Here is a 266,851-nt window from a genome sequence, read left to right on the forward strand (position 1 = left end):
TTGGGAGATGGGAGGCCGAGGGTGGGAGAACTTGGCTTCTGTTCATGCCTGTCGAGACTGCACCCAGTGTTCCGGAAATAGGCTTGTCTATTTCCTTTACCAGTGAGCACGCCTATTTTATTTTTAAGTTTAGAGAATGAGCATCTTGGAATGAAAACTATGCCAGCCCACTTTTCTTAAAATCTTCAAAATAAATATTTAACAGGAAAAATTAAAATGGAGTCTACCCACTTTAGTCAAGATCAAAAATTCTAAACCTTATAGAAATTAGAGACCAGACCAATGAATCCTATGACATGGAGAAACCAGCTGTTCTACTGATCAAAATGATAGAAGTTCTTCTATATCAGCTTTCTCAGGAAGGACATGACAGGTGTTACCAGCGGGAGTTATATTTTTTTCCTGTCCTCAAAGTTTCTATGACACAGGAAAGCAAATGGAGTCAAGGTTCCCATCACCTTTTCTATAACACTATAGGCTTTTTTAAAAATTAAAGGTCCCTTTGAACTTTACATTCCTTATTTTGGAATTGCATTTAATGTCACTATGATTTAAGGAGATCATCTGCGAATCAAGCCAACTTGATGACACAATTTGGGGTCCCTGTGATTTCTTGACACAAAACAGGTCAGGATCTAAAGCTGAACATGGAAGGAAACACAAATTTATATTTTGTCCAATTAGTGCATATATGACCTTTGCGTAAAAGGAGTATGGCCTTGGTTGAAAGGACTCTCTTATTGATTTATCTCATTTTTAATACAAGTAAGGTACCAACACATGTAGGATGCAGTAACTCACAGTGTCAAGATTGAACGCTGTTAAAATTTGCAACAAATTTATTGTCAAATATGTCCTCACCCATAACAAGGTCACTCTATTAGTGAGTAGGTCTGGGCCCCAAATTAGAAGTTCATTGCCCAGTTTTAATACTTTAACAGAACCTAAAGTTTTGTGAATGAGAATGACTGACTCAGGGCCACTGTGTTTGAACTGAGATTAACATAAGGATGATGTGCAGGAAACAGGTACCCTTTGACTGTGTGTGTGTGTGTGTGTGTGTGTGTGTGTGTGAGAGAGAGAGAGAGAGAGAGAGAGAGAGAGAATCTGAGAGACTGAGTGAAAGCAATTCATTTATCAATGTTCAATTTTCCTCAGTGTTAACCTGTTCGCTCTCTCTTTTCATACTTTACAATCTAGAAATAGGTTTGCTTTGACTCACAGGAAGTGCCAAAAACCTATCTATTACTCTGAATTTGTTGTGCCACTAGATTTTTCTTGCCTTGCATTCATTTCGGGGCCGTGAGAAAATGCCAGTGCGATTTGGCTGGGAAATACAGAGAGGCGCGTGGTCTGGATTCAGGATTCTGCTTCTGAAATGCATTTCAAAAAACTTAACGTGCTCAAGCGTTTTCTGCAGTCCTGCAGAATAGATAAAATGGTCCAACTTCAAGTAGGTAGACAACTGTTTCAAAGAAAAATTTTTGGATGTTTAGCCTTGGCAGTGTTCTGATGCTAACTAAGCAGAGGTGGAGAGTCTCCTGCAGGGCTGAGCCCCAGGAGCAGAGGCTGGGCTGAAGGCGGGAAGAACTTGCATCAGATGTGATGTTGCTTAATCAAGGTTAAAGCCTTAGTCTGTTACTAGGGAGAGCAAGAGCCAATGAATCCAACAACAACATTGCTATTTCTCTCTCTCTAAAAAAAAGGACTGGGAAAGAAGGGAGGAAGGAGGGAAGGACGAGCTTGGACTCTCTGTAGGTTATTTCTGAATAATGGAAATATTTTAAATTCTTGTTATAATTAATCAAATCTATGTTCTTTCAGAGCAGAAAACTAAATGGATGCATCATTAATGGCTTACTGTAAAAGTACAATCATGAAAATTTCACCTAGTCTCCTATTCATTCCAACTGAAAACTCTAATGATAACATCCTGAACTTTTCCCAGGGGCCGGACATCACACTTAGAGCTTTGCACATATTATTCTCCTCACACCACAGATGAGGAAACTGAGGCTTAGAGGATCAAAATGAATTGCCACATCTCAAGGTTTGTATGCAGTATAAACAGGATTTGAATCTCTGAGGTCTAACTCCAAAGTTGTATTCATAGCCATTACATTTCTTCTCCTGACTCTGTGCAACAGGCACATCCTTGCAATCAGCATCAGCTTTTTCTTAAGGAGCCAAAGGAGACAAGCACCAATTTAGATGGTAGGAGGAAAACTGCGGCAGAGCACACCTCTGTCACAAACAGGTCTTTGAAGAGCCCAGGTGGCTGAACGGAGTGAATGGAGAGAGTGAGCTTATTTGATGCTGGGTCTGGTTTACTGCCCTACAGATCAGCAATGGGCCAGGGGCCAGTCCCTCGAAGGCATAGGCTGAGGACAGAGCCGGCAGGAAAGGAGCTCTTGGTCTCTGCGTTCTTAGTTGGGGTCGTGGAAAGCAGGGGCATTTGTAGGTATCTCTAGGTTTTTGTTTTTGGGCTGACTGGGGATGCCAAGAGAAATAATACGGAAATAGGGCTTTTCTAAATTTCTGGAGAAATTTAGATGAATGCAGTATTTCCCTTGTAACAAAGGTTAGGGGGAAGAACGCTCTTCCCCTTTCCAGTGGACCCAGATAACACAGCATTAAGTACCGTGTGGGTGGCCCCACATGTAAGTGGGAGGGGGCAGACAGACCTGGCTTCCCACCCATGCTCCTCCACGCAAGGAGGCCCCTTAAGCCCCCAGACTCAATTTCCTTATTGGTTCTGTGGGATAAGGATGCTGACCTTGCTGGGTCGTCGTGAGGATCAGAGATCATGTAAGCTCGTACCTGGCACAGAGTAGGTACTTGATAAATGGTAGTTACTACAGGTGAACAGTTTTTACTGGGTGGGTGGGAGAAGGCTAGACCAAGAGAGGGAAACATTTAAAAAGGCTGAAAAAGAAAAAGGGAGGGATGGGACAGTGGCATCTGGCCCGTGAGCCCTGCTGCCGCCCCTCCCCAACTCCATGCTTTTAACAAGCCACGTGCAGCTGGCGATGGATGAGACCTGGTGTCGGCAAAGACAAACCCGAGCCAAGAGGCGATGTAACATGGAATTACAGCCGCATCTCCCTCTAATGAGCCAGCCTGCTGGTTCAGGACGCAGTGATGTCGGGGGCCCAGATGCGGCGTGCGTGCAGTTGTGCGCCTCGCCCCTCCCCTTGCTTGCATGCGGGTAGTTGGCGCACACGAGCATGACTGCCAATATCACGGCTGGTTAGTTCCCGGCCCAGCACTGGGCGGGGCCGTGTGATGTATGCGGGAGGCAGTTGTCAAGGACGACCATGGGAGTCACGCAGCCTTCATGCTACCTGGGAAGTGGACTCTTGCCAGCCAAGAATGCTCTCGAGAGCTTGCTGAGTGGAGGTGCTCTGGGGCCGAGAGCGGCTGGTCCCCCAAAGGGCTTGCTGCTCAGCTGGAAGACCACACACGTACGCACACACACACACGTGCTCTGCACACACGGCACGCATATGCATGCTACACACAGATCACACATACACACATATCATGCATCACGTGTATACACATATGCACACCACACACACCTAACACACACACCCTCTACATATACCACACACATTTACACACATCACACGCATCCCTATCAAGACAGGCCACAGACACATACACACCTATCACACACATTTACATGTGCCACGTGTACTACACAACACACATAGGTTTATACACCACATGCGCCAGGCTCACGTACACACTACACTACACATATCACACACACGCCTGCCACACACGGCACACACACACATCCACACATATCACACACATACACACACACCAACCCCACAACCCTCATGCACGTATACCGCACAGACATTACACATGTACACAAATTGCCCGGCACCACACCCCCAACATGGACACGCCTGTGCTGCTCCCCACAATTCCCTACATGCTACATACACACCACATCAATACATACCACATGTATGCACATGCATATGTACTTCATATCACACAAATATACATATTACACTCACAGTATAGACTTGAATACATGTACACCCGCCACAGGAACACCCCACACAAAATGCACAGATGTACTCACACCACACACAAAAGCACATTTCCACACACTACACATATACACACACGCCATGCATACATGTCTTACAAACATAACTCACACATGCACAGAAATCCTCCCACACCCACATATATCACACATTCATATACAACATGAACACATATGCATCATCCAGCCCACCCACACATCACCCACACGTACATGTGCCACACATCTGTACATACATAGATGACACAGCCACCACCAGCCAGCACACACACACACACACGTTCAAACACCTCCACCCCACTTCCATACACAGCCCCACCACATACACAAACCACACAAAACACACATCACATACCACGCCCTTGATCACATGTAGCACACATACACACACATGCCCAAACTTCTCACATATCCACACACATAACACATACATGAACTGCATACACGTACATAACCTCACTCACATCCCATAAACACACAACAATCACACACAGAATGTACCTTGCTGTGCCCCCTTGCAAGAGTATGCCCCACTGGGGACCAGGACACTGAAACTGCAGAGCTCAAGTTGGGGGGACAGGAAGTAAGCCAGTAAGTCACTGGGAGTGATGTGAAGTGGCGTCACTGCTGCTCCCATCCCTTAACTCCTGGACTCATTAACTTTCCCATCTAGGTGACACAGCACCCTAAAGGGACCTCTGACAGTACACATACCACATCCTGAAAAATGGCATCCTGTCTCTGCACAATGTTTCAGCTGTGTTTTAGAAGGTGGTTCCAGAATTCTGAGACTGGCAGATTTTGGATGGTGTTGTATGTGACACAACGAGGGATCATGCGAGTTTACTCCCTTATTTCCTTCACTTTGAAGTGGGTCCCTGTTGTATGCTAGATTGTTAGGGATTCTGAGACAGTGGATCAAGCATACCGTAAACCCCTGGCGAGTGGTGCTGGCTGAGGCCCCATGGACAGGAAAGACACGTTCACTTTGAGATAGGTATCTATCCCTGCGAAGAGGAACTACCGACACTTCCAAGATGGGAGGGGCCCAATGTAGGCGACATCACCAAATGGCCCACTGGTGATACTGAGGAATGGTGCCACATCAGGGACTTAGTATTGACCTTGGTTGCTGACCTGGTGGGCATTCCAAGGCAGTAGTATCTAGATCAGCCTTGTTAAGTGGAAGCCGATATTACTGGGTCCGTCCATAGTCTCCTTCTCTGTTCCTGGGGCCACTCCTTTCCTGTGTGCATTATGCCAGGTCTAAGATAGCTGATGACAAAGAATGCCTAACACCAACTGACCAATTCATTTGCCCACGAGGCTGTTCAGTACCTCTTCTGTGAGGATGCTTTTTCAGTGGGAATTAAAGTGTGATACAACAATCTTGACACTTAATGCTCAACCCCTATGTCCCTCTACATGCCTCTACCCCAGGACTCCTCACCCATCTTCCAGTTCTTCTGCTCCCAGGCTTCTGGGCAGCCCAGGAGTCTCTATACATTCTCACCTCAGGCCACAGAGGAGATGAGCAGGTGCACTGCTCACTGTTCTGCCCACTGGGAAGGTTTTCCTTCCTCTTTGTCCTCCAAGGTCACCCCCTTGAATATGGCTGCATACAGCTGCCATTCATTTTTGGCTTGCATTCCATATCAAGTCACGTGAGAGACAGTTCTCCACAGGTCTCCATTGTTTCTGCATGTTTGTAAGGAGAGGCACTGACTGCCTTTGTTCCAGACCATCTTCTCCAGGATGTTTGTATAGTGAGTGACCTTGGAAGAAGAGAGAGTGTCTCCCTCCAGAGCAAAGAGCAAACATGCTTACGATCCATTATAGAAGATTTAGGCTATGCAACCCACTACATGTGCAGGTGTCACCTAGCATTCTTTTCATCGCCTTCCAGGATCTGGAGCTCAGGGAACTGGTACCAAAAAATGCTGACACCTTGGCTGTTGCTGTTGTGTTGAGTAATAAAGTTCTTTGTCTCTGACTTTGTATCTTCTTCTAGCCTCCACACAACTGTGGCAGGACAATTGCCGACTTACACGCAGGGTAAAACCTCAGACCCTTCACAGTTCTTGACAAGCTAACTCATCATAAACCAAGTTTGGACTTTCTTTCTCCTCTTTCAGTTGGTCATATGGGATGCTCCATAATAGGTGAGAGCTGGGGAAAGGCACTGGGGCAACTGTGATGGGTGACCCGGGGATCTGGGCTCCCTGCTCATGCAACCTCCTTTTGCTTCTGGGTCTACTCATTTCTGTCTCACAACCAATTCCTTCTGAGCCTGTCTGACGTCATGACTTGGCAGTTCCAGCAGAACCCAGATTACGGTGGACAGTCTGGGTGCACGGTCACATGATATCCCATGCTCTAGCATCTTATCAGAAACATGCCCGGAAATATGCCAGAAGCTTTCCCAAGGGACTTACAATTTTGCTCTAGATAGCATGGGCTTCCTCCAGCACCCCGGCGGCCTGAATTTTTGTTCTCTCACTAGGACTTGCCAAAAATTCCATACTCTATCTTTTTCTACTACTGACACTTCCAACACCAGAGGGTCTCCTGGATCTTATGGCTCAAGTGGCAGACAAGCTCGCCCCGCAGCCTGTAGCTGCTGCAGAGCCCATTCCTACTCCAGGCCCCACTGGAAGCTGGCTGTCTCTGTGTCACCCAGTACACGGGCTGGAACAATATTCCTAGGTGTGGAACGGGCTGTCTCCAGAAGAGGCCCAAGAGGCCTATCAGGTGCTATACTTCCTTTTTAGTGATAGAGGATGCAAGACATTTGTCTTTTATTTTAGAGGGGATATCCTGGACCCCTAGAGACTTCACTGCAGTGGCAGCTCCCTGATTCTTCATATGTCTCCTGCTCCGCAATGAATGTGTCTTCCGTAGGCCTCCAGTGTCTAGCAACCTCGGGCTCATCTTGCTCAGTCAACACAATGTCACCCACATAATGGATCAATGTGATGCTCTACAGAACGTCTAGATGATCCTGATCTCCTGGGACTATACTGTGGCAGAGGGTGAGTGAGTTAAAAAAGCCCTAGAACACAAACTATTGTCTTTTACTCACCAAATCAATGGCCATATACCATGCACCAGAGGCTTAGTAATCTGTTCTAGCAATGAAATCACATTTGGCACAGCAGCTTTGATCAGGATTACTACTTGGCTAAGACTGCAATGGACCACAGTCATTCTCAAGAACCCACCTGGTTTCTGTAGAGGCCAGACCAGCAAATTAAACAGAGATACGTTGGGAAACATCAGCCCTGAATTTCCCAAGTCTTTAATGGGCAAAAATCTCTACTCCTGGAGTATGATACTGTTTTTGATTTATTATCCTAGCTGGAGACAGGGCGAGGGTGAGAGCAATTTCAGAGGCTTCCATTTGACCTTCCTTGCTGTGACAGCTCAAACCCAACAAGCCAAGGGTCCAATGTGGGGGGTTATGGCAACTGCCAAGCGTATCTGAAGACCACCCAGAAGATACATTGTAAGCCAGGCTTCAGCCAAGACTTTAGCCAGCCCTAACTCTAAAAGGGGGCTGTGATAACACTTCAGACCTCCAGGTATCAATGCCAACTCAGACTTGTGTCTGACAGTCTCAAAGTATCTGGGAAATTCCCTTTCCCAGTGTATGTAGGTCTCTTTGGGAAAGAACTAGAGGAACCACCATGGTGTACACTTGCCACTGTGTTGTGGTATCATTCTGCCTAGAGATCTGGCTGCCTCTCGTCAATGGGATCCAGATTTGAAAATCTTCTCAGGTCCAGGAAATAAAGCAAATGCGGATGACCTTTCACTGGAGTGACCACTCTCTGCTGCCACTCCTCTATTCATGCCTTCTCCAGACTGTAGATATTAACCTGCACCCTCATTGGCTGACCATCGGTTTTGCCCCCAATCTTATGTTCAACCATTTTGATCAAGCATGCTCAAAATCTAATCCAGGGGTACTTCTGTGACTCCTCCTGGTTCATGCTAGCTAATTCTCACAGCTCCTTGGGGATATAACCTTTTTCTTTCCTCATAAAACTCAATACGTCTCCAGCTGGACTATGCTAAAATTTCAAAGAATAAAAGAGGAGCCGGAGTACGAAGAAAGAGTCTTTAGACTGCAATACAGGTCCGACATTTATGAAGGAAGAGAGGGTAGGAAGGATTGGGAAGGAAGAGCCATGGACCACAGTGCAGTTCTAGGTAAGTCTTGGCCAGGTAGATGGGAAGGCCCTGAGCCAAAGTTGCTCATTAGAGAATTCCAGATTAGGGAAGAATGGACTAGTCTAGAAACGCCTCCATTCTCTCCCATTGACTGGGAGCAGCCCAGAAATCCATAGTGGGTCCAAAAGCGCACGAGCTAGAGGTTGTGAGTCACCTGTGCTCCCCACGGCTGGACCTCTTAAAAGGAGATCTGAGTGACGCACACCTATGGCCTCCATGATAGGAGAACAACTTGCTCACAGGGTTATAGACACAGCCCGCAGGCGCTCTCCAGAAAGGAAGTTATCCAGGCAGCAGAAAAATTAGGGTGAGCGCCCCCAGAAATCAACTCTTAACTTAGATTTCTCTTATTCAGTCATAACTTTCTACCTCTTTGGTTAATTTTGGGGGAGAAGTTAAAGAAGACCCTTAAAGGTCCAAAGAACCCCAAAACAGAGACATCTGTAACTAGAGCCTAAAACCCACACTGGCAGGTGTGGTAACTACCATGGCTTCCCAAGCACCAAGTAATGCTGAGGGTGGCCACCTCAAACACATAGTCCAGATGTGGCAGGCCAGGTCACCTGGCTTGGAATGCCCATCTTTTTCCAACTTCCAAGTGACTCTCTCCGTCTATGAATAGGAAAATAAGGCAGGGTCAATATCAAGAAAAGGTGTTGAGGAGGGGGCAGTAACCTGCCAAACAAGTCTCAGTTTACCTCCCACGGAAGCACTTGATGCCAACATGAAGACTAAGTGATCTCCAATATAAGGTATTATTGCTTCAGTGTGTGTCTAAGCATGCAAGTTCTCTGCCCATGTGAATGTGATCCTCTATTTAATACCTAATTACCCTCCCACTGCCAGGAAGGAACTTGGATTCTGGGGAGTTCATCTGGGTGCATGTTAATTGGCTGACCAATTGACTGAATTCTCTTGTTCAAAAACTTGGAAGAAATGAGTCCAAATTCTAACAGCAGGAAATTTTAGTGGCTATGTTCTGTTTCTGGGGCTAGTGGAGACTATATTAAGTCACTCTCATTTCTAGACCCACATCTGACCACTGGGTTTGCAGTTCGTGGAATTTCAAGGTTAGAAGGGACCACACAAACCACCCCATGCAACCCCCCATGAACTGAAATGTTGGCAAGACTGTCATGTAGATGTACAGGCCTGGTGATGTCATGCATGTCAACTCTGCTGTCACATTTGCCTCCCTTTCTGCTCTTCTGGACACAACTAGAAGCAGCTTCTGGCCCTTGTTCTGGCTCTTACAATTATTTGTTATCCAAGGTTTTCTGTATCCAAATATCCGGGCCCTGTGACTTGAGAGCTTACATGCTGTGCACAAATGTAGTTACCATAGTAAATCTGAAGTCAAATCCCATACTAACTTCCCCTGGCCACCCCACATACTCCCATCTCACCATGCAATCAGCTGGCCTGTGGCTTAGGAAATATCAGCCACACACCAGTAAAAACAAGGCACAGTTAGGAAGCGTCTCTGCTGTCAAGAGACCAGGCAATTAATTTCAAAGTAAAAAATAATTGGATTATTTGTGCCATGGCTTTCTTCATTAGTGCAGATAATTGGGAGATTTCAGTAGTATATTTCCTTCCTTCTTGAAGAAAGTGCTTATAATATAATGATGCGGGTCCCTCCCCTTAACATTCAGCTTGGGTGGCAGTTTGTAGGAGCCTGTGTCTGCTACCTTTAGTTGGCAGGTAAGGAGCAAAGTACTAGAAAAAAGTAACCTTGGCGGCCTGGACCAGGAAAAAAAAAGTCACTGAAGCCCTATCGCTGCTCACCACCACCCCGTGTGAACATGACATCTGCCCTCACAGCCACACTGGGGACTGAAGTCACACAGACGCTTGCTCTCCAAAAGGGGTCAGTGGTCAGAGTCAGGCTGGCCAAGTGCAATCTGGCAATGGAGTTAACAGAATCAAGCCAGGCAGGAAGGAGCCTGGGGGCAAGGGCTGAGAGTCAGCAAGAACAGCAGGGATGGGAGGTGATAGCCAAGATGAAAAAAGACACTGCCCTGTCCTCCAAGTTGTCCTGCCTGCTGGCTTGTGCTTGGCTCAAACTGGGGTCACAAGACCGCCCGCAGGGAAATCACCTGAGGAGCTTACAAAGATGCAGATTCCTGGGTCCCTGCCACAGACCTATTCAATCAGCATCTTTGGGATCTAGGCCCAGGAATATGTATATGTATTTTAACAAGTTCTCTGGGTGATTCTTATACAATGAAAATTCCAGACTCACTGCTCTGGGCACACTGCAAATTCCGGCAGGGTTCCACCTGCCTGGGTGTGAATCCGTATTCTGATTGTGGCAGGCTCATCACGGTGGGGGATGGGCATGTCTTCACAACCCCCACTGGCCCTGATATTCACCAGGATCAAATCCAAAACGGGTTTTAATGAGCATGTTCTTTTTGAGAAATGCCCTTTCGAAATCCCAAGCAGCAATGGGCAATCTCTTAAGGCTGAAAAATAAGCAACAATGTATTTCTTCAGAACTGGTGAGGGTGGAGGGGCTGTCCTTTTCTAGCTGGATGTGCTGAATTAGAACCATGCAAAACAAATACAGTTCCCCTGGGGCCCTGTGCATGATTTATTTCTGGACTTAATGAATGGCCACGTGCCTGGGTTAGTGGAAAATAACCCGCAGACTGGCTCATCCCTGAAGCGCAAAGGAAAGCCTCTCTCACTGAGGCCACTGAAGGACGCTGACCCATTTTCACATCCTAATCTCCCGGCAAAGCAGGTGACACGGCAGTGGACCAGGTACACAGGCTGCTGCCTTTGCCTCTGAGAACACGGTTTCTCAACATCCTATGAAATGTCTATTGATCGGAGCGCATAGCTGATGTCAACACTGATTGTCTGAAGGGAGGCTACTCAATATCACAAGGTCACGATGAGGGAAAAACCTCATAATTCACTATCCTGGTACACAAAGCACTGGGCATTGTTTTCTTCCTTCTTAACAGTATCTTTGCGCGGCTGCCCAGCGACTCTCCCTGTCACTGGCCTTGCTGTGGGATTTAGTTCTTACATTCGCTGTTATTTACCTGTTTCTCCCCTGGCTTAACTTTTCAGATTCATGTCACAGCCTACACCTGCTTTATATGCTCTGGCCCTGCTGCAGCCTCATCGCACAAAAGGCTGATTTAACTCCTCAAGAGAAAGCCGTTATTTTACCAGCCCTGGGACTTTTCCGAATCATATTTTCTGCCTGTTTCTGCCATAAAGCCACCATCTCTATACTGGAATAGTGTTTATCAGTGCTTAATTGATTTAACAGGCACCTGCCTTGCAGGTGTCCTGTTGGGCTTAATGAATTCATTAGTTTGTAAGGTTCTGTGAGATTTGCGGAGGGAATGAGGTCTGGTGACTAGATGTGGGCGCTGCTGCCGTAGCCCACACAGCACTTAGAGATGAAGCACACAAAGCTCCCCATCTCCCCCTCCCCCCAACCCCCCACCCCCTACTTTCAGGAAGGGCAGTCACCTTGATGGGAAGCAGAGCAATTTTTTATAACACAGAATTATCTCCATCCTTATGGCTGCTCCTACCCCACATTATGACGTAGGGAAAATTCATATCCAGAGGTAACACTCTCTTTTTTTTTTCCCCGCACATATTCGCCCCTTGATTCGTTCATTCTCTCCTGTCCTCCCACGTCCCTCCATTCTCCCCATCCCTCACCCTCTGTCTCTCTCCTTCTCTAGGGAACACTCTTTGCCTGCACCCTGCTGTCAGAAAAGCATCAGGTAAACTGATTCACATTAAGGAATAAGTGACTAATAAGGTTAACATCCCTCAACAGCATGTGTATTTTAAGAGGAAAATCTTAAATCAAAGGGCAAAACAGATGATAATGGTGGAAATTTTCACACTAGCACAGAGGTCAGGGAAAGTGGGGTTTTCATTTTTCTGAAGTCATAATACCTAGTTAACATCCTCTGCCTTTTCATTAAGGTTAATAGAAACCCGTTTCTTGGATCAATTTCATTCCCGTATATTCAGGAGTGTCAGAGCTACAATTCTTTGCTCTCCTTTTTTCTTTTTAAACCTTCATTCCTCTGGGGGTTGCAGAAATTGAATTTCAATTAATTTGGCTTCTCCTCTCCCAGGGTTCCCTGGGTTGCATCTACATTTTGGAGGCTTCCATAATGCCAGGTATTGGGAGAGGACATCTGGCCTTCAGGATCATTCTCCATCCATGCTGGCCTCCCCTGAGGTGTCCACCTCGCCATCTGGTCTTCAGTTATTGGTTCACCAGGGGGCTGCTGAGTCATCCTCTGTTTGTGTCCACAGGACTCCTTCACATCCGGCTCTCTCTCAGCTCCTACCAGGACCTCTTGGGCACATAGTTGTTAACTGTTTCTGCCACCCAAGTCCAGGCCTCAGAAATCTCCAAGAGGCTGTCCAAAACCCTGCCCCATTTCTTTGCCATGCACACGAATCCTAGCAGTGCCCCGCACCACGTTAGGGCATGAGAATAGTATTATCTCGTTGATTCCTGGGCGTTATTGGGAGCCTGGATGCAGGTCCCTTCCTTCTGTAGGCAGAGCCAACCACAGTGTGTTAGGAGGGCATCTGTCTTTCCTCCTCAATCGTGCACCAGGTTGGATCCCTGGAAGGGGGCGGAGGAATGTTTCTCAGGGACCCACCAGCCTATAAGTCCTTGGAGCTTTCTTCCGACTCCCTTCCTCCCCATGGCTAATTAGTTACTCCTCTTTTCTCTAATTTCTGCTGTGTTACCCTTTCCTTGAGGTCAAAAATGCAAAACGACTGAATAGATGCAAGTAAAAGGTGGACAAAGAAGGATTTTATTATAAAATATCCAGCAAACTATAAAATACTGTGCTAGCCATTGGGAGGGATATACAGTATTGTAAAGCGTAGGTCTACCTGCAAGAAACCTACACACATAATGCTAAATACCAATTCACAAGTCAAATGAATTGATGAGGAAAAAAGAAGTCAGTTCACAATTGCCCCCCACCCCCCCTTTTCCTTTTCTTTTGTTTCATTTTTCCCTTTCAAGGAATCAGGACTCTTCAGCTGCCAGAGGCAATTTCTTAAAGTTAGAAAGCAAATAGAATACAGGTCAGACTCTATATCAACAAATATGACAACAGCTCAAATCTGTGATTCAACTAGAAATAACAAAGCTTTACCATGGAATTTACTTACTTTGAGCAATACTGGATACAAATGAATTCTAAGACGAAAGGATTTGAACACCCCTTTTAGAATTGTAATGTCATTTGCCTCTTTAAAGATCTATGAGTTTGGAGCCTTTATTGCTAAAATTAAAAATTTAGAGCAGCGGCCACACAATTGGGAACTGGGGTGAAAGGAGATGGTTGTGTTAGTCAGGGCAAGTAATGCTAGCTCCTATAACAACCACCCCCAAATCTCTGTGCCTGAACACAATGAAGGTTACTTTTCACCCCCTTTGCAGTCCATTGTTCCCCAGACTCATGTGGGGACCTAACCTCTGCCTTTAATGCGTGGCTCCCAAGTTCAGCCTGGGTGTTGACATTGAGCCCACTAATGGGATAGAGAGAGCATGCAGACTCACACTGGGTGTCCTATGGGCCTGCCTCAGGGGTAATGACATCAATTCTGCTCATCTTTCACTGGCCAGAACTGTCATGTACCTCCATCTAATCAAATAGGGCTGGGAAATGTCATCTAGCTGTGGGTCCAGGAGAAAAAGGCAACAGGTTTGGTGAGCACACTGCAGCTTCTCTGCCATATTTGTAAGTAAAATTCTCTAACGGCACAAGGCTCCCGGTGACTCATGCTTTGTTAGCAAAGAACCTGAATTTGTTTCATACGTGAAGAGTGCTGGAGTGTCAGAGAGGCATGGTGCTTCCATGTGACCTCCCTTCCTTCTTCCCGCTCCCCCTTCCTCGTCTCAGTCCACCCTCCTTGGGAGGATGGATAGGCAAGGCTAGAGCCTGCAACTTTACATTTGCTGGCACGTTACAGGTTTCTTTAGAAAGCAGAGGCACTAGCAGTCAGACCCCAGCATCTCCTCCAGGTGCTCTGCAGTGCATGACCCCAGATCAGAAAGCACAGCATATGACTCATCAGCACTAATGAATGTCAGCCTCATCACTGGATGTTGGCAGAAGCTCAGAACAGCACCGGAGAGAAAGCCGAGTAGCTATACTGGGCAAGAGGGGTGGGGAAGGACCCAACACCTACTGAGCATGTGGATGGAGGCCAGTCTGTGCGAGGAGGGTTCTCATGGGAGGTATTTTGGTCTTTCTTGTGCTGTTCAAGCCAAGCTCAGACCCGGTAAAGCACTCACTTTGTTGACTGAAAGGGAATCGTTCTGAGGCAGAAAATGTCAACAGCGCTAGCGGGAATTCTGCTTTTGCTCTTTAGCATCTAAGTGGCTTTAAGGAAATGGATTAACTTGGTGTTTTCAGATGAAATAGTCTTCAGTTCCTGTCCTCAAACACATCGTGTGTACAGGCAAGGCAGCCTTCTTGTGGAACGAGCCACCACCTCAGGACAGAGGGCTGGCACCTCCTTAATAGCAGTGACATTTTTATCAATGAATCAAGCTTGAGGAGCTGGCTGGTTTGGGCAGCCATCTTCTTACATTAGACACACCTCAGAAAACCAGGGCCTGAGGAAGGGACGTTTGCCACAATGAGCTAAGCTTACAAAAAAGCAGAGACGATATTTAGGTCATGGTCCAGGGAGAAAGGCAGTCATCACCCTAGAGTGGGAATTTCGGAAGGAAAATGATGGAGAACTAACCTGGGCTTTTCTCCCAGCTTCAAGATGGGGGCGTATCTGAAGTTGTAGGTGAGGAACAGGCATATACGCCTCGTGGGAACATGCAGCAGAAAGGGCTGCTGTTCTTTCCTTGGTACTTCTAGTAACTTCTAAAACAGTAAGGTTTTGCATGTTCCTTCCTAGGGCCTTGTAGCTAAGAAATAATTTATCTTCAGTTCATCTCTGCAGAATCAGGGGGGATGGAGTATACAAAATTTGAAAGTATCTTCCCTCTGATACTTCTATACTTCTTTGGGCTTCACAAATATTCAGTCCAGCCAACTCTTTGCTGCTACATACAGTCTCGTAACCCTTCTATTTACCTCCAAGGGTCAAGCTCTTAATCATAGATTAAGGGATGGCAGTTGTACTGGATGTTGGCTCCACAGAGATCATGCTAAGTGTCTCCCAGAGCTCTGTCACCAATACTGTTTCCTACTGGAGTGAGGTCGGGTCCCGAGAGCTTTTTTTCTGGTAGGATTGAGCCTTGCTCAGTCCTGCTTAGCTAAGAAAACAAAATGAGAGGCTGTGAAGTTACAGTTACAGTTGAATGCTGATAAATACAAAGTACACATTTTCCCATAGCTGTCAACCTGCCGTGGAATTACATAATCACTCTTTTCCTGAGAATTCATGTTTCTAAAAAGAAGCCTAATTGTCAGAAGCACATGGAACATGCTTTTGATTTCTCTAGTCAGGGATTGGATCAGCTGTTTTTTTGATTTTTCAGAATATAAAACTAGAGACAAGGTCATTGTATCTCGTATCCACAGAAGGTCAAGGGGGTCATTGTCATTTTATTTTTTTCATCCTTTCTATCATGCCCTCATCAATAATTCATTGTTAGAGACCTACTGTGAACTGGGGGTAAGTTATACAGGAGAGGAGAACCTAGTTGACAAAAGGTATTAAAGAGATATGGTGCTTTGCGATTCTTGCCTTTAAAGAATTCGAGGAATTGAAGGACTAATCAGGAATCATGGACTGGATTTTTGGCATGGGCACTGAACTAATCAATGTAAGACTGTGCAGAGTCAGTCACCTTTCTAAAGGTTCTCATTTCCCTATTCATATGAAAAATCCTTAGATAAAATTCACTAAAAAGAAGCCAGATAGTATTTCTAGTCCTGAAGTCATCCTAAATGGTATCTCCAGAATGAATATCGTCCTCAATGATAATCAGGTGATTTGCTAAGATTAGAAGGGGAAATAAATCAGCTAAGTAATGCTTATGTCATTCACAAGAGAAAGTGAATATGAGAGATATTATCAAGGTAGGTGTTCCTATCCATGTATAGTGTTGGAAGCCAGTAATGAAAGTAGACTGTAGATGCAGTTACGCACTTGAATACTTAAATGTGTCCTTATTTGACTGTGCAATCACACAGCCAAATATATGCAAGGGCCGTTTCCTTTACAAGAAAAAAAAGTAAATGAAATGCTCAAAGATGATATTAGCTCAATTTTATATTTGAAAACTTAATTGCACCCAAGTGAGAAAATACAAAATTATAAAGTTCTCACTGCAACAATTGAGCCTCCCAGCACCTAATAGCAAGGAGAGATTTTGCCACACATGTTGGAACTCAGTGTGATGTGAGCACTAAAACCTGGCCTGGCAGGACTTCCCTGGTGGTCCAGTGGTTGAGACTTCACTTTTCAATGCAGGGGGTGCAGGTTCAATCCTTGGTCGAGGAGCTAGGCTCCCACATACCTTGTGGCCAAGAGACCAAAACATGGAACAGAGGCAATACTGTAACAAATTCAATAAAGACTTTAAAAAATGGTCCACGTCAAAAAAATATAAAACGAAAACCAAAAAAAACCTGGACCGGGGAACTGCCTGTAAATCTATTACTGCACCTTTCTTAGAGCTTGAAGGAAAGCTCTCTTTAGAGATTATGCAAAGAGCCTTTATCTTGAGAGTTACACCAGGAGCGCATCTTGGATTGCCCCAACTGAAGGGGGTAAGAGAAAGAAATGACCATTTATTGAGTGTCCTACTCCTGGCTAGACATGTATGTAACTCTTACCTAAAAATAATTTTGTCCTTCTTTGTCCCTTACACCTTGTTTATCAAGACAACCCCATAGATTCAGAAATATGAGACAAAGCCTGTGTGAGTGTGTGGAAGTGAAGCCTCAGGCCTCGTGGTCCTGCCACCAACCTTGCTTGGTTATTGGAGCCCATGAAAGACTAGAAAGGCACTTTCCAGTGTTGAGACAGGGGTCCTGATCTGGTTCTTTCCTTTGCAGCCCCCTGGAGTCGAGGATGTCTGCGATAGCATCTCCACACTCAAACCAGCCCAGAAGAGCCCAGGTTTCTCTCCTCTTTCTCCAGGATTGGCTCCTGAGCTCCTCAGTTCAGCTGGGGCTGTGGACCAATACCTTGGATTCTCATGTCTTTGTGAAACACCTACAAGAATCTGGGGAAGAGGAAGTGGAACTCAGTCTAGTGAAAGTGTTCAGAGAATTTTCACCTAGAACTCCTGTTAATCCCGTCCCACTCTCCTCCAGGGCACACTTTAGGGGCAGAGGAGACAAAGAAAACAAACACGGCCTGTGCCACGTCCACTGCCTTCTTGTAGATCATTCACTCGTTTATTCAACAAACGCTAATTGAAAGTCTGCTATCGTGTTATGCTAATCTCTTTGGAATATTCAAAGATGATTGGACATGGTCCATACCCTAAACTCATTGTGTAGTCTGAGACACAACACATGCACAAACATCCGTAACATCAGCGTGAATGTGATGAGTGCTGTGGGAGAAACGCAAGAACCCTGGGGGTTCGGACTCGAGTGGAAGCTTCAGGGAGGGAAAGACGTGTGCTGGGCGTTGAAAGGGAAAAGCCTGATGCTCTGGTACGGCGAACCACAAGATGTCAGTGCCACTGATATGATGACAGTAGATAAAGAGGGAAAACAGAGATTTATTTTTGGTGGAGGCCGATGGAGGGTGAGGTAGCAGGTAGGAGGTGGGGAGAGAGAGGGAGATAAAAATGTGACTGACCCGGGACATGTTGAGTTTGAAGTTCCATTAGGACATCCCAGTGGAGCTTTCTGGCAGACAAAAAGAGCAGAGTCTTGACAAAGTTTAGACTTGGGATCATATGTGCACACAGAGGCCTGTTGAGCTATTGGATGTTGCCTAGAAACTGGAGCTAAGCGATACAGCGAAGCAATTAACACTCTGAGCCACAGATACTAATGTCTTCATCGCTTACAGGCAGGTCCTATACCTACACGCTGGGAGGAATTCAGCTTTCTCTCCACAGAGCTTCTGGAACAGCTAAGAAACATGGGGAGACTGTTTGCTAGATCAGTGCAGTAAGGTTGGTCTTGGTAAGTGCCACTATTGGGGACCTTTTGGTGCAGTGATCCCTATGACTAAAAACTGATTTGTCTCTTTAAATGAAAAAAAAAAAAAAAAAAAAAAAAAAAGCTGCACTTTTCTCCTCATTTAGAACTGTTTTGAGGTTGACGTCATGGGTACTCCTTTTTTTCCTCTCTTGCTATCTGCTAGACCCTGTCTTCTCAGAATGATGTAGACATACGTTCAAGCCCTTCTGTGATTTGTTCAGTGCTGTACTATTATAAGCATTATTGATCACACTATCCATTAGGGCACCATTCACCATAAATAATTCATCTCTTCAGGCATGAGCTCGTCTCTACCACAGATGTCATCAGCAAGAATCCCCTTCAGGACGTTTGTGCTAGGGGGAAAACAAACAAACAAACAAACAACAACTGCACTGCAAATGTAGTGTGAACACACAAGGCCCAGGGAGGAATAAAAATAATGACTGAGCAAACCTCATGCCCGGAGACTGCATTCTACTGGGGGTAGTCTGTCAAAGAGAGAACAGATCTGAGGTTTTTCAGACCAGCGCTGCTCCCACAGAAAGCAGGTTGTCCTGACAAATAGATATAAGCCTATCTTCCTAGCTGAGGGAATCTGTTTAGGCAGTATATCAATATTTGTTGAACACACTAGAGCAGTGCTAGATGTTATAATTGCTGGGACTGGAGGGGCCGAGGGAGGGGTAGGACTAGGGCGCAAAAGAAGTAGTAGACATGCTTGCATTGCTCTATAGACCTTAGAATTCTATTGGTCAAACAGGAAAGTATGTATAATTAAAACTTTAAGATCTCTGGTGAAAACAAACAAAAGAGTGCAAGAGCATTGGAGCTTAGATTGCATCTATAACTTGCTAAGGCCATACAACCATAACAGAGTGCTCAGATTTTAGGCTTTAAGTAGGGTTGCAAAGGAGGAAGAGTCATATAGACAGAGAGGTGAGTAGGAAAGATACTGCTGTAGGAGAGAAGGATGGGTGTGCAAAAGTCTACAGTTGGGAGCTCACTAATCATGGGTGCCAGCAAACAGATGTCAGCAGGGGCAGAGATTCCATGCTGTAAAGCCAGAGAGTGACAAGTCAGGATGCTGGAAAGGGGCTGCTGGGTTACGGCCCTCCCACACAACACTAGAGTCAGAGGGGCTTGTAGTAGGGTAGACAAGACCTGGGAGTAAATCTTCATCTTTTCTCCATTTTGGGTCCTTATTTCTTGAGCTTCCCAAGTCTTCCCTGCTACTGTAGGTCTTGCTGAGAAAAAATTATCATTAAGCTTACTTATAATACGTTTACAAGAAAACAGAGCCCAAGTCACATAGTTCAATAAAGGAAATTAACAGGGAACCTAGCTACAAGTAGATGCAAGAGCTGAAGAGCCAATAGGAGATGATGAGGCAGAGATAAGTAACAGCTAGAGCTGCAGGTACCAAGGGAGGAGGGCCTGGACTGTCCAGAGGACACCGGAGCCATGGCCGAGCTGCCTGGTGAGAGCTGGGACAACAAGGAAACATGGACACTGCGAGAGATGCCACCCAAGGCAGAGAGACAAGGATGGAAATATTGCAAATTTCTCCCCTTCCTGCCAGGGCCTCCCTTTGGCCTAACCTGACTGGAAGCCAGTTGGTACAGAAACCTAGGAAATGCAGTTTGTACATTTGTAGGTATCCGTAGCGGAAGGGTGGGAAATGATTGGCATTCTCTTGTTCAGTATCTGCAGATGGCTCTCAAAGAAAAGCAGCGCCTGTCTCTTGCAAATGGATTTATGGTTGGTGGAACCAGACATCAAGTGAGGCACTATCTGGGGGCAAGATGTTCTTAGTGACTCTGCAGTTAACATTATTCAGTCCACTGCCTGTCCTACACTGGAGTAGCTGAAATCAGAATCATTGCATAAGTCTCACCCAAGGGATCTGAGATCCCTTCCACCATGACTGCCCTAAGGTTTGCTCTGGAGTGTCTGACCCAGGAATGAAAGGGCTGCAGGCTCAGTGAAAGCAGAGTAGGAACTGATCGAAGCCTGCGGTTTCTGCTTCTCTGACTCAATCCCGGAGGCAAAGTCTGTGGTCCGGAAGTGTCTGCTGTCTCCCTTTCCTCAGAAAGGTCCTCTGCTATCATTTCTGAGCCTCTCTTGTTCCTCAGAGACCTCACACACCCCAGAGAAGCACTCCTGACCTGTCTGAGTCTCTTAGGCCTGATCTGAGTGACAGATTAAACCGTACACAAGTTCTGCCAAGCATTCCAAAGCCCTGTGGACACTCCTGGACACTGAATTTCCCATGGAAATCCTGTCTCCAAGGAGCTGCTACTAAGTAACCTGTAGGGGTTGTATGCCTTTGTGTTAAATAGCTCAAAATTATTTCAAGTGATGGTCATCACTAGGGATGCCAATAAGAGGGCAGAGAGGCTCTGTTGTGTTTTATTCTGAGAAGTTAACGTTGATGTATGTCACACTGATTTAATGTATAGTTCATTGAATGTGAATTGATCAACCACAGGGCAGATGGCCCTACGGAGACATGATCCCTGCCCTTATGCTAATTTAGTCAGGGCCAAGAAGAGGGTGTCAGGTACTTGCTGGTGGCAGGAGCTGCTACAAGCCCAGGACTGGGTAGGCAGAGCATTGATTTTTGAGAGTAGGATATGATCACTGCGCTGTTCATCTGTTTGGTGCTAACGCTGCAATTCGCTGGTTCTTAAACAGAGCTTGACAAAATAGGCTTGTTGTGAAGCCAGGCTGCTAATTGTGCTGGTAATTAAAAATTGGCACTACTGAGTTTGGCCCACGTTCCCTACCTCAAAACCTTCCAAATCAGCGTTTGCCTTTCATGACGAGAAAAAACACCTGCTCTGTTTTCCCCACTCCTTTCCTAGGACTTTCAAATGCCACTTAGCTGCTGCTTTCACAGAGCCTGGAAGGATTTCTGGTATTTCATTCAGAAAGATCGCATGTGCACTGCAGTCAGCAGGGCTATATATAGGCAGGGCTGAGCAGAGGGCGACCTCCGAGTGTGCTCCGAGGAGCCAAGGGCAGGACCGCGCCCGCGGCCTCATCTCACCCTCCTGCCAGGCTTCTTTGATGAAGCCACATTCCGTTCAGATTTTCTGGCTCTGGGAGCGTGAGTGTCGATTCCTGGAGGTTGGGGGCCACGTGGCAGTCTGCAGCTCCCGGGCTTGTTCGCACACGCACACGCACTCAGAGTGATGCGTCATCCTCCTATATTTATCCAGTTGCTGTTTCAGTGGCTGTGAGAAGTGTCTGGAAAACAACAAAGCTGCCTCCTCCTGCTATGCAAGCTGTCTGAACTCCAGAGACAGGCTCTAATATCTCGTCTCTTGTGTATGTTTGCGCGCGAATGCGCATGGATGCCTGCAGGAAGGGGCCGTGGTTCCCAAAGCGCCTGGGTCACTGGGAGACACCCTTCCCCTCACCCAGCATTTATGATTCAGAAGCCTGCTGCTCACATGCTCTAGCCAGGGCCCCATCCTTGTTCACTCCTGGGTGGGTGTGATTGGGAAAGGCACGGTGTGTGTAGTGGGGAAGGGCAGCTGGCCAAGCTTCTGGGGCAGGACCAGTTGGCACCAATAGCTACAGTAAAGAAGGAGAACCTGGAAAGCTATCAGTGAATGTTAGAGCTGAAAGGCATCCTTGATGTCATCTTCCCAAGACTGTTGTTTTGCAGATGAGGAAGCTCACTGAGGCTAAGCAGGTGAAAAGCCATCCAGCACCTGCACTGATCCTGAAGGCTTGCACTACTGCATCCCAGAGCAGTGACTTTCTACCACTCTGTACCCAGCAGCTGGAACCTTGCTTCACCAGCAGGCCATTCATCAGCAAACATCCTTCAGAACGGAGAGCCCAAAGACAACGCACTAAAGACTGTTCACAAGGCTTCGGGGAGCCCACTGATAGGTGACCAGAAGTGGGCTGGTGAGGAGTGCCTAGAAAGGTGACTGCACCTCAGGTCTCTGGCTCCTGCTGAGGGCCACCTTCTAACACACCCTGTCATCACTCTGTGCTTGAGCCATTGTCACATCCTGCCATGCCCTCTGACCACCTCCCAGGCACACCCTTTACAATCACCACTCTACACTGTGTGGACAAGTTCAGCACCCGTACCCACAGGATGGCTTATTCTAGGAAGGTCCAAATAGGTAGATGCAAATAAATCTGGGCTTCTTTGCCATTCCTTAAAGCCTATCCCCTCATGATAACTTATCCAATAGAAAAAGAAATCCCATTCCCAAGTCTTGAAGAGTGAGGAAGATCTTTATTAAAGCTTTCCTTAATAGAGGTTAGAGCGACTCAGAAGTGCCCGTGACAAGCTTGATACAAATTCCTTTCTCCATCCCTCTCTCCATCAAATCCCATAGCACATGGCAGCTACTCAGATTCCTCTCTTCCAAAATCTCCAGCCCAGGCTGCCTCTCTTGTCACTCTCACTTTCCCTCTCTCTTGCTATCCTTCTTGGCTCCTGAATGTTTTTGGTTTGGGTTTGGGCTTTTGCTTCCTTCAATGGCTCTATACCTTTTCCTGTGTAGATCAAACTACTTCACTTTCTCCCAATTCTCCTTTCTACCCATTTTCCTGACCAACACACCAGAGGCATAGGAACTGAGCAGCTGAAACAACAATCATGCCTAAAATGTGGGGAGAGGAATGGTTGGTTGTAAATTCTTATACATGGATTTATTTTTATCTTTGCCACATGAAAGAATCAAGTCAAATTGATCTTCAACTAGTTGTTCTTGGTTGGGTTGCTCCATTATTGAATTCCTAAAGTGCTGGAAGTAATACAGTATTAATTAAATAAATCTAAATCTAAATTGGATGCTTTGTTATTTCAAATAGTCTGCTGCTGCCTCTTAGACACAGAAAATAGCCAGCTTCTCCCCTTGACAATCATGTACTTAGGATGCCATGGTGGGTGTGTTCCCAGTTACCTAACTGCTGCCAGCTGGATTTGTATTTCCTTTTTCATAGGTTATGGTCAAATCTTAAATAAATTGCAAAGAACAACAGATCGTTCAGTTTCCTTCACTCCACGTGCGATGGATATGTGTTCTACCTGAGTAAGAACTCATCACAGAAGCAGAAACCAGCATTCTCAGAGCACTGGACAGAACTCCTGGCATTTGAGGGACTCTTTCCTCTCCCTTATAAGGTTCTGGTCTTGGACTATATGGTAGGAACTTTTGCCCTTTTGAAAGTATTGGGAAGTAGCTTCAGTCCCTCTCTCACCCTGTTTACTCTTCACTGGGGGCCAAGTCATACCTTATCTGCTTGATGATTTTGGAAGGACTGAGTGTGAGAAATTCGGCCCTTTCTTCTCCTTTCTTTTTAAATCTCCCCATCTGAGGATGGGTGTGTTTTGCTCACCTCCTGCCTCATGAACAGCAGTCATGAGGGGTGCAGGGCCATCTGCTGTCACGCCCAGGTCTAAAGACCTAGCTCTCACTTTGTTTCAATGGAGGGACCCAGTAGAGGCAGAAGATGCAGCTGCTGTGCTCTGTATGTATGTTCTGTAGGGCCAACCCTTCTCTGGGTGAGATGTACCAAGTTTTAGATTTGGGGGAAAAGCATTAGGGAGTCTGACTATGGCCACAACGGAGACGTATTCTTCAAAAATCCAGCTTTATCATTAATAAAACATATTTCAAAAATCATCTGTCTGATTTGTGCAACTGTTTCTCAGTAGCACTTGGGAAATCATATCTGCATTCAATTCAATTAAACTACCAATTTGGTAAATCCCCCGAGGGAGGGAGCACAACAACTCATCCTTATAATGAGTGAATCTGTATCATGCAATTAACATTTCCCAAGCGTCCACCACGAGTGAGTCTAAAGCCAAGAGAAATGGTAGCGCCATCTTAGATTAAGTTCCTAGAGTGATATTCAGGGTGAGGGTGGAGACCTCAAGCCCCAAATCCAACTTACGACGGATTTTATCTCAATGTCTGGTAGACTTGAGTGGGTGCTTTGGTAGCAGCACAGTGGTGTGGTTAAGGGGGACTCCAGGACCAGTGCTGGAGTTCATCCTTTACCCCCAAAATAAGACCTCGGTCTGGTCACTTAAACTCTTCTTCCCTTAGATTCCTTATTTGAGAAATTGGGACAATATCTCTTAGGATCATTGTGGAGAACAAAATGAGAGAATTATGTAAAGATCTTAGAACAATACCTGGCAGGTAGTAAACCCTCGATAAATGTCAGTGATTATTAGTCACAGCAATAAAATATTTTTCTGTCACCAAAAATATCCGAGGAGGATGCGTCTTTAGAATATGTCAACGGGAAAATTTGCTTTGCTTTTAAAATAATTTTGTTTTACAAATATTTTAGGAGGAACACTGTAAGTGAGAAACAGCTATATAGCTTTCTAGCGAAAACAAATTGGAATTTACTTGTTAAAAAACAGAAATCCCATTTTTATTGCTTTCTCCACCCACATCATCTCAAGGAACATTTCTTAGCTGCTTTTACCCAAAGACACATGTCAGACCTAAGATCTAGTGACAACTGCCTCCTGAAAGTCTTGACGTGGGGCCCTAAGTGGGGGCATTTCTAATTTTGAAACGAGCTATGTGGTTCAAAAGCTCCATGCTTTCCAACAAGTAGATGATTGATAAGACTTTCTCGTTCACTGATCAAGCTTGGTAAAAAGGGAAAAACAGGAACTAAAAATACCCTTTGTGCTTGAACCAGGGGCACTGAAAGTAAAAGGAGACCCAAATTTACATACGTGATTACATAATTATATATTTAATTTGTAGTGTAGAGTAAAATTATCTTTTCAATCTAAGGATTTCTGTGGTCTCATCTCATAGACACGTACTTGTTGCTGCAACAGAGCACAATGCCTTTTTGCCATTTTTTAAAAAATTTAAAGTACCGTTCACTACATCATCTACGAATTTTGCAACCTATAGAACTACCAAGAAAGAAATGCATCTGAAGGTCACATCCACCTTCACATGAGTTTTCTGTAAAATTGAGATGACATTTTACATCTTAACTAAATAAAGGTGACATAATAAATGATGGTTGATTAGGTTTTATTCCTACCCTCCCGTTGGAATATCCAGGTGAGAGGCTCCTCAGATTACCTCTCGCTGAGTCAATGCTCCATCTTTTCCAGGGGATCCTCAGGTCATCTAATGCATTGTCATAAGTTCTTGTACTTCTACTTAAAGAAACTAAACAGTCACTAACCTGAAGTTTATTCTGCAAGCAAAAGTATCAAACTGGGAAAGTGGATTTTAAACTGAGCATATGAGCTAGTGTGGAGAGTAATAAGATCAAAACATTTCTCTCTTTTATTGCATATCTTCCATCCGCACTGAAGAGATAAGAGTTTCAGATTTGAGAGCCTAAGTTAGTAGGCTTAGTGGGGAGGTGGCCATTAAATTCAAGACTCTCTTGCTAATTCACAAAGTAAAGCCAAGGGTAAAGATAGGAAGTCATCATTTCATGAAAGAATGGTGTCCTATTATTTATGTCCTTTTGGGATTTCAGTGCTTCCCGTGAGTGAGAACTCAGCGCCATACCAGGAGTCCTACACAGTGGAGGATAACAAAATATTCCAGGCCAATTCCTTCTCTTGCATATGAATCTCAAGGAGGCAGGGAAGCAAGAACAGCAGATGCAGCAGTTGGCAGAGAAGCTGGCCAGGAGTTTGGTGGCGACACTGGTGTCAGGAGCAATGAGAAGTTGGTCTCAGAGGACAATGAGGTGACCAGGGCCGGAGGGGCCACTGGGACCTGAGACTGTGTACAGCCCTGAATGCCCCACCAAGTCTTCAGGAGTCATGGCTGCATGGTTGCTGATGGTTCCCTGCCTTTTTTTTTTTTTTCCTGTCTATTCTTATAATAACCTGCTACCACCAAATGGGTCTGAGTCCCTTGAACCCAAGAGAATCAAGCACCGGATCACAATTTCTATCAAGAACCTGAGGGCTAGGTGGCAAGTCAATGTTCCCATAATATGTTGGGACTCCTCTGTAATGAACGTGGTTCTTTGACCCTAACAAATCCCCTGAACAGACTGCAGTATCTGTCTTTGCAGTAAGTGAAATAATAAAAATGCAAATCTCTGTTCTTCCCCTGGATGTCAACAGACATTCCTTTTCTAGGAGGATATGACCTTTGAGTAATGATACAAAGTAGTAGACTGTCGCTTAAATATTTTAAAAGGGAAGAATGCCGCTAACAACACGGAACGTGCTAGCTCCACAGACTCTGTGCTGCAAGCCCTGATCTGATCCTCACAACAGCCCTGCGAGATAGGTGTTAGCGTGTTCCCTTTTTATATTTTAGTGACTAACCTGAGGCCACACAACTAGTAAGAGGTAGAACTGGGATTCAAACTCTTTTTTTTTAAGTGAAGTATAGTTGATTGACAATGTTGCGTTAGTTTCAGGTGTACAGCACAGTGATTCAGTTATATATATACATATTTTTTTTCAGATTCTTTTCCGTTATAGGTTATTACAAAATACTTAGTATAGTTCCCTGTTATACAGTAGGTCCTTGTTGATTATCTAGTGTATATATAGTAGTATGTATACGCTAATCCCCAACTCCTAATTTATCCCCCCCCTCCCCAAACTCATTTTTAACTCCAGAGCCGGAGCTCCTAACCAGTGTTCTGTAATAGGAGCAAACTCTCAAAACCACATTTCATCCAGTCTCTGGATGGGTGTTTTCTGTTCCCAGGACGTCTTCTACTAGCAGGTCCCAGGAGAGCCCACACCTCGCCTCTTTGGGCAGGAACTAGTTCCCCTCGGTGTGTCTTCCATGATACCCACACTGTCTGGTGGAATCACAAGGAATAACCTTTCTCTCTCAGCAGGCTTTTGAACACTTTAACCTAAATTTTTAGAAGTCTCTACTTTACCTGGTTCTTGCCTTCCCACCCTGCCCCCAGAGGAGAGGAGTGCTATAATATGATTTTATTAGATCAGAGAGATAAACTCAACATGTACAGCAGCTGTAGGAGACCAGGCTGCTGTGGCCTTTTGTGGTGGTGAAACATTTCCAAAAATAAGAAAATGAGTCCCACAACGAGTTCCCTAACTGTGATTTTCCACAATGGCATCAGACAGCAGCTCTGGAAAACGTAATGCAAAATGTGTTATCCACCCCCAATGCTTATTCCCATTGGCAGAAACCTCTGCTGTGGTCAAGTCAAGGAGCTCTCACCTATACACCAGCGCTAGGGGCCTCTGTCAACAGAATTGAATGGGAGAAGCGCGGTAATTCTCTCAATTGTGCACTTTGGGGACATTTTCATTCAGATGCTTATGTGTGTTTTACAGGATGCTTCTTACAACCTCGGTGGGAGGCCGGGTCAGAAGGAGGACAGATTCCCAAGTCAATAATCACTCCCCAAGAAGGAAATCCAGGGATTTTTTTTTTCTCTTCTAGCCACAGATTCACAAATGCACTTTTTTTTAGTTGTTTGTAATGCAAATAATGGTCATCATTTCAACTTACATATACAGCACTATATGTTTTCACAGAAATATGTTTGCTTTACTTACACTTTTGTAAGAACACAACTCCTGCTTAAAAGACTCAAACTGTGTCTTTGTTTCAGGGTCCTAAGTGAAAAATAGCACGCAGACCAAGAGAGAAGAGGGATTCTCAGGGAAGGGGTGGGCAAGGAATGGGTTTCAGAATCACCTGGGGGATTCATTCAAAGTGCCCTCCCCCTGCTGTCTCTTCCACCCCACCCACCCCACCCACCCCACCCCAGGAGGAATCCTTACAACTGAGGGCACATTGAACCCCTCAGATATGTCTAAGCGGAAAAAAATCTTGAGTCACTAGAATCCAAAACGTATTCAACAGAACAATAACTAGGTCCCTGAGGATGGAATCCTTTAGTAGCAGGGGTGATTCTCAGTGCACAAATTGAGTGCAAGCAATATTAAATCTGTAGTTCTAGAAATCAGCTAAATATAAATTTGAGTCCCAATATTTCTGGGCTTATGAGAAAATGTAATCTCAGTCACTCTGGTGAGCTCCTCTCCCTCCCTCAAGGTCACATCAGGTGTCCAGCACATTCTGCAGGGTGAAGGTGTCTGTGGACGTACAGTACTCTGGTATTTTCCACCTATCCCACAGGTTTCCATGAAGACTTCATTGCCTTTGGTAGCAAGGGCTTTTCAGGCCTGGTGGCAACTTGATGCTTCTGTTGACCTAAATCAAATAGACTGCCAGATACTTCTCCAGCAAAGATCGGTTTATCTGGGATCAACAGAGAATTGCAATTGGGGGTTTGCAACCATCCCCAGCAAAAATGGAGAAAACTTTTATAGAGGGGGAAAAGAAAGTTGGGAGGGATAGTATAAAAAGAGTCCATGGTTTTTCATTGGCTGAGTCCTTGCCAGGAAAAAAGAATCACCTTTCTTCTTCCTGTTGGGCTCTGCTGTTTTCACAGAGCATGAGAGCTCCCTCTTCTGGTCTCTCAATTTTTTTTTTTTAAATTGAAGTACAGTTGATTTACAATATTGTGCCAATCTCTGCTGTACAGCAAAGGGACTCAGTAATACACATATATACATTCTTTTTTAATACTCTTTTCCATTATGGTTTATCACAGGATATGGAATATAGTTCCCCGTGCTAGACAGTAGGACCTTGTTGTTTATTCATTCTAAAGGTAATAGTTAGCATCTACCAACCCAAACTCCCAGTCCATCCCTCTCCTTCTCTTCCCTCCCCCTTGGCAACCACAAGTCTGTTCTTTATGTCTGTGAGTCTGTTTCTGTTCTGTAGATAGGTTCACTTATGCCATATTTTAGATTCCACATATAAGTGATATTATATGGTATTCGTCCTTCTCTTTGAGATTTACTTCACTTAGTATGATAATCTCTAGTTGCATCCATGTTGCTGCAAATGGCATTATTTCATTCTTTTTTATGGCTGAGTAATAGTCCATTATATATATGTACCACATCTTCTTTATCCATTCATCTGTTGATGGACATTTAGGGTGTTTCCATGTTTTGGCTATTGTGAAGAGTGCTGCTATGAAACATAGAGGTGCATGTATCTTTTTGAAGTATAGTTTTGTCTGGGTATATGCCCAGGAGTGGGATTGCTGGCTCATATGGTAGCTTCATTTTCAGTTTTTTACGGAACCGCCATACTGTTTTTCATAGTGGCTGTACCAGCTTACATTCCCACCAACAGTGCAGGAGAGTTCCCTTTTCTCCACACCCTCTCCAGCCTTTGTTATTTGTAGACTTTTTAATGATGGCCGTTCTGACTGGTGTGAAGTGGTACCTCTGATTTGCATTTCTCTGATAGTTAGTGATGTGGAGCATCTTTTCATGTGCCTACTGGCCATCTGTATATCTTCTTTGGAGAAATGTCTATTAAGGTCTTCTGCCTATTTTTCGATTGGTTTGTTTGTTTTTTTGTTGTTGTTGAGTTATATGAGCTGTTTGTATATTCTGTGGTCTCCCAACTATTTTAATTGAGGTTTCCGTTTATCAATTTTTTTACCATTTCAAGTCATACCTAAGACAGGAGAATCTTTTGGTGGCTTAAGGATCCTGTCTGCCTGGATGGCGCATGTGGTGCCTCCTCTATGGGTTCTTGCCGGCTCCTCCTGCTCTAGTCCAAGGCCTCTCTAGATCTCAAGTCCTAGTATAGGCACCTCTTTTCCAGTCTGGAAAAGGCTCCTTTCCCTTGTGTTATCCTCTTTGCCTCTTCTCACAAACCCCTATGTGCTCTTTCTCAGCAAACCTTCTAAGTTGTACTATAGGAACTAAAATAAGGAAATAAAATCCAGGTAATAAAATCAGGAAATAAAACCCAGAAATTCTTGGAAGTTACTTATTTCTGTCCTACCACATACCTCCCTTGAGGTACTGAAACACAGAATCAGCTCCAAGTTTGAGAGAAACATACAGAAAAGAAAAATCTATATAAATTAGTGATAGAATATTATTCCGTCATATTAGTATACCTTCTTTATTGGTGATACCCAGTTGTAGCTTTCAAAAATACCTAGAGAGAGATTTTGGAGCTGTCGCAAAAATCCTCCAAAACTTTCAAAATCATATTAATGCTGATGAAATTTAAATTTAAAAACATAAATAATAGTTCTGGTTAAAGCTCAGAGATTTAAAAGTTGGAAAAAGCATTTTCCCATCTTTACAATAAGAAAAAAGCTGGATCAACGTAAAACTAACAACTTTTCTTGAACCTATCAGAGAACTGATATTGCAGGCAAACAACTAACTTAAAACCAAGACAAAGACAAAGTCCTTCAGGGAGAAATAGGATTCAAGTATTTGCTCACCTGAGACAGATGCTGCCATAAAGCCTGGTAAGGAGATTAAACTAGAAATGCTTAAAGAATTGCTAAAGGCCAAATGTGGGCCAGCATGAGAGTGTGAAGTCCCCGGGGGCTGCAGACACAGGAGGGTTCACACCCTCTTTAGGTTTTTCTTTCAGGAACATCAGGTACTCATAAAGAAGATGGGGAGAACCCTAAGAAAATGTCCTAGAAGGTGCTAGCTGGGTAAGGAGAATAGCAGCCACTGCCCAAACGCTACCCTGATACAATCTCCTTCACCTCCCTAGGAATTACAGCAGACTTCTTGTGAGAAACTGTAAAACAGAATGCTATCTTCAACATGCTGAAAAGGGGAAAATGTCAATCCAGAATTCTACATCCAGAAAAAATGTCCCTCTAAAGTATAGAAACAATAAAGACTTTCTCAGAAAAACAAAAATGCAGGGGCCTATCTACCAGCAGCAAACCTATCTAACAAGAAATGTTAAAAGAAGTTCTCCAAGGTAGAAGTATGTCACAGCATTGGACCTGCACCAAGAAATTAAGAGTGTCAGAAATGGATCAAATAAAAGGCTAATAAAATCATTTTTGTCTTATTTTAATTGCTCTAAAAATAACTGACTATTTACAGCAACAAAATTAACAATGTATCATGGTGTTTCTAACATATGTAAAAGTGAAATGTATGAGAACAATGGCACACTAGAGGGAGAGAGAAATTGGGAATATATTGTTATAGGGTTCTGGAACTGCATGTGTAATGGTATAATGTTATTTGAAAGTGGATTCAGACTGTTTTAAATGTATATTATAAACCCTAAGGAAACCAATAAAAATGTTTTTAAATGTTGAATTAAACCTAGGGAAGGCAGAAAAGGAGGTAAAAAGAAATAAGTAAGTGAAAAAGTAGAAAACAGCTAGTAAGATAATAGATTTTAATCCAACCATACCAATAACTATCTTTAATGTGAACAATGTAAACACACCAGTTAAAAGACAGAAATGATCAGACTTGACTAAAAACAAAACAAGATCCAAGTATATGAAGTCTATGAGAAACTCACTTGAAATATACAGGCATATTTATAGGTTAAAAATAAAAGGATGGAGAAAGATACATCATGCAAACAGAAAGTATTTACATTAATTTTAGATAAGGTAGACTTCATAGTAGGAAATACTTTCAGAGATAAAGAGGATATCACATTATGAGAAAGGTCAACTCTCCAAGAAAATATAACAATCTTAAATGTGTATGCACCCAACAATACAGCTTTAAAATACATGAGGCAAAACCTGGTAGATTATCTTAAAGGAGAAATAGGCAAACCTACAATTTTAGGTGGAGACTTCAACACTCCTCTCTCAGAAACTGTTAGAACAAACAGGCAGAAAGTCAGTAAGGATATTGATGACCTAAACAACACCATCAAACAACTTGTCCCATTTGACATTTATAGAGCACTGAATCCAATACTTTCTTCTCAAGTGCATAGAGAGTATTCTCAGCCATATCCTTTTAACACTTTAAAAGACTAGGAAATACATAAAGTATGTTCTCAAACCATAAAGGAATTAAACTAGAAATCAATAATAGAAAGGTATCTGGTAAATACCCAAATATGTGGAAATTAAGCAACAAATTTCTAAGTAATCCATAGGTCAAAGAGTAAGCCTCCAAGGAAATTTTAAAATATTCTGAACTAAATGAAAATAAAAATAAAACATATCAAATTTTGTAGGATGCAGCTAAAATGTCTTTAGACAGAAATTTATAGCATTAAATGCTGATATTAGAAAACAGCTACAGAAAGATCCGAATTTAGCAATCTAAGCTTCCAATTTAAGAAATTAGAGAAGAGAAAATTAAGTTTAAAGCAAGCAGATGAAAGGAAATAGTATAAAACAGAAATCAATGAAATTGAAAACAAACAAACAAAAAAACCCCCAGTGCATTAAATCAACAAAACCAACAGCTGATTCTTTGGTAAAGTCATAAAATTGATAAGCTCCTCATCAGGCTGACCGAGAAAAAGAGAAAGACATAATTTACCCATATCAGGAATGAAAAAAGACATCACTACTGACCTCACAGGCACTAAAAGCATAATAAGGAAATACTACAAACAACTCTATGTTCATAAATTCAACTTAGATACAACGGACCAATTTCTTGAAAAACCACTAAAACTCACTGAAGAAGAAATACTTAACCTGAATAGTCCTATATCTATTAAAGAAATTGAATTTATAGCTTCAAAAATTCCAAAAAGAAAACCCAGATGGTTTCACTAGTGAATTTCATAAAACATTTAAGGAGGAAATAATGTCAATTATACACATATTGGAATAATATATTATTTCAAAATATAGAAGAGGAGGTAATATTTCCCAACTCATTTTATGAGGTCAACATTATCCTAAGAGCCAAACCAAACTATATCGCAAGAAAATAGAACTACAGACCAAGATACTTCATAAATATAAAGGGAAGCTCCTCAACAAAATCTTAGCAAATGGAATCTAGCAATACATTAAAAAGATAGTACATTACCAGCTGGGATTTATCCCAGATGCCAAGGCTAGCTAAAATTCAAAATCCAATCAACATAATTCACTGTATTAACAGCCTAAAAAAATACATACATACACACAAACACAGACACAGACACATAGACACACACACACATACACACACACCCCTCAATAGGAGTAAAAACAAAATTCAACATCTATTCATTTTAAAAGAGAAGGACAAATATTGTATGCTAACTCACATATACGGAATCTAAAAATGGTACTGATGAACTCAGTGACAAGAACAAGGATGCAGATACAGAGAATGGACTGGAGAACTCGAGGTATGGGAGGGGGCGGGGGGTGAAGGGGAAGCTGAGATGAAGCGAGAGAGTAGCACATACATATATATACTACCAACTGTAAAACAGATAGTCAGTGGGAAGTTGTTGTATAACAAAGGGAGTCCAACTCGAGGATGGAAGATGCCTTAGAGGACTGAGGCGGGGAGGGTGGGGGGGACTCGAGGTGGGGGGAGTCAAGGAAGGGAGGGAATACGGGGATATGTGTATAAAAACAGATGATTGAACTTGGTGTACCCCCCAAAAAATAAAATAAAATAAATTTAAAAAAATAAAAAAAAACTCTAGGAAAACTAGGAATAGAAGAAAACTTAATCTTACATAAGGAATCTATGAAAAACCTACAGCTTACATCATATTTAAAGGTAAGATACTGAATACTTAACCCCTAGTTTAGGAATAAGGCAAGAATACTCACACACACTATACCTATTCAACATCATACTGGAAGTCATAGCCAGTGAAATAAGCTAAGAAAAATAAACAAAAAGCATACAGACTTGAAAGGAAAAAGATAAGACTGTCATTATTTGAAGACAACATGATTGTTAATGTAGAGAATTCCAAAGATCTACAAAAACACTCCTGGAACAAATAAGTAAGTTTTAAAAGGTCAATATACAAAAGCCAATCATATTCCTATATTCTGGCAATGAACAATTGGAATTTGATATTAAGAAACCATATCCCTTACAATTACACCAAAAAAGTTAAGGAACAATACCACTTACAATTACACCAAAAAAGTTAAGAACTTAGGTATATATCTAACAAAATATATACAAGATCTGTAAGCTGAAAACCATACCAATGAAAGATAGTAAAGAAAATCTAAATATATTGAGATATACTATGTTCATGGTTTAGAAACATCACTATTATTAAGGTGTCATTTCTCTTCAAATTAAAATATAGACTCAATGCAATCTCAAGCAAAATCCTAGTAAGCATTTTATAGATGATAAGCCAATTCTAAAATTTATATGGAAAGGTAAAGGACCTAGAATAGCCAGAAAAATTCTGAAAAAAGAAAAAAAAGAAGTTGGAGGACTCACTGTAGGATTTCAAGACATACTATAAAGCTACAGTAACCAGGATGGTGTTGTATTGGCTAAAGGACTGATGCATAGTAGAATGGAATTGAAAGGTAATTCATAAATAGACCCATAGAAATATAGTTTTCTGATTTTTGACAAAGGTGCCAAGGCAACACAATGGATATAGGAGAGTCTTTTCAAACAAATGATGTGGGAACAATATGGGCATCCATGGGTAAAAAAATAAACCTCTACATACACTGAACAAGATGGATCATAAACCTAAATGTAAAACTTAAATGTAAAATGATAAAACACCTAACACAAAACAACAGAAAGTCTGCGTGACCTTGGGTTTGGCAATGAGTTTTTAGATTTGACACCAAAAGTACAATCCATTAAAGAAAAAATTAATGAATTGGACTTTATTAAAGCTTAAATCTTTGCTTTTCCAAAGATATAGTTAAGAAAATGAAAAGATGAGGTAGGGAAAATTTTTTTACAAATCACATATCTCACAAAAACTTGTACCCAGAATTGGTTAAAACTCAACAACAAGAAAAGAAACAATGCAATTTTTAAAATGGCCAAAACAGACATTTCACCAAAGAAAATATCAATGGCAAATAAGCCTATGAAAGATGTTCAATAGCATTTGTTACCAGGAAAATGCAAATGAAAACCATAATGTGAAAGCATTACATACTTAAAAGAATTGCTAAAATCAAAAAACCTAACAGTACCAAGCTCTGGTGAAGATGCAGATCAACAGGAACTTTCATTCCTTGTGGCTGAACATGCAAAACAGTGCAACTATGTTGGAAGACAGTTTGGTCATTTCTTATAAAGTTAAATATATGCTTACAACATGATCCAGAAATCTCATTCCTAAGTATTTCAACTCTAAATGAGTTTAAAAACTTATGTTCTCACAAAAATCTTATATAAAAATGTTTATAATAACTCTATTCGAAGTCACCCAAATCCAAACCAAGATGTCCTTCAACTGGGTAATGGATAAATGAATTTGATATATCCATACAATGGACTATTACTCAGCAATAAAAGTGAATATGCTTTTAATTCACACACAATAATGAGGATGAATCTTAAATGCATTCTGTAAGTAAAAGAAGTCAGACTCAAAAGGCTACATATTGTATGATTACATCTTTATGAAATTACTGAAAAGGTACATCTATAGGGACAGAAAACAGGTCAGAGGTTTCCAGGGGTTGGGGGAAAGGGAGAAGTTTTCTACAAAGCGGCCGTACTGGGTAATTTGTAGAGTAATGGGATGTTCTACGTGGTTCTGGGGTGGTGGAAACATTACTCTATGCATTTGTCAAGCTCCACAGAACTGTGCACTACAAAGTATGAACTTTATGCACACCGAAAAAAAAAATCAATCAGGATGTCAAGGAGATCCTTATAGGGACAAGGAATGCAGAAAAATACTATTTGCTGAGTAGCAACTATTAAAGTACGTCAAAGAGCAGAAAAAAAGAAACAGCAATAAATATAGTGTCATGACTTCAAAAAAGCTGGTGCACAACCTCTTCACTTTTGTCCAGTGCAAGCGATGGATGAATGCTGTGTTAATGGAAGCTCCTAGGAGCAAGGCCTGTGTTTGTCTCCCTCTACAGGAGGGTGGGTTGCAGTACAGTGCCCCTCCAACATGAGTAATCTACACACACCTCTTTTAAGAGTAAAACTTCTTATAGATTGTCAACTCACAACGGTGATGTGTTTTATCATCTTGTTTTAAGAATATGCATCAACATAAAAATTATGTAAATTTTTTCTTACAATTCATATACAGCTATGAAACCAAACCATAACAAAATTATAAATCAGATACAAAGAAAACTGTAACCCCAATAAAGCTTAATCTAATAATATTAAATTGGTGAAACCAAACCACTGCTCACAAAAAATGTGACAGGGTCTTCTGAGGTAAGCATCCCTGACTAGCATTAGGACTACTCAATGTTCCGGCCATTACTTTCCTTGCAAACAATTACATAAGCCTCCTCTTTTACAGCCTGCCTGACATCATGTAAGATGGCTTGAAGAGGCTGGAATCACTTCCACATGATCGCTGTCATAACTACTACTAGACTCTGTTATAATGATTTTATTTCCATCTGCACCTAAGCTGTGATAAATTAAATTTAATTCGAGGTAAAGTTTGTCCTTGTCCTGTGGGGAGCCTAAGGGTGAAGACATCACGAGGATGTGATCGTGATGTCTGTGTTCAAGGAGAAAAGACTTTGCTGGAGATTATGAGCGAATGCTCTGTTCTCTTTGTCCCGAGTTTCTGCCTGCTTTAGAAGGTCCTGACGAGAGGAAGATGCAAACACCACCCTCAGGTGGGATTTCAGAATCTTGCACCAGTACACTGATCTGTTTTGAAAGATCTGCAACTCCCTAAGGTTACAGTAAGGCTTTCTACTGTGCTCTCAAGATAGAAAAAATTCACTTATAAGTGGGTGGGCAGAACTTGTGACATCAATTTGAACAGAAAAATTTTTTAAATTGCTTGACACCAGATTCTGTTGATTGTGATTTGGAGAAATTCATGCCGTAATAACGAATAGTCAAGTGTTAATTCTGAAGTAATTTTTGCTATATGTCATACAAAAATAAAGCATGCCTTTGAATTTTTGCAATGGTGCAGCTAGCTTTTAATTGAGTCTGTCAGATAGCAAGTTAGGGGCTGGACTAGGGCTGTGTCAGAGAAAGATACTGACTGGCATATTTTTCTGTAGTGCTGAATGTGGCTCCTGGTTGGGCAGCTCAACAGACAAGAGAGTCAGTGATCTCCCTTCTCCCTTCCTGCCCTGCACATGCTCCCAACACCATGCTTGAGAAACAGCTGCAGGAAAGTGGACACATGTGTGGGTGATGGAGCCAGAAGCTGGCAGCCACATCCATCAGCCATATTGTCCTTGAGCAAATCACCAGCATCTCTGTGCTTTCATTCTCTCATCAGGAAAGCAACAGCAATAGCAATGGGGTTCAAACAAGGAGACGCACGTAACACCCTGAGAGAGAAGCCTGGTACTAGGATATTCTCTATAAACATTAGCTGTTATTAGCATCACACAACACATTAGGTTGGAATCACCCATTTCCACCTTTTGCTTTAAACTTAACCGGTCTATGAGTTCTGAGAGGGCAGGGACCATAACTCCTTCCCCTTTCTACCCACAGTCCTGAGCACATAACACTCAATCAAGATGTTTTGAATTGAAGAGAGGGAATAAAATTGGAAAACTGTCCGAGAGAGCAAAGAGATTGCATGCAAGCAAGGGACAGAAATGAGTAATTCTCACTTTGGAGTGGAGGATGGTAATGGCTATGTGCCACCTTAGAGTCAACCTCTGGACCAGCCTAACTTCATCTCAATGCATTTAACACAATGTTTCTCACAGTGCCTTTCAGCAGACTGCTGGAAGGGGTTCTATAACTAAAAGTTATTTTGTTTCCTCTGCTGCCAAATAGACCTGAATGCTAACAAGCAAACCAATTTTCAAAAAGTCTTACCCTAAGGTGCTGGAAATGATTTTGATTTGGGTGTTGGACATATATTACATATCTATAATCTTACAATTTGCACACTTTACTACCTATGTTATACCTCCAAATAAAATCTTAAAAGGCCCTTTGCCTATCAATAGCAATTTCGTCTGACACATGCTTACAAGATCGCTGACACTGCTACACTGACGGTCCTTCCCTTGGTACCTCCCAAAGGCATCCTGTGTATACACAGCATATACAATTACGGGAAATCTCCTGTTACTCACTATGAATAGGCATAGTCCTCAAGTCTTCAAAACACTGAAGCTTTTTGCTAAAGAGCAACCAAAATTAATGTTCACATAATCTATCCACCAGAGGGAGCCAGCACAGACCGAATAACAGGAACACACTGACCCTAGCAAGCCAATTAAATAAGCTTCTCAGACAAGGATTGCAGTTTCCACACACAAGCAAGTATCAATTTCTTGGTTCCTAGGAGGGCATGTGAAATTTTATTAACGTCAGAGTTAATTCATGGATTTATTTTTTCTCCTCAATAGTAAACATGTTTTAATAATAAGAGGCAACTGATCTTGACGGCATTGACACTGATAAATGCCTAATAAAGATTTGGACATGAAAATAAGGATAGTTCACCTTTGAAAAATACTTTACAGATTAGGAAGAGTTTTCAGGTGGAGAAGTGAGTTCTGGCAATTTTTCTCCTTAATACATGAACTTAATTTATAAACAACGTTTGGGCCTGTTAGAGATGACAGAACAGTTTCCATCGCATCCATGTAGGACCACCGCTAGCATATGTGCAAATTAGAAAAAGGCACACCTGTGAAGTCTGGGGCAAAGCTTGGTGAGTAGGAGTAAGAGATGGATTTCAAGCCCTACTTTCCTCTACCAGGCAGCTCTGCACAGGAATAATTGCACGACCATATTCGCAGCCCCAGAGTCTGGGCGGTAGTGTATCCAAGGGGATGCTTGAGGGCAGTGTTTAATCCTCCCTCTCCTCAATTATTTGATAAGCACAGTGATTTTTTATGTCATGTAAAATGCAGCTCCAAGTTGCCCACCTGCCCCTTCCAATCAGAACGCTGACCTTAAATTCTTCCTAAAGAGAAATTCTGGATCTACCATCAAGCTATGGAAATGAAACATTTTCCATCCTGCTCTCCTTTACTTCCCATCTACCCTGCTGGAAAGGTCTTGCTGATATTTTCCAAGTTGACTTTTTCATTATAACTTCCATTTCCTGATCACTCCCTGGATCTTTATTTCTGCAACCATGAATTTTTTTTTCATGGGTTAAAAAACTCTGTAGGAGGAAAATGAGATCAGGCATGCATTTAAACATAAGTGATCATGTCTCAGTTCGTATCTTATTTGGCCTGACAACAGCTCTTAACACTGTTGATCATTCTGTTCTTTGGAAACAGTTTCTTCATTTGGCTTCTAGGACACAGCTCTTTGGATACTCCTTCTCCTGTGCTGGCTGCTCCTTCTCAGTCTCTTGCACTGATTTCTCCTCATATTCCTAACTCCCAAGTGTTGACCTCCACGAACCATCCTCTGTTGTGTCTACACCATTGCCTCGGTGATCTCACCTGGCCCGTGACTTTACACACCATCTATCCTGGACAACTCCTAGATTTATATCTCCCTCAGCCTCTGTCCTGAACTCCATACTCATACTCAACTGCCTCCTTGACATCTCCATCTGGATGTTTAAAGCGTCTCACACTTGACATGCCCGAAAGCAAACTTTTCATTTTCTCCCCCTACCATGGGCACCTCCCACAGTCTTTTTCACCTGGCCAAGTGGTACCTTCTATTTTAGTTGCTCACATGGAACACCTTGGACTCGTTCTTGGCTCATCTCTTCCTCTCACTCTCCATATCAGCAGCATCAGTTTGTTCCAGATTTGAGTATGTCTGGAAATGGACTACTTCATACCACCAGCTACCACTCAGGTGGAAGTCAGCATCACCTCTTGGCCCAGATTATTGCAACAGTCCTCTAATTCACTTCCCCGACCCTGCCCTTCCTCCCCTCCCCACTCTCCAATCAGAGCCAATTTTCTTCAGTACCGTCAGAGTGATCCTAAGTGAACCTAAGTAAGGTGATGTCTCTCCTCTGCCTAACGTGTCCCAACTCCCAGACTGAAACCCAAAGAGCTTGAAAGAGTGTGAAAGGTTCTACATGGGTAGCCCTCTGCTGTATCTCAAGCCTCACTGTCCTTCAGGCACCTTCTTTGAACATGCCAGACCTGCTCCCACCTCCAGGTCTTTGTACTTGCTGGTCTTTCATCCTGCAGATGTCCTCACACTTGCTCTCTCAACTCCTTTAGTCTCTTCTCACGTCTCATCTTATCAGATAGGCCTTCCCTCACTCACTATATTAAATAACACCACACTCCTATAACCCTCTCTGTCCCCTTTACCCTGCATTATTTTCCTTCAAAGAACTTCACAGTACTTCTCTCCATTGTATGTGTGTGTGTTTGAATATATACATTTGTATGTATTGTACATATAGTATATTTATATTTCTCTATAAATAGTTGTGTATGTATATGTGTGTGTGTTTGATCATTGTCTGTTTTCCCCACCAAGAATGATGTAAGCTCTATGATAGAAAGCATTTTATTTCATTTATTGTTATAGCTCCAGTACCTAGGAAAATGCCTAGCATGAAGCAGGCATGTTCAATACATATTTGTTGAATGAAAGTTGAATGAGACTAGTCAGTTTATACACTGACTATAAGTTATGTGCAATATATAAAATAAAATATATTAAAATCTACCTTAAATTTTCCAGAATTGGACATCTCAAAAGGCATTGAAAGAAATACGGTATTTACCCTTGAAGCACGCTGAAGCCATATAATATTTGATCAATAGTGGACTGAAATCCACCATCTTTGTGCTCTGCGAGTAGACTGACTAAAGGTAACCGGGCAGAACAGAGTTACTAATTAACATTATTTAACCTCTTGTTGGCCTTATGTTGAATCACAAAACGTTAAATTTACTGTATGTTTGCTCATTTTTAACATAAATTTACTATATGTTTGTTCATTTTTACCAATTGCTATTTCTATTACTAAATGCATGTTATATACCCATCTAAATGAGTATATTATGAATGTCGTGGTTCATTATTGCAAATGCTGAAGAATCCAGGCTGATGATTTATGAGGGAATATTCATCAGTGAAGTCAGCAATTGTGTTTCTATTTATCACCCTATTGCCAAAGCTAACTGTTTACATAAAGATTTCTTGATGTGAGCTGTTAGCATATTAAAGTATATTTACTGAAATTCAATACATGATGCAAATGACATACAATTTAAACATGCTTGTGAAAACCATAAGACAAATTCATTTAAAACAAGGCATAACTAAAGAAAAAACTTGACTTAAAATACCACACTAATAGCTGACCCAGTTCATAGTAGACTAGAGTACAAATCCAAAATTTCCTATTTCCTTTCTTACATATTTTAGTGATTGATCTTTATCTTCAAAATCAACCCATAGAAGTAAAAATACAATATTAATCAGACTGTGTATTTTAATGCCTGTGATTATAGAGGCCATGCACGAGGGTGGTTGGCATGTGGGCTTTGGACCTTTACTGCCTGGATGAGAATCTGGCTCTGCTACCTCCTGGCTATGAGTCTTGGGCAAACTATCTCATCCTATGTGTTGTTTCCTTTTAGGGATGTTGTGAAGAATAATGAGATGGTTACAGGTAAACCACTTACAATAGTGCTAAGCATAGAGTAATCACGCAACAACTACTAGCTATTATTACTAGCTACATATAATGAAAATAAAGTTCTGCCATCACATTCCCCCTTTGTAGCTAATAGGCTAAATTAATCCAATTTGCACTAATTTGTCAAAAAAATATCCAAATAGTCTCACATGAAATTACTCCTAAAGAAAGAGACTCTTTTATACAGCAGAGGAATCTTAGCACCTTCTTTAAAGATGCCAGGTTCTCTCCAGGAATCTACTGATTACATACACTTCAGATGTCATAATTGGTACTCAGAGCCCTTAGAGATGTTTCCTGGGTTATTGCTTAGAAAAACCTCCGAGAAAGCCCAGAGTAAACACTAGCTTCCAATGCACTCATTATTGATATTGAATTTTGAGATCATGACAAAGAAACTGTGAGAATCCTGGTGCATTTATTAATTCTTTTAATTTTAGGCTTTCCTCAGCTCTGTTACCCCCAATACCCATTAACATGTAGACATGCACACACACACACACATATCTCACACACCCCACTTAAAAATGAGCAAAAATGGTTTGTTATTTAACTATATTGATCTTAATGTTAATGCTTTTGAATTCTGTTTTAGGGAAGATTGTATTTTGATAAAGATATATATCCTGGACTTCCTAGGTGGCGCAGTGGTTAAGAATCCGCCTGCCAATACAGGGGCCACGGGTTCAATCCCTGCCCCAGGAAGATACCACATGCTGCGGAGCAACTAAGCCCGTGCGCCACAGCTATTGATCCTGTGCTCTAGAGCCCGTGAGCCACAACTATCGACCCCACGTGCCGCAGCTACTGAAGCCCACGAACCTAGAGCCTGTGCTCTGTGAAAAGAGAAGCCACGGCAATGAGGAGCCCTTGCACCACAATGAAGAGCAGTTCCCGCTCGCCACAACTAGAGAAAGCCCGTGTGCAGCAACGGCGACCCAACACAGCCAATAAATAAATAAATAAATAAATAAATAAAATAAATTTATTTTAAAAAAAAGATATATATCCTTACCTTAACCTCCTTCCTAGCCTTATTAATTCTTTGAGACATAGTAGATATGATACAAGGTCCATTCTAGCTTTATTAATTCTATGATACGTTGTAGACTCATCATGTTGAATTTGAAATTGTAGCATATGTTATGATTTAAGGTACTTAATTTATTTTATCACTCCAGAAAAATACCCCCCACACATTAAGTAATCACTCCACATTCCTTCCTTCCCCATTCTGTTTTATGACTCTATGGACTTGCCTATTCTGGTTATACCATATAAAAGGGATCATACAATATGTGAATTTTTGTGTCTGGCTTCTTTTACTTAACATAATGTTTTTAAGGTTCATCTAAGTTGTACCATGTGTCAGTATTTTGTTCCTGTTTATTGCTGAACAAAATCTCATCATATTTATGTATCACTATCTATTTTTCCATTCATCCATTGATGGGCATTTGGGTTGTTTCCATCTTTTGGTTTCTATGAATAATGCTGCTATAAACACTTATACACAAGTTTCTGTGTAGATATATGTTGTCATTTCTCTTGGGTAAATACCAGGAGTGGAATTGCTGGGTCATATGGTAACTGTGTTTAACTTTTTGAGGAACTGCTAAAATGTTTCCAAGGCTGCATCCTTGTACATTCCCACCAGCAATGTACAAAGGTACTTATTCCTCCATATCCTTGCCTTACTTGTTTTCCATTTTTTGTTATTGCTTTTATTGGATTGGCCAAAAATTTCATTCGGATTTTTCGTAAGATGTTACAGAAAAACCTGAACAAACTTTTTGGCCAATCCAATGTTAAAGCCATACTAGTGGGTATGAAGTGGTATCTCATTGTGGTTTTGATTTACATTTTCTAATGACCAATGATACTGAAAACATTTTCATGTGCTTATTGACCATTTGTATATCTTCTTTAGAGAAATGTCTGTTCATACTCTTTGCCCATTTTTAATACTGGGTTATTTGTGTCTTGTGTTGAGTTGTTAAGAGTTCTTTATATATTCTGGACATTAAATCCTTATCAGCTCTGCAATTTGCAAATATTGCCTTCTATTCTGTAGGTTGCTTTTTCACACAAATGTTTTTAATTTTTATGAAATCCAATTTATTTATTCTTTTGTTGCTCACAGTTTTGGTGTCAAATTTAAGAATTCATTGCCAAATTCATGTAATTTTCAAATTCATATGGAACTGCAAGGGACCCCAAATAGTCAAAACATTACTTAAAGAAGAAAAAGTTGGAGTACTCACACTTCATGATTACAAAACTTACCACAATGCTACAGTAATCAAAACAGTGTGGTACTGACATAAGTACCAATGGAATAGAACTGAGATTCCAGAAACAAACCCAAACATCTATGGCCATATGATTTTTGACAAGGATGCTAAGACCACTCAATAGGGGAAAGAATATTCTCTTCAACAAATGGTGTTGGGACAATTGGCTAGCCAAATTAAAAAAAAAAAAAAGAAGAAACTGCACCCCTACCTCACTCCATATACAAAAATTAACTCAAAATGGATCAACAACCTAAATTTAAGAGCTAAAACAAAACTAGTGGAAGAAAACATAGAAGTAAACATTTACCATAGATAATTTAAATCCAGAGATAATTCTCCATTTGGGTTAAAAGTGAACATCTTCTGCATCATAACTTTGCCCAAGGACTATAGGAATGGTGGCAAAGCTGACTGACTTGAGTTTTATCTCTTTTCACTCCCCTGTCCATTAAGATAGATACTTTATGAGATATGTCCTTGAAGGTAATCAGAAAGAAGGCAAAAATCCTAACAAAAAGTACAATTGGCCATGAGTAATAAAAATAAAACCTAAACACATAAGTTAAACCAAATGCACCCTTTGGTTTCTAAATTCTTTGCCAGGAATAAGGATATATAGTGATTAAGAGCACAGACCCTGGATCCAGAGGACCTGGATTCCAACCCAGCCTGACTTAGCTGCTTGTCTTTTATTTAACCTCTCTCCATGCCTCAGCTCCTTCATCTTTAAAATGGAAAGAATATTAGTCCCTCATCTTTAAAATGGAAAGAATATTAAATGGGGTTGTTACCTAGCACTGAAGCATGTGCTATTATTTCTCCAACTGACAGGGGATGGATTAGGCAAGAGAGGTATTTCTATGATTCCATGATTATATACAGAGTTGCTAGAAAAAGCAGCTCATATATTGGCCATGAGCATATGCCTTGTAAGACCTCCAATTTGGTGTACTGACCAGGGGCCCCAGCTGCTGTGCTCTGAAATCCATCACCATATTTGCACAGAGGTCTCCCTTCCCACCAGCTGCTCCCAGCCAGTAACTAAGTGCTACAGGAATGCTAAGGGAGGCCATTCCTGGGAGGCACAGGACTCCTCTTAGGGTCAACTTTGGCTCGAGTATTCTTTGACAACCTTGTTGAAATTTCCTTAGTCTGAAGGACAAGCTAGACTTTCCACCCTGCGTTGTCTTCACTCTGGGTCAGCTCTGCATCATGGTCTGATGGTTCTCCCAGCCTTTGCTGTTTCCCTCCCTGTATTCTTTCACCCTTTTAATCCCACGTTAGTGTCCAATTCCTAGAGGACTTGGACTAACACAGTCGGGCATTCAAAGCTCTCTTAGATAGGAACTTAACCTACATGCCACCTTTTCTCCTACCTGTTAGCTGCATGTATCTTCCACTCTTGGTTGTGTGCCTAATGCTTCCCCATCTCAGAGCCTTTGCCCATGCCCCTTTACTGAGAAAGCACTTACCACCTGGCCATTTTTGCCTATTGGATGCCACTTGTCACTGATTGTGCATCTCAAATGTCACCTTCTATAAGTCTTTCAAGATCTGGCAACCAGGTATACTCTTTACCTTCTCTAAATCTCAAGGACCTTTGCCTTTGAGCTTTTTAATAAGCTTATTAACAGCAATAGCTATTTCTTACTTTGAGCCCTCCAAAGTCGCCAGCTTATAACAAATAGGTACTCAATATGCGTAGGATGGAACTGAAAAATTAGGGGAACTCTATTCTAGTGAATTTAATTTTTAACATTCACGATTTCCAAGCGCTTACATCCATTTTGCTTGATATAGCAACAATGAACTCAGATGAATAAAAAAAAATCCTATGTATCAAAGCACTTAGGGCAAAATGTAGCATGTAGTAACTTGATTTTAATATCTGCTTCAAATTCTTCATCAAATTTGGCTGATTTTTGCCCCCAAAGAGTGATGTAAAATTTTAAAATAGTTTCGGGTTTGTCTATGTATATCAAGGGGAACTAGGGGACGAAGAAAAACAGCTGTACAAGGAAGTGTCCTCCTCTAGCAAAGGGCCCTTGGCCTAAGGGCCGGCAAGGCCAGCATCTCTCCCCTGTGGCTCCTCCAGAAATAGAGAAGGGAGATCCTGCCACTTTAATGAGATTTCATGGAGTGAGGTGCATATACAGTAAAATGCGAGGGCACAGATGAGCTTAATACATACAGAATCTTATTCCCTCACGTATGCCTGATTGTTTGCAGTCATTATTGTAGTTGACACTTATTCAGTGCATGTTATTCATGTTTAATCCTTACAGAAGACATTGTGATACAGGATAAAAAATTGAGGCTCTGTGAGTAAGTCATGTTGCTAGGTCACTGACCCAAATCCCTAAGAAGTTTATTACAGGTGCCCAAAAGATATGTTAATCACATAAAATTCAATTGCTCCCCCTAACCTCATGTCAGTCTAAGCACTGGACTGAAGGCAAGGTGTGACATCTAGCCAGAGTACAGCAGGAGCGCCAACTCAACAGCTTCAGGTAAAGGGTTGTAACTCTTTAACTTGGATCTCTAACCATTTCCAGTTAGGTTTGCAACACTCAGCGAGAACTCCTCAGGTGGAAAGCAGGAAGAGGGTGGTTCATGCAAGGATCAGATAGCACCTGCATGGACGCTCATTTATTAATGATTTAACAAGGGCGATCACATGAGAGAACTGCCGTTTTCCCTGTCCTCATTTTTCTCACTAATAGGCCTGAGAAGTGAACAAGATGGACGGGTCCAGCCAAGAGGAAGAGGAGGATCGTACTTTCACCAACATTTCTCTTGCAGATGACACAGGTAAGGAAGAATCTGATGAATTCTGAAACAAAATTCAGCAACTGCTCAGCAGTTCTTTAAAACCATAGTTTTCGTTCTTTTTATTATACTGGTAAAACATAGTCATTGCAGAAAATTTGAAAAAATACAGCCTCAAAAATAAAACAAAAAGTGTTTAAGAGCTATTTTTATTTTTCCTTTAAGTGATTATTTTAAAAGTTCCTGTGGTTGAATTACGTGTACTTTTAAAAAATCGATCAAAAAAATCGATCAAAAAATAAAAATATGAAATGTTTATTTCCTAAAAGCTCAAGAAACATGACCTCAAAGTTGTTATGAAAGAAACCTATGATATTATTACTCTAATTTGTTCAATTATAGTCCATTTCTTCTCTGTTTTGTGAAAGAATTTTATCATTTCTGAAAAATGAACTAGAACACGCTGCAATTCACTTTAAAAATTATTGCAGTAAATGTCCGGTTTTTTAAGCAAGGACAAAGTTTGCTGAATTCCACATGAGAGAAGGAAAAAGAGGGGAGCAGGGGTTCTAAAATGCTGATGGAAGGGATAACTATGGCTCATTCAACATCCGGGAGAAAATAGACACTGCTGAGTTGCATAATGTTAACTGGAAGTGCTTCAAACCTACAAGCACCCACGTGTTGGGTATGTTTGTGCCTGTGTGTGTGCGTGTGTTAGTGGCGATGTTTTGTATCCAAGTTCCCTTAGCACAATCATAGAAGCCAGCAAGCCTGAAGCTAAGCAATGGGGTTACTGATTTTGATTAACAGAGAGCAGAGCATGAATATTTAACATCAATTGCTCTTTCATACAGCCACACTTCTCCACTTTCTCCCTAAAAGCTCAGGTTCACAAAGCCTCTTTCTAAACTGTGGCCAGACAATTAGCACGAAGTGCCAGCCAGCCAGGGCTAGCTTCCCCTCCTGGCACCGCATAAACATGCTGGGGGCTTTGAAAATCAAAGAGGAGCATTTTCAGCCTTAACGACGCGAGGGAAGGTACAAGGTCCAGGGGCTGTGGAAGAAGCAGGATACCGCTGACCTTCACATGCTCCCATCAGGGTGTTTTAGAAAAATGCCAGAGCTGCAGACGGCAGTGAAGGAAACAAAGACCCAGGGAAACCTGTTCTTTAGCTTGTGGAAGGCAGGATGAGCGCTGAGCGTGCGTGTGGGGAGCCCTATATGCTGTGGGCGGGTGCAGTTCACTCAGGGTGCTGGCTTGCTTGAAATTCACCCCCGCCCAGGATTCTTCCTCAACGTGGGCTGGGCCTGAAAGCGGATGGTCGGCGAGGCTGAGAAGGAGCCTTTGTGAAACTGCTGTCTTTCATCCAGCCCCAGGGCACCGCCTCAACCCTGCCCTCTGCGTCTCATCTTCTGCCACCCTCACAGTTCCGGGGCCCACAAAAGCAGAGGAGGGCAGGGATTTGAATTCAGATGTCCAATCCACTTTTGGCAGTGGCTTGGAGTGGGGCTCTGTCGAAGCTGCTTCCTAAGGAGTCTGAGGCCATGGGCGTAGACCCGGAATAAACTGATAAACCGGGACGGGGTAAGCAGGGTCCCCGGATTGGTGGTGAGATGTGGCAGGCAAGGGAGGGCTTTGAAGCCTCCTCGCTCTCACTCAAGACCTCCTCCTCCCTGGTTGGACGAGTCACAGAATCTTAGGGCACCAGGGGCCTTCAGGGATGGTCCAGCGTGGTAACCAGCGGTGGGATTCAGCTCTGGCTCTAATTCATGCTGTTTCAGCTTTCCAAGATGGCAAATGGAAATTGCTCATGTACTTGTAACAGGAAAGAACTGAAACTCCATGTACTTTGGCTTTTGGAGATAAGTGTATCAATTTGATGTGGCGGTACTGGTTCACTATTGATAATTAGAGGTTCTTGGTCTTTGATAAATAAAAATAGGAAGACAGATTATTATGAAACAAATGTAGCTTGTTCACAATTTCACATTAGACTGAACTGCATTTCCCTCAATAACATCTCCTTCCATGGTGGGTTTCCTGCCCTTGGTGTGGTAAAAAGCAAGTTCTGTGTAAAAATCAATGTAGAACAGGTAATAAGGGTGTCAGTTTGAGAAGGTCGGAGAAGCTGTGAAGTGCCCAAGAGGCCCACACATCCCATTAGGTAAGTGTGTCACTTAAGAACGAATTTTGAAAGAAATTGAAATTTCTTTCAGCTTAGGTGCAGTATTTTTTTTTTTTTTCAAATGATTACTAAGTTTTAAGGACACAAGTACTTATTAAGATGTTTGGACCTGAGTACTTAATTCATGGAACTGTTTGCTATTTCTCTAGGCCTTGGAGCGCTGTGAAAAAATTACTTAAAATGAAGGGCACTGTCAACCAAGGTAGTTTGGGAATCTCTGGTATAAGCTGTACTGTTGCTGCACTGGCCTCCCTTCTGTGTGAGAGACACACAGTGCAGGACAAAGACATTTGATAGTATTGATCGGTCCTTCTTGCCTGTGTTTCTGGTCCCCTGGCTTTGATGCTACCACACTTCTCAGGTTCTCCTTTAACCTCTCCCCATCATTCTCAGGCTCCTTTGGGAACCCTTTCCCCTCACATCTCTCCCCAAGATTCTGCCCTTGGCCTGCTTTTCTTCTCTCTCCAGTTCTATTCTTGTTGTCCATGCTATATATCAGTGACTCTAAAACAGAGCTTATAAATTCAAACAACTTTAGGGCCAAGCAGTGTATTTGTGGGAAAGAAGTAATGGTCTATCATCATTTATTTCATTGTTTCCAAAACGAAGCATTGAAATATGTATGCTTTTTCCAGCTTATTAGGTTTTTCTATCATGTATCTTTTTTTTTTAGTTTTTAAAATTTTTGTTTTAATGTGGTAAGAACATTTAACATGAGCTCTACATCCTTAACAGATTTCAAGTGTATAATACAGTATCATTAACCATGCACAATGCTGTACATCACATCTCTACAACTTAATCATCTTACATTCCTGAAATTTTATACCTGTTGATTAGCAATTGCTCCTTTCTCCCTCGTCGCAGCCCCTGCAGTCATCATTCTATTCGTTGCTTCTGTGAATCTATTTTAGGTACCTCACACAAGTTGAATCACACAGCATGTGTCCTTCTGTGACTAGCTTGTTTTACTTAATATAATGTCCACAGGGCTCATCCACGTTCTGGCATATTGCAGGACTTCTTTCTTTTTTAAGGCTGAATAATATTCTGTTGTATATATATACCCCATTTTTGTTTATCCATTCATCCACTGATGGACATTTAGGTTGTTTCCACATCTTAGCTATTGTGAATAATGCAGCAGTGAATATGAGAGTGCTAATATCTCCTCAAGATCCTGATTTTAATTCTTTTGGATAAATATCCAGAAGTGGGATTACTGATCATATGGTAGCTCCATTTTTACTTTTTGAGGAATCTCGACAGTGTTTTACATAGTGGCTGCACCATTTTACATTCCCTTCAGGAGTGTGAAAGTGTTCCATTTTCTCCATATCCTCACCAATACTTGTTGTCCTTTGGACTTCTTTTTTTGATTGCCATCATAACAGGTGTTAGGTGATATCTCATGATTTTGATTTGCATTTCCCTGATGATTAGTTACACTGAGCATCTTTTTCACTTACCTGTTGTCCATTTGTATGTCTTCTTTGATGAAATGTCTATTGAAGTCTTTTGCCCATTTTTAATGGGTTATTAATGTTTTTTGTTATTACGTTCTTGTCTTTTTGTTATTAAGTTCCTTATATGTTTAATTATAAATTAACCCCTTATCAGATATATCATTTGCAAATATTTTCTCCCATTCTGCAGGTTTCCTTTATATTCTATTGATTGTTGCCTTTACTATGCAGAAGTGTTTATTTTTTAAGATTTATTTTATTATTTATTTATTTATTTTTGGCTGTGTTGGGTCTTTGTTGCTGCAAACAGGCTCACTCTAGTTGTGGAGAGTGGGGGCTACTCTTCGTTGCAGTGTGAGGGCTTCTCATTGCAGTGGCTTCTCTTATTGGGGAGCACAGGCTCTAGGCATGTGGCCTTCAGTAGTTGCAGTGCATGGGCTCAGCAGTTGTGGCTGGCAGGCTCTAGAGCACAGGCTCAGTAGTTGTGTCACACAGGCTTGGTTCCTCGGGCTTGGTTGCTCCGTGGCATGTGGGATCTTCCTGGAGCAGGGCTTGAACCTGTGTTCCCTGCATTGGCAGGCAGATTCTTAACCACTGCATCACCAGGGAGGCCCCAGAAGTGTTTTTGTTGATGTAGTATTCCTTGTCTGTTTTTGCATTTGTTACCTGTGCTTTTGGTGTCATATCTATGAAATTATTGCCAAGACCAATGTCACCAAGATTTTCCTCTATATTTTCTTCTAGGAGTTTTATAGCTTTGGTCTTACATTTAAGTCTTTAATACATTTTGGGTTGATTTTTGTGAATGGTGTATGATAAAGGTCCAATTTCATTCTTTTGCATGTAGATATTCAGTTTTCCCAAAACCATTTATTAAAGACACTATCCTTTCCCCATTGTGTGCTCTTGGCATCCTTGTTGAAGATCAACTGACCGATATATATGGATTTATTTCTGGACTCCATATTCTATTCCAGTGGTCTGTATGTCTTTATGTCAGTACCATATGGTTTTTTTTTTTTTAAAGTACTTTTATTGAGATACAGTTAACAGACAATAAACAGCATATATTTAGAGTGTACAATTTGGTATCCCAATCTTCCAATTCATCCCCACCCCCAACCCTCCCCGCTTTCCCCACTTGGTGTCCATGTGTTTGTTCTCTACACCTGTGTCTCTATTTCTGCCTTGCATTTCCTCTTTCATAGTTGTTAGCATTGCCTTTTGTATTGAGGTGCTCCTATATTGGGTGCATATATATTTATAATTGTTATCTCCTCTTCTTGGATGGATCCCTTGATCTTTATGTAATGTCCTTTCCTGTCTCTTGTAACATTTTTTATTTTAAAGTCTATTTTATCTGATATGAGTATTGCTACTCCAGCTTTCTTTTGATTTTCATTTGCATGGAATATCTTTTTCTATCCCCTCACTTTCCTTCTGTATGTGTCCCTAGGTCTGAAGTGGGTCTCTTGTAGACAGTGGGTCTGAAGTGGGTCTCTTGTTTTTGTATCCATTCAGCCAGTCTGTGTCTTTTGGTTGGTGCATTTAGTCCATTTACATTCAAGGTAATTATCGATATGTGTGTTCCTATTACCATTTTCTTAATTGTTTTGTTTTTGTTTTTGTAGGTCCTTTTCTTCTCTTATGTTTCCCGCTTAGAGAAGTCCCTTTAGCATTTGTCGTAGGGCTGGTTTGGTGGTGCTGACTTCTCTTAGCTGTTGCTTGTCTGTAAAGCTTTTGATTTCTCCATCGAATCTGAATGAGATCCTTGCTGGGTAGAGTATTCTTGGTTGTAGGTTCTTCCCTTTCATCACTTGAAATATATCGTGCCACTCCCTTCTGGCTTGCAGAGTTTCTGCTGAGAAATCAGCTGTTACCCTTATGGGAGTTCCCTTGTATATTATTTGTCATTTTTCCCTTGTTGCTTTTAATAACTTTTCTCTGTCTTTAATTTTTGTCAGTTTGACTACTATATGTCTTGGCATGTTTCTCCTTGGGTTTATCCTGTCTGGGACTCTCTGCACTTCCTGGACTTGGGTAGCTATTTCCTTTCCCATGTTAGGGAAGTCTTCAACTATAATCTCTTCCAATATTTTCTCAGGTCCTTTCTCTCTCTCTTCTCCTTCTGGGACCCCTATAATGTGAATGTTGGTGCATTTAACATTGTCCCAGAGGTCTCTTAGGCTGTCTTCAATTCTTTTCATTCTTTTTTCCTTATTCTTTTCTGCATCAGTGATTCTCACCATTCTGTCTTCCAGGTCACTTATTCACCCTTCTGCCTCAGTTAATCAGCTATTGGTTCCTCCTAGTGTATTGTTCATTTCAGTTATTGTGTTGCATATCTCTGTTTGCTCTTTACTTCTTCTAGGTCTTTGGTAAACTTTTTGATCTTTGCATCAGGTCTATTTTCAAAGTCCTGGATCATCTTCACCATCATTATTCTGAATTCTTTTTCTGGAAGGGTGCCTATCTCCTCTTCATTTAGTTGTTTTTCTGGGGTTTTATCCTGTCCCTTCATCTGGTACAAAGTCCTCTGCTTTTTCATTTTCTCTGTCTTTCTGTGGCTGTGGTTTTCAGTTCCACAAGACGAAATACTGCTGATACTGCTGTCTGCCCCCTTGTGGAGGAAGCTATCTAGGAGCCTCCTGTGTGCTTCCTCATGGGAGTGACTGATGGTGGGTAGGGCTGGGTGGGCAGAGCTCAGTAAGACTTTAATCCGATTTTGTGGGCAGAGCTCAGTAAAACTTTAATCTGCTTGTCTGCTAATGGGTGGGGCTGTGTTCACACCTAAGCACTGGAGCTTACAGGCTGCTTTGGTGGGGCTAATGGTGGACTCTGGGAGGGTTCAGTCCAATGAGCACTTCCCAGAGCCCCTGCTGCCAGTGCCCCTGTCTCCTTGGTGAGCCACAGCTGCCCCCCATCTCTGCAGGCAACCCTCCAACACCAGCAGGTAGGTCTTGTTCGGTCTCCTGTGGGGTCACTGCTCCTTCCCCCTGGGTCCTGGTGAGCACAATTTTTGTGTGCCCTCCAAGAGTGGCGTCTCTGTTTCCCCCAGTCCTGTGGAGGTCCTGCAATCAAATCTAGCTGGCTTTCAAAGTCTGATTCTCTCGAGATTCCTCCTCCCGTTGCTGGACTCCCAGGTTGGGAAGCCTGACATGGGGCTCAGAACCCTCACTTTAGTGGGTGGACTTCTGCAGTATAACTGTTCTCCAGCTTGTGAGTCCCCCACCCAGCATTTATGGAATTTGATTTTAACGCGATTGTGCCCCTCCTACCGTCTCGTTGCAGCTTCTCCTTTGTCTCCAGATGTGGGATGTCTTTTTTGGTGAGTTCCAGTGTCTTTCTGTCGATGATTGTTCAGCATTTAGTTGTAATTCCGATGCTCTTGAAAGAGGGAGTGAGTGCACATCCTCCTACTCTGCCATCTTAATCCTATCTCCCCTGTTTGCTTATTTTTGTTGAAAATTTTTTCATATGTATTGGTTTATTATTTGCACCTTAACATAAGGCAAAAAATGAAGAGTTCACAGGGACGTCATTTCACACGTTATTGTGCTTCATCAGTTTTCATTGTCATACCATATGGTTTTAATTACTATGGCTTTGTAATATATTTTTATTACACTGAAATCATGAAGTGTGATGCCTCTAACTTTGTTCTTTTTTTCTCTTAAGATTTTTTTGGTTATTTGGGGGCTTTTGTGGTTTCATATTAATTTTAGAATTGTTTTTTCTATTTATGTAAAAAGTGTCATTGGGATTTTGATAGGAACTGCATTGAGTGTGTAGATTAGGGTGGTATGGACAATTTAACAATATTAAAGACTTCTACCCTGAAAATTACAAAACAATGATGAAAGAAATTAAAGTAGACACAAATGAAAAGTCATGATGTATCTTTTAAATACAGCAGATATTATTCTTAATATGGTTTATTTCACAGTGATATTTCAAGTTTAATCCTTTCAACACGGACATGCTTTGCCTGCACATTAAATATACAGGAACATTATTAATTTCACAACACCATTTTCTTTGAAACACACAGTCCTCTTGGACTAGACTTCATTTTCTACTTTTGATTAACGTCATTGTCCCACTCTCATTTCTCACAACCCAATCAAATCACTGATTCCTGTTGACTTGACCTTGAAAATGTTTCTCACATCAATCTGGCCTTCTGCATCCCTATCACCACTTCCCTGATTAGGCCCTCATTATCTCCCACATAAACCACAGCATCAACTGCCCAACTGTTCTTCCTATCTCAATTCTTATCCCTTCAAATCTCTTCTCCACACTGACCATATCACTCCCTCTCCCTGCAGAGACAGATCGATGCCTCACATCCCTGCTGACTGAAGTCCAAGACACTTAACGTGACATTGAAAGTCTCCTTCTTCCTGGCTCTACCTATCTCTTCAGTGTCATTTCCTGCCACATAGTTTGGGCTCAGTAAGAAATATTTAATATTCTATGCACACACTGTCTATCTCACGCCTCTGGACTTTGCTCTCTTTGCTTGGAATAACACCACTCACCCTTTCTTGCTGGGCTAATTCCTGTTCATCCTTTAAGAACCCATCCAGGCACTGCCTCCTCCAGGAAGCCTTCCTTGACCTTCCCAGGCCGAATTAGGTTTCCTTTCTCCTTCCTGAGAATGCCAAGCTCATCTCTACCTATATTTTTTCACAGCATATTATACTTGTATATATATGGGTCCCCTCACCCCCAACAGACTGAGCTGCTGGAAGATGGAACCTGAGTTTTAAAATGTCTATACTTCTGGCAGCTAACCCAATGTCTGACACCTAATAGACACTCAAAACATTTTTGCCAAATAATTCTGATTGAGTTTGTGTGTACACTGGAATGAGGGCCCCTAGCTGAGAATCAACTCCTAGGGTCAGCTTTCCTAAATCATTTCTAGTTTTAAGAGTTTCTTTCCTATCTCCACTTCTAGGTCAGTTCAGTTCTGCTTTCAGAAAACATTTACTGAGCACCTACTATCACATAACAGGTAGTAGACAGGACCTGGCTATTTGGAGAACTGGCTCAGTATGGCAGAAAGGGCTTGAACTCTGGAGTCAGAAATGCCTGAATTTGAGTCTGTTGGACTTTGAGCAAGTTGTTTATAATCCTTGTGCCTCAGTTTCCTCAGTTTTGAAACGATCATAAGACTGTGTCTCAGAACTGTTTTGAAGATTAAATGAAATAATAAAGGGAGCTTCCTGAACCAGCCTGGGCTACTAAGTATTCAATATGTTTTAGTTCCTCCTTTGCCCACTTCAAGGAGATCACTCACAAGTTTCTTAAAAGGCTCCAGGACTTGTCCACATTGGTTGTCGTGGTAACGGCAGCATCCCGTGGACGCTGGGCTGACTGCTGACGTCCTCCTGATAGAGAGGCTTGAGGTAGAGGGGGAGGTGGAGATGAACAAACTCTTTAAACAAGAGCATGATGTTTTTCTGATACAAATAAGACAGCTCCTCTTTTTCCTCTTCATCCTGGCCCTCACCTCTTCCCTGCCGATGTTCTTCCCACCACTGTCCTCCTTTATGCCTCAGCCTCCTTCCTGACTCTGCTCTCTAAAACCTCTTCTGAATAGTATTCAAAGCTGCTTCTGCGTCTGCTTTTGGCATCAGCCAATTAGCCCTCATTGTAAGGTGGTAATAACCTTCCCGGAGAAGTGGCACAATTGTCGTGTGCTTTTATTTGGTGCTGCTTCCTACCACCATACAGAAAATGTAACAATACCCACCTCATGTCCTGCTGAAAGCAGTCTGGGTTTGAAAAGCTTGCAGAAGGCCATCTGCCGTCCCCTCAGCCAAGCAGCAGATCAGACACGAGGCCCTGCATTAGTTAGCACTCCAAGTAAAAGGTATCAAGGACCGGTATTCCTTTTCATCTCACCCTCCATTATAATACGGGCTAAAGAAGGAAACAGACTCGTGGCTACCAAGCTGGGAGACACACTGAGTCATAGCAGGAGTCTTCTCTGAGAAAAGGGAGCAGGCCTTTCTTTTCTGACGGTGAATGCAGCCAGTGTTTGCAGCCAGCGCCACGCTCTAGTCCCCTGCACTGCTGATAATGGCTTGACCGGGTTATACTGGACCTCATGGGAGGATACAGTGCTGATGAGAGTCTCCGAGCGGAGGCATCCTTCAATAAATACACAAGGATGAGACCAGGGTCAGCCGCGTGTGCTGGCCAGGAACAGTGGAGCGCTCCTTATGTCACCTCAGTTTACACCTTCCAGCAAATTTGGCCATGAGTATTAATTTAAAAGATTATTCAGACATCCTAAGAGATGCCAAAAGAGATCACCTTTAGTATGGTAGAAGTCTTTTTGTTTTTAGTGGCTTGAAAGAGGATGTTCATTGCAATAGCAATGACAGAAAGTTTCAGCAAATCTTAATTGGCACTTGGGATCCATGTAAGTATAGATAATGACATTGGCCGAGTGAACTATCTGTTCCTGTAAGCTGAAGATAATACAGACAGTGGCATTAGGAATACCTCCCCTGGCCCAGCAAAATGCCTTAGAGACTTAGCAGAAGAGATTCAATAAGAAAAAGGAGATTAACTCTGCTTCTCAGTAGCTTCTGAGAGTGCTATGACTCTGGGGTCACTAATGTATTGCTAGAAATTGTAAGTGCTCTTTCTGCGAAAAAAATATCTTCCATCAGAGGCAATCCACTTAACTGAAATACACAATGTAGCATAATGCAAAAACTAGTTTTAATAAACAAGCTTAAGAAACAGAATGTTAGGGCAGCATCTAAATATTTTCAGTAATCTAGACTGTTCTCTAATTTTCTCATCAAAACATAAGTATTAATATTTTGACTCTTCCTTTAAAAGACAAAACCATCCCTCAATTGCCTTGTATCAGCAATGTGTTTTTTCTTTATTATATTACCAACAGCAAAAAAGGGAGTAAGAACGTTTTATGTTAAATGTATATGAAAGCCTTCATAATTGTGCTAATTTTTTTTTCCTAGAGAAAAATCCAGAGGAGATTCAAAAGATCAAGGGTGAATTTGATTTACCTGAGCTCATGAGCTAATAAGATGCTGACCTTCCCCAGGTCTTTTTCCTGTCAAGAAGGGAGCCAGGGGGCTATTTTCCATCACAGGGACCTTCATTTCAAAAAGGCCCCAGTTGCATTGAATCAGCTTTGGACACACTTCCCCTCACAGACCTCCAGCCTGCCTGACTTGTTTGGAATTTGAAGGTCAGAGCCTGGTTTCCTTAGAGACTCTTGGGGTTCCCAAAGAGAATCTGGAGTGTAGAGAGGAGAACGATAGCTAAAAGAGCAGGGCAGACTGGAGGAAGCAGCCTCAGCTGTGCTCCTCAACTTAGGAATAAAATTTTTGAATGATCCAAAAGTTCTCAGTCACTCTACAGGACTTCAATCCTTCAATCCATACTTCAGTAATATGTACTTCAATCATAGAATCAGAGTTATCGTAAAAGCTGTTTCAGAAAGATATGTTTTGCTTTCATGGACAGACTTTAGCCTTCATTTTCAATCCTCGAATTTGACATTGGAAAAAGAAGGGCCTCAGTGGCAGCCCCCATGAATGGTCCAGGAGAACAGTGAGCCTCCCTTGCCGCCTTTCTGTTAGAGAGACCTGGGTCTTCCCTCCACCACCCTCCCCTGGATGCACATAGCCAACAGCCGCCTCTTTTCAGCCCTTACTGGCTTTCTTCACCATTTAATCATTGTTCCCTTGTTTCTTCACACACACATTTCATTGTCAGCTTAATGACTTTGGCTCAGACTACTTGGCTGTGCACATGCGTGGTTCTCTCTTCGCTGGTAGCATGACACTAGTAAAAGCTATTGGAAAAAGCTGGCATTTTAAAACACATTTGTCCTTTCTTATCCCTCCTGAGAATCTTCACTACCTTTTCCCAGCAGACAGAAGACAACTATTATTCGTTCACCCATGTGACTATTCTGCTTTCATTTGCATTCTTGGTGGCAAGGTTAGTGGGTTTTTCTAAGGTCATGATAACTATTCAGAAAGCTTTGTTTATAAAAGTATTTAGATTTTTTTTCAAGCTGCTTCTTATCCTTTTTAATTTTAGAATTTTAAATGGCTTGAGCTTTGTGCTATGCCAGTGTTCCTCAAGGACAGTGCATTCCTGTCCCTTCTGATTTAAAATAGTGTAAAAACAGAATTTCTATAAATGAAACATAGCTGATGTACGAGGGTGAGTCAAAAATTATCCACACTCCGGTTATATTAAAACTTCTGTTGGCCGCACTGTCTTATCAGTGCTTTCTGTTCAAGGCTGCTGTCTCCAAAGTCACTGCTGTGAAGGTGTGAATGTGTTACATCAGTTCATTTGTAACTGCGGTGTGAGCAAACATGGATGCCCCACTTGTGATTTGCACAAAAGAAGAGCAGCGTGCAGGGATTCGTTTTTTGTGGTCTGAGGGTGCACCTGGTGCCGTTATTTATCGAAGACTTTGTGCGCAGTATGAAAAAAGTGTTTTGTCGTGAAGAAGTGTGTATGAATGCTTAGAGAAGTTCAAGGAAGATCGCACAAGTGTTATCCATCAAGAAGGAGTCGGATTGACTTCTGATGAAGAAGTGAAGACAGCAGCGCATTCACGGCTCGCAGCTCAGTCTAAAACATTTTTTAATGAGGGAATACGACAGCTTGTTGACAGATGGACAAAGTGTGTTGAAAAGCAAGGAGATTATGTCGAAAAATGATGTATTTGTTTTTTCCAAAAGTTAATTAAAATAAATTCTATAGCCAGAGTGCGGATAATTTTTGACTCACCCTCGTATAACTTGAGCAATTCACTCACACTTGGCAATGATGGTTGGCCCCTAAACACTAAATGTTTCAGCCAGTGCCTCTCTGTGCAGTACTTAGTGATCGTCAAATACACAATTGCCCAGGGAGAGCCTATATATTTCAAGGAATTTCTCAAAGAATAGTTCTTGTAGAATTTTTCCTGCTAACACAAACAATAACTCCTCTATTGGTCCATTTTGTAAGTTGGGACATTATCCTTTTTCCATAGTATATAGTCATTTGACTGTAAAAGGAATTAGGCAAATTCACAGCTAACTGGTCATTTTTAAAAAGCAAACTGTATGTGTAATATTTCCGTCATGTTCCAATGATTACATTTTTAAGGCTTTTTTTTTTCCAACCGTTTTGGGGTGGGGAGGAGGGAGATAATCTAAAGCAGACATTGGAGAAAGATGATTAGTCGGCTGTCACTCTATTTTTCCTATAGCTTCTCAATTCTGGAGACAATTAGGAGAAATCTTTTGGTTTCTTCAGAAATCCTGGTGAAGTCTTTGGATATGATAACATCTAAAAAGTAACCCATCATTCATCACATATAAAACTAAGAGAGTCACAAAATTAAGTATTTGGAGTAAGCCCACATTTTACTAGCTAGTCATGGATCTCTTAGATGAATGTTTTGTTTTGTTTTTTAATAAATTTATTTATTTATTTATTTATTTATTGGCTGTGTTGGGTCTTCGTTGCTGCGCACGGGCTTTCTCTAGTTGTGGCAAGTAGGGGCTACTGTTCATTGCGGTGCACGGGCTTCTCATTGAGGTGGCTTCTATTGTTGTGGAGCATGGGCTCTAGGCTTGTGGGCTTCAGTAGTTGTGGCATGCAGGCTCAGTTGTGGCTTGCGGGCTTAACAGTTGTGGCTCACGGGCTCCAGAGCGCGGGCTCAGTAATTGTGGCACACAGGCTTAGCTGCTCCACAGCATGTGGGATCTTCCCGGACCAGGGATTGAACCCATGTCCCCTGCACTGGCAGGCAGATTCTTAACCACTGTGCCACCAGGGAAGTCCCTTAGATGAATATTAATAACATTTATTGAGAACTTAATACAGTCCAGGCACTGTGCTCAGAACTTCACATTCATTATCTCATTTAATCCTCACAAATAGCATGTGATAGACATTATTATCCCTGTTTTTTAGATTGAAGACTGGGGCACAGAAAGGTTTAGGAACTTGTACAAAGCAGAGCTGGGATAGCAGCCCACGTCTGAGTGACTTCAAAGCCTTCGTCAAATAACAATGCATCAGGATAGAAATAACCAGATCGCATAACTGCATTATACTGACAAGGTGGAAGCAATAAGGTACCTGTACTGAAGGTACAGAACAATGAAATATGGTCCCTTAGTTATGAGGTCAGTGTTTCAAAAATGTAATCACAGAATCAGAGGACAAGAAGAGCCACAGAGGCTCTCTAACAATATTGGTGTATGCTCAGACAAGCAAGGTAGAATACAAAATTGTTACCTATGTTGTGACTACAACCATGTGAAAGTAATTTATGTATATGGACTAGGATGTAAAGAGAACTTGGGAAAATGTACTTACTAGTGTGCAGGCATTATGTTATTACATTTTCATGTTCTATTTATGTGATAATTTTTTTCTTAAAGATAAGATTAACATTAGAGGTTTTTCTGATATATGGAAGTAAGATATTAATCCTAACACAAGTGCTGACTTTGAGGAGCATGTGAAAATACCAGTGCTAGGATTAAGGACATCTATCAAAACACCGCTACTGCCTTTTGCATTTTTAGTGATGCATGCAAAAAGTTGTCTTAGAAAAATAAAATATAGAAAGTGGTAGATTTGGCTAAAGGACACACCAGGCACAGAGAGTGGAGAGCAGGGGAGATAAGACATAAATTGTAAACACCACCCTTCAGCATAGTCATATCTTATTTGTTTAAGTTTTATTTTTATTTTGAAAAAATCTCAAGTACCAAAAATTTGCAAGTACGTGAGGAATGATCTTTTTTTCCTGAATTATTTGAGAGTAAGTTGCCAATCCATTGCCCCATCACCCCCAGATACTTTAGTGTGCATTTGCTACAAACAAGGACTGTCTCCTTCATATCAAAATGAAACCAGCAAAGTCAGGAAAATGAATTCATACATTACTATCACCTCATCTTTAAAGTGCATTTAAATCTAGCCAGTTGTCTTGGTAATATCCGTGACAGCAAAGGCACCATCCAGTTAGAATCATACATTGCATTTAGTTGTCATGTCGTTTTAGCCTCCTGCAAGCTGGAACAATTCCTCAATCTCTGCTTGATTTTTGTTACCTTGATACTTTGAAAGACTGTAGAGCAGTTATTTTATAAAAAGGGTCCTCAATATTGATAACTTGGCAAGAATATCGGAAGCGATGCTGTGTTCTTCTCATTGTACTCTATCAGGTGGTACATAATTTCAATTTATCCCTTTACTGGTGTGGTTCACTTTGATCCCTTGGTTACGGTGGTGTTTTACTCCTTTTTCTTTTAATAATTAGCAAGTGTTTGGGGGGGAGATATTTAGAAACTATGTCACTATTCCATTTCATATCAAACTAGTATGTATTTATGTATGTATGTATGTGTGTATTTAAATCAGAATAGACTCATGGTTTCCTAATTTATTGAGTGGGTTAAAAATTCTCAACATACCTTTAAAGAAGGAGAAGAGGAAGAGCTACCAAGTATCTTGAAATCTTTCATATGTAGTATTTTAATCAAGTGTATACGGATTCTCTTCCTACTGCCTTAAGCTATTAAAATTCTCACTTATACGCACTTGATTTCTTCTCTTATAAATTAGTCTCCAAAAGAGAGATAGGGAAGGGTGACCAACAAGGAAAAACTGAACATTCTTTTCTCCATCCATCCACTCAACAAATACTTAACGAGAGCCTACTATGCACCAGGCTCACGGTTCAAGCTGTCATTTCAGTGTGTCTGGTTTGAGCCTCAAGTGGGGCTACGCCTGCAGTAAATGGCCACTGGGTGGAAGGCGGGTGTAGACAGCACGTGTTCCTATTACCGTGTGGCTGGGCTCCCCAAAGTTGTTAACCTTCATTATTTTCAGAAGATGGGATGTTTGTAAGCCAAACCCTGGTATTTCCACATGGACCTCAAATTCAGGATTCCCGTTAGGGTTATGATCTTAACTTCCACATACCAGATAGGTCACCTTGACAAAATGGTCAAGATACAGAGCAGCGCTATCTTTGTCATTTCACCAGACTACTTATTATAACTCTTCCTCCTACGTTTGTTTTAAGAAAAACATCATCACATTTGGTCTCATTTCAACATTCTAATAGAGGCTGATTCATTGTAGCATCTTTAATTTGTTGTACCTCATGCCTTCTCTTTTTTCTCCCACTTTTGTTATTCCCTCCACAATTTTTTTAATCCACTCTGTTCTTTGTCTTCACTCCCCCCGCTTTTTTTTTTTTTTTTTAAGATTTATTTATTTATTTGGCTGCGTCAGGTCTCAGTTGTGGCATGTGGGCTCTTCGTTGCAGCACATGGGCTTCTCTCTAGCTGTGGTACATGGGCTCCAGAGCACGTGGGCTTAGTTGCCCTGCAGCGTGTGGGGTCATAGTTCCCTGACCAGGGATCAAACCCATGTCCCCTGCATTGGAAGGTGGATTCTTAACCACTGGACCACCAGGGAAGTCCTTTTCTCCCCTCTTAATTGCCCTCCGTGGTCTTGTTTCTCTTTTCCCTTCCTCCTTCCCAGCTTCCCTCCCTCACATTTATGCTCGCCTCACATCTATGCTGTCCAAGGTCCTCTTCCTTTTCTCCTTCATCCTAATCTCATGGCCTGAGCTTTGCACATTTTGTTCCCCTGGTCCAGCCACTGACTACACTCCCTTATTGTATTGCTGGGTTGGGTTTGGAGGTAAACCAATACCTCACTGGTTTGAATTGAATAATTTGGGGGAAAAACTTTTAGTTTTATAATTTTAAGTGCATGTAGAGGAATTCTTTAGCTCAGATAAATTTAGGTTTGAGCACATATCGTATGCACATTACAATTATTGCTGCCAAGCCTATTTACTATTCACACACAAATACTGCTGCTAAGGCTAGTTATTGCCCTTGTCATCTGTTTGTTTGTTTATTTATTTATGGAGGATTCTTTTTCCTTAGCAGCAGTGAGTAATAATTAAATTTCTAAGCTCTGCAGTTGAAATCCTTGGAATCAAATCCTGGCTCAGCAAACTGTAGTAACCCTGGGCAAGTTATTTGACCTCTATAAGCTTTAGTTTTGTCTCTATAGCATAGGGATACCAAGTACCTACCTCCTAAACATTTTGTAGGAATTAAATAAAATAGTTCTTGAAAAACTGTGTGGTACCTGGCAAATGTTGAATAAATGCTATATATATTTTAAATATAGTAAAAATACTTGTGATGTATAATGGAAAAATTCTCTACAACTAATATCCTTGACTAAACAAACCATTTTTGAAGTTTTTTTAATTGTCACTGCTGATATGCAAAAAAATAAGCTCAAAATATGAACTTTGTGTTGTAGTTAGCTAAACTCTACCACAGGTCTTTCTCGCTGCACCTGAAATAGCAATTCATTTTCTTTTTCTGTCACTACCTCAGTCCTAATAATCCCTTCCAGAAAATTCCATAAAGTTTATATACTTAAAGAAAAGGTAAATGACATGGTTAGGAGGCTTTAGAAACCTTTTTCCATCAGCTTGGTGATTGATCTAAAGGGGTTTACAGATGTTCTGGTCAACACATAGGACTCTCGCAGTGAAATGTCACCATGACGTAAGCCCTTCTCAACCTCAGTGGATTGCAGGGCAGGGAAACCACACCAGGTGAAGGAGAAGCACTCAGCGCTTCAGGAAAGGCCTGTCGAGTCCAGGAGATTCTGGGCTCTCTACACAGTGGTACACTGTGACCAACCTACAAAGTCTAGGTTCTGGGGTCACTGTTTTAAGAAGGCAAAGTTACTGATGGAAGGGGAAAATCTTTCCAGAAAATTCTTTGTAAGGAAAACATAGAAAAACACAAAGCAAAACGAACAAAAAAATTAACAGTTCAAGCTATTGGGTTCAAGAAGAATTAAATTCAATGGACTTGGCCATCAAATGGGCTGGGGGCTCAGAGCTAGGAATTTGCTAAAAGTTAGAACTTTGGAACCAGGACTTTCTCAGTCAAAGTTACACAGTTTTTTGAGGTTGTTTTTTTGAGGGAAGGACAAGGGTGAATAGGCTAAATACTATACAGTTTTCAAAAGTAAATCTTCTGCTAAACAATGATTGTCTTTCTCAATCAGGCTTCCTCAAATGAACCATGGAACATGGAAAAAGATTTGAGTGACTATTTTCTCATTTCTCCCAGGGGTGACACATAACAAGCACTTTTCTAAATGCAAGAGGAGAACTGATTTTATTTCATGCAATGGATAACAGGTGGGCTTAGTTCTCTCTCAGAACCTTGGATGAAAAAGGGCTGGAGTCTGATAGGGTATCCCATCCAGGTGGCAGAGTTGCAACATGGTACTAGCATTTTCCTAGAACTTGAGACTAAAAACCATGGCCATCTTGGACCCTTCCTTCACTTTTATCTTCCATAGTCGATTTAATCTGTTAACACATCCTGCTTCTACTTTCTTTAAAATGTTTATAGTAATATCCCCTTGTTTCCGTTTCCACTGCCTCTACCACGCATGACTGAATTTTGTAACAGTCTTAGAGAGTTGTATAACTTAGCCTTTAGGAATACCAGTTTCTCGTGTGCAAAATAAAGATAGTCACTGTACCTGCCTTACAGGATTATGGTGAGGATTGAATGAAATATTTTATGTTCAGTGCTCAGTACAGAACCTTACAGATAGTTAGAACTCAATAAATGTTAGCCCTTACTGTTGTTATTATATACTCCTGCTGTAGTTTCTTCCTACTGATTCACTCTGGATACTAGCTCTACACATATCCTTCTAGAAAACATGTCACTCACCACCTTAGGAATCCGTTGTATCAAATTCCTGCTTGGTTTTCCATGTCCTCCTCAGCTGATTCATTCATTCCCTCTTTCATTTATGAATTCTCTCCAAAATACTTCCTACTACTTCCAAACATGTATCATTCAGCCATTCATTCACTATGTTTATATTGCATCCCTGTTATGGGCCAGGTATTGGAGATAGAGAAAGAAATTAAGGGAGAAACTGCCAACTCTCATACAAATTACAGTTGGGAGAATATCAGCTCTACCAGTCAGAAGGTCTCTCCATCATGCCCCCGCCTCCAGATGTGTTCCTAAACCAGCCCGACTGCCTCTCCTCTCTCCAAAGTTCTGTCATACTTAGTACCACCCTGCTTTACAGTTGTTCTAGCTAAAGTGGGTTCTATGTGTCTTATCAACTAGATTATAAACTCTTTGAGAGACTTCTGTATTCTCTTAAGTGACAAACACATTGTGAGTTCAAATTATACTTTTTGATTGAGATTGACTTATTGATTTTTATAGGGTGCAGAACACATATGTCCTCTTTTGGGTCCATAGTCTCAAAATGTATGTAACTTTAAAATGTGTAGTCTAAAGGACAAAGGAGAATTTATATTTCTATCAATTAGAATATGTATTCATTTGGACTGAGAGCTCTTTCATTTATTATAGCTGATGTTTTTGACTATTAATAGAAGATGAATACCTGAGAGGTGTATATTATTTTGTACGTTTCATTCCGTATTTTTTATAGAATCAGAGAAATTTCCTAAATAAATTCTTTGTTTTGATTATTATTGCTGTATAATATACCCCAAAACTGAGTGTCATAAGGCAGCAATCATTTTGTTTGCTCACTATTTTGTGGCTCAGAGATTCAGGGGGGTTTAGCTGGGCAGTTCTCCATTGAGAATCCCTGATGCCTTTGCAGTCAGATGTCAGCTGGGCTGCAGTCATCTGAAGTTTGGAAAGAGCCTTACACTCATTAGACTTTTAGTTCCACCCCTCAGATGAGACTTCAGCCAAGTCATTTTATTTCTCTGGGTCTCATTTTCCACACATAATGAAATAAAACCAACAAATTCTTTTGAGAACAGTTTAAGCTCAAAAGTTGATTCTATGAAATGAAAAGCTAATGTTTGGCTATTAAAAGCTACAAGTAAATCACTGTGCATGACTAAGGTCATTCTACAAGTAGAAAATGTTACTACATGAAAGGAAAACTTAGGATTGAAATAATAAAGATGAAAAATCTTCTATGGTGAAATAGCAATAGAAACATTTTGAATCACTTTTGCCACTAGAGGTCACTAGTGTACCATCTCAAAGAGAATAAATGCCATCAAGCAGCTCCCTTTCTATGGCCCTTAAATGTTGTTCATGGTGTCTTTTCGTGTATTCTGAGTATCTCCTGACAGCTGCCAGAGACATGTTATGATGAGGTGACATCAGTTGTCACTCGAGGTTCATGTGTGCCTAATGTTCTCTAAGTGTGAAGAGCCGTGACGCAGACCGTAAGGAAAATGACCTCTTTGGCTTCTCTGCCCTCTTACTGGGATGTGTTAAGGGGCAGTGAGATAATCTGATAGAAAGTCATGTGAGCTCTGAGATGAAAAGACACTGTGGAAATGCTGTGTTATCCTCTAGGGCAGCACAGACATGTCTGCTTTTCATGAGATAGGAAAAGGAAGGACCCAGAGTAGAACATTCATTCATTCACTCCTTATTCATTCCTTATGTGGGTCAATATTTACGGACCCACAGGTAGGCACTGTGCTGGCAATTGGGCTGCATTAATGAAGATCAGCTGCTACTTCTTCAAGGAATTTAAGGAATCAGGTATAGGAGGGTTTCTATTTGGATACTCTTAGTACTCACAGACCACCAAGCACTCTAATTCCCATGTCTGCAGGTGGTCTCTTGCAGCATGGAAAAGTCAATGGCTTTTTTAAGTTGATGACACTCTGCTGAGGTGATATTAAGAGTATACTATATACCTTTTACATCAAATCCAAAACTAAACCACAGAGATACGTGCTAGAAAATGTTAAAATGCTGAGGTGGGTCGTAGCCAGTGATGCTTGTTAGCAAATATATTAAAACTTAATTTGACATAAAACTCTTTACGTGGGAGGAACAATGAATGTTCTGAGTGAAATTAATGCCCTGAAACATAAAGATCCACAGAGACCGCCTCTGAAGAAACTTCTGTGAGAAGGATGTCTCTGAAGGGCATGTCAATTTTCTCCCCAAATGAAAATTACATCCTATTTTCTTATAACTTCCTTCATGTCATACATAAAGAAAACCTACTTCAAACTCCAGAACTCACAATCCTACCATCAAGGACAAGTAGCAAGGAGTTCTGGGCTCTTTCCATAACATGAGGAGTTATTGCTTCTACAGCTTTAAGGGTATTTAGAATGTTCAAATTAGTTTTCATCAGCCTTTAGACCAGACACAGAGGCCATATCTGAGCAGGACAGGCAAAGCCCCTGTTCCTTAGCAGCAAGGCATTCTCTCATTTTTTGCCCTCATTAGAGAAGAAGAAGAGGAAGAAGAAGAAAGGGAGCCTGGACGGATCTCTACTTGATTTGTTTTTGCTGTGATGAGTGTTACTAATTATCCTGGCAATTATTAATTTTAACCCTTTGTTTTCAAACAAACTACAGACAGGCTTGTCCTTCCTTCTGATTGTTGCAAAGTTTGGTGAAATAGTGAAAAAGAAAGGGTGGGGGAGAGTTACAAAATAGGACTTGATTTATTTAAAAATTTATTTACTATGATTATGCCACTGACTTCTACTAATGATTTTTCCACAGCCAGCTAGTGTGGTTCTCTTCCTTTTTGACCAATAGGCATCCAACCAACACTTTATGAAACATTTTGTCCTATTCCCCCTGAGATAATTGTGTAAGGAAGGAGGAAGGAAAATAGGAATTTGTTGCGAGCTAAAGAGGTTAGAGGTTTGGGGGAGGGGCAGCCCACCATGGGCCCTGAGTGTCACTACACATTCTTGCTGGTCTGTAAAGAGCACAGGGCTCTGCCTGGCCTTCACTCAGGCCATTTCTGATGGTGTGTTTGCAGACAGCAACTCTAAGGGATGAAGTAATGTCTTCCCCTGGTTGAAGGGCGAGCTTGCTTCCACTTGCAGTAAAATCACTGGCTTCCTTGAACTTAACGTTCCTCCCTCTGCATGTGCAGGAGCCTATGGCAGGGGGCTTGGAGGAAATGGGAAACAGAGGCAAATCAGCATGAAGCTCATGCTGCTGTGAGCTGTGAGGAAGAGAGCCCTTGGCCTCTGATGCAGGCATCTCATGTCTTCCCCCAGCATTCATGAACACATAGTAGGCTAATCTGTAAGCTTGCAAGTTGTATAAAATCCTGGATCCTGATACAGCCTGACAGAGGAACTCTCTCAAGTTGATTATTTAGTGTAAATGGTTACCAGGGAAACAGAAAACTATGAGGATTATGTTTGTGTATCGAACATAAGAAAATCCATCAGCAGCCTAGCATCTTAGCCTTGCTAACAACTCACGTGCATTCTTTTTATGAAATGTTATTTCCTTGCAACCCTGACTCCTGGGCCCTTCAATCACTTTGTCTTATTAAAACAGAATCCCCTTTATGCTTCAAGAGCCCAATGGCTAGTCTTGATTTTAAAGCAGATTATTTTCTAAAAATTTTGTGGAACAAGTACTCAGTTGAAATGATTGATAATGGTGGATTCATGTGTAGAGAATCACAGAAACCCCAAATCATAAAAGCTAAAATGGAGTGGCTCAAAGATAACTAACTCAGGAAAGCTCTTAGGTCTTATGGCAGGCATGGTGCTATGGGCTGGACTGTCAAACACAACCAAAGCATCAAAGTTTGACTTTTAAATATGGGGAACCAACTGCTATGACTCACTGGTAGTGTTATTTGAGAAATTCCTCAATGTTATTTAATGTAATATTAAGAGAAGCAGAATTAACTTTATCCCAGTCCCTCATTTAAGGAAACAGGGGTCTATGGTAAAGTGATTCATTCCCCATAGCCTTGCAGTCAATTTCAAATATTTGGATATGCTATAGCACCTAGCTCTAATGAACACTAAAGTAAACTTTTAAACTAGTAAATATGTGAAGAACTGAATGAACACATATAAGTTGAGTCAGAACTGGAACCCATGTTTCCTCTTCTTCAGACCAATGTATAATGCACTGTTGATAGACCAGGGTTTTTCAAACCAGTCATTTGCATATCAATATTGCAATCTTGCCATATTAAATTAACCATTTGATTAACATCGCTTTTGAACTTAGCTTTGTTCTAAACAACAGCTGCAAACTGAGAGTTAGTTGTATTATTCATATTTTTCTATTATGATAAAATACATAACTATTCATCATATTCAAGCAGAGCTATAAGCATCAATCTTTGGGACACACTAATTAGACAATACTTTGTCCTGGAGAAAAATAAGCATCAAGACTGCACAGAATCATTCCTTACTATTTTCATTTTTGTCAAGAAGTTCAAAGCTTGATTCCATGGAGATCCTGAAATCCTAAATTTTCATTTGAGAAACACTAAAAATACACTGGTAATTTCTTATATTTTCTCTATTGAACAGATGAATGAAAATGATTCTGTTCAAATTAGCCAGCTATTGGTTATTATCTGGAAATTATCACCTTCAGAAAAGTATACAAAAACAACTTAATTTACCAAATAGCGGTACAGCATACTATTAAGTCTAGTCTTGAAATCAAGTTTCAACGAGCAGAATATATTCTTTACTCACCAAATTCAGGACAACACTTATTCTCCAATGAATTCAATAACCTTTCAAGGGAAAAAAAAAGTGAAAAGGAAAATGTGAGTTCTTTTTTAGGAATGAGATGAAACACATTTTGCAAATTAATGAGTGTAAAGTATGAGGGAACACACCTGGTTACACTTGAAAGTTATCAAAATGCTTCCATTTAGCATATTTCACTTTAAAATATCCACGGTATGTTTAGAACCCTCTAATTACTAAAAACAAGTTCAAAGATTTTATGTGCTTGATGAAAGTGTGTCAGACTAGAACATCAAAATAAATTTGGAAGTTCTCTATTTTATTATCATTTCTTCCTCACTTAATACTTTGCCTTGTAACAACAGTTTTCAATTCGGAGTTTCCCATTTTCTATGAAGAATATTTTAATTTGTGCTTTTATTTATGTGGTTTATAATATATGCAAATTCCAGATCACATGAATGTCCATCTTATAATCAAATATTTCTATGTAATTTCAGTGGTTCCAGTTTGTATACTTGAATGTTTTCTTTATTCAGAAGGGAAATTTGTGGCTATTTTTAAACCATTTTTTATTGAAAAATGCAATGCAAATATGGAACACCATGTAAGTAAATAATGAATGTTCACCTCATGACTAGTTTGCCAAGGTTTCTACTCCCTTTTTATATTCACTTGGATGTACTGTTCTTTTTTGTCACCTTCTTGCCATTTCAAGAATTTTTTTCTATTCATTCAAGGACATATCTTGACTATCAGCAACACTGTTTTATCCAATTTGCAACATTTTGTGAAAGATATGTTGCTTCTAACAGTATGATTACCTTTTTGTATGTTATCTTCTTCAGGTAGTTTGTCTAAAGACTTCCTTTCAGTTTACATTCTCTAGCAAGATATGTTTGATTCTGAAATTTTAAAAAGGTGAATGCTCTAGAATTACCATATCCTACTTAACAGTAATCAATTTCTTGCATTTCAAAAATAGTTTTATCATCCAAGGGTGCATCCAAAATAAACCATAGGTTTTTGGGGTCTGTTTTTTAAAATGTATTTTAAGTGTCTTTTTATCCACAAGTCTTCTTTCCATTCTTTTTTCTTCTACCGCGATTTATTTGCTAAAGAAAAGGGCTTTTTTTTTTTCTTGTTACTTATTCTTGTCCTATTGTTTTGTTCTATTGTCAGATTTCGCTAAGTTTATCCAGATGGTAGATTTAACATATTTCTCTGCCCTCTGTATTTCTTGTTAAATTGCTAGTTTATGGGCTTGATCAGATCAGGCTGCAGTAAAAAAAAATTTTTTTACAAGAATATTTCATAGGTGGTTTTCTCATATAAGCATTTAATGGTAAAGAAATTTCTCTAAGCACTGCTTCCATTGCACCCCACAAAATTTGACGTTTACATTTAATTTAAAATATTTTCTAATTTCTCTTGTGACTTCTCTTGTGACCCAAAGTTTGTTTAGAAGCATGTAGTTTAATTTTCAACTACTTGGGTTTCTACAAATATCTTTTTGTTATTGATTTCTAATTTAATTCCTTTGCAGGCAAAGAAAATATTTTGATATGACTTCAACCATTTAAAATTTGTTGAGGTTCTTTTATGATAGACTGTGGTCCATTTTGGTGAATATTCTGCATGCGTTTGAAAAGCAGACATGTTCTCTAGTTATCGGGTGGAATGTTCCATAAATGACCAATAGGCCAAATATGTTGATAGTATTTTTCATTAAGGTCTTCTATAAGAACAGTTCCCAAATGTGCCTGCACTCTGTTGAAATCACCTTTGTAAATTCCAAAAATATTAATGCTAGTATCCCCCGCCCCCCCCTCCAAGAGACTGTGATTTAATGTCTGGGATTTAGCCTTCGGAGTTATTAGGGAATTTCCAGGTGGGTCTAATGGGAAGGCAAGCTTGGGACCTGGGTTCTGTATCCTTACTGTTTTTCTATATACTTGTTTTACAAATTACAGAGAGGGGAGTGATGAACTTTCACAACTATTGTTGTGGCTAGTTTCTTATTTCAGTTCCATCAGTTTTTGCTTCAGTGCCACTTTGTAGCACTGTAAGGATTTTGCATCTTCGAAATGAACTGACTCCTTTATCTTGTTTTAATATCAATCCCTCTGATTGTGAAGGTAAATATTAAAAAAAATTTTTTCTGACCATTCAGCTTTCCTTTTTTGTGAGTTGTCTGTTTATGTTATTTGAATATTTTTTATCTTTGCCAGAATTCTTTTTATTTTCAGAGCTTTACTATATTCTTTCAGTCTGTGGCTTGCTTTTACCTTGATTTAAAATGTCTTCTCATCTGTATATAAAACAAAATTTAAAACATTTTCTTAATGAATGCACTTCATTTGTCTGGTTTAACAGATTCTTCCCTATGGTGATGTCATAAAGACAACTGTTTTTTTCCTAAAAGTTTAGAGTTTTGTTTTTCACATTTCACACTTGATTTGGAATTTTATTTTATTTTTGGTGTGAGATCAGGATCTAATTTCATATGATTAGCCAATTTAACTAAAACCACCATAGTCTGTCTTTTCTATAGCCAATTAACAAAGTTACTGGGCCAGTTGAACTACCAAGAATAATAAATAATAGTTTTTCCCACAACCTTACCAACATTTCTTCCTTACCAGACACCCTTATTGTATACCAACTTCCAGGTACAGGTACTTGCCTTTCTAACTTTCTTTTTGTCTATTATTGTGTTAATATCGCATTTTTAAAAGTTGCTTTTAAAACAGAATTACTATATAATCTAGCAATTCCAATTCTGGATATATACCCAAAAGAACTGAAAGAAGAGTCTCAAAGAGATATTTGCACATACCACATTCATAGCAGCATTCATAATAGCTAAAAGCAACTTGAGTGTCCACTAAAGGATGAACAGATAAACAAAATGTGGTATATACTTACAATGGAATAATATTGAGCCTTAAATAAGAAATTCTAACACATGCTACAACATGGATGAATCTTGAGGACGTTACGCTAAGTTAGTCACAGAAGGCAAATACTGTATGATTCCACTTACAAGAGATGCCTAAAACAGTCAAATTGATAGAGCAGAAAGAGTGGTGGTTGCCAGGGGCTGGCAGTAGAGGTGAATGGGGAATTGTTTAACAGAAATAGAGTTTCAGTTTTGCAAGATGAAAGGTTCTGGGGATTGGTTGCACAACGAGAATATACTTAACACTGCTGAACTGTACACTTTAAATTCTTTTTTTTTAAGATTTTATTATTTATTTATTCATTTACTTCATTTTTGGCTGCACTGGGCCTTCGTTGCTGTGTGCAGGCTTTCTCTAGCTGTGGTGAGCAGAGGCTACTCTTCATTGCAATGTACAGGCTTCTCATCGCGCTGGTTTCTCTTGTTGCAGAGCACTGGCTCTAGGCACGCAGGCTTCAGTAGTTGCAGCATGTGGGCTCAGTAGTTGTGGCACAGGGGCTTAGTTGCTCTGTGGCATGTGGGATCTTCCCAGAGCAGGGTTTGAACCTGTGTCCCCTGCATTGGCAGGCACACTGCCCCATCAGGGAAGCCCTGAACTGTACACTTTAAAATGGTTACTTCAATGGTAAATCTTTTATGTATATTTTACCCTATTTAAAACTAAAAGAAAAAAACAAACTGCCCAAAACCTTCCAGCAAACAAACAAACAAAAATCTGCATTTAATAGTTCTCTCTTTGGTGTTCTGCAGTTTCACCACGATGTGTCCAGATATAGAATTCCTTATTTTAAACCTGCTCAAGAATAAGTGCTTCTTGAATCTAATTTAAATATTCCACAACCCTGAAAAATTCTTAGTTATTACTCTTTGAATGCTGCCTACACCCATTCTCTCTAGTCTCTCTTTTTGACATTCCTATTAGATTTATGTTGAATCTTTCTTATTTCTGATTTATTTAGCTCATGCATTGCATTCTAGTAATTTTCCTCACTGCGTGTATCTTAGTTCTAGTCAAATGTATAGTTCTCAAACAGTGAATGGAAAAATGTTTATATATTCCTTAAAAGAAGTAAGGCTCTATGTCAGCAAACTGTGCTAGAAGTAAAAAGTCAAGGAACAGGTAGACATATGGCTCACCTGTACAACTCAGGAGAATGTGCCAAAGCCAAAACAATAACAAATGTTAAAAACAAGCCGGATGCTGCTTTTTGTCAAGTGCTAGGTCTCTGTGAATGGTATCAAACCAAATTACGTTACATCCCAAAGCCCGGCAACACAGCATTTCACACTGCGTCCATGACCTTGAGCAGGACGTTTATTTACTCTTCAGCTTTTTTTCTGTGGGTTGCTGTCAGGATCAAATGGGATAAAGTGAGCAAAGTGCTATATACCAAAGTAGTATTAAGGTATTTTCTCAGTTCTAAAATGTTATTAAATGGTCAGGCGCAATATGAATTTTATGAAAGTCTGGGGAAGATACAGAGAGGAACAATCCTTCAGACCTACACTTAGAGCTTTCCGATTTCGGAAATTAAAAACACGGAAAAGTCTGCTTTTAGAATTGAAGAACCACGGTACCTTCTCTGTTATGTTCACACATGCCCTTTTCTTGAATTTGAACGATTTCTCTCTCGCCCAGTGTTCGGTTTTACCGACCTCCTTCCTGACAGCTGTCAAAATTTTCCACATTGTATTTCTAGACCCCATTTTCAGGGTCCCGCTGAGACTGAGGAGCTGCCTCTCTCGGACCGGCTTTCACACGCTCAGCTTAGCTTCTGTACTGTCATTGGCTGTTGCTCTTTCCAGACCCGCCCACAACAACCTCAACCCTGATTGGATGCCAGTGTCCTTTTGTTATGGCAAAAGGTTGATCCGGAGGCTTTGAGATAGGATGATTGGGGCGCTGGGCAGCTAATGCGCAGGCGTACCTTCTTGAGTGGGGATTGGCTGGCGACGGGGCGGGACTCCAGTCTCGGCGCACGCTCTGTGGGCGGAGAGGGTGGGGCTGCTGGTGCCAGTCGGTCCAAGTGTCCAGGGCTGAGGTCTTCTCCCGATCCCTCCCCCTGCCGGCGCCTCCAACGGCAGGTGAGGGCCGTCGTGGGCCGCGGAGGGCCTGGCCCCGGGCGACTGGAGATGAGGCCTCGGTACTGCCGAGAGCCTGGAGGGCGGGGCGGGTTGCACGCGGCCCGGCGCATCGGGGACCCGGGAAGAGCGTCTTACGGCCTGGGCATTTGGTGGGCGGCTGAGGCCTGGGTCCCTGCAGAACCCCTGCGCAGCCTTTTTTTCTCATCCTCTCATTATTGGGCGCAGTGTTTCCTTTGTGGAGGGTCGCCCGCGGTCCTTGGAGTGGACCTCCTGTCGCCTTCTGCCCGCCGATTCTGAGTCTAAGGCCTCTGTCCGGCACACCCCCCCCCCCCGCCCTCCCCCGGCGCCCTGAAATGGGACTGCTGGAGGGGCGTTCGGGTGGGATGGGGCCTGGCATGCCTGGCCTTGCCCGCGGCTTCTCTGCCGAGAACTCGGAGATAGGGGGAGAGGGCGCCCAGGCGGGGAGGGAGGCGAATGGGCGGTAAAACCAGGGCTGGCGACGTCTTTTCAGGCTCCGAAAGTAGCTCCTGTGTTAGTTTCTCTCAGGGGGTCCTACTGGGCAAGTCTGGGGGAGTTAGGATTGGAAAGGAGAAACAGGAGACATTCCTGAAAGACAGGACTTTTGTTTTTCAGTGTATCGATTCCAGTGCTGTGACGTAATAATATTAAGGACAGATGGTGTGCTATGTTCCCAATACTGTATTTGTACCTGAGAATCCAAAGCTATGCCTATATACTCCGTGCCTGTGCTCATTCATTGATTAAACCCAATATAGCTAGCCACTCCGAATCTAGTTTCTGATCGAATCCATATTTGGCCAAACTATCCCTTAATTTTGTGGAATTTAAAATTGGAGTTATCTAACCAAAACAAGTCAGAATTTGAAGGGACCTGAACAAGTCATATTGAAAGTCGGTGCAACTTGAAGGAAATGAAATTTACCTTCAGTTTTTTAGATAGTAGAAATAGCAAAGAAATTTGACATCAAAGGTTGCGAAATGTTTTGCAGATCTACATTAGGGTCATATTAAAGTGTCTTTCATTGCATAATGGAAAAATCAGGGACTTTATAGTTAGACCTGAGTTCAAATTCTTGGTACAGATTTTGACTGTGAAATCTAAGGCAAGATATGTAGCCTTTCTGAGATATTGCATCCGCATTTGTAAATTGCCATGTCCTGTTGATTTGATGAACTAATAATATAATATACTAAAGCATTTAGCATATTAATGTACAGTGACGTTTAGTAGTCTTACTAGTTCATTAGTAAATGGGTGACGGAGAATGAAAATCTTTTAGATGCAGAAAAGTTGAGTGGTTGAGGTTGGGTGGATATCAAGGAAAAGTCAAAATCTCAGGTCTCAGTTGTGAGCATACCTGTGGTGGAGTGATGGGAAAAACTAGACTGGGACCTTGACTGTATGTAGTCTTGGCTCTATTTATGTAACTACTACTGTGGCCTTGGCTTATTGGTAAAAATGAGGCAACTGGATCAGGTGATTTTTCTAAAATTCTTTTTGTGGCCTGAATTAGAACTAAAAGGTAGAGACGATAATAGCTAACATTGAATAACTACTGTGTATTGCTGCAATCGCATTATGTAAGTCAACTCATAATATCCTCACAACAAAACTTATGAGGTACATACTATTATTAACCTCATTTTACAGATGAGTAAACTGAGGCTGAGATGTTAACCTTACTTAGGGTTCTAGAGCTTATAAATAGGAGAGCTAGCATTTGAATCCAGGTAATCTACATCCACGTTCTTAATCACTGTGCTGAACTGCCTCTTATGAAGAGGATGTCGTGGTATTGTTGGCTGTGCTAGAAAAGAAGGTGGAGGTGTACTTGGTAAAATGATAGCCTTTGGTCACAGTTGACTGTGTGGGCATGGATAATGGGTCTGTACTAAGGCTTTCCACATTTCTGGATCCTTGTTTTCTCCATACTTCTGCTCCCTGGACTTAAATTATCAAAATAATTCTGGATTCTCTTCCACTGACCAAGACTAGGTGAAGATAGGCACTAAAATTTACTGTGATTTTTGAGACAAGTTTTATGAGATCTGACCTCAGTTTAGGTCCGAGTTGAGGAATCACAGCCAGTTATATCCACTGCAGAGAGCTAAGGCAGATTTTGGATGAACAGGTCAGCCTTAGCACCCCACATTTATTTCAGTGTTCCCACACTTGAGATACTTTGGTCTGGATTCTCTCTTTTCATGGCGAATTTGGATTTATGTGTAGGAGCAGAAGGAGTTGAAAATGAACTCCTAAGAGCACATTTGACACAGAATTGGATTGATATGGTAGCAACCATAGATCGAGAAAAAGAATTTTGTAGTTGAAAAATTCAGTCTGTGTCAAGTGCATATTATGATGTAGTACTTTGCTAACGTAGGCATTGCAAAGTTTGAGGATTGATCCTATTTTGAAGGAAATAAAATCTATGGCTAAAATACTTTGACATAAAGAGCTCAATAAACCTTTCAATCCTATATATAAAATAAATCTGTTTATTACTCTAAATTTCCTGAAATATATGAGTAGCGTTTTGAGACTGGTCTATTTGATCACATCATAATAAGAAAAAATTGCTACTTGTGGTTTTTTGCTGTCATGCAGAGGCAGCCTGTAATGCTCTGGTTTTGCACAGGGCTGCCACATATAGCTGGGCAGGTTTTGCGCTGTTCAGGGCTCTCTTACATGGGCTGTGATGTGAGTAGTGCTCTCTTGGGTTGTGCGGTGTATCCTATAGCACTGTCTTCGCGCCCTGCTTTTGTGCTCTTGCTTCCACCCCAATCTTGACCGGTTTTTGTAACAGTAATTTTTCCCCTAATAAGCCCCCTCCACCATGTTTTACTGCCTTTTTTATTTTCCCCCAGATGAAGTCAAACTGCTGATAAGCTATGCATAGATCTTATATTGTTTGGGTTATATGTGGCCAGAATTTCAGAAACTGGCTTCTTTTTCCTTACCTACTACATTGGTCAGTCTGGAACACTTTGCTTTTATGGAAGACTTTTTGGTTTAATGTTAGTATTAGACTAAAACACAGGCAAAAGAAGTATAATCCATCCCTATACGAGACCTGATTTTGAAATCAAATGCATTGATTTTGTAATTATCTGTTGCTTTGACTTGTGTATCATATCACTCTTCTCAGCTGTCATGAAAATCCTGTTTCGTGTATATTCTTAAAAAGACTGGATGTTAGAAATTTGGAGCCTTTAATATACAGGTTTCCCCCTGCTATCTGAAAGTAAAGCATTCCTACGTTTTGTAAGCTGAAATGTCTTAAAGTGATGAAGCAGTTATCTTAGGACACAACAGATGCACAAAATAAATAGAGATAAAGCACAGATGCTCACAGACACAGTTCAAAGCTGTGGCAGCTTGATGCTGAGATGCTGAGTGTAGTTCTCGGGAAGGAGCTTGGTGGTGTCACTTACTGCTCAGAATGAGCGCTGCCTGTGTAACAGCTTGCTGCAAAACAAACGCTGAATGCTATTTTTGCTTTTTGCCTTTTTCCACGAAAGAGAAAATCCTCATCAGATTTCTTTTGTTTAGCAAAACCAGGTACTAATGTAGGTCTTTCATACAAATGAAGTGGCATAAAATGAACTTCTAAAAAATGAGGAATACTTGTATCATGTAGCAGGGGAAAAATCCACGTTGAAAGTCTGCTGTTGCTGAGTATTCCCAAGATCACTTACTTTTGCTTTTGGCTGTTACCTCTGTCATCCCTCCCGGACAAGTAGTTGAAATGGTATGAAAATGCTCTTCTCTTGGGGAAGGGCCTAAAGTTTTCACTGCTATCACTCTTTTTCTTCAATTATAAAGACACATTGACTGAATGGAGAGGTATAATTTTTGCAGTGTGGTCTTCGAATACTACAAAGGATTTAATAACTTACAGCATTTTTGAAAAAAAAATTATCAGTCTGTTTGGATTTATGTGGGGGGTGTGTGTGTATACAGTTGACCTTTGAACAACAAGAGGCTTGGGGTGCTGACCCTCCGCACAATTGAAAATCCACTTATAACTTTACAGTTGGCCCTCCATGTACGCAATTCTGCATCTGCAAAGTGAACCAACTGCAGGTCGTGTAGTAGTATTTATTGAAAAAATTCAAGTGTAAGTGGGCCCACATAGTTCAACCTCTTGTTCAAGGGTCATTGGTGTGTATGTGTGTGTGTTCAGCTATATCTAAAACTTTTTCGAAAGTACAAAGAAACTGAGAATTAAAACCATGTTAAAAAAATGTGAGGGAGAGCAGCATTAATGCTGGATAAGTGGAAAGACTTCGGGTAGATTTATCAAGCATTATTTTTATACCATTTGTAGTTAGTTAATTCTTTAAGAATGCTGTGTGTAAAGGAGGTTTAGTATCTTTCTTTAGACTGAACGATATCTTACTTGAGAGGTAGTTTATACTTGTGTACACTGAGCATTCTAGTTCCACGTTCATGCTAGTATCTGAAGTGTCATGAGGGAATATACAATACACTGATCACTGTTTCGATTGTGATTCCAGTTCTAGTATGTAGACATCCTTGTTCAATAGGTTTGGGTCCTACTGTCCAGCATATGGAGGCATAACAATGCCTTGGGTATAGCAGGTGCTCAGTAAATACTTGTTGAAAGAGTAATAACATTGACTAAGGTCTGAGTTGCTTCAGTGAGTAGATTAGATTGGTTAACAAATCTGTTTTCAATAATAATCTGGTAATTTTTTTTTTTTTAGAACTTTTATTGAGATACAGTTAACATACAATAAACTGCATATATTTAGAGTGTACAATTTGGTATCCCAATCTCCCAATTCATTCTCCCCCAACCCTCCCTGCTTTCCCCACTTGGTGTCCATATGTTTGTTCTCTACATCTGTGCCTCTATTTCCGCCTTGCAAACTGGTTGATTTGTACCATTTTTCTATAGTCCGCATATATGTGTTAATATACGGTATTTGTTTTTCTCTTTCTCACTTCACTCTGTATGACAGTCTCCAAGTCCATCCATGTCTCTAGAAATGTCCCAGTTTCCTTGCTTTTTACAGCTGAGTAGTATTCCATTGTATATATGTACCACATCTTTTTTATCCATTCATCTGTTGACAGACATTTAGGTTGCTTCCATGTCCTGGCTATTGTAAATAGTGCTGCCGTGAACATGGGAGTGCATGTGTCTTTTTGAATTATGGTGCTCTCTGGGTATATGCCCAGCAGTAGGATTGCTGGGTCATATGGTAACTCCATTTTTAGTTTTGCAAGGAACCTCCATACTGTTCTCCATAGTGGCTGTATCAATTTACATTCCCACCAACAGTGCAAGAGCGTTCCCTTTTCTCCACACCCTCTCCAGCATTTACTGTTTGTAGATTTTCTGATGATGCCCATTCTGACCAGTGTGAGGTGATACCTCATTATTTAATAATTTTTGAGCACATTGCATGTGAAGTGAATGTTAGCAATAGAGCAGAACATGTTTCACAAGAATTTGGTGCTCTAATATTTTGGAGCCTTTTACGGAAATAAAATGTTAACATTTATTTACTTATTTACATCCTACTTAATCTGTTTACCTATAACCAGAAGGTGACAAGGACACATCTTTCATTTAATCCGTATTAGTGTTTCAGATAACTAGTATTTTTCTCTTGAATTTTATGTTTAAAAAGTGTTACTTGGTATATATAAAACAATGTTTTAATAATGCAGAATATTTTTAAAGAGATTTGCCTTCCTTGCTACCATCATCCTTAGTGTAAGAGCTGTTTTCATTTTGCTGTTTTCTTAATCCATACTAAAGATTTTTCGCATAATTTACATCAGGGAATATACAGTGGCATGAACATTCTTTCATGTAACTATAATCATCACTTTTAGCAGCTGCTCTGCTAGAAATGGCAACTATAATTAACCAGACTGGGTGGGCAGTTTATGTTGTTTCTAATTTATTGGGTTATAAGGTAGAGATTTTTATGGATATAATTTTTTTTCTTCATTATTTTCCTTAGGCTAAATTTCCAAGAATAAAATTACTTTGTAAAAAATATTTAAATGTTTTCATGAATCTTGTTTATTACTGTACTGCTTTCCAAAAATATTACATATTTAAAATTTGTGTCCAATATTTTGTGCTTGTTTTTCTGTAACTTTGCTAGCATTGATCATTATCTTCTTTTAAAAAATATTTTATGAAATATACAGTGGTATTTTATTATGTATTTTTTTTATTACCAAGAAACTCAACATTTTCTCTTGTTTACTTAATACTTCTCTTTTTAAACTGTACATATTCTTTGCTTATTACCCACTGGGTATTTACTGTTTGTAAAGCATGTGAAAAGGGTCCTACTGGGTCACTTAATTTTCTTTTGAAAAACAAGCTTATATTTCATTGCTCTGTGTCTATGTTTCTAACTTTTTCTTATTGCAGACCATTCATCAAGAATTTTGTATCCAAGGCCCAAAAGTTTGTTACGGAAGATGATGAATGCTGACATGGATGGTATGTTCTTTGTTTTCCTTTTTGTATGTTCCTGGGTTTGTGGCACATACATTGTTTTATTAAGCAATGGAAAGAGCAGAGAAGCAGTATTTAGAAGGCTTGGCTCTTGGCCAGTGTACTTATTTATATTCCCATCTAATTCTAGAAAGGATTTAAGGCAGCTTCCATTCTTTAACTGTGAGATGTTGATAAAACATTTTACCTTCACCTTGGTGTCCTCATCTGCCATGTGGAATATAATCTTTTTTTACAGGGCTCTTGTATAAGTTACATTTTTCAGATTTTAAGTGCTATACTACACAGATGGTAGCTAATATTAATAGTAAATCTGAACCTTTTCATTACAGCAGTTGACGCTGAAAATCAGGTGGAACTGGAGGAAAAAACACGACTTATTAATCAAGTGTTGGAACTCCAACACACACTTGAAGGTTAGCTTGCATTTTGTAGTTTTCTTGACTAAACATTCAGGTAATTGAAACTCTTAGCATTTAGGTTGCTAAATTTTGTTTGTTACTCTGCACACTTTTTAAAAGTATAAACTTCAAAGCCTGCTTCAATAGTTTTTTTCCTCTTTTGCCTGTAGCTTTAGGTGGTGATTTTAAAGAACAGATAATGTTTCAATAAGGAAGTCAAATAGTGTTCCTATGCTTCCCTCTTTAAGGTCTAACATGAGAATCCCTTTTAAGTATGTGCATTTTGTTACTAAGTTCACTTTAGTAAAGCTTATACAAAAGTAAAAACAGTGTATTAGCCTCAGAGATTATAAGGGAACTGATCAGAGTTTTTTCAGTTTCTAAATGTCTTGCATGAAATTGATTCCACCAATGAAACACCTTTTGGTTTTTAACGAAATTAAGAGATGGTGGTGGGTTTTTTTTTTGAAATCAGGTTGAGCAGATCATGTCACTCCAGTGGCATCCCACCGTTAATGAAAGCCAGGTTCCTCTCTGGAAGTCTCTTACTTCCCTTTTACCTTTCAGAGTCTTGTCACATTCTCTGACACTGGGACACCGCAACCTCCCTACTGTTCTTTCAGCAAACTTCTCCTCAGGGTCTTAGCAGTTGCTGTTCCCCTGTGCTTGAATTTTTTTTTTTTTTTCCCTTAGTCATTTGCATATATCTGTGTCACTCATTGCCTCACTTCCATTAGGTCTTTGGCAAAACTTCCTTAATCAAAATAGCTATCCCTGACTATATTGTATCACGGAACAACTTCCCTTTGCTTCCTGTGACCCCTACCCCAAGCCCCCTAAATGCACAAGTGCTCTGATGCACATTAGAATGTTAACTCTGTAATGGCAGGGACCTTTTTTGTTACTGTTTCCTCTAGAACAGTGCCTGTCTCTTAGAAGGCACCTAGTAACTTAGTTGCTGAATTACTAAATGGAGGTAACATCTTTTTTTTAAACCAAGACCTGCCCTTTTGAATTTCTTGCTAATGTAAAAATACAAAATGATCAGTTGCTTGGAAACTGCCTGTCTATATCCAGTATGTGAATTCAGTTATGTTCTCCTACTATATTTTCTTAAATATTTCTAGTAAAGACATTATGATTTTATGATATGAACCAAAATTCACATTTAAAACAGTATTTTTTTTTTAAATAACCATTTTAAGATTAACTACTTAACAAAAATGCCATTTACAAAGACTAACATTTAGTCTAATATGAATCTCTTTTGAGGAATTTTGGCTATTGATTTGTACTCAGTTTACTTTGTTTACCTTCTAAAGCAGTCTGAATTTAAAAACAAAATTTAAGGAGTGTGGTATTTCTGTTAAGAATGAATGTTAATAAAAATTTTATAATATTGAGTCATTGCCATCATTTTATTGATAATGTGCTTTTTTATTTTTGATATAGATCTCTCTGCAAGAGTAGATGCAGTTAAGGAAGAAAATCTGAAGCTAAAATCAGAAAATCAAGTTCTTGGACAATATATAGAAAACCTCATGTCAGCTTCTAGTGTTTTCCAAACAACTGACACAAAAAGCAAAAGAAAGTAAGGGATTGATATCCCTTATGTCTTACGGAATTGCTGCTGATCTTTTTTTCTTTAACTTCGATAGATTCCAAAAGTTCTAGTACTTTTGTTTGTGGCTTCACTGAGTATTTATGAAGATAATGTCCGATCTAAGCAAAATTAAGAGCATAACAGAAGACTTCCATGAGTTTGTGTATTATGTTAGTCTATGAAAACATGCAAATGTATTGTAGAGACTTTATAATTAGAAATGCATATATTTATGAAACTTGAAAATGAATGTTATATCAAATTTGCTTTGGTTTATAGGTTTAGCACTGTCTTTTATTATAGGCATAGAGATACAAGAAAATAACCACCGTGTTGTGAAAAAGTGACCAAAATCATGTACTGAATGCACAGCTTTATGTACCCTGTCCACCATCGTGTGCCTCTTCTCCGTTTGCTTTCTTCCCATTTTCCTTCCCCTAAGGAAAAAACTGGTTTCACCTTTGTAAAAACTAATTTCAGTAGTTAATCATCTGGGAGAGTAGCCAGAACTCTGTTGAAACCTAACCAAAATAAGATACTTTCTCAATTAGGGTTTATTTGCTTAGTAATAAGATAGTTGGTTTCTCTTTAATCAATTGAAAATGGGGCCTGTAAAAATGAAGATTTTTCTTTGAAATTGAATTATCGTATTGGGAAGATTTGTTGTTAAAAACTTCCTTTGCACAAAATAACCCACGTAGTATCTGAAAAGATGAGCTCAGGTTGTGTGTTTGAAATAGAAAATTTTGAGGAAAAATAGAAATAGGGTGGGAAAAGTACTTGGTAAGTGCTTGTAACCAACTCCACGTTTTTACTCCAGATTTGTGTTATCTCTGGCACAGATTAGATTTTGGAGGGAATATATAAGAAAATGGATTAAGTTTGGCTAACCTTATGTAAACCACACCTGGAAGAGAATAAAGATTGATCTCAGGTTTATTTATAGCACCAAGCAGATCAACTTTGCAAAGTCCCTTAAGAGTGTATTAATATCAGAATCATGAATAAAATGGGAGAGTTTTACATGTATACTAATTGATGCTTTCTCAGTATTTTATCTCACTACTTCTCCCAGAAATTTTCTGTAAACCCAGCTACTGGTTTGGAGAGTTTTAGTCATTTAACAGTTTTTTAAAATTTAGTTTGTAGATTCCATTTGGTAAGGAAATCAGTATCAGAAGTAATATTAAGATGTTAAATAGGAAAAGAGATCCACTAATATAGTTTATGGTTATTAAATTTAGGCTAATCATGGAATAATCTTATGTTTATTGGTGTAAGATTTGATGACTTTAGCTGTATGAATATATAATAGTCATACTGCAAACATTTTGCATCCCTTTGTGACCTAATTTTCAAACATTTAAAATTGTGTTGCAGTTGCTTTGCTGTTTAATAAAAACCTGTTTCAAAAATTTTGTGTGTTTTGATATATTTCCCAAATAACTAGGATATATACAGTGGTGCAGTGGTGTATGCAGGGTTGTTTAAAGCCACAGGATAAGCAGCATATCTTAAGTGTCAGTTACTGGATGTTTAAGTGAATACTGTTTTTATTAAAACAAATGATATTATACATTAATTTAAAAAATAAAAGTAAAGAATTCAAAGAAAAAGATCCAAGATTGCCAGGGGAAAGGTGGTTGTATTTTTTAGGTTAGGCTAAGCTCTTGTGACAAGAGACGCAGTGATTTCAAAAAAATGTAACATAGAAAGTTTCTCTTCCAACTTATGGTTCTGAGGTTGAGCATTGTAAACTAGCAGCCTACGTGAGCTGGGGATTTCTCTGCCATTTTCAACCATGGCTTCCAAGTCACACTAATTATTGCCATCCTAATTTGCAGAAAAAGTGCATGGTGTACACATGCAGGGTTTTATGGGTTGGGCCTGCCTGGAAATGGATCATGTCTTCTAACATTCTCAAGGGTGTGGGGATTTAGATGCAAGAGTTGCTGAGAAACGTAGACCCTGGCTGGAAGCCATATTCCAGCCTACAACTTTATTATGGAATCAGACAGAGGATAAGGGTGGCAGCAGCTTCAGCCACAGCCGTCTTCTCTTGCTATTATCTGTGCCCACCTTCTTCCCATACAGAGAACATACTCAACCTCTCCTCGTCCAGTTACTGATTCAGCTCAAAATCCAGGATCTCAATCAAGGTCTGTCAGCTGTAGATGTGGCTCCTAATAGTCTGATCACCTCTAAACTGATGACAGATTATTTGCTCTGCCCATTTATAATAGTGTAGTGGGGATAAGATACCTAAATAAAAACTCTAAATTTGGAAAATGGAATAAAGGGAAACAGCAAAGCAATTGTGGAATACTCCTGGGAGACCCTGTGAAGATCCTGTCTCTGATTGTGGACAGTGTTCCTTGATTAGACCCTGATGGTAATCTCTAGCAAGGGAATTCCCTTATTCATTGCTCTCCATGGCTTTCCCTATCTAGAAAGTTAATCGTTTTCCATTCCCCTCACCACCCACCCGAGACCCTGAAGTAGTGTTTGGGGGGTATTCCCTTCATGAGAGTTGTGAAAACAGTCCACTTCTTGCTGATGAATTTGGTGCCCAATGTTTGAAGGCCAAGCTCACATTTCTCAGGCTGTACAATTCCCTCAGAAACAACCTTGTTGTCTTAGGCTTCAGTTCCATATGCTAGGAATCTCAATTAAGCTCCCTTCTAGTCCAAATTCTCAAAGTGCTTTCTCTCCTTCCTCACAGGACCCTGCCTCTCTTAAACAGAGGCTACTTTGAAACCAGCTGAAAATGACTGCACTGGGAATGCAACACCCAGGTATCACTGCAGGGCTGGGTCCCTTTGTTTGCCTTAACACCTGGCAGAGAAGTCTTAACGGGGCTTCCTCTTCTTTCTCCCACACCCTAAAATAAAACAATTTTGAACTTCCTCTGCTATTCAGGACACAGAAGCAATTAGCTATTCTAATCTTGTGAGGTACCTAGTATATGATCTTTCTCTATTTCCTTCCATCTCTGCTAGGACACTGGTAAGTTCCTTCTTTGTGATATCTTGCTAAAAGCATCAAGGAACAACCAATTCATATCACATTCTGGCTTTTCCAACTGCTATCCTACAGCTCTGAACTCAGATGGTGACAAAGTGTTACCTGAAATACATTCCCCACCTGCTTGTCCTATGAATGGTAACCCAGTGCTATACATTTTGTTTTTGTTATGGCAATATCTTCAGATGTCAGTTTGTATATTAAAAATACAGGTGGTAAACAGTGTGCACAGAGACTGTGTCTAACTTCTGATAAAGACTCTCCTTGACCAAACTTTAGCCAGGTTCTTCTGAGCCCTCTTTGTCTAGGTCTCATCTTAGGACCTGTCTTCAGCCTGCCCAATCCAGTTTTAGTAAAAATCCTGCTAAGTGAACCTGATCACCCTGCCTGCCTTCAGCAAGAATCCTGTTAAGTCAGCATGGCAAGCAGCCCTCTACCCGAGATGTCTCCTCTTAGGAATTTTCCATTCACCAAATCCCCACCCCCACCCTGCTCAACGACCGTAAATCCCTGGCTGTTTTCACTGTATTTGGAGTTGAGCCCATTCTCTCCCCTACCATGATAGTCTTGGCCCCTACTGCAACAGTCCTGAGTAAACTCTTCCTTACTGTTTTAACCAGCGTCAGAATACATTCTTAATATTGATACTTCCTAGCTCTAAATGCTGGTGGAATGATGACTGGCAGGGATCGCTTTTCCTCAGGGTCTCCCAGTAGAACTTCCCTCAATACCAACACTAGTATTCCAGCCAAAATTTGTTCTCTTTATATTCACTTTGGACTTACTTATAGCAAGTTAATACAGCTCACAATCCCTTATCTGGAACTCTTGGGACCAGATGTTTCAGAATTTGAAGTTTTTCATATTTCATAAAGTGTTATGACTCATACAGCAATACAGCTTAGGGCAGCACTTGTAATCAGATACATTAACATTTTTGTAGCAAATGTATGAATTTAATATTAAGTTAGGGGCTTCCCTGGTGGCACAGTGGTTAAGAATCTGCCTGCCAATGCAGGGGACACAGGTTCGAGCCCTGGTCTGGGAAGATCCCACATGCTAAGGAGCTACTAAGCCCGTGTGCTGCAACTACTGAGCCTGTGCTCTAGAGCCCGTGAGCCACAACTATTGAAGCTCGCGTGCCTAAAGCCCACGCTCTGCAACAAGAGAAGCCACCACAATGAGCAGCCCATGCACCACAAGAGTGGCCCCTGCTCGCCGCAACTAGAAGAAGCCCACACACAGTAAGGAAGACCCAATGCAGCCAATAAATAAATAAATAAATAAATAAATAAATTTAAAAAAATACTAAGTTACATAAATGAAGACTATAGGTAGCCTGTAGGGAGGTCAGGTTTGGCTGACAAATGAGTTTTGATGTCCAACATGAAAAAATTTTAGATTTTCAGAGATTTTTGGAATTTGGAATTGTACGTGTAACAACAAAATGATTTGTGGAGAAGTAACCAAAATAATCCAAGCATGCAGTTCCAACCAGTTTATGATGTCACATTTATACTCCTGTCCATTACTCTTCCCTCTGTTCTAGTCCTTTTTCCAAAAGAGAAGTGAAAGGTGAATTATATATTCTAGAATTACCTTTATAGTCCAAAACAAAACAAAGCACAATTTATCCTAATTCTTTAGAATACAGTCTTTCCTTACTTTCCCCAATAAGTCTGTTTTTCCCTATCTTGAGTTCGCACCCTCTAGCGGTTGTCATATTTCTTCAATGGTGATATAATCAAAATTACCAGCAAAGGCCAAATATTACTTTAGTTGGTGAGACCACTTGTACATCATGAAAGAACAGAGAATGTGACTACATGAAAGGCTAAGAACTGGAAGAATGATTTAATTGCCTCTTAGCTACTTTATCCAGAAAAAACAAGCTATGATCTATTTCACTTAAATCACAGAGGTTAATGGTATTTGAAGATATATACTATAACAAGGACTTTATGTTGACCTTAAGACCTAATTTACCATATAACAGAAGGGGTGTTGAGGAGTGATGACAGAAGCTAAAGTAATATATTGTAATCAACTGTATAATGTATTTGCCTTATCTTAAATTTTCTATTATTATCTATAGATGGCTTATCAAATGTTTAGTCTAAGTAATTAAAACTTGAAATTACTTCAAAATTTTACAAAAGACATAAAACTATTCATTTAAGAAACACAAAATATGTGGTAAGATACCGTGTTAGGTGTTAAAAGATAACTTTAAAAAAATTATCCTGGTTGCCCATTTTCTATAAAATTAACATTGCTTTTCCACATATGTGGATCTCTACAAACTCCAAATGCATTCAAAAATACATTTTCTCTCCCATCAACCTACTTCATCTGACCCGTCAGATTAGGGATATTTCCTAAACTCCTCACAGCTATCATACTATGGAAATGGGAGCTATAATTTGGGAAGAGATTATTAAAATTTATGTAGAGATGCTATTATTATGTTTAAATAAATTCCTTACATGAGATTTAAGTAGTTATCCAATACTAGCCATATGATACTTCATCTCTAAATCCTGCTGAAGTTAAAAACATAACCACAATTGAAAAGAGAACAAAAAAGCTTCATAGATGCCTAGAGTGTAATGTATTTGTTTTAACTATTCTGAATAGTTTTCACTGAAAACTATTAGTTTTCTAAATTAGTATTCTAAATTTCTAAGGTACATTAAATTCATTGCTAGTGGTTAATTTTAACACGTCAGCAGGTTCATATTCTGTCTCTAGCAAATGTAAACTGCACTTCAAAAAAGCTCCTAGTTCTAGTAATATGTATCTTCCTAGAAGAATGACCAATGGAAGCAAGGCTACCTTAAAAAAAAGTTCAAGAAAAAAGGAAGCTACTTTAGTCTGGTCAAGTTAAAAAGCCTCTAAAAAGGCCAACTGAAATAAAGAAAAGAGCAAAATACATTTATTTTTCTCCTTTATTAGAGAAAAGCATAAAACTTAAATCATTTTAAACAAAGTCAGATGAGGGTGGTAAAAGGAAAAAGCCATCTCATTATTAAAGAACACTCTATGCATGGATCTAGTACACAAAATTTTAAGAATTTAAGTTTTGGTTAAACCTATCAGCCATGGTACATCCACAGAGGGTATATAAACAGGAAGGAGCAGTGAACTGGCAAAAACCAGTTGCTCAGACTTTTACTACTGCAAGCTCATGGAGTTTAACCAAATGTGAAAGTTAAAATGAATCTGCAATCAAGAAATAATTTAATAATTCTTTAGAAAAAAAAGATCATATACAAGACACTTGTCAGGCAAGAAGTTTTCCATAAAATTAAGAAAGGATTTATCTCATGAAGTAGTAGTTTACTTTCAGAAACATTCTCATCTAGAATTATTCAACATGTCTAGATCATTTGGATATTCCAAATACAAAGCAAGAAAGGGAGTCCTTGCAAGATGTGCTAAGTTTAGTATTAAATAAATATAAAGCACGGTTAACTATGTGTTAAGATTGTCCACCACCAATTTATGGAAAGTTCAGAACACAGCAATGGAATAAAGCACTTATTTTCATTTTCAATTCATTCCCTGAAATAAGGAGTGAACAGTGGCTATACCAGCTATGTTTGGCTTCCTTTATGTCAGAGGAGAAGCTACAGACTCATTTTCCTTATACATAAGCTTTAAATATACTACTGGGGAGGGGGTATATGAGAAGGGGGCTTACCCAAGGATGGGGTGTGTATGTCCATGAAGGAATCCAAAATATTACCCAACTAGTATAGAATTCTCTAGATAGTTGGTATTAAAGTAGTTGCATGGTCTCAAAGATTTAGATCACCTTCCAAAGGGTGTGTCACTCAAATATGAAAAATTCTTAAATTCTGTTAAATGGAATAATGCAGCTCTACTATAATGTACTTCTGTGACTTTTGGTACTTACAGCTGTCCCTTGGTATCCACGTTGGATTGGTTCCAGGACCAGTGGCAGATACCAAAATCCACAGATGCTCAAGTCACACAGTTGACCGTCCTTATCTGCAGATTCTGTATGGCAGGATTCAACCAACACATACTGTGTAGTGCCGTAGAATTAATTGAAAAAAAGAATCTGTGTAGAATTGGACCCATGCAGTTCAAACCTCTGTTGTTCAAGGGTCAACTGTATTTTAAAAAAGAGAAGTGATAGTCTATCTACCATAGCGGCAGCTTTGAAGCTAGATAAGACAATAGACTTGAATTTGTCAGAAAACAGATTTGAATTTGTCAAAAAAAAAGACAGAAATACAAAGCATGATGATTGATATGTATTAGCCATTAGAATCTCTTAAAGATCAGATAAAAGAAAATAAAGACTCCCCAATAATAATTTACCTATTAAAGAGGGTATCATTTAAAGAAGCAATGTAGGCATAAGCAATCTTGTGAATAGGGTAAGCATTTCTGGCATAAAACAACTATAGCAGCCTGAAAAAATCTGTACACCATTTCATTTTGTTAAACCTCTTATCTCTGTATTCAAATGTAAATATGCTGCACTATTAACCAGTGATTCTATGAATGACACATAGACACTTCAGTTTTGTTGACTTGTCTGTCAACAAAGCACCTCTTTAAAGGATTCTATAATTTAAGTGAACAACGGACCATAACTATAATTTGACACAAACTAGGTAAATGTGGGTCACATACAACACTTTCAATTGTTGACAGAATCAAACAACCAAACAGCAACTTTATTGCATTTAGCCTGTACAGCAGAACACACATTCATCTATACTATAGAACTACCAGTTAAATGTAGTATAGCCATTTAAGGGGAAATTTCAATAACTGATTCTTCCAACAGCAGTGAAACTGCTGATATTATTTTGCTCTGCAGAAACCAAAACTTTCTCCAAACTATTAAAACTGTGTAACTTCTAATGATGTTAATCTGTTAAAATCTGACATGTAATGTGCCACTTTTATTCTAAATTCAAAGACCAAGTAACTTCAAAGTTTTTTTTTTCCTTTTCTGAAAAAGATTAAAATAAATGTCTGAAAGAATAACATTGCTAGATAGTAGAAACAGGATGTGCAGATTGACTCAAGTTCAGTTCTGGCGCACTGACTTTAGAATGCCAACTCTCCCTCTTAGGAATTAAAAATACTTGAATATAGGTTATTCCTTTCGTACTCTTCGTTTGCGTACTGACTTTATTGGCCCATCTCCAGATCCTGTGCCCTCATCTGCTTCTTTCATCTAGGAAAAAAGTTATGAAAACATTTATTTTCATACAGTGGGCAACTGGTAGACAATAGTAAATAATATATTTCTTATTCTCTAAAATACATGTTTCTAACGATCAAAACATCTTTATGTTTATATATATGTATCTTTATGTTCCTTTACCTAATACCTGATCAAAAACGTGTATACAAATTGATGTGTTTCAATTTGTTCATCTTTTGCCATGATTACATTTTTAGAGTAACTCTGCTTGTCAAATATGCATCTGACAAGGAATAATGCTAATAACTCAATTCACAATTTTATTTCATAAAATGTCATGGTTAATTAAAGGTAACATGATGTTGTGGGATATTAACCATTAACCATACATCACAATGTTTCTGTAAATAATGAATTGCTGAGCTGGCTTTACAGAGCCTTTTTCAGAATTTCTGGCACATGATACTTTGAGAAAAATTAGGAGACAGGAAAGGGAAACATCAAACTTACAGTTTGGGTTTTTTCTCTAATTCTTATCCTTCCAGAATAATCATTTATACATAAATTTAACTTGTATACCAACAAAATAATGAAGGTATTATACAAAATAGTTATAATTATTTCTCAAGGTTATACTATATAAAAATTGATTTATTTTAGCTCACTGACAAACATAGAAGAAGATTAAAAGACTGGAAGATGGAATTTAGATACTTTTAAAGGTACACAAAATATTTTACAAAGCAAAATATAACTAGAATACACATTCAATGAACGATTCCAAGTATTATTATTAAGAGAGTGACAGCGGGAAACATGGACTGTTTAAAAGTCTGTTCTGGAAGAAATTACCTTCACCCTCCTCCCTCTAAATAGAGATATTCATACTAGATAATGATCCTCAAAACCCATTTAAAAAAAACTCACAAGGCAGTTAAGACCAGTTACCAGGTATATGTACTGAAAAGCTTTAGAAAACAATTAAAACAATAACAACAAAATTTTATTTGGGAGATTTCTTCGAATAGACAAAACAGCAAGTTTATTGCATCACATGCAACAGTCCAGGTGTAATGGACCTTTACCCAACCTAACTCTAAGCTATGAGTGTGGTGGGGACTATGACTCTGTCAGGTAAGATTATGCAGCTCTTAAAGGGCTAGAGAAGTAGAGAAAACAGGCTTTTGGGGAATATACACCAGGTAAAAAAAGAAAGCTCTGGTTCTGAATTATACCCTGGATGGTTTGATTCCACGTAATAACTGAACATAAAAAAAGGCACTGTGGAAAGTTCTATTATACATCAGGATGGAAAAGGGGGCAGACATATCAAGTTAATGAAAAAACTAGTTTAGTAAAGATTTGAGAAAAACACCATTAGCAGGCACAGTACTCAACTATCCAACGAATGAACTCTTTCAAAATGTTACAGTAAATAACTGGGACAGTGAGTAGGTTTTCACAATGGCTATAAAGAAAATTGTTTTGTAATAAACAGAATTACCTTTTAAATGTTCAGATGGCCTGCTTATTACAACTTTCAACAAAACACTTTAATGAAAAGTCATTTTTTATAGACATAGCTCTTTCTTTATATTTTGTAAACCAAAGGCTTACTTTATACTGTTTCCTTAGGTATTGAGAGGACACAAATCACACACAGTATTTTTGTGCTTTCCTAATGGATACATTTTAAAGCAATGTGAATGCTCTTAAGAAAGCTGGGAGAAATATGGCAAAAATTTCTTCAAAAACCAGATTGCTGTTTTTATTAGAATATTTTTTTATGGATTAACAGTCATGTAGAAACTAGTTTATTTTCTGTTAAAGAGTTGCTTACCTCATCCTCTGATCCAGACTTATTTGATTTATTACCTTCTTCTTGTCCTTCTATGATTTCAATTTCTTCTTCACTCTTTTCCTCAGGTTCACCTTCCTCTTCTAGGGTTTTTTATTAAACAGATTTTATTAAAGACAAAGACTCGATGAATTAGAATTTTGCTACTTAAAAGTATTAAATAAAAGTGGAGGGATGTATTTAAATCCCAATATTTGAAAGCAATTTCTTCCATTAGCCATTTTTAAAAGTTTAAATACAAATACTCATTATTTTACAATATTTTATAAATAAATCATCATATTTGAGGAAAGGGGCAGGTTTAAAGAATTTTTAAGTATTCAGTCTGTATGTAAAATGAAAACCAAAGAATGTGTGTGTGTATGTACACACACAGATGTAAATATGTGTGTGCATGTGTGTTTTGAGAGAGTATGGTTTTTTTTTTGTTTTTTTTGTTTTTTCAGATCTTTATTGGAGTATAATAGCTTTATACTGTTATGCCAGTTTCTGCTGTACAACAAAGTGAATCAGCTGTATTTATACATATATCCCCATATCCCCTCCCTTTTGAGACTCCTTCCCACCCTCCCTATCCCACCCGTCTAGGTCATCACCGATCATTGAGTTGATCTCCTTGTGTTATGCAGCAGCTTCCCACTAGCCTTCTAGTTTACATTTAGTAGTGTATATATGTCAATGTTACTCTCTCTCACTTGTCCCAGATTCCCCTTACCCCCACCCTCCACATCCTCAAGTCCGTTCTCTACATCTGCATCTTTATTCTTGCCCTGCTACTGGGTTCATCAGTACTATTGTTTTTAGATTCCACATATATGTGTTAGCATATGGTATTGGTTTTCTCTTTCTGGCTTACTTCACTCTGTATGACAGATTCTAGGTCCATCTACCTCACTACAGATAACTTAATTTCATTCCTTTTCATGGCTGAGTAATATTCCATCATATATATGTGCCACCTTTTCTTTATCCATTCATCCTAATGCTTTTTGATTTCTCACAACAGTCCTGAAGTGTTAAAGCTTTACAGATACCCCAGCGTTTATCTCCTTGCTGTGTAGAGTGGAGACAGAATGAAATTACTGATGAATCTGCAAGGAGGTTCTCAATTACATTTTTTCTTTTACTTGAAACCACATGTTGCTTTCTTTGAATATTTTTCTGTTGGGTTAAAGGAGGCAAGAGTTGTAAATGTTCTTATGCTTAAGAAATAGTTGTTGCCAGGAGGGTTTTTTCCAGTTTGAAAAATAATGCAGTGTGCCATCAAAGAAACAATTGCATCACAGGAACTGGAAGCCAACAAACAAAAAACAACAAAAAGCTCAGCCCTAACATCTACTAAGGTGTATGTCAATGCTTGGCAGGCAAAGTGAGCCTACATCTGTCTGGCTGTCTAGACCCGCACCCGATACATGCTGTGATCCGTCCAGCTGGAAAGAGGACCCAGGAAGAGACAGCAGTCAGCTTGTACCAGATGATTCCTTGCTTGGATTGTCAGAAATTCAGTTCTCGGTTTCCAAATCTGCTGTCGAGTATCCTGATTAAATTATTGCAGACTACCAGATGGTGATGTAGATAACTTTAAAATAAAACTCCTTATAATAGTCTTTAATCTATGACATTATGTTATAGATGAGGAAACTGAAGGACAAAAAAGGCTAATTAATTTGGCTAATAGCCAGCTTCTAAGTAGTGGATACGTCCTACCAGGATATTGACACAGTCCAGACACGGAACAGCCCCCTTACCACAGGGATACCTCATGGTACCCTTCTTCCATCACACCCCTTCCCTCCTGCTTGCATTCATTCCCTCCTTAAGCCCTGGCAACAGATCAATAATCTGTTCATTTCTGTAATTTGGTTACTTCAAAATGTTATCAAATGGAAACATACAATATGTAAACTCTTGGGACTGGCTTTTCAGGACAATTCTGTGGATTTCATCCAGACCACTGTGTGAATTGATAGTTCACCCCTATTTACTGCTGAGTACTATTCCATGCTATACATGTATCATGGTTGGATTAACCATTCACCAGTTGACGGACATCTGAGTTGTTTCCAGTTGGAGCTATTGTGAATAAAGCTGCTATTTGAGGAAAGGGGCAGATTTAAAGAATTTTTAAGTATTCAGTCTGTATGTAAAATGAAAACCAAAGAATGTGTGTGTGTATGTACACACACAGATGTAAATATGTGTGTGCATGTGTGTTTTGAGAGAGTATGGTTTTTAAGTCAACTGTTTCATCAACTATTAAGTTAAAAATAGTGCTCAAGATATAATTCAGGTTTTATAAAGGGCTCATTCTGGAGCTTGGCTTGCGACACCTGGCAAATATCAACAGTTTTATTGCTACCTAGATGTACATAAGGAAGTCTCATTTGAGAGTCACCAAAAAGCCTCAGCTGTCTTCAGTTCTAACATCTTCCGGAGTTTAGTAGAGTGTCGGAAGGGGACGTATGATTCAGCAATCCTTTCAAGAGATTAAACTATTGGTTCGATATGATAAACTATCTGATAAACAACAGCCTTTGGGAGACTTTTGTGGGTTTTGTTGTTGCAATCACCTGCCTTAAACTGATTACTCTTCTACAGAAGCCATGATTTGTACCTCCCATCTCATCCTTGGAGGCAAGAAAAATCTTTGCAAAAAGCTGTGGCATATGGGATTTATAGTTGCTAGGTTCTGAAGCAAATGAACAATTTTTACAATTCTTTCTTCCTAGAAGACAAAAATCATACATTGGATGTCTGCTCAGGTACAAGCCAGGCAAGGATGTTACTCCTCTTCGCCACAGTCATGCATTCTTGGGGATTCAGATGGTATAAATCTGACAATAAACAAGTGCAACAGCTAGTGTCTACCACTTAATCTACTATCTTTAATGAGCTTTGCCCAGGGTCCCCATTATAAATCACCATCATCGTCTTACCTTTTTCAAGAATTTCACCATCACTTTGCTTTTTTTCCTCTTCCAAGTCTACTGGTTTCTCCAGGGCTGCTTTCTCTTCCTTCACTTCTTGCTCTAGTGCTCCCTTTGTTTGTGGTTTACATAAGTCCAGTTTTTTGAACTCTGCATCTTCATATTTTTTCTGTGGTAGTTTAATACAAGCCATTTTTACTAAAACCAAAGCACTATTTACAAAAAGATTTTTTGCAATAACTGATATCATACACAGTGAACTATCAGTAAAAACTTATAGGCAATTTAGTTTATTACTTTTAAGAACCACTTGACCCATTATAGAACTCCTAAACACTTAGAGATTTTTTTTTTTTTTACCGTTGAAGGAAATGAATTTTATTTACCTTTACTTTTCTTGGCCAACAAAATGAAGTAATTAGAGCTATTGGAAGCCCTGCTGTTACAAGATAAATGAACCAAAGCCATGGGCGCTCTTCAGTAGCTGCCACCAGCTGTTTGAACATACTAGGCTAAAGAAGAAATAAGCATAAAAACGAAATTAAGATTTTATAAAACTTCATTCAGAAATACAGCCTACAAAAACAAAAAACTTATTTCACCTACGTGGTTTTATATTAAGGAGTCATGAATTTATAAAATAAAAAATATTTTATTTTCCCATTTTATACTTCATAAAGTTTAAACAATCTTTAATTATCTGCATGCACTGCTGTTTGACACTTTGTACTAGAAGGTACATTATACTATATAGGTGAATACTGCTAACTTACTAGCAAGAATTAGGACAGTTTTCTTTTTCAGTAAGTTTCAGGATAGAGCTACTCTTTATGGATGGCTCATTTACAAGTATACAACTCTGATAACTCATTCTGTACTTTTAAAGAACTTACTAAAAAAAATTAACCTGAGAATTATCGTGTGTTCTTCTTCTTGTTTATTAACAAATTTTACACACAATCTTCAGGAAGGAAATTGTTTCTCTTACTAAAATGGAATCTAAAATCATCAAATGTTTTAGTTAAAAGAGTTTCAAAATGAGAATCCCTTTACCTTACTTACTCTTTTCACAGTTTTTGCTAATATCCAAAGAAACCTAATGTAAGGTACACATTTTTCTTTACAGTAATTGGTTTTAAAGATAGATTCTCCAAGATGCATTATGTTGAAATATTTAGCTTAATCTTTTCTAAGTAGTGTTAAGATTTGGGAAGAAAAACCCTGGAACATAATAATGTTAAATTTTAAAAGTTTCTGTACTCCAAGTGAAAAGCAGTTCAAATGAATAAAGAATATTTCAATTACTGTTCCCACTTAAGCCTTAAATTGATGAGGCAATAAAGATATTAAGTCTCATTTCTAGTAGTAGTAGTCTCATTTCTGTAAATGTCAAAAGGCATTCAATCTCATTATGCTACAATAATTTAATAAATGAAGACACGCATATATAATTCATTATATAGTTTATAATAAAGTTGTATCATAATTTGGTAGAGCTAAATAGTCTGTCTACATAAATTTATTTAAATGTGTTTCTTTAAGCATTTAGTAATTATTACACATTTATTTACCTTTTAAAAGGTCATTTATATAATCTATAACCAGGACCACATCCCTATTTATTACTATATGGTAAATACTGTACCTCATTAGCATTTTCTATCATTATTTTCACTCCCCAACCATCTGCAGCCCAGCGATCTGCTACTTCCTTTTCCGAACAGATAATAAAATTATCAAAGTAGATATCAGAGGTCATGGACCAAAGCTCTAAACCAAGAGCACGGAAAGAAGTCAGAAGAAATGGGTGATTGTCTTCAAAATAATCTGGATTAGGAATTTTTCGAGGACTCCAGATACCCTTGAAGAAAAAATAATTTAAAGACATTTCCAAATAAAATAATTTCATTATAGATGTTACACAAGAAGTAGCAGCTGTTGAATGAAATCAGCAATACTAACTGGAAAAAAGAAAACTTTAACTGATAATTAATTCATTAGTAATTCACTGGAAATAAAATCTTGTTTCTTCTTATCCTGTACATGATGTTCCCTATGAATGATACTGACTTTAAACTCTGCAAAAAAAAAAAAAGAGGCAGAGTGAAAATCCAATATACACAGAAACTTAACTAAATTTTACAATTGATATTATATTAGACAAAATTTTATTTTTTACATTTAGTAAAGAGGGTCAAGGCAAGATATTGGTAAAATTATTCAAATCCAAGAGACCACTGTATGGCAAAAAAAAAATGGAACTGCGCCTTTTAACATATACTCATGATAGGCATCAATAATCAATCATGGTTGAATCTCAGAACACTTATTCAACACAGAAGTTCCATTAGATCTTGAATGATTAAACTCAGCCAAATCAAATAAATTGGACAACATGATCACTCACTGACTCATTCTGCCATCACATATGTCTATTCTGTGCCAGGCACAACGCCAGGTGCTAGGGTACAATGATAAACAAGGCAGATATGGTCCCTGCATTACGATGTTTCAAGTCTAATGAAGGACACAGACGTTAAACACAAAAGTTACCAAAATAGGCATTCTGTGATAAACGCTATGAAGAAAAACTACAGTGAGCAAAAAGAATATATAACTGTATATATAAAGTAAATGTTAGAAAATGTCAATGAATGATTAGACAGATAAAACTACATGGTTAAATGGATAACATAAGAACTTCTACCCTCAAAGCTAGGTACACTCAAAATATATCTGATTCATATTTTGTAAAAAAAATTCAATTTTAATAACACCAGAGATTAAGAAGCATATTAATTAAGCACAGACTTTAATTACTAAAATGTACAATGTGAGTCTTCTTGATCAGAACTCACTTCTTATATTTAATTCTAAAATAAAATTTTATTCTAAAGTGATCATCAGTTGATCGCTAAGGAAGAATATAGTATAAAGTGACTTATCTTTAGTTCTTAATTTTATTCCCCCAGAAAATTAAAGAATGCTCTACTTTTTAAACATAAATTAGTTGCAGTCTCTTTTCTTTGACTTCTTAAGATAGCTAAGGCACACTATAACAAATCAAATTTCCTAAAGTTAACATAACATTATCAATAACTAGATATATAACAGAAATAACACAACATCTTAAAGTTTACTATGGGGCTGGAACAAGTGGTTATTACCTGGTAGTTAGGGTTATCTATCATTGGAGGTCTCCACACTCCTTTGTATTTTGGGTTATCTATCATGGGAGGGCTCCACTCACCACACCCAATCCGACATGCTGGATTAGAAATCTGAGGTGCTTCCCATTCTCCATCCATGTCTTCATTCCTTAGGATATTAGAACAAAGCAAATGGAGTAACCTCAGGTCTCTCCTGTTGGTCATATAAACTAGTAACAAAAAAGCAAGCAATAAACATATGAAATTGATATTTGAAGACAAAGAATGCTTACCAGTCAACCGGTTTTTCAGCATTAGGATCTGGAATAAATTTCGGTTCATTATCAAGCCAGCCATCAGGTTTAACAACACTTGAATCTTCTATTTGAGGAGGTTCACTTTCATCCCTGTAAATACAGTATTTTATGCCAATTATTAATTATTCAAACAGTTTAAAAATGCACATTACAAAATTCAGAAGGTACCAAAAGGCATTTCCTACCCTCTGTCTTTGTGCCTACAACCTCCCCTCTCTCTCATCCACCTAATCTTCTGCTATACACTTTTTTGTACATATTACTTGTTATGCTCTATGCACACATGCACATAAGTGTATATATACATTATTTTTATACAAATGATAGCGTTCTATACAGAGTATGTTAGACCTTGCTTTGGTTCACTTAAAAACTCATTTATCAACAAACATATATGGGATGACTACTACACGTCAAGACTGTCCTAGGAGCTCTATTTTATATAAATATATATCTGCTTCACTCTTCTTAATAGTTGCATAGTTTTCTACTTTGTGAATATATCATAATTTATTTAATCTATCTATTCTTAAGGACATTTAGTGTTTCCAAAAACTATCACAAATAATGCTACAATTAATATTCTGGAATATATTAGAAATTAATAAGAAATTAGCTGTCAGCTATATGAATTAAAATTTTTTCCAGTTTCTCATGTATTTTTTAATGTAGTTTATGGCAGGTTTTTTTTTTTTGCGATGTAAAAATCATTTATTTTCATGTAGTTGAAATTCACTAACATTTTCCTTTATGATTCTTCAATTTTATGTTATATTTGGAAAGATCTTCCCTACTCCAATATTACTTTTTTTTTAAACTCTTCATATTTAATTCTAGTAATTTTTATATTTTCATTAAAAACCTTAGAAAGTAATTTCTAATGTATATAAACATAGTCACAGTTAGTACTGAATAAAACTACTAACATAATTTTCATCTTTACAGAAAAGCAGAAATTTTAAATAGGAAGCAGCATTACGATTTTCCAAACAAAACTTGAATAACAAACAATCAACAATAAAATAATAAAAATGTAAAGACTGAGAAACAAACTGAAATAATCAACTCTATTCATGTAAAGACTTGTACGTACTGAAATAATCAATTATATATGTAAAGACTGAGAAACAAACTGAAATAATCAACTCTATTCATGTAAAGACCTGTATGTATTGAAATAATCAATTATATATGTAAAGACTGAGTAACAAACTGAAATAATCAACTCTGTATATGTAAAGACTTGTACTTGCCTATATCAATGTTATCTTAAGGTCTCTGAGGGCTCAGAGTAACCAGAGTTTAAAATTTAAGGGCGCATCTCTTTTGGCACTTTATAAAACAAATTCTCACACATTTCACCAATCAGAATGAGACTGGTATACACAGTTTCTCTCATTTAAGGGCAAATGTATGTCCCAGCCTTATTCTTTATGGGCAAACAAATATGAAGCAATGTTAGAAAGCCCATATGGAAGGATGTAGCCCTTTTCTGATAGCATGTTCTGATAGCATGAATTCATGGAAGTGATGCACTAATAAGTGACATTAAATTTTTTTTAAAAAGTACTGTTCTTCCTACCTTGTACAAGTTACTTCCCTATTATACTATTTTCCTGAAGGCAAAGACATTTTCACTGCTAACCAGTACCCCTCTTTATCTACAAGAGAGTTAACAAGTTAATACTTTTGGTTTTGCAGTAGCAACATTCTATGCTCTGAATAGGTGGTAACCCCAGTGTTTACAGACAACAAGACCTTGAAGAAATAGGAACTGACACTTTCCAAAATGAAGAACACAGAGAAAAAGTGGTTTAAAAAAATGAATAGAGCCTCAGTGACCTGTGTAACAAATGTAAAGCAATCTAACACACATCTGAGTGGCATCCCAAAAAAGAGATGGGGAGGCATATATAAATATTTAAAGAAATAATGGCCAAATGTTACCCAAATTTGATACAAACTATAAACTCACATTTCAAAAGCCTCAAAGAACCCAAAGCAAGGCAAATATACACACAAAAAAATGACATCAAGTCACAACAAAAATCAAACTGTTGAAAACCAATAATAATAAAAATAAATCTTAAAATCAAACAGAAAAAATGACATATTAGGTAAAGGAGAACAAGAATGAGAATAATAACTGACTTCTCATCAGAGTCAATGTGAGCCTCATGACGAGGAATGGCTGCTGCAAAATAACTATCGACCTATAATCCCATAGTGAAAAATCCATCAAAAGTGAAAGCAAAATAAAGAAATTTTCAGACAAATAATTTAAGAGAATGCAATGACAACAGGTATGTACTACAATATGTTAAGACAAGTTTATCAAGCAGAAGAAAAATAATAACAGAAGGGAATTTCTATCTACACAAAAGAAGGAGCGTACCATAAATAGTAAATATGGGGGTAAATAAAAGAACTTCTCCCCTCACAACTGTCTGATAAAAAGATACTGATTGAAGAATAAATATGTATGGCCTTCATAGTATATATAGAAGTAAATGTATGTTAATAGCACAAAGGATAGAAGGGAGAAAATATAAGACTCATATGATTAATTTGGACATGAAGTGGTATAACATTGAGTAGACTGAAATAGGTTTAAGATGCATACTGCAAACCCTACAGCAACCAGTAAAACAACAAACTATAGAGGAAAAGCCAAAAAGCCAATATAGAAGAAAACATAGAAGACTCAAATAAAATAAAATAACTCAATCCAAAAAAATTCAGGAAAAAAAACTTTATAAATTTAGTAATACATACTAAATGCTGTTATTGTTTATAATAATAATGATGATGTTGATGACAATGATGTCTGTGTCCTTATTTACAACCCAATCTGTGTAACCTGGAGCAAGTTACCTTACCTTTCTGACCCCCAGTTTCCTTGTTTGTAACATAGGGACAATAAAGCCTGTTTTATACGATGATTATGAGGATAAAAAAAAAAAGCCACAGAATATATGGGACAAAGAGAAAACAAGTAGTGAGATGGTAGGTTTATATCCAACCATATCAATAACTGCATTAAATGTAAATGGTTTAAAACACTCCAATTAAAAGGCAAGACCCAAATGTAGTTGCTTACAAGAAAATCACCTGAAAAATAAAGGCCTATACAGGTAAATAATGGAAAATAATATTCAATGGAAACACGATTTAAAAGAAAATGAGAGTGCTAACTTAATATTAGACTAAGTTGACTTCAAGACAGAGAGTATTATGAGAGTTTACAAAGAAGGACATTTTATAATAACAAAAAGGTCAGTTCCTCAAGAGATCATGAAATACTGTGAACTGATCTAGTAACAGATCTGCAAAATACATGAAGCAAAAACTAACAGACCTCAAAGAAGATAAAGACAAATCCACAATCACAGTTGAAGATTTTAATTCTCTTCTCTCAGTAAAAGAACAGACTGAAAACCATTAAGAATATAAAAGCTTTTGAACAATGCTATCAACCAACCTGATGTAATTGACACTTGTGAATGTTTTCTGACCACAACAGAATTAACTTGGGAGTTAAAATGAAAATCATATCTGGAAAATCCATAAATAATTGACAACAAAGCAACACACTTAAAAATACAGGAATCAAAGAAGAAATCAGTAGGGAAATTATAAAGGAAGAACTGAATTTTCTTGGAAATAATATATGTTTGTGGAACATACATATATTATTTCTCTAAGCACACAAAGCAGTGCTTAGAGAAAATTTACAGCTGCTTCTATCAGAAATTATTTTCTACCTTAATAAGGCAGAAAAGAGAAGCAAATTAAGTCCAAAGTAAGAAGAGGAAGGAAATAAAGTATAAAAAAGGCCACTGGAAGGGAAAAACTAAAAAGCTGGTCCTCCAAGAAGCCCAGTAAAACTGATAAACCTTTAGCTAGACGTATCTAGAAAAAACACTAATTACCATATCGGAAAAGAAAGAAGGGACATCAGTACAGACCACTACAGATATTAAATTAATGATAAGAGATGCGGGAACAATTAGACATCCATATTTTTAAAAATTAATCTTGATTTATACCTCACACTACATACAAAAATTAACTCAGAACAGAGTTTTAGTCAAAATTATTTGTCTAGAAAAGGAAAGAAAATCTTTGTCACATTTAGGCAAAGACGTCTTATCTTAGTAAGATGCAAAAAGCAAGAATCATCAAAGACAAATACTGACAAACTGAACTTCATAAAAAATCAAAACTTCTGCTCTCTATTAAGAAAATTAAGACAGCCCCTAGAGTGAAAGGAAATATTTGCATACTGCATATCTGTATTAATTGACTACTGCTGTATAACAAATTACAATAAAACTTAGGGGCTTAAAGCAACATTTATTACTGCAATTTCTGTATTGTGAAATCTGGGTACCACCTAACTGGGTCCTCTGCTCAGGAACTCTGGCAGATTGCAATCAAGGCACTGGCAGTCTCAGACTGAAGTAGGCAGCTTCTGAAATGGTTTCCAATGATCCTGCCACCTGGCACTCATGTCCAAGCGTAATCAACTCTCCTTGAGTGTGGGTGGGACCTAATAACTTGTTATGAATGAACAGAAATTAGTAGTGGCATGTTACTTCTACGATTAGGTTATAAAAGACTGCATATTAGTTTCCCTAGGATGCTGTGACAAAACATCACAATCTGGGCTTAAAATGACAGAAATTTATTATCTCATAATTCTGGAGACTAAAATTCTAAATCAAAGTTTTGGGCAGGGCCATGCTCTCTCTGAAGGCTCCAGGGCAGATCTTTCCTTATTTCTTCCTTGCTTCTGGTGGCCACTGAATACCCTTGGCATTTCCTGGCTTGTAGATGCATCACTGCAATTTCTGCCTCAGCTGTCACATCATGTTCTCCCTATGTGTCTGTGTCCAAATCTCCCTCTTCTTATAAGGGACACTGGTAGTACTGAATTTAAGGCCCACCCTAATTCAGTATTACTTCATCTTAACTTCATTACCGCTGCAAAGATCCTAATTCCAAATGAAGTCACAATTACAGGTTCTGGGTAGACATGTAATTCTGGAGGACAGTGTTAACCCACTACAGACTGTAACCTCCACCTTCTTCTGTCTTCTCCCCTCCCTTCCCCTCTCCCTTGCTTCCACTGAAAAGAGCTGCCATGTTGTGAGATACTCTGTGGAGAGGCCTAGACTGCAAGGAACCAAGGGATGACTGTGGCCAACATCCAGCAAGGAACTGAGGCACTCAGTCCAACAACAATTCAGCACCTTGACAGACTGAATCCTGACAGTGCCCACTTGAGTGAGAATGAAATTGGATCCGGCTCCTCCTTGAGCCTTTAGATGACTGCAGTCCCAGGTGACATCTTAATTGCAGCTGAGAGACGCAGAGCCAGAGGACCCACTAAGCTGCACTCAGAATCCTGAATCAGAGAAACTGAGAGATAACAAATGTTGTTTTAAGTCACTAAATTTGGGGGTAATTTGTTATACAGAACTAGATAACTAATACAACACCTGTATCTAGAATATAAAGAACTCTCACTGGAAATATACTTCTCCAAAGAAATTGATATGAATGGCAAGTAAATGAAAATTGGGAACATTAAGGATTAGGGAAATGAAAATCAAAACTACAATCAGATATCACCCTTTTAGAATAGCCAAAGAAAAACAGAAAAACAAAAACAGATAATACCAAAAGGTCAAAAGGTACAAACTTCCAGTTATAAGATAAATAAGTTTTGGGGATGTAATGTACAGCATGGTGACTATAGTTCACAATACTATATTATATATTTGAAAGTTGCTAAAAGAGTGAATCTTAAAAGTTCTTATCACAAGAAAAAAAAATGTAACTATGTGAAGTGATGGATGGTAACTAAACTTAATGTAGTGATCATTTTGCAATACATACATATATCAAATCATTATGCTGACACATAAACTAATACAATACTATTTGGCAATTATATATCAATTTAAAAAACAGATAATACCAAATGCTGTTAATGTATAACATATGGAACTCTTACATAATAGTGGGAATGAAAAATGGTACAGCCCTTTGGAAAAGTTTGGCACTTCTTATAAACTTAAACATACACTTACTGTACAATCACACTCCTAGGTATTTACCCAAGAAAAAGGAAAAATCACATCTATACAAAGCCCTGTCCACAAATGTTTCTAACAGCTCTATTCATAATCGTCCCAAACTGGAAACGACCAAAACTTCCCTCAACATGTGAATGGATAAACAAATTATGATACAACCCCTACAATGGTACACTACTCAGCAACAGAACAAAACTACTGATACAAGCAAAAATACGGATGAATCTCAGACAGCATCATTCTGAGTGAAAGAAATCAGAAACAAAAGCTATATACTATATAATTCCATTTTATATGATATTCTGGAAAAGGCAAAGCTATAAGGGACAGAAATCACATCAGTGGTTTCCAGATGTTAAGGGTAGAAGGAGGAAATTGATTACAAAAGAATATGAGAGACCTTTAGGGTGTGATGGAAATATTCCATATCATGATGGCAGTAGTGGTTACATCATTGTATATTTTCGTCCAAACTCATAGAACTGTGTATCTAAAATAAATGGATTTAATTGTATGAAAATTATACTTCAACAAATGTGACAGAAAAAACATGCAATCAGAATCCAGCAAACATGGAAAGGACAATACTCATTGACCAAGTAGATTGCAAGGTTAGTCCAATATTAGAAAATCAATTGATACAATTCACCACACTAAGAAAATAAAGGAGAAAAACCACATGGTCATCTCAATAGATGCACACAAAGCGTTTTACAAAATCCAACACCCAATCACGGGGTACAAAAAAAAAACCTCTTGTAAACTAAGAATATAACATTTTTTACTCATAGTTAGGACATATACCTTTGTGTAATCCCCTCCCAGCCGTACTAGGGTTGGTCTGTGTGACAAACAGAACAGCTGAAGGGATGGCATGTCACTTCTGAGTTTCGGTTATAAAAAGCACTGCAATTTCTGTGATTGTGTTCTCTCCCTCTTGGATCATTCCCTCTGGGGAAGCCACCTGCCATGTCATGAGCTGACCTAAGGAGAGGCGCAGGTGGCAGGGAACTGAAACTCCCTGACAATAGCTACAGAAGCCTGTGGGAAGTGGATCCTCCAGCCGCCCAAGTCAAATCTTCAGACGCAGAATCTGAGCCAGAACCGGGGAGCTAGCCACTCCCAGATTCCTGCCTCTCAGGAACTGGGTGAGTTCATGTTTGTTGTCTTCAGCTGCTAAGTTCTCTGGCAATTTGCTACACAGCAGTAGATAAGTAACAGGGTGGGTTAAATACATAAAGACAGATAATCTTAGCAAAGCCATAATTAAGAGTTACCCATCAGCAGGAAAAAGAAAAAAAGGTTCTTAGGAATAAAGGTAACAAGATTTTATAGAGCAATTGCAAAACATATTTGAAGGACAAAGAATATCTCGGTAAAGAGAGGAAGAGAGAAGTATGTCTCACCATCTGAACTCAAGCTATGGGAACTCTGGAACTGAATACATTTCTTTTAAGGAAATATTCATAATCGTATAGAATGGAAACCACACAAATACTCAGCTAGTGAAAAGTTTATGAGTAAACAAACTGGTGTAAGTAAATCCTATATAGTTTTATAAGATGCTGAGGATATGGCTATTTTAAGCCAATGAATCATTAACTGAAAAGACTGCAACTATGTGAAGTACACACACACGTACATGATAACCATCAAACTGGAACTGAAATTAAAGTGTTGGTATTATACAGTGGAGAAAAGACAGCCTCTTCAATAAATGGTGCTGGGAAAACTGACTGATACATGTAAAAGATGAAATTAGAACACTCCCTAACACCATACACAAAAATAAACTCAAAATGGATTAAAGACCTAAATGTAAGACCAGACACTATAAAACTTTTAGAGGAAAACAAAGGCAGAACACTCTTTGACATAAATCACAGCAACATCTTTTTTGACCCACCTCCTAGAGTAATGAAAATTAAAACAAAAATGAACAAATACGACCTAATTAAACTTAAAAGCTTTTGCACAGCAAAGGAAACAATAAACAAGAAGAAAAGACAATCCTCAGAATGGAAGAAAATATTTGCAAACAAAGCAACTGATAAAGGATTACTCTCCAAATATATACAAGCAGCTTATGCAGATCAATATCAAAAAAAAAAAAAAAAAACCCAATCAAAAAATGGCTGGAAGACCTAAATAGATATTTCTCCAAAGAAGACACACAGATGGCCAACAAACACGTGAAAAGATGCTCAACATCGATAATTATTAGAGAAATGCAAATCAAAACTACAATGAGGTATCACCTCACACTAGTCAGAATGGCCATCATCAAAAAATCTACAAACAATAAATGCCAGAGAGGGTGTGGAGAAAAGGGAACCCTCATACACTGTTGATAGGAATGTAAGTTGGTACAGCCACTATGGAAAACAGTATGGAGGTTCCTTAAAAACTTAAAAAAAGAACTACCATATGACCCAACAATCCCACTCCTGGACATATACCCAAAGAAAACCATAACTTAAAAAAACACATGTTCATAGCAGCACTATTTACAACAGACAGGACATGGAAGCAACCTAAATGTCCATCAACAGAGGAATGGATAAAGATGATGTAGTACATATATACAATAGAATATTAGTCATAAAAAGCAATGAAACTGGGTCATTTGTAGAGACATGGATGGACCCAGAGAGTGTCATACAGAGTGAAGTAAGTCAGAAAAAGAAGAGCAAATATCATATAATAATGCATATATGTGGAATCTATAAAAATAGTATAGATGATTTTATGTGCAAAGCAGAAATAGAGACACAAACGTAGAGAACAAATGTATGGATACCAAGGTGGAAAGGGGTGGGGTGAGAGGAACTGGGAGATTGGGACTGACACATACATTATTGATACTATGTATAAAATAGACCACTGATCGGAACATGCTGTTGAGCACAGGGAACTCTACCTAATGCACTGTGGTAACCTAAATGAGAGGGAAGTCCAAAACCCGAGGGGATATCTGTATGTGTATGGCTGATTCATTTTGTTGTGCAGTGGAGGCTAACTCAACATCATAAAACAACTATACTGCAATAAAAATTAATGAAAAAATAAAGCGTTGGTGTTTTAGATTCACAGGATTTTCCCCCCACAGCATTGAAAGCATATAAAATAAAAACACTATATTGAAAAAGGCAAGAAAATTAAATTTAAAATATTAATTAAAATGAAAATTAAGATAATTAAAAGGCTGGGAAGTGCAAAATCCATTTTAGAGAAGTATTTCACCCAAAAGAGTCAAAATAAGTAGTTCTGATGTTTAAAAAAATAAGTTTCATTGGTTGTAAACTTTACTTCATTGTTACATTTCATTACTTTATGCCAAATAACGCTTGTTACTGAATTCTCTGCTTACCAATCTTCTGGTTTGACGGCAGAAGGATCAGGGATTTTTGCTCTTTCATCCCAATCATCAGGTTTTTTATCACTGGGATCTTCAATTTCTTTGGGAGGATTGATAGGAGGAATCACATCCTCTAGTAGGCTTCCTTTGTTTACAACTATCTGATCAATTAATACTTCGAATGTGTCATCTGGATTCATCACTAAAGACCAATTTAAAGATATTACACATCATATTGATAGACACATTAAAGATAAGCTTCCAAATAATAAAATTACCCTAAACTTCATGGGTAAAATTTTCTCTCAACCAGAATAGAGGAATTACCAATGCATTAAATCAAAATATGCTAAAATCACTAGATATAATGCCTTCTAAAACCCAAAATAAAATTTTAAGTAATAATAATAATTTAATAAAATGCTCCATTGCTTCTCAAATAAAAAATATTCAATAGCTAACTCAGCTTAGGGTTCACATGACCAGTCAGCTTCATTCTTTCATAGTTACAGAATACAACCTAATCTTCTTCACTATTTTAAAATAATTTTTAAAACAACCTCAAACTTTAAAAGTTGCAAGTATACTGTAGAGAACATTTTTTCTTGAATTACTTGAGAGTAAATTACTGACCTCATCCATATCATCCTTGAATATTTCAATGTATACTTCCTATAAACAAGGACATTTTCCTACATAACCCCCAAATCACCAAAATCAGGAATTTAACATTGAAACATTCTTATGACTTCCTAGAAATCTATAAAGCTCATTGGCATTTCAAATTCATTGATTCGTAAACTGTAGTGTAAAATGTCTTAAGGATGACTGAAAATACTCAAGCTCCTTTTAGTATGTTGTTTCAAGTATTTTTAGTATGTTTGTTTCAAGTATGTTTAGTATGTTTGTTTCAAGGTAGATTCTAGCTCTTTAAAAGTCCCCAGGCCAAAAGTTTCATAAAGGACTCCCTTATCATTGTAATGACAAAATAAAAGCTCTCTCTCCTTTCTGTAAACATGGGGTGGGGAGTCACTGAGTATAATTTATATCTTTGGAAAGAATAGCAGATGAAAGTAGCTGCCTAACAGTTGCTTTTAGTAAGTTAAGGAACTAGGAGCTGTCAATAAATGTCAGGATGATCCTGACTTAACTAGGTAAGTGAGCTACCACGTTCTGAAAAAATAATTCTGAAATAATAACAATCTCCAGAGGTTTCAGTCACAGCAATGCCAAATTATTTATATCAAAATCAGATATTGCAATTTATATACAAATTCAAATAATGCAAATGAACACTCAGTATTTTCTCCCTTCTCTTTTTTCTCCACTATTCCCTCTTCTATTACAGCTGAGATTATAAAACTGTATTACTACACAAAGGAAAAAAGTCAAGAATGAAACAGAACTAAGAATAAGATCTTAAATGGAAAAATGCACTAGACCTTTTCTGGTTCAAAAAAAGGCATTTCTCAAGAAAAATCCTGAGGAGTATTTTCTGAATAAATTTTGCAGCCGAAAAGTTTTAAAATTACAGTAAATCAAAAAGCACGTGACAATTACACATATGTGAAAAGACATCTTTGTCCAAAATCTTTAGCCAAAAAACCTTTCCATTCAGAAAGCTGTATTAAATATTCTAAATGAATCTACAACAAAAGGCATTGGATTATAGTCTTTTAAGGGACCCTGTAAAGATCTCAGAACAGCTACAGAATAATATTATAAAAACATAATAGTATTACAGAAAGTTTTTTTAAAAGGAAAAAAGTCCCTCAATAATCCTAGCACAACAAAGTTTGTGTATAGTAGTAAGAAAAGTAAATATTTGAGTCAGATTTGAATTTCAATTCCAGTCCTACCAATTACTTTTGTTTCCTAGGGCAAGTTACTCAACCTAAATTAAGGCAAAAAACTGCTCACCTCACATGATGGTTACAAACAAAATGTCTAGCACAGAGCATGGTACCTATGAGGTGATTAATAAAAATTAGTTTTTTCTACTCTTTTTCTTTTTGTTTGCATAATTTGTCTACTGGATATCAGGATGTGCCTCCAATGTGAATCTCATTTTCGTTCCCCATTTTAATATTATAAGCATCTCTTCCCTGTTGCTAAACATTTTCGTAGTTATCGTTTTGTATTGTGTAGAAAGAAAACCACTGCTGTAACATTTGGGTTGCTTCCAATTTACACCATATTTTCACACATAGGTCACTTTCTTTCTTCTGAATTATTTTCTTTGGATAAATTCCTGAAAGTGGAACTGTGGCTTTCGATTATACTAGCAAAGTGTTATTGACCAGGTTATACAAAGTCTAATTAAAATTCATTTTTTCTGTTCTAGTTATAATTTCTCATTATTTCTACGTTTCTACGGTTTACCTTATGCTCTCCAAAATGTCTAGTACTATTTTCCAATTTCAGAAAAAGGTCTTTGACAACAGTATTGACTTTAAAAATAAAATCAGTCCCTGCCTTGGCAGGCAAAATGAATGTTTCTATAACTGCATTTTTTGGAAAGAAAATCTAAATATCTTAGTCTTGGATAGTGTTGTCCTGTTAGGTTCTGACATGCTGTGATTTTAAGCAATCATGGGCAGACTAAAGCTCTATAATCAGATGTACTTGGGAAGAGAAGAAACAATCCCATATAGTGTTCCTTCCAGTCAACATATACGCAAACTCCTGGTTACAAAAGCTAAGTATGTTAACAGATGGTTGCTCAATGTGTTCCCTTTCAAAATTTTCCCACAACCACCATAAGGCAGGACCCAAAAATGACAACTGCCTATAGAATAAAGTCTACTATTAAGGGCTTATTCCTCTTTAACCCTGTTCTCCAATTTTCTATTCTTTCAGCACCACTAATGTCAGGGTGCCTAAAATATCCCATTCCTCTCCTATCTTCTACTTTGTACCTATGCTTCAAGACGACGTCAAAAATAATTCACTTCACTAGGTTTTCTCCAAGTTTCCAAACTGAAAGTAATATTACTTTTGAGCTCTTAACTATACCTCATATGGCACTTTACTTTCTACCTGTGCTATAAGTATGTGTGTCTTATTTTCCTAAAAAGGTAAGCCCTTAACAGAAGGATCTGTGTTTCTCCCAAAGCACTTGCCATGAAAACGTCGGCAGTCAGTAAATATTTTTGAATTAATGAATGAAATAAAAAGATATACTGAGACTTCCTTGGTGGTCAAATGCAGGGGGCCCAGGTTGATCCCCGGTCAGGGAACTAGATCCCGCATGCCACAATGAAGATCCCGTGTGCCGTAACTAACACCCAGCACAGATAGATAGATAGATAGAGAGATAGATAGAGAGATAGACAGACAGACAGACAGACAGACAGACAGGTAGATAGATAAATGGATATACCAAGGGTGTAAAGATGAGTCTTCCTGTCTGTGAAGAACTTCTTAAGGTCTACATCTGGAGGTTTGGCATGCTTCTCTTCAAAAACTCCAGTTTTGGGATGTTTATGTCTGAAGATAAAATGAAGTTTGTAATCTTCTCCACATTTGTCTGGTCCAAACATAATGGTATAGGATGTTTTATCATAAAAGTTTTCCTTCAAAGAGAGATGAGTATTGGGATTAGTCCATAATTAGTGTATCTAATGAATTTCTCTATTCCACCCCATTGGTTAGAGTTCACAAAAATGTATTAAATGAATTAGTTGACACAACTGACAATAAAGGATGTGGGAAATGACAAATTTTATTTCAAAATAGATTTTTAAAAAAGGCACACACTACGTCTATCCTGAAGATGTAGGAGAGAAGTTGGTTCCACCCTAGCAACATCATAATAAGTTTTAATTACTCTATTAAGATCTGTATTAATATTTTATTAACAAAATTAAGCATAGAGAAAAGCACACTGTGACTTAAGACTACAGTGCTTACTTAGCCATGACTACTATTCAGTAAGACACCAGAAAATGGCTTAGCACAAGTGAAGAAGATACTTCAGACTCAAAAACAGACACAGCGACATGCTCTTCATTTCACTACTAGTCACTTCTCTTCATTTGGCACTGCCTACTCATTAAGAGCATGGGATCCAGAGTCCGATACTGGGGTTCAGATCCTACCGTTGCCTTTAAACCAGTGTGTGGCCCTGAGCAAATTTCTTAACTTCCCTGTAGTTCTGTTTCATTACCTCTGATGGAGATAATAATAGTACGTACCTTATAAGGTTTCTAGGAGGCTTAACTGAGTTAATCAGATAAAGTGCTTAGAAAAATACTTGGTATTTGACTTTACTATTGCCATTGCACCTTCAGGTGATCATCACCTCACAATACCTAAGAGTTTCACCATATACTACAAATGGCTTCCCCTTTACCCGATTCTAATAATAAGAAAAGAATCCTTTAATCTGTTTCATAGCCAAGCGTTGTGACAAATATCTCATAATGTCTCATTTATTTTATTTTTGTTATATGCAGAAATCCTGACACAGTCTCCTATAGCAGGATGCTATAAGAAATGTCTCCAAACTTCAAATGGTCCTAGTATAACCTGCCTCACTATGAAAACATTTTTAACTCAGTAAATTTTTGCAGACTGCCAACTCCTGAACTGGTCCGCCTTTTTAATTTGGTTCTTTGGCCATTTTGTTTTACTGCTTTGCTCCATTATCTTACTTCTCCTAACAAACGTATTACTATTATTTTATAAAGAAAATAACTGTAAGCTGATCTTTTGGTGACATTTACAAGCACCAGGCTATTTTTTATTTATAGACATGGCCAACTTTTTTATGTTGCTAAAGATTACAAAACTGATGCCATCAAGTAACACAGCTGTGTATGAAGCTTGAAGGCGCGCTGTAAAAGCTATATAAACTCACTCTGGATAAAAATTTTCAAAGTTATTTTTGAATTCAGTTGAAAATGAAAATTTCAATTACTTCTTAAAAATACTTATTAACTTTAATAAGGTTTTCTTAAATATTAAAATATCATACCAGATTCAAACCATCAGTGTCTGCTAGGAGTTTAATGTATGCACCTCCACAATCAATACCATCTTGAAAATTTACTTCATATCTAAATGAAGGGAAAAAGAATCATACTGCTGATAAGTAAAAACTACTAATTGCTGTTCAGAATCTAACGTATTATACTCTCAACTCATTTAAACACAAACGTTTTACATTACCAGAAAGCTCATGCAAAACATATCCACAACCTATAGGGCATAACCAGAAATGCCTTTTCTGTGCACATCCTTAAAATATGGAAAATAGAATAATTATAACCAACTATAGAAAAGTCAACCAATTTGTTGAAAGAATTCCTTTCATCAAAACTCTTGAATTAAGAACAAGATACTTTGACTAAAACTTTTAACAGGAAACTTCAAATTAAAATAAGGTACGTACTATACATATACTTTATAAACTAAAAAACAAAGACTATGGGGATCATAGCTACGGCATAAGTTTCTAAGAAACTGCTAATGATCCTAGATACCCAGGTCACTACTAACCTGTCTTTTAGTTCAGCTACACCAAAACCATGTTAAATAAGTTGTACATTTAATTAAATACCACCAGCAAAGAGATTTCATAATCTCAGTCAATAACCTGGAATATTTGAGACCTTAACAGCCAGGAGATAGGGGAAGTACAGTCTAACAGCTAAAGGAGTGAACTGACATGGCAGTCTCTTCCTGGATTTACAACACGTAAGTCTCAGCAAAAGTTTGGTTATTGTTGTCTTGTTAGTCTTACTAAACACTGTTTAGAAGAGATTTTTAGTAAATGGGTGAATTACATGTGACAAAAATCAATGAGGAAATGAATATCATAGTGAAAAACAGTGAAAATCAAAAAAGTTATGATTTGGTTTAATGAATTAAAGCAAAAAGAGATGAAAACCAGAGAAGCAACAGGATATAGTGATAATTTTAATAAAAGGACTGTAGTTTAAAATGTTTCTGAAGAAACTTTATTGACAAAGTAAAATAACAGCATACAAAACTTTGACACTTTAAACCCAATTAGTGTATGTATTTTGCATAGAAAAGAATAGAAAAAATATAGTAAATTTTTAAGTGATCATCTCTGAATTGCTGCTTTATTTCTCAAGATGTCTACAATAGTGGATACAAGCAAGTTCTTTGGAGTCAGAAAGACCTGAGATTTATCCTGGATTCTGATGACACCTTAGCTAAAGGCACATTGTTGAAGCTCTAATCTCTACCTGCTCATCTATAATGTGGGAACATTGCCCATACCTACACCTCAAAGGACTATTATGATGATTAGAAGTTGTCATGCACAGCGATGGGCCAATAAATGCTCAAAAATGTTAGCTTGTGCTATGATCGGACGGGAAGTTTTGTTCTTTTTCATTTTTTAAATAAAGAAGTTTGTTTTCCTCAAAGCCTTATCAATATTTTTATTTTAAGCAGTAGCTGATTAACTTTTTTTTCATGAAACATCTTTGAAGGGTATAAAGTAAAAGAAATGGTGCATAATGTGAACTACAGTATTTAATTAAAGCACCTCTAAAGCTGGCTTAATTTGGGATTTTCTGAAAGATTGTAATTTGCTACTCTAAGTAAAATAAAATAAAAAGAGATACAGCTTTATTATAGGTGATCTAAGGATAAAGGGTTCTGTGAAAAGAACTAGAGACAACAATTGTGTAAACTGTCTCTATAAATTTAAGACGGCTCTGCTGTCTTATGTATGCCTAGACTGGATCACTATGTCTATTTCATACGCTGCAAACTTTCAGATTTTTCAAATCATTAACTTGTGCCTAGTATAAGTAGTTCACAATGGATTTGAGGATCAGTGAAATGTATGACATAGAGCTTGACTGCTGCTAATCTTAAATCATAGGAAAAATGAGGACAAATGCAGAGTATATGTCAACCCTATTTTCTTTACAGTAGCATTTACTAAACCGTCCCATTAAATAGTAATTATTGTTGGGGAGGGGAAACTTCCTGGTCAAATATGTTTGGGAAACACAACATTCAAGTTAAAAACAGGCTTATATACGTAGAACTTCTCAAAGTCTTTAATGGACAAATATGCTTCACTATTTTTAAGGTTCAGATGGTTTTAGTTTCTAAAATGCACATGACCACATAATGCACATTAATATGCACACAATTTGGGAAAAGCAGCTTTAGAGTAAAGTTATATCATAAATCTATAGTATTTATAGTAGTTAATATAAAATTTCTTTTTATTTATCCCATTTCATCAAAATTAAGAAAAACAAATATTCACTATCCTTCTTTGAATTGTTTTCAAGCATAGCAAAGACTGCTACTCAATTCTTCTTGATTCTCCTTTTCTTTTTTCAGAATAATTTCACAACTGCTTTAATAATTTTTTCAGACTTATTATCTTTGCTTCTAATCTTGCAAACTCTCACTTACTTGACTAGTAGTGATTTATACTTTCTGAAAATACCATATTTGATTCATTTTACTCTGGAGAAGTTAAACTTTTTATAATTTTCCATTACCGCTTCATTTAAGCCACAAAGAATTAAAATAGAAAATGATATTATATTCACCTAAATTCAACAGAATAATAAGATTTCTTTCAAATTTTCAAGTAAAAAGAAACACCAAACTCTGAATAATGACATAACATCCAGCTCAAATATTAATCCCAATAAGTACTTATAACAATATTTTTCATTTGTTTAAATGGTTGTATACTCTGACACTGATATTTTAAATTTATTGAAATAACGATGCAACTAAGCCAAAGTATCCACAGCTGAAAAATTAAGCCAATTATACCAAATGCCATATTGTTTTAAATTTCTAAAACACAAAATGGCATTTTAATTACACCACACAGAAATATGTCAACAAAAACCCGAAGGGGTTCTGGAGTGGTAAATTTACAGTTAATGGTATTTCCTTAAGCTGTAATTAACTTTGTACAGCTCAATCTTCTGATATAACGTAGAAAGTAACACTTCTACATTTCCTTTTCTTTGTTTTTAATATGAATTTCATTGGTTTTGTAATTGTATTTGTACAGATCTATTTTGGTTTTATACCAGTATAGACGAAACAAGCTTGAGGAATTTATACTTGATTTTACAACAGTTACACATGCAAACAACATCACAATAAAATTAGTTTATGTCACATTGTGAAGGAGGGGTAGGGGGACTGTCTGTGAGAACATGTGCCCTTTAAAAGGGCATTTCCTCTTTAAGATGAATTTGCTGTGTTTGAATCTTATCACTGGTTTAACAGCAATATTTACAGTTCCATTCTGAATATATTGAGGTTAATATATCTTTAACAGCACGTCATTTTAAGTAAAGAGTTAAAATAAAAATGGTGCTTTTAGTTTGCACTATTTGGTTTATGGTAGTGGAATGTTGCATATTATAGCGTATATAATTTTTCAACACACTCGCTTTTCACTCAAAATCTCAGGGTGTCTGTGTGTATACATGCATTGTGTATTTAAGCAAATGAAATGAAAAAGGAAAATCTAGATTTTTATGCCCATTTTATACCCATTATACCTATATTCAGAAGCCAAATTATACAAAACTAATATAAATGTCAGAAAAAAAGTATTAAAAACATAATAAAACTTACTGCACTATCAGAGGTTTATCAGCAAAAATGAAGGGGTTTGCTAATACAGCAGATATTGCATGATGCTTTGCTCTAGATTTCAACACCAGTCCTCGGTCACCAGGTACTCGATTTTCTTTCAATTCTTCTATTTCCCATCTTCCTAAAATACAAAACAAAGCAAGTTAAACTAAAACCAGAAACACTGACTTAAGACTATTTATCAGAAGTGGTGACCAATAAGATTTTTCCATGAAGGCTAATTTGGGAAAAATAAAATCACATTTTAAATCAGGAAATAATATCTGCTCCTCTTTTTCTCTTAAAACCATGGAAACTAATAAATAACAGATGCTACACTATTTAATTAAAGCACCTCTAAAGCTGGCTTAATTTGGGATTTTCTTAAAGATTGTAACCAACGAAATCACAAAATGTGGTTTGTCTCATAGGGTCTATCAACATTTTATTTTAAAAATGAGCTATTTTTAAATTACATAAGGAACAAAGTACATCCTTAACACAAAATGAGTTTGCCTCAGTCTATTTATTTTGAAATTCATGGTATCATCAGCCACTTTTACTTTGCAGAGGTTATTGTAGGGATTTAAATTTTATTTTGAAAATTGTTATGCCCAAAGAACACAAACTGCAGTTACCCTTTCTAGGCTAAGCCAATCAGTTCTCGGAAGTTTTGGCCAAGAAAGTCATACATACTAGATAAGCACTAGGCTGTAGCACAGCAAAGCTGAGTTAGGTCCTCTCTAGGCTGGAATTCCCCATGTTTAAGATCAGGAAGCTCCTGCAATTAGATCACAGGCTGCATACAACGCAAAGCTAGAGGGGTTACCTGCCACCCCAAAGTTGTGGGTTGGACTTTCCTCCTTTACTCCTTTTAAAACTAATAACTAATTTATATTAACTTGTATAAAATATTTTAGTTTTGAAAATTAGAGGTATTGCCTATTCTGAGAAAAAATTTAGCAAAAACTGGTTATTTTCCAGCATTGGGCCAACTTGAAATATTAACGGGCACTTCTGAATTACTAACATACTTTATGTACATTTTTTTCTTTCTAAAAAACAACAGTGCAAGAACCTGACAGGCTCATGAATCAGAAAGGGGTGTTTTTTGGTCTATGGTGCACACTTTATTGGGTTTTTAAAAATTCATTTCTCAAAGTTTTTGACTTTCTTTTCTTTTTTGTCCCCTAATTTGGATATACTATACTTTTCTACAAAAGGTGAATTCATTTGGTCTTCTTTTCTCTCATTGATGAGCAACTGTATTATCACTACTAACCTGTGGCTTGACCAAATCACAAAGGCCTTCTTTTAAGAAGTAACGACTTTATATTTAGGAGTTTTAGGACACTGATAGTAAAGACTATGTTGCATACTTTTTGTAATTATGTGCATACATTTATCCACTATGAAAAAGTACTATTTAAAAGTACTGCTTTAATTTTAGAAAACCTGTGACAAGGTGATTATTCTCCAAGGACAAGATGTTTTTCCCAATTTCAAATCAACAATAACTTTTCATTAGCTAATCATTTACTCAAATTCTATACAATGCCAGGTAATATGAACTCTGATGTAAGCAAAATTTCAAAAAGAATTCATACAATTTTATAAGACTTCCTGAAAGTTGGTTACTTAAAGAATTGGTGATTTTTTAAACAGCTATACTTTTATTAATAACAATCTGAAAAATTTAAATAAGGTTCCTCCAAATGCAAACCCTGTTACCCAGCACATGTTTCACACAGATTTGCTTGTTTCTGAAAATACAGGATTTAGTTTTACTCAAGTGGTACATGACAGAAGCTGTGATTACAACTAGAAATACTAAATATTTCTGCAAAGAAAATGATATTGGTCTCAACTAACCACTATATAAACAATATTGCTAATATTTATATGCAAAATGCCATTTTCAGGACCTGGACCTTTAAGAGATTCTGTATTTTTCAAAGTTTCTTTCAAGAAACTGAAAAAAGTCAACCAACCACACCAAATCTAATATGGTAAAAAATTATTTTCATGGATAATTTTGTTTAATAAGACTACAGACCAAACTTACATGTTAAGAGGCTTGTTTTTTGCTTGCTTGTTTGAGTTCTAATTTTAAGCTAAGAGTCATTTTTGTCCAGCAAGAAATAGAGACTTAAACTCACTGGTAAAATAGTCCATATCCTAATTATAGGAAAACTCCATCAATGGATACTTCTCAAACACAAACATAAAGCAAGTATCTACCCAGTGCTGTTCTAAAAAAACAAAACAAAACAAAAACTGTAAAGTAAGATAAACACAGAGGTTTTAAGTCAAGCATTCTGTTCGATGGTGTGTATTTCTGTGTGTATCATTCTAAGTAGCATTCTATCTCTGCAGACCTGCTGCTTCTTTGAGGGAAATTATTCTTTTCTCTAAATGGATTTAGATTGAATGCAGTACTGCTTGTTCTGTGCACATGGTAGAGTTCTTTCTGGAGTATATAAGCATATATACTGGGATGGAGACATGCAGGCATGATCTTTATCTCACACTAAAACAGACACTATGAAAAGGAAGCAGACAACTGGCATCCTACATATGCTGTTATTTGTTCCATTGTTGTTCTCATGTAATGCCTGTTGGGATCTGAGTGTAAGGTCACATCCTTATGGGTCTGAGGTCTTCTGGGAGAGCGAAAATTTCTACTATTCATCACATTGACTGAGACTGATCCTGCTTTAGGATGTAACAATTGAGGAGGCTGGTTCTAGACTAATAGGAGGAAGAAATTCTTTCCTCTTACTCCGGGAGAGAACTGTTAGGGAAGAAAAGATGGCCTTTGCATACAGGACTTTTCTTTCTACAGCTAAGGCTGAAGATAACCTATCAGAGGCCAAGTGATAATGGTTGTGGGCCTGGAGATGTGGGCTCCAGGAGTTGCTGCATTTCTCAGAGCTCTCATAAATGTCCTGTCTTGCATCCTCTAGGAGAATCTTGCCAAAGGTTATAACTTGATCTAGGTGGGCCCATGCTTGAGATGAAACAGTAGAGAATAGCAGTAGCCTGGGAAATCGTGCAAAAGACTAATTGCAGTGGAGTGAAAATTTAGAAAACTGGATGGTGGCTTAAGTATGGATTACCCAGACTTCCACACATACTGGAAAGGAGATAAGACAAATACCGAACATTCTATGGTGAGGCAGGATGGGGCCTCAGGTCCGTATATATATTTAATAAAAATATAATCTCAAAAGCTTGTGAACTCTGGGTTCTACTGGTTATGTTTAATATTTAAATAAATATTTTACCATCATATATAGAAATCTCCGCATCTGTATCATCTTTTTTTGCTTTTGATAAGACCCACCTATAAATAAAGTTGAAAGAAATGTATATCATTAAAAATAAAGCTAACAATTTATAGATACAATGCATATCAGAAATACAACAAAAGATTACCCAACAGTTGCTTTTTATTCTCAGATAAATGAATACTTAGAGGCTAAATAAGGATGTCTATACATAATCCTGCAAAGCTAGTTAAATTAAATTTGGAATCTGCAATATGCTAGCTGTATGATCATAGGTAAGGTACACTAAGCCTCAGTTTCCTCACTGGTAAAAGGCAGATAAAGATAGTTCTCACCCACCTACTTAGGACAGTGTTTAGCATATAATAATCAATAAATAATAACTTTTATCTTTTTTTACCATTATTTAGGATAAAACATTAATTTGTCATCTGAAATTAGGTTATTAATATCTGTCCTAAGGAATGAAGAAATGTTATGTTTTCACTTTACATTCATAATTCATTTGTATATTTTCTTTGTATACATGATAATAATTCAAATTAAACCTTTCTATCAATAATAACAATATGTTAAGGTATTGGTTTATACCATGAAATAAAGTATTTTAACCTTTTTTTATAGTGCTGTGGTAGAGGCAATTTTCATAAGCTAACAACAATAATTTCAAAAAAGCTAATCAAATCAAGGAAAAAATTCTTCTGAATGAATACTCACCCAGCCAACCTTCCACTATCAAAAGTTTCCGCAAAATATACTTCTCCTATAGGTTGAGGTGTCTTATATTTAATCTAGAAAATAGATTTAAAAAATCTAAAGTTATTCATCTTCACAAATATTTTAATTAAGTAATCTCACTAATTAAGAACCTAGTATGAAATGCACATATAGGTAATACAGATGGTAGGTGACATGGTCTCCGGCCTCAAAACTTTGTACCCTACTGGTAATAAAATACAAAAGACCATAAGACATACATGATGGAAAAAAATACTATGCGCAAACAGAGAATACACTGACTCCTTCTAACACACTAGGGATGGAAGGAAGTAATTAGCCAAGGCCTTATGATGCAGTGGACATGACCTTGAAAGGATTCTAACAGGTGACAATATTTGAGGATAAAAATCATTAGAAGCAAAAGAAATAGCATGATCAAAAACACATAAGATGAAAAACTTAGTAAGCATGTAGGTTAGTTTAAAATTAACTCTTAAATTCCACTGTTATGTGACTAGAGGATGATGACAACATTCTGAGAAATTAGGAACCCAGAGGAAAAATAAGATTCAAAAGAGAAAGGACTGCACAACGACTGTCTACAAAGCACTGTTTCAATTGCCATGTAAGTGTTAGCTGCTATGATGATGATGATGGTGGTGGTGGTGGGGGAGGTTGATTTGGTGGCTCTTTTAATCCTCATAATACTTCCATGCGGGAAGTACTTTACTCTTCCCATTTTACGTATGGTGAAACTGTGGGAGATAGACAAAATAATTTGCCCAGTGTCATACAGTTAGACACTTGTTAGACTTAAAGATATGAGCCTAAATGTTATACACTTAACCACTATACTATACAGAATGCACCAATAAAATAATTTAAAAGATTAAATTTACTGACAAACTATCAAAAGATAATTAGAATTGATGATGAATACATAAAATCTTGCTTGCAGTGACAGATAAATCTTGGTCCTTTCTTAACCAGCCTTTATGATTTTACCTATACAATTAATTATGAGATTTCTTCTCTCAGCCTTAAGAGAAAAGGATGCAGAACTACTTTTACTGTTTTCACTGTCCCTACCCTTCCCTAATAATACATTTCCTGTCTGTTTAAGGGAGGAAAATCAATAATTAAACAAAATTCCACATACTTACTAACAGGGTCAAGATTCTGCTACCCAAATTGCCAATCTCCTATGAAGTTTACTGAACTAAAACTTTACTGTTCTCTATATTTTTATGGATTGGCAAAGATGGGCAATGGTGTAACAAGAGGCTTACCTCTGTTAAACAACTCTTTAAATCACCAGCAATTTATTTTGCACTTTATTTATACTTTACTTGTACTTTACCATATCTAGATTACTCATGCTATAAAATTAGAAGCATCAAAAATTGTTCCATTCCTTATCATCTTTTCAAATTATCATCAAATATAGTTAGGAGTCGTAGATATCTGCCAATTTCTTTGAAGTATTAACCTCCAACACCCTCCTAGTAGCTGTATCCAAGTCAGTCATAAGCACTTTGATTACTACTTACTTTCTGTGGATCACAGAACCAGGTTTTAACAGTCCTAACTTTGCCCCAAATAAACTCAACTCATAACTAAAAAAAAAAAAAATAGAAAAGAAAAGAAAAGTCCTTGTGAAGCTTAAAACTTAACAGGAGAAAGAATATTCACCATAAAATGGCTAAACAACACTTGCATTTGTAAATAAAAAACTCTAAAAAGAAGTCTCTAACAACTACATATTATTCTCCTTGGCCCTTTAAACAGCAGCTAGCACAACATAATTGAAATTTTCTCACCAAAGATATTTCTGAAAAAATTTTCGGATTGTCTCAATATAAGATTTGAATATTCTCAATGTGAAAGCTCTTATGGATTGTCAAAGTGTACAAAACCCTCCAGATTCCTGTTTTCCAGACTCCTGTCAGTCACCACCTCAAGACACACAACTTAATGCTGAGACAGAAACACTGTGAGCCTTCCTAAATGCCTACCTCATCATCACTCCCCTTTCCAATTCATCCTATTAGCATTTTCTTTCCTCAGAGAAATAAAGAAACACTACTTTCTTTGCCTCTAGGAGAACTGAAAATTATACTATCTTTTCTTTTTTCTGAAAAGGGCTGGCAGTGTCAGAAATAAGACTAAAAACCTTTCTCTTAGCTAAAGTATTTAGCCCTCTATAGCCAGTGATGAACTCCTAGTTTGATAGTAAAAATCTTCCCCATATTTATTTGATAATAAAACTGTGCTAGGTGCCATGCACAAACTTCTGTAGCACCCTTAAAAAACCAGCAACAAATAGCTGGAAAAAGGCAATGTATTTTCTATATATATTGAAACTAAAGACTATTTGAATAGAAATAAATCTTAAGAAATTAGTCACCTCTATGTATCATGTAAAAGAATAATTTTTTAAAGATTTTTTTGACGTGGACCTTTTTTTAAAAGTCTTTATTGAATTTGTTACAATATTGCTGCTGCTCTATGTTTGGTTTTTTTGGCCACAAGGCATGTGGGATCCTAGCTCCCTGACCAGGGATGGAACCTGCACCCCCTGCATTGGAAGGTGAAGCTTAACCACTGGACCACCAGGGAAGTCCCTAAAAAAATAATTCACAGCTTGTTTCTCAATAACCTTACCTCTGAGGAGAGTTCATTTTCATTAGCATCAATCTCTTCTGAACTTTCATCAAAGTCTTCCATCTCAACACTATCATCCATAAATTCTGCATTAACTGAGATGAAAAGAAGACCCAAACATAGCCGAAAGCCTTGGAAACGCATATTGATTATCTGTGAAATTGACAGTAACCAGTAAAAGTAAAACAAAGTTGTGAAAAATATGTGTAAGTACATTTACGAAGAAATAATTTCTCCTTAATACCTCTTTTTCTCTAGGATGGCTTTTAAAACAAATCATTACCAAACTTACTTAAATTATGCTTTGAGCAAGCAATAATACAACATTTAAAAATCTCACAGGAGTCTACAGCTGAAGGCCTGTCTCTAAAAGCAAAGAAGCAATGGCACAAACCTAAAGATACAGATAACACTGATCACTGAACTCACAATATCTGGACCCCTCTAAAAAAAAGAAAAAAGGATCATGATTCCTAAATAGTCATTCAAGTTACTTTTTTATTATAATGTTACTTAAATGCATATAACCATACAATTGGAAATTTTATAATTATAAAAATAAAATATATTCGTATGTAAACACCAAAAAAAAGAAAAACAATTTTCTCACAATTGAATGTGATAGTATTTTACTGAAATCAAACCACAGCTGAAAACTCCAACAAATATAGGATTTATTGCAATCATGCTGACTGCTATGAATAAAGTTCTTTCGCATTTATCATCTCCATAATACTACGATGACTCAATTATACAACCATTTCTCTATTCAAATACTGCAAAACCTCTGTTCCTTATAGCTTTAATGGAGATGAGCAGAAGCCAAATATTATTTGGCTGCCTCTTGGCAGAAACACATAATTTATATAACTATACCCTCCTCTCTTCCCATTAGCATGTTAAAAATTCAAGTTTTATTTCTTGGCACCAGTGGACTTAAACAAGTAAATGTGAATACTGAAATAGTGTGGCAGTCTTGGTTACGAGATGGTCAGTCACTCAGATGATCCAGAGTATAGTTACAGTACCATCAACATGCAAAGTTCTTTTTAAAAAAGTATATTTTTAGAGGGAACTCTTAGAACCTGCAGAACATATCTATAGACATATATGGGTCTGCCTAAGCAACACTGAATTTATGAGAGAGCACTCTACACCCACCAGAATGTCTATAATCAAAGAGAGTCAATAACACCAAGTGTTGGAAGATGTGGAGAAACTGGAATCCTCATACATTACTGGCAGGAATACAGTGTGGTAGTTCTTCAAAATGTTAAAAATAGAATTACCTTATGATTCAGCAATTACACTCCTAAATATCTACCCAAGAGAAATGAAACCAGATGTCCAAACAAAAACTTGGAATATAAATGTTTAAAGAAACATTGTTAATAATAGTCAAAAAAGTGTAAACAACCCAAATGTTTATCAACTGATGAATGGATAAACAAAATGTGGAATATTCACACACTGGAATATTATTTAGCAGTAAAACAAAATGGAGTACTGCTGTGTTACAAGATAAATGAATTTCAAAAACATTATGCTGAGTGTAAGAAGTCAGTCATAAAAAATCACATATCGCATGACCCCATTTAAATAGGCAAATCCATAGAATTGGAAAATAGATCAGTGATTGCTTAAGGAAAGGAGTGGGAAGAAAGTGTTAATGAGTACAAGGTTTCTTCTGAGGGTAACAAAAATGTTCTAAAATTGGAATATGGTAATGGTTGCATAATTCTGTAAATATGTTAAAATCCACTGAACTGCACACTCATTAAACAGGTCAACTTTAGTTATGCAAATAATACATCAATAAAGATTTTTTAAAAAAGAAACATCAGACTATAAAAAGCATTTTTCCATTTGGTTAGCTCAATTAACCCTTTTTAATGAGATCAAAACTCTACAGGAACGTATGGGCCAGTTAGCTTTAATTTCTTCTAAAGGCTACAACTTTAAAGTTTACTTCAAAAATGGATGTTGAACACTCTATATTAAAAGGTGTGTTAATACCACCATTTTTATGGACAAAGACAACACAAAAATGATGCATAGTAATCACAATTTAATTATAAAAGTGTAATTTCTCTTGAGTCATAAAAAAGAGGTTAATTGGGATAGAAAGTAAATGTAAAGGGATCACTTTGATTTAATAACAGTAAGGTAGGGGTTTTTTAAATTTTCACTTATTGGCACAGGAATGAGTACATCTGCAAGTTGCTTATTAACTGCTAATAACCCTAAAAGCTTCCTTGTTCTAAAAGTTTAAGAGCCTTCCATGATTTACATAACAACGTAAAAGGGGCTTTTCTTAACCCGCTATCAATAACATTTGAGTAAAACAGAAATGCATAAAATAATAACAGCAGTAATAATGAACATTAATATCACTTTAGCCCCATATCCTCTCCTTCAAAATGAATGCACACTTTAGTTTCTTAATAATTAAATTTGTTGAAAAAACATGTTCTAAGTGCTTTGTTCGAGCCCTGATGGATTGGACTGCCAGAGAATTAAGGGGAAGCCAAGCAGGCAGTGTTCTCTCTGGAACCCTACTCTTACTTCAGCCAATTTTATTTGTTTTCTTTCTTTTTTTTTTGGCTTTATATAATTTTTTATTTTTTTATATTTTTAAATTTTTATTTTATATTGGAGTACAGGTGATTAACAATGTTGTGTTAGTTTCAGGTGTACAGCAAAGTAACTCAGTTACACATATACATGTACCTATTCTTTTCCAACTTTTTTTCCCATTTAGGTTATTACAGAGTATTGAGCAGAGTTCCCTGTACTATACAGTAGGTTCCTATTGGTTATCTATTTTAAATAAGCAGTGTATATTATTTATTTTCTATATTACAGTTCTTTCTTTCCTTCAGAAACAGTTGCCAAAGCTTCAGAAAAAAGTTTAGAAAAACCCTTTATCTGGAAAGTTTGTTTCTTCTCTAAAATTCTATGACTATAATCATTCATTTACATAAAGGAACTAGCTAAATTAACCTCTGCAGCCCAGGACATCACTAGGATAGGATTTATTACTCCCAATCTACAAACTGAAAACAGAAAGACTCAAAAACCTGATCAAATTCTCATGACTGGAAATGTGAGACAAGATGAGAATCCAAAACTTTACATCAATATAGCATGCTACTTCTTACTATATGTTTATTGATAAAGCAATGGAAAGAAATCACAAAAATGTTAACCTAATACATTTTCAAACCTCCTGGAGATTTCCAAAATTTAGATGATTATTAGTATTAAGCTATGAAGATACTCACCCAGAAATGGTCATGTCAACCTTACTATACAAGTAAAATACTTAAAAATAAACTGTAAGTGGTCATTAACCATTCTGCAGACAATGCAGTTCTACAGGAAAACAGTCTCCATTAAGAAAATGATATAGTCCAAAGTTGCTTTTGCTGTTTATTCCTTTCTTTAAAAAGTCAGAAATACAGACCTAACAGTTTCTGCTTAACTCTGCAGTATTCTGTCATTATTCAGTGATGCAACAGCTGACAACTGAGAATTACATCATGAAGTTTATAGTATTACTTGGAGGTCTACCACACTATGGTGCCAACACATCATCAAGCTCCAAACAAAACTATGAGGTTTGTCACACATCATTTCTTAAGAGAGGTAAGGTACTGCTAGGCCTGCTCTGGAGCTTTGAGAGGCCTGACAATGGGGTAATTTACAAAACACTGAAGTAACTAATCTGTGCAGTTGAAAATTTTTTAAATTGTGGTAGAATACACATAAAAGTTATCACTTAAACCAATTTTAACTGTTTAGTTCAGTAGTGTTAAGAACATTCACACTGCTGTACATCCTATCTCCAGAACTCTTTTTCCATCTTACAACATTAAAATCCTATACCCCTTAAACAACAACTCCTCCATATCACCCTCCCCCAAGCCTCAGGCAACCACCATTGTTTTGTTCTAGCAATTTTCTTTAGTAGAATTTTTAGGTTTTCTACATATAAGATAATGTTGTCTGTGAACAGAGAAAATTTTACTTCTTCCTTTTCAATTTGGATGTCTTTCTCTTTCTTGCCTGATTGCTCTGCCTAGGACTTCCAGTACTATGTTGAATAGAAGTGACAAAAGTGGGCATCCTTGTCCTGTTCCAGTTCTTAGAGGAAAAGCTTTCAGTCTTTCACCACTGAGTATGGTGTTAGCTGTTGATTTTTCAGATATGGCCTTTATTACATTGAGGTAGTTTCATTCTATTCATAGTTTGTTGAGTGTTTATCATAAAAGGGTGCTGGCACTGGTCTGATGCTGTTTCTACATCAGTTGAGATGGTTTTTCCCCCTCCATTCTGACAATGTGATGTACTACACGGATTGGTTTTCATATGTTGAACCATCCTTGCATTCCATTTGGTCATGGTGTTACAATCTTTTTTTTTTTTTTTTAAACCTATAGTCATGTAGTCATGTATTTCTTTCTCTCCTTTTTTCTTTTTCTTTTTTGGCTGCACCACATGGCATGCAAGATTTTACTTCCCCAACCAGGGATCAAACCTGCACCCCCTGCAGTGGTAGGAGAGTCTTAACCACTGGACCACCAGGGAAGTCCCAATCTTTTAATACACTTTTGGCTTCTGTTTGCTAGATTTTGTTAAGGATTTTTGCAACATTATTCATCAGTGGTATTTATTGGTTTGTAGTTTCCTTGTCATTTCTTTGTCTGGTTTTGGTATCAGGGTAATATTGCCCTCATACAGTTTGGAAGTGTTCCCTTCTTTTCAAAGCTCTGGATGACCTTGAGGAGAGTTGGTATTAATTTTTCTTTCAATGTTTGGTAGAACTTACCAGTTAAGCCATCTACTCCTGGGCTTTTATTTGTTGAGAGGTTTTTGATTACTGATTCAATTTCCTTACTAGTTACAGGTCTGTTCAGATTTCCTATAAGATTATGATTTAGTCTTAACAGGTTGTATGTTTCTAGGACTTTGTCCATTTCATCTAGGTTATAATTTTGTTGGCAAATAATTATAACATTCCCTTATAATATTTTTTATATCTATAGAATCTATAGAATCAGTTGTCCCCTCACTCATTCCTGATTTTAGTTGAGTATTCTTTATTTAACTCAATCTAGTTAAAGGTTTATAAATTTTGTTGACCTTTTCAATGAACCAGCTCTTTGTTTCACTGACTTTCTCTGTTGTTTATTCTCTATTTCATTTATCTCATATCTAATCTTTATTATTTCCTTCCATCTTCTAGCTTTGAGTTTTTCTAGTTCCTTAGGTTGTAAAGTTAGGTTGTTAATTTAAAATCTTTTTTAATGTAAGTGTTTACAGCCATAAATTTCCCTCAGCACTGCTTTCACTCTATACCATAAGTTTTCTTCTCCCATGGGTTTTTGTTCTTTTTTTTTCATTTATTGCAAGATATTTTCTAATTTCCTTGTGATTTCTTTTTTTGACCTTTCAGTTGTTTAAAAGTATGTTTTTAAATTTTCCCATATTTGTAGATTTTCCTGCTTTCCTTCTGCTACTGATTTCTAGCTCGATTACACTATAACTGGAAAAGATACTTTGATTTCAACTTTTAAAAATATGTTAAGACTTCTTTTGTGGCCTAACATATGGTCTAGCCTAGAGAATATTCCATGTGCACTTAAGAAAAATATGTATTTTCATCAATATTCATCAGAGATACTGGTCTGTAGTTTTCTTAGTGTCTTTGTCTAGCTTTGGTATCAGGGTAATGCTGCCCTCACAGACTGAGTTTGGAAGTATTCCCTCCTCTTCAATTTTTTGGAAGAGTCTGAGGAAGACTGGTATTAATTTTCCTTTCTGCTATTGTTAGGTTAAGTGTTCTGTGTATATAAGCCTAGTTGCTCTACAGTGTTATTCAAGTCTTCTAATTCCTTATCAAGCTGTCTGGTTGTCCTAAGTCATACAGTTTTAGTGCAGCAAGAATTTGTTTATATGGTATAATACAGAACTTCTAATGCTGACACTACTCCCTTTCCTCCTTACAAATGCAAAAAAGATAGCAAGCCCATGGTTATAAGATTCCTGTGTATTCCTCATTCCACACAAGTTACTGAAATCACAAAATATTTGTGACTTCATGAAGAAGAAAGGATGCACTGGAGAAGAACATCCATTTGCATATACCTCTGATCTCACGTGTGTTCTCTGCACTGCCTCTGGGCTGGTTCAATAACATACTGAAGTATAAGTAACTTTGGCCAAGTACAAGATACTTGGGAGAGATTGCTGGCTGATCACCACGCTATTTTCTCTTTTTCCAGGAGACATGACTAGACTATATTTTCTTGGAGTTAAGCATGACTCAGATGAATGGAGTTAGATGAGACCCAGGAAAGCCAATGATGTAGTGCTAGTCTGAGTTTAAAGGTCTGGGAGCCAGGAAAGCCAATGCTATAAGCTCCAGTCTGAAAGCCAGCAAGCTCAAGACCCAAGAAGAGCCAATGTTTCAGTTTGAGTTGAAGGGCAGGAAAAAACCTGAAGTCCCAGCTCAGCCAGTCAGGCAGGAGGAGGTCCCCCTTCCTCACTGGAGTAACAGCTTTATTGTTCTACTCAGGCCTCCAACTGTTTGGATGAAGGCCACCCACCTACGGGAGGGCAATCTGCTTTACTCTACCTACCACTCAAATGTCAATCTCATCCAAAAAACACGCTCACAGACACACCCAAAATAATGTTTGACCAAATATCTTGGCACCCTGTGGCTCAGTCAGGTAGATACATACAATTAACCATCACAGCCATCTATCTACTCCCCAGGACACCAGCAACCAGAAATTATGTTAGGCATCTGGGATTTTTTAATTTTCTATTTGAGCACTACTTTAATTAATACATACTGTTAACTAAAACTGGGTATTTTTTTCTAAATCAGAAGGACTTAGAAACAGTGATATCTCAAGAAATACAGTAATAAGTGGGGAAAGAACCATAATGGCAGAAATAATAGTTGAAAATACAACTTTCTGGTGATTTAGGCAAAGATCTAGAAAGTGTTGCAAAGATTCCGGCTCTCATCCTATAAAATTCAGAAACTACTGAAGGTCTGAGATTAGTGAAGTGATCAGAGCTGAAATCCAGGATACAGAAATATTATTTGGTTGCAGTAATTATAGAAAGAATGAACTAAATCCACACTGGGTTTTAAAAAACATACCTACCCACTAAAGTTAAAATGGACTAAATAGCATCGGTTTCAAAATAATGGTTATATAAACATAATGATACATTTATTTACTTAGGATTTATACTACTTCTACATAGTTCCAAAAGAATTGCTTGAGGAAACTTGCAGCAAAAAACAGACAAAAAGGGACTTCCCTGGTGGCACAGTGGTTAAGAATCCGCCTGCCAATGCAGGGGACATGGGTTCGATCCCTGGTCCAGGGAGATCCCACATGCTGTGGAGCAACTAAGCCTGTGCGCCACAACTACTGAGCCTGCATGCTGTGGGACAACTAAGCCCATGCACCACAGCTACTGAGCCTGCACTCTAGAGCCCGCGAGCCACAACTACTGAAGCGTGCGCACCTAGAGCCCGTGTTCCGCAATAAGAGAAGCCACTGCAATGAGCAGCCTGTGCACCGCAACAAAGTAGCCCCCACTCTCTGCAACTAGAGAAAGCCCACACGCAGCAACAAAGACCCAATGCAGCCAGAAATAAAATAAATTTTAAAAAAACATTAAAAACAAACAAAAAAAACTTTATAAAAAAACAAAACCAAAAACCATAAAAACAGACAAAAATATAAGCTCACCAAGAGCCAGAATTCTCATTTTTCTGTTTTCACAGTGCTAGCCGAAGAGTGCTAGTACATGACAAAAGGAGACAATATGTTTACAGAATGGATGAATGCATAAGTGACAAGAAAAAAAGGTTATGGGGGTAGAGGAATAGATGTTACTAAGCAACCAACTAGAATGACTCTATTGTTGCAGCAGCACTGCAACAGTAAATTCGGCAAAAGGGTTTCTAGGCAATTAGAGGAAGGCCAGAAATAAAATGAAGGGGTTTTCACTGTCTATATAAGTCTACAAGATCCTTGGAAGAAAAAAATCCTTTTTTAGAATTTAACTCCTAGAAAAATATATGTACTGAATCCTTATATATATCTTTAACTACGGTTTTATGAGAGAGAAATGGTTATGTCAATGCTTCCAACAATGGCCCTCTAAAGTTTCTTAGAACATTGTTAAAACTTAACATAGTTAAAACATTCCTGTAGATAAGGAGATAATAATCTAGAAACTCTGCAGTTTTATGATCTAATTTAATATGGGGGAATTAAACATATTTTTCATTTCTATTCTATATCTATGAAGAAACATCTCATGAGTTATTTCAGAATCTTGCTATAGACATGCTGCATTTTAACAACTCAATTCATAATTTACTAGAAAAGACAGTAAACTCGAGGTATGGGAGGGGGCGGGGGGTGAAGGGGAAACTGAGGATGAAGCAAGAGAGTAGCACAGACATATATATACTACCAACTGTAAAATAGTCAGTGGGAAGTTGTTGTATAACAAAGGGAGTCCAGCTCGAGGATGGAAGATGCCTTGGAGGACTGGGGCAGGGAGGGTGGGGGGGACTCGAGGCAGGGGGTCGGGGAAGGGAGGCAGTACGGGGATGTGTGTATGGAAACAGATGATTGAACCTGGTGTACCCCCCAAAAAATAAAAAAAAATAAAAAAATAATTAGATTAAAAACTTTTGTGTTAATCAGAAAAATAAAACTGGACAAATTTTCACCAAAATTAAAGGGTATTCTTGGAATTATCTGGCTATGTAGCACATAGAAAGTTCACTTTTAAGGATCACAAATAAGGTGGAGAGGTAGGTAATAGTGGCATCTTAAAGAGGCAGCCTTCTTCCACAGAAGCTGCAAGACTCCATTTGAAATGCAGGTACTTTCTCACAGAAGAAATGAGCATGCTTCAAAACAAGCTGTGCCATGGATTTATTAATTTTGTGGTGGCTCATGTTTCCAGAAATTCAGGAGAGGTTAGCCAGTAGATAATAAAATTCATCATTCACAAATTCATTTAACGAATCCTTATGGTTGTCAATTATGTGCCAGGAATGATGTTAGACAATGAATTTACAGTAATTAGCAAAACATACATGGCCCCTGATCACAAAGAGCTTATAGTTTGGGATGGAAAACAGACATTAAACAAATAACCCAGGTATAACAGGTAAACTGTAACAACTGACAGGCTAGTAAAGAAGTTGTAAGAGTTGGTAATTGGGGAACTGAATTTACATTGTAGGGGAAGGGGCAGAGAAAGCCTCTGAGAAAATTACATTCAAAGTGAGGTGCAAAGGATAGAAAGGACTGATTCCCCTAGACCAAGGGCAAAGGAAGCCACATTTGAGAAAGGAACTGAAAAGGGAAGAGTGAAACAAGGAGAACAGGAAGTGCTGTTTCCAGTACTTACTGTGTTTCAGGCATATTAATTCCAATCCTTATAGCTACTCTGTGGTGAAGGTAATAGCACCCCATTATACATAAGGAAAGCAAGGCTCAGGGAGGTAAGTAACTTACTCAAGAAACAGAATGCTACTAAATAGCAAAGGCAAGACTCAAAGTTAGGTCTAGCTTCAAACACTACATTCCTTTCCTTAAGGTTCTAAGGTTTAATAATTTAGCTCATTAAATGGCACAGGTTCTCAGCCTATACAATACAAGGTTAAATACTTTCTTAGTATGTTCCATCCATGAGACATCCATTCCAGTTTGTGTGGGCTTTATATTTTAAAAGCCATATTTTGATGTGTATCCATAATTTATGCATCTATATCTAGTTAGCTGGTTAAATGGCCTTTAAAATCTTTCCAACAAAGATTTTAAAGCAGCTTAAGGCTACATAAAAACTAACAACTTCACAGTATTATCTTACATTCCATGAGACTTTAAAATTTTATAGTGTTCACACAAATTTCAGAGCATTTAAGAAGATACTTGGATTTCTTAGTTACAAAACTCAAGGGTAAACAAAACAGTAAGGCTTACAATTAGAACCATAATTATCACATGCTAGATAATGTAAATGTTTCTAGGTATCACCTTTCCTTAACAAAAGCATCTAGAAAGAATGTCTCCCTTAGTTGTTAGTAATTTTTACTTCCTATGGTAGCCACAACAATGACCCCCCCCACCCCCAAAAGATGTCCACATCCTTCTCCTTGGGTCCTATGGGCGTCACCTCACATAACAACGGGCGCTTTTTAGATGGAATTAAGGTTAACTAGCTGATCCTAAAATAGGGAGAGTATTCTGGATTATGCAAGTAGGCCCAATATAATCACATGGGCCCTTAAAAGTGGAAGAGGAAGTCAGTGAGAGAGGGCAGAAAAGATCTGAAGAGCCAGAGGGACTCCATCTACCACAGAGATCTTGAAGATGGAGGAAGTGGGGCATGAGCTAAGGAATGCAGGCCATTTCTAGAAGCTGAAAACAACTTTCAGCTGACAGTCAACAAGGAAACAGGAACCTCAGTCCTACAACCAAAAGGAATTGAATTCTGCCACCAACCTGAATCAGCAAGGAAGTGGAATCTCCCCAGAGCTTCTAGTAAGGAATGATACCTTGCCAACACCTTGATGTTAGCTCAGTAAAGCCTGTGTCAGACTTCTGACCTACAGACTGTGAGAAAATAAATTTGTGTTGCATTTAGCTGCTAAGTTTATGGTAATCTGTTATGGTAACAATGAAAAACTAACACTTTTATTATTCCTGTGCTTGATTCTAGCTTCTTTGAAACAGTTCCTACCAAATCTTAGTTGGTAAATGCAATAGTATTTTTTAGTCCTGTTGCATACTGCTCTCTCTTGACCTTGCTGACTGCCTCCTTGAAGTCCTCTCCTCCCTTGGTTTCTATGATGCTATTCCTGATTCTTGATTCTCTTCATTTTCTCTGCCACCTTCACAGGTTCTCTAATCTCCTGTAAATGTTGCTGTTCCCTAGAGTTCTATCCCCAGGTTTTCTCCTTACGTTTCATGTACTCTTGACTTCTACCTATAAAAGCTAGCTAAAGACTCCAAATGTTATCCACAGCACAGAGGCCACTCTTTAGTTTTAAATCACTATCCATCTTCAAGGATGTACCAAAGCCTCCATTAATTTCAGGCTGGTCTTTCCTCCCAAACCTGCTCTCTATCTCCTCAATTCCCTTCTCCCATTAACTTCATCTCCAGTCAACCAAATTGGCCAAGATGCTTTGCCACTATCTTAAGACTATTCTTTCTCCCTGATATCCTGTATCATTGGTAACTAAATGCATTTGGATATTTCTTGAATGTATCTTTCTATATCCATGCCGCAGCCTTAATTTGGGAATCCATGATTTCTGAAAACGATCAGTAAACTCCCACTTTGCTTCTTCACTTCCAGCTTCCCAATTAATCTATCCTCCACCTTCCCTCCAGCATGAATTTTCTAAAACACAACTCTTAGTTTACTACCTGTATATAAAAATGTTCAATAGTCGTCTGTAATTCTCGGCATAAGTTCTACCCACTTAAGACTCACTTCTTACTCTTAACACTCACCTATTAACACATTCATGCTTTCTATATGCTATTTCTTATAATTTAGATGCCTTTCTGTTATTCAGTTTTATTGGCTGACTGAGGATTCACCAACATGACTATTCCTCAACAGTCGTGTTTGAAAAATCACTAAAGTTTAAGTGGTCATGCAGCTTCAGGAGCTCAACTACAAAATGATATAATAGAAAGTACACTGAGCTTGGTAATTGCACCTAGTTTCCTGTTCTATTATTAAAAAGTGTAGGGGTTCAAACTGTTCTAAACCTTTTCTTTTTTTTTGATTTGTCAAGTGAAAGGGTTAAGCTGAATGATCTAAAGGTCCATTAAAGTTCGCAATTCTAGCTTTCTAGTTAAGAGCACCAAAACTTATCAGGTACCGAAAACAAGCAATAAGGTTAATTCATAGCACAATGCAGTTTCTACGGATCTATAACATACATCATTCATACGCAATAATTAACTTTATTAACAAGATTAACGACTATCTTAGAAGGATTTAGCGATAAGGTCTAAATGTGATTTTAAGATCAAACCAATTAGATGTGAAGACAAAACTGTAACCTGAAAAGTTGTTAAATAATTACCAAAAGGAGGGCTACCTACAGTAAATAAAAGTCGTAGAGAGACGTAAAAATTTTAAAGCAAGCAAAGTCATAAGGCCAGACCAGGGTTTTAATGGCTTTTACGCATCAAAAAGTTTCAATATAAACTAACTCTCTTCTAATTTGAGAGTCCTTCCCATGGCCACTCGATTTACTTTCTATCTTCCGAGCTGTGCTGCCACTTGCATTTACATCCAGAGCAAACGCCTCCGCCTTGTTGCTCCGGCACATGCTATAAATAAAATCACCTAAAGTATCTGATCGTAAACAGGCTTTCGGCGATAATGAGTCTCGAGCCATTAGGGCTTTCTGGAACTCAACGCAACCCTCTGGCTCCCTCCCTAGCGGCGCGCACCGGGCTCCAGACAGCGCGCCGAGGGAACGGCCGGGAGTCACAGGCCGCCGCCGCCGTGAGGGTTAGGTCCCTTCGCCTTTACAGAGGCGAGGAGCGCGTAAGCTAAGCCAATTTTGGTTGAGTTCGCGTTTTCGTGAGCGTGAGCAGCGCCAAGAGGCGACCGGGCCTCCTCTCCATCCCTCGGGAGCGCGCAGTGGGGCTCGAGCGTGGAACGGGGCTGAAACGGCAACCGCTGGGATAACGGACTCGGCTCCCTGGGGCCCCTTACCCCTCGGGGACAGGCCGGGCTGAGGGGGACCCCTGGCCTTCCCCGCGCCAGCCCCAGAGCAGCAGGTGGACACAGTAGTTCTGGAGGACCCAACGGCCCCCGGGGTGGCATCCACCCTCGCTGCCGCCCGGGCCAGCCTCCCTACTCCCGAGGCCGGGAGCGCCCGCCCTAGAACCTCGCCGGCTGCAACCCCACGCCCGAACTCAGCCCCCACCCCCTCACGGGGCCCTGCCGGTGCCTCCTGGCGGGTCGCCAGAGAAAGGGGTGCGGTCCATGAACCCCCGCCCTGAGGGAAGACGCCAGGACTCGGGTTCCTCACCCCAGCCCGAGCGCAAAGGGACGCGGGAAGGTGGCCTACTGTGCACGTACCAGTCTTGCGGGCCCGTTTTCGGCAGCGGCAGCTCAGATGTAAGAGTCGCTGCCGCTCGGTCCCCGCGTCTCCCCAGAGCAATCCCGCCGGCGGCTGCCCAGCAGCGACTGCTAACCGCGCATGCGCGTGCGGCCGCCCGCGGGGAGGAGGCGGCGGCGCGAGGCGCGTGCCGTGCGCACCTGCTCCGAGGGGCTCAACGGCCGCGGAGGGGCGCCGCTGGGCGAGCCGGGCGCTACGACTGCCGCCGCCCGCTGTCTGGCGCCCTCTCGCGACCACGCGCCGCGCCGCCCCCACCGGCCAATCGTCGCCTGGATCTGGCTCGCGAGTTGGCCTGGGAGGAATTCCTCATCGTGTTTCGTCATCCATCCGAAGGCTTTTCCCTCCCGCAGAGCGCCTGTCGTCCTCTGCAAGCAGTGAGGGTATGCCTCCTATTGCACATAACTAGGTCCTGAATTTTGAGTGAATCTCATTTGAACCAGATAGTGCCCCAGGCCTTTCCTAGAGTTCTAGGTGTTCTGATGAGAAGTCGTTGTGGTTAGCAGGGGAGCTATTTCGTGACAGTGTGTGTATGATATAGGTATATTGTTAACATAATAGATGTACTGTATGGTTTCTTTTCGAAATGCTACTGATAGTAATTGCTAATCTTTTACTGTGCTCACTGTGCTTTAAGGGCTTTACATTCATTATCTCATCGAACTGTCCCAACAACCCAGGTGAAGAAACAAAATAATCATTTGCCTTTGACTAGTAAATGGTGGAAATAGAGTTCAAATCCAGGTCTGTCGCTCTCAGAGCCGGTCATTTTAACTCACACTAAAAATAAAATACAGCATAGACGTGGTGTTGAATCACAAGTTTCTTTGCCCCACAGGTGCTGGATCTTACTACTTACATTTGACGGTAAATCTCGACTTTGACTTTGGTATTATCATGCTTTCAATTTTATTGGAAGAATAAAATGCTAGATTGACTTGTGATACCTCCATTAAAGAGCCTCAGATTAAGGGAATTGATGGTGCTCCATGCATAAGATGTGATTATTGGCTAGATGTCAAGATCATTGAACATTTTTCACATTGCATCCATGATAAGGCCACCATTTCTGGACTTTTGATGCTGTCATCTGCTGGAGGGTGTTTGGATAGCGTTTAATTTATGGGTTAAAAAGGACAAAGTTATTTGAGGTACTTTGAGTATATTTGAGGATAACAGTATTTCTTTAGGCTTTCCAGCTTCTGTTATTCAACATAATTCTGTGGCCCATAACAAATACATTTGACTTGTTAGAAAAGAATTTCTGAGGGATCCACTCAAAATTTGCAGTGAAGAAGCTGAAAGCCAAAAATTTAGGAACAGGGAATCTAAGCTAAATGGGCCATTAACCTGACCCATTGAGTTGTTAAATCTCCAAGATTCTGATACATGCTTAATTCTTATTCTCAGTTTAGAATGTCTGAGGGAGTACTTGTTTATCTGTTTTGATATTTTAATAGGAATTCAGAATGGGAAGCTCAAGTGTTTTCATGTACTTCTTACGTAGAGTCTTATCAAACATTTACTGAACATTTATCTTCTGTTTGCTAAACTGTGTGTGAAAATATTGGGAATGCAAAGATGACAGCTACATGAGCCCCTGCTTTCAAATAGCTAATAATATAGTTAGAAAAGTAGACATATAATCTGTTAACCAACATATTAGAAACAGCGACCTGATTGAAATAAAATGGTGTTTATTTGGAGTTTGTTAGGACTCCAGCCTGGAGACACAGACTCAAAAAACACTTGAATTATGTTTTGCTGGACTACAAAATGAGGGAGTCTTATAAAGGCAAAGACTGAGAGGTTATAGTTAGTTACATGAGTTGTTATCAACAATTATAACTAGAGCTGGCAAGAAGGGTGCTTGTTAAGTACAGATTGGTTGGGGTCCCAAATGATTGCATAGTTACAAGGGGAGAACTTGAGACCATAAGGTTGCAGCTGGCAGGTGCTTTGAATACAGCTGGTGGTGTTCTTGGGTCTGGAACAGCTCAAAGAAAGTTCAGGTTCTCAGTGGTGCAGAAACTTGTCTGAGACCAGGTCCTCAATGGCCACCCAACTCCATTTTTGTATGCCTGAACCATGATTACTCAATTATAATTTTAATTGGTCATCAAATCAAATATCCAATAATATATGATAAGGTACATAACAGAATGGACAAAACGCTGTGACAGAATATGCTGCCATTCATTCTTCCTAACTGAAAGAAAATTTCATCAAAGAAGTATTCAATACTATTGGACTTATGCTATGGGCATTCTTGGTATCATGGCTTAAGCTTTCTGTCTCTACTTGCATCAATTTTGGTAAACTGTATTTTCCTGAGAAATCACTCATTTTATCTAATAATAACAATTATAATAATAATTATTATTTTATCTAATAATAATAAATGCCTATGAGTGGCTATTAATATCAACACAGCATCTAAAAATATATGCTAAGGTAAGAAAGGAAAAAAAACATAAGATGATGGTCTCCATGGGAAAATACCTGATTTAGCTCCCATTATTTGTTCATAATTGTTGCAATTCTACCACAGGGTGGAAGATCCACATAGGAGTACACAACAAATCCCCTTCTACCAGGAGTATAGCCACATTTACTATTACTGCTACTATTAGCAGTATTACCATTTACTTCATAGTAAATAGTGAAGATGATGGTGGCTAATTTCAATACTTGAGAGACATTTTGGCAACAGAGAGAATTTCACCTATCGTGCCTCCAATGATCTATTCACTTTAAAAGTAATGCTTAAGAAAAAAAGATAGAGTCTGGTCTGAATGTGGTTTCTACAAACTCATCTGAATATTGAGTCAGGCGCTTATATACATCATTAGCCTTCATATATATGTTTGAAGAAAAGTGATTTTTAAAAAGCACAGTCAGTATGAATGCTATAAAATAAACACCCAAACCAACCAACGAGCACTATTTGCTCTGCGATACCTCAGACAGGTGTCTGGGGTTCTCCAAATCTCCACTTCCTCACGCACCTCAGACCAGAGGCTGTGGGTGGTGAGACCCTCCAAACATCTACCATTTGGGAACAGTGGGGATGGGAGTGGAAGCTGGGGGCATCTCTCCTGGCTACATTAGAAACATTTTCTAGAAATGCTTTGTGCTGACCACCAAAACTCTCTTGTTCTGGAATCATTTCATGAAGGACAGCAGTCAGTGGTTTGAATTTTTAAGGATTTTAACTTCCTTCTCTTTATCCTTCTAGCATTTGCCACTCCCAGGGTATTTCAGTCAGTGTTCAAATGCCTCTTTCTGAGTGCCACAGCAGGGTTCCCTTGGAATCTTCTGGAATCATGCAAGCTTTTCAACAACAGTCAGTGGTATGTTGGACAACCTCCTTTAATACTATTCCAGTTTACAGTCCCAGTCCTTTAGGTATTTTGTTCCAGTCTTGGATGGTGGGCTAAGAAGTCCTACTAAGTACCTTTTCAAGGAACCTTGCATTCTTTTTAAGAAATGCTCTATCTGGAATTAGTTTTAGTTTTTCATATTAGCCTGGAATATGATCTGGCAGATTTAATTTTAAAAGCTCAAAACTGAAGTCAAATTAAAAATTTCTCCAACATACATGTGTTTTCTTATTTTTCTCCCCAGCTTTATTGAGATATAGTTGACATATAGCTTCTCTCTCTAAAAGGAAAAAGTGAAGTGGACACATGTGAACAGTTCATCTTTCATATTCTCTTTATACTTTGGTATGTGATACAGTTCATATTGAGGTAAATGTGTGAAGTTTTGGCAGTCAAGGATAATACAGCAGTATGAATTAAGATTTCATATTCTTTGAAGGAACAAAAAGAAGGAATATCTCATTATTTTTCAAAATAAAGTAAAACTCAGGAGAATAACAAGAGGAAGAACAGTAGATTTTAATAGATTCCTAAAAGAAACTGATGAATTAGTAAAGATTTAAAAGAATTTAACAAATAAATTAAAAAGTCTGATATAAAAGAACCCCGCACCCAATGAAAAGCAATATTTAAAGAAAACGTTTTTAAAGCACAAAACTAACATTTATAAAACAAATGAAAAAAAGTAAATCAACTATGTTTCAGTTGAAAAAGGAAATGAATGATGCATATTTTAAAGAGTGCATACAAAGATTATACATTCTTCTCAAATTTATGTGAAACAGCAATTCATAACAATTCTCAAATTTTATCACACAAAGTTCTCTAACAACAATGTAATTAAATTATAAATCAACAATGAAAGATAGCAAAACCAATATATCAAAAAAATTCACACTCCCAAATAACCGAAGAGTTAAGAAGGCAATACTTAAAAGAAAATATGAAATCTTTAGAACTGAATGACTCTCAGAATACATACACATCAAGATGTTTAGTAATCAGCTTAAATGGCACTTAGGAGTAAGTTTAGAGTTTTAAATGCATATATTAAAAAGACAAGAAGATACGGTGGCACTGCCAGCCCCAGAGGTGCTTAAACTTGTGCTTTCTATTTAGATGTCTTAACAAAATGGATAAGAGCATATACCAGTTCACATAGAACCTGTCCATGACAACAGCAAGTTTCTAAACTTTTACCTATTTATTGAAGGTATTTGATAGCGTCACTAAGTCAACAAAATATATTTCCTAATTTTTAGAAACTTCCCTGTCTTTACTTATTTTTATTATAAATTGTAACAGTAAGGGTACAAGCATCATAAACAAATGTTCTAATTTTTCTTGACGTAGGTAGTTTAACACTTTCAAGTCTACTAGTTTGTTCATTGTTTTCTCCTCTTCTATATAATTATGTTTTTATTATTACAGTTTCTGAAAGATGCCATTAGAAATCATGGTGATTTAAGGTTCCAAGGTATTACAGTTTCTTCTCGTTATGCTTGATTTCTTCACATTTCCTGTAACAAAAATAAAAAGTCTGTAACATCTAGAAATAACATTATTAATTCATAAGGATGTAATTATTTTCATGACAATTTCTTGACAACACTCTTTCCTTATTCTCTCCTTTTGATACCGCCTCCCTCTGTTATATCCTTACACAAAAGAGACACACGCTTTATATAACAATTTTAAAGAAAATATGAACATACCGTATATTATTCTTTAATAAAATAACTCAGTTAATGCATTTTGATGGGGAGTATCCTTCTATACCCTCTCCTTCCATCATCTCTAACCAGGCTTACCAGATTTAGCAAAAACAACAACAAAACCAATGGGTTATACACAGACAAAAAGTAACTGTTTAACTGCAATTCAGAGTTAATTGGGCGTCCTGTATTTTACCTGGCAGCCCTGCCTCTAACAGATTGAAACACTTTGCTCTATGCCCGGCGCACTGCAGTAAATGGAAGATGGCTTTTCATGTAGGATCAAGTACTAACAAATTATAAAATGCACTATTCTCTGGCTTATCAACTAACAGAAAATCTTTAAGTAGTTTACTTGAGTTTTCAGCAGTTCTTAATACAGAGATATTTTAGTTGAAACTCTTCCTGTTTATTATAGATTTGGAACATGAAATGATAAAGAACATTTAAATTGAAGGCAGGTAAAATTTAACAATTTGTAAAACTAAGCATATTCATCACAGGTTATTATTTTGGAACTATAAGCTAGATGAATAAAGATAAGCTAAATTATTTTTCTGCTTAATACACTATAGATAATTTATATTATAAAAGGAAATTTTATGAGAAGTGTAAGAAATAATTTAACCAGTTAAGGAATAAATTTAACATAAAAGTTTTTTAAAGAACTTAACAGAGTGACTATTAAGGAAAACATAGCAATGAAAGTGTTGCTATGTTGGTCCTGATTAAAGAAAAGAGGGTGACATTTCTCTCTCTGGGGCCATGTATATAAATCTTATTTTACTTACTAAAGTTAAAAGTTAAAAAAATGGAAATGAAATATCCAAAGTCTCAGTTTAAGGTGGTGGATGGCTAGACTCCACTAAAATGAGAGTAAATGAACAGAAAAGGCAGTAACTACTAACTACATAAGAATAGAAGGGGGCTCTCAGCCTAGGAGACATTAATGACACTTACGAGACACAGAAATCTGACGGGGCAGTGGGGACTGACAAAGGGGACGTGAGGAATCCTGTGGCCCAGACCCACTGGACCACAGCTACAACAGAGATGGATGTTTGGATGGAAGATGGGAGCTGAATGGGGGCGAAACCTGGAGACTGAAGTAAGAGTGTGTCAGGAGCACCCACAGTGCACACCTGAGCAGCCGGGACTTATGCCCCAGGCAACGTGCACACACAGTCTTAACAAAAGCTGAATGCGCCATCTGGATGTAACTAGCACGGGCAGTGTGTGTACTAGTGCCCAGAACAAAGCTCGCTATGTTCTGGCATATTGGTGCCCTTCTCTCCCACCACTTGGAAACACACACACACATACACACACACCCTCCAACACAAAACAACTGCAATCTAGCCTTTTATATACTCTAAAACATAGTTTGCAAATCAACAAATTCTTCCCATGTACCAAAAACTCCCAGTAAGCCTCATCCCTTTCAATTTTACAAAGGAATATGAAGATAAATGCAGGGTCAGGGTAGGGGTGAGGGAGATGAAATTTACACATATTGCCACCAGATAAACAAGAATCACCAAATATTTGAGAAAGCATGCAACATAACAGAAAAAGATCAGAATAAACAAGCAGATTGATATGATCACAGAAAAAAACAGCTCATTCAGATTGCAGAAGAGAACTTTAAAAATGTTTATTGAAAAGATCTAACTAATTCTCAGAGACTTGAGAAAAATTGTATCCTCAAAACAAGGAGATGCTAGGAAAAAAGGAACAAAATTTTTTTTTTAAATCCAATAGAAAAGTTAGTCAAGGAAACTACCTAGTATATAGGAAAACAAGGGACAGGAAATAGTAAATAAAAGCTAGAGCTTTGGCTCAGTAAGTTTCATGTCTGATTATTAAGACTTTCGGAAAACAGAAAAAAGAGGGGCAAAATAATCAAAGTAATAATATTCCTTGGACTTAAATACTTGTGTTACCCTTCCTCAAATTCATATGTTTGAAGTTTAAGTCCCCAGTGTATTTGGAAGTGGGGCCTTGGGGAGATAATTAGGTCGTGAGAGTAGAATGTTCATGAATGGGATTAGTGCCTTTTTAAGAGGATAAGGAGACCAGAGCTTTCTGTGCTCTTGGCTATGTGACAGATGGCTGTCTGCAAACCAGGAAGAGAGCCCTCACCATAATTTTCTATGCTGGCACCCTGATCCTGGACTTCCCAGCCTCCAAAACTGTGAGAAATAAATTGCTGTTATTTAAGCCACTCAGCCTGTGGTATTTTTGTTACAGCAGCCCAAACTGACTAAGACAATAAAAATGAATAAAACTCTGAGCTAAATATTCATCTATCCTGCAGGAAAACATAATGATTTGAAGAAATAAAAATTAGCAGCATAGGCATATTATTTAGCTGTATAAAGATAACTACTAAAATAATTTAAACCAGGAATGATTAATTGTTGCCACCTCTGGTGAGTCAGGGCTGGGGAAGTGCGGAGGATTGATGCCTTTTATTATGAGTTTTTTTTTATTAATGTTTAGCTGTGTGTGTGTGTGTGTGTGTGTGTGTGTGTTACTTGATAAATATAAACAAAGCTAAGAATCTTATATAATTGAATTTTATTCCATTTTGAAATGCCCTGTTTGGAAAATGGAGGGGGTAATCCATTCTGCAACACTTTCAATCAGTTTGGAAACATCTAATTTTAAATATCTAAAAGTCTTAGCAAATGGGCAGTTCATTATTTCCCTGAAGTTGTTTTCAACAAGGAAATGTGGTTTCATTAAGGGATGCTTAAAGCACTTCAAATTCCTAAGTTGGGAGGGAAAAAGGGATGGTGGTGGTCTGCTTTTTGTTTTTGTACGAAAGAAGGGAAACATTCAGAAAGGAGCCGTGAAAAGAGAAAGACACTTAGCTAATAGGATAAGGGATGAAGGTGCCTGGGAAATTTGATACCTGAGCTACTTTATTGCCACAGAGCAGCTGGAGATGGATTATATTTTAAGCTAGGGTATTTATGGATATCTTCGAACATTAAAATTTTGAAAACTCCAGACATGCTTTACCATATCTCATCTTTGCTTCAGGCTTTTACTGATCTCAGTCCCATTAAAAAAGTGAAAAAAAAACCTTCATCATGATGCAAGTCTAACTGAAATTCAGAGTACAGGGTTATCTTCATGGAAATGCACCCACTTTTCCATGGTGAAGTAGTGTGTGTATAACCAAAGCATACTTTTGGTTGTATATTATGTGACTTTTTTACTGTTAAAATGTGAAAAGGTAATTTTGTATGAACACACTTCCATCCACACATATCACTCAGAGGGCAGATTAGGTGGAAAGTGAATGGGACTGGATTAGAAGGGAAGAAATTCACATTCCAAACTGCACAGGAGCCAGCTACTAAGCAGATGTGAGCGGCTCTAAGGATGACCTAAGCTTAGAAGAGTGGGAACGGGCAGGGCCTTTGGGGCTGACTGCAGAGCCACACTTGGAATATCCTTGCGTGTGCCAAGCAGCAAACATCAGAAATGACTCTTCCACAGGAGAAGTAGTGAGTGTGGGTATGATGTGAAGAGAAGAGAAGAGAAGCAATACCCAAGAAGAACGTGGTCTTCACTACTCCGAAGAAGAGCTACCATACACTGTGAGCAGTAGAATGCCCCATCCCTTGCCCTCTCCCTTCCTTCTTCTGCAGGAAGGCTACAAAAAGCAGATTCAGCAATCACAGACTAAATAGCAGAGGGTCTCAAAAACAAATAAGAAACAAATATTCACTCTGGGGAGCTTGAAACACGAAGCAACAGAATCAAACTGAGATCAGCCAAGGAAACAGAAGCCACTTAAGGTATTTTGAATAAAGAAATAGATTTACTGCAGAAAGAGTAAAGTAGAGGTGAACTCAACTCTGGGAAAGATTGGGGAGCAAGGAAGCCACTTTTGGGAAATCTGGAAGTACAGGGGTCACAAGGAAGCCACAGCAGATGATCTCAGCTGTCTCGACAGAATGGTAGGCCATTTGGGGAAGAACCCTGGAGTACAGAGGCCACCAGTGATCTCAGCTGCCTGGCAGCGCGTGTGACCTCAATTCCTGTCCTTTTCAGCCATCCTCTGTGTCTATGCGAGTATCTCTCACTCACAGAATCTAACGTGTTACTTTGTGGGTAAAGACGTTCTGTGAGCTGTACTTCTTGGGCTTTCCCCTGAGAAGCAGAGGAGAATGGAAAGGAGGATGGCAATGATGCAGAATTAACAACAGACAGTAAGTATAGGAAGCAGTTCAAATAATGAATTATACTAAGGTACTAATGTTTAAGTGTGAATAATTTCCTCAGAGAGGGAGGATATTGTATGCATAAAAAGAATCAACTGGAAGTCCTGGAAATTAAAATTTTGTTTTCTGAAGTTTAAAAACAAATAGACTGAAAAATAAAAGTTCAAGAATGAACCAGTCGTCTGCCTAATAAGATGGTGAGTCAGACACAAGTATCTACTTTCACTGTTTCTTGAACTCACGTTGAAATAACATTGAGGGCCATTTAAAAACCCATGGTCTTACAAATGGAGTGGAAGAGAAGACAAAGGTAACAAAATGAAGGATGTCTGAGAAAGCTGTATCTCAAGCTACCAGTGGGAAATGGAGAGGGAATCTGCAGGGCAATCCCTCCCCCCAAGTACTGCTAGAAATGGAAGTGGAGGTGGGGCAAAGCTATGAGGATGGCTTGCAAGACTGTCTGAGAGGTGGTTAAAGTTCTAGAGACCCTCCCGGGCCCCATGAATCCAGGTGACTATCTTTTCTTCACTCCTGAAGGGTAATTCTCTGAAAAGGAAAACGTAGGGTATCTAGACTCAAACCAGAGTAGGGATAATAATGAAAAAGAGGACAAATAATTAAATATTGACCAAGTGATCATTGAAAGCTCCATCTATTTTTGCCCACTTGGCTCCCCGATTCTCTAGCACAGCGGTCCCTAACCTTTTTGGCATCAGGGACTGGTTTCGTGGAAGACAAGTTTTCCAAGGACTGGGGGTGGGGATGGGGGGATGGTTTGGGGATGATTCAAGTGCATTACATTTATTGTGTGCTTTGTTTCTATTATTATTACATTGTAACACATGAAATTATTATACACCTCACCATAATGCTGACAGGAGGCGGAGCTCAGGCAGTAATGCGAGCGATGGAGAGTGGCTGTAAATAAAGATGAAGCTTCTCTCCCACATGTACTGCTCACCTTCTGCTGTGCGGCCCGGTTCCTAACAGACTGGTCCATGGCCCTGGGGGTTGGGGACCCCTGCCCTAGCAGTTTAAGCAAGACTTAAAGATACTAACATAGGGGGACTCCCCAAGGGAAGAACCTGGCCACTTCTCCCCATACAGTGAAAGGGACAGATCCAGCCACATGTCACATCCTCCAATCAGCTTTCTCTCCATTTGAACAGACAACATATCATCACTGAGATATATGAGGAAACCCTTTAACATGAAAAACTGGGACCAATTTAAAAAAAAAAAAAACTTGGAGGACAAAGAAACTATGCAAGAAGAAGAGAAATCTTTTTAAAAACCATTAAAATCTTCAGAGCGTAAGTGGAATTATTTCAATCATAAAATAACAACCAAATGTTATAAAAAGAGGCAGTGACATTAGGAGAACAAAAAGAGTTTTTAGAAATTAAAACTATATTAGCCAAACAAACAAAAAAACCAACCAAATCAACCAGCCAATGAAAACTGCCCTCCCCTGCAAAAAATAAAAGAAGCACTAACACAAAGAATGTAAGACAAAATTTAGAAAAATTCCCAGAAAGTAATGCAAATAAAAAGATAACAGGAAGGAGAGAGCAAGAGAGAAAGAACATCAATCCAAGAAATCTAATATTTGAAAAAGGGTTCCTTAAAAAGAACACAGAAAAGGGAAAATTCATCAACAAAATAATTTGTGAATATTTTCCAGAATCTAAGCATGAGTTTTCAGATTAGAAAGCCCCACCAAATATCAAGCACCATAGATAAAAACAGATCCATACCATTATCATGACATTGTACAACCCAAATACAAGAACATTTTTAAAGGTTTAGAGATAGGAAAATTGATCTTATATACAAAGAAACAGGAATTAGAATGGCTGTAACTACTTCTCAACACCTACACTCTTGAATACCTTCAAAAACAGGGGGAATCATTTCCAATTCAGAACTGTTTGCTTAGCCAATTTAACAATTAAGTTTAACAGACTGAAGTCATTTTGAGATGTTTTATTTCTCCAAGACTTTACATTTCACACAATTTTTCTCAAGAAATTATTGGTAGGTGTGCTTCACAAAAGCAAACAAGGAAATGAACGATGTAGATCAGGACCCAGAAAATAGGGGAATCAACTCAAGAAACAAAGGGAACCCCAGGAGGTTCCTGAGATATCTGCCAGAGTTGGTCAGAAGGCCACAGTACAGAGATTTGTCAACATTAGAAAGTGACAGAAATGTAGAAAAGCATTTGATAATATTCAGCATCCATTCATGATTTTTTAAATGTTCAAATATACCAAGAAAAGATTTAGATAATTCACTGAGAATTTGAGGTTGAAGTAGTGATAAGTACATTGAAATAAAGCAAACTTAAAACTCCGAAGAAAAAAAGTTGTGTATAAAGAATAAGTAAAAAGATTATGCTATGTAGTTTTAGCATTAATAACATTCATATTCTCATAATTATAAAATCATTGAATACTGAGCTAACCGATGATATAACTATATTGAGAGAGTAAAGGTTTGAGTGAACTCTATCGAAATTAAAATTGTTCCTTGAAATTTTGTTCATTGAAAGACACTGTTGAGAAAATGAAAGGGCAAGGCATAGCTGAGACTTGTGGTCAGACTATATAGAGAATTACTACAATTCAAAAATAAAAAGACAACCCAACTTTTTAAATGGGCAAATATTTGAATAGACCTTTCATAAAAATAAATATATTTCATAAAAATATATATCCTAAAAATATATTTCATTATACATGTTTATATGTATACAAATATATAAAAAAATATATAAAGCACGTGAAAAGATGCTCGACATCACTGGTCCTTAGAGAAATGTTAATTAAAATCATAATGAGTTATCAGGATCTGCCTATCTTAGAATTTTATATAAATAGAATTACACAGTATGTAGTCTTTTGCACTTGGCTTTTTTCATTTAGCATAGTGTTTTAGTGGTTTATCCATATTGTTGCATCTATTGATAAGAATGAGGCTTCAAACTCAGATCTATTGTCTCCAAATTCATTGTACATATACAGTACATGATAAAAAGGGAAAAGGAAATTGGTCCTTCTAAAACAGTATTAGCAAATGTATCAGAAAGTTACATGCATAAAATTTTAAAAATACACAAAACATGAGGATATAAAATAATATTAATAAATATCTGATAATTTTCTATATATTTATATCAATTTTTACACTTACCACTTTTTAACTGGTTTAACTTTTTTTAATATGATATAATCTCTTATCCACTATGAAGAAACTTGAGAAACAGTCTAATTCTTGTTATGCCATTTTTTCCAAAGAATGATTCTGATCATTTTTAAAGAAGGTGTTAAAATTATGAAATTCCTAATAATAGATATCCTGTTAGAAATTTTAAAAAATGTTAATATAATTACATTTGACATGTCATTAGATTGCTATTTCTTTCTGTTTTATGTGGTATGAAGAATAGAAAAGAAAAAAGTTAAGATTATAACATCAAAGTATGAGTGATTAGATGTACATTCTCCTTAATCTGTCATGAATTTACAACAATAAGGTTAAAATATCTTATCTGGAAAAAAATATAATAGAAAAAAAGAATCCCATTATAAGAGCATCAACAAGTAGAATGGTATAGGCCAATTTCTTTCTGCATCACCCGTGGCTATATTTTACGTATTTTGATGGTATTACTTTTTTGCATAAAGATTCATAACAGTTAAGTTTTCATTATTCCAGACACTTCTTTGTTTTGTTCGACAAACACTTTTAATCTTGAATTCCACCTTGCCTGATAGCTAACAGCTAATGTTTACTGAGTTCACACTCTGAGGTACTGTCCCAAACAGTGCAGTACAATAAATACACAGAGACAGAGTAGCAAAGGTGGAAAGAGGGCAGGTGATAAACAATGGATGAAATGATGGGAAGATGTTTTTGTGTGTTTCTCTTATTTCAACTGACAGAGGATAAAAGCAAAAATTTGCCTTGTTGTGTGAAGAAACTAAGAAGGATAGAGATGTCAACAGTATTTCAAAGCTGGAAGAAACCTTAACGCTCATTTAATTTAAACTCATTTTATAGATGAAGAAAGCACAGAAGAGTGCTAGGGCTTGCCCAATATCATGTACATAGGTCACCACAACTAAAAACTAGGTGTTTTGACTCTGAAGTCTTTGCTTTTCTACCCCACCAAGATGCTAAATCAATTATAAATAACATTGTCTTCAAAAATGATGAAAAACTTAGAAATGATTAAAAACCAAATAATGCTGAATTTTTGTTCATCTGGTAAACAGTGGTCTGAAATAAGAATATTGATACATTTAAATTCAATAATAGAAGCATTTTATTTTTGAAATATTCTTTTATAATTTTGAATATTATACTAAAATAGTGAATTTTATTATAATTTTCACAACACTTTTTTTAGTCTCATTATTTGAATTGTACAGCAAGGAACAGAAAGGCACAGAAGTTTACATAGGCTGGATTTTTCTAACTATGATAGATAACTTGGGTTTTGTAAAGATGATTGCTCTTCATAACAAATAGTTCTATCATGAGATAAATTGTGTTTAAACAATTTTCTCATGATCTCATCATTTCTTTTCTAAATAATATTTTATAAGCTCATGAAACATTGTATATTACTTCACTGCATTTCAAATTACTTACTTTTAAATATTGTTCTTTTCCAGGGAATGATGACTGTATACCCACATGCTGGAAAAGAGAAGGTTTATATCGAATGCGAATATGCTTATTTCGTTCTGTACATTCTTTCTGGAGGAAAAGTAAGAAAACAACAATCTTATGTAAAAACCCAAATACTCTTTTTTACTGCATTTACTGATGGCAGAACTTTCCATTATATTAGTTTTTGCCTGAGTTCTATATTACTATTTTAAAATTTAAACAAAATATTTAATTCTTAGTTTTTTCTTCATAAGAGTAATGGAACAAAAAGTTAAGATACAAATGCATGTATTTTCATGAACTATTAGTTCATTAGGAAATCAGGCTATTGTTGGTACCAACTATAATTTTCCTCTCCTTTCTCTCTATTCCAATAACATAAAATTTTTGGTATTCTCCTATCTATCCATGTCTCTCACACTACATTATTCTCTCCCCAATCACTGATTAACTCCTAACCCTCCTCAATTTCTTCTTAAAAAGTATATAATTAAAACAAAGAGCCAATATTATACTGCATGGAAAAAGATGTGGATAATCTCCTTAAAAATAAAAATAAAGATGACTTGTAAATCACTCCTTTTGAAATGATTATGATTGCTATCTGAGAATTATTTTATGTAATGTATACATAGAAAATTCATAAAAATACATCTCAAGTTTATGTACATAATAATTTTTAAATAGGTTTATTTAAATGCATTTCTACTCAATATTAACATGTAGGAAATATTATATTAAAGAATTGCTTTTATCACTGTAAAGTAATTAAATAATCTAGAGTTAATCTGAAACTATATTATGGTCAGATAAAATTAGTTAAGGAGTTAAAATTTAGCAAATATGGTAATATTTTCAAATCTTTTAATAAAAGTTCCAGTGGGACAGTATTATCAAATGCTGGCTCCCCCAAAATACCCACCAAATAACCTGTTGATAAAGCAAAGCTGAGTTCACTGCTTATGGCAGTAAGGGAGAAACTACCTTGATAGAGTCTGTTCAAGTCTCGTGCCTATTTTTCAATTGGGTTGTTTTCCTGTCGTTGAGTTTTGAAAATTCTCTATATATTCTGGATACAAGTCCTTGTTGTATATGGAATTTACAAATATCTTCTCCTAGTCTGTGGCGTCTTCTTAACAGTAAGTTTTACAACATGAAAGGTTTCAATTTTGATGAAGTCCAACTTATCAACTTTTAAAAAATGGATCAAGCATTTAGTGTCTAAGAATTCTTCACTGAGGCCTGGGTCCTGAAGATTTTTTCCTATATTTTCTTCTAAATGTTTTATAGTTTTATGTTTTATATTTAGATAGATGTTCTATTTTGAAATAATGTTTGTATCATGTGTGATGTTTAGGTTGAGATTCTTTTTTTAGATAGATGATAGATAGGTAGATAGACAGATAGATAGATAGATGGATGATAGATAGAGGGATAGATATCCAACTAATCCAATACAAATTTTTTGAAAGATTATTCTTTCTCCATTGAATTGCGTATGCTCGTTTGTCAAATACCAGTCTGACATATTTTTGTGGACCTGTTTCTGGGCTGTGCTGTTCCATACGTCTATATGTTTACCTCTTTGCCTCTAAAGATTCATCCTGATTACTGTAGCTTTATAGTAAGATTTAAAATCCAGCAGTGTGATGATGCCTCTAATTTCATTCTTCTTTTTCAAAATCATTTTAGCTATTCTTTGCCTTTGCTTCTTCTTAAAAATGTTAAATGTTAAAATCAGCTTGTCTATATCACCGAAGAAAATCCTGCTGGGATTTTGATTGGAATTACGTGAAATCCATGGATCAACTGGGGGAGCATTTGCATATTTACTGTGTTGCGCCTCCCAATCCATGATCATGATATATCTATTTCTTTCATCAGCATTTTGAAGTTTTTAGCATAAAAAGTACATATTTTAGTAGAATTATGCACATGCGAATATATATGCATGGAATTTGCAAATATTTTTTCCCTAGTTTGTGGCATCTTATCCTCTTAATAGTAAATTATGCAGCACGAAAAGCTGTAATTTTGATGAAGTGTAATTTATCTATACATTGTATGTCATGATATTCTCTTTCATTCTAATATTGATAATGTATGTCTTCAAGTTTTCTTTGTTGGTCTTGTTAGAGGTTTGTCAGTTTTATCACTCTTTCCAAAGAATCAGCATTTGGTTTCATTGATGTCTCTCTACTGTTTTATATTTTCAATTTGTTGCTTTCTGCTCTTATAGTTATTATTTTCTCCCTTCTGCTTGATTTGGCTTTATTTTGCTCTTCTTTTTCCAGTTTTTTAAGGTGGAAACTGAGATTATTAATGTGAGGTCTTTCTTCTAGATAACGATTTCATGCTACAAATTTCTCTTTAAGCAGTGCTTTAGCTACATCCCACAAATTTTGATACCCTGTATTTTCACTTTCACTCAGTTCAAAGTAATTTCTAATTTCCCTTGAGACTCCCTCTTTCACTCATGGTTTATTTTAAAATGCGTTGTTTAATTTCCAAGTATTTGTAGATGTTTCAGTTATCTTTCTGATATTAATTTCTATCTTGATTCCATCGTTGTCAGAGAATATAATTTTTACAGTTTCAACTTAAATTTGTTAAGCTATATTTTATGATACAAGACGTCTATTTTGGTGAATGTTCTAAGTGTATTTTAAAAGAGTGTGTTTTCTACTGTTGTTGGATGTACTGTAGTATTTTTTCAAACATCAGTTAAATCCAGATGGTAGATGGTATTGTTCAGTTGTTTTATCTCCTTGCTGTTTTCTGCCAACTAGTTCTGTTGCTTACTGAGAGAAGTGTTGAAGTCTCCAACTATCATTGTAGACTCATCTATTTCTCCTTTCAATTCTGTCATTTTTTGTTTCATGTATTGTGAGGCTCTATTGTTACATACGTGTACTTTCAGGATTGTTATGTCTCTTGGTGATTTGACCCTCTCATCAGTATATAGTATCTTTTTTGATCCCTGGTCAATTTTTTTTTTAGCTCTGAAGTCTACTGTGATATTAATATAGTTACCACAAGGCATATAATAATCAAGTTACCTTTAATTAGTGTCTGCATGGTATATCTTTTTCCACATTTTACTTTTAACCTATCTATAGTATTATATTTGAACTGAGTATAGACAGCAATTAATTGCGTAGTGTTATTCAATCCATTCTGATGAACTGTCTCTTAACTGGTGTATTTTGGTCATTTTTATTTGATGTAAATATTGACTTGTTTGAATTTACGTCTACCATTTTTTTTCTATTTGTTCACTTTTTGTCCCTTTGTTTCCACTTCTCACTGTGTTTTTGAAATTAATGACACACCTCATTTAGTAGATGTAGCAGTAAAAATTTAGGATATGGGAGATTAAAAAATTGATGCACTAAAATTTGTAAACAAAATTTATGTAATTACATAGACTGATAGTATTTTCCTAAAAATACAAAATAAAGAAATACTCACAAGAGTTTCTCCTGGGTTACACATCTTTACCTGAAAAATGTCCCCCAAGAGCAAGTCTATAGGTTTATCTTTGTAGAACATTAAGAAAAAGCGTACGAAGTCAGTTAAGTCCTCAGATTTAAACAGCTTTCCTATGGAGAAAAAGTAAACAAATCCAAAAAACCCCTGAGTGTTTATACTATATATCAAACAAAACCCTTATATATAGTTGTTCATTCCATTAACATGGGAAAAGAGCGAAAATTAGTAAAAATTAAATATATCTTATTCCTTACAAATAAAGTTTAGAGCATTTGTGAAGTTGGAGGATAATGAAGCAAAATAATATACAGCACCTGTTTCAGTATTAAGAATGACCACTTCTGGGGGAGGAAAGTATGAAACAAGCTTGGAATAGTGAATACTCTTAGGAAATTAACTTTTTAAAAAAAATAAATTTATTTATTTATTGGCTGTGTTGGGTCTTTGTTGCTGTGCATGAGCTTTTTCTAGTTGTGGTGAGCAGGGGCTACTCTTCGTTGCAGTGCACAGCCTTCTCATTGCAGTGGCTTCTCTTGTTGCAGAGCACAGGCTTTAGGCGCGTGGGCTTCGGTAGTTGTGTCACATGGGCTCAATAGTTGTGGCACACGGGCTTAGCTGCTCCGTGGCATGTGGGATCTCCCCAGACCAGGGCTCAAACCCATGTCCCCTGCATTGGCAGGCGGATTCTTAATCACTGAGCCACCAGGGAAGTCTGGAAACTAACTTTGATAACTAATGAAGATCAACTGTCTAAATCATGTATAAGATATATAAAGTAAATGGAAAGTATAGGACTTGTAATCTTAATTAATTTCACTTAATTTTTCAGAAACTGTAATTTGTAAACTGGTTTATGTGGAACTTTATCAATCTACCACATTTTTTACTCTTACTAAATTTTGATTAACATACAGTATTATTTCAATATTTGAGCATTATTTTATAAGAATATTATTTTTCTTTTGTATTTATGATTCTTGAAGATTTACTATATTTTATGGTATGATTTCATTACATCCAACTATTTATTTCTAATATACTGCACCTTTTTTTTTTTTTGCCCATGCTGCGGGGCATGTGGGATCTTAGTATCTCAACCAGGGATCAAACCTGCACCCCTTGCATTGGAAGCGCAGAGGCTTAACCATTGGACTGCCAGGGAAGTCCCATATATTGCATCTTTAATTTTAAAATAAAGTTGAAGGTGTAAGATTCAGGTAAATGTTCACTTTACAGTAAACAGTGCAAAACACATCTAGCTATTTAATAAACACGATAGTAGGATGTAGGAATGTTTCATTCTTTCACTAAGACTTGAGTCTATATGGGTCACCTGATCAAGTGTATGGCTATATTTGAATTTTTAGGCACCTATTTATATAGTAACCAAAAAAAGTGATTTAATGACAGAAAGAGTTGATTTAATATTTATGTTTTCCTAATCTGCTGTCAGCATTCTGAAAATTCTATTTAGCAAGCTCATATTTTTGGAAAATATTGAATAACAAAAAAGTAAAGCCTTTGTAGCTTTAACCTTAAATAATAATTCAGTATCACATATATGGTGTTCCTTGTTCAGTGTGCTCTTGTGATGATCAGAATGTGAATACTCTCTATCCTTCTGACTTTACTGAGAAAGACAGAAAGAATTTAAAATTCTCAAAGTAATAAACTAACAAAATTATTATCTGGTCCAAGCTTTTCAGCAGGTATTACTGTTGCCTACAGTTTTTCTTATTGTAACCAAAGCTGAGAAAAAAACCTTCAGGGCTTTAAAATTGGATTCCACACCACTTGACAGAAAGTTTGGGAAAAAAAGTGGTCAAGCAAGTGTATGAAGAACAGATGGATTTTACTAGCAATCAGAGAAATGCTTTATATTCCCCGCCATGGCAAACAAAGATTTAATGGATAAAATCAAATGTTATCAAGTGTATTGGGAAGCAGGAACTTGGATGCATTGCTTACGGGAATATAAACTGTATAGCCAACCTGCGAAGCAATCTGGCAGTACTCAGAGACCCAGCTATGTTTGCCCTCAGTAATCCCATCCCAGGGAACATACATGTCATTCCTTTCTTTGCGACAGCAGACATGGTCCACCACTCTTGGAATGGGTAAGTCAAATGGATTATTTTGTAGCACTTATGCAGCAGTAAGAAAAATGAGCTAAATGAACATAAAGCAACATATTGACAGTTATAAAACTTAGTTTTGAGTACAAAAACGTACGGAACAGGAATAGTCCTACTGCATTACCATTTACGTAAATTTTAAACAAGTACAAACATGAAAAACACCAAATCTGTTACATGGTATATGATATTTATATGTATATTCTGAATGAAATATACTGAGTGCAAAACCTATCATGAGAGTGGGAGAAGTGGAGGTAGGCGCTGGATTTTAAACAAAAGAATAAAATAAGAGAGGGCTCCTGCTTGAAACAACGATGACTTGCAATGTGAAATGAGTTAGGTAACTCAGCTTGCTGACATGAAGGTCAAATCAAAGAAAATGGGCAGAAGAAAGGGAGGAGCGAATGGAAGGAAGCAAAAAGAAAGTCTACAGAAGAACTGTAAAAATAATCACATCATGGGCACAATTTTAGGAACTCTTCTGTGGTGGATATAATTCACGTTTTTATATTTTTTAAGCATGTCAGATTCAGCATACTGGAAATTAAAAGGACTTCAGAGTACAATAGTTCTGTTAAAATTCCTTCCTGTACAACTTTAATTCTTTGAACTTCAGTGTTTTTCTAAAATAGAGAGAAGTACATCTTAGTCACTATGCTAACAAATGTCCCAGACTTATAGCTAGCATTAATAAGTGGTAGCTGCTTTATGTTCTTATAACATGTGGATATATGTCAATCTATTTATACTGTCCATTTACCAAAAAAATCCTTGAATATGATTTTACTATTAATCTAATAGTATCTTCATAGAAATCATGCCATTCCTTTCCATTTAGTAACAAATTCTTTGACAAGTTCTTATAAACTTTTAAGATTATTATGTACTAAAAAGCTTGACCCCACAAAGTAGATCCATTGCTTACCTATAAATCCAAGTACTGAAAACTCAATATAAAACCAATTATTTGAAGTTATGTTATGTACAAAATCTGTGATTTTTGTAAAGTACATCCTGTTAGCTAAGATATCATCTTCTAGCTAAAAAAAAAAAAAAAAAAAAAAAAAGGCATTAGTACCTTTGATGCTTCCATGGAACAAATTAGCTTGAAAACTGAAAATACTTACAATAGAATACACTGAAAAAATGTTTTCATGAGGTAGTTAATAGATTTTTAGTTCAATTCATTGAGGCTATTTCCTGTTAGTCACTTTTCATTTTCTGATTCTGAGACCAGACATTATCAGTTTCTTTCCTAAATACTAATAAGTAACATTCAATGTAAATCTTCTTCGGAAGAATGTATTTATCTGAATCCATTTTCACTCCCACAACTACTTCAGTTTCTAGATTAAGACTCACTGGCTTTTTCTTTAGATGGAAGGTGCCATGTTCTAGCACCAGATATTGTATTTGACAAACAGATAAAAAAAAGGGAGCTGGCCCTCTCATCCCCAACTAGCTGGTTAGAAGGATGGTGCCAGTAAGCCTAGAAATAGTTCTCCATGAGAGGGGGGAGAGGGTGGAAAGGAAACTAGAGTTTTCTTTTTAAGGTCAATACATACTATGTGGAATCTATAGACAAAGAGAATCTCCTAAATGATCCGGGAAGATGTGCAAGTCCTCAGGCACAATAGCAGGGCACAAAATACAATTGTGTTGTTCCAAAATGGGACGAGTACATTGGCTGAATCTCATGTTTCTAACTAGGAATTATATTACCACTAACTAGGACTCGAAAGGGATATTGGGTTTTTTCCAGTAAAAAAGAAGACCTGGCTTCAGGCCTTTTTCTAATATTCTCCCTTTATTCTGCAATGACATTCTGCAAACTCCTCTCACAACTGAACACTGTCTCATGTAGTGAGGTATATACTTACTGTTGGGAAATGTGTTTATTATTATTTAACAATATGCAGGAATTTAGGAGGTACAAATTACATATAATTGGTTTGTTTCACAAACACAGTAAGGCACTGTAGAACTGTGTTACCCATAAAATATGGCAATGTAGGGTAGCTAAGATGAGCATATACACTGTCTAACATATGTGCTCAAAATATGTTTCTTTAATCAAATATACTTGTGGGCAGAAAAATGTAAGCAGTACAATCTCCAATTTTTTTCTAATTTGAGAATTTCTCTCAATTTGCTTCAGGTAACTATGATTTCCTCTGTTAACAGTGACCCAGCAAGAAGACTAATATAAAACCAATTTTAAGCTTCCTTTTGGCATTTTAATATAATGGGTATTTTCTACTTTCTAAGTACAGAGTAAAGTGGAGAGAAACAATGACGAAGGAAGGAATCAAAGGAGAGGAGGAGAATACAAGACTTCCACTTCATTTTTTTATGACTTACAATCTTCTCTTTTAATACATCCACTTTAAATTATATATGTATAACAAGGTCTTACCTGCAAGTAATACATAGCTTTGGGTTGGGCATACAGCATCAAAAAACAAAAATCTAATACTTGTTTGATTCTCCAACTAGAGATAAATAATAAAATCTGTTAATATTTTTCATTATTATTTGGTTTTTATTTATAAGCACACTTTAGTAATTAAAAACAAACTTTTTTTTTTTACACTTCATTCACAGAAAGTACTATTTACATCAAGTGAAACTGAGTGACTTATACTAGTTATACTAAAAGGTTTCCCTGTCCCAGTGGACAGTGTCTGCCATTGCTAAATTAGGATAAGCACAATCTATTTATTTTACATTTTGGCTAGTTAAATTATCACCTATATAATAAAGTTAATATTCTTCCTGATCTTAGGTCTACTTCAAATAAAAGTATAAAGAAATGTCATTCTAATTTAATACTAAGCTAGATACTGAGCCAGGTCCTGTAGATTCAGAGAGCAATACACAGTGCAGTTCTTGCCCTTCTGGGTCTCATAATCTAGCTGAAAGATAGAAAAATCATAAATTTGGAGCAATCAGACAACTGCTATGTAAAGATATTGACAATGATGACTTATAAAAAGATGGGGAGGGCGGAGCAGAAGGAAGCAGGGCATTCAGTGTAGAAAAGAAGCACTGCAAAGGCATGAATGTGTGAAGGAGTGTGCCAACTCAGAGGTACAGCACCAAAAGCTGATGGAGAGGAAGCTGAGGATGGTGAGGTTGGCAGAGACCAGGTCACGAAGGGTCTTTTGTGGCTTGCAGGAGACTTTGGACTTGATCTCATATGAAAAAAGATTCTTCTGGCTACAGTATGGAGAATGAACTGGAAGAGAGGCTAGGCTAGGATTTAGGAAAGCCAGTAGACCTCTAATGGTCTGAACTAAGTCCGAGGCAGAGGAATGGGGATGAGAGGGATGATGCGGAGAGAGGTTCTAAAAATGAAATGATGATTGAGACATAAAGGGCAGAAGGAAAAATGGGGATCTAGAATGTTTTCCAGTTTTGTGACTCTAAAAATTGGGTAAAATGTAGGTCATTAATTAAAAGCAAAAGAAAATCCATAAAAGACTTCTAGATTCTGACATACCACTTATTATTTTTAAAAACCCTAGTGCCAATAAGCTTCCTGGGATAACGCCTTTTTCTGAATCTTGACGTCTTTTGCTCTATTGAGTTTTGAGGAACCAAATTATTATACTTCTTGAAATACATACCACGTTTATAACCGAACAATAGCAATCCTTTACATATGTATAGAGTTTTTAATTTTTCAGAATTCTTTCATAAATACTATCACATTTTATTTTCACAATGACTTTTCCATATATGTAATCCACATTACACACTATTTTATTATACACACCAGAAGGTTGAGAAAGCTAAGGGAAAAAAAAAAGGCTAAATTACCTGCCTAGGATGATCAGCAAACAGAAAAGCTAGGAGTAGAAGCTAGGTGCCAGCCAGCAGGAACTGGCTCCAGCACACCACTGTGCCTGGAATACTAACTACTAGATGCTCATTCTAACATTTCATCAGATGAAGTTAGTTACATAAGGATACTATTTTCTAATATATATTATACCTCTCTAATTTTGCTGAGTCGTCAGTTGATTGCATGGCATGTGATATGTTTGGATAAAAATAAGCAGGTATTGAAATGACTTCTAAGGATCCAGATGTCAGTTGCCTTTTGAATCTATAAATAGAAGTGAAAGCTTACAATTGAATATTTGATTTACCACAATAACATAAATACTTAAAAAGAATTTCCTTATGTATGTCCATATAATATTTTGATTTGGATTACTTCACAATATGCCTGATGGCAACATCATAAAACTAATACTTTTTAGCCAAAGTATTTCTAAGTTAGTAACATGTATAAAAAATTAAAATGTAGACTATGAAATTAATTTCCCCATAAAAATTACAGGCACTTCGAATTTTTCAAGTTTTTAATCAGATATGTACTCTAACAGTCAAGTTAATGGACTAGTTAGCATAATATAGTAACTGCAAAAGAGCGAAAACATTAGAAGATTTGTGTGACTCTTGTCCACAACTCTTTGGAGGAGTGAGTGAGTGAGTGTGTGTGTGTGTGTGTGTGTGTGTGTGTATTGTCTGCACAGCTTGTGGGATCCTAGTTCCCTGACCAGGGATCAAACCTAGGCCCTTGGCAGTGAAAACGCGGAGTTCCAACCACTGGACCACCAGGGAATTCCCAAGGAGTATGTCCATGTTTTAGATTCTTTATTTTTAAAAGTTAATATTTATAGACTAACAAGGATGTCATTAAAGTGCATAAAATGCTGCTCACAAAGCTGTAATATAAATCTTGTACCATCAAGGAAAGAATGAGACACCAGGTAGAGCATTTTAGATGGTTTTCTTTTAAAGAAAAATAATATGACTTTTAAACGAGATTTAAATTTAGACATTACATTATTTATTAAAATGGAAGCAGGACAGGGCTTCCTAGGTGGCGCAGTGGTTAAGAATCCGCCTGCCAATGCAGGGGACATGGGTTCGATCCCTGCTCCAGGAAGATCCCACATGCCCCGGAGCAACTAAACCCGCGTGCCACAACTATTGAGCCTGTGCTTTAGAGCCCGTGAGCCACAACTGTTGAGCCCATGTGCTGCAACTACTGAAGCCCACGCACCTAGAGCCCGTGCTCTGCAAAAAGAGAAGCCACGGCAATGAGGAGCCTGCGCACCACAACGAAGAGTAGCCCCCACTCACCTCAACTAAAAAAAAGCCCTCACACAGCAAAAAAGAGCCAACACAGCCAATAAAATAAATAACTAAATAAATTTATTAAAAAAATGGAAGCAGGACAGAGTTTTCTATGCATGATTTCAATTATGTGCAAAACAGGCAGTCCTCACTTTACACAACTTCAATATACATGAATTTCAGTCACCACATTTTAATTAAATAACACCAGTCTTCCCCAACAACACTGTTGAAATTTGAACCATCATGGTATATTAACTGTGAATAATTATATAAAGTACAAACTTCGCTTCCTGGCTCTTCAGTTCACAAATCACTACATAAATAATAGATGCACATCATCATCTCTTGTCACTTCTTTCCAAGTCTGCTGGTGACTGGCCACAGTATCTGTTACTCACTTCACTGATAGGCAGCAAAACATCCCATTGTGTTGCCTCCTTGTCTCTCAGTGATAAACAAACCCACATGACTCTGAACAAAAATAATCAAAAGAGGGAATTGGCTAATATACGAAAGTGCAGAAAGTGATAACACTGGAACCGACTCTGGATGTGACTAGAAGACTGCTGACCTTGGGAATGTTGACACCTTCCTCTCCAGAGACTCTAGATGTGTGGCCACAGGCACTTAGCGAAGGTGAACTTTACCTGACATAAATGAGAAAAATGGTTGTAGAGAAAAGGATGTCCTGTAGGATGTGATGCTGGCAAAGAACTTCACATTAAAGGAACTCTCAGAGATGTTTCATGACATTGAAAATGCAAACAAGAAAATGTAGGAGAAAATGTAGGAGCCTGATCCAAACTCAGAAAGGAGTATGACAATTTGCCAAGGCATAAAAAAGATGTTCACTCTGAATTTTAAGTTATACGACAAGAAGAAGGCAAACACTGCTTAAACTATTCTTGATAAGTTTTCTAAAAGAAATAAAATACTTTATTCTCAATGATTTCCATATTTTATTTATTTTTAATTGAAGTACAGTTGTTTACAATATTATACTAGTTTCAAGTGTACAACATAGTGATTCAATATTTTTATATATTATACTCCATTTGAAGTTATTACAAAATAATGGCTATACTTCCCTGTGATGTACAATATATCCTTGTTGCTTACTTATTTTACACATAGTTTTGTGTCTGTATCTCACCCCTCCCCCTTTCCTCTCCCCACTATATCTGTGAGTTTGTTTCTGTTTTGTTTCATGCTTGTTTTTTTAGATTCCCATATAAGTGATAACAGAGTAATTGTCTTTCTCTGACTTATTTCACTCTCTAATCCATCCATGTTGTTGCAAATGGCAGAATTTCATTCTTTTTTATGGCTGAGTAATATTCCATTACACACATATATCTTACATCTTCTTTATCAGTTCATCTGTTGATGGTCACTTAGGTTGCTTCCATATCTTGGCTACTGTAAATAATGCTGCTATGAACATTGGGGCACATGTATCTCTTCGAATTAGTGTTTTTGTTTTCTTTGGATATATACCCAGCAGTGGAATTGCCAGATCATAGAGTAGTTGTATTTTTAGTTTTTTTGAGGAATCTCCATACTATTTTCCATAGTGGCTGCACCAATGTACATTCCCACCAACAGTGCACAAGGGTTCCCTTTTCTCCACATCCTCACCAACATTTATTATTTGTAGATTTTTTGATGATAGCCATTTTGACAGGTATGAGGTGATATCTCAATTTGGTTTTGATTTGCATTTCTCTGATGTTTAGCAATGTTCAGCATTTTTTCATGTGCCTCTGTTTTAAATTGCAATCTACTAAATGAATGTTAGGTTTACTATATTTTTCACTTTTCTATACATTTATAGTTGACAGAGAGTATTAAATGTTTTGACAAATGTTTAAAGGTCATGAAACAATTGCTTGCAATTATGTAGTCATAGCCGCAGGAATTGTTTGTAAACCTTTGCCTTCTTTGTAACTGATTCTGTCAAGAATCCCTTGTAAGGATACCAAACTAGCATAGACTGAAGTCATTTCAGGCTAATATGTCTTCTCCAAACATGGTTTATTATTCAGAATAAAGCAACTCAGAGGATAGTGTGGAATACGAGAACATTTTAAGGATTCAATTATAAGGCAACTTTTTTCCTGGGGAATCTTCTTTGGGGACAACTAGACATCCGTGGTGTTTTATATAATCTTGCCCAACTCTGTCTCCTTTTACACACATCAGCTACTTCAAGCCTTCAATACTGTTCTCAAGTTCATATACTGCCAATTAATCCCTCGTTCTCAACATATGATCTTTATCTCCTTCACAGAGAAAAGAGAGACCTTTAAGGAAGGAATTCTCTCATTTCACCTGCCTTCCCCAAACTAATTTTTTTCGATTCTTTCACCCATTCTCATCTCTTTTTTTCCTTTAGTCGCAGTCCTGCCTAAATTTCCTTCTGTGTACCTTGTATCCAATTCCCCCGTAGCCTTTGCTTCATCAGCTTCCTGCCTCTTCACCTGAGCACACAGAAAAACACTCAAGTTGCTCCCATCTCAAAACTCCCTAAACATGTCTCCCCGCGAGTTAGTGTGCTTTAACTTTTCTCCCCATCAGTTAAACTCATAGAGAACAGTCTAATTCTTTACACTTTTATTATGAAATTACCCAAAATACACGAAAGTAGAAATACAATGAATCCCAAATCACCTGATTTCAACAACCATTAATTTTTTACTTGTTCATCTATGCAGCCCACATTTTTTGCTGAAGTATTTTATTTTTTTTGAAGTATTTTAAAACAAATCATGGATATCATATTTCTCCCTTAAATTCTTCAGTGTGAAAAACTAAAAAGGACATTTATTTACATAAGGACATGACAGTGTCACATCTCACAAAACTAAGAATAATTACTCAACACCACATAATACTCAGTTGATATTCACTACAGGATCTAATATTAACTACAGGATCTAATGGTGGAGGGTGGGGGGTGGGATGTTTAAATGAGTATCCACTTAAGATCCTCTCATTGTAATTGGTTATCTGTTACTTCTTTTCTAAGTATTACCTAGACCAGTCACTTTAGTTTTTTTCCTTCTTTCTTTCTTTTTCCCTATGCAACTGTCTTTTTTGAAGGAAGTGGGTCAGTTGTCCTGAAGAATGTCCCACATCTTGGGGATTCACTCCAGATTGTTTCCTCTATTCACTGTGTATACTCTAAACTGGAGTTTAGCTTTAAAGCCTTGATTAAATTTAATGAGATAAAATTTATATTTTAAGGCAGGACAAGAAAACTTAAGCATACAATTCTCTTTGTCCCAATCTTCCCCCCTCAGTGTACAATATGCACCAGTATCACACATTAACCAGATCCCCTCAAAGATGGGAATGCCAGCTATTCCATAAAGATCAATTTTTTCCCCTTTCTTTTGATGTAACTTCTTAAAAGATTAGCATTCTTTCCCAATTTGGTAAGGAGTCATGGTGACTTACTGCTCACTCTGTATGTGCTTACCTGGACTATGCATCTTTGGTGAATTTTATGTAGAATATCAGTATGTCATTTTGATATACAATCCTTTGTCTAGAAAGAAAATGTATCTGACTATGCCTTTGACTTCTACCAGGGGGACCAGTCCTCAGAGCTTCTGAGAGCCTGTCTCCAATTATAACTGAGGTTATAATCCTCAATTTGGCTTGACTAAAATTCCTTTTTTTCTTAACTTGACTGTTAATTGAATTTTCATTGATAGATTCAAGGTCGTTTTGTTTTGTTTTTTGGAGGCTGTTGGGCAATAACTCCCTGCGGTTACCTCTCGGTGTATTTCATTTGCATCATAACAAATGCCTGACTCTCTACCTTGCAGTGACACTGAGACTGGTCAGAGGTTCAGGTGGGGGAACTCGATCTCTTGTTTTGCTAATTATCCATCTGCTCTCAGCCCACATTCTTGCACTTCTGCTGTGCGGTGTATTGCAGGGCGGGGGTTTGCGGGCCACAATCCCAGTCCCCCTTGCAGCTCCTTCCAGGTAGGTCCTATGCGAGGTAGTAAGTAACAAGGGATTGGAAGGCAGTAGAAGAGGAGGACATTCTCCCCACAGTCGGTTTCTGGTGAAGTCTCCCTCAGCGGCATGGAGCACAGCGATGTCAGCACTGCAGGAGCGACAGGGTTCAGTGGGGGCACCAGCTCTGAGAGAGGCACACCTCGAGAACCTGCTGTCACTGCACTAACCGCAGTGCATCAGTCCGTGCCCCCAACCTCAGACCTCAGGGGATAGATAACCCCATCTCCCTTTACGCTTCTCCTGTCTCCTTTCTTCTCCTTTTTCTTCTCTTGGCTCCTATAAACTTTTTTTGGCCAATTTTTTATATTAAATTTTCTCTATTCCCTCTCTCTGAACTACCAAGAGTTTCCTGTTTGGATGCTGACTGGCACACCTTCCTTGCAAAGCTCCCCATCCACCTGTCACTTCATGACATGCCTGAATCTATTACGGTTCAAAATGGTGATCTATTCATCCTACAGTCACTGGCTGGAATTCTTTTGACTAGAATAACTTTGCTTCATTCACTACAGCTATTTGGTGCGGAAAAAAAAAAAACCAAAGCAAAACACTGCTGGCTGAAGCAAACAAGTCCGTTACCAGATTCAGCTTGAAGGCCGTGTGTGCAACCCTACCCTGCAGCACAAATAGCACGTATCCTTAGCATTGTACGTAAGGCCTTTCACGATCTCATTGAGGCCGGCCTTATCTCCCACCAACCTTTCCTCCTTAATTCCAAACATCTACTACATTCAGGATACACTTACATTCCCCAAAATGTAGCATGCTCCCTTTTTGGCCCTTCTGCCTTCTCAAACAATTCTATTTGCCACGCATTCTCCTCCTGTGTGCCTGAAGCGCGTCTACTTATACTTGGGCTCAGTCCTTGATATCTGCAGGCAGGGTGAAATACTCCCTCCTCTCTACGTTCTCACAACGCCTTCCCCATTCCACTATGATGACACTAGCTTCCTGGCTGTGATTTGCTTTTTACCAGTTGTATCGCCCACTTAAACATAAGGGTTTGGAAGTCTGTGTCCATTCCACAGCAAACTGCATGATAAATGACTTCATATTAGTTCATCAGCATGTGCTTGCATATCCTGGGCCGCATGCAGCAGGAGACTGTAAGCAGAAGCAGTGAAAGTAACCTCATACAGTAAGGAACACAAGAATGTTTTAAAAATGATCCAGCAGGCTTCTCTCAGAGGCCATGGATTTCATGGGGAATAGATGTTAAAACAACAATAACATGACAAATACGGATTTTAATAGGTAGATGACGTGCAAAATTGGGGGGAAATTATAAGCTACACTTCATCACAGCACTGATAGAGCTACAGATTTTTTTTCCTGCACAGCTACACTCTTTAAAAAGAATATGCTCACTAATAAAAAATCATGTAATTGGACAGAAAAAACAAGATAGAAAAATAAAGAACAGTTATTTTTAAATTTATCACAGAGTACTTACTTTTTTGTAATCATGTCAACCACATATTGTGAATAGTCTTCGTTACTCTAAAAATGAGAGAAATATTTTACTGAAACCAAGCATGCCTCATAGTTCTACTAATACATGTAAATCTAGTTTATGTGTAGGATGTCATTATGTTTTAATAATTCCCAGCATTTTTACTTTTTATAAAAGAATTTAAAATATCCATGTGTCTAAAAGATCTGACTGGAATACTGAACACACTTTATTTTCCCTTTGTCACAACATGAAATATCACTACACATTATTTACACTTAAAATTTACAATACGAAAACTTGTTATCTAAAACAATTTTGTCCTAAAAACAGGATGACATTTCAAAGAACTGCTTTTTTTTGAAAGTGTCTTCATTTTATGAGTATTATATGACAATAAGCTTCCTTCAAAATTATACCACATTTTTCCAGACACTATTTCTTGGCTTGATTCCCCAGTTTTCTTCCATCAACAAACTCTGTGTATCTACTCTGCTAGATTAGAAGACAGACCCATCTTTAAGTAGATTTTTGTGGCTTATACTTACAGGTAATTTTTTTTTTACATAACCTATGACATTTACAAGATGTAGCCTCAGGGCCCACAAGCATTCCCAATACCAAATTCTGAAAATATTTTGAATACTTATAGTTCTACTGTCAAATCTGAGCAGTCTGAAAGGCAATTTTGAATGTATACAGTTAGACTGCGTCCTTAAAAACATCAGCCATGATGCAGGCAACTCTATTATAGTACTTAAGTTTCTTAAAATACCCCTAAATTGAATCACCTGTTCTTTCTTACACACTGAAACATATTTTAAACATAGTACTGTAATATGCAACACATAGTAACATGATAAAACATTTTGGAGATTATGTATATGCTTCCAGTATTAAGAAATTAAACTTGGAGAGAATGATTGTTTAATCTTTTATTTCTATTTTCCTATTAATTCTTCTATTGCTTGTTTTGTTTAGAGTTTTCCTGCATTCTGAGACATGTTTTTTACAGAAAACTCAAACAGTAGAGAAAAAAAGTGTTTAAAGGACAACAAAAATCCCTTTAACTGCCAATATCCGGAGATAACCATTATTTATATTTTGGAGACCATCATGACAAGGTTTGTTCATTCTCTGTTTTTCTTTGTGTATTCTATCATATGTCTATTTTTTTGCTCTTTCTTTCTTTCCTTCCTTTTTTCTATCACATTTTCCATAGATAATATAATGTTAAACATGATACTTCACAACCTTTTTCGGTCAACAATATGATATGGACATCATTCTATATCAGTAGATATGGGTATTCTTCCTCCTTTCAGTGGTTACAGATTATTGCAACGTAGACATAAGTCCTTAGCCTCTTACTGATAGGTATTTTGATTGTTTCTCATATTATGCTATTTTAAAAGAACAGTACACTGAAAATCTTTGAAATGATCACTTATTGAACACTAACTATGTGTCATGTATCACTGTAAATACTCTAAATATATTAGCTAATTTAATGGCCAAAACAACCCTATACTATAGGCAATATCACCACTATTTTACAAATAAGCAAAGTGAAGCATGGAGATCTTAAGTAACTTGTTCAAGTTCACAAGCCAGGAAATGCAGGAGCTAGCATTTGAACCTTGGCAATCTAGATCCAGAGTCTGGGTTCTCAACCACTGCACTATACTGTCATATTTTTATTGTTTTGAAATTCTTGCCTGATTATCTCTTTAGGATAATTCCCAAGAATTGAGATTTCTGATTCAAGGGATACACACATTTAAAATCTGATCTATTTTGCCAAATTCCTCTGTGAAATGTCTTGTGATGTTAATATTTATACCATACTTTATAATTTTATGTAACTTTAGAGGCAAGACAGAAAACTTTGGGGCCATTAGAGAGATGCAGATTTGGATCTGCTCTATTAATTATTGGGCAAGCTATTTACTTTAAGCTGCAGTTTCTTCATCTGGACACCTACCTTACAGGGATGTAAGGCAGATTATAGATAATGTATGTAAAAATTGTCCACAATCCTTCAGACATAGAAAGGAGGCCCTCAATTAATGATAGTTATTGTGACTTAACATAAATTATCTCTTGATTCATATATCAATCTTTTATTGGGCTGGGCAGGTTTTATTACTACAGCATTAATGTTAATGTCCTATTTCTAAATATAATAATTCCTGTGCAATATATACACAGGGCTCCTGGTGACATATTTAACAATACAATCATATTTGTCCACATGAAACTATTTCATTTTCTTTACAGGCTGATGTATTTAATTCCTTCTAGGTGGTATCAAACAAATACTAAATTCATTGTCTGTTATTCAAAAAAGGCATACATTCATTGCTTTTTTAAATTTAAGAAAAAATTCAAAATGATAGGGTGATTACCATGGAAGAAGGGTGTTTAGAGACTACAGGTTGGGAGTGAGGGGAGCTACTTAGTTTTCATACGTACATCTGCGATAGACACAATCACCACAGAGTCCTTCTCTTCTGCAAGAGTCATCCTGGAGATGACAGAGGTCAGCGTTTGCTTCAGGTAACTATAATTTCCTCTGCTAACAGTGGAAATACCCAGCGCAAAAGAAACTGCGGACACAGTAGTATGGTATCATCATTTCAAAGCACAGAGAAAAACATAATTTAGCATTAATATCTATGCTTATTTCTATGTTTGGGTTAGTTGTGTGGTCATCAAAAAAGTGTTTGAAACTCTAGTGCAAAAATAACCCAAACTGCTGTTCATTTTTATCATATATTTTATTTTCTGTTTGAGGAAATTCCAATTTGACATGGATTGTTAGTAAATGTATTAAATTGACTCCAAGATGTTGGAGCGTTTCAATGTACTGAAAAATAAAACTAGCCGCTCCCCATTTATTATAGCTTTCATCTAACTGGGTACAGGAACATCGCATATTGGCTGATTTCCTGTTCTTCTTCCTAAGGAGATGCTAGAACCTAAAATAGGAAAAATACTATGAAACATTTTCACCTGTGAAAAAATTGTATGAAGTAATTTCCAAATGATTGATGGAATGAATCCATGCCTCTAAATGACTTTTGTTGAGTATTAATGACTGAAGCACTGGGAGAACAGACCCCATGTTATTCCAATAGATGTTAAGATTATATCAGTGAAGTCTACCCAGACTCAATCTTGGCTGTACCAGTGCCTGGCTGTTTGAGTTTGGTCAAGATACACAGCATTTCCAGCCTTAATTTCCCTACTTTAAGACAGGGATAAGTACTTCCAGAATGGCTAAGTGACAAACTCAGAAAAATCCTCTCCCTAAAATAAGCAATAATAAAACTGGAAAAAGAGTTGTTGAAACCATCAGAGCCCTGGTATACAAAAAAATGAGAGGCATTTATTTAAGAAAAATTACTGAACTTCAGTGAGAGCAGTAAGAATCAGTATTTCCCTGATTACTATTGTGTTTGAACATACTTTCATATATTTATTGACCTTTGGATATTCTTTTGTGAAACCCCTGTTTAAGATCTTGTCCATTTCTCTATTAAGTTGTCTGTATTTTTCTTACTGATTTATTGATGTTCTTTATAGATTCTGACCATGAACCTGTTGTCAGTTATGTATATTACAAACACCATCTCCCACCATGGGTTCCCTTTTCAATGTTTTACCTCTTAAAATTAAGAAGAGACAGTCTTAATTTTAGCATTCTGCAATTGATCAGTCATTTCCTTTATAGTTAGTGCTTTTTGATTTTTGATTCCTATTGAGAAATCTTTGCTTATCTTCAAGTCATAAAGATGCTTTCCTGATTGTCCTCTAGATGATTTATTGTTTGCCTGTTATATTGAGATCTGCAATCCACCTGCAACTGATTTTTAAGAATGGTGTGAGGCAGGAATCAAGTTTCAAGCTTCGGGATCCACTTTCAAATGCAATCCCTGGAATGGCTTCCCACACCTTAGGATAAGTAATACATTCACAAAGTTTGCAAGGCCCTTGGTGACCCGGTCTGACCTACCTCTTCTGTTTCAACTACCCTCTCTTCAAACCAGTCTTCCTTGGTATCTTTCAGCTTCTCAAACTGACAAAAGAGTCCTCCCTCCTCTCCAGGCATCTGCACATGGCATTCCTTGGTGCCTGAAACACTCTTCTCTGGCTGCTTGTGCTAGTTGTCCTCACGCTTTCTAAATTAGGCCGGGAGCACCAGCTCTGTATTCTTACCTCATCTCTCACAGAACTTATCGCCCTTTTCGTGGTTACCCATTTGTCTTCCTAGTTAGAATGCAAGCTGAGTGAGGGGCAGACTCTGCTTCTCTTGCTCACCATTATTATGAATCTGGCACTAATATAATGACTGTCACATAATAACGTCCAAAAATCTGGGGTGGACAAACAAGTGGCCAAAGTCCTTTATTATGTGGTCTCTGCCCCATGTTTTACTGCTGATAGCCTCCATCTCCAACTGAGCACACAAACCACATCTTTTTTCCAGGCCCTCTTGCTACTAGACCTTTCACACTTCTTTCCTCTCCTTTTCTGTTATCCACCATTGAGTTTTCCCAACTTACCCTATTTCAATTCTTTTTGCTCTACATGTCTCAGTTTAGATGTCACTTCCTCTGGAAAGCGTTCCCTACTTCCCTGAGTACCGATTACTTGCTGTACCCTTATACTTCCCTTCTCAGAGCACTGATTACTTTCTATTGTAACTGTTTTCCCATTTGTCTCTATGAGGATGAGGTCCACATCTGTTCACCACTATCTCCCCAGAGCCTAGCAAGCATCTGGTACTGGGTAGAAGCTTGTTACATGAGAAAACACGGAAGACTTCACAAAGAAGATTTCAGTTAAGATGAAAAGTCATACTGGATAAGAGACGTACAGGACAAGTTGGTTGTGGGTTGACAGGATGTGATGTGTTCCTTATAGGCAATGATAGCACATGCTGATCACCTGGCCTATTTGTGGGGAATGTAAGTGCTTTGGGGTTGCTGGAAAGAAAGGAAGTGGCAGAAATTGAGATTTTAAAGATACAGCTTATTGTGCATATACCATGTCAAGGAGCTAACTTCACCCTATATGCCCTGAGGATCTATTGAAGGATTTTAAGGAAGAGTTGAGCATGTTGAGTTTGAATATGTATTTGGATATGTTTCTCTGAAGAAAGTATGAAGAATGAATTGACTCTGACAATACTAAGGCCATGAGAAAAATTACAAGTCTATTTCAACAGACCAGGCAAGAAATGAGGGCTCAATAAAAAATAGTTATAATGGGCATATAGAGAGTAGAGAGTAGAAATTATCTGAGATATATCAGAAAAAAGAATATACAAGACTGATGACAGGTTCCCAGTAGGCCATCCTCCAGGCTTCAATACTTCTGCAAATGTTTTATGTCACCTTTAAAGTAACTAAAATCTCCCCTTAAATTACCTCTGGTGATGAAGGTTTACATGCAAGCCTGTCCTCTCAAGAACCTAGGAAAATCTACCAAAGGAGCCTCAAAAGAAGGGTCAATATATACAGCATTGGTTGGAAAGGAGGAAATAGTTGAGGGATTATAAAATTATTCAGGATTTAACACAGCGCTGATGACTGGGTTATTCAACACCCCAACTCCCACACAAGAAATTCTCTTGCTCTTCCCAGTTACCCATCCCTTTCTCCCTCTCCTTCCTTTTACTCTGTATCATGGGCTTCTGCTTATCTTTGCTGATGCTTATCCAAGGCTGTGCTTCTCCTTGGCATCTTTTCTTTTTTAATTAATTAATTTTTATTGGCTGTATTGGGTCTTCATTGCTGCATGCAGGCATTCTGTAGCTGTGGAGAGAGGGGGCTACTCTTCACTGCAGTGTGCAGGCTTCTTATTGAGGTGGCTTCTCTTGTTGTGGAGCACGGGCTCTATGCATGTGGGCTTCAGTAGTTACAGCAAGTGGGCTCAGTAGTTGTGGCGTACAGGCTTAGTTGCTCCGTGGCATGTGGGATCTTCCTGGACCAGGGATCAAACCCATGTCCCCTGCACTGGCAGGCAGATTCTTAACCACTGCACCACCAGGGAATCCCCTCCTTGGCATCTAATATCTTAGAGTTTCCGGGAACTGATTTTGTTTTTCCTGTGTCTTCTGACTCCACCTTTTCTGTACACTGTAGCTTTGTCAGGCATGCACTCTCTCATACATTCACACATGTGTGTATGCATGTATACATACATATTTACATAACACAATCTAAATACTCCTACGAAGGATTCTGATGTAAGTAAAAACTTTTACAAGTGTGATCTCAAAGAGCCCGTTATCTAAGCCTCATTTTCTCAGGTCTAAAATAGAGATAATCACAGGCCTACTGCATTATTATTAAATGAGATAATGAATTATTATTAAGTATTAAATGAGAGAATTATTAAATGAGATAATGAAAGAAAACATCTAACTTAGTAAATGGGACCCAGTGAGAATTCAGTAGATGATAAACAATGTCGTCTGGCACTCTGGTCCCAACACAATAGGCTTGACAGAGGCATGGGACATAGACCAACACTACTTATTCCCAAGGAACTGCCTAGGGCAGAGGTCATCACATTTTTTCTATGAAGGGCCCAGGTAGTAAATGTTTTCAGCTCTTGGGCCATTATCTCTGTTGCAACTACTCATCTCTGCTGATGTAACATGAACGCAGCCACAGACAACGAGTGTGGCTGTGGTCCAATAAAACTATTTAAAAACAGGCAGATTTGGCCTGCGGGCTCTGGTTTGCTGACCTCTGGCCTAGAGTGACTCAGTCATTAGAGTGAACGAGGTTGGTGGCAATGCCAGGTATTTTGTGACTTAGCCTAGTATCCCTGCTTCTAACTCAAATGCTTTTTCTATTCTCCTATACCTGGTGAACCTGAACTCATTCTTCAAGGCTTAGCTCAAACAGTATCCCTTCTGTAAAGCTTTTGTTGACTTTGGTCCCCAGAAAGATGGGGAAACAAGCAGATAACCAGATTAGATAAAGATTTATCAAAAGCAAGGGAGAAAAGAGTTGCCAAGTACTTAGCAGATGCTTAATGATGTTTGGCTCATATTGACTTAATTTCAAAGCATCTATAAAACAGGAATTTGAATTCAAGTCTCCAAGTACTTGTTTAACAATTTTTTCTGCCAGACAATACACTGATTTCATGTAATCCAAATAAATGCCAGAGAGACTGGCGGTCTATATATCAATCTGAACATCATATCAATGGATTACATTTTAAAACAAAAGGATGTCCCCAACAATCAAAATGTCTGAATTTGATTTTCCAATTCTAAGTATTCTCACCTCCTGTTTTCTCTTTGCCAATGATTACATTAGGATAAATTCTGTCCACTTTCCTTAGATGAGGGAAAAAGAACTTTAAGACTTCAAATGCATTAGATACTGTTTCATTCTCATCCAATGCATTCACTTTCTTCTTAACTGAAAGAGAGAAAAGACAGGATTTCTGAGTTCACGACTATAGGGATTTTTTTCCTTCTGGGACAATTTTTTAAAATGAGGGTTAATAAGTTAATTCACAGCTTAATTTAGTATTCAATATAATTGATACATACTATTAAATGTGAATTATCAAATCATAAGGCTATAAAATATAGCTCAAAGATTATTGATTCATGTTATTTTAAAGGTAGTATTTAAGTCTAATACTAAGTCTAATACTCGACACAACAAGAGGCTAACAGAACTGACAGTTCCAAATGAAGGAAGCAGAACTGAAACATGCTCTAATTGGCCAGCTCTACTACTTTTATTAATATCACATCATTAAAGCTTGTATCTTTATAACTTTATTTTCTAGCGTCTCAACATTTAATGACTCCATCCATACCATTCATTTGAATTTTCCCCCGTAATTCTGAAAAAGAACAAAATTGGACGACTCCTACTACCCAATTTAACTCACAATACAAAATACAGTAATCAAGACGGTAAGGTATTACAGAACAAACAGATAGAGGCCACTGGAACAGAACAGAAATCCAGATATAGATCCACACAAATACGGTCATTGAAAAAGATGCAAAGGTAATTTACTGCAGAAAGGATGAACTTTTAAACAAATGATGCTAAAACACTTGGGCATCCATATGAAAAAGCCTGAAAGTTGACCTATACGTCATGCCATTTATAAAAATAAACTCAAAAGTTTCACAGGCTTAAATGTAAAACCTAAAACTATAAAATTAAAAAATATAAAAGAAAATCTTTATGACCCTGAGCTAGGTAACGTGTTCTTAGGTACAACATCAAAAGCATGAAAAGGAACACTGGTAATCTGAACTTCATCAAAATTTAAAATGTTTGCTTTTTGAGGGACACCATAAGGAGAATGAGAAGACAAGCCACAGACTTGGAGAACATATTTCCAAATCACACATCCATCCGATATGTATCCAGGATATATACAGAACTCTCAAAACTCAACAAGAAAAAAACCTACCCAACTAAAAAATATGTAGAATATTTGAACAGGCCACTCACCCAAGAAGATATATGGTGGACAAATAAGCACATTAAAAAAATGTTGAACATCACGAGTTCCCAGAGAAATACAACTTAAAACTATGAGAGACCGTGGCATTAGAATGGCTATCATTAACCACAGTGACTGTAACTCTCAGACATTGCTGCAAGATGGTACAGCCACTCTGGAAAACATCTTGGCAGTTTCTTATAATGTTAAACATCCACCTACTGTATGCCCATCAATTTTAGATATTTATCCTAAAGAAATTAAAATTCCCTTCATACAAAAAAAAATCTATGCCAATGCTTATGGCAACAGGTATTTGTAATCACCAACCAACAAACAAACCTGAAAACAATCCAAATGTCTCTCAATTAGTGAAATATACTCTCCATTGCACATTCATACAGCAGAACACTATTCAGCAACAAAAAGGCAACAAAAAACTGGTCACATGACAATTTGGATGAATCTACACTGTATCAGAAGCAAGTTTCAAAGGGTTACACACTGTGTGATTCCATTTGTATGGCATTCTGGGAAATAGAAAACTATAGGAACAGAGAATTGATCAGTGGTTGCCAGGGGTTAAGAGTTCAAGGGAGGTATTTGATTACAGGGGGGAAGCAGGAGGCAGGACTTCTTATCCTGGAGAAGTGGGGAACCACTGAAGGCTGATATACAAGGCAGTACAGCCTTCACTTTGGCTGAAGTGAGAATAGGTGGGGATAAGACTGGACAGAGAGAAAGAAAAAAAAGAAGTATGTTAGCTGTCATTCAGATGAAGCATGAAGGTGGCCTGACTAGGGTAGCAGAGATGGTGATAGAAAACTGTGGATGCATTTGTCAGATATACAGGAATGTGAATCAACAGGACTGGTTACTAACTGCCATGGAAGAAGTATGCTAGAGGGAGCGGAAGGATTCAGAGAGGATGCTCAGGTTTCTGGCTGCTTCTCTCGGGTGGATCACAGATGGTGTGCAATTCACAGAGACAGAAAACAGAGGAAGACCATTTTTTGATGTAGAGATGAGAGGAAGTTTATCAGTGATGTCTCTTACTTAATTTTTGCATGTCTCACAATAAAAGAATGAGTACTGATTTAGTTATAAATTTTTGGGGAAGAAATGCCCTAAAGTCAGAAAGCATAAAAATCTAAATTTCCAAACACAAAACATTAAACAACAAACCACCATACACTAAAACAAAAACAACCCAAACCTGAGTTTGCTGATGCATTTTTTCTCTCTTGAGTTTCATACGTCACTTCACTGATGACTTCAAGCAGCTCTTGGCGATTTACTTCTGTTTTGTTTTTTAAACGTAATATAGTTTCCTTAAACTCAGAAATGTGATTTCTACAATTAGTTAATTGATTACCTACAAAGAAAACATATATGTATATATTTATACATTAGTAATGGTATCATACAACTTTCTATAATATACAAAAAATATAAAGTATATGCTTCAATATGGCTGTATATAACACTACATTTATATGTATATATGTATACATAGTGCTATATACGTATCATATACATGTACATATGTACATAAAAGGCTGAAAAAAAAGAATGATATGTTAAAAATAGTAACATCTGGAAGGTGAGATTACCAATGGTTTCTGCTTTATTATTTTGTGCTTTTCTATGTTTTCCAAATTTTCTATTTTGTATACATAATAGATTTGCACTTAGAGGGAAAAACCAGTTGAGCCAAAAAATTAACTTCTAAGGATTTTTCTGAAGAAAATGATCAGAAATATGTACACAGATTTGGCTCTAGGGATGTTCAACAAAGGCAGCATTATTTATCATTGTAAGAAAGTTGAAAACAATCATAATTCCTGGAGATGGAACTACCCTAAATAAATTACAGTATATCCTTTTAAGAGTTCTGGTGGCTCTCATGTTAAATCACATAGAAGTGACTCCCAGTTTTGCTGCTTAATATTTGTCTGACCAAGCTACTTAATTTCTGTTAGCCTCTGTTCCTTCAGGTGTAAATAGATATATAAAAATCCCTGCTGCAGAGCTGTTGTGAAGTTGTAATGCTGTTATGCAGGTAAACCATGTAGCAAAGCACACACACACAAAATGCTCTGAAAAATGTCTAATAAATATTATTTACCAATGGACTACTTTCTTCATTTATCAATTAAATACTAGGTAGCTATGAAAATTACCTTGTAAAAGAATAATGTTGTAAAATCACTTGTTTTCTAAAAACAAAACCTTATAATTTCCTTTTTGCAAAGAAAGTACATTAATATAGTAAAAAAGTGTAAGTGTACAAGTTTATATTTTGTTAATATATAATTTTCAGTTTGTTGAATCACTTTTTACCTCCTATTTTCACAAAATTCTTTTGTTCCTAAAATCGTGTTGCAGTGCTTCTGTGATCAGAAAATTAATAAATAAAAAATTAAACATCTTTTATTTGCCATGTACTCTATGTCGATGGAAATACAAAAATAAAAAAGAGGTGGCACAATGGTTAAGAATCCACCTGCCAGTGCAGAGAACATGGGTTTGATCTCTGGACCCGGAAGACCCCACATGCCACAGAGCAACTAAGCCTGTGTGCCACAACTACTGAGCCCATGTGTTGCAACTACTGAAGCCTGCCCACCTAGAGCCCATGCTCCACAACAGGAGAAGCCACCACAATGAGAAGCCCGCACACCGCAATGAAGAGTAGCCCCAGCTTGGCACAACTAGAGAAAGCCCACGCACAGCAATGAAGACCCAACACAGCCAAAAAATAAAATAAAATAAAAAATTTTAAAAAGAGAGATATGGTCAGTTCTTGTCTTCAGGAAGTTTATAGGCTAATTGGTAGAACTAAATGGATGACTGAAATCAATGTGATATTTCTGATGTTATAGATTCCCTTCTCCTTGGGTTTTAACTAATTAAGCACACACATTGATAACACCAGCCCCAAACAGGGACTATCAGCTTTACTTGGGGCTCTCTGGCAATGGGCATATTGCAGAACGCACTGGGATGTCATACTTCTCTACCCAAGTTAATTTACCCCTCCTCCCACCCTGTCATTGAAAGAGGAGCTGCACAACAGAAGGGCCACACCCACAAAGGGGATGACTTGCCGTGTGTGCTTACTACTTAGGAGGAAAAAGTAAAGAGGGAGCCCAGCTCTTCTTTCAGAGAGTACACAAGACAGTTATTTTAAGAGGAAAAGCCGGAGATGGCCCAAGTTGCCTTTTTAAAGAAGTGATTCTGCCGCCTTGTTAACTTGGCTCACAGAAGTCAGGTCTGACCAATCTCACCATTCAGATGAATCCCTCGGTCTTGTGAGAAAGGTAGTGAGCTACTGGGTGAAGTTCCAAGTGTTCACTTTAAAATGCCCTCTCTAGGAGGGTGAAATGAAAGATAATCCCTTGAAGGAAATACAGGCACAGCAGAAAAAGGTTTCAACCCCTGGTGCACAGAGGACAGAATTGAGATGGTTTGGGAGGGGAGGGGAGAGAAAGCTGGAGGATTCTCGAGGATGTGATGCCTGCACGGACTCTTGAAGGAGCACAAGTTATTAGACAGTCAAGGAAAAAAAGGAAAGGCATTCTGTTGGAATGCGGTGTGGAAAGGCAAAGAGGCATTGAAAAACATGGTCTCTATAGACCCAGAAGCTATTCATTATTTTGAGGCAACATGGGGAAAACTCACAGTGAGGTTGAAAGAGGGATCTGATTATGCTGACCTTTTTAATAAGGAGCTTGAACATTTTTGTATAAATCAGAGTTTCTCCAACCTTTTTTCTAAAAACCCTCTAATTGTTACAGAGTCCAAGCTTGCTCTGCTCGCCACACAACAGGCCAATGAATCGAAGACGAGGTGTTGAGACAGGGAATAGAACTTTATTAGGAAAGCCAGCAGACCAAGAAGATGGCAGACTAGTGTCTCCAAAAAACCATCTTATGGGAGCTGGATGCCAGTTTCTTTTACAGTATCAGAGAGGGAGGGACGGGAAGTAAAGTAACAAGGGTTATCAGTCTTGCAGAACATCCTCTGGGATGACTAGCCTCCGGGAAAGGATGTGTTAATTTCTTCTTTTCTGCAGCCATTCACAAGTGGGCAGGGTTCCCTGAGGCAGAGGCAGTCCATTATGTATAATTACAATAATGAAAGTAACAGAAAAGCAAACGTCAAAGAAACAGATCCAACCTGGAGTCCAATTTAGCTTTTCCCTGTTACATAATGGCAGTGAATTTGAATAGAAAGGACATGGGTGGAGGCATAACCTAAAATAGTCTACCATATTCGTGGAACTTCTGTAAAGTTTCTTTAAAATGTGGACAAGTTTTTTAGCCCATTTCACAGTACATATTTGTTTTAATATAAAAGTAATGGAGTCACTCTTTTTTTTTTTTTTTAGGTGACTTTATCTTGGAACACCACTAAAGATTACCATGGGAAGAACTATCTCAATTGAGAAGCACAGCTGAAGGCTATGAGGTAGAATGCATGTTCTAGAAAGATCATTCTGGTGGCCACATAGATCTTTTTCAGGAAGGCAAGCCTAAAGCCAGAGAAACCACCAGTTAGACATCTGTAGTGGTATTAGTTTCAAGTGAGAGCTGATAAAGAATAAACCAGGCCAGAAAAGGTTAGGAAGTAGGAGGTGAATATGAGAAATATCTGAGAACTGTTATTGGGAAGATGACTAATGGGCAGAGAGAACAGAATCCCTCTTAGGTTTCCAACATGACTCTAGATTTCTAACCTTGTATTCGATCTGGATTGGGAAACAGGAAAAGGAGCGGGGCCAGAGGTAGTCACAATGCTTACGAGGCATCCAAATATGTGGCAAACACATGGCCCAGATAAAACGAGGGCACAGGCAGCTTCCAACTTTGGCTGCTTTGTTAAAATATGGAAACATCTGATTAGAGAAGCAATACGTAGATTAAAATTTTAGAAAAAGGCACAGAAAAGAAAAAAATCCATTGTAACGCCACTGCTTGAAGAGAGCCATTATTAATGTTTCGCTTTACATGGTTTTAGACTTGAGCTCTCTTTTTACCCCTCACTTCAATATATAAATGTCAAATACAATCATGCAGGGGGAAAAATACATTAAGTTAGATCAAGCGTTCATTTTACATTGAAAAAGGCATAATCTATGATGAAAATAAATTCTTTATGTTATATAGTTAAATATCAAAATATATAAAGAAAACTATTAGTGACATGAGAATATGGAAAAATATATTTCAATTAGCAAGGAAAGCATTGAAATTGGTATCAATTTGGGATGGAATAAAAGATGAATATATTGGAAGACAATAAATTCCAGATGGGTTTATTTTAATTAAAGTAAAATACAAAAATGTAAAAATAATTGTGATGTATCTGGGTTGAAACATTTAATATTTTTTCACTCATCTGCCTTTTATGAACAAGAGAGCACATACGTGTAGCCTGTGGCAAAGATTAGATAACGCCATTCCCCTGCTCTAAACCCTTCAGAGATTTCTCATCACACTCGGCAAAAGAGCCAAAGCCTTCACCGGGACAGTGTCCTACACGACCTGGCCTTGGCTCCCTCTCTGGCCCCACCCCCACCCCTCTCCCCTCATTCTAAGGAGCAGCTCCAGATACACTTGCCTCTGTGTTGTTCCTCATGCCAACCACTTTCCCACCTTTGAACTTTGGCTTGTGACTTTTTCTCAGCTTGTCCCACAGATACTGATGTGGCTAGAGCTCCCTAGTTTCATTTAGTTTTCTGCTAAAACATTGCCTCTTCAGAGATGCCTACCCTACTATCCTTTATGAAATAACACAACCCTCCTTTCCCCCATCCTTTTTTTTCAAATCACTTAACACTACCTGGCTTCCTATTATCATTTATTATTCTTATTACTGTTATAATATACTGTTTTTATGTCTCTCTCCACAGCGCCCTGGAACATAAGCTTGAGAATAACAAGAACTTTGGGTTTTTTAGTATGAAATTCCCTATGTCTGAAACAGTGACTGCCATATAGCTCTTACACAAAAATATATGCTGAATGAATGAATAAACAAATTAATGTAAAATGTATAAATGGACTTGCCAGCATAGGAACTGATTTGAATTATTCTAAAACTGAATCATGCTTTAAACAAAAGAACTGCAACTATCCAGATAAATCTTGAATATTCATACAGTGGATACTATCTGAGGATGTTTAAAATTCTTACAATGGGTATGGTTTAACCAGGATAAGCCTGTCAATGGGATTTCCAGGGTAATATTCTCTTTGCAAAATGGATCATGTGTTTGTAGTCGATATATCATGGATGATGCAACATTTCTGGTCTTCCACAACGTAAGTAAGTCCTTGAGGGATCAATTTGGTAAACATGAAAAGAGTTTTCTCTAGAGGAAGTAGTATTTTCAGAAACAATCATACAGAAATATTAAAGGACATAATCTCTACTCTTGGATCCGCTTCTTGTATATTTTTACCTCATAATTCAATTTACCAATGTTCTATTTAAAATATTTATATAACGTGCCTATTCACTCAGGTATTTTAGAGGATAAAATGTTACAAAGTTATTTTGCAGAAGTTTGAATTATTTGATGTTTTGAGTCAGCTGAGGTGAAATTGTGAAAAGAAATACCAGTCCCTGTGTAGAATGGGCAAATGTGACTTCCACCCATAAAAAAGGGTCCAGGTAAGATCCCAAGTACCATTGACTTTGCTTCTCACAGCAGAGGTCAAAGGCATTGCTCCCAGTGTAAGTAAAATGCAAGCCACATTTGTTTGTTTGTTTTTAAACTATTTATTTATTTATTTATTTATTTATTTATTTATTTATTTATTCATTCTATGGCTGCGTTGGGTCTTCGTTGCTGTGTGTGGTCTTTCTCTAGTTGCAATGAGTGGGGGCTACTCTTCGTTGCAGTGCATGGTTGGGCTTCTCATTGTGGTGGCTTCTCTTGTTGCGGAGCATGGGCTCTAGGCACATGGGCTTCAGTAGTTGCAACACGAGGCTCAGTAGTTGTGGCTCAAGGGCTTAGTTGCTCCGCGGCATGTGGGATCTTTCCAGACCAGGGATCAAACCTGTGACCCCTGCACTGGTAGGTAGATTCTTAACCACTGTGCCACCAGGGAAGTCCCCACATTTGTAATTTAAAATTTTCTAGTAGTCACATTGAGAAAAATAAAAAGAAACAAGTAAAAGTAATTATAAATAATATAGATGATGTAATTCAATAACATGTAAATTATTTTTCAACATGTAATCAACATAAAAATAATTAATGGAATAGTTTGCATTCTTTTTTTGTGTGCTAAGTATTCTAAATCCTGTGTATATTTTACACTTTTACAGTACATCTTAACTCAGATGCTAACTTCTGATAGTTAAAGTAAAATGCAGTCTTATCAAAACAACAAAATTTTGCTTAACAGAGAAATATTTTGCACTGTTTCCATTTTTAAATTTAAATTTAAATTACTTAGAATAAAATACAATATTTATTTCCTCAGTCGCACCAACTACATTTCAAGTGCTTGACAGCCTCCTGGCTAAGGGCTACCATATTGGACAGCATGCGTCTATGGCATCAGCTATACGCTTATTAGAAATGCAGGATCTCAGAACTCACCCCAGATCCACTGAGTTGAAATCTGTATTTTAAGGAGATTCACAGGTGATTGGTATGCACATTAAAATTTGAGAAGGACCATCACAGACCCCTTTAATTGTTTTATTTTTCTCATCATGGACTTTACTATAGTGTAAGTCTTTACTGCCTCCAGATGCACTGTTATAACTGTCTCTTAAATAGCCTCTCACCTCCAATCTATGATTAATCTTCTGAAAACACTGCTCAAAGACTTTAAATGATTCCCTGGATGCTTACTGAGTAAAGTCCAGACACTTGCCTTAATATAGGAGGTCCGATACAATATGACCTGACTTTTCCACCTTATTTCATTCACAAAACACCTCAAGTAATGAGAAGCAATGACCTGACTTGACTTTTCCATGACCATGACCTGACTTTTCCACCTTATTTCATTCACAAAACACCTCAAATAATGAGAAGCAAGCTGAGATAGTCATACTTTCTTCCATTTAATACTTACCACATGTCACTCACTGTGCTGTGTGATGGCTAAACAAACATGGATAAAGTCAGGTTCCTGCTCTAAATAACTGACAATCAGGATGCAAGGGACTGGGGAAAGGAGCATATATTTAAACAACTAATCATAATGTAACTGTAAAAATGGAATTATCCTTAAGTGCCACAGACAAAGGGAAGCAGGAATGATTATTTCTTAAGGAGGACTGAAAAGTGGGGAGGGAGGTGAGAAAGGTGTCAGAGATGAGGGAATATTTGAGAATTTGAGGAATGAAGAGAATTTTGCATACAGCAGAGGGCAGGGAAGGGCATTCCAGACTAAGAAAACTACAACATAAATGCATAACTGTAAAATGGTAGGGCATAGCCAGCGGAAGGCAAGGAATTCACTCGGGGTAAAAAGAAGGGGAAACAGCACTGAGTTCAAGTATCAGCCAACTTTAAACTAATTATTCATTTATTTGCATACCCAGTGTGGTTCCAAAGAAAGAATACTTGAGGCAGTTGGTACAGGATAAAGCCTAAAAGGTAAATACGTTTCAGAATACACCCTTCCGTGTATGCTTTGCAGTAACCAAATTACACTACGTACCATGCCCTTTAAAACTCCCTATGAGTGGTTCCTCTATGCCTTAGTTTTATGGTGAAATATTTCAACATTACAAAGATTATTGATGACCTAAAACAAAATAGACTGCTGGTTACTTCTCAAAACAACAACAACAACAAAAAGAGCTTAATTCACTCTCAGCAGAGAATTGCAACTCGGAATCCACAACCACGGTGAGCCACGTGCAAATGCCTCCACAGCAAAGGAAAGAGCACTCTTCTAAAGAGGGGAAAAGGAAGTTGGGAGGGCTATAGTAAACAAAGAGTCCATGGCTTTTCATTGGCTGAGTCCTTGGCATTAAAGAAGAGTGTTTCTTTTACCTGTTGGGCTCTGCCAGCATCTCAGGGCATGAGAGCTCCCCCTTCTGGTCACCTCTATTTAATTGAGGTTTCTGTTTATTAGGTTTGTTTGTTTTTTTCACAGTATATACAAGTTTGAAAGACAGTAATAAAAATGAACATCCATGATCCCACTACTACCTTAGCCTTAGATATTCTGTTTCCTTCCAAGATCAAATTCCCCTTCCTCCCTACTACCAGGTAAATGGAATTTTGTATTAATCAATTGTTGCTTTTAAGGTTTTACTATTTTTGCAAGCTGACTCACATTTGGTTTTAGATGTTAGTAAATAAAATAAAATATGTGTTTTTCTGTACTTGCTCCTTTTGCTCAATTTATGTTTTGAAATTCATTCATATCAGTAAGTCAAGCTCTAGTTCATTCATTGTTATTACTGTAAAATGTTCCACTGTTTAGTTTTTTTTGTTTTCTGTTTTATAATTTTATTTATTTATTTACCATCTTTTTTTTATCGGCTGTGTTTGGTCTTCGTTGCTGCATGAGGGCTCTCTGTAGTTGCGGAGAGCAAGGGCTAGTCTACATTGCGGTACATGGGCTTCTTATTGCAGTGGCTTCTCTTGTTGCCGAACAGGGGCTCTAGGCACATGGGCTTCAGTAGTTGTAGTGCACGGGATTAGTTGCTCTGTGGCATGTGAGATCTTCCTGAAGCAGGGCTCGAACCTGTGTCCCCTGCATCAGCAGGCGGATTCTTAACCTCTGCGCCACCAGGGAAGCCCCCACCATTTTGAATATACAACAGCATTTTAATCTCTTCTGCTGTTGATGATAAAATTATTTTAAAATGCTATCAAGAATATTCTGGTACATGTTTCCTAGCAAACATATTCAAAAATTTCCCTAGGATATAGCTCATGGTAGGGATGTTATTTTAAATATCTGACAAACTGTACAGCACGGATATTCATCAGTGAGAAGAGAAGTTGGCCATAAGCCAGTGATAAGGCTGCACACCAGTTTCAGTCCTGACTAGCAGTAGAATTGCTAGGACATAGGAAAGGCATATGCTTCATAATGAAAGTAATTGAATGTATACTTCACATCCCCCCAAAGGGGAGTGTGTGTGTGAATTCCTGCAGTTCCACATCCTCACCAAATGTCTGATTTACTAATTTAAAAAATCAGAATGGTATGAAATGGTATCTTGTGTTTTTAATTTGCACTTCTTGATTGCTCCTGAAGTTTTTCCACATTTGTTCAACACTTTACGTTGTGCTTGGCCTCAGAAAGTCTACTTTGCTGATATTTATATAGCTACACCAACTTTCTTTTGATTTGGGGTGCTGGTATAGATTCTTCCATCCTTTTTCTTCCAACATTTTATGTCTTTAAAATTTAAGTGCATCTCTTATAAACATAATCAAGCAGGGTTTTGTTTTTATATCCAGTCAGGAAATATTTTAATTTCTTTTTTGGAGCATTTACTATAATTAGTGATATCATTATGCATTATTTGACTATTATTTTAGTGGTGAGACTACAGATTTCAACATGAATCCTTGACTTATTACAGCTTAAATCAAATCCTTACATCCTCACTTCTCCATAATGTTGAGTACCACTTAACTCCACGTATCCCTCTCCTATCTTATCTTGTAATTGTTGTCATGCATTTTGTTCTACATATTTTAAATTCCACAGGACACTTCAATGATTGTCTTGAACAGCCCACACTTGGATCCTGGAGTCTGCTGACTTAAAGACTCCGTGCTCTTTTGTAGGCATACTCCCACAAGGTTTTCTATGAATATATACACACATATACTCTTTCACTTGGTTGGGGAAAAGGGTGCTTTCCTCCCAACAAGAATAGAAAGAGAGACCCCAAGAAATTCACTTATAAAGTTCGGGTTCTCCAGAATGAGCCCTCTCTCCACTAAGTCAATGGCTGGGGAGCATCTCTACCCTGAAAATTGCTGAAGTGCTGGACCCACAAAATGTCTGTAAAAGATTACACATCTTTTTTGTAAATAAATTAACACATCTTTTTGTAAGTAGCTTGTCAATTTTTAATTTATATTTGGAAAGGGAATAGTTAAGTTGATGTTCATGGAAGTATCAAAAGTACCAAATAATGTTGGTTCAGTCATTTTTTATATACTCTCATAGCTTATTATTTTGTAAAATAATGCATTTAATGTAGACTTTTGTGAACTTAACTTATGCAGCTAAAAAAAAAAAAATCCTGCCAGATAAAAAGGGGCAGGAGAGAGGGAGAGAAATCACTAAGCCAAGAGGGAACATCTGTGAAGTAGCCTACAGGCACACAGCTAGAAGTGGCAAAGATGCCTGAGTTTGCTGTGGCTCAAGTGAATACTGCAGGTCACCTGAAGAGGGTTACCTGCTAGGCAAGAGAATCCTAGCAACAAGAGAGCAGAAATGAGGGCAGAAGCAGAGGAGGAGAGGCTCAGGCAGCAGGGAATTGGAAGTAGGGAGACCCCAGCAGACCCTCAGAAACAGCCACCTAAGAGCCAGTCAGATGTCTGCCACACAGAAGCATCTTCCAGAGAAACTGAAACCATTATGCTGCCATCACACAAGGAAACCTCTGCCTCTCCAACTCCTTCTCATCCCAACACCATAGGGGTATAGACCAAGGACTGAGAAGGGGTGCAGCAGATTTCCCAAAGATGACTTCAGCAGCATCTCCCATAGCAAATGCTCTTCTGCAACGTGACTTTGCCAGTTACTCATTAAGAGTGACGTCATATGCACATCAAGGGGGGAAAGCAGGGGTGGGGGGGTTGTTGTTGGGGGGCTTGGGGAGGGTTGGGGTGGGATGAATTGGGAGATTGGGATTGCCATGTATACATTACTAATAAGAAAAAAATATCAAATTGTACACTCTAAATATATGCAGTTTTATTGTAGGCCAATTATATCTCAATAAAAGTTCTTAAAAAAAAAAAGAGTGAAAGTCAATTTCTCCACTCTCTGGTGTCTGGGTGAGCCCTGTGACCTCTGTGACCAGTAGGCTACAACGAAAGTAATGCAGTACCAGTCCGGGCTGGAGTCTTTAAGTGGCCTGGCAGCTTCCACTTTCTGCCTTTTGAAAAGTAATTGCCTTGTGAAAAGCACACCTTTGCTAAGACCATGATGCTGTGAGAAGCCCAAACCACGGGGAAGCCTTGGAGGATGAACCACCACGTGGGAGATGAGAGACATGGCAGGGTGAGGAAGACTTCTTGGGAGCTTCTGTAGCCCCGAGCACCTTAGCTGACACCACGCAGATCACAAACTGCCCAGCAGTGCCCTTTATGAATCTGATTACTAAATCGAAAGTCAAAATGATTTTTAAGCCACTAAGGTTGAGGAAGTTTTTCACCAAACAAGAGGAGAAATGTCTGAAAACAGACCACTTTCTTCTCCTACCATTGTGTTTCCTAGAACCACAAGTCTAGCCTGTCCCTGTCCAGTAGGGAAAGGATGAGAAAGCTTTTAATTAACTGAGATTAATTTTTTTTTAAAGAATGGAATAGGGTTTAAAAAAAAAAAAGAATGGATTAAGGTCTTTAAAAACAGGAATGAGACTGGTTGAATAACCACAAGTGATCAAAAGATTTAGAGTAAGTCTTCAATACTAGAGAGCTAAGCCAAGAAAATATTTCAAGAAGGAGAATGCAACAGTGACAAAAAAGGGAGATAGATAAAGCTCTCCAGCGTAGTAATAAAAGGCCATCGTACCCGTAATCCTTAAAGTCTTCATTCACACGTTATTGGTGAAAGCAGCAGCCACTTGCTCTCCAGGGCCTCAGTTCCAGTAGGTACTTCATCCCAGTCCACCACATGTGATAACCAAGAGAACTGTTGCTAGTGTCTATTGGCTGGAGACTTCCAGTATTTCCCCAGAAGGTACCCACTGGCAGTGTGGTAGGTTATCACCGTATTTAAGCCCAAGTAGGGCAAATAAGCAAGTCCAGATTCTCTTCCCTGAGAGTGTTTCCTGGGTGATGCAGCCACCCCAGGGGCCCCTAGACATCTGCGAGCTACCTCCCATGCCTGCCACCACTGACAATACTGGACCTGCTGCTGCTGCTGCCCAAACACCTGACACCCCAGTGAGGGCTAGTAATTGGGTGGAGGAACCACTGAAAGCAGAACGACTACTACCTTTTTGCACCCTCTAATCTGGCACAGTTGCCTCCCACTGGCAAAATATAATGAGAACACAGCCAGCCAGGGCGTCTGGGACAAGTAACAGACTTCTGGTTTTGATCACAACAAAGAGAATTTAGAAGGGCCTATAAAGATTGTCAGCAGATAGGAGTTTTAGAAAGTCCTGGAACAAGGCAAACTAAACAGCATATTATAAGGGACATATAAAATTGATAACAACTGAATCCTAAAAAGCAAAGGAACAATAAACACAATTCAGGAGAGTAGTAACATCAATGAGATGGGGCAGGAAAGGAATCCATTGTTGGAAGAAAAGGCATTGGGTAATGTTTTAGTTTTCCTTTCCTTCAGATAAGCACCCAGAAGTGGAATTACTGCATCACATGGTAGTTCAATTTTTAATTTTTTGAGGAACCTCCATACTGTTTTCCATAGTGGCTGCCACCAATTTACATTCCCACCAACAGTTCACGAGGGTTCCCTTTTCTCCACATCCTCACCAACACTTGTGAGATGGCTTCCTATATTATTCAGAATAAAAGTCATAATTCTTACTATGGTGTCCATGATCTCATCCTTCTACAATTCTTTTCCTGTTCGCATTGGCCTCCTGGCTGTTTCTCAAACATATCAAGATGAGCTTACCACAGAGCCTTTGCACTTGCTTTTCTTGTTGCCTGGAAAACACTTCCCCCAGCTATCCAAATAAAATGCTTCCTCACTTCATTCAGGAACCTGCCCGAATATGCCTTTCTCAGAGAATCCTTCTCTGACAACCCTATCTAAAATGGCACTTTGTCTCTCCTTTCCCTGCCAACACCTGGCATCACACAGCAATTTTATCACTCATGTGTGTTGTTTATTTTCCCTAACCAGAATGTAAGCCCCATGAAAGCAAGGGTTTAAAAAAAAAATTATTTGCCTAGTTCTTACAACATGAATAGGTGTTTATTAAATTCATTCATTCACTCAAAAAATATTTAGCATACCTATTATATGCCAGACATTTTTCAAGATCCTGGGAACACAGAAGTGAACCAAACAGGCAAAAACAGTAAAAAAAAAATTCCTCTCCTCATGGAGCTTACATATTTGTTGAACAAATTAATGAATTATTAATACTGAGCTTACAAACAAATTAAAATGATTAAAAATTAATTATTTACACATAAAAATTAATTTTGAAAGAGGAAAGAGTAAAGCACTAAGTGGTGGCTATCTTTCTAATAAACATTCCCAAATTTTCATTGATAAGAACAATTATAGATCAAATTTTTAAAACATTGGGACTATTTTGGTGTTTTATTAAAATCACTACTTCAGTAACTAAATGAAATCTGCGTTTTCTTTTGTTGATGTAAAAACATCTCATTATAGTGCTAGAATCAACTTCCTAATTATTTAGAGATGGGTTTCACAGAAACACATACATAGAAAATGAAAAAGCTATTTTATCTGCTTTTTGAAGAGTAAGGCATTCTCAAGAAGAATATCTCATTTTCTGAACTTGAACATACAAATGATGGGACTATAAACCCTTTGAGGAACTAAACTTCTTTTCCTGGTCTTAACTGGAAAACACATCAAAACGATTGTATGTACCTCAAAGTCTACTGTTTCATTATAAGAATACTAACTCTATTAAAATGCCTTCTGAGGTTACCAATCTAAATTGTTTTCCAAAATTACTATAAAAAGAAGTTTCCATTTTGCTTTCTAATTAGGACTAACGGTTTGTTTTTTGTTATATAAGTGCTCATTGTTAATTGTTCTAAAATAAATGAAAACACATTTGGATAATGTTCTTTATAGGAAATGAAGAAAAATGAAGTGTATAAAATGACTGAAGATTAGCAGTATAAATCAGAGAAATTAATATACATTTCTGATCTTTCAAACAAATGGGGTAAAATGTTGATATTGTGTGTACATGACAAAATTTAGTATTAGGGGACTAAAACAATTTTAACATCAATGAGACGACATGAACATCAGCAAGACTAAAGCCACTTTGAAACTTGACCCTCCACATGACTACCGAGATTACTCTGTGCACTGTCATACACAAATGTGGTTAAGAAGAAGAATTAAATGTAACTGAAAACAACCTAAGGAGAATCTTGGAAGGCTGAGTTAATATATTTGCAGGATTCCTAAGTCTTAAATTCAAAATTCAACCATATGAACGCTAAATTCACTATGGACTAGAGTTGAAAGAGAAAATCCAGGACACCTAGTTAACTTTGAATTTCAGATAAACGAAAATGTTTTCAGTATAAATATATCCCATACAGTTTTTATACTTCAAACTTATGCACTGTTCATCTGAAATGTACATTTAACTGGGCAACTTCTATTTTTATTTGCTACACTGGCAACCCTACAGACCACAATAAACTAAAACGTTGGTGCGTTTCAAAGCGGTAGCGCACACGGTCCATTTGAGACAGTTCAGGTGCTAAACCAGCGCTCTACACTGTTGGTCCTCTCTCCCTCCGTCATCTCATCCCTCTTCAGCTTCGCAAGATAAACACGTTAGGGAGGAGCCCTGACGTGCGGCTCAAAACTATAACTTAGAGCCCCAAAGAGGAAAGATTTGCTGGCTGTGTTAGAGGAGTTCCCGACGTCAGACATTCACAGTTTCTAAAAACAGCGAAGAAGACGACGTGTGGGGAAAGCTGGGCACAGAAGGGGCGCTTGAACCTTCGAGGGGAAAAAAGCCCGCAGAGGTGAGACAGGACCAGCGAGCCCCGCAGACCAACCTTCAGCGCGCGCGCCCGGCGGGGGTCACGGCCACCCGGGAGGCGGGGGGCGCCCGTTACGGTTTAACCTCCGTCCGGACAGGGGCGGGGGTGGGGGGGAGGGGGGCGCTACATCTGAAAGCTCCTTCTACGAGAGTTGGCGACAGCGACAGCCGCCCTGTCCCCACATTTCCTCCCCCCCCCCGCCCCCTTCTCTCCCATCCGGCTTCCCCAGTCGTCCAGGAGCCCCGAAGCCCGGGAGGCGAGAAGGAAGCGGGAGCAGCCAGCCGCCGCTTACTGGTTTGAGTCATCCTGGAGATGCAGAAGCAGGAGAAACTGAAGAGCACGACGGCAACGAGCGCGATCAGCAAATTCACGTGCCTGCTCCTCATGGAGCTGGCTCGACGGGCGGCAACCAGCAGCCGCGCAGGAGGAGAAGACCTGCAGCGCCCACGCCGCGAGCCGAGGATGGGCACGCACAGCGCCTGTGCGCCCCGGGCGCGCGCCCCTTCCCCCGCCTCCCCGGCCTTGCTGGGGACCCCTCCCCCCCCGCCCCACCCCTCACACCCGCCCTCTAGGAGCTCCTTTCACCAAACTGCACCCTTTGCCTCCTGTCCTGTCAAGGGGCACTTAGAGTCCTGAACCGCTTGCCAGGGATGGCTATTAATTGAGATGAACTACGGGAAAGCTCCCCACTGCCTGGCTCAGGGTGAGTGCGCAATAACTTTATTGTCCTGTAGCAGGAAGTGATATTTGTGCCAGACTCCGGGCTAAACAATTTGCATATATTATCTCATTAAGTCCTCACAACATCTGTCTTTTTTTTAAAGTATAAAATGAAGATAATAACATCTACCTAATATGCTATTAGTATCTTCATTTTATACTTTAAATTAAAAAATTGAGCCATAGTAAAATTGAGCAACTTGCTGCAGGTTGCACACCTGGAACCTTGTAGGTGGCTACAAACCTTGTAGCCAATGGATAAGAAGTTCCTAAGGAAAATATGTGTCTTTACTTGGCGTTTACTAGCCTTAAATAGTAGCTATCAAGTGCCTAAATGACTTAGGAGGCTTAGATTTTTGTGTGCGGAGTGACCAAGCCCAGACTTTCAACTTAATCCCCTTACCTTTATTTTAAATTTTCTGGTATCCCCTCCCCCAAGAACGGAGCAGGGAGTCAACTTTTGTGAAAGAAAAAAAGTTTTAAATACAATGATCAACAGCCCAAGAGAGGTTTGCTGGGCTTTGCCAAGTTCAAGATATCCGTTTCTCAGCCCTTTACCCAAGACTGGGAAACACTAGGAGAACATCAGTTGAGTGATACTCTCTGGGCAGCTTGAACATGGTTTGCTATTTGGATTCTCCACTCTGATCACTCTTCTTATTTGTGGTTCCCTGGTAGTGCCTGGTAGCAAGCATTCTACTTCAAACCAGCACTGCACCACTGGCTGGGATAATTTCTGGCCCCATGAGAGGAGAAAGATTTGAACACATGCCAGCCTGAGGATGCCATTATAAACTATGTTTTCTCATCAGTGAATGGCTAGGAATTGTGGCCTTCAGTTAAGCAGTGCTCCAGTCAGATTCCAAAAGAGGAAGCCTGCTTTATTCTCCTTTATTCCTTTATTCTCTACTTTATTCTTCTCCATCCCCTCAGTCTCTTGTCAGCTTGCCTCCAGCTCTACTGGAAGCCAGAAGAAAAGGATGATGTACTAAATGCTGAATTATACTAATCTTCCTCCTGGCATATAAAGCAGGGTGGAGAAAGACGTAGGGTGGATTGAAGTGAGAGAAGGAAGATATTCCGCACAAAGGTATCTCCAAATCAACATTTCATTGTTCTCTTACTTGAACTTCAGTTTCTCATTTTCAACTGCCTTCTCAGCACTTCCTGAATGTCCCAGAAGAAGATGTTCAAGTGAGCTATCTTCTCAGAGTCCTTTAACTTTTATCAATGGCACCATAGTTCTTCTGATCAATTTCCTTTTTTATCATTATATCTCATCATGTATAAATCTTTACAGCCCTCCTCTGAAATGTCTCATTTTCCAGACTTGCATTTCTGTTGCTATCTAGTACCCCAATACCCATAGTCTTACGATGATACTCAAACTACCCACACTATCTGTAGTATCTGCCTTCTGCAGTCTGCTCTTTACTCCAATAGATTACCAGGTAATCTTCCCAGTTCAGTAGTGTTAGCTGTCACTCTTGTTTAAGTAGCTCCACTCTTCCTTGGTGATGAAGTTCAGTCCATCAGACTGCTCTCTGCTTTTCAAGATTATTTCCCGATATTCTCTTCCATGCCTCAAGGACCTGCCAGACTCTTCTTTATTCTACCCTGAACATGCCATGTTCACTCTTCTCTTTCTGTGCCTTTTCTCTTGATGTTTGCCCTGTGCCCAGGATGCCTAGCCTCCTCCCTGACCATTCAAGTCTTTTCCAGCTCTCAAGGTCTCACTCAAGTTTTCTCTGTTTCATAAATCAAAACCTGACTCCAGCAGACCACTCTGATTTCCCCTTCTCTGAATTCCTTTAGTATGTTGCATATCCACCTTTCATTTTGCTATGTATCTTATGTACTTAGGGGTGGAGATCCCCAAGATGAGCCTAAGTTAACATACATGGTTGAGGGAGAAATATATTCAAAGCAGATGGAAAGTTGGTGATTGTCCTAAGAAAGGTACTTATAGCCATTAACGTCAATGGGTAAGGAGGTTAGTGGCCTAGAGAAGGGTATTTGTACACGGATGCCTGGGGAAGAGGGCCCCCTACTTCTTTGCCAGGCCATGTGGACAAGCTCTGGGGGAAAAAGAGTTGGCTGTGGGCAGAAGCTGGACACTTGTTTCCACAGGGATCATGGGAAACAGAGGAGGAAAAACTGCTTAAGAGCCCAATCCCTCCAAATAAACAAAAAATTTATTGAAGCAAGCCTATACACATAACCCTTGTGGGTAAGGGTCAGTGCAATGAGAGCCCAACAAAATTTTGGTAGTCTTAGTTATGTTGATAATTTATGAGGCCACCACTGTATGTATAATGAAAAACTTCAGTATAAACATGTCTAATTGAACAAGCACATTTGCCCAGAAAAAAGTCCTGGGATTATTTTCCATACTACTAAACTGAAGGAAAGTGATTTAGTATGCAAGCATTTCTAATTGTTAAATCTTTCTAAATTTGGCTCTGCTTCTGAATATCACTAGATTTTCATTGGTATCAGAGGGAGAAAACCAGGAGGTCTAATGGAAGAACAGTGAGTGCCTTGATTTATCCACATAGTGCATCTCTGTTGGAAAACCCAAGGAGGCCATGACGCTAAGCGCAGAAGAGTGATTAAGTTATTCAGAACACCCAGGCTTTGTGTGGCAAACTCCTTGGTTGTAGAAACACTTTGTAATTGCGTCAAGACTCTTAGATCCAAATGGTGAAAAGGCAAGCTTACTGCTTTTCCTATTTCTGTACATTTCACTATAAACTGTGTGCCATCATAAGTCAGATCTCTATATAATCCAAGTTACAAATCCAAATAAACCCATTTTCTTCATATTGACTGTTTACTTCATAAAGATGATTTACACATATTAACAACTGATTAATTAATATAAGACCAGCTCTAGGAACAAATGAACTCCTAAACCCCCAGGGCTTAATACAATAGCGACTTTGTTTCTTGCTCAAGTAGCATCTGATTGACCAGCTGCTTTCCATGTGATGGCTCAGAGTCCCAGGCCCTTCCACTGTGTGGCTCCCCCTCCTCTGGGGTTTTGGAACCCTTTGCATTCCATGGGGGAATTGAGGGAAAGTGTGTGGAGAAGAAACTTGGATCAGAATTAACACACTTTTTCTTTCATTGAAGTACAGTTGATGTACAGTATTATTTAACTTACTGGTGTAGAATATAGCGATTCACAGATTTCAAAGGTTATACTCCATTTATAGTTACTATAAAATATCGGCTATATTCCCCGTATTGTACGATATATCCTTGTAGCTTATTTTATACCTAATGGTTTGTACCTCTTAATCCCTTATCCCTTTACATTGCCCCTCCCCCATCACTTTCCCTGCTGGTAACCGCTTGTTCTCTGTATCTGTGAGTCTGCTTCTTTCCTGTTATATTCACTAGTTTGTTGTATCTTTTTAATCCTGCTCAAATTTTCTTGGCAAGAACTAGATGCAAAAAGACCTGGGTAAGGTAGTCCCTGGCTGGGCAGCAGCTTCCCATCAACACTTCTGCCTAGAAAGAGATTACAAGTCTTCAGTGGTCTGCTCTCCATCTCTGCCACATCAGCTTCCCCAAAGTCAAAATTGCAATGTTTCTCAAAACATTGAAACCCCCAAAATAAGTCAATTATTAGTTTCTGGGTTCAAGAAATCAGTATAACTAAGGAGTATAGTATTATTAGAAAGGAAAACAGATTCTCCATGTTAAAATATGGAATTTTTTTACAGTGTTGGAAAGCAAACAATGCCATCCACCAGCAGTATCATGTTATGAAAGGTTCTTAATCCTCTCTAAGCTTGAGTTCCTCAGTAGTAAGATGGGATGAATAGTATCTGTCCAGGGTTGCTGAGTTAAATAGAATAACATTCAAAACCAGTTTGCATATTTCATGTCATAACCTAAGTGCTCAATGCGTTTTAGTTTCCTATTGACATTCAATAGGAAGCAGTGCTGATTTTCTCACCAATTCCAATTATTACTTTTCCCACAGCAGACTATGCTCAAAAATCCTTCAGTGATTCCGTGTTAAAAGTCAAGAGTGTTAGGCTGGAATCCAGGGCCTTGTGCAATCTGGTTCCGTCTACCATTCCAGCTATTCCATCTTTCCAGCTCTGTACATGCATCTGATGTAGTACTTAAAACGTCACTCCACTCAAATTCACTAAATACCATGTTTTCAAGATTCAAAAAAGCACCTAGCTCTCCCATCTTAATGTTTTCGAAATCAGCGTGTGCCTTCCAATCGCTTTTTACATGTTATATAGTTATTTCTTCTTTTGTCTTTTTTCCAAAGAAAAGAAAAACCAAAGACCTACTAGTCAGTGTTGGTTTGTCAGTGAGTCAGAATATGGGATATTTGTTAAGCACCTACTCTGTGCCAGTCACTGGTCTAGGTGCTGGACATACAAGCGGTCACCGGAAGTTTCTTGGCTCCACCTTCTCCATGTGCAAACATGGGCTCCACCCCGCCCCCCATACACATTCATGTTCCTACCCATCAAAATTATTTAAGGCTCTGCTGAAGTGCCACTTCCTCCGTGAAGCCTTCATTGATCACCTGTATAAAGGAATCTCTATCCTCCTTGAACTCTTGCAGCTCTTGAGTCCTCTCTCAGGACCCAATCTGCAACCTGTTTGTTATGCACGTACAGTTGACCCCTGAACAATGCACAAGTTAGAGGCATCAACCCTCTGGGCAGTGGAAAATAACTTCACAGTTGGCCCATTTTAACCTCCATTCCTCTGTATCCTCGGTCCCGCATCTGTGGATTCAACAAACCTTGGGTGGTGTACTACTGTAGTACATATTTACTGAAAAAAATCCATGTGTAAGTGGATCTGTGCGGTTCAAACCCATGTTGTTCAAGGGTCAACTGTATTTTATTTTAAACATGACTTCTATTTATTTTTTCTTAAAATTTTTTTAATTGAAGTACAGTTGATTTACAAAGTTGTGTTAGTTTCTGGTGTACAGCAAAATGATTCACTTTTATATATATATTCCTTTTCATATTCTTTTTCACTATAGGTTATTACAAGGTATTGAATATAGTTCCCTGTGCTATATGGTAGGTCCTGTTGTTTATCTATTTTATATATAGTAGTTTGTATCTGCTAACCCAGACTCCTAATTTATCCCTACCCACGCCCCCCCATCCTCTTTGGTAACCATAAATTTGTTTTCTATGTCTATGCGTCTGTTCTGTTTTGTAAATAAGTTCATCTGTATCATGTTTTAGATTCCACATATATCTCCGTTTGACTTACTTCACTCAGTATGATGATCTCTAGGTCCGTCCATGTTGCTGCAAATGGCATTATTTCATTCCATTTTATGGCTAATATTCTGTTGTATATATATGCCATATCTTCTTTATCCATTCATCTATCAATGAACATTTAGGTTGCTTCCGTGTCTTGGCTATTGTACATAGTGCCGCTATGAACATTGGGGTGCATGTACCTTTTCAAATTAGAGTTTTCTCCAGATATATGCCCAGGAGCGGAATTGCTGGATCATATGGTAGCTCAATTTTTAGCTCTTTAAGAAACCTGCATACTGTTCTCCATAGCAGTTGAACCAATTTACATTCCCACCAACAGTGTAGGAGGGCTTCCTTTTCTCCATACCATCTCCAGCATTTACTGTTTGTGGACTTTTTAATGATGGCCATTCTGACCGGTGTGAAATGATACCTCATTGTAGTTTTGATTTGCATTTCTCTGATAATTAGTGATGTTGAGCATCTTTTCATGTGCCTATTGGCCATCTGTATGTCTCCTTTGGAGAAATGTCTGTTTAGGTCTTCTGTCCATTTTTAGTTTTTGTTGTTGTTGTTATTGAGTTGTCTGAGCTGTTTGTATATTTTGGGAATTGAGCCCTTGTCAGTTGTATCGTTTGCAAATATTTTCTTCCAGTCTGTAGGCTGTCTTTTCCTTTTGTTTATTGTTTCCTCTGCTGAGCAAAAGCTTTTAAGTTTGATTAGTTTCCTTTGTTTATTATTGCTTTTATTTCTGTTGCCTTGAGAGACTGACCTAAGAAAACATCACTACAATTTTTGTCAGAGAATGTTTTGCCTATGTTCTCTTATAGGAATTTTATGGTGTCATGTCATATATTTAAGTCTTTAAGCCATTATGAGTTTATTTTTGTGTATGGTGTGAGGGAGTGATCAACTGTATTATATTTCCTCTACCATGTTATGAGCCCCTAGAAGAGAAACATCATGTCCTACAGAATTTCATATCATTTTCCCCCCTGTGCATTTCAGGGTGGTTTAACAATCAAAGGTATTGATGGAAACACAACCCTGTGGTACAGTTGAGTTATAATCACAACTAACTACCTGCAGTCACTACCCGCTACCATTTAAGCCAACAATACACACCACTCCAGGAAGTCCAGTAGCTAAAGAATGCAGGAGCATTCAGACTTCCCTCTTATGATTTGTTTTTTTAAAATTAGTGTCACACGTAGGCCATGGGAAGTAGAGAATTGCCAGGCTAAAGAGAAATATGTGCTACAATAATAGGAGTGGGAAAAGTATCCTCTGGGGGTATTACCAGCATTATAGCTATCAAGGCCTCTTTAGTTAACCTCAGTCTAAACGGGGGTCTCACGACTGCTATTAGCACAGAAAAGTAAACTCAGTGGGGACAGATGCTTCTAGTTTCATATCTATGTAGGATCTTGAAGGTGGAAACAACCCACAAGATAATGACGGTCAGTGCCCTGGTCCCTATTTTCAAGTTGTTTGGGGATAAGTCACCTGAACCCAAGGTGAGCGCCGTCTGTTCAGCACAATTCAGGAAAATGACAGTTACTCTAAGCGACTTATGGATCATCTGTGACAGTTGTTATTCTCAAATGGTAGCGTGCATAAGAATCACCTGGAAACCCTGGTAAATACAGATTTCAGAGCTTCTGATACAGAGGGGAAGGCTGGGATCCCAAAATTTGCATGGCTAACATGTCCCAGATGATACTGCTGCTGCTGGTCCAAGGACCTATACTTAGAGAATCACTGCATGATAGTATTCCACAGAATCATGGGCCAGACTTAGGAAAACATATAGACTACCTAGGAAAACATATAGATTGCCTAGTTTATCCTCTTTGCCTAAACCATCCCAAGATACCTATTTAATAAAGACACCACGTCCTCTGCCACCAGTGAGGGGGATTCCATTATGTCCCTTGGCCCTTATATTCTAGAAGTTAATAGTGTTTACAGAAGTTTCTCTCTTATATCCCTGAATGTACCAAGACTAGCCTAATTAGTGGGAAAAGAGCTATTGAGCTTCTAGGATTGTTCCCTACCTTGAGAGGCCCAGCTGCAGGCAGATGGGGGGTGTCACTTCCAGCAAGCAAAGCTCATGATCCAACAACTAGATGAATGCAAAGGAATATGGTGCAGAGAAGTAGTAAGCTTCAGATGGCCCAGCACGGACCAACAAGGACTGAAGTGGTCTTTTTGTAAAATTGCCCTTCCCGTGGATACAGTACTTCGGTTTTCCTTCTGGGAATATCCATGTATGCTGGCAGCTCCTCTCACGCAGAGTGGAGCTTCTGGGCCCACCTTATAACTCCTCCTCATCAATAGAAATTAGCACAAGGGATGCTCTGGGGCTTGTGAGCCAGGCTTTAAGAGCACTGGTGACTTTGTCTTCTACCGCTTGGAGCCCAACAGCCCTGCTGTAAGGAGGTCCAGGCCAGATTACTGAATGCTTAGAGGCTCTTTGGAGAGGGCACGAGGATGAGAGGCGTGGCCATGCTCCAGTGGAATGCATCTGGTTAGGGGACCCCACGGGAAACCAGCAGAACTGCCCAGCTGAAGCCAGCCACCCCCCCAGAAACATAAGATATAACAAATTATTGTTTTAAGCCACAAAATCAGGAATGGCTTGTGTTCCAGCCATAGATAACTGATATAAAAAGCAACCCCTTCTGTTCTTAGTTTTTGTGGTAAGAGTTTACGTGTGCCCCAGTCATCATATTCTGTGACCCTGCACACGAAGATTAGTTCAGCACTTGACTCTAGATGGTCAATGAGACTCAATTATGAGGCTTTCTAATCTGGGTCTAGAGCTTCTAGGGCCACCTTGCTAGTCGGAAGGGAGAGTATGCCTGAGAATAAAGCCAATGCAAAGGAAAGCAGAGCAAAGAGTATTTCATTTGATTTTCTGTCTGATCTAGTCATGCCTAGATCTGTGTTTATCGCTGGTCATTTTAGTTACATGAGCTAATTCATTTCTGTCAGTAACTTAGTTTGAGCTGGGGTTCCTATCCCTTTAACTGAAAGAGTTTTGACTAATACAGGGATGCTAGCTGATGAGTAGAGGGCAGTAATAGGGGATCTAGAAACAAGAGACAACTTGGAGGTTTGGATGGGTGCAGTCAGCACCAGAAAATAACTACCAGCAAGGTTGGTATTCTGAAATCAGATTCAGGCCCCAGGATCGCTGAGTATGGGCGTGCTGGCTGTGTCCTACAAGAGGGCCTTGCCTAGGTGAAGGCTGAAATTACCACTTGCCCTGCCACAATCTAGTGCAGGATTGTATCTGTTCAGAGCGAGGAAGGCATCATATACTAATTCACACAAAAGCATCATGTAGGCTGGCTGAGCCTCAGAAGCCCTGGAAGCAGTGGGGCCAGGACAAGTTCCAATGAAAACTAGGAAGCAACACAGGTGACCACACAGGATACCTAGAAAAGAAGCAGAAAAATTAACCTAGGTACCTGAGTTAGCATCGGATCCTTTTTGTACCCTCTAATCTGACACAACTGCCTCCCACTGGCAAAATGTAATGAGAATACAGCCGGCCAGGGCATCTGGGACAAGTAACAGACTTCTGGTTTTGATCACACCAAAGAGAATTTAGAAGGACACATAAAGACTGAGTGTCAGCAGATAGGAATTTTAGAAGGTCTAGGAAAGAGGCAAACTAACCAGCATATTATAAGGGACATATATAAATAGATAAAAACCCGTATTCTCAGCAGCATAGGAACAGTAAGCACATAATTCAGGAGAGTAGTAACATCAGTGAGATGGGGTAGGAAAGGAATCCACTGTTGGAAGCAAAGGCATTGGATAATGTTCCAAAATTTTGGCAAGTTGTTAGAGGAACCAACCATGTGATTAGAGGGTTGGAACTTTCAGTCCTACCCCTCCAACCTCCAGGGATGGGAGAGGGGCCAAAGATTGAGTTTAATCACTAATGGGCCATTACTTAATCAATCGTGCCTATGCAATGAAGCCTCCATAAAACCCAAAAAGGACAGGGTAGGGAGAGCTTCCAGGCTGGTGAACAGGTGGAGATTCCAGGAGAGTGGTGATAACAAACTGGTAACCTAGTAGGTAAAAATTTTCTCTGAATTCTGTGAGCCGCTCTAGCAAATTAATCAAACCCAAGGAGGAGATCCGATCTATGCTGGTGGGTAAGAAGCACAGGCAACAACCTGGACTTGTGATTGGGGTCTGAAGTGGGCGGGGGGGGGCGGGGGGAAGGGTCAGTCTGTTAGGATCTGACTCTATCTCCAGGTGGAGAGTGTCAGAAGTGAGCTGAATTAGAGGTCACCCAGCTAGTGTCTAAGAATTGCTTGGTGGAATTGATGGCCAGAACCATACACATCTCCAGCACCCAAAAACCTTTTTAAAACTGTTCCGCCTTTACTATTCCTCATGTTTGGACAAAACACCCATTCACCTAACTGATTCAGCCAGCCTTCCGTATCTTTAGACTGTATTTTCAATTATGTTTCAATTACCAGTTCTAGTGTCAGTTTAACAACTCCTTTGTAGATGGTGAGGAATATGATATATGCATATAATGCTAGGATATGAGGGGCCTGTTTCTGCACACTGGAATGTAGAATGCATTCTTTGGTCCAGAGAGATGTTTATATGATATGAAATCAAATAGCCCTTGACAGTGTTTGGGCTTTAGCCCAAGATAAGAATAAATGTCAGACTCATTTCAGCCCTCTGGGGGCTGTGAATAGTAATCCTACATAGTTCACTGGCTTGCATGCTTGGATCCCTGTTCCCAGGAGATTGTCCTGGATGCCATCTTTAAACGGCTGCTTCTTTGTTGTTGTTGTTGTTGGCATTCAACAGTGTCTTAGCACATTCGTGGCTAGGGTAAGAGACAAGTGGCATATGTGGTTATTCCACCCACGATGACGTGGCTTTGGCATCACTGTACCCACTTAAGTCACCCAGGTGGCCACTTCTAGAGAATGGCAGGGCGTCAGCTTGGCCTTCCATTCTCCTTCTTGAACCGAGTCAGTTCGTGATGTGGGCATCTCTGTGACCTCCCTTGGAAGTCCCATGGGGGCCTCTATAACCACATCCTCTACCCTGGGAGGATTCCTAACTCTCACTCACCCAGATTCCCCAATTGGTTATCGCCTGTGACTCTCTAAATGTCCAAACACTGCCCTGAGGCAAAGAACTAAATTCTCCCTCCACTGTCTTGTAAACTGCTCTCCCCTTGGCCCGTTGCTTGAACTTAACTTTACGTTCGTTTATTTGACTGGATTTTTACTGTCTATAGAGCAAATAGTAGCTGACTTATATTGGGGTTTCTACTATGCAGGACCTCTCATGGATAAACCAAGAAGCTTGTTTCATTTTAGTGGAAAGTGTCACGAGGTTTAGACACTTGAGCAACAGAAGTGAACTGTGAATTAGTCCGAAAGCAGAGATGCTACGTGCTGTGTGTTATAACTCCTCAGAGACACCTCTCAGGACACGAATTCCATTTACTTTGAGAATTTTGTTGGGCAACTTCCTCTTTTTCTCAGACTCTTTCCAATACCACCCATATCATCAGCAGTTCAGATCTTAATATGTTGATAATTTGCCGCACTTAAGTTATGGGGACTGTTTCTGCCAGAGCACATCCCGCATGCTGGCAAACTGGCTCTCTAGCGCCATCATCAGGAACTTTTTGAGTCCCAAAATCCCAGTGGACGCCACGAGGTGGCAGTGTTATATTTCAGTCAAAGCCTCCAATTTGCATAGATTGCGGTGTCAGAAACTTGTAAAATTATGTATGAATATGTTAGAATTGTAGGGTCTCAGCAGCATCTTTGGGCCACTACCCATTATATATTTTTCATAGCTTGCCAAATATTCCTTTAAGGTGTTGTGCCTCCTTTTTATTGACAGAGTCCTGGAGGGGGAGTCATTTATTGTTTACCGTTTATGTAACACCTCTGATGGCCCAAAGTTATTTTTAGAAATTTCACTGATTTTGCTAAGCTCTAAATCTTTTCTTTAATCTACCATCTGCTTTATTTTCCAAGCATTGTTTTGCTTACCAATGTGTATATGTCCTATTTTTTTAATTAATTAATTTTTATTGGAGTATAATTGCTTTACAATGTTGTGTTAGTTTGCTGTACAGCGAAGTGAATCAGTTATACGTATACATATATCCTTCCATATATACACTACTATGTATAAAATAGGTAACTAATGAGAACCTACTGTGTAGCACAGGGAACTCTGCTCGGTGCTCTGTGGTGACCTAAATGGAAAGGAAATCTTTAAAATAAGCTTTAAATCTTAACTAGATTGATTCAGCTAGTCATGTGTGCCATGACAGCTCTCAGATCTCCTGAGTTTCTCCTTCCAAGGTGGCGAATGAGCGCAGTGTGTGTGATCAGTATAATGCATTAACTTAATTTTGATGGTGATCACGTCTAAATCCAGTCTCACCAAATTGCAGCAGTGAATTGGAGAGGTCAGATGTCCTTGAAGGAGGACCACAAACATATTACATATTCCTTCTCAGGTACAAGCAAACTGATCTCACTCTGAGAGTGAGATCAAGAAGACAGCATAGCCGAAAAGGGAACCCTCCTACACTGTTGGTGGGAACATAAATTGGTGCACCCTTATGCAAAACAGTCTGGAGGTTCCTTAAAAAACTAAAAATAGTTACCATATGATCCAGCAATTCCACTCCTGGACATATATCCAGAAAAGTCCAAAAAAAAAGTTACATGCACACCAATGTTCATAGCAGCGCTATTTACAGTAGCCAAGACATGAAGCAACCTAATGTCCATTGACAGATGAATGGATAAAGAAGATGTGGTACATGTATACAGTGGAATATTACTCAGCTATAAAAAGTAATGAACTAATGCCATCTACAGTAACATGGAGGGACCTAGAGATTATCACACTAAGTGAAGTAAGTCAGACAGAGAAAGATGAATGTCCTATGATATCACTTAAATGTGGAATCAAAAAAAAAAATACAGATCAACTTATTTGCAAAACAGAAACAGACTCACAGATATAGAAGGCAAATTTATAGTTACCTAAGTGGAAAGGGGAGAGGGAGTAAATTAGGAGTATGGGATTAATAGAAACACACCAAAAATAAGCAACAAGGATTTACTGTACAGCACGTGGAACCATATTCAATAATAACCTACAATGAAAAACAATCTGAAGCTGTACATCTGAAACTAACACAATATTGTAAATCAACTATAGTTAAATAAACTAAAAGAAGGAGAAGAAGAAGAAGATAGCATAGCCGAATCTATCACAAAAAAATCCCAGTCACAGTTAGCTTGTTGATCCTCTCATACAGTTTTTTACAGTGCTTGGCACAATAGACCCTAATTTAAATCATGGTAACCACCTTGTTTAAATCATGATCGTTAATTATTTCCATGGGTCTCTTCTCCTGGGCCACAGAGGATTAATAGAAAGCATTAGTGGAAATCCTGCTGCCATTGTTTCCTAATGAGAGATGAGATTTCCCGTGTCCTTCCCCAATCTGACACTGCCTGATATTTACTAAAAAGGAAGGTCTCTGCCATTTTCAGGGATCCCATTTTGCGTGTCTAATTAAAAATACAAAAGGGGCAGATTTCTGTCTCTTAAAAGACATCTGGCTTTACGCTGGTAGTGACAAGGAACTTCATCACATCCACTCTAATTACAGATTCAGATAAAGGCCAGCACTGGATAATTCCCTGCTTGCTTTTTTTTTCCAGCTTCAGCTCCATCGTGATTCTGGTGCTGCCTACCATTACATTTTCATTTGCCCCAAACTTCAACTTTCATACCTTAATATTGCCTTTCCATTCCCTTGATGATATTATGGTACATTTTGCACCATCATTAGATAATCCCCCAAAGGTTTTCCACTATCCTTTGTCACTCAACATAAACTATATCAGACAATCTTGGACCTCCTACCAGGGGTCAGTTGAAGATTTCTTGACCTTCAAGATAGTTGTCCTTTTCTCTCACAACCCTAATGATGAATTAAAATAACTTCCCTATTTACATACACCTATTTCCCTATTTATCTTCAGCATCCTTAGCCCTGAACTCATCCAGGCTGGGATAAATGGAACAGATCTGATTGATAGGTTAATTTAGGTGAGGCAGACACAGGAGCTAGAGTAGTTTTCCCTGCTTCCAGTTGTTGTTAATGTGCCACCCTTTGTAGGGACCCTGTTGAAATTCTTGCTTCTTCACTCCCCATCACCCTTTGTTTTTTTTTAAAAATCATGTAAATAATTCTACCTGATTCAATGTTTATTTCCTTTGTTCTGGTTAATATCTTCACCCCAGCCCATTAGCTTAATTCTGCATAGCTTAAATTTTCTTTTCATTGGTAAAGCCCAAGGCTAGTAGCTGTGAGAACAAATTTGCCTCGGCATTCTGTGTATTTCCTTGTTCTTCCATTAAAAAGATTATATGGGGAATCCATGCATGAGGGATTCCCCCTAAGCACAGTGTCTAACATAGTTTCAGGCAAGTGCAACACAAATCATCATACACCAATCAGGGTTGCCACTGTCCTTAACATTTTTAATGCTTCCACAGAGGTAATCCATTTCACTGTTAATGAAAGGAGTATACAGTTTTCATTCTTAGTATAAACTCACTGCATTCCAGACTTCACACACTCCAAAAGAGGACTTGGTATTTTATTTGGGTCCTCTATGGATCAACCCCGAACACTGTAACAAATTGTTGATTAACAGTCATACTAAACAACTCTTTCCATTAAGCAGTTTCTAAGTCAACAGTGCCTTGGTTGTTTAGTCTGAGAATCCAAGAAAGCAGAAATTCCTCAGTACTACTCAAAAATATAACCAAACTCCATTACATCATAGCTTCTGTCTTCCCTGTAGGTGTATCTGATTAAGGGCTGGGAGAAGCACACAAGTTAGTTCAGAGAGCTAAGTAGGTCCCACCTTCTCCTTGAAGCCAGAATTCTAATCTTAGAATTTAACCACCATTTAGCCAGCCACAAAGAAGAAGAAAGCCTGCCAAGACCAGCTCGGCGACTCGGCGACTCGGGGCGAATGACGGGTGCCGCAAGCTTAAAGAAACACAAACACAGATTTAAGAGAAAGATGGGACCGGGAGACTCAAGACCTCTAGGATCAAGAGCCCTGCTGTTTCATCCCACATTGCTTTTATTGAGCTCTCAGCATTCAGGAAGTTAGCTAGCATAAGGTTCTCACACTCCGAGTTCCGTCCCACAATCAATGTTTTCTTTGAAGTAACCAAATTTCTTTTTGTACATCTTTTTGTACAAAGGGCCTCACATGATTGGGGGCAGTGGTCTTTTGCAAGAACAGCAGAAGGACAATCAGTGCGCGAGCAAGCAGCATTCTAACTTGCGCTGACCCGGCATTCCTAAGTCTGCACCCCTCGCTCCTCCGCTGCTCAAGCAGGACGTCCTGCACCCAGTTGCTCGGCCCACATGCTTTAATTACTTTTAGCCATATTTTCTGTTACATTTTTCAAGGCTTCAGAAAGACTTCTGAATGTTTTCCCACAAAGCCAATAAAATAGAGAGAAGGCCAATCTTCCCTGAGGCACAGGACATGTTTATTGTATCTGCTGGTTACATGCAAACGAATTCATGGAAGGGAGAAGAGGAAATCATACACATAAGGAGTTTTAATTTGACAGTGATCCTGCTTCCAATAAATGCAGTTCAGTCAACTTCTCAGGTTCTGACCAAACAGGTGAGCATTCTCCTCTCTTGGAGAAAAACATGGATAGAAATGGGCCAACAGACAGCGTGGAGACAAGGAGAAGAGTTCCTCTCTGCATCCTGCCCCCCACCTCAGTGTAGCACATTGAAAAGGCAAACGGATGTTATAATTGTACTACAGAATTATCTCCCTTTCTATTATATGAAAGTTTTGTGTGATAATAGAGAGACCCCTGAAATAGAGGTTTGTTTCTAGTTCTTAATTTGCCAAATTGGCTGTGTACGTCACCTTTCTGAATCTTTTCATGTACAATAAAAAATATTCATTGAGATGATCTTTCAGTTCCTTTCAAGATCTAAGTCTGTTTTATTATTACAGTATATGTCCAGATTTCATTACCGAGTTAGTTGCTTCTATGGAGCAGGGATGATAGCTTATGTACCCTTCACATGTCTAGTGTTTTACAATCAGCACCTTTAAAAAAATGTTGGTTGAGGTGTGGAAAAGTGTGTACTGCTGTTTCAATTTGTGTTAACAAGGGGATGGAGGGAATATCTCTATCTATCTATCTATCTATCTATCTATCTATCTATCCTTTCACAGACTGTCCCTGGAGGTACAAACAAGAAACTAATACTGCTTGCTTTCTAGCAAGGGGGCTGAGGGACCAGGAGTTGTGCATGAGTGGGTGGAAGTTACTTTCCAGTGCAAGTTGTCCTTTGTACTCATATTTTACTCTCCCCTTGGTCTTTCTCCTCCACGCATATTGCCCTTCTTGCTATTCCTCCACCTTATGAAGGAATCGGTATGCTCCCGATTCAAGGCCTTTGCACTTGCCATTCTAGTGTCCAGAATACTCTTCCTTCCTTACTTCATCCTGAACACTGATCAAATGTCACCTTAACACGGAGACTCCTCTGACTACAGTGTATGTAAAAACTCTGCCTCCCTTCCCTAATACCCCTTACTCTAGTACCACCTGACATACTAAATATCTGCATTTATTTAGTGTATGACTCCCTTTTGGAACAATGCTTGGTGCATAACAGCCAATCAACAGATACTTGAATTAATGAATACACTGTTTGAGGTTGGATTTTTTTAAAAATCATGTACATAAATTACTTTTTCAAGAAAAATCAACCAGTTAAGGAATAAACGGTCCATTAATTAACTATTAGATGTTTATCATTATAGGACAAAGTCTAAAATTCTTTACTCAACGTTCAGGGCTCTCCTTATCTGCCACGTAGTAGCCATGGGCAAGTCAGTCAACGTAAATTCCGTTTCCTCATCCATAAAGTGGGTCTATTACTAATTACTTCACAGAATTAAGATTAAGTGTAGGTGAAAGCATTTTTGTAACCGTGGCGCTATGAAAGTTACACAAGGCACATCGCTTCTGCCGTGCTTAGAATCTAGGGTAGTACATGGTTTCAACTTGCGCAAATGACCCTAAGTTTGAGGGGAGAAAAGTCTACACAGCCACTCTGCCAAAGACCGATCTTCCGCGCGGGGAGTGCCTCCAGGTAGCCGTTGCCAGGGCAACCGTCGGGCGTCCCTAGAATCCGAGCACGCGCGGCGGGGCACCTCCGCTTGACGTCCTTTCAGAGATAGCGATTGGTGAAGCTCGGGCCAATCGGAAAGGCCGGTGGGCGGGGCGAGGGGGCAGGCAGCGTCCCAGGAAGGCGTTCCCGCCGCCTCGCTGCCCGACTTCCGGGTCGCGGTGCTTGCAGGGAGCGCGCCTCGAGTAGCGTCGTTTCCGTTGCCGGCAGTTTGCAGTTGGGGAAACCGAGGCAGCTCCAGCTCCTCCTAGTTCTTCCGCTCCCGTGAGGTGGCTGCTGTTTCTTGTCCTCTTGCCCGGCGCTGCTTGGGTGCGACTGCGCTGACGGCGCGCGAGCCCCGCGGTGTCCTACGGAAAGTCCGCGGGGCGCCCGGGCCGGCGGGGCTTTGTCCGAGCCGTTCCCTCCCACTCGCCGGCAGGGCGCGAGCCGGGCTCGGTCAGGCTCCGGGAGGGGGGCTCGGCGTCGCAGCGGCTCCCCCAGGGCTGGGGAGCTCAGGCGCCGCGAGGCTGGCGTTCCCTCCGCTTGGCGGTTCGGCTTCTTTTGTCCTGAAGAGCGCGGCCCCGGTGGATTCATTTTAAAGTCACAGTTCAGCCCGTCTCTGATTGCACTGATTCTGCACTGAGCTGCGGGGATTTCGAATTTGATAATCCCTCGGGAGATGATGTATTTGTGGGAATGTTTAAGGCAGGAAGGAGATGAGCATTTTTTGTTTTGTTTTTAACTCCTGACTTGCATTTCCCCGACCCCGCTTCATTTAGGAGCTGAAGATTTTTGTTATGGCATAAAGATTCATTTTTATCGAAGGTGTAGTTTATAACCCTTCTTAGCATCTCTGCCCTTCACGTGTTGAATGGAAAATTAACAATTAGCCAGGGTGTGATCTACTCTGTGTTCAACTTGTGTAGTTCAATTTGTGAACCATATGTAGTGTTTTGATTTGCTGGGGTCACCTGACCGTGGGACAGATGTAACTGGGATTAACCACAGGGGTTAAGAAGACTTACTCCTTACACAAACAATTCTGAGATGTGCTATATTTGATTTAATTGTTGCTTAGCTGGGGTCCTTTTGTTCTTGAACTGTTGAGCCCTTTTCTCAAAGACTAAGTTAAATAGTGAACTGAGAGCTTGAATCTAAGTAGTTTGATTTTTACAGTTAATTGTTTAAAAACGATAAACTGACCATTTAACCAGCGTCATTTAATTAATCCAGTGGTATATATTACACCTGTCATTGGTTTCTTAGATGCCTCACCACTACGACAAAACAGACACAATGGAATAACAGTATATATATAAATATAATTTGGGATTTGACGAATTGGATAAACTAATTTTTTCTCTTTTTTTAAAATTCAATTTAAGGTCATTAAACCTGTCATATTTCCTTCTCCAGGAAAAAGATGTTTATTTCTTTGTGGGAGTTCTTCTATGGGCACTTTTTTCGATTTTGGATGAAATGGCTCTTACGACAGATGACTGGAAAATGTGAATTGCAGCGAATTTTTGATACATATGTAGGTGCACAAAGGACACACAGGATAGGTAATGTTTTTCCAATAAGGTTAATTAAAAACAAATAAAAGTTTAACTCTGAATGAATACTTTTCTCAGTACTGTTAGTGACAGATGTATTTGTGTATCATGATCAAGTCACTTAATCTCAGTTTTGTGATCTTTGAAATCTTGCTTTGAATCCTTCCAGCTCCAGTTTTAACTGATTTTGTAGAAAAAGAAACTGTTATTTAATTCTGCAAAGAATTACCTTCTCTGGCTCCTGAAATTCATCAGGGTTCATTAGATTATGGTTGCAACGTACTTTAGGGAAAAATCTCCAGGCTTCTATAGGTTCTTTGATATTTTCACTTAAGTGAAGGAGATCCATTTTTATATTCAGCATCCTTCAATCTTTTAATCTCTTATGCAGTTCATGAAAAAACAGTAATAGGTATCTAGTGATCCCTAAGAAAGATTATCAGACTCAGAATCTGTGCTGTCCTATACTGTAGCCAGTAGTCACGTGTGGCTGTTGAACACTTGAAATGTGATTAGTCTGAATTGAGATGTGCAGAGGTATAAAATATACACTGAATTTCAAAGGCTTTATATGAATGTAAAGGTATCTCATTAATAATTATTTATATTCGTTGTATGCTGAAATGATAACATTTTGGATCTGTTGGGTTAAAATATATTAACATTACTTTTATGTTTCTTTTATTCTAATACGGCTACTAGAAAATGTTAAGGTACATATGTGGTTCGCATTTGGGCTTGCATTATATTTCTGTTGAACAGTGCTGCTCTAGTACCTTCTAAAATTGATCAGCTTTCAATGATTAATTGAAAATATTGCTTTAAATTAGAACACAGATGAGTGAGAAATATGGTGGAGGTCATGTCTCTGGCCAGAGTTAGGCAGACCAGGGATGGGCTGCAGTTGATGTTCACTGTGTTAAATGGAAAATCATGACTTAACCAGAACGCCTTTTGTGTTGAACCAGTGTGCTTCAACTAAGAAATCCACCCCTGTAAGATTTGAGGAGTGGGTGTTGGTAGCCAAGACAACAGGGGAAGAATAGCAGATGTAAGGCGGGAGTGAGCCTCAGGGCAGCTGGATGATTGAAGTTTAATTACTTCCCTAGATTTTTCACAACTTTGTTGCTGACTTAAATTATTGCCTGCTCTTTTGACTTGCCCTTTTGACTGTTCTGAGAAGAGCAAAGTACCTCTTGATAAGAACTCTTAGCAATATCAGTTGGTGTTTTGTATTATGGGTGGAGGGAGAACATATTAAGGCTTTATTTTGCAGCAAGAACATTTTTCTTGAATTTTTCAAATTGCTGAGAAAAGGAGACAGTTTCCTATTTGCCAGAGAAATTTGTAAATAGACCACTAAAGAACATTCTTGTCATTCTTGAAGCAGAAAACAAGAATGGAAAACCTACTTTGCTGTTTGTCTGATTAGAGGATGGTTGTTCAAATAATCTGAAGTCTTCCTTTTTGCCCCTTGGTTGTTGTATGCTTTGTTTGCTAGCTCCTCAAATATACACGCTTACTTCATAAGGCTAATACATGAAGAAAAGGTAGTATAGAGCACTCTCACTGTATTCTTAAGATGAGTTTCTGGAACCCAAGCTATACTGAGGCAGCTGTGGATGAATTTGCAGCAGTTAGAAGACACTTGGGAGTCTGCACAGAAACAGATGATTCTGGGGAAGTTAGGTTGGTCTTACCTCTTTGGCTCTGGTATGTTGTATTGGGTTGAGAATTTTAGAATCAGACTGTAAGGATAAAATTTTTAAATGTTTGCTATGTTATTCATGTAGAAAAATTGTATCTTCTAGAACTATTAAAGTAATTTATTACTGGCTTGATATTTATACTATTTGTTTATGGAGTAATTCACAAACAGCATTTAAGTAATAATCTTTTTTTTTTTTTTCCAGAAAATTCCTTGACATACTCCAAGAATAAGGTAGGATGATAATTCTAGGAAATTATTCTTGGAAATTCTATCAAGGTGATAATTTTGGAAACTTAACTTGGAGATACTTTTTCTTTAAAAGAATGCCTCAATTTTAGAATTAATTATTTTTAATGTCCTAGTGGAAGAGTCTTTGCTGTAAAGAGTACTGAGTGAAATTTTACCACCTTAGAAGTAATATTCTATTTTTTAAAACCTTTTTTTTTCTGTGTGTGTGTGTGCGCACCCGCGTGCACTACTCATGCACAAAAAAGGTATTTGAATAATTTTTTCTGTTCTGAGGTTTTGCTTGTTTATTTTACCTCAAAACTTGATAGCTTTTGGAAAAACGGGATCTTAGGGGGAAAACCTTCTCATAGACTGTGTCTTTGAGATAGATTTGGAGAGTTAAAGAAAATCCTGGGCCATGCACCTTTTGATCCAAAATAAATCATACCTTATGCTGTTTATTAGCTGCTGCTATGTAACAAACTTACAAAATCTCAGGGGCATAGATTTATTACATAAATGCCTTATAAATAAATGCATTAGTTATTTCTTGTTCTTGTGTCTGTGGACCAACTGGAGAGGCTCTTCAAGCTGGTGCCAAGTTCAGGTCTGTTCTAGTTGTCTCATTCTGGGACCCAGGTTAAAAAGGTACCTGGGAAATGTTCTTCTCACAGTGAATCATTGAAGGTCCAACCACACAGGCATATTTTAAGTTTTCTTGTGTCATGTCCATTATTATCCCTAAAGTAAGTTACATAGCCAAGCCCAAGCCAAGGAGTGGAAAAATAGTTATGCCCACCAAGAGGCCATGTTAGGCATGTGGGTATATAATTCAGTACATGGGAATGAAAAATGAGGACCAATAATTCAGTCTACCACGTACTTCCCTATAGTATTTTGCAATTTTTTTAGTATTTTGCAATATATGTAGATTATTTGGTGTGGCAAAATTAGAATATGGAACAGGTACACCATTATTTGAAACCCCATGGTATATCACAGCCAGAATTAAACAACAACAAAAGGAATGGAGTAGAAAATAATTGGAAAACATTGGTCATAGTAAGGTTAAATATTGTTTCATGGGGATTTAGTTTTAGTTACCTATGTGTGTGTGCATCTATATCTATTTGAGATATCCGTATGTATGTTTGTATTCGGTCATGATGTACAATGTGGGTCAAGAATATAGGGTCAAAAATTGTTGATTTGCTACTGTCTAGTGATACTGATACAAGTTACTGATTCATGCCAGAAAGAAAACTGTTGAATATTGCAAGCATGTCTGTTAAGTTCTGGAGAATGAACTATAAAATATGTGCTTTACTGATTTAGTTAGTCTTTTATTTATAAATGATCAATATAAGAGTAACTCATATACATGAATGAATATTGGGGAGGGGGAAAGAGTCTAGTGTCCTGCCCCTTTGTCCAGAATCTTATAGAGTGATTAATATTCTTTTTTTTTTAAAAGAGACTGTAGGGATCTAGAAAGTTAACAAGTTGCTGGTTCTAAAATTTGTTTATACCTATCCACCCATATAGTTCCATTAATTGAAACTTAGGATGCAATTTCACCAAGTAACAATATCATAAACTGTAGATGAACCTCTGGAGAGGTTCTCGAACTGGGCACTCAGTTTCACATCTATCTGTGTAACCATCATTACCAAAATTGATTGTAACGACATTTTTGGTCATAGAATTTACTGATGGGGTTTTATGTGTGGTAAAATTACACCAAACTTAAGTGGGACCGTACATAAGGTACTTTTTAAGAACTCTAGTGCCTTGGTCAAATCCTTGAGCAAAGGTTTGAGTGATTGCCATATAGTCAACATTCTACCAGGGTCTTTGGGATATTAAAAAAAAAAAAAAAGACCAAAATCTAATGTAATTAAAAACAGGCATTTAGAGCTGGAAGGGGTAAATGTGGGCTGCAGTGCTTGGAGGCTTTAAGATAGTGGTGACAAGCTAAAGAAAATAAAATGTTCATCGTCTCTTATCTCATTTACTGGCCATTAAAGTTCACTTGAAAAGTAAACATTAAAATTGTATTCTTATGATTTTATTATTTAAAAATATAAATTGTGAATTGTGTTTTGGAGGGCATACTAAAAAGGAATAGTCAACAAATGGGTAGTTAAATACCTACTGAATTAAATCACAGGAGCTTTGTTTTCTTGAAGTTTTAAATCTAAGGTAAGCTTGTCAATAAGCTAATGAAGTTTCATCAGTTTAAACATGCAATTTATGGTGTGTATTGCATCTCATTTGTGTATTTCATTTACTTTGTAGAGTAAAATTGAATTTTGATTTTATGATATTTCTATTAACATGCTCTACTTTTTTATTCCTATGAAAAAAGTCTGAGTTGAGATTCTGATTGTATCACTTCCTGGTTGTTTGATTTTGTGCAGGTTACTCATTTTCTCATTGCAAAAGGAGATATTAATATCCACATGATTGTTATAGGATTAGAGATATTGTAATGAAAGCAGTCTAAGAGAATGCCCAGTACCTGATAGGTATCACTAATGTTACTAGTAATATTACCACTAGGAAGTCCCTACTAGCATTATTGATAAAAAGATATTGTTGTGGAACACAATATCTTTCTGTATGTTAAGAACAAACCTTTGGAAAACAAAGAAAAAGAACAATTTCACTTACAGTAGCATCCAGAAATATAAAAAAATTCAGGGATAAATTTAATGAAAGCTATGGAAGACTTCCGCATTACAACTCCTTTTCCTGAGAAAACTTAAAATGGAAAGATATACTGTATTCATCAATTGGAAAGAGTCAATATTGTTAAGATGCTAATCCCCAAACTGTCCTATGGATTTGATGCAATTCCAATCAAAATCCCAGCAAGCTATTTTTGAAGGGAGTGGCAAGCTCCTTTGAAGTTTATACAGAATTTTAAGAAACCTCATATAGCCCAAATAATCTTCTAAAAGAACAAAGTTAGAGGATTTACAGTGACTTCAAAACTTTCTAGGCAGATAGATAAATATAACAGATGAGAGAACAGAAATAGACCATACATAATTTTTAACAAGAATGCTAAAGCAATTCAGTGAGGACAGGAAAGTATTGGAAAACCAGTAAATAATGCTGGAACAACTGGATATCCAGATTGGGGGTGGGGGTGAAAAGGCTCCTATCTCCGTCTACATGTGAAAATTAACTTGATATGGACTTTAGACCTATTGTTAAACTAAAACTTTAAGGCTTCTCAAAGAAAGCATAGGAGAATATATATCTTCCACCATGGGTTAAGCAAAAATTCCTTTCAGAGAAGACACAGCATTACCATTTAAATAAAAAATAGAAGAATTAGATTTTATCAAAATAAAAACTATTTATCAAAGACGACTTTCAGAAATTAATTGGCAAGACAGAGAAAATATTTGCAGCATATATATCTGATTAGAGACATATCTAGCAAAGAACCTTTAGAACTCAGTAATAAGACAGCACAATTTTTAAAAGGGCAAGAGCCTCGAGTAGTCACTTCACAAAGAAGAAAATGTTATTCATAATAGTCTAAAATTGGAAACAATGAAAATATCCATCACCAGGAGGATGTAAAAGCAAATTGATGTGTATTCATACAATGGAATACTACTCAGCAATTGGAAGGAACAAATTATTGATGAAAGCAAGAATGTGGTTGAATCCTAGAAACATTATGTTGAGCAAAAGAAGCCAGACACAGAAGAGTACGTACTTTATGATTCCATTTATGTGCACACCACGAAGTTATGGTGATAGAAAGCAGAACAGTGGGTGCTTGTTGAGGGGGAGAGGGGAATTGATTGGGAAGGGCGTGAGGGAGCTTTCTTTGGTGATGGAAATGTTCTGTATTTTGATAGGGATGTGGATTATTTGGGTATATGCATTTGTCAAAACTGATCAAACTGAATATGTAACATCCATTCCTTTCATTGTATTTAAATTAACCTCAGTGAAAGAAAAGTAGTGGAATAGTGTATACAGGCAAAAGTATTTGCTGAGAGATTAGACATGGTTTTTAGTCTGAACGCTGTCTCTATGTAAGTTTTGGGCAAGTTCATTTAATTGGTTATTCAATCATAATGTAAGAATAAATAAGAGAGACAGAGTCTGCTGAGCAGTAAACAAATATGGTGTAGTAAGTGCTCTTTAACTGAGGTATGAGCATCAGGGGGTACCTAACTCCAGGGCTGAGGAAGACTTCACAGAGGAGGGGATGTTTGACTGGGTTTTTCATGTCTTAGGAGTTTATAATATATGGAAAATGTTTCTGCCCATGGTGAAGGTAACCCTTTTCTAGTGCCGGTCTTCAAGCTTCAAGACATTTCCAGTAGCCATATTATCCCAGGGTTTGATCAACTAGACCTTGTTGACCATACCTGTATCCCACTGATTTGTTAGTCTTTGATCATTTTCCTTCTCACTTTTGCTTTGGAGAGTTTCTTTGTTTTTTTCTTTCCTTCATATCCTAACTTTCCTTCCTTCCTTCATTCCTCCCTTCCTTCCTTACTTTAAAATAATTTTATGCATTGCTGTACGTGACTTTTACTGAAACATTTACCTTTCTTAAGGTTTTCATCTGTTAAATATCTCTGTTCAATAATTACTTGTCAGTTCTCTCTTCTATACAGGATATGAAAAAAAATGAGTTAAATACAAGCTCTGTCCTCAGAGAATTTTCCACTTAACATATAAGAATTACTATAGAAAGTGATACAAGTCGTAGAAAGGTGACAGGTAAATTATGGGGATTCCAAGAGAGGGGAGGTTACTTCCAATTGAATAGAATCAGGGAAAGCTTCCTGGATCTGAGCTTCCTGTATGTGAGCTAGCTTAAAAATGCAAAGAATTGATATGTCTAGAGATTGGGAAAAGGAGCATTCCAGAAGGAAGGTCCAGGTTATGCACAAGCATAACTCCAGGTATGATTAGACTATTTTGTCTGGAGTATAAGGAATATCAGATGGAATTTTGATAGTAGTTTAAAGAGGGATGAGAATTCAAGAGACCTTTTAAGAGTAAAGAAGGCCTGAACTTGCTTATTTCTTGAAAGGAAGGATCCGGTGGACATTTATAGGACATATTATTTAAGAAATCTGTTTTATACGCATAGAAAAAAACTGGAAGGATATATGCTTATCTGTTACCAGTGGCCATCTCTGGTGGTAGGGTTGACAAGATTATTTGACTTTCTGTCTTTTTGCTCTTCTGTGTTTAAAATTTCAGTTTTTTTTTTACTTCTGCATTAAAAGTTTTGTGCATATATTTTTATTATGTAATTTTAGAATTTTATAAAAACTATCTGCTTGATAAGCATACTATGGTGGGAGCTTATTTGCTAAGAACTGATTGGCTAAGAGCCTCTTGATTCTCAGTTAAGGGAGACTTCATTTGATACATCACTCTGCTTCTATTTTATGTATGGATGACTTTAGCCTAACTGAAAATTTGAAACAAATTTGGTTTCATTTGGTTTTGCATTTTAACACATGCTTTATCAAGTTGACTAAATACCTCAAAACTTGCTATTCTTTTTCAGCTCTAGGGATTTTTCTCATTCAACTTTGTTTCATACAAATAGGTCTTACAGAAAGCGACCCTTGTTGTTCAGAGTGAAGTGGACAAATGTGTAGAAGATATAATGAAGGAAAAGAATATTAACCCTGAGAAGGATGCCAGGTAAGTGTTTTTACAGTATTCTCCTTTATCATGTTCTTACATCCTGTGAGGTTGGAGATCACACACAGTTATGAGGTGTTAGAGCTGAAGACTTTGTGGTGATCATCTAATTTAGTCCTTTCACTTCGCTAGATGAGAAAGTGAGGTTCAGAGAGGTGAGTGATAGAAGCAGGACTAAAACCTGTATCTCTGGGTTCCCAGTCCAGTACTGTTGCCAGTTCATCATCTGCCTTCTCTAAGGTAACTTACCATTACTTTCCCAAACTTAAATAATGACTCCTGTGTCCTTTTTGTCCTTCAGAATTCAATTCCTCTGTCCTCCTCCAGGAAGGTCCTCTATCATACATTTAATCCATTGTACTGTAGTCATTGATTCGCTCTTGTTCTTCTCCAAATAAATTCTGAGTTCCATAAAAGGAGCTGACTTATTACATTTTTGTGTTCCCAGCACAAATATATTGAGATAGTAAATATTTAGCGATCCTTTCTTCATTTGGTATTTTCTGTGTAAATATTGAAGAGGGAGTAATTTATTTGGGCTGAAACAGGGAAGGGTACAGGAGAAAACTATGACGATAATTCCACAGAAGAGGTGATGTTTGAGCTGGACGTTGTTGAATGGGTAAGGGAGGACATTCCCTGCAGAAGAACAGTGCTAACAGGACACAGAGTCCTTGAGTATCTGGGAATGATAGGGAGTTCCTCTGTAGCCAGAGCATTGAATAGGCGCAGAGCAAAGGTTGGAGAAGTGAGTGGAGTGCGAGATCGGAGATACATTGCAAGGAGTCTTATATGCCACACTGAGAGATTTAGTTGTTGTCCTCTGATTCTTTTTTTTTTTTTTTAAGCAAACAAGCTGCATTATCAGATATGTGTTTTATGAAGATGGAGGGTAAATTTGAGGATGTAGGAGGCTGGAAGAAGGAATGTAGACAGACCAGTTAGGAAACTGAATCATTCAAGCAAGAGATGATGAAGCCATAAATAGACCAGGGTAAATGGATATATATGATGAGGGCTTTGAGGGACATTTCAGAGCTAGAAAGATAAGGGCTCAGGGACCTTTTCATGTGTTGGTGGTGGAAGAAGGTCAGAACTTGGAGCATTCTAGCTTGGGGAAGTAGTGCCTAGTGGTTCCAGTAATAGTCTTAGAGACGGAGTAGAGAAAGAGCATGCTTCTTCAGGGAAGGTAAGCTGCTGTGTTTGGGAGAACTGGGAGAACCTTTCATGGAGCTGTGTGTTGTTATATCCTTGGAAAATTAGGTCTGCTGGTAATATCTGGCAATAAAGATTTGGGAATGTGTGAGATTGCCCGGAGAAAACATGAAAAGAAGTGAACAAATCAAGGATTTGCAAAGTTTGCAGTTTGTAAAGTTTGCCTTTCCTACCTGTCTTGCCCCTTTTCTGGGCCCTGTTCTCTCACAGCCTGCACGATACTTTGTATAATGTTTGTGTTTACAGAAGCTTTTTTTTTTTTTTGGCTGTGTTGAGTCTTAGTTGCTGCCTGCAGGCTTTCTCTAGCTGAGGCCAGTTGGGCTACTCTTCATTGCAGTGAGCAGGCTGCTCAGTGTGGTGGCTTCTCTTGTTGCAGAGCACAGGCTCTAGGCACGCAGGCTTCAGTAGCTGCGGGCACATGGGCTCAGTAGCTATGGCGCATAGGCTTAGTTGCTCCGCGGTGTGTGGGAGCTTCCCGGACCAGGGCTGGAACCTGTGTCCCCTGCATTGGCAGGCGGGTTCTTAACCATTGCACCACCAGGGAAGTCCCTACAGAGGCTCTTGATGCTTATTGTACTAAACTGAAAGTTAGGGACTGCTTTCTAAATAGACATAGGAACCACAAGCTGTGGAAGGCATTACTCTATTGTGATAAGAAGGTATGATTTTTTTTTTTAAATAATAACTTTTATCATTTTCAGTTTTAAAATCTGCATGAAGGCATGCTTACTACAGATATCTGGTTATAAACAGCTCTATTTGGATGTAGAAAGTGTGAGAAAAAAGCCATATGATTCTGATAACCTGCAACATGAAAAGCTGCTCCTGAAGGTAAGTTTTTGGTGTTCTGTGTTCGGAGTTACACTGGAAAATAAATCAGGCTTGAGCTTAAGGTCTGTGTGCAAAGTCCAGAGGCTTGCACAGCCATCTGATTTCTTTGCCTCTCAGATAAATTTATTATATTGGTGAAAGATTACTAGTTAACTGTTTTTATAATTTTCTGATAAGCGTCAATAAAATATATTCAGATTTCATTTCAATGCTTTTAATTCTGAAATAAATTATAAACTTATAGAAGGGAGATCTTTTCAGCTGAGAAGTATGAGTCCACAAGCTTCAGATTTTTTTCTCTCTACTTTTTATATAAATCCACACATAAATTTTCATTTTTTCATTTTTCTCGAATTATGAACACGGATGTCCCTTTTCAGATTACTGTGTCAGATCTTTTGGGATTTATGAAACATGCCAAATATTACCACAATAGGTTTAAAAATTAAGAGAGTAAAGAAATTCACTGAAAGTAAAGAACCTTCCTCTTTCTTATTTCTGTGGTAGAAGTGCATAAGGCCAGTGAGAGGACGAAAGTAGGGGATATTAGACCGGGAGTAAGCTTTCTAGTTCACCTGATCTAGTGCCTTTATTTTAGGGATGAAGTTAGTTCTAAGGCCTAGAGGAGATGAAGTCATTTGCTTTAGAAAGGTAAATTCTGAAATAGAGCTGAGTCAACTGCCCGTCCACCTCACCTGTTCTAATTAGGTTCTTAAATGGTTAAAGTTAAGCAAAGTAGCCCGCGGCACATGGTGTTAGGAGTTTGTTATAAACTGAAAGTGCTGTACAAAGAAACATTGAGAGAATCTAAGTAACAGTAAGTTTAAAACAAGTTTAAAAACAACAAAACCTTTTCCTTGTTTTCAGGAGGAGTATAAATATGCCCTTCACCTAATTTTAAAAATAAAATTTGATTTTGTCAATGAGGATAAGAAAACTACTCAGAGGGCTGTTGCTGCGGATTGAATGTTTCTGTTTCAGTTGTCAGCATCATGCCTGGCACTCACTGAGGCCTGACCGCTCTTTATAGCCTCCTCGTCATCATTATTCCCTTCACTTCAGACCCTCTCTGCACAACACCTTCCCTTTAGAGAAGGGCTAAGACCCAAGTCCTAGCATTTGAGTCAAGGCAGTTTTCATCTTGGTGATTCATCATGAAACTCATTTAGAGGTGAAGAGCCAGTTGCCGGCCGTGAATCACCCAGCCTCAAAATACTCAGCCGCCTCTCTGGGTAAGGGGCTAAGGAGAGCCATGTTTCTTTCAGTACAGTCCAAGGGCCACCTTGACTAAAGTTAACCAGTGTTTAATATTTGGAATCCAAAGTTCCACCTTTGCCTACGACATCAGAATCTTCAGGGGTGGAGCCCCGAAAGTTGATATTTACACGTACTAAATTTTGAGTAGCAGTGGTCTTACCTTGTCTCTCACCACATCACTGAGGCCTCATCCTTGGCATAATTAAACCTTTGCTGAGCTCATGGAGAGGTGCTGAGAGGAGCAGGTGTATGTGTAAGTAATGAGCGAAGGGACCAGATAAAACCCAGTCTAATGACTGGAGTAGCTTCAGGGCCAGAGTCCTGACCCTGTCTTACAGTAAGGTCACAAAATCTTCACATTTCATTCTAGGTAACAGGATACTCCTTTCATTAGGAGTCCTTTACTCAACAATGCCTGAAATGGTAATGAAATGGAAAAAAAAATGCAAGTATTTCTGTTTTGCAAATTTTCACAAGCTTTCTTATCAACTTTTGTAAGTCTATTTTGTCTGACTTGTGGTGTCGAATCTAGAAAATGACTGATTACAATTTTTAAACTTTATTTTGCACTAATTAGTTTGTTGCTATCTAATATTTGATAGCTGTTCTTAAAGCCTCAATCTTAAGGAATATATTTACTTACAACCAAGTCATATTTTTTCTTTTAAAACTATGAAAATTTGTAAAATAATGATCATATAGGTTTTAATACTATCAGTGTTATTTCTCCATGATCCCCTCCCTATCTCAGACGTATTTTCCTTCTGATTAGGGACTAATCACCCGCCGTTACAGTAGAGCCTACTTAAAAATATAGTGTGTTTGAGGCAAGGGCCAGGTGCCTAGTACTGTATTCTCAAGGAAGCAGTTTACCAATTCTAGTATATATGTATTACTTAATAAGTAAAGACATTTTATTGTTTTAGATTTCTGTGTACGTTACATTTTCAAAATCCACTGTTCTTTATATCAGTCTGTTAAATTGGAATAAGTATGCTACGTATTTTAGGCTAATTGAAAAGTTCTCTGAATATAGTCTTTGTCGAGCCTATGATTTGTTTTACAAATGTTGTTTATCTGAAAGCATTTCACTTACCAGTATATCAGCTATAAAAAGGAAAATGTCTTGGTAAATTAAGAGCATCACTATTATTTGTAATATGAAAGCATGTTTGTACAGCTTTGGAATCTTCTAATGCCCACGAAAAAGTTGAAAGCTAGAATCTCCAAGCAGTGGGCTGACATTGGTTTCCAGGGTGATGATCCCAAAACAGACTTCAGAGGCATGGGCATACTTGGATTAATCAATCTTGTGTAAGTGAAAATAAACTTTCTTTAATTTCTCTAAATGAAATTACATGTAATTTCTAATCTTGTTAAATTTTAATAAGAATTGGTCTAGTTTTATACTGTCTCTGAATTTTAATAGCTGCTGTGCTAAAGGTATTTACTAATGTGCTGGCAGCAGTATGAATACACTGGCCATATCCTGTGTGTATGTGATTTCTTTACTTACCAGTACTTTCCTCTTTCTTTCTCTTCCTGACTGCCTTTCTGATACCTTTTAAGGAATTATTGTGTGTCCTCTTTTCTTACTTTTTTTTGTCCTCTTGCCTCTTCTCTCTTGGTTCTCTGATTTCATTTTGAGAGATATAACCAGCTAAGATGATAATAAAGCCTCTTCACACATTCTTTGCCATCTGTGATAAGTGATCTAAATCCCTGACTTTTCAGAGCCTATATGAACTCTATCTTGTTTTTTTTCTTTACTATTTATGCTTGGGCACATATATGAAATCTCTAAATATGTAACTAAAATCAGAATTGATAGCCAAAACTATTTTAGAAAGTAAACTAGAAGATTAATATGGATATGAATATGCAAATGAAGATATTCTGGTGTTTGGGTCTATCCTTGAATTGTAATTTATAGACTATAAAATGCCTAGAATGGGAACACTAACCGTTAACAAAGTTTGGATAATTGTTACTGTGAAAAAATTAGTCCCGAAACTGAGCTAATTTATGTTAATGTTGAGAAAAAATATCTAGGTCAGTATGGATAAAGCTATTTGGGGGGAAAACAGAAGATACAGTAGGGCTTCAATATCTACAATTTTTTCCAGTTGCAAAAGTATTTAATTTTCTGTAATACTTATATTGTATGAGTATGAAAGTTTTCTATACATTTACTTTTCAGAGATAAAACACAGTAGCCTGAATAATAATAAGTACAAAAAATGAGATTGCCAGTTTTCCACTTTGATAAACAGAAACTTCCATTTGAACTACCCTGGTGGTGCAGTGGTTAAGAATCCGCCTGCCAGTGCAGGGGACATGGATTCAATCCTTGGTCGGGGAAGATTCCCGCATGCTGCAGAGCAACTAAGCCCATGTGGCACAACTGCTGAGCCTGTGCATCACAACTGCTGAAGCCTGCACCCCCAAGGGCCCACGAGCCACAACTACTCAGCCCCTGTGCTACAACTACTGAACCCCACATGCCTAGAGCCCATGCTCTGCAATAAGAGAAGTTACCGCAATGAGAAGCCTGTACACCACAACAAAGAGTAGCCCCCCACTCACCATGGCTAGAGAAAGCCCGTGCACAGCAATGAAGACCCAATGCCACCAAAAAAATAAATAAAAATTTAAAAGAAAGAGAGAGGAAGGAAGGAAGGAAGGAGGGAGGGAAGGAAGAAAAGAAACTTCCATTTGGAATTTGAATAGAATAAATGCAGTTTGTTTTCACTTGGAAAAATTATAAAATATTTTAAAATTCATTATTGTTCAGAACACATGGATCTTTTGTTTTTAGCCTTTAAAGACCATCTTTTTTCTTGGTACTTGTAAAGTGCACAGATAATTGAAACTCAGTTAGATATACATACTTCTGATGTTTCCTTTCTTAACTTTTGCTGAGTAACTTTGCTTTTGATTTGTTTCCTTAGAAATGAAGATTTTTCAGCTTTTGCCAGGAGATAATTTAGGTTAAAATTTAAATAATTTAATAGGATTTGATTCAGTACTGTGGTAAGGAGTTCTGATAGACCTTTAAAAGAGTTGCAGATATTTTTACTCCATTTAGAGCTAGTATATACTAATTTGAAAAATGACCAAGATTCAGATATATTTATTATTTGATTACCATTGATGTGCCAGAGATGGTTGAAAACATAAAATTAGCTCTGATTTCTCTATAATAATGTTTGTTGTCCTGTGTATGGAGCCATGACTCTTCAGGATCAAAATAAAGATACAGTCAAGAAGCAGGCAAGCTGTTCAAATACCCTTATGTAATGGATTTTTAAAATTTCTTGGCCTTTGTCCTCAAATCTCTTGAAATATTTTGTTGCTTTGAAGGACAGCTGATAGTTTGATAGATAACGATGCCTTACATAAATGAATGCTTAGGCAGATATAAAATAAAAAGGATTATTTTACAGAAAATGAAGAGGGACTGAAAAAATCTGAATAAATGAGGAAATAGAAGCAGAAAAGTAAAATATACAAGCTAAGTCCAAAAATGTATGTAGGAAGGGAGAGAAGGCAAGAAGGAAGAAAGGAGAAGGAAGGAATGAAAGAAGGGAAGTCAGTCAGTGCATATTGTTGTAAGGATTAGGTCTCCTTATTGCATAGACACTTATTTTCCTTAGATACTGTTTAGATAGGGGTTTCCTAGGTAAGTTTAGCAAGGGAATTAAAAGTTTCTCTGTGTTACAGATTGAATATTTTAAAAGTAGTTTGGTTATTGAAATACTAATATTATACTGAATTGTACTGAGTATCATGCCAAAAAAAAAAAAAAAAAGTGAAATATAGTCTACTCAGGGCATTTTAGAGCCAGCTTCCAGATAAAGTAGAAAATTAGAACATGTAAAGAAAGCATTGTGCTAAAACAGGACTTTTTTCTGTTTGGGGATTTACAGATCCCTTTGAGAATCAAATGAAAGTTTTGTATATTCTCTCTGCAGAAAAGGTACACTCAGAAAATGTATCAATAATTTAAAGTGATTCATGGATCCCCTTTCATTCTTGAATGATCATTCATTCATGAACTTATAAGTTAACAATCTCTGTTTAAATGGGTTGAAAATTAGAGCCCGTGAAGAAAAATGGAAGTCTGTAGTATTAATCTACAGAAGGAAAAATAGAGAGGGACATTTGGTTAGAAATTTCTATGCTTTATGAACATTTCAATGACTGTGCCTTCTAAAATTTAAATAAACCATGGAAATCCATAAGAGACTGCATTAGTACAAGCCAACAGGATGTATGAACCTTTATATGTTTCTCTGTTGTACCTGCTAATACTTCTGTTTTATGGCCAGTATTTTAGTTACACCACTGATCAAGGAGGGTTTTTTTTGTTTTTTGGGTTTTTTTTTAGTGAAAAAGGAAGGCTGTTGACTTCCTTCTGATTGCATTGACAATGGCATTAAGCAATACAGACTTAAGTTGCAACAGAAGGAATGAGCTCAGGTGAAAGGTGTCCCGACAGGTACACAGTGACTGCTTTATAGAAAATTTAGAACAGGCAAATAAACAGAACTCTAAATTTTCTTTTAAGATAGATAAAAAGTTTCTTGTGTAGGTCATTTATTTGTTAGAATACTTCAAAGTCTAGCGAAGGGCCTGTGTCCTGTACTAGATAGGCTTGAAAGCTCAGAATTAAAGTTTTGATTCAGAAGCATCTTGGAGTCACTGAAGTGATTTGAGATGGAGATTGGGATGCTTTTGGCAGTAGGACTTGTCACTTGGACAGTAGCTTTTAAAATTGCTTCTGGATATCTTCAATTTGAATGACGTTAATTTCATTATTTTTGTTAAACTTTTTCAGGTATTTCAGTGAAAATTATACCAATGAAGCTCATCAGATTCTTTCCCGTTCAAATCATCCAAAATTAGGGTAAGCTGGACATATTAAACTGTAAGGTGTTGAATTGAAAGTATTTCCAGGTATTTTTAAAAATAAGATTATCCTAGTTAATAAGAACTTTATAAAGAATTTTGCATGATATATCAGTTTATGGCTAAATGTGATCATAAACCAATTTTGTATGTAATTCAATATATTTTTGTCACAGATATAGTTTAAGATGGAGGTAAGGATCTTATAAAAATTTTCTGAGAAATAGATTTGAAAATAGGAATAGGAAATGGCTTTGAAATGGGAATAAGAAAATGAGAAATAGCTTTGAAACTTGTGAAGTGAAATGCAAATTGACATCATATTATTAGTTTTATCATTATTTTTATATTCCAATGATACCTATCTTTGAAAAAGCATTATAACGCTATTACATCGTAAAAATAAATATCCTGATAATGGAGGAGAAAATGGCAGTTACCCAGTATACTTTAGAAATTAGTGAGGATGTATGTAGTACTCTTTAATTTTTTTTTACACGATTTTGGTTTTAGATATTCATGTGACCAGAGCTTTGTTTTCGTATCTTAGATTATATCCAGACAATCAGCAGCCTCTAAAGAACAAAAATTAATATGCAGAAATTATTGTGAAATCAATACTGTGTTAGAAATAGATCAAAGTAACTTTTAACTAATTCCTTGCATAATTTAAAATTTACTTTATGAACTATTTGGCTAGCTGGGATAACTGGTAATGTTTCTGACATAGGTATTCTTATGCAATAGTTGGAATCAATCTTACAGAGATGGCTTATAGTTTGCTGAAGAGTGAAGCTTTGAAGTTTCACCTCTACAACTTTGTTCCTGGTATACCAACAATGGAACATTTTCACCAGTTTTATTGTGAGTATTGAAATAAGTTAAAAGTGAATATTTCTAAGAGAATTTTTAAATCCATAGGAAAGTATTATATATAATATAATACCTCTATCAAATATATAACTTATACTTGTCATTTTACTATTTAGGATCTTTGAAAAATAGGAAAATTATGTAAGATGGATATCTAAGAGTATTTTGTACTTCAATTTATATATTTTCTGATTTAAAAAATTCAGTGAGGCAATTTTTTGACATGTATGCAAATTTAGGATTTATGCAGTTTTTCTGTAGACGTTCATTTTCCAGCCAACTATAAAATGAATTCTTCTTCTTGTATACTGGTTAATGAGTGCTGTTGAGTCAAGGACAGATCATTTTGTTACTCTTGTAAGGAAATTTAAAGGAAGTTTCACACACACACATCCCTTATTTCAAAGCCATGTTTTCTTGTGTTAGGTTGGGGGTATTTAATAACTGTTCCTAAAGCAGTCATATCACCAAGGTTCCATTAATGTTTATTGTGATAATAGTTGAACCCCAAAGGTTTAATTGAATGAACTCATCTTCCAAAGATATTGCTCAGAAGCAAAGAATTCAACTCCAGCTTGGTTTCATACTCTAATCTTTCTTGATCTTTTTGTGTCTTTAGATAAGACATGGGAAATAGGATAGAGGAAACTACTTAGATAATAAGTGTCCAAATCATAACTTCTTCAACTCCATTCTTGAAGGAGTCATCCAGGTCTCTTTTTCCCACAGCTTCCCTTGCCTTTACTTAATTCCTAATTCCAGGTTTGTCTGCTTTCTAAATTTCTCTTGCGCTTGTCTACTTTTTCCTATCCCATTGTAAGCACACGACATCAGGCCTTTGTTACTAGGTTACTGTAATAGCCTTTTCCCTAGTCTTTCAGTGATGACCCTCTTCCACATCTCCACATTGAAGGTATAGTTATTTAAAATGAAATTCTAGTCATTTTCTTTCATCTTGTTTCTGGAGAACTGTTTTTCCCCCCACTCGTCTTGTTTGATTTCCTCTCCTAAATCTCTCAATTGACTTTGAGCATAATGCCTAAACTTCTGGGTCTTTGCTAACTGCCTCAAGATATTTGTTTTCTGTATGAAATACGGGCTTGTGTAATGGTGCCCATTGAACATAAAACAAATATAAAGAGAAACAACCAACCGCCCCCCACCATTAAGCATTTTACCATATTTAAATAAACGCAGGAGGAGTGACAGGTAGGAAGGCAATATAAAATGACCTCCTCCACTATTGTTTTCCCCTGTAGAGGGATAACTGGAGTATCTTTGGATACTGTTGCTTCTAGTGCCCTCAACACCAGCATCTCGTTTGGCTCCTAACTAGGAAGACCATCAAAGTAATATGTGAGGTGGAAAAGTCATTACAAGACCTTCTCAGTTGTGTTGTTTCTATCAGTCAGATCCATAAGAGCTGTGAATCATCCAGAAAACAGTGAAGCTTATGTTTTTCAAATTTCTTGAAACATTTAAAGCCAACACACACACATACACATCCGTCTTTTACGCAGAAGTTTCCCCCTCAAAGTTGACTTTCATACCCTTTACCAATAAAGTTTCATCTCTTAATTAAGGTTCTTCTTTTCTTAGAAGGGACATATTCTAACTAGAAAATAATTTCAAACTTTATCTTTTGAACATACATACCTTTTTTTTTTTCTTTATTGGGGGACTGGGCCCAATTCATTTGCACAGATCAGTTCCAAGGTAGTATTTTCTACCTAAAAGTAAGAACGATGTAAAGAGATTAGCTTTCACATTTTTTATTTCCCTGTGATCTGTGTCCGTCTCCCCTTTCCCCCTTGTCCCTCCTGCTGTTTTGTTGTTGATGTCCGTGGGCAAGGCTGGAAGCAGTGAGTGATAATTTCTTAGCTCCATTGTCACCCTTTGTACATCTAACACGTAAGAACATAGTCACTGTCATCCTGGAAAGTCACTGACGATTGTTTGCTGTTCCAAAAAATAACTCCTCAAATTTATAACAAAAAAGTTATGACTAGTAACGACTTTATTGAAGTATAATTTATATACCATAAAATTCACCTATTTTAAGTGTACAATTCAGTGAGTTTTAGTAAATTTATACTGAGTTGTACAACCATCACCATAATCCAGTTGTAGAACATTTTTATCACCACAATACTAGTTTACAATTAATCCCTGTTCCTGTGGTTCTCCTATTTTTAGTCCCTGTGGGAAAACCTCAAGTGCCCCTGTAGCTTTGGTTAGGGGCAGTAAAAGCATACAGGGAATTGTAAGTTTAGAAGTTTTGTATGGTATTTCTGTTGAGTCTGGTGTTTTAAAGTTCTTGAGTCAAAAGGCAGTAAAGGTGCTTTATGGAAACAACTCTTTTCCATCACTTCCTGTCAAGCATTAGGAGTCTTATTCCATGTATGGCCCTACCAGCATCCTAAAATTTTGGTATCATCTCTTGTAGTTTCCTCATGTCTCATTAAATCGACTTAACCATACAGTCTCAGTTTTTTGAGTCAGTCTTTTTCTGACACCAGTTTACATCGTAACAGCTTCACTCTGAAGCAAGAAATTTCTAGTATTTTACTCTTGAGCAGTTTGTTCTAGACTGTATAGTCATTTGACTAGGTAATGCAAAGCAGTTTAAAGGAATGGTAAATAGCTAAAACCTGATAGCCAGTAATACTAAAACAAGTTGTATTCTATAAAATGTAGTTGGATGTCTGACTTTTCATACTACCTAGAACAGTCATCTGATTGCACATTCCTATCAGGATATTGGTGGTGGGGTGTGGGAGAACACAGACTCAATTTATATATGGGTGAATAATTTCTGTAGATGTACTATTGTGCTAATGTATACATAAAATGCATTTTGGGTTTTGTTTTTTGTTTGTTTGTTGGCTGCATTGGATCTTTGTTGCTATGTGCGGGCTTTCTCTAGTTGAGGAGAGAGGGGGCTACTCTTCGTGTGATGCAAAGGTTTCTCAGTGTGGTGGCTTCCCTTGTTGTGGAGCTTTGGCTCTAGGCATGTGGGCTTCAGTAGTTGCAGAACATGGGCTCGGTAGTTGTGGCTCGCAGGCTCTGGAGTGCAGGCTCGGTAGTCGTGGCACACAGGCTTAGTTGCTCTGCGACATGTGGAATCTTCCCAGACCAGGGATCGAACCCGTGTCTCCATCATTGGCAGGTGAATTCTTAACCACTGTGCAACCAGGGAAGTCCCACAAAATACATTTTGAATGAAAGAAAGATTTAAAGTATTAGTTAAAAATAATTACAAGATTACCATTCTCAGCTTGTCTTTTGGGAACAGGAAGCAGATGTTCTGATCATTGAATCTTAATGTGGAATTTAAAGGATGGTTATATACTTTTAAAATGAGATAGTTGGGTGTGATTTCACTATTGAGCACTACATTTATGTTTTTTTTTTAACTGCAGGTTATCTTGTGTATGAATTTGACAAGTTTTGGTTTGAAGAAAAGCCGGAAAGTATTATGTATTTCAACGTATACAGAGAGAAGTTTCATGAAAAGATTAAAGGACTTTTACTGGATTGTAATGTATCACTTACCTTAAAAATATGAATCATCCGTAGCATCTTCTATTTCTACCACATTTTGCACACGCAACAGAATTTATATGTTGTAATAAAAATTTCTGATCAGTTACACTCCTTATATATAATTTCCTACAAAAATGTTTCAGAAATTCTATTTAAGAGAGCTAGTGGACAATCAGTGTATGTTTACACTTGTTTATACACTGTCCTCCAAAGGTACCTTATCCTTCCAAAGATCCCCTCTGTAGAGTCACGTGAACTACAGTCTGGAACTTGGGACTTAACCCACTTAATGTAAAAGTACAAATCAGGTATTTTTATTAAACTAATTGATTAAAATGTGTAAAAATCAGTTTTCATGTTTATGTATTGTAGCTATCAAGTCGGTATCTTTTCAAAGCTCTGTTTAGATTTTTTGTTTTTTAGTCTGGAAATGACTGTTTTTTTAATTTGCCTTATTTTATTTGTAGGTTAATTAACAGAATAGTTCTTCATGGTTTTCTTTAGTTGCATCTCAATCACACATCATAATGTTGCCTCATGGGAGCAATAGGAGCATATAGATGAGTCAGAGAAGACAGAGAATTATGGCCTTCTTTTTGGTTTCTCTGATTATTTCATGTAATAGATAATGAGAGAATGACAGTATTAGTGATTAGCTTTTTTGTTTTTAAATACCACAGTTTGAAATATCACAGTGGAATTTTAAAGCTTAAAGACATTTTCCCATCTTCAGTTTTTGCTTTTTATCAGTTAAAGAGAAGAACTTTCAGTTAGTGCTTGGTATGAGGGCCTTTTATGAAGCTTCTCTACTGGTGTATGTTTATGAAAAGAGATGGGTTTGCTAAGAAAATCTTGAACATACTCAAAGAACAGGTGCTACTTCAATAAAGCTGTCTTTGAGCTTTAACAAGAGAAAAAGCTTTTAAATATCTCAGTTAAACATCGTTGGTTTATCTTCCTTACTGTTAAGTCTTGCTTCTCTTTGCTTTGACTCCACAGTGTTTCTGGATAATGATGTTTGGACTTTGTGGGTATTCTTTGAGTTAACAGTCTGTGGATTCTAAAGTAGCCTGAGGATGGTGACTGTGCATTTTGTATCGCTTTATTCTCCGAAAATCTCAGGAGAACAGCAAGTGCTGTTAAGGATTATATAGTGATGAGATTCTAACAGGAACGATTTCTTCTTTGTGTGTTTTAGACATTTGTACTCATAGCAAAACTAAAAGAGTTTAAAGGTAGGTTCATCTGATTGCCAAATTCTCCTTAAATCCTATAGAAAACAGCCTATTAAACACATAATTTATCTAAAACATGATAGCTAGCATACCTTTAAAGTGGTATATATCAGGTGTTTAAGGACTGGCTTTTATGTGATATAGCAAGACCTGAAACTTTCAAGTATTTGTTTATGTCTGTTGACAAAGCTCTCTCTTTAAACTTGCCAAAGAGGAGAGTGGTAAAAAATGTCCAATTGGAAAATAACAGATGCAGTGTTGTATAGCACATATATTAAAAGTGCATGCATTAAAATTCTTTTCTCAACAAGATAAAACTTTGAAATTGGGCTCATTTTGTTATAATAGTGGCAGTTTAGGTTTTCAGTATTATAGGAATTTTAAAACTGGTCTCTTGTATGAGACTACTCAACCATGGGACTATCTTAACTTCTTTAAATGTTTTCTATGCTTTATCATCCAGCCAGAGTTCACGAGATAAGGATCAGGTACCATTAAAGTTCATTTTATCAAGGTGTTTACCATTACATGGAAAGCAATTGTTAGTCTTTTAGTTTTCATTTAGAAAATACTTACCTTTATATTTTAATCTTTTAACAGATGAGGTCTCAAACTGATTTAAACCTTTGTCAGTATGCTTAATAAAAGAATGATTCAAGTATGGAAAAGGAAACTTTTCAAGTAATTAAGTTTTCCTTTTCTAGGGGAAAAAAAAAACTTTAATAATGTTTTTAAAATATCATTAGAAATTTTTTTCAATAATATATTATTTAAATCCACCTCTGTTTGTATAATACATTGTTGTTTTTGCTTAAAATAATCCGTAACCATTTCAGATAATTCTATAATAAATTGGTCTAAATGCCACCAACAGATTCTGAGATTTGATAGTTTGAAAGCCAAGCTAAGTGTCACCAGTTGTAAATTAGAATGTAACATGAGCCTTCAACTTTTGTGTGATAGTGACATACATGAAAAGAAAAATACGGTAATTGTGTCTGCCTTCCTACTCTTCTTTGCTTTCAACATATGTATGTTAGAATTTTAGGTAGGAAAATCCATATTTAGAATCTTACCTGTTTCTATAATAATAAAATACCAAAGTAGTGATAGAATTGAAGTAGCAGGAAAATTGTTTGTTTTAGAATCAAAAAAGTGAATCAGTGTTGAAATGAATTTTTGTCCGTGCCAGTTTGAAGAGTGAACCAGTGACAAGAATAGTCTAAAAATATAATTACAATGGTTGCAGTTAAATATGTTCTGAAAGACAATCCTTAAAGAATTGAGAGAAATCAGGGGATATCAGTGAACCCAGACCAACCCCTCTTTATATATAAATATGATGATATAGTTAGATATAAAAATCAGTGTCTTACTGGCACCATTTACAATTTAGCAAACAATCTTTTTCTTAAAAATGCCCATCCTAATTTTTTTCTATTTCAAGAGCTACTTGGATTTGTATGTATTTTTCTATGTAAAAATATATGTACTCTTCATTTTTATCCCAGTGATCATAATTGTTTATGTGCTGTTTCTCCCCTTTGCATTCAGTGAAATAGAACTTGGTCAAAGATTTGCTCAAAGGAGAAGCATTACATGAGTGTGAAAGTGGAGTGCACACTGCCAGAGCAGAAAAGATTACATGTTATCTTGGCACAGAAAAGAAGAAATTTGGCTTGAAGGGCAATAATGTTTATTTTCCTTCTTGAATTAATGATTGGGGACCAGCAGCTATTTTCTCAGGATAAATGGTCCACCCAACTTCTGGGGAGGCTTAATTTCCATTTCATATTTATGAACCTCTCCACACAGCAGTTTTTTTAATGAAGATTAATGGAATTGGTAAAAATCTGAGAAAAATCATGAGTGAGGTGTTTTTTGGTTTGTTTGTTTTGTTTTTTTCTGGCTTCAGCTTTGGATAAGAAAAATGTTAAAAGTAGTACAGGTAAGACCCAACTACTACTTTACTGTTGTAGAGCAAAACTATGTTTCTGTTAAACAAAGTATTCAAAAAATATTTAAGCAGTAGCTTTCCCTGGAGGAAAGAGTGCTGGTTGGCAACTTAAAGAAATAGATTTTTGTCTACTTTGGATAAAGCAGGTAACTTCTTATGTAAAAGCAATAGTTGAAATGCGATGTCATTTTGTTTGGAATGTTGTGAGCAAATAAAAACATTTTGAAGTTGTTATAAGCCTTTCTGTTAATACTTCTGCTCTCTTCCCATCTTCCTCATCCCTTATTTAAGTCATTTATGTTCATGAAATAGAACTTTTCTTACTTAATCCTTTAATCATGTTCCTTTGGAATAAATCAGAATATACAGAAATTTGTGTGTGTGTGTGACTTTAACTCATCCACTAATTACCTATTTAAGATGTTATTGGATAAGAACAGTTGGTTAACTGAGGCCAGAAAAAAAGCTGCCATCTTCACCACATCCCCCCCCCCCATTCTTAGAAAGGATAGGAATAATTTATACTGTAGTGTAATATGTTTTTCTTAACTTCACAATGTATCATAGATCTATTTTTATATTAATACATAGCTTCCATATTTTTTACAGCTGCAAAGCATTCCTCTGTGTGTGTATGTGTGTGTATCTTATTTTGAACTAAATATAAATACTGCATATGGAACTGGTTTGATACAGCTAAAGCAGTGCTTATTAAAGTTTGTACTATGTAATTATAGCTTTTAATGTATATATTAGAAAAGAAGTGCTTAAAATTAAAGACAAAGGAATCATCTCGAGTTTGATGAAGTACAAAATAAACCTAAAGAAAATAGAGAAAAATGTTAAAGACAAAAGCTTAGCTGAGTAGAAAAGAAAACATGCATGCAATAGGATCAAAAGTAAAATGTTGTTTGAAAAGACCAACAATATTGATAAAACTTGTTGAGACAAAAATAAAAAAGAAAGCAAACAATAAATGCTGCCAAGAATGAAATATGAAACATCACTACAGATCCTACAGATATCGCAAAGAAAGTATATTGAGCAATTCTTTCAAAATTATGAAAATTAGATGAAATATAACAATTTCTAGAAAAATACAACTTACCAAGACAAAACTATCCAAGGAGAAATAGGGAAGCAAAAAATCTTAGAACTATTAAATAGATTCAGCAATTAAAAACCTTTCCACTAAAAAACCTGCAGATTTATATGGCTTTCACCAGTGAGTTAACACATTTAAAAATAAAATAGTTTTCACAAACTCTTCCAAATAATTTAGTGTACACTCTGCAATTCATGATACTACCATATGATCATCTTAATAGATACAAAAAAAGCATTTGATAAAAATTCAACATCCACTCATGTTAAAAACTTATCAAATGAGAAATGGAGATTACCTTAATTTTATAAAATGTATCTTTATAAAGTATAGCAAACATAATTAACTGTAAAACATTGGAATCAGTATTAAGAAAGGTTGTCCTCTGGTCACCACTTGTATTCAGTCAGTTATTGCCACAGTAACAATGTACAACAGCCAACCACAAGAAAATCTCAGTTGGCACACAAAAAAACATTTCCTCCTCACACAGGGGTAGGCTGGCCAGGCAGTTTTGCTAATCTCAGCTGGATTCAGTTGGCCTTAAATCGAGGCCATGGTTTCAGTTCCGATCAGCTCCATGTGACTCATTCATCTGAAGTCAGTGGGCTACCTGAGGCATGCTCTTCATGGTGTGCCAGAAACACAAGAATATACCCAATTGCTCAAACACATTCAAGCCTTTGCTCACATCACATCTACTAACATTCCCTTGGTTGTAGCAAGTCACATGGCCAAGCCCAGCATCAATAGAGAGGGGAAATGTACTCTATTAAGAAGGGATGAGGAGCGAATCATTCAAATTGATACAGCAAATAAATTTAAAATTGTGCTGGAGATCCCACCTTCTGCAGTAAAAGAAGTGGATGGAGAGCAAAGTTACTGCTTATAAATAATATGAACATCTAAAAGAATTGGTGATGGAGTATCAAGGGCAGGGATGAGGAATTTGGTATCAATAGTGATCACATATTGAGGGAGAGGGATTCTGGCTAAACCAATTTAGCAGGATTCTTGCTAAAACTGGGCTCTTGAGTAGATGCCCAAGGACAGGACCTAGTAGAAAAAGGCAGCTCAGAGGAGCGTGAAAGTTTGGTCAAGGATAGCGACTTGTCGCTACTGCCCATTGCCCAACCAGGATCCCAGCAAACAAATGAAGTTTTATGTTTTCTTCCTTCTTGAAAGAAACATGTTACTCCAAGGTCATGCTTTGTCTTAGTTTGGATTCTCCCAGGGTCAGGCCTTGAGACAAGAATTTGTAATTCATTCAAGAAGTTATCCCAGGAAACACTGGTAAGGGAGTAGGGAACAGAGGGAGAGACTTGAAGTCATCCCATAAATGGTTTTAGAGGTAAGCAAAACACCACTCTGTGTAACTGGATATTGATCCCTCAGAGGTATTCCACCTGGCCTCGAGGGGCCTGAGATATTTCATATGCCGACTCCCGTCAGTTATTGGTCCAGGGCTGGTCAGAGGGGTGTGTTATTTTCCTTGCTCTTCTAATGTGCCATGCACAGTGGACAGAAATATTTCTGGTGGCCATAAGAAGACCCTAAAAAATACAGGTGCTGACATGACGATAGGAAGTCAGGCCAGTATCACCAAAGTGATCAGAGCAGAGTGAGTGGTGCAGGATACTGGGGCATCTGCTACAAGACGCTTTACAGTTAACAACTAGGGGAGATAAGCAGGAGGGAAACCTCAGAAGTCAACAGGGAAAAAACAAAACAGTAAATGTAATGTGGAGCTGATTATGATGCGTGACAGCCTGCGGGCTTCCTTTTGCAGCCACTCCTTGTTTTTGGCTTAAGGCAAGGCTGAGTCTTAACACTTTTTTTAATCTCTTGTTTATTCTTTCCCTATTTCTTCTGCACTCAGTTTGTAGACATGAAAAGGGTTACCACAGATGTGAACGACAAATTTGGCTTTGCTGGAAAGATGCCACAAAGATTAATTTTCATCTCAGTCTGTTCATCTATCTAACCAGAGGTACCTTCTAGCTGTAAAATTCTGTGATTCTAGGATAGATACCTTGATTCTAATAACAACAATGCCCCAATGAATATAGTATCTTAGATTAGAAGTTGTTATAGATGCCATAAAATGTGGACTCTAAAAATTAAAAATCTGTATTAATAACATTTAAAGTAAGTTTATGCCCATTCATTCTAAAGACCTTCCCTTGTTACTTGCACAATTTTGTAATCTAGGTGAACTTTAACTCTTACATTAGATATAGATCCAAAAAAGACAAACTTTAAAAGGTATTAGCAATACTTTATTAAATGTATTAACTGATAACTGGGTTACTAAATAAAAAGGAAACAGTAGTATTTTCTTTGAAAACTTCATTTTTAAGTATTTATAAGGTTCATTTCACTCAGTTTTCCATCAGTTTGAATTAATAATTAAAACATGTTAAAGAGCTTCATATTCAATCACAAACTCCCTCTCCCATTAAATGTGTCAATCAAATGTAATTTATCTGGACATTACATTTGCCGGGGTGTATACTGAATGTTTTGCTTTCCCCTCCTTGAAACACCGAGAATAAAAATCATAATAGGTTATTAATTTTCCCTTGGAAAAAAAATAGTCCAAAACTCTACCAGAGCTTCCTTATCTTTTTAGGGTGAAATAAAGTGAGTAGGTTTGTTTGCTTTTTTAAAGTTATCCAGTTAGCACATATTCCCACTGGTCTGCTCCATCCTTTCCCTGAAGATGATTAGGTAGCACAGTCCATGGTCTGCCTCGACTTCATCAATTCTCGCTTCAGCTGTTCAAAGCACACAAACATGATGATGTTCCAGGATCCCAGTCTCAAGAAGGAAGGTACAAATCTAAAAAAGTGCACGTCACCATTCTATTAGTTTGCCTGAAATTCTTACAGCCATTATAGTACAGGCAGATTATGCTTCACCTTGTGCCATTCTTCTCAAATGCAGATGCTTGAAAGTACCTATTCTTCACCTTGCCCCCCTCTGCCTAAAGTTTTATCCAGATGTCCTATCCTGCTTCAAAGCAACAAAACCCAAATGATCACATATGTACAAATATAGTTCCACCAAACCAAAGCTTGTCTCCTCCTTTTTCATGATCTTTTCTTCTTTTTTGAAGGGAAAGGAAATTTTGTTTTGCTTTGCTTTCTGAATGGGAAGTAGGAAATTTTAATAGTTTAAAAACCAAGTAAGAGGAGGAAGCAAAGTGATGAGTAATTAGACCATTTTCCAAGGGTCAAGAAATTAGTGCTGTCTAGATCTTGGCAATTCTTGTCCTAAGAGGTATTGTCAAGGATCTAACTGCATTTTGTTGTTACTTGTCCTGTTATTTTTAAGAATTCTGCCAAACTGTGCAGACCAAATGATTGATTTTGAATGTCTGTCTACAGCAATGAAATATTCCTGGAGAAAAAGATGTCATCAGTTAAATCTGCCTTGGTTAGATATTTTAGAGATTTGGCTGATAAAAATCACCCCCAAATATTTGGGGGAGTCTATTAACATATTTCTCCTGACTCCTGGATATGTATGCATTGTGTGTTTTTATTGTGGTAAAATATACATATCAATTTATCAATTTATCATATGTATATGTTTATATAGTATAATTCAATAGCATTAACTATATTCTCATTGTGAGCAATCATGACCACACTCCATCTCCAGAGCCTTTGGTCATCCCAAACTGAATCTCTGCACCCATTAAAAAATAACCCCCCATTCCCCTGTCCCCTTAGCCTCCGGTAAGCACCGTTGCACTTTCTGTTTCTGACTCTGACTACTATAGGTACCGCATCTAAGTAGGGTCATACAATATTTGTCCCTCTGTATCTGGCTCACTGTATTTAGCATAATGTTTTCGGGGTTCATCCTTGTTGTAGCTTATATCCCCCCAACAGTTTTTAAATTTGAAAAAAGTAAAATTGTTAAGTGGCTACTGGTTGATAATTGATAGATCTGTGTTGATTTTACAATGTATTACATTTGTATTAATATATCATAAATGTAGACTATAGTGAATTAGAACTTTCTGTATAATGTGTATGGTGCATTTATGCTTGTTTTATAAGATTTGAGGCATTGCCTTCCATTTTTTAAAGGTTATAGAATTTTGTTATTTTACCACTGGTGTAATCCTTGTTGAGTATATCCATAAATTAGTTCATACCATATTTTTTTAGGAAGGTAATTTATAATATAGTAAATTAGAATAGAATAGAACGGAATATTGCTTTATGGGAAACAATACTAGTTTCTACATGAGCATAGTCATCAAACTACATCATTTTCTACATCACTTTTCTAGATCAATACAATGATTTTTCTCTAGTTTTGCTTTAATACAACCTAAAAAACGGAATCTATTAAATTAAAATACTAAAAATCAAATCTTGTTTTCTCATAGTCCTCTATTATGCTTTCCCTCCACTTTATGGTTCTCCTGCCCAGAGAGGGCAAAATACTGTCTACACTTCCTATAGACTGAGACCAAGGGAGAGGTCAGTGGTTTTGAATGAGCCTCTGATCAAACTTAAGAAAATTTTGCTATCACAGATTTAAAATTTCTGGCACAGTGGAATTGGTGGATTGGAGAAATTTATGGCAAAGAAAAGTAGACACTGCACATACTAAAGCTGGTGAGCTAATTGTCAATTGTTTAGATGAGACAGCATCCCATAGCGCAGCGATACCCTGAACACAACATTATAGATACAGAAGACCACATCTCACCCTTTGAAAAAAGCCAATGGTCCTTCCTTAGTGAGCATCGTCATTGCACAGTTGGGCACACTTGTGTACTGTCCCGGTGGAGAGTTAACAAACCTGGTTTTCACCACATCCACTGGAGAGGACAGAACCGTCGTACAAAATCCAGCAATAACAGCAGACACAAAGTGGCAAGGCACATCATCTAAAATGGGTCAGTTGAGACAGGTCAACAGCAGACTTTTGGAAGGGGCTTCTAGTTTTTAGTTATCTATCAGATCCCTGTAAACCTGTCTTATAAATAATAAAATACAATAAGGAAGTTTATCCTTACACTAGAAAAAGTTGGCAAATAGTACATGGCATAGTGGATTGTAAGCGCTTTAGGAAAATAACCATTTACTTTTCTCTGTGTCCTTAGGGCATGACAAAATGACCAATACATAAGCATCTAATACGTTTCTTAAAAGATTAAAGTCATTGTCCAAAGAGAATGTCAATGTTTCCAGAACTTGTTAGAATAAAATTTTTAGGAACCTATCCAATGGTTCTACTTTTTGAATGAAACCAATGAGAAGCTCCTTATATAATTAGCTCATCAGGATATACGTAGGATGGACTCACTTCCTTAATTCTGCTTTATAAAGAGTAAGATGCTAACAAAAGTCCCATATATTAGTATTAAATGCATATACGAATACAGTTGCATCTTGGTTTCATTGCCAAAAAATCTATTGCAGCAAAACTTCTAAAACTTAGGGTTTTGGTTATATTATACCTATTATTCAAAAGTACTTAATTTTTTAAAAGAGAAAATTATTGCAATTAAGGGATTCAGTATACTGTGGCTGAAGAAACTCCAAGATGAAATTATAAATGTGCAGATCTGCCGTGTAAAGAAGCAAGTTACCTGCTAATAGTTTGTTTCTCACAAGGGCTGTCTTCATTAGGTCATATGTTACTAGCTCTGTACAGTTGATGATGACATTTCTTGTCAGATTGGGAGTAGTCCCTGGTGGAAAAGAAAGTGTTGAATAGCTCCACTATGTGTTAAGGTACTAATTGGATATATGTGTTTTAATGATGATAAAATCCATCTTGAAGTGAGTTACCTTTCCAAAGCCCCGTCAAGCCTTCTGTTGTTGCTATAATTCTGTAAGCATTGTAAGTCCCAGTGTAGCGAGGTTTGGGACCATGCAGATGGCTCTGCGCTTGAAGTCTGACCTTCACCACCTCTGTGGGTTGCCCAATGAACACGGCCAAGCCGCCAGTCGCTAGGCCTGCTGAGACCTTGCTTCCTAAACTAGCTGTTGCTATCCAGAGAGAAAAAAAGATATGTCAAGCAAAAAAAGAAAAAAAAAAAAAATCAAGACCCAGAATGCATCTATGTGTCTTTTTAATTTTTAAAGATTGTGACATTATATCTCTTGTACTTCCCTAATGCTTGTGCATGTGTTGATCACGTACTAAGTATGTACTAAATCACAGTAGAGCTAGAAGACTTCAATATTGATTGAAAGTTTAAAAAGCTCTCAAGGAAGAAGAAAACACAATGCCTATTTAAACAGTTACTATAGTTCCTACCTATATTTTGCTTAGTTCTTTCCTGTATGTAGCTCTGTCTTTTTCAGTATTTCCCAGCTGGCTGGAGGTACCAATCACCAGCAATGCTTAGCCTTCCTCCCGGCAATGAGAATGTTAATTATTGGACTTAAGGATCTTAGGAAAAGCCCAGGTGGACAAACTGCCCCCGTTTGAGACATCAAGTTGTGTCAGGCTACAACAGCCTACAAAAGGGACAAAAATGAGAAGAAAGAAGCTGATAAAGTGATTTTTTAATTGGAAATTTTGAAAAATTAGCCTGTTACTCAAGACAGATATCATTTAATAAAACTACAAATAGTCTTGGAGCCTCAACCTACTCCTATAATTACATACAAAGTATGGATCAATCACATTTACGCATCAAGGACTTTCTCAGTCTCTAACTGTTTCCTAATCTGTATAAGACAGAGGTAACAATATCTACCTCACAGAATCATTGTGTGAGTTAAAGTAATATCAGTACGGTACGTAACACAGTATCTTGCATACGGGAAGAACAGCAATTCTTTTCACTACTGTATGGTTGTACTTTCTCATTGTGCTTGGCCAGGAAGTGAGCATTTGATAATAACCATCCTTTAAGTGGCAAGATCATCTGATTACAATTCCCTTCACTTTTGGCCCACATTTATAATCTTATTTTGATGCCTTCCTCCCATGCTCCAATCCCCTTTTCATTTCCCCATTAAGCTCCTTGGGAGCAAGGCCATATTTTCTGTCTTTGCTTCTCATGGCCCATCTTCTCCTCAGTCCTCTGCAATGTAGCTGCCACCTCCACTCCTCCGCTCAAGATGGTTTTGCCAAGGAAGCCCATGACCTCCTGTTATTAGGTACACTGATCACTCCTTTCCACACTAGATCTCTCTGCTCTGTTTGGCCCTACTGCTAGTTCCTCCCGTGACTCTGAAATCTAGCCTGGGTATTTCTCCTAAGCTCTTATGCAGACTGGACATTACCTGTCCACACATCATAAACTGAATTTCTTGTCTTCCCCCTTAAGGCAGTTTCTATATTCCCTCTCTCAATGAAAACTATCTTTTTTTTTTTTTTTTTTTTGATGTGGACTTTTTTTTTTTTTTTTTTAAGTCGTCACTGAAATTTTGTTACAATATTGCTTCTGTTTTACGTTTTGATTTTTTTGGCCAGGAGATATGTGGGAATCTTAGCTCCCCACCAGGGATTGAACCCACACCCCCTGCATTGGAAAGTGAAGTCTTCACCACTGGACCACCAAGGAAGTCCCAATGAATATATATAGCTGTAAACTTGGAAGTCGTCTTACATTCCTACCTTTCCTTTACGCCTTACTTCTAGTTGTCCACCATATTGTCAATTACACTTCCAATATCTTTCTGCTTGAGCTCTATTCATCACTACGGCCATTACTTTAGCATACACTGATCATTTCTTACTTTCTAACTTACCCCTTTCTTCCCCTTCTTCTATATATCTTTCATACTGCTGCCAAAGTGATCTTTTGAAAATAGAAATTGTTTATGTTACTCCCTCACTTATAATTTTTCAATGACTTCCCATCACTTTAAGGATAAAATCCAACTCCTTAGCATGGCCTGCATGGTCTCCTGTTCTCTGGCCCTTTCCTGCCTTCCTGCCTTCACCTCTTCCTCCTCACCAACAGGTCTTCCCTCTCTACTCCGTGTGTTCAAACCTTGCTGTTTGCTTGCCAATTTATTATGAAGACCCCTACCCTGTGGGTAACCGTTTTTTGGCCAGAGCTGGGCCCAGGACGTGTCTCTCTGACTTCCTCCCCTCCCTGGAACGCTCCCTGCTTACTGTCTTTCTCTGTGATGAAGAACTCCTGGACGGTATCATAGAGGCCAATCCTAAGAGAGGCGAAGCTTATTTGTCTCTGGAGGCCAGCAGGCAGCCCACTGTAGAGTTTTGCTGGCCCTTCTGTTTTTGCCAGAGTGGTGATTGTTTCCAGGACACCTTTATACCTGATGGCACTGGAGGTCTGGCATTCGCCTTGAATCTGGAAATGAGAAAGGTACAGGTCAGACGGAAGTGAAAATTGAGTAGGGGAGTCCTAACTAATGAGGAAAAAACAAAGATTGACATCACACTGTCCCCTATAGAGAAACCTTAAACCAAGATTTTTTCCCACTATGTTCCTATTTTCAGTTCCTTTTCCCTTCTCAGCAACATCTCCCCCTATATATCCATCCATCCATCTACCTATCTATCTATCCATAGAGAAAGGGGGGAGAGGAGAGAATCTGGCTGCTGTGCATACTTTGAACATTCTCCCCATCCCCTACCCCACTGTCCCACCCCAGGAACTCTCCAGAACCCCTAAGGCAGTAGTATGGGAAGATGCGCCTGTCTAATCAGAAAAGCAAGGAGAAAGAACGTCGCTTAGAAACTGGAGAGAGACTGATGTTCTTAGCTCTTAGAGCACTTAGTGTTTGGCAACAGTCATGGTGAACCCATCCTCAGTGATCCTCGTGCTTCTTTAGTCAATCCCTGAAAAGGTTCAGTTTCCCTCCCTAAAGCATCCGTCCTGTGACAGGTCAAAATTTTTAAGGTGGCCTCCTGCTATACCTGAAGTGAGAAAGGATGGTTAAACCAAAGCCAGAATTAAAGAGACACACACACTAGGGTCTCCTCTCGCCCGAGATGCCTCCTCATCCCCATCGCGCTCCGTACCTGTAGCCGCACTTTGGCCGTGTCCAGCGGGAAGGTGATCACATCCGCCACGCAGGCGGCCACTCCAGCTGAGAAGATCTTAACCGCCAAGGTCGGGGGCACATCTGAGGCTGTGAGTCCCACCATCCTGACTCAGCAGGGAGCAGGGCTCCAGCACCGAAGGTGGAAATTCTCCCTGGCTTCTCACTCCTGCGCGGCCCGGCAGCAAACCGGCCCTCTCCGACTTCGGGGCGATGGCGGCAGGGGGGCCGGTGGGGGCGGCGGGGGCGGCGGACAGCGGGCCCGCAGCTGGCTGTGTGGCGGGGTCGTATCGGAGGCGTCTGCCTGCCTCCTCCGCCCCCGGGCCGGCCACGCAGTGCCCTCTGCCCTCCGCGGGTGACTTATATCTCCAGCGATGGGGGGCTGAGCCGCTCCAGGTCTCCTGGGACTAGCAGGGGCGTGCCCTGGAGCGCCAGGTCCCTCCCAACTCTCCATCCTGGCTCGGAACCTGGGGAGCCGCCCTCCGCCCCCAAAGCCCTGGTCGCGCGTCTGGCTGAGTGAGCCCTGCCCTCGACGCTTAGGCTGCGGCGCACAGCAGCGCGCACCCCGCGCCCGGCGCGCGCGCCATCTCCCCAGGCTTCTGGCGCCTTCGGCTGCGCGCCTTGGGCGGGGGGGGGGGGGGGGGGGGAGGGGGAAGAGGGCTCCCCGAAACAACTGCGATCTCAGTGATCCTGGTAGAGGGTCCTGCCCAGCCGGAGCTCTCCAAGTCAAGAATGAGGCTCCCCTTATTCCTCTGACTTCCCGGGAGCCTTGCAGGCGCCTTCTCTACTTGGCTTCCCTTTCCTCCCTTTTTAACTTTTCATCCTCTCATCTCCTTTCCAACCACCAAATGCAGACTCGAAAAAATCCCAGGCAGAAACCAAGGAGACTCTGAACTTTTAAAGTGTTTCATCTGAACACTTTTTGTAGGAGAATGTCAAATGAGATAACAGACATACTAGAAAGCAAATCGGTGGTAAATTGCTAAAGCGGTGTATAAAGTGAAATGTCACTCCCTCCTTTTCATTTCATGCTTAGCAGAGTGCAGTGGGACAATGTCAGGTCACTTGGCTCGAGGTGCAGCTCTTACCTTCTCTGTGACCCTGGGCAAATCGTGTGAATGTGAACTCGTGTTATCACCTCATGCCTGTGTACTATTCTACAGATTGTAAAGTACCCTCACGTAAATGTCACATTTCATCTGGTAGACAAAACAGCTTTATGAATGACTGGACATGGAGTCAAAGATTTTTTTCGGAGATGACTCTAAGAACGTGGGTAGTAGGCTCAGTGATGGTGCCAACTGATTGATATGAGGCAGTTGGTAAGGGGAGGTGATTTTAAGGGAAAGGAAGTGAGGTCAGCTTTTAAAGTCGTGGAATTATTTGAAGAGAAAGGTGTTTCTCATAGGTAGAGAGCTACAGCAGAAAACTGCATACAACATGCAAAGAGAGTGAGAAATCAGAGCTGGGAGGTATTTGAGAATCAGAAATATGAATGTGATAAGAGAGGGTCCACACTTTACATGGGAGTGAGTATAATGGGACTAGGAAAAGGGTTCAAGGGCCAAGCCATAGAGGTCCCCAGAGTTATGGCCGAGGAAGAATGGCCTTGTCAAAGGTAAACTTAGGAAAGAAATAGTGAACCCAGTCACAGAACTACAGCATTTGAGAATATAATTGACAAAGGGGTGGGTCTTGACTAGTGTTATGTTTAGAAAAAATGTCAAAGGAGAATAAAAACGAAGAAAAGAAAAGACTATTGGATTTGGCTCTAACATAATTGGTCATCTTGGGGAGTGCAACTGTGTTGGAGTTATTAGGTTGTGAGGCTGTTGGCTAAGCAGATTGAGAATGTTTGGTATAGTGTGACTAAATGTATAAAAGGGGGCATTACTCCTCGCTAACTCTAGTGAACTGCTATCAACTGGTTAATCCCAACCCCCAACCCTACCAACCCTACCCACTGTCCGTCACAGTGATTCCATCTGTAGTGGTTTTAAAGCATAATTGCAAATTCCTCTCATCAAAAGATGAGGGTCCACGTCTCTTCCCCTTGCATCTGGGCACGCTTTACCAATAGAATAAGACAGAACTGATGTTATATGGTTTCTGAGGCTGGACCATAAAGTCCTTTCAGCTTCTGTCTTATTCACTGGAACATTTGGAGCTCTGGGTCACTATGTAAGGAATCCAACCTCTCTGAGGCTGTCATGCTGGAGAGGCCCCAGGTAAGTGCTTCCAATCCTCCCCACCAAGGCACCAGACATGAGAATGCAGCTGCCTTGGACTCTTCAGATAAACCTACCTGCCAGCTGAATACACCAAGTAATCTCCATCCGTGGAGCAGGACAGAAGAATCACCCACTGAGCCCTGCCCAAATGCCCAACCCGTGAAATTGTGAGATACAACGCAGTGGTTGTGATTTTAAGCTGGAACCACCTTTTCTTTTTTGAGAAATTGAGAGTGACATATACTCTTTGCCCTTTCATCCAATGCTACCTTCATGATGAGGAGTTGGATGCAGTGGGTGGGTGTAGAAATTTTGGATTTGGACTATAAAAAGAAGTCACAGTACCTTTTTGAAGGAGAAGCAGGGTAAACTAAAAGTTGTTGTTTCCTTTAGGCACATGTGTTAAAAAAGGCAGAATATGACAAACTAGAGGAGAGGGTGAAATGAAAGCTATTAGAAGGGAAGGGAATATGAGAAAAGGATCTGTTAGAAAACAGAAAATTGTTGTAGTCCCAATCAGGTAAGGACAGGTAGCGAGAGGGGACTTGTGACAGGATAAAGAGACTGATTGATTGGAGACGGTGAGAAGAGTGACAGCATGAGCTCTGGGATGTTAACATCTGGCTGGGTAGGCGCAGTCTGTTAAGAGATTTCTGCGGGAGGTAATACTGGTTTATTCGATGGTGACTGAGCATCTGAGGTGTGCTAAACACAACGCCAGTACTAAGGGTCCTGAAGAAGCAGAAGTCAAAGCCTCCCGTGGGGGGACCCTGAGAGGTCACAGGAGTTCAAGATTTGGAAAATGGTTCTGGGTTCCAAGGACCAGGCTATCTCACCCCTTCTGGGAGGCTCTGGGAAGTAGGAGAAAGTTGGCCTCAGGTTGGAGAGAACAGTAGGGGAGAGGGTGCGTCCCCAAAGGCTCAGACGTCTGTTCTTCTGGCACAAAGTAGTAAAGAGGTAAAGAATAGGTCAGCGTGAGCAAGGGCAGCAGACCTTTTATGACGTAGCTAAGGGGTAGCAGCAGGTTCCTACTGTCCTAAATTCCTACTTCCCTCTTTTAGAATTAGAACAACAAACTGTGGTCAACCAGGAATCTCTGAACAAAACGTCTTTGTATTAAATAAGGGTAACAATGCTGTGCATTTGAAAAATGTTCTACACTTTCCCATAATTCTCTCATTAACCACCAGTAGGAAGTATCATGCTGTAGTTATATAGATAAATGTGCAAATGACTGAAGAGACAATTTATAAAAGAAGAAATACAACCTTAAAATAGGGCGCTGTATTTACTATCACTAATAAAAACTGTACTTCTTTCACCTAATAAATTAATACCTTGTCTCTACCAAAATTATAATTATTTTAACATTTACATGTACATTTAAAATTTACTATTATAAATATAAATTATGAATGTTATAAATTATGAATATTTAAAATATGGTAATTATAATATCAGCACAATATGAATGATGGCATTGTGAATTTGCATGATTCTTTTGGAAAACAACTTGGCAGTATGCATTGAGCCAAGAAAATGTCCATATCCCTTGCTGCAATAATTCTACTTCTGGGTATCTACCCTAAAATCATTAGCCAAAATATGAAAAAGTCATATATAGGATGATTATTTCAGTTTAATATTTATAACAGCAAATTAGTGGCAGTACCAGCCTCAGTTGGGTTCTAGGTCTGCATGTCTGGCTTTGTCTGAAGGGCTGTGCATGTCAGTGTCTATAGGTGTGTACTGGTGTGCGCTGATGTGTGACTGGGGAGAGAGACTCCCCGTAGGCACAGGGAGAGGACAGGAAGGGGTTTTCTTGGTTCAGCCCAGTCCAAAGAAAGGGGCCTGTCGCGATCCACACTAAGGAGATAATATTCCATGTCCATCCTGATTAATGTGGTACAGCACAGTGATTAAGAGAAAAGACCCCTGTTCAGATTCTAAGATGCTCACTAACTGGGTGAGCATGGACAGATCACTTAACTCCTCTGAACCTCAAATGCTTCCCTTTAATGATGGATATGCGTCATTGAGTTAGTCTTGTTAATAGATCACACCTGTGCTTAGCACCCGATATACATAATCCTCATAACACAATGAAAGATTATCCACTTCGTGCACTTAATGAGTAGTTATACAGCCTTTGGCAAGTGCTAGATCCTGTTCTAAGCATTTTACAGAACTTAGCACATCTAGTCCTCATTGCTGCCCCATGAGGTATGTACCACTGTTAACCATTTCACAGACAAGGAAACTCAGAGGCTCCAAGGAATTGAGTAACTGCTAGGTCATGTAACCACTTCATGGTACACTTGGGATCTGTCTGTCCCCCAGGCTCTCAATCACTAAATGATGCCCAAACTGTCTTACCAATATATTTATTTATTGTTTTAAAAATGTTATTAAAATATAGTTGATTTACAATGTTGTGTTAGTTTCAGGTGTACAGGAAAGTGATTCAGAATATATATAGGATATATATTCTAAATGTATATATAAAGAAAAATGTTCTTTTTTAGATTCTTTTGCACTATAGGTTATTATAAGATATTGAGTATAGTTCCCTATGCTATACAGTAGGTCCTTGTTGGTTATCTATTTTATATATGGTAGTGTGTATATTTTAATCCCAAATACCTAATATATAACTTTCCAATATATTTGTGACATGATGCTTTAATATGCTTTGAAGATGTGTAATAGCTAGATATACTCATATTTTTTTCTATAACTCATATCAAATATACCCCCAAATCACATGAAATAGATATCCTTTATTTGTATATATTAGTCGGGAACTTACAAAGACAAGAATAAACATGACAACACTTTTGCTTTAAAAGTCACTTGATTTCATTTCATCTTCAGTTGAATCAGGTGGAAGAGTTGGGGAAGGTAATATGCAAGATTTAGAAAAATGAGATTTATAGGTATTGAGACCCAGTGGAGGGAGCAGAGAATGAAGAGGTGACTTAGACAAGAGGACATTCCTGTCAGATACTCGAAGGCATATCTAGTGGACAGTGGAGTTGTTCTGTACATGATTAAGGAAAAGAATTAGTGCTGAGGAGTGGAAAGTACAGGTGGACAGATATTAGGAAGTGTAAAAATGTTCTATTTAGTCAATGTGATTAGAGATGGACTGTGATACAATTTTGGTAAATGAGTTCTCTGTCACTACAGGTATTAAATTTCAGGTAATTTGGTGTAAGGTTAATTCAGAGCATCAGATTTATTGTTAGAAGGACCTGGATTTGGATCTGCCATTTGCCATCTATGTGACCTCAGACATCTTACTTAATCTCTTTACACTTCTGTTTTCCTGTCTGTAAAATGGGGACAGCAATCATAATTATAGTGATATTGTGAGGACACAAGTAACACTGTAAAGATCTTAGCACAATAACTACAGAGTGGCACCTAGAAAGGGCATAAGAAGTGATTGTTATACTTACATTTTTTATTAATACAGTTTGGATGACCGCTTTGCAGCTTGTCAGGAACCAAAGCACTGAACTAAAGGTTTTACTAAAAGATGTGAAGGGTCCCTTCACACTCTGAGCTCCTAAGTCCATGACTCTGTGACCCACCGTGGGATGCTGTTATTACGTAGGAGATGCAGGGCAGGATCCCACATCTCTTTACTGAGAGTGGCCAGGCATGGCATGAGGGTGAAATGGGGACATTCCAGCTGAGAAAAAGCTTTGATGCTCTTGGTGCACAGGGTTGGGGTGCTGGGTCTCTGTTCTGATGAGGACGTGGTTGCTGGGTCAGAGGTTGCAGCCCAGTTCCAGGACCTTCCCTCATCCCTCCTCTTCCTAATCTCCTGGATGGATGGAAATTTCAGAGTGGTGCATCCTGCCTGGCAGAGAGGACTTGGCCAAAGGTCAGGGATTGCAGCCCTCATGTGAATGTGACACAGACACTGGGGAAAGGAGCAAAGACCAACTGAGGTTACGCTGGAAGCATTCTTTTTTTTTTTTATTTATTTTTTATTGAAGTAAAGTTCAATTACAATGTTGTGTCAATTACTGCTATACAGCAAAGTGACTCAGTTATACATATATATATACATTCTTTTTCATATTCTTTTCCATTATGGTTTATCACAGGATATTGAATATAGTTCCCTGTGCTTACACAGTAAGACCTTGTTGTTTATCCATTCCATGTATAATAGTTTGCATCTGCTAATCCCAAACTCCCAATCCTACCCTCTCCGATCCCCCTCCCTCTTGGAAACCACAAGTCAGCTCTATGTCTGTGAGTCTATCTCTGTTTCATAGATAGGTTCATGTGTGTCATATTTTAGATTCCACATAGAAGTGATACCATATGGTATTTGTCTTTCTCTTTCTGACTTACTTCACGTAGTATGATAATCTCTAGTTGCATCCATGTTGGAAGTATTCTTTGTGATGTCTGAGGCTGTTGCTTCAAACACGGTTTGCTGATTTCCAACACTGCGGCTTGGAAATCAGACACAGGCCAGGAAGCCCCTCAGCCTTGCCCTGCCTGTGAGCAGAGACACTTCAGGTCTGTGCGATGAGCTGTGACGAGCTGCTGATCCCAAGTATCTGGGAAAGACACTAAGAAAAAGGTTGGATTTGCTTTCATCCACAGCATGATGCAGCAGGGCAAAATAAAGTACTGCCTCTAAGTAGTCTCACCTTACTGTATGTGTGGAGCGTAAAATGCTAAGAGGGCAGGTAACAGGCACCTCCCCAGGGGAATTCAGCATCTCTTGCCTCTGAAGGTGCTGTGTCTGAAGGGAAAGGACAGGGTACATGCATTCTATAATGTACACATATATTTGTGTGCTTAAAATTCCATAAAAGCACTCTCTTTCACATTTTATTTGTGTGGTTAAAATGATTATTTGGAAACACGTGTGTGACTGATTTTACGATGCCTGAATCTCAGACAGGAGAACAAAGCTTCCTTTCCACTGTTTTCCAGTGATCGTGAGAATGACCTTTTGATGGCTCTCCAGGGGGGCTTTCTTTGCCTTGCTTGATTTCATATGAAACAGCTCATGTGGAAGTTAGTTTACTTAGAAGCTGTCCTATATATGCTCTACTCCATGTTACTGGTTCTTTGTCCTTTTGAGATGTGCCCTCTTTATTTAGATCCTTTGCTAAACTCTCTTGTGCAGCATTTCTTTTTTTTTAGTTGAAGTAGAGTTGATTTATAGTGTTTCAGGTATACAGCAAAATGACTTAGTTATATATTTAATAATCTTTTCAGATTCCTTTCCATTATAGGTTATTACAGGCTATTGAATATAATTCCCTGTGCTATATGGTAGGTCTTTATTTACCTGTTTTATATGTGATCCTGTGAATCTGTTCATTCCAGACTCCTAACTTAACCTTCCCTCCCCCGGCTTCCCCTTTGGTAACTGTAAGTTTGTTTTCCATGACTGTGAGTCTGTTTCTGTTCTGTAAATAAGTTCATTTTTTATCATTTTTTAGATTCAACATGTAAGTGATATCATATATTTGTGTTTCTCTGTCTGAATTATTTCACCCACATGCTGCTTGGGAATCAGAAGAAATCTGGAAGGGAAAGGAGCACCCAGTGTGGAGTTGACTTCTTTTTGCTTACATCCTCTCCAGGATCTGAGCTCCTCAAGGCCTTTCGGCCTTGTCATTCCTGAACTCCGATTTTTGTCTCTCCAGTCTGAGAGGCGACTGAAAGCTCTGCTCAGCACATTTGCCTCTTTACCACCACGTTATGCTTGGCTTCTCGGCCTCTTGGCCCTGCACTGATAAATAATTGACAGATTCTAAGCAGAAAAGCTAAGTATCTCCATGCATATTGGGATCACCTCCATGTCTATTCCTTCTTTCCAGGACTTTAGTCCCTGAAGTCCTATCTGCCTTGATAGCTTCCTTTTGCCTTCACATAGTTTCTTTGTTTTGTTTTCATTTTTGTTTTTGGTATTTTATCCAGCGTTTCTAGTTGTTCTTGTAGTAGAGTTGGTCTGACACAGGTAGTCTATTGTACCTAGAAGCAGAAGTACTCAACAACATATTTTCTTAAGAAGATTAAGAATGGGGACTTCCTAGGTGGCGCAGTGGTAAAGAATCCGCCTGCCAAGGCAGGAGACATGGGTTCGAGCCCTGCTCTGGGAAGATTCCACATGCCACGGAGCAACTAAGCCCGTGCGCCATTAGAAAAAAAAAAAAAAAGAAGATTAAGAATGGTGAGCAGATGCTTCTGATAGGGACAAAGTAAAGGGATATATTGGGTAATTAACTAGTTAATCCCATTAGGGGATTGTAAGTTAAATATACATATATATATGTGGGAGACCGCTGTAAGTTAATGATCATTCAAGAAAGCAGGTTTGCTTAACCACAAACCCATGTAGCAGAAGCATGAAACATGTCCCAAAACAATAAAACAATGGTGGTGTGAGATTCACATCCTGCTTGGTGAGCTCCGTAAGTTAATGACCCCTAGGACATGACCTCTGCACACATAAAAACAATATGAAAGGGTGACATTTCAAAGTAAAAGACCCTCAGTGTACTGAGACCTGAAATAATTTTTCCATAGTGCCGTGACAGTCCTAGCTTAACCCTGTAGGAATAAGAAAACTCCCCTGTCCAACCTGGAGGAGGAGCTGATGATGAAGTGTGATGTCTACTCCATAATGAGGAAGAATGTGATCTTTCCCCCTCCCCACTTTTCCTTTAATTATGAAACTGTAGCCCACTAAGTTCTCTGGGTGGGGCACCCTCTCACCCTCCCACTTGTAAGCCTCACAAGGGACCTATTCTAATAAATCGCTTCTTATCTGTCTTGCCTCCTGCTGAATTCTTTCTGTGCTAAGATATAAAGGACTGGAGCTCCTCAGAGCCCCCGGAACACCACCTAGCGGCTTCACTTCATCTTTAAGGTATTAGAAGTTATTATGAAACCAGAAAAATTAAAATAGATTAATACCTTTAAATATAAATTGGTTTATCTGGATTTAAAAAATTGCTTTGTACTAGAAATCCTTAAGAATGTCAAGTGATCTGAAACAAGTAAAGCATCTCCTTTTACATACATTCTCTGAATTTTTGATTTACATATATAAGGCATTCTAAATCAAAATCTATATGAAATCAATTAGACTGCACTGTGTTCTGCAGCCATAAGCTTATATTTCAATGGCATTGGTACAAATTGAGGCATTTTTACTGCCAATTATAAACAAAAGGGATTCTTCTTACTGTAAATAGTGAGAAGCAGCAGAGAAGTTTAAATTTCCATTTTTAAATTAATTAATTAATTAATTAATTGGCTGCATTGGGTCTTTGTTGCCGAACACGGGCTTTCTCTAGCTGTGCCGAGCAGGAGGTACTCTTCGCTGCAGTGCGCAGTCTTCTCAGTGTGGTGGCTTCTCTTGTTAAGGAGCACGGGCTCTAGGCAGGTGGGCTTCAGACGTTGCAGCGTGTGGGCTCAATAGTTGTGATTCGCGGGCTCTAGAGGGCAGGCTCAGTATTTGTGGTGCACGGGCTTAGTTGCTTCGAGGCATGTGGGATCTTCCCGGAACAGGGATTGAACCCATGTCCTCTGCACTGGCAGGTGGATTCTTAACCACTGTGCCATCAGGGAAGCCCTAAATATCCGTTTTTAAATGAACTCTGATGTTTCTTGGGGGTGAAGTGGCCTGTGGTCACAGAGAAGATAATAGGGGGATCCTCACCCCCTTTCTGTCCAGTGTGTACTAAGGAAAAATACTCAAGACATAAGCAGTTGGGGGGAAGGCTCCCTGGGGGCTGCAGAGAAAAGCACTGTGAAATACTAGCAATTCTCAAAGGGAAAACTTGATGATTAATATTTATGCTTAACACATGTTTTGACATACAGCAAAAGGTCCAAACGCTCAGAGTTTCTTGTCTGGAAATCAGACAAGCTTGAAACTGAAGATGGCCAGGTCCATTTTTATTCCATCAAATTGAGTAAAGGGAATTGGGGAACGTGAACACAATAACCTTTGCGATCCTTTTAAATATTAAAACGTTATTCCATCCCTATGGGTTTTGCAGGACTGTGGGTAGGAGAAATTTTTCTGCCATTACTACCTAAATCATTGAAAGCTTGGCACCCTGGCCATCTTGATCTTACTCCAGCCATTTGGGCTGAAGTAAGACTGTCCGGAATTCGGTGACTCCTTTGTCATCCACCTGTATTTCTCAAGTGCCTGAGGCCACTCGTATAAGAAAAATGGCACAATTGTGGCAGCAAGAGGTTCCATATGAATGGCATGTGATGAGGACAGAGAGACAGGCTTCTATTGGTATAAGGAGGGGTTCAGGACAAGGGAATGAATGCGTAACCAAAATCTGCTCAACTTGGGGTGAGTAGAAGGGAAGTGTCTCTGGTTTCCAGAAAATACATCCCAGATACTCTGGATGGGAGCCCAGTCTTCAACTATCCTAGATTCCTTAGACTGTTTCCAGTCTAAAATCAGATTAAGTCTAAAGAGCACATCCTGAGGAAGTTTTAAAATGTTTTCTCTTTGACTAATGCTGGCAAATACTTGGTGCATGTGCTGCGATTTCTCCGTCCTGCACCGATGGTAGACCCGGTGGACTGACCATGACACTCTTTTTCATGAGTCTAGAGAATGTCTCAGAATCCTTACAAGTGTAATACACAAGCCAGGACCTGGCTTACAGGATAAAACCTGTCAACCATGCCCATCTTAGGCATTACACTTAAAATCCGGGCACCACTTTCCACGAGGTGAATAGCAATATCCAGAAGGGTGTCAGCCCAGAGGTTGGAATCATTAGACATTGGATAGTACACAGCATTCGTGCAGGATCCAGTCTTACAGCTGGATTGCCCTCCATCCCTGCCATGACCGTACTTATGCATCATTTTATGGTCTAACCTTCCTTTATAAACTGATTTCATACCAGTGAGTAACTAACTGTGGTCCTCTTTTGCAGAAAGATTGTTAACCCACGTGGGCCCACTCCAAACATTTTTGGGTTGGGGAAGGATACACAGGGAGACCTTCGGCCCACCCCTGTCTCTTATCACCCCCTCCATATCTCACCGGGAGGGTCCTCGTGCCTATGGTGTGACACCCCAGCTTCTGCATCAAAGTTCTGTAAACAGTCTTCCCCACAGGCAACTCACAGGAACCCATGTGCCCTAGGGTGCCCACATCTAGGATACAGGGCTCTGATCTCAGCAGGAGGGGAAGAAGACAGGGCAGGCCCCGAAAGGGAGTTCAGGGCTGTTTGTGGGGGGGCAGGGTGGGGGGAATAATGGGGTCCGGATCTGGAGGATGGTCTAGAAGGTCAAGGTGATGCAGCCCCACACACCACAGTCTCCATGGTCCTTCCGGAGCAGTGTGCAGGGAGCTGTGTGACCCGCATGAGTGGACGAGGCAGGGGCCACTAAAGCATGGGGCCCAACACGGAACAATTGCTCATATTTGAGGACAGGACAGAACCCAAATGGCTCTCTGATTCATTGCATTTCAGGTTGTATTATGTTAAATATATAATACATATTTTAAAATACAGGCAGAGGGAAGGACAGATAGCTGGGGTTGTGTCTGCCCATAAGTTTAGCTTCATGGAATGGTTTTACTCAATTTCTTTCTTTTCTCCTCTTAGGAACCAGAGGGGTCTCTGAACTCTCCAGGTTTGCTTTTTTCCCACAAGGGTTTCCATGGCAGCTGCAGTCAGAGGGGAAGAGGGAGAGAAGATGGAAAAGGGAGTCAGTTGGAAAGGGCAGAGGTTTGGGTGGGGGGGAGGATGCTTCTTCTTTAAGAGGTGGCTCCAGTGATCCACCCTCTGCTTTGTAGGCCCTTTTTTCTTTTCTTTTGTTTTGCAAGTTCTCGGGTTAGAGACTTTAAACTGGGGTAGAGTATCCCTTCCCATTTCCAAAGACTCATCTGTAGATGGGGAGGGAGAGCCTTAGAGGGAGGCGAAGCGTGTGGCTGTCTCACCTGCTGGTCCTGGCTCAGTCAGCGCTACCGCATCCCTGCCCATCACAGCCAGAGGTGCCGATCAGAAATAGGACGTGGACATTTCTGAGGGGACTAGACCAAACGATTTTGAAACTTGTCCTAGCTATTTCACACAGGGGGCTCATACGTTCTTCTCTCCTATGTTCTCTCCCCTCTCTCTCCTTCTCCACTCCTCTCCCTACCCCCGCCCCCCGCCCCTTGCCAAACTGAGAGAGAACATTACCGAGCTTTATCTGCTGGTGTTGCTGTCTGGGAGCTTTCTTGGCGGAAGGCCCTCTTAGCATATAGCCCTCTGTCAAGGTTAAGGCTTTATTATTGTATAAGTAGCACCCTCGAATTTTTAAATGGTTGTCTCATTGAATGTGGATCATTTTGGCATTTGTCTCTTCATTCAGATCTTTCATGTTTTTAAAGGAGCTTTTGAAAGAGCAACTGAGGTTGCCTCTTTTTGCAGAGAAAATACAAAGTGCAGTAGATTGAAGTGCCTCTGGAGAGGCGGAAGATCTTTTGGAGGATGAAGGGATCTGACCTAGACCGTGCTTTTGGATGTGATTTTTGTACATGCTTTTCAGGAGCTTATGACTGTCAGGTGAGGCCACCAAAAGTCACCTGTGCTTCAGGTTAGCCTGATGGGAGGTGGCAGAGACGTGCTAGCCAAGGGCTCTGTGCCCCTGAGGACTGCCTGGTCCTGCCAGGGCTGTATAGGGAAATGTTGCCAGTTTAAGGCCACGAACCCAACAGGAATGACATTTTAAGCAGAAATAAAATCCCGTGGAAATATGTCATGTTAGGTAATGTTTGCGTCATGGAGGACATCATCTCTCCTCCATGTAATCTTTTCTTCCTCTGATCCTTTGGCTTCCTGTGTTTGTAATAGAATAAAGTGCATTGTCTCTGCTGAGTGTGACCTGAAGCAGATGCCTCTGTCAAGCTCTTCTTGGTATCCTGTGAGTTACACTTGAGTTCAAAGCTCTGCCCTGCTTTTCTGCCCCAATTGTATCAAGCATTTAAGGGGCAATGTATCCTTTCAGTTTTTACTGGAGAAGTAAAACTTTAACCAGAATATATTGAATGTGGGCCTCAAATTTAGCCAGAGAGAATGGTCTTTAGCCCAACATTACCCTCTAGTGGGATACAACAGAATAGATTTTAATTAGGTATGTGGGTATAACTGGAGATTCTGCATCAGGTCTGCTCTGTGGCAAATATGAGTGGCTATTAAGACTAAAAAAGCAAGAAGAAAGGGAAGAAAATTTAAAAATATGTCTCTTGTTTGGAAAGTCACTTGCCTTCAGTGAGGGCAGAGCAATTCATTATACTTAATAACCTTCTCATTATCTTTTATTTTATTCTCTCATGGTTGCCATAGTGAATGGTATTTAGAACTAAGGAAACAAAAATCAGAAGCCAGATATAAGATGGGTAACAGATTGGCTCTTATGAAAATTGCATACTATTGTAGAACACGTGACATCAAAAGGTAGAAGGCAAATCCAAAAGAAACTGAAAGGACCAGTAAACATTTCAAAAAATATTCAACCTCCCTACTATGAGAGAAATTCAAATTGAGATGAAATATCACCTTTCCTCTATCAGATCTGTAAAAATTGAAAGATGGGTAACTTCAAATGTCAGTGAATGCATGTGAGAAAAGAGCCCTGGCTGTTGATGGGAGTGTGAACAAGTGAATTATTCTGGAAGGCAGTTTGGCAGGGTTTGTTACAATGTTCATGGGTATATGCTTTGATCCTGGTAATTTTTACTCCTTCAATTCTATCCCGAAGAAATGTTCTTAGGTATGAACCAAATCCCTTTACAATAATATTCATTGCCACAATGTTTATAATTAGAAGAGTCTACCATAGTGAACGTCCATCAACTGGGGGGGGAGAGGTGTGTGGTTAAATAAAATATGGAATATTCCATTTCCATGGAAAACTGTGCTGCCCTTACAATAAGTGAGCTGGATCGCTATATATACTGACATGGAACGATCTCTCTGACACTCGGGTGAAAAAAATCAAATCACAGGATACTTTTAGTTTGATCTATTTTTTTAAATGTGTGTATGTAATAGATAATCAACAAAGACCTACCGTATAGCACAAGAAACTCCGCTCAATATTCTGCAATAACTTAAATGGGAAAATAATTTGAAAAAGAAAAAAACACATATGTGTGTATGTATATAGATGTGTATATAAATTTGTGGAACAAATGAGCTTCTGTCTCTCAATAATATTACCATGAGGGACATAGGAGTTTGTTAATAAAGGAAGACTTTCTAGATAATTTTCTAGTGTTTGATATGGGTATTCTTTTTTGAGTGCCTCTTTGTCTTACTTACGTATAATAATTAAACAAAGATAATTAGATACAATTATCTGATGTTACTGCAGATGCACTAATGTTGATTGGAGACATCACTACTGTAGGGTATAGAAAGTATAAATTTAACATAGCAGAAAGGCTAAACCCAGTGATGTCTTTCTACTGAATGTCATTTTTCAAGAAATCTCAGCATGTTGGGTAGACATTCTGCTGGAGAAACGAGTGGATCTGTAATCTTCCAGATAATCCGAATCTTTTCCTGGCTTCATCACTGCTGGGGTCCGCCCTGCTTACTTGGGGCTCTGGAGTGGACTAGGATGGATGCGGTGGCAGTAGCGTTGGGAGAGGGATGAGTACCACCTGGGGGACTCCAACCATCACGTCTCTTCCCAGCAAACACCCCTGAACCCTGTCAAGACACTGAGGAGACCATCTGCTCCAGGAATCATCCTTTTTTGCTCCTCCATTTAGAAAGAAAATGGAATTCCAAAGGAGATTCTGAAACCTCCGTGTCAACTCGTGTGCATTATTTAAGCTACTCCATCTTATATTTCATTTCCAAAGGCATTTCATATGTTGCCGAAGTCTTTTAGGAAGTCAGTACGCAGGGGTCGACGTCACCTCAGCAGGCATTCACCAATTCCCTTATTGCATGTTGCAGCTTCTTCTTAATGAGAGCAGCTCTTGAAGAAATAATCCAGGGCCCCACCGCAAACTATTTTGTGCTTTTATTTTTTTCATGGACTCTCTCAAAGGTCTTCGCTTAAATAAACATCTCTTTGATTGATTTCTCCAAGAAGGACACAGTGAATTCAAATGTTACTTTTTTTTTTCCCTTGTTCTGACATACAATTCTTTCTCATAGTGAGAAGAGATACTGTGTTGCATTACACTGGAAATAGCTGATATTTCAATACAAATTACAGAGGAATACTGTCCAAATATGTGATCCTAAACCCTCCTTTCTGGCTTTGGATGAAGTTTTATATTGATCATACACTGTTTCATACTAAGATTTCGTTCACTTTCAAAACTTCAAATGTCAACACTATCCTCTATTTCTACTCTTAGGTCTAAATTTGGAGCAGGAGTTGTTGGAGGACTGATATATTGCACATGGTTCATAGATTTTGACAGTATGACAAAGGATGCTATAAATTATGTGCCAAACCAGCAGGTGGGAAAAATAAATAAACTGTAATACCTCATATATGTTAGGTTCCTTATCCCTTAGAATGTCAATAAGTGCTGAGAAATTAGTCTATGGAGAAAGAGGCAATAACTGATTATAAGCATCTTATATGCTTATTATTCTGTAGGAAGCTGAAGAGGTATGAAGCAGAGAAAAACATGATTACGCTGAAGTTTTAGAAAGAACGTGTAAGCAGCAGCTTAAAAGAGTAACTGGAGGCTGGGGCAGGGGGTGGGGGGAGGGCAGTGGCCTGGGGTAGACAAACAAAGTGGCTACAGTCCAGCAATCTGTGTTGTAATCACATCTTTGTTCTTGTCAAACACTTGCCGCAAACATTTATATGCACATATGAAAGGGTGGCATCATGCACTCACAAACTTGACCATTGCTTGCTTGCTTGCCAATGATTGTAAGAGTAACTATAGCTTAGTCAGACTAACCGATAGCCAAAGGGCTATTGTGAATGATTGCCTTCCTATTGTTAAAAAACAGACCCAATTAAGGAAAGTTGCTTTGGAGTTGCCAGAGTCAGAGACTATAAAGCCACATGTAATCTTCCATCAGAGCATCAATTTATGAGTCCCATTTTGGGTCACACTTTGGGGCATAAGGGTTGGATCATCAGACACTGTACAAAGGTGTCAAGAGACAAGCTGGGTCTTCCCTGGTGGCGCAGTGGTTAAGAATCCGCCTGACAGTGCAGGGGACATGGGTTTGATCCCCGGTCCGGGAAGATCCCACATGCCGTGGAGCAACTACACCCGTGAGCAACAACTACTAAGCCTGTGCTCTAGAGCCCACAAGTCACAATTACTGAGCTCACGTGCCATGACTACTGAAGCCCGTGTGCCTAGAGCCCGTGCTCCACAACAAGAGAAGCTACCACAATGAGAAGCCTGTGCACAGTAACGAAGAGTAGCCTTCGCGTGCTGCAACTAGAGAAAGCCTGCTCATAGCAATGAAGACCCAATGCATCCAAAATTAATTAATTAATCATTAATTTTAAAAAGGTTTCTTTAAAAAAAAAAAGAGATAAGCTGCTGTGAGCCTACTTGAGCCACCAAACGCTGAGGCATGCTTTGTACTTTTTTTTTTTTTTTTTGGCACACGGGCTTAGTTGCTCCGCGGCATGTGGGATCTTCCTGGAGCTAGGATCAAACCCGTGACCTCTGCATTGGCAGGCGGATTCTTAACCACTGCGCCACCTAGGAAGCCCTGCTTTGTACTTTTAAGTAAAAGGCAGTAGATCGTCTCCTGTTATGTGGCAGGTAGTTGAGATTGCTACTTTTGTTTAAGGACCACACATTTTTTTCTTTTTTTTTTTTTTAAGAACTTTTGTTGAGATACAGTTAACATATAATAAACTGCATATATTTAGAGCGTACAATTTGGTATCCCAGTCTCCCAATTCATTCTCCCCCAACCCTCCCCGCTTTCCCCACTTGGTGTCCATATGTTTGTTCTCTACATCTGTGTCTCTATTTCCACCTTGCAAACCAGTTGATTTGTACCATCTTTCTATATTCCACATATATGTGTTAATATACGATATTTGTTTTTCTCTTTCTGACTCACTTCACTCTGTATGACAGTCTCCAGGTCCATCCATGTCTCTACAAATAGGTTGGTCTCAGTAGCAGGAGGTGGGTCACAGGCAAGCAGGGGGAATCAAGGGTGACTGTCCCATTTCTGGCTTCAATACTAGTGAATATTGGTATCGTTAATCAAGCCAAGGAATAAAGTGGAACAGGTTATGGGGGGAAAACAGTTCCGGTTTTGAAGTGCACAACAGTATCTGAAACTCGGTAGGTGGTGGATAGGCATGAAATAAGTGACTTCACGAGACAATAGATGATCTCCAACCCAGTCCTCGGGATGTGGCATCAGTCTAGCCGATACCTCACGCTTGAGGTAGTCTAAGAACAGCTACAGGATGTATGTTTGCGGAGTCCTGGCCTCTCTGTGAAGGTGAGGGCAAGTAGTTGTGAATCCAGGAAACCCAAATAATCCGTATCTTGGCTCTCAGCCGTCTGCTCCGAGCCTGGCGGCAGCAGGTCCTATTAACATCAACCCACAGGGAAAGCATCCCAGGCCCTGCCTTCTCTCCTCACTCCGTGCCTCTCTATAGATTCCTTTGTCTGGCTGCCTGAGCTTTCTTTTTAAAGAATTAGACGGTCACGAATATGTTCAACAAAAGGCACAGGGTCCTAAACATTAGGTCAAAGAGTCATTTTAAAGCAGAAAACAGTGTGAAATGCTTTATACTCACCACATCAAATTACTATTTTTTTCGGGTTAGAAGTTGATGTTATAACAAAAGAGCCATCTTACAGGATGGGTTGTGAAGACGACAGAGAGGAGCCCTTAACCAGAGGTACAGGTGAGTGAGGCAGCTGCCAGGACACCCCATGAGTTTCACTGTTAGATTCATGAACTAAGTAGCTCTGAGTTGAGGCCGCCTCGACCAAGCTTTCGTCAGAGACCACGCCAAGGTCACTCTACCAAGACTGGGAAGCTGCTCTATCTCTGGGGACAGGAAAGTGAGGAGAAGACTAGCCCTGCCGCCCCCCGCCCGTGACTATGACAAGAACACACAGGGAAGTGCCCTCTGCCTGGCTGCCAGGGTTCCTGGCCTGAATTCTTTGGTGGAGGGTGAAGATGCTGTTGGCAGTGAACCTTCTCATTGTCCGTGGCTCCCCTGGTGGCACTTACACAAAGCTTATCCTCCTCCTACCCAGAATCAGACTTGAAGTAACACAGGATGGGGCTGTAACAGGGAAGAGCTAAGTTGGACGCCATGTTCAATCTGTTTCTTTGATTTCAGCCTTGCTTTCCACTGCTTTTGTTATTATAATCATACATGACGGCCTGCCTCAGGGAACCCTGCCCCCACTGCCTGAATGTTAAACTGAAGTGCCTCTGTTCAGCTCCCAGGCAGACAAATCTGCCCTGCCCACCTGTGAATGGCTGCAAGGAAGAAGAAATTAACACCTCCAGTCACCGTCACTGAGGCTGGTCATTCCTGGAGATGTTCTGCAAGACTGATGGCCCTTTTACTTTACTTCCCTGCCGCTGCTCCCTCTCTTCCACCTTTTTACTTTACTTCCTCACAGTCTCTCCCTCTCTGATTCTATAAAAGAAACTGGCATCCAGACCCCGATCAGATGGTTTTATGGAGACACTAGTCTGCCATCTTCTCCATCTGCCGGCTTTCTGAATAAAGTCGTCTTCTTTGCCTCAACACCTTGTCTCTGATTCATTGGCCTATGGAGCGGCAAGCAGAGTGAGCTGGACTTGGTAACAGGATGACATGGCTAGATCTGTGGTTTCTCTGGAGCACTCATGTCCCGAGGAACCAGGCTCCGAGTGGTTTCTCCCTCTTCCTGCAGCAGTAGTTTCTCTTTTGAATTTTCAGATATGAGAGCTCCACTGAGGCCGGTGTCCAGCGCTTTGGAGCTGGAAGCTCCCTGGGATGCCAGATCAAGTCTATCAGGATATAGACATTGAGCCCATCATCTGTGATGGTGTAATGATTAAGAGCATCACAGAGCTAGATGGGAAGTGACCATTCAGAGAAGAAGATGGTCAATCACAATACATTGAAATCAAATAAAATAATCCATGGAGATACTAAAAAGGCATAACACAACCATTAAAACCTAGATGCGAAGTCTAATGCTCTTTGAGATGCCCCATCTGCCTTCTGGAGGCTGAGAAGGAAGACACTGACAAGACGGTCTCATAGATTGAGCTGCAAATAATCAACTCACAGTCAGGGCTCCTCCATATGCAGCCTTTAGAAGCAAACAGACTAGAACCTGCCATTATACATATAGTATCAATATAGTGACACTGTGATAAAAACACTATGAGGTGCTTGAACAAATGAAAGTATTAAGACACAGCAACAATAGAAACATGTGCTTTGAGAATAATGCACTCTTCAGTTATAGTCCTGTTCTCGGTGATAGTGGAAAATTCTGGCTCCTTTCATTTATCTAGGGCTACACGTTTAAACATATGCTCATTCCCCTTGCAAACCCATCTTTGATTTTGGAGGCGAGAGAGAGTATCAGACTCCATAGAGTTATTTCTTGAGGCATCTTTAAGTGATAGAAACAATGACGGAATAATGTATAACCATCTAAGAGTCAAATGAAATAAGCGACTAGTTATTCAATTAAATACATACCAAATAGTGTTACAGTGTACTGACCAGGGTTAGACAGAGGAATTTTCACTCCTTTATCACTTATGTAGGATAAGCTAAATAATTAGATGACTGACAATGATTTGCTTCCTTATTTTACATTCATCTGCACATCACTACATAGTGTATTTCTTTCTTTCTTTCTTTCTTTGGTGCCGTGAGGCTTACGAGATCTTAATTCCCTGACCAGGGATCGAACCCAGGCCCCCGGCAGTGAGACCGCCAAGTTCTAACCATTGGACTGCCAGGGAATTCCCTATACTGTATTTCTTACCTCAAAATATTTGCCTCAAAAATTTGTTTCTTAAGTCAAAATGGTTGCCTAACATAATTTCCCCTGCAAAGTTGTCAAAAGAATAATGTTATCACCTTAGACAGGAACCCAAACACTGAGATAAAGGCCACATCTGAGTATCCGATGTATTTTATTTGTTCACATTTATCCTATTTGAGGTTAACACTACTTCATTGGACAGTTTAAAAAATCATTCTGTAAACAAAATAAAAAACAGTAGCAACAGCTAAAATAAAGATACAATGAAAGGTAAAAAAAAAAAAGGAATGCATTGGAAGGAATATTCTGAATAAGCAAAGAAAATGTGACCGTGATTATGAATTCAACAATAAGAAGAAAAAAACTCCAACATCTGTAAAAGACAAAACTATAACAGGAATAAAAAAAGAAGCAACAATACAAAGTGCAGGTGCGATAGTTTTCATTTCCAAGTCCATTCAGGAAATAGAGCATACTATTCTTTTATATAAAGTGACAAGTTCCTCTTTAAACATTCAGTTACATTATCTTGCAGATTTTTTTTTTCAGTTTACATTATCTCTACTTTACATGGATTTAACTGGAAAGATGGTCATATGTGATACATGGTATAATTTCTTGAACCTACAGAGAGTATGGAAACGGTAAAGTTTATTGTTTTACTTTTTGCTTCATTTGCAATGAGTAACAAGAAGCGGAAAATCCAGTATGAGAAGCATCAGTACTTTTACCCACCCCCCCCCAAAAAAAATACTGAGCCCTTTTATCATTTTTGTTGCCACTTTCAGATTCTCTGTAACAAAAGACTGTTCATTTCCCCTGAATTCTGGCCAGCTGACTTAAATCATGTTTTTTTTTCAATGTACAACTGGTCTGGTATTTGTCCAAATTGATCAAATAGAGGTGTTATTCTGGCACCACATAAAAATCACACTTTGCTAATTGCTTAGAACCTCAAATGGGAAAATCTGTTGAATATGATTTTTTTGAAGAGGACTTTTAAGAAATATATTTCAAATCTTAAAAATAGTTTTAATGCTCCCCAAAAGTGGTACAGGATTTACCCCAGCTGACAGAGCCTACTCCATTTAAGAACATTCTGTCTTTGTGGCATTTCACTTTCCTTACAGCTCTAATTTTACTTAAAAAGCCCAAATACACAATGGTTGCTGCCTTATTTAGCG

The 266,851-nt window shown here is 38.4% G+C and overlaps 5 protein-coding genes across 15 annotated transcripts; 2 read left to right on the forward strand and 3 right to left on the reverse strand.

Moving 5' to 3' along the window:
* Positions 1-47,041: 47,041 nt before the first annotated feature.
* Positions 47,042-85,327, forward strand: SCOC (short coiled-coil protein). 7 transcript variants are annotated; one of them, XM_057729076.1, is made up of 4 exons: positions 47,042-47,116; positions 81,822-81,893; positions 82,241-82,324; positions 83,762-85,327. In XM_057729076.1, the coding sequence occupies exons 1-4, from the start codon at positions 47,047-47,049 to the stop codon at positions 83,902-83,904; spliced, it is 369 nt and encodes a 122-aa protein (XP_057585059.1). In that variant the 5' UTR covers positions 47,042-47,046; the 3' UTR covers positions 83,905-85,327. The 7 variants fall into 7 exon arrangements, with proteins under 7 accessions (XP_057585059.1, XP_057585060.1, XP_057585061.1 ...); XM_057729077.1 differs by having other exon boundaries at positions 82,244-82,324; XM_057729081.1 differs by lacking the exon at positions 47,042-47,116 and adding an exon at positions 48,523-48,662.
* Positions 85,328-91,615: 6,288 nt separating this feature from the next.
* Positions 91,616-138,404, reverse strand: CLGN (calmegin). Of its 2 annotated transcripts, XM_057727492.1 has the most exons (15): positions 138,295-138,404; positions 125,122-125,274; positions 122,455-122,528; positions 121,735-121,793; positions 118,448-118,589; positions 114,819-114,900; positions 113,223-113,415; positions 109,853-110,042; positions 100,355-100,468; positions 100,080-100,230; positions 98,558-98,773; positions 97,299-97,424; positions 96,922-97,081; positions 93,968-94,068; positions 91,616-92,157 (listed from the first exon to the last, which is right to left on the reverse strand). In XM_057727492.1, the coding sequence occupies exons 2-15, from the start codon at positions 125,263-125,265 to the stop codon at positions 92,077-92,079; spliced, it is 1,833 nt and encodes a 610-aa protein (XP_057583475.1). In that variant the 5' UTR covers positions 125,266-125,274; positions 138,295-138,404; the 3' UTR covers positions 91,616-92,076. The 2 variants fall into 2 exon arrangements, with proteins under 2 accessions (XP_057583475.1, XP_057583476.1); XM_057727493.1 differs by lacking the exons at positions 91,616-92,157; positions 93,968-94,068 and adding an exon at positions 96,543-96,819 and having other exon boundaries at positions 138,295-138,353.
* On the reverse strand, positions 137,720-193,435 carry MGAT4D (MGAT4 family member D). The gene is made up of 12 exons (XM_057726953.1): positions 193,342-193,435; positions 178,335-178,493; positions 175,927-176,064; positions 171,092-171,225; positions 168,617-168,663; positions 161,975-162,088; positions 160,394-160,469; positions 158,903-159,017; positions 155,819-155,949; positions 152,327-152,434; positions 144,390-144,532; positions 137,720-138,626 (listed from the first exon to the last, which is right to left on the reverse strand). Exons 1-12 carry the CDS (start codon positions 193,433-193,435, stop codon positions 137,720-137,722), a joined length of 2,166 nt encoding a protein of 721 aa, XP_057582936.1.
* A 17,048-nt stretch (positions 193,436-210,483) lies between these two features.
* ELMOD2 (ELMO domain containing 2) lies at positions 210,484-235,607 on the forward strand. 2 transcript variants are annotated; one of them, XM_057728279.1, is made up of 9 exons: positions 210,484-210,601; positions 211,728-211,876; positions 213,781-213,809; positions 219,409-219,506; positions 221,423-221,552; positions 223,990-224,123; positions 227,650-227,718; positions 228,451-228,584; positions 232,016-235,607. In XM_057728279.1, the coding sequence occupies exons 2-9, from the start codon at positions 211,735-211,737 to the stop codon at positions 232,159-232,161; spliced, it is 882 nt and encodes a 293-aa protein (XP_057584262.1). In that variant the 5' UTR covers positions 210,484-210,601; positions 211,728-211,734; the 3' UTR covers positions 232,162-235,607. The 2 variants fall into 2 exon arrangements, with proteins under 2 accessions (XP_057584262.1, XP_057584261.1); XM_057728278.1 differs by lacking the exon at positions 210,484-210,601 and adding an exon at positions 210,622-211,136.
* A 3,368-nt stretch (positions 235,608-238,975) lies between these two features.
* UCP1 (uncoupling protein 1) lies at positions 238,976-245,541 on the reverse strand. Of its 3 annotated transcripts, XM_057727992.1 has the most exons (6): positions 245,416-245,541; positions 244,543-244,741; positions 242,256-242,456; positions 242,054-242,155; positions 241,168-241,348; positions 238,976-239,277 (listed from the first exon to the last, which is right to left on the reverse strand). In XM_057727992.1, exons 1-6 carry the CDS (start codon positions 245,539-245,541, stop codon positions 239,163-239,165), a joined length of 924 nt encoding a protein of 307 aa, XP_057583975.1. In that variant the 3' UTR covers positions 238,976-239,162. The 3 variants fall into 3 exon arrangements, with proteins under 3 accessions (XP_057583975.1, XP_057583977.1, XP_057583976.1); XM_057727994.1 differs by lacking the exon at positions 242,256-242,456; XM_057727993.1 differs by lacking the exon at positions 242,054-242,155.
* Positions 245,542-266,851: the final 21,310 nt, after the last annotated feature.

The sequence above is a fragment of the Hippopotamus amphibius genome, chromosome 3 (assembly GCF_030028045.1).
Source record: "Hippopotamus amphibius kiboko isolate mHipAmp2 chromosome 3, mHipAmp2.hap2, whole genome shotgun sequence".
Lineage (NCBI taxonomy): Eukaryota > Metazoa > Chordata > Mammalia > Artiodactyla > Hippopotamidae > Hippopotamus > Hippopotamus amphibius.

Excerpts from the sequence above, each read along its gene's own strand:
- CLGN (XM_057727492.1), bottom strand. The coding sequence starts at position 125,265 with ATGCGTTTCCAAGGCTTTCGGCTATGTTTGGGTCTTCTTTTCATCTCA. Across the intron at positions 110,043-113,222 it reads GACTCATCTTTACACCCTTG|TGATGAATCCAGATGACACA; the intron begins GTATATCCATTT and ends ATTGGTCTTTAG. Across the intron at positions 97,425-98,557 it reads TGATAGAAAATGCTAATGAG|CCTAGTATGTTCAAACAGCT; the intron begins GTACAGTATTTA and ends TTTCTTCTTTAG.
- UCP1 (XM_057727992.1), bottom strand. The coding sequence starts at position 245,541 with ATGGTGGGACTCACAGCCTCAGATGTGCCCCCGACCTTGGCGGTTAAG. Across the intron at positions 242,457-244,542 it reads CTTCATCACAGAGAAAGACA|CAACAGCTAGTTTAGGAAGC; the intron begins GTAAGCAGGGAG and ends CTCTCTGGATAG. Across the intron at positions 241,349-242,053 it reads GAGAAACAAACTATTAGCAG|ATGATGTGCCTTGCCACTTT; the intron begins GTAACTTGCTTC and ends GACCCATTTTAG.
- SCOC (XM_057729076.1), top strand. The coding sequence starts at position 47,047 with ATGGACGGGTCCAGCCAAGAGGAAGAGGAGGATCGTACTTTCACCAAC. Across the intron at positions 47,117-81,821 it reads TTCTCTTGCAGATGACACAG|ACCATTCATCAAGAATTTTG; the intron begins GTAAGGAAGAAT and ends TTCTTATTGCAG. Across the intron at positions 82,325-83,761 it reads ACTCCAACACACACTTGAAG|ATCTCTCTGCAAGAGTAGAT; the intron begins GTTAGCTTGCAT and ends TTTTTGATATAG.
- ELMOD2 (XM_057728279.1), top strand. The coding sequence starts at position 211,735 with ATGTTTATTTCTTTGTGGGAGTTCTTCTATGGGCACTTTTTTCGATTT. Across the intron at positions 227,719-228,450 it reads TCAAATCATCCAAAATTAGG|GTATTCTTATGCAATAGTTG; the intron begins GTAAGCTGGACA and ends TTTCTGACATAG. Across the intron at positions 228,585-232,015 it reads ACATTTTCACCAGTTTTATT|GTTATCTTGTGTATGAATTT; the intron begins GTGAGTATTGAA and ends TTTTAACTGCAG.
- MGAT4D (XM_057726953.1), bottom strand. The coding sequence starts at position 193,435 with ATGAGGAGCAGGCACGTGAATTTGCTGATCGCGCTCGTTGCCGTCGTG. Across the intron at positions 155,950-158,902 it reads TTCAGTACTTGGATTTATAG|GAAAGCTGTTTAAATCTGAG; the intron begins GTAAGCAATGGA and ends TTTTCTCCATAG. Across the intron at positions 138,627-144,389 it reads CCGTCAGATTTCTGTGTCTC|GCCAACTCGCGAGCCAGATC; the intron begins GTAAGTGTCATT and ends AATTCCTCCCAG.